Raw genomic sequence first — 271,086 nt, 5'->3', positions numbered from 1 at the left:
GTTACATACTGACTAATGTTGTCACTGCCTTGTGTGCACGTAAAAAAAAAATTTTCTTAGGGCTGCAGTAGGCTTTGAATTTTTCTATTATTTCCTTCAACTCATTTTGTTTTTCATCACTTTCAAACATGAATGTGTTATTGGCTTCTAGGGCTTCTTCCCCCGCTATGTGAAGAAAGATGGAAGACTGTGCCTGAGGCTCTTTTTTATCATTGCCCATCGCTGTGAGGTACAACTCAAATCGCTGCCGGAACCTCCTTCAGTTTTCAGCCAGACTGCCCTCCAAAATGAGCTCTGTCCACGGTTTTAGAACCTCCGCTGTTGCGTTTAGTTTACTTCTGACACCATGTCTTGCTTCTTGTTTCTTTTTTTAATGATGCACACAAGCCATCAACATTAGCTGAGCTAACTTTATTGATAACACATTTTCCTAACATGAACATATCTGCAGTACCTGAACTCTATCAAGGCAGGCTCCAACACGTGCTATCTGAACTTAAACCCTCAGGTCAGGTGACCCCGTATATAGTACAGCGTACCATATAGTATCTAATACTGGAATTCACAACTACAATCAGCTATTATCATGACAGGAAAGTTGATTGGTTTCACTGCAAAAATCATATCATGTTGACTCCTGTTTTGCATATAAATAAACCAGTTGATAAACCGAAGCTGCGCCTGGCCTCAGTAAAGTTTTATTTCAGTCCACTTTCCCTCAAGAGAGAAGCATTCACATAATGGCACATTCAGGAGCTGGTGTATGGTGTATCAACATCAGGACAGTCAATGGGAATTTATAGTTTACAAAACTGACTAAGTCAGATATAATTATAGTCATTTTACAGATCCCCTATTTGCTCTTGGGGAAGGGAAAAAGGGTTTTGAATCAAACCCTTCAAATAAAACGGAATTTTGTTGTGATGAACACACATGTGAAGACATTGTTCAAAAGAATGAAAGGCACAAAATGCTTGTTAGTCGTGTGCAACAAGCTGTGATTTTACCTGGCAAACTGCTGCATCTGGTGCATGGACAGTCAAATGTTCAAGTCACATTAGTAGTGAGTTTTGGACAGCTGTGTTTTTGTAGTAAATCATGGCTGAACTGGTAATATTATAAATTGAAATACTTTGATTTGGTATCCATACTCAGTATGGAATGTTAATGTTAAGAGATTTTATTTTCAGAGGAATTCCTGTGAACAATTTGGGATTATTTTATTGTTTATTGCCTTTTATTGTTGAATCTTAATTTGGCCAAAAATCAACCTCCTCTACTGTGGAACTCATATTTTTGCATATGTGTATGTATGTGTGTGTGTTGTGATGGCCAGGGCAAGTGTTTACCTTTTAAAAATATTTTAACATGTTTATTTGGGTGGGTTTTTAGTGCAATAAAAACTAACCTAGTAATCATTTAAACTCAAGAAAGCCTGTCGGACTGAGTTCTTTGCAATCAGCAAGTAAATAATTAAGTGCATACACTGAATTGGCACATTCAACCTTACAAATAAAAAAAAGCCCTGCCTGTTATTATCAGCTGAGGAGTGGGAAGAAAGAGGGAGTCGTTACACCCATCCTTATCTGGTCATGACAGATATTTGGGAGCTAGCATCTGGATGTGAACCCACAGACATAATGAGAGAAATTGGAAGTGAGAACTAAATTAATCCCTAGACATAAATTTTAAAACTCCAGTCCAGGTTGTTTGTGTATAGTGCCACAGCACTAACAACATTTCGAAGCTAGTGTTTTCTAGAACAGGGTGAGGTAATGTGGAACAGTTTAAAGGCTCTATCCCTTGAAGAATTGAAAAGTGTAGTTAGGTATTGAGAGATAGAAATCTACCCAAAAGCTGGGAAAATCGAAATTCAAAAAACTGGTGGCCAGCAATCTGGAAATTGAATTGGAGGAGACAGAGATAAGCATAGAGACATAAACAGACAAACTAGCTTAAGCAAAAACCTAGCTGGAACAGAAGAGTGCTAGAGCTAGAATTCCAGGCTAAAGAAAGAGAGAGAGAGGAAAGGGAGTGAGAAAGAACATTCCAAAGAAAGAAAAGTAGAAAGGGAGGGATAGGAATGGAGGGAAGAAAGAGAATTTCAACTGGAACAGCTTGAGCTGAGAGGGGAAAGATCCACTGGGCCCAGTGAGGGCACCATTAGTGAGAGAATATTCACTATCTCAGCGCCAAATGCTGAACTTTTTAAATTCTCCCAAATTATTCCAAAACTTCAGGAGGGAGATGTAGAAGTATTTTTCATTTCATTCAAAAAGATTGGAAAGCAAATGGAATGGCCTGCAGAAAATTGGACTCTGTTGATACAAAACAGGTTAACAGGCAAAGCCCATGAAGTTTTTACCATGTTGCCTGATGAGATTTCAGCTGATCATCAAATGACGAAGAAAGCTATCCTCAGTCCTGAGGCTTACCGCCAGAAATTCTGAACCCTTCTTAAACAGCCCGAACAAACTTACACCAAGCTTGAAAGGGTCAAGAAACTTTGCTGTTGACCACTAGGTATACATGCTTAAAATGGAGACCACCTATGAAAGCCTCCAAGAGATAATCCTCCTTGAGGAGTTCATAAACTCACTCCTTATCTCTGTAAAGTCCCATTTGGAAGAGCAAAGAGTGCCCTAAGCTAGACAGGCAGCCTTCATGGCAGATGATTATGAGTTAATTCATTGACTTCTGAATCAAAGGAAACTAGGATCTGGTAACTCTCACAGACAAGGGAGAGACAGAAGGGAGACAGAGGAAGCCAAGACAGGTTGGAAAGAAAAGAGGAATAATGAAAGAGAGGCAGAACAGTCCCTAACTTTTAAAAGAAGAAACCTGAGGGAGACAGGTGGGCAAATACCCATAATAACCCTAACAATTTACAAAATGTGACCAATCAGTGAATCAGTGGTAAACTTAAATTCTTACACTTGATTTATCAGCTGAAAACACAATTGTGTAGCATCTATCACTATAGTATTACTCATCAATAAAACAGTGCAACTGCTGGGTAACAGAATCCCAGTGAGTAAATGCCCATGCAGTTTTGACACAACAGCTGGTATTGGGCTTGCATTTCACCTTGGAGACATAGATCTAAATATTTTCCTTGCATTTATCTAGGCTCAGGGAGAACAAAATAGGTGAAATACTTTGATAAAAGCTTGGCATATTTTTATCTAATTAATACTATCCAAAAGCTTGATTCATGCTAACATTACAACAGTGATAAAATACAAGATTTTTAAATACCCCACATTACAACAGAGACTACAGTGGTACTCAACTGAGTGTGAGATGCTTTGGGACATTCAGAGGTTCTGAAAGGCTCATTATAAATACTAGTTGTTACTTCTACATAACTCCAAATGATAAATATAAACCAACTCTTCCACCTTTGACATCTGACCCTGGTTGTATTGTTGTCTCCTGGCATAGAAAAGTAAATATTTCAGACTCAGGACATGGCTTGAACCCTGGGGATGGAACGCATGTGCGGCCTGGAATGACCAATCTGTTCACTACATTCTGTGTGGTGTTTGATTTGGTAGATTGTGGTGGCAACCTAGAGAAGCCTGGTTAATGGGTGGTAGCTGCTATGTGATGATATAGGCTGGGATTTGCCAGCCCTGTTATGGCAGGACCCGCCATGGGAGATTCAGCAGCCCAGCCAGAAGTCCACTCATTGACTTTTGATGGGACCAGACGATCCTGGCGGCGGATGGGGCTGGAAGATCCTGCCCATAGTTTCCATCACTATAAGGCAATGGCATCTCTCATGCTGCCCTCAGAATCTCCTCCCATCCACACCACCAAACCCCACCACAGGAAGCTTTTGTAATTGGCTCTGAATGAGCTGAGCGTGGAGTTAGAAGATTGGGTTTATGTTTAAGACCAAGGCATCAGGCGGCGCACTTGACCATGTCTCCATCAGTGTTAGCTTCTGCTCAATACTTCGGCCACAAAATTCAGTTCTTTAGGGCAGGTAGTTTCTGCAACTGGTCAATGGTCTCTCTAAACTGTGCAGCTTCATGGAAGTTCCCACGCAGGCCATGCACAAGTTGGCATGCAAAAAGATTTAAAGGGGCCATGCACTTAAAGAAATCACTCGCGCATTCAAAAAAATAGACATTATGTTGCAGCCGGCTGGCTGTCAGACAACAACAAGGATACTTATGAGTTGGCAGTCCTGAGAACGTGAATACTGTCATCCTGAACGAGGACGATAGTTTTGTGCTCCCACTGCTACTCCCCCAGGGCATCGCGTCAATCCTAATAATCTGTAGAAAGACAGGTTGCTGGACTGCTATGAGACCCTGAATGCCCCTTTGACTGCTGGCATCTGCAGCTATGGTGGCAGCAATCTGAGCCTGCATGGCAACAAGATGAGAATTCATAACCTCAGCCTGAGCTTCCACTGCAACACTCAGATGATAACTGGATTCTGCTTGTGCTACAGCGGAAGCTGAGCCATCAGCCATCATAATAATAAATAGCAAAATACTGCGGATGCTGGAAATCTGAAATAAAAACAAAAAATGCTGGGAAAACTCAGCAGGTCTAACAGCATCTGTGGAGAGAAAGACAGAGTTAACGTTTCAAGTCCGTATGACTCTTCTTCAGAGCTAAAGAGAAGTAAAAATGTAATTAAATTTATACTGTTTAAGGAGGGTGGTGCAGGTGAAGCTGGATAGAAGGCCAGAGATAGGTGGAGGCAAAGGAGGGATTGCCAAAGACGTCATCAACAAAAGGTCAAAGGGGTGTTAATGGTGGTGGTACTGGCTAAAGGAGGTGGTGGTGGCGACATTAAGGATAGAAAGCAGAATGTGATAATAGCTGGACACCCATTCCTGTCAGCCTTTTTCTATATCATCGCCTCATCAGAGTCTGTGACAGCAGAGCTCATATGCAGCCTCATCCCCTGGGAATCTGGTGTGGAAGCTGTGTCATCCTTTCCCCCTGCCCAACTTGGCTGCAGCCCATTCATGTCCGGTCACTCAGCTCATGCAGATCCTGCCTCTATGCTACTCTCTAAAGTATCTGCAGTGCCAGTATCTGAGTTGGTGAGGCTAGGAGTATTAAATTGAGTGATGGTGTATCTTCCTCATCAGTCTTTTCTCCCAATGGGCCTTCATTCTCCTGCATCACTGGTTGGCCAGTTGTTGGGTATCTGAAAGAATAAATGCACAGCGTTTTGTTGAAGGAAGAGGTGCATGATTTCCACCATCTGCAGCTTATAACTCCGAACAGATTTCAGGATGAGGTGAAGTGGGATGTGAGAATGTGAATAAAGCAGGAACAGACAATCATCCTTGATGGCTTTGGTCCGCCACTAGTCGCTGCCTCCATGACGGCCACTCCAATTATTTCCAGCACTATCTCCTCCATGAGATGAGTACAGGATCACAGAATCTTAATGGCACAGAAGGAGACCATTCAGCCCATTGGGTCTGCACAGGCTCTCCAAATGAGCATCATGACCTAGTGACATTGTCCTGCCTTTTCCCCGTACCACTGCACATTGTTTCTATTCATCTAATGTCCTCTTGAATGCATCGATTGAACCTGCCTGCACTATACTTCCAGGCAGTGCATTCCAGACCCGAACCACTCGTTGTGTGAAGAAGTTTTTTTCTCAAGTCACATATGCTCCTTTTGCAAATCACTTTAAATCTGTGCCTTTCGTTCTTGATCCTTTTACGAGCAGGAACAGCTTCTCCCTATCTAATCCGTCTAGCCCCCTCATGATTTTGAACACCTCTATCGAATCTCCTCTTAGCTTTCTTCTCTCCAAGGAGAACAGTCCCAACCTCTCCAACCTATCCTCATAGATTAAGTTTCCCATCCCTGGAACCATTCTTGTAAACCTCTTCTGCACTCTCTCCAATGTGTTCACATCCCTCCTATAACGTAGCGCCGAGAGCTGTACACAATACTCCAGCTGAGGTCCAATGAGTGTCTTATATAAATTCAGCATAACCTCCCTGCTCTTGTACTCTTTCCCCCTATTAATAAAGCCCAGGATACTATATGCCTTATTAACTGCTCTCTCTATGTGTCCTGCCACCTTCAATTATCTATGCATATATACACCCAGGGCTTTCTGCTCCTGCACCCCCTTCAAAATTTCACTCCTTATTTTCTATTGGCTGTTCATACTCTTCCTATCAAAATGCATCACCTCACACTTCTCTGCATTGAACTTCATCTGCCACCTATCTACCCATGCCACCAACTTATCTATGTCCTTTTGAAGGTCCACACTGTCCTCCTCACAGTTTACAACACTCCCAAGCTTCGTATCATCCGCAAACTTTGAAATTGTGCTCTTCACACCAAGATCTAGATTATTAATATATATCAGAATAAGCAAGGGTCCCAATAACAACCCCTGGGGAACTTCACTACAAACCGTCCTGCAACCCGAAAAGTATCAATTGACCATTACTCTCTGCTTCCTATTTTTCAGCCAATTTTGTATCCACGTTGCCACTGTCCCTTATATTCCATGAGCAATAACTTTTCTCACAAGCCTGTTGTGTGGCACTGTATCAAATGCCTTTTGAAAGTCCATGTACACCACATCAACAACATTACCCTCATCGACCTTTTCTGTTAGCTCTTCAAAAAACTCCAGCAAGATGGTTAAACACGATTTCCCCTTTAGAAATCCATGCTGGCTCTTCCTTATCAACCCATATTTTTCCATGTGAATGCTAATTCTATCCTGAATCATTGTTTCTAGAATCTTGCCCACTACTGAAGTTAAACTGACTAGCGTGTAATTGCTGGGCTTATCCTTACAACCTTTTTGAACAAGGGTATAATGTTTGCAATTCTCCAGTCCTCTGGCACCTCCCCTGAGTCTAGGATTGACTCAAAAATTGTGGGCAATGCCCCTGCAATTTCTACTCTCTCTTCTTTCAATATCCTTGGATGTATCTTGTCCGGTCCAGGTACTTAGTCAACTTTAAGTACCGACAGTCTATTCAACACTTGCTCCTTATCAATTTTGAACCTTCCTGTGCCAGAGTTTCCTTGCTTGCCTCCTGGTTGCCCCCTGCACTCCCACCACACGGTTAGCTGCCAATGATAACTGTATTGTCTTGCAAAAGAAAGGGAAGTTTGCCATGTGGTGCAATGTGTTAGCATGATGTGCCTGCCACAGTTGAATAGTTAGCAGTATGCGCGAACTGTGAGATGTGCCTGGATGGTACCAAATTTGGAGGTCAGTATAAGATCTGGAAATGGCACACAAATGAACTACAGTACAAGAAGATCAATTTCTGACCAGGATACATATTGTAGTAAAATAAAATTGATTGACCAGCGTGCAGAGTCATGTAAACATGCCAGCAGGAAATACAGATTTAAGTTCTGATGATGAGGTTATCAATTTGAAACATTGGGCAGAGGTGCAGAATTTTTAGGTCAACAGGCGGGCGCAGTCGGCAGGCTCGGGGTTGGCCGGGGATCAGACTGCCGACCGCGCTCAGTCTCAGGCCGACTAATGGCCAACCAGCCTGAAACGCGCGCTAAAAAGCTCAGCGCTGCCGGGGTGGGGGGTGGGAAGCGGGCGGGCCCTGACGTCAACGTTGGCGGTGGCCAGCGCTGACAGAAAGCTCCCTGAAGGCAGACAGCTGCTTCAGGGAGCTGAAGACCTGAAAAATCAAAAATAAAGTTTTGAAAAGCAGAGTAAAAATGCCCAAGTATCCCAGTCAGGCACCTGAAAATATACATGATGAAGATGCTGTCCACCGCTATTTATTTTTATTTTATTTCATCACAGAAACCTCACCCCGCCCTTGGATGAGGTTTCATGAAAAATGTAAAGGCCGGCCGCCTGGCTAATTTGCCCGTCCACCAACCATAAGGTTGGCTGGGCAACATAAAGTTAAAGACAATTGCACCATTAATGACCTTAATTGTCCCTTAATTGTCGGCGGGCTTGCATCCGACATTTGCGCACACCCGCCGACCGAAATATCACGTGAACCCTGGATGACATCGGAACCCTCGCCCGACATCATCTCGCGCGATTTCATGCCAGATTGGGTCAGGCGCGCGCCCACCCAATCAGCCTAAAATTTTGCCCATTAACTCTGTTTCTCTCTCTACAGATGCTGCCAGAACTACTGAGTATTCCCAGGATTTTCTGCTTCAATTTTCGGCATCCACATTATTTTACTTTTGAACACAGGTTTAAGAATACAAGGAAAGGCACAAGTAACATTAAACTTGAGGCACAAGTAACATTTAGTTAAAATACATCCATTGTTAGAGGCAGAGAATCTTAGACAGTGGAAGAGAAGAGATTGTGAGAGAAAGGGTAAAGAATGGCAATGGATGGCCAAGAACTTATATTCACAATAAAGGAGCTCACCAATCCAAGGGCCATGTAACCTCTCACAAACAACATTTAGAGCTCTGATTGCTAAATAAGCATAATGAAAATTAAATAAATACTCAACAGAAAAGGTTTAAAAATCACACCAAATGAAGGTGTGTATGTGTGTCCAATGATGTCACCAGGTAAGTGAAGGGACGTATGCTGATGATGGCACCACACACAATTGGAGCAGTAGGCGCGCAAGGAATTCACACGATTTATGCATCTGTAGACTCAGACTGCTAACAGAGGGTGCTATTTCATGGCTTCACCAAGATATATGGAAATGCACATGCGTGAGCTAGCGAGTTTCAGCAGATGCATGCATGCACAATTTTTTTTTTATTCGTTCATGCGATGTGTTGCTGGCAAGGTCAGCATTTGTTGTCCATTCCTAATTTCCCTTGGGTGTTAGTGTGTTGCCTTCTGGAACCTCTGCAGACCATCTGGTACACACACAGAGCTGTTAGGGAGGGAATTCCAGGATTTTGGCCCTGTTACAGTGAAAGATTGGTGATATATTTCCAAGTCAGGATGGTGTGTGGCTTGGAAGGAACTTTCAGGTGGTTGTGCTCCAATGTGTTGCCTGCCCTTACTCTTCTCAATGATAGAGGCCTCAGGTTTGGAAGGTCGCTTTGAAGGAACATTGGTGGCTTGCTTCAGTGCAACTTGTGGATAGCAGTCAGTGTTGCCACTGTGCACCAATGGTGGATGAGGTGAATGCTTAAGGTGGTGAATGGGATGCTGATCAAGTGGGCTGCTTTGTTTTGGATGGTGTTGAGCTTTTTGAGCATTGTCGGAGCTGCACTCACCCAGGCAAGTGGAGAGTATTCCATTACACTCCTGAAGTGCCTACTTGCAGATGGTGGAAAAGCTTTGGGGAGTCAGCAAGTGAGTTACTCACCACAGAACTCACATTCCACAAAATACATTTCCAGTTCATTGACAGGAGTCATTCTGACTATGTTTAGGGGGAATGTTGGTTACAGTTTTTCTTTTTCAATTACTTTATATCTATTGCTGATTTTACTATTTGCTTCCACAGGTTAAATTCAGAAATTGCCCTGAAACATATAGAAACATTTCAACTTTTTATAATTTTTTACTTTAGTAATTTACTTTAGTTGCAATCCTTGGCAACATTATGATACATATCATTTCAACCGGCAAAATTGGTCCTAATGCAATGGCTGTGTCCAAGGCAGTTGAGGACATCACAGAGATTCAAAAGTCATGGTCTGATTTCAATCAGATCACAACACTGCTGCAATTAGCTTTCAGTGAGGTTGCTGCCTCACTAAGGAAATCTACGGCTGGGTTTTGCGTGTCCGCTAGTATTGGGCGTGTTTGGTAGCGCAAACGGACGATAAGGTGAGAAGGTCAAAAATCGGTTTCACGACATTGTGAAACCAGTTTGAAATTGTCCACTCTGCCCATGCAATCACGCCGACGTGTTTCACAACTGTACATAAGCGATGTACACCCGGTGAGCTGCACTTCGCGGCTTGTTTGTCTGCCTTGCTTTGGGCAGCACTCGCAGTCATCAGCGCCAGGCTTCACAGACAGCACCATATCACTTTTTGGGGGGCTCACAGGCAGGTCTCTACCTACCAGACCAGCCATAAGGTGGGGGTGGCTTTTCCACGGCTGCAGGGCTATGGCTGTACTGGGGAAGGATGGTATCCCAAGGTGTGTGTGGGGGACATGTTGATTTGTGCAAGTGGCCTCAAGATGCTGAGGGCTGGTCTCCAGAGAAGATCAGGCCAGATGGAGATGTGAGGGTGTGTGTGAGGGAGTGAGTGGTGATGTCCCTTGAGCTGGCAGTGAGTGAGAAGCTAGTGAATGGGTGATGGGCTTGAGTGTGTGAATTTAGAGTGATGAGATGGTTGCCTTACCCTGGCTGCATGGATGAGATCATTCATCCTTTATCTGCACTGAATGGCCAACCTCTTCTGTGCAGCATCGGCACTGACCACCACTGCCATCGCCAAACATGCCGAAGTGGTAATGTTGTTGCCCCTCCTGCAGTCTGAGTGGGGGTAGAGGACATCACGGCAGCAGTCCTTGGCTGGAAGCACTGAGAGGTGTGTGCACGGCTGCACTTTGAATGTGGCGCCCGACGTGATGAAATGGCGAGGTGACGGCGTGGCAGGTGAATTAGATTCCACCCGCCAGTGAAATGACATGTTTCCAGGGAATGCATGGTTAATGAGGCAGAACTGGGATGATACGGCGTGAAAAGCTGCCATTGCAGCCGGCGGGTAAAATGCCCTTTTTCCCACCATTTGCACTTAGTGCAAATCTGGGATGATTGCGCCCCAAGGGTCATGCAGCAGCATATCAAAAAGTTAATGATTTTAATTGATTAAAGATTTCCTCTGGATCAGAAGGTGTAAATAGTGTTCCTCTAGTGCCCACAGGGAAAGCTAGGTTCTCCCTATCTCCATTATCACCTTTGGAACTCCTCCCTCAGAGTTAGCCTTGATGTGGATATGCACAGGATATTGATATTGGGCTAGAACAGGACTCAACCTAACTTATTTAAATGAAAGCCTAGCAATTAAAATAGCCTGCCACTAACCCAGCTGCTCCTATGCTCTTCACCTCCAATTAAAATCAGGGCTTTTGTGTCTGACCCACATATTTGTCATTTGTCATTATTATAGAGGGAGCAGCTAAAATGTTAATTGATTTGGTGCAATGCAAATCCGCTGATACACATCTGTAACATTTCATAGGGAGAAAAATTCCAATCTGAATCCAGAAAAAGAGTGCATTGTGGTGGTGGGGTGGGGGTGCGGAGGGTGGTTGCAGGGGCTGTGGGTACATCTTCTGTTCCACCCCCCAGCGTCAAAGGGATATAACTGGGATACTTCCAGGCTTCTCCAGGAAGTCCCACCCAATCGATCTCCAACAGTCCCAACTGAACCTACATCAGATTACATTATAGATCTTCCAAACACCTTAAAAATATTTATTAAGAATCTTACCATTTAGCATATCCTTAACAGCGTGAAGGAGTAGGATGATGTAGGTGCAGGGGGAGGAGGCCATAAAAAAACTAAAGGAAAGGAAGTAGTTACATTTGTAAAAGCTATTAAGGTGAAGTATAGAATGCAGTTCTGGGCACTCCATTATAGCGAAGATGTTAGAGCCATTGGAAAGTTATTGTGAAAGTCTACCTGGAACAATACCACAAATAAATGTTGTGGTTCTGAAGAAAGGCTCAAAAAATTAAGCTTTTCACCGCTGGAATTGAGAGCTGTAAGAAGCCATCTAAAAGAGGTACCTAAGATTATGGAAGGTTTTGAGAGGATAAATAGTGATGGAATGTTTTCATTAATTGAGAAATCAGTAACTAGGACCATACATAAAATTATAAATATAAGCATAAACTCAGGATGATCACTAGAAAAAGGGGAAGTTAGGAGAAAGTTTTTCACACATAAGGTGATCAGAACATGAAACGTTTTACCACAAGTTGCTATTGAGGCAGAAATAATTCAATTTAAAAGGGATTTGGACAAAGATTTGAGTGGAAAAATATAACAGGATATGACTTAAAGGCAAGAAAGTGGGATGAGATAAAGAGGTCCATAGAACCTTAGAAAAGTTACAGCACAGAAAGAGGCCATTCTGCCCATTCAGTTGAAGGGTTATTAAAGCTGTTGAGACAAGGTCAATTGAAAATTTCAACACTAAGTTGGCTAGATTTTTTATCAGGTACGGATATTAAAGGTCATAGAACCAAGACAGGGTAAGATGGAGTTAAATCAGTCATGTTGAAAGGTAGATCAAGCTCAGGGGCTGAATGGGTTACTCTTGTTCCCATGTTCCAGCACAGGTATAAGAATGATAAGAACACCAAACATGCCAACAGGCTAGCAGTGTGGTTTTAGGGAGCAGCAGAACAAGAGTCAGCAGATGGAATTGGAGCCACTCCCCTACCAGTGTTTGCAGGCAGCAGGCTGGTAAGAGTAGCTAGCTGTAGCAATGGCCTATGCTGAGGGAGAGAAAGGGCAGAATCGTCCGTGTCCGCTGGTGTTGGGTGTGTTCGGTGGCATGAGCTGACAATATGGCGAGAAGGCCAAAAATCACATCATGAAACCAGTTTGCAATTGTACACTCAGCCTGTCGATGGCGGGCCGCGTTCCCGCCATCGGACATTGGGAGCCTCATTGTAATACACCAGCACACCATTATAAGGCCAACTCACCAGACTCATCACCAACCATTAGATCATCTGTTTAAGTTAGCAGGAAAACACGCCAGTGCAGAACACGTCTTGACAAGTGTGACGTACAGAAGTCGGGTCTTACTGCCAGGACCTTGCTCACCTTGCCGACATCTGAGGAGCAGAAGATGCTGGAGCCCGACAGCAACAGCACACTGGAGGAATGTCTATGGCATGTTAGCTGGATTCTCATGGACACGGCTCTGCTGCGAAGCAGCTCTTGGAAATTGGAAAGTCACCATTGATGCGCACAATGGATGATGGTCGAGGGGGTGGGAGAGGAATGTCTGGGATCGACTGGGAGAGGAAGAGGTGATGTAAGGGGGATGAGGTTGGGAGAAGAGGAATGAAGGTGTTGGGGAGCTGAGGTTGGGAAGAGAGGAATGAAGGTATCGGGGGGGTGAGGTTGCGGGGGAGGGAATATGAGGGGAGGAGGAGGTAACAGGGGAGAAGATGGCAACTGGGGAGGTAAGTGTAAGGGGGTGGAAGGTGTTTGGAGGGGGGAGGGAGTAAGGGTGGAGTAAGGAATGCAGAGAGGGGAAGGAGTCCAGGGCGAAGAAGAACTGCAGAGAGGGGAGGGAGTGCGGGGTGGGTAGGGGGAGGAGTGCGGAAAGGGGAGGGAGTAAGAGTGGAGGAAGGAGTTGGGGGCGGGTAAAAAGGAAAGCTGGACAAAGAGGCAAGGTTGTCTGAGAGAGTCAGGAAGGGGGAAGGAGTAAGGCTGGAGGAAGAAGTGAGGCTGAATGATGAGGTAAGGCTGGAAGGAGGAGTTGAGGGAGGGAAGGACTAAAGGTGGCAGAAGTAAGGGTGTCTGAAGGATTCAGGAAGAGGGAGGGACTAAGTGGGGAGGAGTCTGGGTGCATGGGAGGTCTAAGGGATTCCAGGGGAGAAAGGGGTCCGGAGGGGGGAAGGTGTTCCGGGTGGCAAGGGGTGTGGACGGGGGAATGTCCAGGTAAAATTTCAATGGAGGGGTCTGATGGGTCCATGACTGCCTCCTGGGAAGCAAACTGAGGGTGGGCATGGTATGAGAGATGGTGAGAATGGCCAAGGGCAGAGTGAGGCAGTAGGGTGAGAGGGTGAAGGTTCAACAGTAGTGATGGAAGGGATGGTGAGGGTGGTCATTATGGACTTGAAGGCAGGCATGGGCCCTGGTGGGGTGGGAAGGAGGAGGTTGGGGAGGTTAACATGAATGGGGATGGGATTTTCGGGAAGAGAAAGTGCACGTTCACCAGGACATCCCCGGAGGAAAAGGGTTGTGGCCGGTAGGTCACAGAGCGGCAGTGGAAGGTGATGCCGGGGGGGGTCAACTGTGATGGGGAAAAGAAATGGGTGACTGGGGGAGGATAAAGGATGGGGGAGTGAAAGTCAAACCGAATTAGCACCACGCTGTCCAAATCAAAAGTGAAACACGATTTGTGGTGGGTGAGATCCGGTGCTGCATGGCGGTGTAATCATTGGGTGGGTGGAGATGCAGCTTAGATGGATGGATAACTGAAAGCAAACCCCAGCAGGCAGCATTGGAAATGCTCAGGACATTGAGATGAGTGAGATACAAAAAGGATGTGTGTGTGTGGGAGAGTGCTTGCAGGAGGCTCCGAAAGGCTCTGCCACACACACACACACCTCACCCTCCAGAATCACTCATGGTCAGGCTGCTCACTCTGTGGTGACAGAGGACGAGGTTGAGGGGCTCACAGGCAAATGGGGACTCGGAAGGAGTGGACAGCCTCTGAGATTCTTGAGTGAATGACCCAAACAAGTCCAGCTTCCGCTCCTCCTCTCTTCAGGTGCCTGAGGGCCCTGGCCTGACTCGGTGAGGGGAAGGAGCATCTGGAGGGATGCCGAGGTGCCCAGTGTCCCTCTCGTGTTGCCACTGCAGAAACTCACCCATGGCTCCTGCGATGGAGTGCAGGTCTGTGCGCATCTCCGCATTCTGCTGGTCCAGGGTCTCCTTGGCATTCACCATCCTCCCCATGAAGATCTCTATACATGCACATGTGGGCACCACTTCATCAGAGAGCAGGCGGACGCACTCCTCTGACTCACGTGCCACTCTGTTGAGGGCTTCCAACAGCTCTGCGTGATGTTCCCCTGCCTTCTGCAGACTCTCCACGATGAGTTGGAAGACCAAATTCAGAGGCTCATCATCTGACTTGGAACTCACAAATGCCTCTCCCCCAGCAGTCCACCGAGTGCTGGGGAACTCGGCTGAACCTGCCTCCTGCTGCTGTGGACATGTGTCGGTGCGGTGACCATCAGATTGTGAACCCAAGCCTGCTCTAGATCTAGGTCCCACCAAGGTGTGTGTCTCTGTGCTGGTGGAGGGTGTGGGTAAGCGCTGTGATGGGCCTTCCAGGTTTCCTATTTCCAGCTCTTCAATAGAGGTGTCCACTTGGCTGCAGATGAGGATGTGGATGAAGCTGAAAGACTGGCTGGCTAAGGGTGTTGGTTGCTGGGCAGAGCTTCCTGTGAACCAAAGTAGAGGTAATTAGTGCATGGCAGCAGAGTTAAAAGCAGGAGAGAGAGCACTCACAGTTGCATTGAGAGACGGATGATGTGGTGCAGGATCCTCAGGTGGGTGTTCGGCGCCGACCTCACCGTTGTCGCAGGCAGGGTCCACGTCCTCACCATTCAGCACGATGGCACGATCTTCAAAGTGAGTGAGGGGCCTAATGTGTGTCACTTGACTCCCATTCTGAAACCTCTCCCTGCTGATGTGAGCAGGCTTCTCCTGCATGGAAACAGGTGGAGAGTAAGAGCTGGATGCATGGCACTGCACGGAATGTTTGTTTTGGTGAATGGAGCCATGGACAAGATGGGGACCCAAGTTCGAGAGGATATGAGCCTGATGGAGATGTGAGGGTGTGTGTGAGAGTTAGTGGTGTTGGCCCTTGAGGTGTGAGACCACTGTGGATGTGTGATAGGTTTGAGTGTGAGTTGAGAGTGATGAGAAGATTGAGTTACCCTGGCAGAACAGATGAGACCATTCATCCTGTAGCAGCGCTGGGCGACTATCCTCTTTTTCAGGGCATTGGCGCTGACCACCGCTACCATGGCATCCCATGCCGGGTTGGTGATGCTGATGCCCCTTCTGCGGTCAGAACGGGGGAGGAGGACATCACACCGGGCCTCCATGGCATCCTAAAGGTGTTCGAGGGACGCGTCACTAAACCTGCAATCATTTTTGCCTTTTGTGCAACAGTCATGGGCTGGAAATACTGAGAGGTGTGCACACGGCTAGACTTTTAAATATGGCGCCCGGCGTGATGAAGCGGTGAGGTGATGGCATGGCTGGCAAATGAGAGTCCGCCTGCCATCGAAACAGCGTATTTCCCAGGAATGCATAATTAATGCGGTGGGTTTGGGACGATTCGGCGTGAAAAGCCGCCATTGCGGAAGGTGGGTAAAATGTCGTTTACCTGCCCACTATCACACTTAGTGCAAATCTGGGACAATGCCGTCAAAAGTCTGGCCAGAGGGTTGGGGTACTGGTAGGGCTTACTGACCAACTTTACCTCCTTTTCTATTGCTTTCTGATCAATTTCAGGCGGGATAACAGAGGAAAATTGATCCCTTAAACTCTTCTGTTCTGATGGTTATTTGCTATCCTTGAAGTGATCAGAGCAATTAAGTAAGTCTATTATAAAGCTAATTACACACAGTCCATTTGGATGAGGTTCACGATTACATGTAATCATTTCTCATTTGCTGACAGAAACTTGTTTTACTTTATGCTCAGAATATAATCAGGGGAAAAATTTTCCCCCCATTGGAGGGGAAGTGCAGGAGCAGGCGCGCCTCCGATCGGCGTCCCCAATCGGGGGCGTGCCGCCATTTTACATGGGCGGGGCCAATTAAGGCCCACCCAGCGTGACGTCCGCCAGGAAGCGCTATGCAATCCCTGTGCGGGCAGGGGGGATTCCCTCAGCCGAGAGTGTGCTCTTGCACGCATGTGCCCAAAAGAGTGCACTGATCTCCCTGAGGCTGCCTCAGGGGAATCGGTTCCAAATTAAAAATTGTTAAACAGATGATAACAAGATTTCCCTGACATGTCCCCTCATGTGACATGTCACATGAGTTGGGGCACGTCCATAACTTTTATTGAAATCTTTATTAAATATTTTAAAACCTTCACGAAACCTCATCCCGCCCGTGGATGAGGTTTCATGCTTTTTCTTAAGCCCGCCAGGGTCCTTAAGGTTGGACGGGCAGGTCCATTAATAATGTTAATTACTTTTTCAATGGCCTCAATAGGCCGTTGACAGGTCGGCGGGTGCACAGCTGACTCAGCTGCGCCCCCGCCACCCTGAAAATGGAAATGACGCAGGGTGACGTCGGGAGTTCCACCCAACGTCATCCTGCGTCATTTTACGCGTCGGCGAGCAGGCCCCGCCCCCACCGGAAGATCCTGCCCCATGTCTCTGATAAACTAGTTGTAACTTTTCTATAGCTAATGCAATGAAACCTTGTCAATAATTTACACCAAAGTAAAAAAAATACTGAAACTGAATATGAGCTCTGCAGTCATTTGTCAGATTCCACTTTATTTAAAACATTCAGTGGTGCAAATTTACATCTCATTTGCAAATATTTCAAATTGAATCCATTCATTAATCTCAATGTTGAAAAGTTGATTCAGTCATTAAAGAATTAACATTTCTCTAAGTAAATGCAATGATTATATAGATCTAAGAATTGTCAAGACTACAAGTATATTGCTACTTTTGCATCAATGAATGGTGACTTTTGGTTTATTTCAATACAAAACTGGCTGTGTAGCTCAATGGGAGGTGCTGAACTGACTCCCAGGGAGATCACAGCAAAATGGCGTGAGACTCTGGCCAAGAACCGATCTCACACTGCTTTGGCTTCATAGCCTGTAACTGAAAAATGTTCAGGTTGGTCCATTAGATTTCCTCAGCCCTTTATAAGCAGTTTTGAGATATTTAATATCATGAGAAAATAGTTCTCTTCATGCTGTCCTATCAGAAATGTGGCCAATGGAGGATCAGGCCTCCCTTTGGCTCTGTTGTTCCCTATCTCTGACCTATATTCTATGGCATAAATGCAGTTTGAGCCCTACTAGTTGTCAACAACAGTCTTTTATGAACCTTTTTACCATCTAATATCCTGAGACATTTTTGAAAAACAAAAGCTTGGTTTAATTCATTGCTAATATTAAAACTTAATTTAGTGTATAATGCCTATGGTCATAATTTAAATACCTACTACTTGTCCCACTGAGATGGCACAAAGAAAAAACATCTAAAAGAAATGTGTTTCTCTTCCATATTTTCTTGTTTAAATTCTGTTTTTTTTAAAATGGACAAATGGCTGGACTGATAAAATGGCCACTGCTGACCACACGATGGTAGTTCTAAAAGTTTCTGAGCAGTTTAAAAATGGACAAAGGCTAACACCTCAAGCCCCCAAACTCTCCTTGCATTGTTTAAACATTCCAGCCAAGCCAACACAAAGGATAGCTGATGAAATGTCTGCACCAGCCAGCTATGGACAAAGGCAGAGCTATTTGGGACTCTTCATCTCTAACATTGTGTTAATGGTTCTACAGTTACCTGCACAAAACACAATGGGCGGAATCACCCCATATTTGCATTAAGTGCGGTAGTGGGTTGGGAAAACAATGTTTTACCCATCGGGTGCAATGGCAGCTTCTCACGCTGTATCGTCCCAAACCCGACTCATTAATTATGCATTCCCAGGAAACATACCGTTTCAATAGTGGGCGGGGTCTCATTCGCCCGCCACACCATCACCTCGCTGCTTCATCACGCCAGGAACCATATTTAAAGTGCAGCCACACGCACATCTCTCAGTGCTTCCAGCCCAGGACTGCTGCACGAAGACATGGCCCCGAAAGACAAATATACTGCAGCCCCCAGGTTAAATGACGCATCCCTTGAGTGCCTTTTGACACCATGGAGGCCCGCCATGATGTCCTCTACCCCTGTTCTGCTGCAGGATGGGCAGCAACATCATCAATCTAGCTTGGGAGGCAGTGGCAGCAGTGCTCAGCGCCCTGCAAAAGAGGACAGCAACCCAGTGCTGCAAAAGAATGAATGATCTCTTCTGTTCCACCAGGGTAAGTCACTCTTCTCATCACTCTCAACTCCCACACTCACAAACCCATCACACATCCACAGGGCCCTCACTCACTGTCAGTTCAGGGACATCACCATTCACTCTCTCATGCACACTTTCATTGTCCTCATCCCATCCATGGGATCACTCACCACCCACACATGTCAGCCATACTTATCATCTGCATCCTGCTTACACTCTCTCCATCTCTATTTATGCAGGACAAGCTGGCACACAATAAACGGGAGAGGTCGTAGATGTGGAGGAATGCCAGAAATCAAGGTCCTCATGGACTTTGCACACAGAGCCATCCAGCGGCCAGCTAGAATCTGGACCGGTCCTGTGCTGACGGTGAGGTTGACGCTGCTCTACCAAGTGAGGATCCAACAGTGCAACATCCATCAGACAACCATGCTGTGACTGATGTGTTCTGTTTCACAGGCCGCTGCCATGCACTAATTATCTCCCCTTGATTTTGCAGGCACATCTGGGAAACAACCGATGGAGTCCACAATCCAGGGCCTCCAATCTAGCCCTAAAGGAACCTCTGAAGAGCAATCTGGAGGCACCCTCCTTGAAGTTCCATCATAGCGCTCACCCACACCCTCCACCAGCGCAGGGACACATACCTCGGTGGGACCTAGCTTTAGAGTAGCCTGGGGATCACAATCTGATGGGCACATCACACTTCCTGATCCACAGCAGATGGCGGCAGGGACTTCCCAGGTGTCCAGCACTCTGCTGGAGGCCAGGAATTTGCTGAGTCCAAGTCAGATGATGAGCCTCTGGACTCGGTCATGTCACAGTTGCTGGAGCTGCAAAGGCAAGCTCGGGAACATCAGGAAGGGATGTCCGCTGCACTCTTCAGAGTGCAAGGCACGATGGAAGGGTCCATCTGCCTTAAGGCTGAGGTGATAGCGCTGGCATTGCAACGCACTGAGGTCAGCACTGGTAGGATGGTGGCTGCTATGGAGACCTTGGTCCAGGACATCGCATCTGCACTGCTGCGCGGGCTCAACTCCATAGCTGATGCCATAGTTGGCCTCCAACAGTGTGTACACGAGAGGGGTGCGGGGTAGCTCAGTCTCACTTCAGCTTCACCTTCTCCTCAAGAAGTCAGCCAGGGTCCCTTGGGTACCCAAAAGGGAGGAGGATTAGTAGGTGCACACCCTGGGGTCTCCAGGAGTGTCCAGCCCATCCAAATCCCCTCTTCTTGTGACCCCAGCAGCTCCAGCTCCACAGCTCAAGGAGGGTGCCACTGCCACACAGCAGGACCCCAAAAGCAGGCCAGGGCCCTCCAGGTCTCGGCCCTCCAGGGGACACCCATCAGGGTCATCACAGATAGAGTGTAGCAGTCAGCAGGCTGCCTCCACCTCCGCTGTGGATGTCGGGGGAGCACCAAAATGTAGTGACAAGGTTCAGAAGGTTAAGACGATGTAGTTGCACAGCCTGGGCACAGGTGATAATTACTTGTACATAATGTTCACTATTGTCAATAAACTCTCAACAATGTCTCTCTGCCTATGGCTCCTTGTTCTGATGAGCTGTGTTCGTGTCACTCAGATGTGAAACCTTTCTGCACAAGATAAAGGCAGATGTCTCAGTCCAGGACCTCTTCCCTGTTCTTTGTGCAGCCTTCAGAGCAAAGTGATGGTCTAGCCTCACACTCACTGGACACATTACTGATGCCTGCACCTCGATGGTGCTTGACATTGGTGCCAGAATGTCGTGGGCAGATGTCACCAAGTTCCGTCATTCTCTCTGTGTGCTCTCAGCACCTTTAAGGTGGGGCTGGCCCTCATCTCTTCAGCATCTATGACCAGTGATGCTGTGCACCAGAAGGGCTCAGGTGCTGAAGGCGGACAAAGGATCAGGTGCTTCTAAAGTTTCATGGCTGCGTCTCTATGATATGATCCTGATCACGGAGCACAATCGAGCTGCCCTCGGCCAGACAGGAGTCAGACATTCTCAGAGGCTACGTGAAGATCTATGGAGTGTCCTCATTGCAGGATAATGCTGATGACAGGCAATCGAGTGACTATTAGGGCCTCGACTGCATCCTCATGACACGAGCATTATCACAAAGGGTATTGGCGCTGCCATAAGCCAGACTGGAGTAAAACATTCACAGATGCAATAAGAGGGTCTATGGTGTTGCCTCACTGCATGTCGTCATCGTCTTCCACAAATCTAGCAGCTATGAGGGCCTCCCAAGCATGTCTGCCTTATCTGGCCAGTGTGAGGACCTCATCCCCGTCATCGTCGCCTCCGAGGACCTTCTCACCCTCATCACCATTGCCTTCCTCCTCATCTGATGAGACCTCCAGCTCCTCCATCTCCTCCTCAGCCAGCTCCTCTCCCCGTTGCAGCGCCAGGTTGTAAAGGGCACAGCAGGTGATGATGATGCATGACACCCTCTGTGGACAGTATTGCAGGGCTCCACCAGACCAGTCCAGGCACCGGAGCCTCATCTTCAGCATCCTGATGGTCTGTTCCACCAAGTTGCAAGTTGCAACATAAGCCTCATTATACTGTCACTCTGCTGCAGTCTGAGGCCACTGCACAGGTGTCATCGGCCACCTCCTCTGCGGGTGGCCCTTGTCCTCGAGGAGACATCCTGCAGCCTCTGTGGACCCTGGAAGACATCAGGGATCTGTGACCTACTGAGAATGTAGGAGTCATGGACAGTCCCTGGGAACCATGTGCAGACCCGCAGGATGCATTTGTGGTGATCGCACACCAGCTGCACATTCAACAAATGGAATCCCTTGCGGTTGACATAATTAACTTCTTGTTGCGATGGAGATCTGAGCGCCACGTGAGTGCAGTCGATCGCAGCCTGCACCTGTGGGAAACCGAGATCTGGGCAAATCCATTCACTCTTGCATCCTAGCTCTCCTGGTCCCAGGCAGAATGCACAAAGTTGTGTGCCCTCGCAAAGATGGCGCCCATGACCTTATGGATGCATTTGTGGGTGGAGGCTTGTGATATCCCACAGAGGTCACCTGTGGAGCCCTGAAAGGAGCCACTGGCGTAAAAATTGAGCACCGCACTCACTTTCACGGCCACTGGCAATGGATACCCTCCATGTCCCCCTGGTGCCAAATCCTGCAGTAGCTGGCAGGCTTGACCGACCAGTTTCCTAGACATGTGACACTGGTCCTTGGTCATCTGCAGGAATGAAAGGCGGCGACCATAGGCCCTGGGTCTAGCTCGGTGCCAACCAGCAACGGCTTGCTGTGGCTCTTCAACAGCATGTGCTGGAGCCCCAGCTGTCCATTCTTCTTGAGGTCGCTGCTCTTCCCTCTGCGCAGCCAGGCGCTTCTGTTGCTCTCTTCTCCATCATCTTCACTGTCTGTACACCACGAGGCATATAGCTAGTTCACCAGGCTCCATGCTCCAGATGTACTTCTCCTGCAGGATGAAAGAGAGTGGGTTAGCTTGCGTGTTCTAAGAACCTCTCTTGATTAAGTCTGAAGGTCCCTTAACGCATTCCAGAGAGTGCTGGCCACCACTTGGATGGCCAGAGTTTAGTGCACTGCATGGCTGCCCGAAACCCCAACCACCCCCTCCGCACGCCACCCGACTGATTGGCAGCAGCTTTGCCCACTGGACTGTATGCTGTGCTCTCAGCTCAGGCATTCTCCTAACCCGTGCTGCAAGGCTGCACTGTTAGCATGAATCATGGAGAAGGCAGGTCCAAACCGGGATGATGACATTGCAAGGGGCTGTGAGCGCCTCCACCAGAGACTGCTCCATGGCCAGCTTCCACAAGGAGATTTTACAACTTACCCAGTCATCCAACTGTTCTGCAGTCCACTAAAATGCTCATTAGTTTGCTGTCTGTGCCCGAGGGGTGAAAAGCTCTGGTGCACTTGGTGGCACTTTTATGCCTCTGTGTTGCTTGAGCGGGTAGATAAGCTAGAGACCTGATTCCATGTATGTCAATGTGGCTGCGTCCGAACTCTCTCAGCTGCAGAAAAATGATCACTTTATTCAAGGTGACCATTGTGTGGCCTAATGCATGGCCGCTTCCCTCCCCACCCCGCACATGGTTGTGTATTACCTTCAACCGTAGGGCAGCCCTTGCCCACCCCTCCAACATGCCTCAACCGCAGGGCAACCCTTGAACCCCACCCTTCAACCCACTTCAAATCTTGATGTCCATCAGCTGACCCTCGCAAGCGCTGCGCAACGTTACTGTGCACTGACCTCCGAGTTTCCCTCAAAGTGCAGCCAGCGAAGTGCACGCTTTTTAGATGCTGTTCTGAAACACGTTGGTGTGATTGGTGGGCGGACGATCCAGCGGCAGGGGGATGATTCCGGCGGGCTGGTCTTATAATGATATGCAGGTGTATTACAATGAGGTTCCCGATGTCTGATGGCAGAAAATGTGGCCTGCCATCGATGGGCTAGGTGGACAATTGGAAACTGGTTTCATGATGTCATGAAGCAAATTTCTGGCTTTCTCGCCATTTGTCCACTCACACTGCCAAGCACGCCTGACGCCAGCAGACACGGAAAATTTCGCCCAGTGAGTTTTAACACGGGGCTTTGTTAGCTGAACAGCTCGGCCCAAAACTACCCTGTCACATGACTGAGACTTGAGCTGTTTGAATTGCTTTAATTATACAGCTTTTGGGTTTTATCTTCAGTCTGATCCTGATCGGTCTCGACAAGGTGGACGTGGAAAGGATGTTTCCTCTTGTGGGTGAGTTCAGAACTAGGGGGGCACTATATTAAAATTAGCGCTTGCCCTTAAAGGACAGAGATGAGAAGAATTTTTTTTCTCTCAGAAGGTTGTGTGACTTTGCAACTCTGCCTCAGAAGGCGGCGGAAGTGGGGTAACTGAATATTTTCAAGGCAGAGGTAAATAGATTCTTGTTAGGCAAGGGAATCAAAGGTTATCGGGGTTAGATGGGAATGTAGAACTCGAAAAGCAAACAGATCAGCCATGATCTTATTGAATGGCAGAGCAGGCTTGAGGGGCCAAATGACTTACTTCTGCACCTATTTCGTATGTTCATATGTATGTTCATAACTCATATGTTCGCATGTCTGCTGTTTAACATCTGACTTACAGGCAGTACAGATGCAATCTCTGGCCAGGTGTACAACTGGCCCCCATCTAACCTGACTCTGCTGGAACAATTTTGTACTATTGCCTACAGAACTGACTTGCCTACTTCATCTTGGGACATCAACACCACTGGAAAAGTGAATCTTACACCACCAGTCTTCAGTCAGCCAGATTCTGCAAAAGAATTCCTCATTGGACTTTGATTCTGGACTCATGTGAAACAATAATTCTTATTTTTATCTTGGTCTTTGCCCTGAACCCCTTTCTTTCCCTTATTCCTCTTTTATTGCGTGAATGCAAAAAGGGCCAGACGTTGCAAAAACCCTTCCTGCGTTTTGTGGGTGTGTAAAATAAACCTACCCTCTTATTTTACCTTATCTCGAGTTTGCTGTGGGGTTATTAATAGAGGATTGGATCACTCCAAACTGAAGGGTTGGGAAATACGCCACCATTTATAATGGAGAAAATCAAAAATCAAAACCACCTATCTGTTTACAGATGGGTGGTGAGTGGAGAAATCAGGGCTGTTCTAAATTAAACCCTCTCCTGTCCATAACATACTATATACATTTCCTACATTACAACAGTGACTACACTTTAAAAGTACTTCATTGACTGTAGTGCGCTTTGGGAATTCCTGAGGTTGTGAATGTCACTCTCCAAATGTAAGTCTTTCTTTCTAAGAAGAGACTCTTGACTTCTATGATCTTAACCAAATATTTTCTGGATACCTAATGTAGCACTTAGTAGTTCTGCTGAAAACCTGTCTTATTTACCTTTGATCAGAAAATTGCAAATAAAAGCAAAATATTGTGGAAGCTTAAAATCTGAAACGAAAACAGAAAATGCTGGACATACTCAGCTGATCAGCCAGTATCTGTAGACTGTTATGGTCTCCATGGAAACCAATAACTTTTAGAAAGACATTCTAATCTCCAGTGATTGACTGGAAGGATCACACAACAAGATTTCAAGTTTTAAGAGTTTTACTATAACAAACTAAAAGCAACACTGACTAAACCCTATTTCAGTTTATACTCTAAACTATGGAAAAGTTTGTCATTTAACCTTTGAAACAACTGAAAAACCCCTGCCATGGTTACTTTATTCTGTCCCTTGAGTGGACACTTCATTCTCCAGGAACCAACCCAAAGCTATACTCAACTCCTGATGGCTTACTTCATTTTTCCATTTCCAGCCAGATAATTTCTAATCCCAGAACTGGCTTTCACAGTGAGGGACAAATTGGAAATTCTTCCCTCGAGTCAAGCTAGGCGAATCCTCCAATCTTATTTAAATTTTCCTGAACTTGGAGCTGCGTGTGTTTTTAGCAGGGGGCACATAAAATAAGATGGGAGCCCACCCCACCACCTTCCCATCCACCTGCAAGCTCACCCCTACAATACGGGTGGTGGGTAGGCACCGAAATCGGCAGCCTGTCCGCCATATTTAAATAAATAATTAAGGGTCAATTGGGCTTGTTAAAAAGCCGGTTGGCCCTGATAACATGCTGCTAGGCCATAAAACAGTTGGTGTCATCAGTGGGCAGGCTGCTTTTTAAAAAAATATTTTCAAAGGATGGAAAGGGGGGGGGTACTGTCTTCAGGGGGTACCCTTTGTGGATCGGGGCAGCCCTCCCTCAGACAGTATCACCCCTTTCTTCCTACCTGCCTACTCCATAAAACACTACCACCCCAGACATCCCGCTCCCCTCCCTAAACTGCCCTAACAGTCCCCACCCAAGACCCTGGACTTACCTGGCTCCGAGATCCTTGGCCTACTTGCAGTCCTGGCAGTGCTCATTAATGTGCTCTTGGCACTGACAGGACTGATGGAGCTGCTGGCCAATCCAATTGGCTGGCAGTTCTGAGGGCAGGACTTCTTCCCCAGTGAGCGGAAGTCCCACACTGCCCCAATTTAACCAACCTGCAGCACGTTATGGCTGTGGGGTGGGCTGGCCAACTTTGCTCCTCCCCCCTCCAACAATATTCTGCCCTCGGTCTCTTCAATCTGAGCACAAACTCTCACCCACATTTTGCATGGTACTGACAGGGCTAGCATTTTCACTGTTTAAGGTGCAAGACTGGCTGCCTTCATCTTTCTGCTGTCTCTCTCTCTCTCTCCCAGACTCTCACAAGTTGACATGATTGTGAGGTTCAGGGACTGTAACCTGGCACTACAATGACTTCCTATGGACTCAGCCCTTCCAAAGCCCATCTTCATGGCAACATGAATCACATGGGCCTTTTATCCAGGTAGAAATGTTAATTACCTACCCTTCAGACCTCCAACTCCATCCAATGTTAAAATTAAATAGACAGTTTAAAGTAAAACCATTTACCAAAACTTGACACCCCTAACATCTCCCTGTGACTTGCAGATGAATAATCTATCCAAAGTCCACACAACTGCCCTGGTCATTGTTTACAGTGTGACTATCTTGCACCTTCTTCCCAGTAAGGCAATGTGGATTCACCTTTAACCTTTAACAACCAAGCCACCCAAGCTTGTTGCTGGGCCGAATTCAGAATAGGTTACATCATTCCTCCATTTTACCCTAAATTAAAGAGACAGTCCCAGAACATAACCATCTTACAAACTTCAGGAGAGGTACAAAGTCAACATTTCAGGTTGATGATATGAATTGACAACAACAGAAAAAAACTAACATTTATATAGTACCTTTAACATAATAAAACAACCCACATTGCTTCACAGGAGCATTATAGAATAAAATATGAAACCAAGCCGCTTAAGGGGATATTACGTTAGAAGAGCAAAAGCTTGATTGAAGAGGTAGATTTTAAGGAGTGTTTTAAAGGAGGAAAGTGAAATGGAGAGGTGTAGAAAGCATATTCCAAAGCTTAGGCTCAAGACAGCTGAAGGCACGGTCACCAATGGTGGATCAATTAAAATTGGAGTTGCTCAAAAGGCCAGGAGTAGATGGATGTAGCTATCTTGGAGAGTTGTAGGGCAGGAGGAGTTACAGAGATAGGGAGGGGTGAGGCCATGGAGGTATTTGAAAAGAAGGATGATTTTTTTTTAAAAATCAAGATATTGCTTGACCTGGAGCCAATGTAAATCAGTTGGCACAGGGGTGATAAGTGAACTGGACTTGGTGTGAGTTCTGAGATGGGCAGTAGAGTTTTGGATGACCACAAGTTTAAGGAGGGTAGAATGTAGAAGACCAGCCAGGAATACGTTGGAATAGTCAAGTCTGGAGGTAACAATGGCATAAATGAGGGTTTCAGCAGCAGATAAGCTGAGACAGGGGTGAAGTCAGGTGATCTTATGAAGCTGAAAATAGGCGGTCTTAGTGATAGCACAAATATGTGATCAGAAGTTCATTTCAGGGGTCAAATAAAACACCAAGGCTGTGAACAGGCTAATTTAGTCTCTGACTGTTGCCAGGGAGAGGGATGAAATCAGTAGCTAGAGAATGGAGTTTGGAGCATGGACTGAAATCAATGGGTTCAGTCTTCCCAATATTTAATTGGAGGAAATCTTTGCTCATCCAGTACTGGGTGTCAGATAAGCAGCCTGATAATTTAGCAATAGTGGAGGAGTTGAGAGAGACGATGGTGAGGTAGAGCTGGGTGTCTTCAGTGCAAATGTGAGAACTGTGACAATGTCTATGAGGGGGCAGCACATGGATGAGAAATAAGAGGGGCCAAGGATAGATCCTCAGGGGATACCAGAGGTAATGGTGCAGGAGCAGGAAGAGAAGCTATTGCAAGTGATACTCTGGCCATGATTAAATAGATAAGAATGGAACCAGGTAAAAGCATTCAACCCAGCTGGATAATAGTGTAGAGATATTGGAGGAAGATGGTGTGGTCAAATGTGTCAAAGGCTGCAGACAGGTAGAGAAGGATGAGGAGGAATAGTTCACCTTTATCACAGTCACACAGGGAGCCATGAGACTTTGATTAGAACTGTGGCATGGGCAGAAACTTGACTGAAGGGATGCATACTCTAGGGATTCAAACATAAAGTTCCAGGAAAGATGGGCACAGATCTGGGAGGTTCAAAGACATGTTCAACACATGTTCAAAGATTTTGGAGAAAAGGGAGGTTGGAGATGGGGCAGTAATTTGCAAGCACGTAAAGGTCATGGGTTGATTTTTTTGAGAAGGCCAACGATGGCAGATTTAAAGGAGTGAGGGACAACACTTGAAGAAAGAGAACCATTAATCATATCAGTGAACATGGGACCAGGAAGGGAAGTTGGGCGGTCAGCAGTTTAGTGGGAATGAGGTCAAGGGAGAAGGAGGTGGATCTAATGGACAGGATGAGCTTGGAGAGGACATGAGGGGAGATAGGAGAGGAACTAGAAAAAGATGCAATTTCAGGGCTTGGTCAGTGGTGAACTTTAGAGGATGTTCTGGCCCAGTTGAAGGAAAAGAGGCAACTGATTGGATGGTTTTGATCTTAGTGACAATGAAGTTCATGAACTTCTCACACTTGTTGTTGGAGGCAAGAGTGGAAGAGACTGAGGAGACAGGAAGCATTTGCCCAGATCTTCTGCCGGAGGGTTACACCCCTGGAAGATGTGCTGGGGGACCTCCCGGAATCCCCATGCAAGGACTGCCTGGGAATTGCCCGGGAAGTTTCAACTTCCGTTGGTACAAACCCCGCCCCACCCCAATACCCCACTGGATCACAACCCCCCCTCCCCCCCCACCCCCACCCCGCCACCTCTCCACAACCGACTACTCTCCTGGCCTCCTCTACAACCCACCTCGACCACCCAACCACCCCCGATTCATAGTCATAGATGCTGCCTGACCTGCTGTGTGTTTCCAATATTTCCTGCCTTTATAATTGGCTTGGACCAGATTGAAATATTTCCCTTTACATTTCCCCCATGATAATCTAGCTTGAATGCAGTTTAGATTAATGGGTTGAAATTCTCCCTTTTCTAACCTCTGTTAAAGGTCATAAGCGTTTGGGCAGTTTCATGTAGCACACAGCACAAAATCTGCCATAATTTGGCACTTATCCCACTCATTAAAGACGAAATGATTCATTATAACATTGCCTAATCCTAAAATATTCTAAATGATGATACCTTACCACCAGTCAGTCAGTCTTCCTTTACAACTGCACTTCAAATTACTGAATAAATGTAGCCTGAGAGCACTTGTACCGCGTGAAATGTCTTTGGTGACAGCATGAATTTCCTTCTAATGAATGAATTGGGATGAGACTCAGGGCCTTGGAGCAGAATTTTATGTCAGTGAAGAGAACTTTTAATAAAAACGTATAAGCTGCCTCTGACCAGTTGTTTTATATCATTAAACAGGGAAACAGAGTGGCACCCATAACATCATGCCTTTATTACTATTTTTTAGGATAGTTGAGATGGGCAATGGAAACACTGATGTAGTACAGAGTGAGCGCTCTGTGAAGAGACGAGAAAGGACTGCTAGTTATGGAAGAAACTAGTTAAAACCAAATTCTGCTAATTCTATGTTCAGATAAGCATGGATTGTTTTCAATGGTAACATGGAAACTTGGACTAGAGCCAGCTTTTCATTTTACTAGGAAAGAGTGACCTTGGTGTTTCCGATCTGGCCTGGCTCCAGCCTTCTTTCAGTGGGAGGTTATTTTATTTTTAAAGTGTCACATTCCAACAAAGATTACATGATGGGCTATTAAAGTAGCATAAAATTATACGAAGAGGTTTAATTGGATCTGTAAGAGTTGCAAATCTAGTTCCTCACCATGTGAAAGAAGTTGGTAAGCCCTAGGAACAAAATATGTCAGTATATCCTGCACTTGTCTGGGGCAAGAAGAGGTAAGCAAAGAAAAAAAATCATAAATATACAATAAAAACAGATAAAATGGGTGTGAACACTTTTCCAGCAGGTGAATATTGGCTTAGAAATTGCTGTTGGTGTTGTTAGTCAACAAATATTTCACACATTTGCATGACATTTAATATCATTGAGAAATATCATGCAAATGCTTAAGCCTTTGTCTACTATATTCATCAATAATGATTTCTAGGCCATAGTATTTGAAACCATTTTGCTTTCTGAGAATAGATGTGAAAATCAACCAGCTTTTTGATCAAACATCATCTTCATCATTCAATTGCTTCCATAACTTCCATCACTAGTGTGCGGGGTCCAGTCATGATAATGTTGCTAACTGCTTTGTAGTCCAAATGCATTACATGCCTGCTGTTCACAGAAACAACAAACTGTCTGACCTGATAGAAAACAGAAAATACATGTTAAAAATGTGCACATATAAATGTAAAATATACACTGCATGACAACTTTCACACTGCAGTACTGAGCTATTCCCAACCCCTCCCTTCACTCAACCTACTTGCAATTGAACCTACACATTGGCCCAACAATGGTTGTGGCATGCCAATGAATGGTGCCCACAAGTTGCTGGACATGCGAGATGGAAAAGCTGCAGTGTCGTCTACAAGGAATCTAGATCGGAGTAAGCAGGGTGAGTAATTGTGTATCTCCTTAAACAATCAGATTGAAGGATTGTGCAATTATCAGCGCAAGGGACCGTAAGTTAGAATGGTGAATTCAATGTCAAAGCAGATACAGAAAGAGAAATAAAAGCGCTGAGTTTTCCTGGCTCCACAGTGGTGGGCCTGGAGGTGGGGGAGCCCAGAAAATAGTGAAGCAGCAGGTCAGGAAGCTCCCCAATGCATTCCCATTGCCAAGGAACTTTCCCAGGGACAGGGAGGGATATCCACACCACAGAGGGGGGCAGCCAATTTAAATAATTAAGGCCCTAATTAAGGGTGACATAGATGGCCCACAGATAATTTGCCAGTGGAGGAGTGACCACACCACACCCCCACCCCCACATCGGGTGAGGTGACTGCCAGTTCCATGGATGTGGCCTCCCTGCCAGGTTGGGGCCAGCTGCATTGGACCAACAGCACTGGAAGTCCACCTGCCATTCTTAATAGGATGAACATGGAGGCGGCCGACTTGAAGCCCATCTCCAGGAAAATAGCTCTGCTGGTCTGGCTCCCAACAGATGCAGGCTCAGGACCCCCATTTGGTCCAAACATTGCAACCTCAAAGTCCACAGGAAAATCCTACCCAGAGAGAGGAAAAGAAAGACTTCTGTGTCAACCAGACAAAGCCATTCAAAGTGTCAATAACAGGAGTTTTGCCTCACTTCATAGCTCTTAATCTTGTTCGAATAAACATAGGTATTGAAAACATAGATCAAAGAAAGAATGTTATTATAAACCCATAAAGATGTCAATAAATCAAAGCAAACACTCCTTTCTACCTATGTACAAACCGCTGCTAAGCTAATCCATTAGTGAGTCTTGGAGTTCTGCTAAGCATTCATAATGAGACCATCTGAAGAAACAGATGTCTGGCAATCTTATCACCTGGCTCATTGGTTCTGTACATACTGGGTGAGTGAGCATGGAGGGGCATGTGTTCATGGGGGCATGGAGGGGGAATGGGGATATGAGAGGGCATGGGTTAGACCTTTTAAACTTACCTGTCAAAAGGTTCCCAAAATCAGACTCTGGTTCACGACTTCTCTGAGGTGCTGTGAACCATGCTTCCTTCCAAAATGACCCCCCAATCCTCAGAATACTGAAATAATCTTTAGATTAGTCCATTCCATGAACTTATCCTCTTACACTATTATTGAAAATTTGATTTTCCCAGCCAATATGAAGATTAAAGTGCCCTTGATTACTGCATTATCCTTATTTTGTGCACCTTTAACTTCCTGAATTATACTCTGTCCTCTACTACAATAATTGTTACGAGGATTATAAACTGATAGCTTTGATCTAATGATTCTTATTTGCTAAATTTGGGGAAGGAGTTCCAGGAGACATATGTCCAGCTGATTTTGATTTTATTTTATTCCTTCACAGGACATGGCACTGTTGTCTAGGCCAGCATTTTTATTGCCCATTGTCAAATACCCTTGTCACAGTGGTGGTGAGCTGCCTTCTGGAACCACTGCAGACCATGTGGCGTAGGTACACACACATGAGGTTATTAGAGAGTTCCAGGATTTTGACCCAGCAATAGTGAAGGAATGGCAATATAGTTCCAAATCAGGATGGTGTGTGGCTTGGAGGGGAACTTTCAGGTGGTGGTGTTCCCATGCATATGCTGTTCTTGTCCTTCTAGGCGGTAAAGGTCGCAAGTTTGGAAGGTACTGTTGAGGGAGTCTTGGTCAGTTGCTGCAGTGCATCTTGTAGATGGTACACACTGCTGCCACTGAGCATCAGTGGTGGAGGGAATGGATGTTGAAGGTGGTGGATGGAGTGCTAATTAAGCAGGCTACTTTGTCCTGGATGGTGCTGAGCTTCTTGAGTGTTAGAGTTGCCATAGAATTCCTAGCCTCTGACCTGCTCTTCTAGCCACAGTATTTATTTAGCTGATCTAGTTCAGTTTCTGGTCAATGCTAACCCCAGTGGGGGATTCAGCAATGGTAATGTAATTGAATGTCATGAGGAGATGATTGGATTCTCTCTTGCTGGAGATGGCACTTGTGAGGCACAAATGTTATTTGCCACTTATCAGCCCAAGCCTGAACGTTGTCCAGGTCTTGCTGCATATGGGCAAGGATTGGAACTTTGTTGTGCTTTGTTTTGGGATACACCTCTAACTTAATGTATTTTGTTTTGTCCTTACATTCCAACATAGTCGTACTTTAAAATACTATGTTTGAACTATACTTTTGAGTTAAATTGATTATTCATTAATGAAGAAGAACAAACACAAGCCTACATTTTAGAAATATATAAATTGGGACCCTTGTATATGGTTGTCTCCTCAGCTGTGTAATCCCTAGCCATATTTTATTGCTGGCTGCAATCCACACTTAGCGCACAAACTCAATAAATGTTAATGTAAAGATAATATCAGTTGGGGTAAAATGCCTGTTTGTCGAAACAGTTGCTTTTGTTTTTAACTGAGGTATAAGATTAAAATGAAGTTCCTAGAAGTGCTGTAAAAATTGTACCCTCAAGGGTTCCTTTAGAATTGAGACATTAGACTTTAAGTTTATTGCAAATGAGGCCATTCCTCAGTTTAATGATAAAACTGGTGTGCACCTGTGCCTGCTTTAGATTATGATAAAGATATCAATATGTTAAATAGTTATCTTTGGTATAGGTAGCCTGCTGAATGATTGAACATTATGCTAATCCCGAGCCCAGCAACGCCATTCTGTAACCCGCTAGCAGATTCCTGTAACCCAGCAGCACCAACCAGTTCTATGGCAGCGGCAATTAAAGTAGCCTTAATTCAGGGAATTTGAGATTGTCTTTGATTTTGATGGGAGGGTGGAGCAACCATAACCTCTTCGGCAAACAACTCCGTGAAGCAGCGCAGAAGTCCCAGGAAATTGTGGTGCAGAATAAATCGTGGTATAAGTCACTCATACTATTAATCCCGGAATCTCTGCACCATAACAACATCACCGTTTTCAGGAAATTCTGAGCTTATGTTAAAAAGTCCCAGCGTCACCCTGTTGGTCAGTAATGCAGGATCCATGGATCAATGCAGCTGTCCCAATAAAGGGGCCTCTTGCTGATGTCGCCTACCAGCCTGCTGTCCAGGAGGACATGTTATGTTAACGTCATACACAAGAACCTCGAAGTTGAAATTTGTAGGCATATGAAAATAATTGAATCCCGAATGCAAACTATTGTGTAAAGTAACTGAAACCCAGCAGTAATACACTCACACAGCAGGTGGAGCAACAGAGTCATGGATGCAAAATGTGCACTCAAGGTTTCTTTGGAAGTTAAGCGAAGATCACGGGTGGGTTCAATGGGTTGCAACAGAATATTACGATACTTTTTAAATAAAACACAATATTCTCAATATTACAGATATTACTGCGTGCTGCCCATGAATGGATTTCCACGACGTGGGTCATACAAACATGAAATGCATCATTATAAGTTATAACGGAAGCTGAGTCAAGCACAGCATTTAAGAGGGAATTAGATGGAAAGCTGAAGAACTGTATTAAAGGGCAGAGGGAAAGTCTTTAGATTGGACCAGATAGCTATGAGGGGCAGCTAGCAGTGGCGTGATGCCCAAATTGTCTCCTTTTGTGCTGACATTTCACAGTGTACAAAATGATAAAATGTGTTTCTCTTCGCTTACAGAAGTATAAATTTCTGTCATAATTTTACTATTGACTTTCTTAAGATCTTAAGAGCAAGAGTAGGCCATTCGGTCCATCAAGCCGGCTCTGCGATTCAATAAGATTATGGCTGATCTGATGTGGCCTTAACTCCACTTTCCTGCCTGTCCCCATCACCCTTGATTCCCTTGTCAATCAAAAATCTGTCTAGCTGAGTCTTGAATATATTCAATGATCTAGCCTCCAGTGCTTTTTGGGGAAGAGAATTCCAAAGGCTAATGACTCTCCAAGAGAAAAAATTTCTCCTCATCTCCATCTTAAATGGAAGGCCCCTTATTTTTAAACTGTGTACCCTAGTTCTGGACTCCCTGCTGAGAGGAAACATTTTCTCAGCATCTACCCTGCCAAGCCGTCTCAGAATCTTGTGTTTTAATAAGATCACCTCTCTTTCTTCTAAGCTCCAATGAGTATAGAGCCAACCTGTCCAATCTTTCCTCATAAGGCAACCCCTTCATCCAGGAATCAGCCTAGTGAACCTTCTCTGAACTGCTTCCAATGTAAGTATATCCTTCCTTAAGTAAGGAACAGTGCCCTAGTTGCGGTCTCACCAATGCCCTCCACAATTGCAGAAAGACTTCTCTACTTTTATCCTCTAACCCCTTGCAATGAAAATCAACATTCTATTTGCCTCCTAATTACTAGCTGTACCCACATGCTAATTTCTAGTGATTCATGTACAAGGACACCCAGATCCCTCTGTACCTCTGCATTCTGCAGTCTTCATCCATTTAAATAATATTCTGCTTTTCTATTCTTCCTGCCAAAGTGGACAAGCTCACATTTTCCCACATGATACTCCCATCTGCCAAGTTTTTTGCCCACATGCTTAACGTATCTGTATCCCTTTGCACTCTTTGCATACCACTCACAACTTTCATTCCTTTGTGTCATCAACAAATTTGGTTCTGTTATACTTTGTCCTCTGATCTGGCAAAAGGAGACAAGAGTTAACCTGATGAGGGTGAAAACAAAATCTGCTTCTCCATACAGTATTCAATTCAATATCAATGGTTCTACATAATTTGGTTACACAATGTGAACTGGCTGAAGTTGCAATTTATGGGCATATAGAGAGATTTGCAGTAATTGAAACATTGGACATTTTCATTATTATTTCATTTTGGGTGTTTTTAAATAAATACTTTAGTCTTTGAAAATTAAGTCCAGTCTTTGAATAGCTGATGGGGGCAAAGAAGAACACTACTTGTTCAATGACTAGAGAGAAGTAGATTTTATTCTAAAAATGTGATTAAACTGCAATACAATAAACGTATACGAGAATATCATTTCCTATTTGACTCATCGTAGATAAAGCCAGAGTACCTATCCCGTTTAAAGCTCAATGCCTGAAGCCTAGCAGTAAAATAATGGTTACATTTTATTTGTTATTGCTTGAGGTGTGAATCTAGCTTTCTCCAGTTAACACTAGACTGAATCAGGTTTGCCTCTGGCACTATTCTGAAAAGTGCAACAGTCAAAGCCCACTGAATAAAGCAGTAGCAAGCACTGCTTCCGAAATACTTCATGACTCCTAGAAATTGTATGCTTGTTTTCATTGTAGTACTTATCGTTTTATCTTCAATAAGAAATGCTGTCAGATTTTAGTCCTTTCAAATCCTGATTTAAATGTTATAGTTAAAAGTCTTAATTGCCCAGATTCTGCATTAAGAGTAACAGCCTCAACGTTACTATGGAGCAAATCAAAAAGCAACTTGAAGCATCCACACATGCACAGTTAAAAGTGGAACTCTGGAAGTTACTGCCCAGTTTGTACTGCTCCTCCACAAACTGCACCACTCTGATACCTCACTGATAGACTCAGCATTGAAGTCAATGTAAGGGTGCGAAGCTGCAGCACTTATTCACTAAACATGCCTGGAAAATTCAGGGCTCGTGCAGTAAAGAGGAGGTGAATTCTTCAATGTGCATTTATAAGTCTTGTATCACTGAAAAACAACAGGCAGAATTTAAAGGTCACGGTGGTGGGCCTGCGAACAGGCTGGAGAGCCAATGGCAACCCCGCCTCGGCCATTTCTGGGAGACCTGACAGGGTTAAATCACAATTAGGCAGTCCACTGGCTGCCATTAAAGTTCCCAGCTTCACCAGGGGAAAATTCCCCCATGGGGCGAATTCCTGCTCAGAAAGCCATTGGCCAGAGTCTGGCAGCTCGCCAGGACTGGCAGTGCCATCAGGAACAGTGGCCATTGCTAGAAGCCTGAGGATGAAAATTGTCCCTGGAAGCCCAGGATGAAGGTGAGTGGAGCAGGATTGCAGGGGCCAGTCAGGGATGTGGATTCCTGTTGGTCCCTCCCTTGCTGCTGGTGGCTGCAGGCTGCAGGCATATTTGTTATGATCGCCATAGAGATTGATTACTTTTAAGAAGATACTTGAATTTGTGGTGACCGACTTAAAGGAATTGCATGACAAGATTTCAAGTTTTAAGACTTTCACTGTAATAAATTAAAAGCAATAAACATTACTTAGTAGGCAACAAATACTCTGAGCTACTGAAAAGATAACCCTTATTACTGACTTAACACAATCGATAACACCATGTAGCATTCTGTATATTACAGTAGGCTTTCCTCAGGATTACAGTCTTTAAAGGACACAGTCCACAATCACTCCCAACTTCCAATAGGTCATGTCTCCCCACTTCACTGAGTCGTAAGGTCGAATGGCCACCGAAAGGCACTTCCCTCAGTTTTCGGGGAGCTTCCAAACCGATTACCAGCAGTAAGGTCCACTCCAGTGATTTGGAGCTGCTAATTGCTTCTACAAATTATCATTATTGAAGTGGGGCTTTCGAGCCGTACAGCAATTATGGGGTTAAAATGATTCTTGAACGCTAAGCTTATTAGTTGCAAAAGCAACTTTATTGCAGACGTGTGAGTCACACATTTTGTTTCAGTAAACAATATCGCAAGCACATCTCCTGAGAACAGCTTGCTGGGTGACTGGTGCTTAGCACCCACTTTGATCAAGCAAGTCTGTTCTGGACAGACCTACTCAGTGCTGATGTTATTTCCACAACTGAAAACAATGGATCCTACCATCTTGGATGGTAGAGCTGTCCCTGGCTCCAAAGTTGATCTTTTTGTAAAAGATTTCTCTCCTTCCGTGACAGGGGTGAATGGACATTTTCTGGGGCCATTTGGTTCTGACAATGGCCTCCTCCATTTCTTAATTAGATTACATGATGGTGGTTATCCTGTGTCATTGTTGTGATGTCCGAAATTCCAGTCTTTTTAATAGTATCAGTTCTGTTGTAGGCGGCACTGTGATTGTATCACAATTAGGATAGTATATAAGCTGCCTGAAACTCTATCGTTGGAGAAGTCTCCTGGTTTACCAGTAGAGATTCTCTTCCCACCGGTGTAATAAATAAAGGCTGCTTGATGTTTGAATGAAAGACCCCGTGTTAAGTGTTGGTTTAAAATACTCCACAACAAATTGGCGACGAGGGTGGGATCCCGCTAAGGACGAGGGAAATGGGTGAGTGACAGCCAAGCCACCACGTGAGTACCTTTTAAATTACCATGCATAGTTAGGGCAAAGCCAAAACCGCCCGCTATCCGCTGCCCTGCGTCCAAGAGAACTCAATGGTCTGAGTCAAACCTCAATCAGTGGGTAAGGGTTTGGGTGAAACGATACTCGGTAATGGTTGCAAGTATCGCGCTCACTTCCGGAGGAAGTGAAGACAAGGCGTACCACTGACAACAAATAACCCAAACCAACAATGGCCGCGGAAAAGAAGTTAGAACTCGAGTGGGGCCCGGAGGGATGGTTGACTACATATCTAGGAGAAAATAATCTAAAACTCATAGCAAAAATGAGAGAGGAGGGGTGGAATCCAGATGACCCGATTGGGAAACAGCGGGCATGGTGGAAAAAAGGAAAGAAACAAGGAAGAAAAGGCCGCTTTGTTAATAGCCAGGGCGTACTGGGATCTGAACAAAAGGTGCAGAAACACATCCACCGTAGCTAACATTTACCCAGTACCACCAACAGCCCCACAATATGGGACCAAAGGTCCAGATATAAACAGATAGGCGTATAATTATGAAAAAGACAAAGAAGGAAAATATCCACCTCCAACATATGACGGTTGCCGTTGGAGTGGCACCAATCAAAGTAGAAGTTGTGCCCGGACCCCGGGATGCCCAAGGCCAACCGGGACCGGTCAGATTAAGAACAACATATGTCCCGTTTTCCCCGAGTGACAAAATCAAGTTATTGGAAATGTTGCCAAAACTGACCCCCCCACCCCACCCCCACTCCGCCGCCCCCCCCCCCGCCAGAGCAATGAACTCTTTTGGGACAAATTGAGAGAATTGCGGATAACCCACCAATTACATAATCAGGGCATAGCCGGTCTAATACGAGCTAAAATGCCTGAGACAAAATGGCAGCAACTAGGCGATGACTTTAGAGACAGCACCTGGTGTGCGGCCGTCACCCAGACCGACCAAGAGTCTCAGATAGCGCTTGATCATTTTAAAACAGCAGTGACTACTGCACTGGGAGCTGTGCCAGTGAATTGGGGTATGATAATGGGAGTAACACAGAATAAAGGGGAATCAGCACACGTCAATGGGGAGATAAAGTGGACATCCTATATAGTACCCTCAGGCGTACGAGACCCAGCAAGGAACGATGCAGCATTCTTAAAAATGTTTAAAGACGGACTGAGCAAAACACATCAGGATGTAATATGGATGGGACTAGTCGCGATGCAGGGTTACAACTCCTTAGTTAGATGGGCCACGGGCATAGACAATTAACAGATGGCTAAACTAGCCGCAGCAGAGTCAGTGGCAGCCGTAGCAAAAACAGGAGGAAAAGGTGAGGTTTGCTATAATTGCAACCGTCCAGGACATAGGCGCAATGAGTGCCAAATGCCAAAAAAGGGCAATAGGAGAAAGTGTAGGAACTGTAACAAGCCCGGCCATGAGGCCAAGGGCTGTTGGTCAGCCGGTGGAGACAAAGCAGGACAGGACCCCAAACAACAATCGGTTCCTCCAACTGGACAAACATCCAGTACGGAGGACATGAACAAAAACCAACTGATCGAGAAAATCAAAACCCCGCGTCAGAAACAATAGGCAGCAATAGGACCATGACCTCCGAATATATTTAGCAGCGCTGTTAGGGGGCCGGCAGCGGGAGGTGCTAATAGATACAGGGGCCTCGGTGTCCATAACAAATTTGAAACTTCCTCTCACTAAACATTTGATGTTAATACAGGGAGTGGGGGGGGGAAAACAGGTTAGGGCTTATAAAAGTGAGACACAATTATTGGAGATAGGGGGTATAATACTCCCCGGTACAATTATGGGTATGTGAAAACCCTGAAGGGACAATCTTAGGAATAGATATACTGAGTGAACTAAACTTGTTAATAGATGTTAAAGACAAGAGAATAATACGGAGAGACCTAGGGGAAAGGACGCAAAGTCCAGGCGCCTAGTACATAGCACAAATATCCAGCACAAAGCCCCTAAGCCGGGACTGGAGCAAAGACAGCAAGTGGGGACCACTGTGTGAGGCGATAGAAGGGGTATGAGCAGAATCTAAACAAGGCTGCGGAATGGTAAGGACGGAGCCGATTAAGATAACGGGGCCGGAACACCAAGCCCATAGACAATGCCCAATAAAACCAGAGGCAAGGGAAGCCATGCAGAATATAATGGCAGATCTAGTAGAGCAAGGGATGTTGACAGAAACCACATTGACCACTAATTCCCTTATAGTGCCTGTAAAGAAACCGGATAGATCATATCAACTGACAGTCAACTATACTGCCCTTAGTAAAGTAACTCTGCAAAAACACTCCATAGTGGCAAGTCCCTCCACAATATTTAATGGATTAAAACCTGAACACAGAGTGTTCACAGTCTTGAACATTGCCAGTGGGTTCTGGTCCATACCATTGGATGGTGAGTCACAAGAAAAATTCACATTGACGGTAGAAGAGAAACAATGCACTTGGACCAGTGTCCCTCAGGGATTCCATAGCAGCCCTAATATGTTCCATGGTGCAATGAGACAAGCACTGGAAGGAGTGGATTTGGCAAAGTATCAAAGTGCACTTCTACAACATGTAGATGATATACTGAAAGCCTCAGAGGATGAAAAGGGACACATGGGTGCTCTAATATGCACTTTGCAGGCCCTAATGGAGGCAGGATTTAAAGTAAATCTGAAAAAGGCACAATTGGGACTACCACAGGTTAAATACCTGGGACATGAAATTAGTCAGGGTTGTAAGGTACTCCCCCAAGAAAGAAAAACCGCCATCAAAAACATGCCAAGACCGATGATCGTCAGAATAGTGAGGAAGGTGTTAGGGCTATTTAATTCCTACAGAAACTTTATACCAGACTCTGTGGCAACCACGGACCAATACAACGACTAATAAAGGGAGGAAGGCTGGCAACAGGAAAGGTAGAGTGGGGGCCAGGACAGGATAAGGCCTACAGAGAGTTGAAGGCTGCTCTGACATCAGCCCCTGCCCTTAGATTGCTCAATATGTCCCAGCCATTCCACATGCACGACAATGTGGATGGAAACTTCTACAATGCAGTAATGTGCAGGAGTATGGCGGGGACATAAGGTCAGTAGCTTATTATTCCACCCAGCAATCCCCAGTAGCCCAGGGTTTGGCAAGTAGCAGCATTACACTGTGCAGCATGGGCAGTGCAAGTCTGCGAGCCAATAACCATGTCAGGTCAGATAGTGTTGCATACGTGACATACACTGGTAGAGCTGCTGAACACAGGGAAATTGAAATTTGTCTCAGACTGTAGAAGAGCTGCCGTTGTCTGGGGCCATTTGGTTCTGACAATGGCCTTCTCCATTTCTTAATCAGATGACATGATGGTGGTTATCCTGTGTCATTGTTGTGATGTCTTAAATTCCAGTCTTTCTAATAGTATCGGTTCTGTTGTAGGCGGCACTGTGATTGTAACATAATTAGAATAGTATATAGACTGCTAGAAACTCTGCATCATTGGAGAAGTCTCTTGGTTTACCAGTAGAGATTGTCTCCCTATCGGTGTAAAAAAATAAAGGCTGCTTGACGTTTGAACAAAAGACCCTGTGTTGAATGTTGGTTTAAAATACTCCACAATAATTATCATAATGGGAGGCCTGTAAATTCACAGTTTGATTGACAGCTTCAAGTGCTTAAACAGGGATTAACCATCATTGATGCAGAGCTTTGAATACAAATGTTTGTTTTTTATAAGGGATAAAGTACTTGAAGTAATTTAAATGTATTGAGTGGGCTTTTATCAATGAAAGTTTTTTTTTTAATATTGTGCAGTCTGTAATAGATATTTAGAACTTAATTTTATTTAATCTCGCATGGGTCCTGAGTTCTGCCCATGGTGGATACTGGGTGAGTTGGCATGGAGGATGTAATGGCAAAGGGTGATGTGTGGGGGTGGATCGTGGGTTGGCATAAATTGGCATAGGGCTTATAAGGGACCATGGGGATGGGGGGATGAGTTGGCATGGAGGATATGAAGGGCCAAAGGGGGTGGGTAGGTTTGCATGGAGGGTATATGGGGCCATGAGGGCTGGGTGGGGCATGAGATGTCATGAGTGGGCATGGAGAAGGCATGGGGGGTGTGGGGGGGGTGAGGGCGTGTGAAGAGTGACAGCTAGAGGGCCTTACTGTTTTTATCATGACTGGGACAAAGCCCCAGAGGCACTGAGGCAGGCGTTTTAAACAGCTCGCCTCGGCACTCATCAGCCTCTGTAGCTGCCTCCTCAATGTTTCTGGGGGCTGGTCTCCAACTGCAGTTAGCACCTGCTGCCCTCGACAGCCACCCCAAAACAAAAATCCAGTGGTTTGGTGGAGTTTCTCCCGAGTTGGGTTTGGGGAGTTGGGAACTTTCCCGACTCTGCACGCCTGGCTCAGGAGCAAAAATTCGGGCCAGAAAGCCTGCCCACAGTTAAGCCAGCTGCTCTTGCCTTTGTTTTCAGGGGTGAACTACAGTATGCACATTTGAATAGCCTCTCCTGGGTCCCTCCTGTCCCCATGGTAACCAAGCCACACAGGCTTGATGTTGGGCAAAAAGCATATCAGATCACAGGATCCTCTTCATTCCTCCATTTCATTCTGAATTAAAGAGACAGTCCAAAACATAAGCACCTTATAATGCCTTGCATTCATGATACATCTGGCAGAATTCATATGGCGACTTGCCTACATGTCGTGACCCCTGTCCGCTGCTGATTGAATACCAGTGGTGACAGGATGAAGCCCTTAAGTGGCCGCCTTTGGGCAGGTAGTGTCGAGGACTTAACTGGGGAGAGTCGAGAAGGTGATGGGGTCTCTACCCTGTACCTTCTCGCTCCATTATACAGAGACACACCCCCTCACCTCCCAGCACCCCCCACCCCACCCCACCCTTGGGAGTTAAATTCTACCCAACTTCTCTGAGACTAAACATTTTACTTTATAAGTGTGCAATCTTATTCCTTGGGAATTTAATTATTGTTGGAGATTATTTTTAATTTTCTTTCTGTCTCTTATATCTCCTATATCTCTCTATTTTAATCCTGACTTTCTTTTCCTCACTTTATTTACCTTTCTATGCATGCTTTTACAGTAAATTAAATGTTCTAGTTTATAATTCCTGGTTTAGACTGCATGTCTCAGCGAGGATTCCTGAATCTGACTGATTTAAGAGTCCAGCTCATACATGCCACAGATTATCTGCAGAGGACACCAGGCTGGATCGGACAACCAGGGAAAGCAAGTTGCTGCTCAAAAGCTTGTGAAATGTGTGTAGGCAGCTGTTAGTGTAATGAACAGTGAGTACCTTCACCACTGACCTCAATATCGGGACCAATGTCCTTATAAATTGTACAGTATTAATCAGCACTTAGTGAGCCAAAGTTGTGTCAAATTATGGACTATTTAGCCATTAATTAAAATGCAATCTGGTCTGAGATAAACCCAACTTGTCTTCCAATGCTAGAATGTTACAGTATTGTTGTTCACTCACTTGTCTAATCAGTGGACAACAATAATTGCACAACAAGAAGAATTGGCATCTTCCCACGTTTTCTGATTTAAAAAAAATTTATTTGCTTGAATTTGTTCTTATTGACATAGTGCTTATCGTTTTTGCTAGTGTGGTTATGAGGGGAGTGCCCATAAGCATGTAGCTGGGAAAAGTGATTACCTGGTACCATAAGCCTACTTGTGGTTTGCATGGCTTACTCTTTGCTACAATTAAGTCAAATCAGATTTATCACTCCATGCACGAAGTGGATAGAAAACAGTTTCCTCTGTTGAGTGCTTTGGAAAATGGTGATGTTTTCTTTTCTCCTGCAGTTTTTTCTCTTACTAAAGGTTGTGACTCTTGCAGCTTTCTGATTCCTGACCAAGTAGTCAATATTTTTCCATGAACCTAAACTGTGAAATTTTTAGGCTGTTCAACCACAAGGAAGATCACAGACAAATCCAATTTTGTCCTTGAATGTGCACTCCTAGCAATGGTTATTTGGTAAAGATCTGGAATGGGCATATTTTGGCAATTTTTGACCATTTTTTAATACAGAATGTATTTGAAAATTCATTACATTGCATTTTAAATTGAAGATGTTTCACAGGTTTTGAAGTCTCCTTACAGTCAATGTTCTAGAAGCTGAGATAAGGAGGAGTTTGTGTTATTTTACTGCCCAATTTTTGGTGTTAAGGCATGGGGCCGGATTTTTGCGGAGTTGGGTGCACTCTGGAGGCCTTTAAAAATGGTGGGCAGGGCCCGATTCCAGGATTTCAACCCCCATTCCTGGTGCAGAATAAGGGTGTGGGTGGTGAGCCTGCACCCTGCACTCCCAACCTGACTGGTTCCAATGTGGGGATGGACATCTCAGGTCGGCCACAATTTTCGTGAAGTCAGGCTAGCTTCTCGCAGACTCGTGGTTCAGGACGCATCAGAGCAGTCATGAACCATAGTCCAGATTCGGGAACCTTCTGAAAGATATGCTTAAAAGGTCTTACCCATGACCCCTCCATGCACCCCATGCGGCCATCTGGAGAAACAGATGTCTGACTATTCCCAGATGGCCTCATTATGAATGCTTGGCTGAGCTCCAATTTTCACTAAAGGATGAGCTCATCAGGGGTCAATTTAGGCAGGTGGAAGGGGAGTGTTTACTTTGATTGATTGACACCGCTATGAGATTATAATAAGTTATTCTTTCTTTAATCTGCTTTTTCAATGTAAATTTATTTGGACACAATTAAGAGGTGTGAAGTGAGGTAAAGCTTCTGTTATTGATACCATAATGGCTCTTTCTGATTGACATTTTTATAGGGTTGTGAGAGCAGTAGTTTTTGCAAAGCAGATTTCTGAATGGGTGTTTTTCTCATGATCATTTCAAAAATTGCCACTGTTATTATATTGGTCATTGCTTCTGTACATAGTGTATACTGGGTGAATGGGCATGGAGAGGGCAAGGGGAGCATAGAGATGGTATGGGGAGTGGGTGGGGAGGATGAGGGAGTGTGAGGGCTGAGGGCCAGGGGGCCTAACAGTCTTTAATACAACTGGGCTGAAGCCCCAGAGAACCAAGGCAGACCTTCTAACCAGCCCTCATCAGCACTTGCCCACCTCCACGGCCACATTTGACCTGCTTCTGGGGTTGGCAGGCCTGACTTGATGCCGCCTCCGCTTCCTTGGAGGGAAAATAGTGCAGGTGGTGGACATTTCTATGGAGACAGGTCTGCCAAGTTAGGAAATTTCCTGACTTTAGTTTCCTGCCTCATTAGTGGTGATATGATTCCCGCCATATTTGTGCTGAATCAGAATTACACCAGTATTAAATGGATTTTCTAAGTTCTACCTTTACTGAATGGCAAGTTTCCCAAAAGGCCAAGGAGCCACAATGTCATGTTAGTTCACTTTATGTATTCCCTTGGTTAATACCAGCACATAAATCAGCATTCTTTCAATGTGCAGCTATATTGCAATGACACCAGCATACAATTGAATGCTTGTTTCTCTGGCAATTGTCAAATGATATATTAACCATTGAACCAAATCTGTTTTTTCTCCTAAGTGCTTTCTGAATGGTAATATTACATCAGCTCACTATTATCTTGCTACAGGTGTCTCTTCGGGCTAAGATGATATGAACAGGCTGTATTTCTTGTGCAGCTGCATATGCCCTGCTTGCTTTCAGTCACGTGTAGGCAGTAGGCAGTGGAAGGGAGAGTACATGCCCCACATGTGCTGCTATTTTGAGAGAGAGCAGTATCCATTCCCATTCCTGGCATGCCACTACTTTTGGGTATTGCCTCTTCATGGAAAGCAGATACCAATGATACTTCTTTTGGCTTCTTCTTTCATTTTACTTGGAGTCATCACAATGCTGGTTGATCATCCTTCTTCGGACGGGATTTTCCATACCTGCCCGCCACCGCGATCTTCCGGTCCCGCTGCAAGTCAATGGACTTCTGGTTGGGGCGCCGCCTCGCCCGCGGCGGGTCCCACCCGCAACATTCCACCCGGAAAATCCCGGCCTTCATCTCCTCCTGTCAGTCCATTCATCTTCCAATCCCACTGTGTTTAAGTTTCTCACCACCGCATCTTTCCATCTGGTCTTAGGCCTTCCTCTTCTCCTTCTTCCTGGCAGTCCCATTTCCATGACTCGCTTCATCACATTTCCTCTCTCTCTTCACAACACATGACCATATCAGTTTGATCTCTTCCTGGCTACTTTCTTCAATGCTTCAATAATTTTCACTGACCCTCCTGATGTACTTGTTCCTGATGTTCTCCTTTTTCATTAGCCCACACATCCATCTCAGTATCTATCTCTCATTAGTATCCAATCATTGTTCCTCTCTTCTTGATGTTGCCCAAGTTTCTTCACTATTTAGCAAGGTTGGTCTTATAGATTCTTCCTTTCAGTTTCAGCGATACTCTTCTGTCATACAACACTCCACTGCACTTCTTCCAATTACTCCAACCAGAGTTAAACCGTTGCTTAATTTCCATTTCCATCACACAGCCACTGGTGCAAGCAAGACAGCCTGTGTCAGTGCCGGTCCCAAGGCCAGATAAAAAGGAAAAAGTTAGCGACAAGAGGAGCAGCCGGCTGTAAAACTACCTGCCAAATCCAAGCGCTGGTTGAAATGATGGCTGATATGAATTATACTACTGAGATGAATGCAACTGTGTGAGGTACTTAACTGCAAGCCAACTCCACTTGTTTAGAGATTGGATGAATAGGTTCTTCAACTCTGGAATCTCAGGCCTCTATTGGAGTAGTGTGATACATGGAGGACGAGCAAATAGGTCCTTATCTTTGTAATGGAAGCTTCCACTGCAGATGTCTCTGGAGCTGCCACATATTCCAGACGGACAGAGTGAGTGATGGTTTGTGCTATGAAATGCTGGTCAAACCCGACACAGCGGGAAGGTGGTAGTTTTTGACTGGGGTCATCTAGAGTAAGAGAAGAAATTAGATACCATTTTGAGAAGAAAGGATTCACATAACTCAGTAGAAGGCATGAATATTTCATGAATAGTTTCTGCCTGTTAAAGTGGAATATAGTAGAATTGGACAAGCAGAATGTCATCACAAACATACCATTAGCATTTACCCCCCTACTTTGCCGTGTTCACCTTCTACGGCTTCCATTCACAGGATCTACAATGTTTCCTCCTCATTGCAGGTGAACATCATAGCTGGAGATCCATACACTTGTCGCCAATCTTTCCAGGCTGTTATATTCATTCAAAATGCTGAAAGTAATAACTATATCAATTGCCGTTGGATGCAATGAAACTCAGATTAAATGAAAACCCATGGGAACACCACCTACAAATTCCCCTCCAAGTCACACACCACCCTGACTTGGAACTACATAGCCATTCCTTCACAGTCACTGGGTCAAAATCCTGGAACTACCTTCCTAACAGCCCACTGGGTGTTCTACAACACATGGACTGCAGCAGTTCAAGAAGGCAGCTCACCATCACCTTCTCAAGGGCAATTAAGAATGGGCAATAAATACTAGCTTAGCTAGAGATGCCTACATCCCATGAATGAATATATAAAAAAAATATCCTGCAACCCACAATGGGGAAGTTTAGTGGTACATGACCAAACCATTAGTTCTATGTAAGGCTTTTAGAAGCATGTTTCCATGAGGTTGTGAATGAAAGAACACTTCCAGGGGATGTAAAAAGCATCTACTTTTTCCTTGGCATTTATCATGATTAATTCAAACACATTAACAGAGACTGGGACAGCAAGAAATGCTTAGTTCAGGTCATTCTTAGAAGATGTGGAGGATTTCAATTGAATTGCCTACACTAGCAAGGTCATTAAAACATTTTGTGGTAAGGAATTACCATGCATGAGTGATCCTAGTGGTCACCTCCTGCTATCACTGCTGTTTGGCATTCCTTGGCAGCTTACATAATTCCTGACTTTATGTAGAAGCACTTCCACAGATTATCTGGAAAATCTTTAGGTTTTCTGCACTCCTGCAGCACTGACAGAAATTCCCTTATTTGAAAAATATTTTGCCCATTGTATAAAATAAATTGAAGTCTGGTGACCCCAGTAACCTTTTAAATTATACAGCAGCACTCTAGCTTCCCACCCCAAGTGCTGAAGTCCCAATGAGTCACACTCATAGCATGGGGAGCTCAGCAATAGGATTAAAATTAGGTGAACTCAAGGGAATGCACCAGGATAAGCACAATTCTTGCCTGCAGGGCATGAATCACACTCTGTCATGCTTAGGTTTGCAATTTGGCAGGGAGAAAATTTCAACCTGGCTAAGAATAGCTAACAGTACAGGCTTGAGAGTTGAGAGTGTCATAGTTTGTATATATCGCTGGTCACTATCCTGTGACTCCCTGCTGGGAGTGCATGTGCCTGGATGTAAACTCTGCTACCTTGGAGCTCAAAAGTTTGAAGATAATTACTCTTGAGGCCCATGCATGAAGAACGGCTGCTTGGCTGAATTGTAGGAGGATGACTGGTGTCCACAGAACCACAGCCCGGGTAACGTGACATCTTCAGGTGGAGACAATAAGATACAAAACTTAAGAAATCAAAGACGAAAATATGTTAACCGATGTTACCAGCTTCACTGAAATAAATAACCATGGCAAAATAACAAACAGAAAATAAATTTAGTACAGGAGCATGAGTTACCTGAAACCATGGGTGGAATCGTCCACTCCAGTTTACAGCGGGCGTCGTAGCGGGCATGAGCGGAAAATATCAGGAGATCACAAAAATCGGTTTCACGTCATCGTAGCACCAGTTTGAGATCATCTGCTCCACTGGTCAATGGCGGGCTGTGTTTCCTACCACCGCATGTCAGGAGCCTAATTCCAATAGTTTAGCATCTCATTATAAGCCAGAATCATCCCCCCACGCTGGATCATCCAGACATATGTTTTGCAACTATACATATGCGACATGCACCTGGCGAGCTGCACTTTGCTTGGGATTTTGAGGCTTGTTTGCCTACATTGCTTCAGGCAGCACTCACAGTCATCAGAATCAGGCTTAACAGGCAGCACCGCATCACTTTTAGGAGGGCTCACAAGCAGGTTTCTACATACCAGACCAGCTGTAAGGCATGTGTGGCTTTTCAATGGCTGCAGGGCTAGGGCTTTCTTGGGGAAGGGGGAGAAGTGGCCTCAGGCAAGGGAAGAGGCTGCAGGTCGAGAGCTGTACTGGGGAAGGAGGGTAACCCAAGGTGTGTGTAGGGGCACATGTTGATCTGTGCAAGTGACCTCAAGATGGTGAGCGCTAAGGAGGCAGTCTCCAGAGGAGATGAGGCCAGATGGAGATGTGAGGGTGTGTGTGAGAGAGTGAGTGGTGATGTCCCTTAAGCTGGCAGTAAGTGAGATGCCAGTGAATGTGTGATGGTCTTGTGACTATGTGAGTTTGGAGTGATGAAATAATTGCTTTATCCTAAGACCATAAGACATAGGAGCAGAAATTAGGCCATTCGGCCCATCGAGTCTTCTCCGCCATTCAATCATGGCTGCACAGATGAGATCATTCATCCTCTTTCTACACTGGATGGCCAACCTCTCTGTGCAGCGTTGGCATTGGCCACCACTGCCACCGCTTCTCTAGAGCGGTGAGATTGCTGGACCTCCTGCGACCAGAGCTGGGTTGGAGGACATCACGGCAGCCTCTAAAAGGCATTCCAGTGACAGGTCACTGGACTGTTCTTGGTTTTCAGGGCCATGTCTTCACTGGAGCAGCCCTGGGCTCCAAGCATTGAGAACTGTGTGGGCGGCTGCAGTTTAGCTATGGCACCCAGAGTGAGGAAAGGGTGAAGTAACGGCTTGGTGGGTGATTCAGAGGCTGCCCGCCAGCGAGATGCTGTGTTTCCTGTGGCTGCATAATTAATGAGGCAGGAAGTGGATGATATGGCATGAAAACCCGTCATTGCAGCTGGTGGGTAAAACGTCGTTTCTCACAGCCGCTACCGCACTTAGAGCAATTCTGGGATGACTCCACCCTCTGTATGTGCATGCTGCTGAAAGAGAATCAGAATCTAATAGCCTAAGCCTTCAAATACATTGGTGGAGCAATGAAACTTCAAGCTAAATCAATCACAAATTAAGATTTAAAATTGGAAATGTCTGACAAGGAATTATAATTTCAAAGCCTACTAACAGTAAGAAGCCATATGTCAGTACTCTACATGTGTGGGCACTCATTAGCGCAGAAAAGGCTTAAATCTTCCAACTGTTTCCAAAATATAATGAAAGAGGCAATGTTTAGTTCCATTTTAGCGAACTGATATACAGTGCCAAAAAGCGAGAGGATTTAGCTCCAAATTCTTACATTCTTCTCAGTTCCTCTTTTGAGTTGCACAGTGCAGTGAGGCATCACATGGAGACCAGACATTTGACTGTTGGAAGAGGGAGATTAGATGAGGAGCTCCTGTTGAGTGTTTCCTGGCAACCAGAGGAGCAGTAATGTTGATTTGGGTGCAGTCCATTACTTCTGGCCACCAAGCCCTTGGCAAGAAAACAAATGGTGTGGGAGGGCTTATGATGAAGAAAAATATCTAAGACTAGATGTCCTTCATTAGAGCACTCATTAAAGAGTTTTCCATTTGCTTTGTAGTTATAATTATAATCTCCTTAGGAAATTCAACCAGCAACCACGCCATCGGCTAACACACTATAATTTCTCTCTCTCTCACCAACATAATTTTTTTTTTGCAACTATCTTCATAGCATATGATCACAGATCAGTTACAAGGTCTCTCTTACCAGTTTGTTTTACCTTTCTGTACACGAGTCATCATCCACAGGCCACAATAGAAAATCTCTTGAGTTTTGATTGCCATTTTTGATTCATTTTCATTATATTCAACATATTTTTGTAATAAGAGAATTCCTTGTGTTGTGTTACAAATGCTTTTTTAAACTCCATGAGGTAAATTTCAACCTTCAGGGGTGTAGAAAACTAGCATTTTTGAACTATGCACCTGTTATTCATCCCACCTGATTTGCATTTCTGCTAACTGCTCAGATACCACCAGTTTTCCACCCATATTAATTAGCTCTGTATATTATTCAGCAATCTCAGCCGTGGCTCAATGGATAGTACTCTCATCTGAGTCAGGAGGTTTTGGGTTCAAGTCCTACTTCAGCACTTGTGCACAAAAATCAAGGCTGACCCACCAGTGCAGTACTAAGGGGTGCTGCATTGTCAAAGATGCCATCTGTCAGATGAGACATTAAACCTAGGCCCCAACTGTCCTCTTAGGTGGACTTAAAATATCCCATGGCACTGTTTCGAAGAAATATAGGGGAATTATCCCCAGTGTTCTGGCTAATATTTATCCCCCAAGTAACATTGCAAAAACAGATTATCTGGTTATTATCACATTGCTGTTTGCGTAAGCTAGTTGTGTGCAAATTGGCTGCTGTGTTCCCTATAACACAACAGTGTCGACACTTCAAATGTACTTATTTGGCTGTAAAGCACTTTGGGACATCCTAAAGTTAAGAAAGGTGCCACATAAATGCAAGTTCTTTTTTTACCCTTTTCCAACACAAAATAATTCACAAAGCCAAGGACAATTCACTAAAATTGTATGGTATGGTGCACTAGAAACAAATTGAAGGCATCTCAATACATGGATGAGCAACTCATGTTAAGCAAAATCCATCTATGAATAGGAGGGTGCTAGAAAGATAAGTACTGATGAGGTGGGACATTCAAACCGTCTAGCTCATTGCATCACTAGAAACCTAGGCCCCTGCACACAAGGACACCTAAGTAGCTTTTAAATAGTTTTCAAACAGTTAAATAAGTTTTTATCTCCACTTTCATTGCACGCGTTCATCACTTTGTGTGAAAAGATGCTTTTTAACATCAGTCCTGAGCTTGCTTTTTACTAGTTTGCACCCATGCTGAATTTAATTCTACCGCTACAATTATATTCATGCAAAACGCACAAAGTCAGAAATCTAATCTCATTGGGTAATGCTAAGGAAGAATCAGTTTACCGCAGAGAACACAATTGGGCCCAATTTCAGCTTGGGCAGACGTGGAACAGTCAGCAGGCAGTGCCCACCCCATGTCCTCAACAAGAGGACTGAGCCATTTTGATATCTTGGTCTTGCCTGCATAATGCCAGCAAGCAGCAAGCAGTCGACCAGCACTTACAGGTAGCTCAATGGTTGGGGTTTGGTGGGCAGATTTGGTGGGGAGAGACTGAGAAATCTAGTTTCCTCTGAGGATCCAAGCTGGAAGTTTAATGTTAATAGGGGAAATGCAAATTGAATGGTGAGGAGAAGGAGGAAGGAAATGGGCAGGTAGGCTTTCAGCAGTCTAGCTTCACAAAAATCTATGAAAATCAGAAACTTAACTGGTTTATGCAGCCTGCAGGACACAGATCAGCTATATTGCTGCTATAGGTGGGGAGGGAGTAGCGTAGAGATATTGTCACTGGACTAGTATTCCAGGGACCCAGGGTAATGTTCTGGGGATCTGGGTTCGAATCCCACCATGGCAGATGGTGAAATTTGAATTCAATAAAAATCTGAAATTAAAATTCTAATGATGACCATGAAGCCATTGTCTGGTTCACTAATGCCCTTTAGGAAAGGAAATCTGCTGTCTTTACCTGGTCTGGTCTACATGTGACTCCAGGTCTATGGCAATTTGGTTGACTCTGAAATGGCCTAGCAAGCCACTCAGTTGTATCTAACCAATACAGAAAATTGGATACTATGGGTGTACCTACAATACACGGGCTGCAGCAGTTCAAGAAGGCAGCTCTGATGGGCAATTAAGGATGGGCAATAAATGCTGGGTAGCCAGCAAAGTCCACATCCCATGAGTGAATTTAAAAAAGGGTTCAGGGTAAAATTTCCTCTATTCTGCTTGAAGAACGAGCCTCAGTCCCAACCTTGGAAAAACACCAATTCTACACCAGGTGGATATTTTTCTCCATTTCATACATCCCCGTGGTCTCTAAGTAAAACTGCCGTATGAAGTAGGCCCATGCCCAATTGGGGTTGGATTGACATTACCCAAACTCCTTTTAAATAGGACCTTGCTGCCATCAGACAGAAAATCACATACCATTAATGTGGCTGGATTTGAAACCTGACCACAGAGGTGAAAAGTTAGTGTCTAACCTATCACCCAGTTCCTTTGGAATCAAAAGTCATGTCTTTTTTTTTACAACATACTTCTTCAATCTAAAGCATTACCTTTATTCCAGCTGCTGCCGCTGGACCACCTGGGTCTACTGCCTGAATATAACATGGTCTTCCTCCTCGCACCACGAAACCCCAGCCCACTGCATCACCCACAATCTGAAATGAAGAGAAATATACGAAAATAACTCTATTTTATCAGAACTGCTTTATATTCTTTTAAAGCTGATGTATTTCTTTTCTACAATGCTCTGCACATTATGTTAAGCAGATTGTGCAAGGCCTTACTGTTGGCATGGAGCCTCACTCAATGTGACCATGGGTCAGAGATAGGGCTACAGAGCGTTGTAGGTCCAATTCTGTGTTCCGCACTCATGTTCATCAAGGCTCATAGCTAGAAATTTCAGAGCTCCCATTTTCGGGTGCTCCCTCCAAGGAGTGAACTTACCCTGCGCACAAGTGGCGAGCTCTGAGGAGCCTTGTATATTGTCTCTCTTACCTCATTGCCATGCTAATGGCACTGTGGGAGGAGCTCCATACAGCTAAGTACAGAAAGTTCCGGCCTCAGCTATCTCAAAGGTTAAGTGATGATCTTGGGGATCCGGTCAGAGGTATGCGCATGCTTCACACCTGCCATTTTGGAGAATTAGGAGACTGCTAGGTGCCTGAAAAATGGATACAACATGATGCAATTCCTCGACCTTCTCATCAGTGGTAGGACCTTGCAAGTCTGTCCTTGTGTAAATATGTATTAAAATAAATGCCTGTGGAGTATTTAAACCATAATTATCATGGGTGCTAATGGTGTTCTTGTCTAAAAAGCGCTTTTTTTTGTTATCCATGTTAAAGATTGGGTGCCCAGATAAGAAATGCTTATGGCAACAAACATAAAGTATTGAGAGTTGTTGAAATTTATTAATAAGATTTGATGACAAATATATTTGTGCAGGTGCTGTTTAACAATTGGAAATGCTTGTAATGGAAAATTCCATCTGCTGATATACAGATCATAGGAATAGAGGAAATTAATGTTTTCAGTTGACTGTGTAACAGTTCGGCGAAAGAAAATCACATTTGAAAGATATTAGGCATCTCAGTGATTCATGGATGCAGAAAGAATGTGAAAACTGAGTAGGTCAAAGATTGTAATGATAAGGTACTGACTGTAGTTAAGAGCTGGAGCACTATTGGTAAAGACTCAGCTTTCAGGCTAGAAGCTTGAAGGTCACACCAATGTCACAACAACATTTAACTACCAAAAATACACAATTTGTTCAACAATAATACAAGATAGACAGACCTGAGAACTATGCAGATAAAACAAAAACTTTCAGGGATCAGAAAAATGTCTTTATTTTTCCAGTTGCAGTTCAAAATACTTTCATTGCAAAGTCCAGATTGAAATGTTGGTGCCAGTAAAATGGCTTTAGCTTGTTTTGTTTTTTGATCAATGCAGCTTACATTAAAAAAAAACATTGTCAATATTAGCATGGCTCACGCAAGGTATTTGGCACAGGAGCATGCTCATAGCTTCCTCCACTTAACTGAAGGAAAGAAGGTCCACCCACTAATGCAAATGGTTCTTTCTTTAAATTACAACTTTTTGATGACCTTATAAATTAAAAGAAATCAGATTAACATTTTTAGCAGGCGATTCACCCCAAGATGTAACTGGACCAGATAAAATATATAAAACTTTTGAACAGTGCAATCTGTGTTGCATTTGATGCAGACTATTCAATTACCTAAAGATTAACAGTGCTATGCTGCTGCTACAGAAGTATTTTTTAAATATACAATGATGAGCTCTTCATAACAAGCTTTACATGCTGCAGGGAAAAGTAGAGATAAATAAACTTGCGAATGGGCAAATGTTTAGTTTGTCCATGTGATTTGGCTGAACTGCAACACAGCCAGGCATCCAAACATGTCAGTTTCAGAGTTCTGCTCATTCTTAAGAAAAATAGTTGACATTAAGTAGAATTGAAATTTTTTTAAAATGTCATAAACTTTGTCTAAGATTATGTGCTGCTAGCTTGCTAATTTATGCTGGTGAAAAAATGCTCAATTGGTTGCCTCTCATCTTTTGGTAACCTTTCTGGCTACTTGATTGATCACTGCTAACCATGAATAGGGGATCATTTTATATCATTTTATATATAGTACAGAAAGCTAATTTGAAATCAAACCCTTTTGCTCAACCAGGCACTGTTACACTCCGTATTCAAAAGCTGCTCTTCCTACTTTTGAAGAAAAATGTAACAGCAACATAACTGCTAATCTTTAAATGTTTGCTTTTAGATTGGGTGGACACATCATTTTTACAGCCCAAAAGGATGGAGAATGGCAAAAAACACAGGTAAGTAAAAGATTTGAAGTTTGGAAAAATTCTAAAACAAAAGGTTGGTGTAGAGTTTAGTAAATGAAAATGTCAAAGTTAAAAGTTTGTAAAAAAGAAACTGAAGAAGAAAAAGAGAATTTGAGGCAAAAGGGAGGTTACCGGGCAAGAACTGGTGAAGAATTAATTCTTATGGAAGATTGTGTTGCGGGCTCCATTTTTGTTGCCATGTTATTATTACATCAATAAAGCTATTCCAAACGGATGAAAATCTTTATTGCTAAAACATTACTGTTCATTTCAGTGTTGTAGTGCCTGAGTTGTACCAGGGAGGTTGCAATTTCCCTGAACTTAGCTAAATGTTAAAATTACTATTGAGTAACATTCTGGTCTGAAGTGAAATTTGGCTCTGTAAGATTGCAGTGGAATACTAATGTACACACATCTAGAACATACCTCTAAAATTCCTTTGTTCACTATTTCAACATGGCCATTAATTAATTTATTCAAGCAGGTTAATGCCTCCTCTAAATTAGAGAAGGGAATTTTAGATACATCTATTACGCATTTGCACACTTATTGCATGTCCTATTACAGGGCTGTTGTGCATGAATAATTTAAACATTATTTTCTGTTAAATAATATCAATGACAAGTTAAACATTTGCATAACAAACATAAAACACTTAGTCACTGCCACATAATCTAACTAAAGATTTAACAAAAGACTTTCATGTTTCCACCATTTGTGGTGTTTCTGAGACTCCTCACTCAGTTAGAACACTGCGATTGCCCAAGAAAGTTCCTGGAGCTTCTGGTGAACCCTTGCCACAACCCCAGCAGGAGTATGGCCAAAGGGCCAGAAAACAGGTTGAGTCCTGCCTGGCATCAGAGGCCCAAGGAGCCAGGGTAGGAGGTTCCAACATCAGTTCTCACATTCCCAACCACTCAGTTGGCATGGACAGGATCGGCATTCAGTGTGCCCAGTGAATGTGCTATTCAAGTGGCATAAATGGGTCTTATGGGTCCAGAGCTGGGATGCAGTCTGAACCCCAAACATAATGTATCTAATCATTTTATGATGCCCCCATTTTAAAATGGATGTTAAATTTTTCCAGGTTGGGGAGGGGAACCTGGCACCCTGCTCCCCACCTTCGGATTGATCAGGTGGGCAATATTCTTGGTCTTTGGGAGAAGATGCACACATAGGACTGGATTTTACGCTCCCCTAGCAGCGGGGGGCACGTAAAATCCAGCGGGTGGCCTTACCTATCCTCCTACCAGTCTCTGACCTGTCTGAAATTTTACAGGGGGTGGGGGACGCATCGGGTGGCCCGTCCAACTCTGAGTCCAATGAAGCCCTGAAGAAGCCAATTCATGGCCATTTAAATTCCTCATCCTGCCTCCGCTGCTAATTTACCTGTGGTGCACAAGCTGGTGTCAAGCAAGGGGCAACATCCTTTACAGATCCCCTGGGCCCCCACCCCAACAATGTCATCTCCCCGCTTGAATTCTCCCCCGGCCTCCTGAACCTAGCCTCCCAGCTTCACCTCACCCCCTCGCTGTGACCCCCGGCCCCGGACATACCTGGGTTCATCAGTACGGTGGGACTACCTGTAGCCCCAGCAGTGGCCACTGCTCCTAGCTGCTGCTGCTGGAACATACAGAGCTGTCGGCAAATTGGATGGCCAGCAGCTCCCCAAGGCAGGGCTTACACCCGAGACGGGGCGCAAGTCTCGCCCTGAAGCAATTAAAACTGCTCTCAAGTGTTAGATTAATGCAGGGCAACCATGCATGGGGATCATAGGCAGGTTCCTCCACAGGCAAGTTCCTCCACTACCCCCTGACTTTTTGGCTGGGGAGGTGGGGACCGCTGTGCCCTGTAAATCCTGCACATGGTGTTAAGGTACTTGTGTGGGATGGAATTCAAATTAGGTTACTTGCTGACCTCTTACTCAAACAGCAGAGATCACCAGCAGGCACAATCCAAACTGGAATGCAGGGATCACTGATTCCTGAGGTTTCAAGCTCAGTGAATTACATTGCAAGTTAACAGAAATGTTTCTGCACTTTGATAACATTGGATCTTAAACAAAATTCCATGCAATTTGAGATAAAGGGTTCTTAACTCTCCCATGTCAGTACTGTAGTTGAATCAGTTTAAAACTTCCCATTTGGATTGTACCACAGCTCCACTGTAGTAACTGATTAAAGCGTCAAGGAATGCACACTTACTGTTAATGTTTTCTTTAAGTAAGGTGCTCCAGGTGACAGGAGTTCTTCATTAGTTACTGGTCTCTTCAACACTACAATGTTAAACACCAGTAAGTGTTTGCACACAGTATGTTAACATTTTAAAACCAATAAAATGACTTTACATGAGAAACCTACCAAGGCCTATTCTAGGCAGGCTGTTACCAACTAGCAGGAGGGAATCATTTTTAGTTAGTACATTTAGAGAAAAGAAAGAGTTGAATTTATATATTGCCTTTTTATATCTCATAGCATTTCAAGGTTTGTTACACAATGGATTATTTTGGAATGTTGTGACTGATACTTGGACAAACTCCACAACTAAACGGGGTAGGGAGGGGACGTGATTTTCAAGTTGTCTGTTTCTTGCCTGAAGGAGGTGACCAGTGAAAGAAAACTTTAGAAACTCCTGAACACCCAGATAACTATTTTGGAGGGAATTTTTGAGAGACCTGGAAAAGCAGGATCATACTGCCAGCAATCCCCCCACCCCTCGCCCCTCCAATCCCTCCACTTTCCCCCAACCACCCAACTGCCCCAACAAGCCCAGCCTATCAGCTGGGTCCATGCTGAAGCTGGCCATTTTTCAGCTGTCCAAAGCTGGCAAGTGAAGTGCAGTGAAGTGCCCGTTTGGTTCCTGCAGTCTGCCAGTTAGATTCAAATGAGTTCCGAACATGAAAATGGCGGCTTTAGTCAGGCATCTCTGACACACACTGGCTACGCACTCATTCTGGGCTAAAACTAAAAAAAAATAAACCCCATCACCCCCTACAATCCCCACAGCTCAGTTCAGCATTTGATTTAAAGGATAGTAATCCAACAATGCAATACCCTCAATGGAATGTCAGTCATACTCTGATTTTGGAGTAGGGCTCAAACCCATAGCATTCTGACATAAGGGCAGGAGTTTTACAAAATTAGTGATGAGCTTTGTCTGGCCTTGAGCTTTCTTTGGTAAGGAAAGCTCACGAGTTAGTTCCTCCGATTTTTGCAAACCTACTCGCTCCTGATTGGCTTCTGCCAGCACCATTTTCCTGTTGAAAAATCCTTGATGTTCAATGTCCACGTATAAGTTGAATAAGTCCTTTTACATCATGATATTTACAATGCCAAAATACTGAAGACTATCTTTATCCACCAGGCAAAGGTATGTTTTGGTTTTCCCCCAAAAGATTTAAATGTTCTTATGTCTGTTATCTATTAAAACAATTCGCTTCCACAGCAATTACAGAAAAAACCCCTAGTATCTCTGAAGTATTTAAATTTATTGTTTCTGTTAAATTCCTTTGCATTAAATTGATGTAATGTAATTCAGAATCTTTGTTATTTAACAGGCTTTGCGCTCCACTAAAGTTGTAGTTTTATTGCACACAGCAAATCTCAGAGACATGTGATCAGATTACAACCTGCAGCATGCCAAGCACAGCCCGTAGGTGGGAGAGCAGGAACAAGGACAGGGCTGTCTAATAAATAACTACTCACGACAATAGTCAACTACTTTGCTTCCAGAACAGCATACAGGGCCTCATTAATGAGTAAAACAAAACTGGTTGTAACTTTGTTTTTATACAAAATAGGAAGTTTTTGAAACCTTATAGTTAATTAATACCAATGAAACAATGAATGGTCTAAAGAAACACAATTTTGACAGCGTGCGCAGCATTGGCTAGATCAACTGGAACCTATAAAACCAGAATAACTGAATACAAAATAAATGACATTGACCTCTGAGATTAGAAATGATCACAAAAGTTCGTAATGGATTGAGAAAAGCCTTCAAATGTGCAAAGCTTTGCTGTAGCTACTTTTACATAATGCCAAGAGAAGAAAAATTCCACATTTGAAACTTGGATCTCTAATCGCAAACATATTTTTCAAAGACCAGGGGTGCAATGTTAATCCCCACGCACCCCTCCCTCACCCAATCGCTCCCACCAAGTTAAATATGGGGAATGTGATCCCAACATGCCAATCACTTTGCCTTTTTAGTGGTGGTAATATCGGGGTACCCGAGTGTCCAGCCGTGGAATGGTGGGACATTGAATCAACATATCTAAATCAAACTTCAACAGTGTAACCCAGGGGTTGGGGAACTGGTTGGGGTTGAGTGCTGTAGGCTCCACCAGTTAAGTGCCTTTTGCATTATCTGTTGGCCATGAAGAGAGGGAGTACCCTCTCCAGGATACTCAGGGAGTCATAGGCTGCCCCCCAGCCCCGATTGTAGGCTGTCTTCCAACCCCCCATGTAGGTCTATCTTCCTGCCCCATTTCTACAGGTGTAGTCTCCCCTCTCTGGTATTCATTTGCACAGGAGCTGGCTGGGAAATGGGCTAAAATTTTTAGTAAGATCTGTGCCGTTAAGTTAAGTTAGGCCCCCCCTGTTGAGCGTGCCAGAAGTGAAAATTGTGCTCGCTAAAATCAGGCAAATATCGAGGCACCGCAAACTTTGCATGCTGCTTGCTTCAACAGGGCCGGCTGCAGGTGGATCACAATCCCCACACCCCCCACAAAACAGGTGCAAACCAATTATTAGCCCCTTTTAATAAAGGGCTTTGACAATAAATGATTTGGGCATCGAACATCACAGGTTACATAGCCGGGGCAAGATTTTTCTTATTGAGAGGGAAAGATTCATTTGGGGGGGATTTTCCCAACCGGGACTAAGGCCGGAATTTTCCAGCCCCCCAACCCCCCCCAACGTGGCAGGTTCCTTGGCAGCAAGGCCAACAAGCCATTGAAATCTGTGTTTACATTAGCAGGACCAGAAGATCCCACCGGCATGTGGGGGCTGGAAAATTCCGGTCTAAGTCTCTTGACGGGGATGGGGAGGAAGGTGGGGAGTGTTTTCTGCTGCAGAGGCTACCGGGAATTCACGTGGTATCGTGTGACCACAGCCACATTAATTATGCAGTTGGGGTTTTCCCAATGTATTGCGTGGTGGGGCGAGCTGAATGGCGCACTCCCCGCCATCATATTCGGGTGCCATATTTAAAAGGTGCCCGGACAGCAACTTACTAACAATGCCAATTGAGGTGGCAAGAAGGGGACTGGGACCTCCGGCGCTAAAGTTTACTTAGCATGCTCCTCGACCAGGTGGAGGCCAGGAGGGATATGCTGTAGCCAGCTGATGGGAGAAGGAGGCTGAGCAGGGAGACCAACCCTGCATGGGAGCAGGATGCCACCACAGTCAGTACCCAGGGCCTCCAGCACAGGTCAGACCTCTAATGGTGGAAGAGGATGAATGACCTCATCCGTGCAGCCAGGGTAAGTGAACCCACAGTCGCTCACATTAACCACAATGAATGGTAGAGGGGACATGGGTTCTGTGGCAGCACCATCAGGTCATGCTTCGTAACCCCACTGAAGTCCATCCACTCTGCAGGTGGAGAGGCCACTGTGTCTCCCTCACCCTTCCACACAGAGAGCTCACAATGCTGTCTGGTAGGGAGGGGAGGGGGAAGTCGGGGGGATGGAGCCCAGGCATTGAGGGCACCAGCAAGCTCTGCAAGTGACATGGCTCTCTGAAGCTCCTTGGGGGGAAGGGGCATCTGGAGGGAGGTCGAGATGCTCCATACCCCTCTCACATAGCCACTGCAGAAGCTCCCCTATGGCTCCCGCGGTGGAGTGCAGGTCTGCGCGCATCTCCGGCAGAATCTCCTGGACTAGGATCCATGGAGCCTGCCATCCTCCCCATGGAGACCTCGATGTGTGCACATGTCAGCACCACTTCATCAGCCAGCAGGCGGACAGCCTCCTCCACCTTGTGTGCCACCCATTGAGGACACCTGGCATCTCTGCCTGATGTTCCCTCACCTCTTGATGACTCTCCAGCATCATTTGGGAGGCCGATTCCAGAGGCCCGTCATCAGACTCGGACCTCGCAGATGCCTCTTCCCCAAGCGCTGGCCCACAACAGGACAGCCAAAATAAGCTGGGGCCTTCCAGGCCTCGGGTCTCCAGAGGACGGCCGCCAAGGTCATCCAAGACAACAGGACCAACTGGTCAGCAGGCTGCCTCTACCCATGCTGCGGAATTCAGGGGAGCACTTAGAAGAAATGGTAGGGAGAGGAAAATTAAGAAATACTGAAATTACAATTGGTTGCATAAGTGCACTATTGAACGTCACAGATAGCAAACTTTTGTAAATATGTGCACTTTCACTTTAATCACATCCAATGTGTAGTTTAAGCTATAATCCTTAAGGCTGAGTGCTCCCCACCGTATCCTTGCATATTAATGGGCTCACCACTCTGGAGGGTGGTGGCCTGAACCCTTCTGGACAACCTGCAGTACATTAATGAGATGCCACATGATCCAGTGAGTTATCTCTAAGACTGGAAGCATGAGAAAGACACGTGAAATTGCTAGGTATAATCGGATACTAAATACAATTCCTTTCAACCCCATCTTCTCTGTGTTCTTTGAGCTGGGCAAGTTAAGACATAACCGTCGAGGGAGGGAGAAGACAGAAGGAGGTCGGTCACACATGAAAGAAGTGACAGAGTTCGAGAAGCGGGCAGCCCAGCTGGCAGGGCTAGGGCGGGACCGGCCATTGGAGATGAAGAGACTGGATTTGGGCCTCCAACCAGTAAGGATAAATGCATGTCATAGAAACCTCAGGGCCAAGGGTGCCTCCATGTTAGAGGCAGCTCATGCTGTCACTCACTCTCTCCTCTCTCAGTTACGGCTGTTGCCAGGAAGAGGGCAAAGGCCAAGTTGCAGGAAGCTCCGACACAAGCCCAAATCCGGAGAAGAGCGAGGACATCATAGAAACTGTAGAGGCATCACGACAGACACCTGTACCCTCCACCAGCCCAGTGACACACACCTCAGTGGGTATTAGCTCCAATGTAAGAAGGGTCTCACACCCTGGTGGTCACCACACAGACACGGGTCTGCAGCAGGAGAAGGCAGGGTCAACCAAGCTCACCGGTATTTGCCAGGACCCTTGCGAGTCATATGCAAGTACTCTCCAGTGCAAACTGAGCCTTTGGCCTTCAGGCTCCCAGGGCCCTCGCTCTGCGAAGGCTACATGCTGGGGTTCCCCTTCAGTTGTCCAGTTGAGATGAGCTGCATTGCTGCCCATCCCTGATGAACTAACTCGCATGCTCTCCATAGTTGCGACCAGTTGAGCCATAGTGATTGTGATCTTCTATCTTCACTCCAACACCTTTTCCCTTCACTCAGTCACCACACTCTCCTCCCCATAACCATTGGCCCCCCGGTATAATGGCCAGAATTTTCCGTTTGACGGGCGGGCGGGCCCAACCAACTCAGCGGTGGGCAGGCAGCCAGTTGCCACCACCAAAACGGGCCACGCCGCCATTTTCCACGGGTGAGCCAATTAAGTCGGGTTAGCGACTCCCGTGGAGAACCGGAAAATAGTCACGGGGTGGGCGGCCTCAGACTGTCGGTTCCAATGGGGAGCCGGCAGCCTGCATAAAGAGTGACCAGGCAACCTGCTTGAGGCAGTGCACCATAGCCACTTGGGGAGAGAGGGAGGGAGCTGTGGTTCCAGATGAGCTTGAGCAGGAGGAGGGGGACAGGCTGCAGGAGAGGCCAGCGGAGGGCCACTAAGACCCTCGATTCTCCGATGCAAGCCTTGCTGTCCTCCTCCAAGTGGTTTCCAGCCGTCGGCATGTGTTGTATCTGGAGGATGGGAGGAGGAGGGCCCCCCATGTCACCAGCCAGGCGTGGGAGGAGGTTGGTGATGCTGTGAACGCCCATGATGATGTGCGGCACACTGGCACCCAGTGTAGGAAAAGATTCAATGATTTACTGCGCTCTGGAAGGGTGAGTACCATGTCGATCTTGGGCATTTGATCCAGAAGGTAGCCTTAGCCTTTGAGCAACCCCCCTATGTCTTGCTGTCGTTACTGCATTGGGCATTTGGCGCACGCTGGGTGGGCAAACGGGTACTGACCATGCTTACATCAGCCTTAGTGGTTGAGGAGAAGATGGGTTCTCTCCACAGCATATGTTGGTGTTTGTAGCATTTGAGTAGTCTGGGGGCAACCTGCAGGGGAGGCAGCTAGACACATGCTCATAACTCCAACACATGTCATATTGATGGTGATGAGATGGTGCAAGGGGAGCCTCAAGGTGTTGTGGCTAAGTGCCATCTGCTGGCATCGGCACTGCACCTAGTTGTGCCTCCTTGCCATGGGTGCTAAGACCCGTGTGTTATTCAAAGTGATGGACGCCGAATGTGTCCAAGGTGGCCGTTGGGGGAGGGGGTTGGGAGCAGCCGTACTATCTTCTGGTGACTGATCACCAGTAGTGTGGACAAGAGCCTCTGGAGGCCTCAGATGGGCCACTGTGGTTGGGGTGCGGTGTGCGCGTGCAGAGTACATGAGCGATCAGCCCCAATAAATCCTCTTCTCTGTTCTGCAGGCAAAAAGTCAACACAATATGCAGGAGCGCCAGAGGACTGGAGGTGCAAGCGGCAGGAAGCGCGTTTGCATCTGGCAGGGTTGCATGAGGGTGTGCTTCAGTTGGTCTCTGCGGTGGAGGAATCCAGGCAGAGTGCCTGTGAAGGCATGAACCTCAGAACAGAGCTTCAGGCTTCCACCACTGAGAGATTGGCGACTCTCATGGAGAGGGGCTTCGATCGGATGGAAAATCTTCTGATTGGGTTACGCTTTGACCTGCAAGCCCTCACCGTGGTAATAACCATGGGTGGTCATTCCCAATGTGGGAGATGTTGTGGGCACCAAGCGTCAGAGCTCGGTGCCGCTGCATCAGCGTTGAGCAGGGAGATCCAATGTGACTTCACGTCGGCGCAGCAGGTGCCTGTCGCTGCGAGTTCCTCTCAGGGCGCTCTGGATGAGGGCAGCAGCTCCTCCGCCCCTCTGCCAGTCAGCGTTGCTTCCATCAAGGCTGCGACAACTGGGGAGGTGCCAGATCTGGAACTGGCCACTCCCTCCCAGGCGGGGCCAGCACAGGCTGCATGGGCCAGAGAACGCCCGCCAAGGTCATCGACTCCAACAGGACAGCAGAGTCAGCAGGCTATCTCACAAGGCACTCCGAGTGATGGGGCGGCACCTAGACGTAGCACCCGCAAACATAAGCATAAGGCACGTTAGGCACTCAACGGGTATGTCACTGGTGATTTTGTATTGGCCTTAGAATAGGGAACAAAATTCTTCTTATTGCAATGTAGAAGTCTGTTTTTTTTTGGACGTAATAAAGTCCACTTTTCTCACCATGGCTGAGGGTGTTTCCTTTGTGGTGTATTTTTCTTTTTCACAGACATATCATGAGTGTTTGAGTGGACATTGATGTTTCTGTGCTAAGCCCTTAGTTACAGCTGATGAGGTGAAAGATGTAGCACCTAAGTGCCACGTGTGGAAGCGCCAGGCAATGCTGGTCCTGCTGATCCATGTGTGTGGAGCTAACTGAAGGTTCATTGGATTAAAGTGTCCCGGATGTCCCTGCCTCATTGGTGTAGTAGCGGGTCGGCGTGCTGCCCCTCACCATTGCCCTGTGCTTCCTCATCCTCTGAGGCACTGCTGGATTCATCATGTGCAGCCTCATCCAGGGCGCCAAGGTCTTCATCGGCAACTGCATCCCCCTTTCCAGCGCAAGATTGTGCAGAGTGCAGCATGCTACCACTATCACAGAGACGCGATCTGGGGGCTACTGGAGTGCACCCCCTGAGCAGCCCAGGCAATGGAAGCACATCTTGAGAAGACCGATGGCTCTCTCCACCACAGCCCTTGTGGTGCCCTGGCTCCTATTGTACCGCTGCTCAACTTCTGTTCTTGGATGGCGGAGAGGCGTCATGAGCCACCTTCTGAGGGGATAGCCCTTGTCACCCAGCAGCCATCCATCCAGCCGAGCCAGAGCACTGAAGAGCCCCGGCATCTGAGAGTGTCTGAGGATGTAAGTGTCGTGGGAGCTGCCTGGATACCTTGCACAGACTTGTAAAATCAGCATCCTGTGATCACACACTATCTGCACGTTCATGGAGTGGAAGCCCTTCCTGTTGATGAAGGCACCCGGTTTACCTGCTGGCGCCTTGATGGCCACATGTGTACAGTCTATAGCACCCTGGATGCAGGGGAAGCCAGCAATGGCTGTGAAGCCTCTGTCCCTGACTTGCCTGGTGACAGCGGAAGTGGATGAAGGTCAATACCTTTCTGAACAGAGCGTCTGTAACCTGCTTGACACAAATGTGGACAGCTGATTGGGAGACACCGCAAAGATCACCCACCGAGCCCTGGAAGGAGCCAGATGCATAGAAGTGGAGGGCAACTGTGAGCTTCAGAGCCGCTGGCATGGGGTGTCCACCCACACAATTAGGAGATAGCTCAGGGCCAATCATCTGACAGATATAGTTGACTGTCTCCCTTGAGAGTCGGAGCCTCCTTCGGCACTGCACCGCAGTCATATTGAGGTAGCTGCTTCGCCACCTGTATACCCTGGCAGCAGGATAGTGGCATATTCTGCGGCCCCTTGCAGCTTGGACAATCTCTTGGCCCTGCACCCCTTGTGCCTGCGCCTGGCCTCCCAAAGGTGGCTCCCCTGGAGGCTGATTGTCCAGTCCTGGCATCCTCCTTATTCTATCCCTCCCTTTCTCCTCAGAGGAGCTTCCTCCAGTGCACATGTCAGAACCCACACCCCCAGGCTAAATGGAGGACTCAGGAAAGCTGCAGGCCCAAGGAAGATTACTGTCTGCAGACTGGTTTCAAAGTACACAGAAAGCACTTGGAAATTGATGAGAACTGCTAACAATCACACAGATCACACTTTCAGCAATTAAAACTTCGTGGAAAACATGAACAACCCCTCTGAGTCCACATATCCCGCCAGTGCATGACTTTTATTTAAAAATCTCCTACCTGCCTGCTCGTTGGGCCTGTGCGCCGACCTGAAATTCACACGGGACCCTCAAAATCCTGGACAATTGGCAAGTTAAGAGCCTTAACAAGGCCTTCAATTAATGGCGGGCGAGCGTCCCGCTGCTGAGCGCGCCCGCCGACCGAAATATCGCGATGCCACGCGCTGACGTCGAGACACTCAAGCGACATTTTAAGCGCTGACGTGTGGGCTCCGCCACCTGCACGCCAGCCGGAAAATTCTGCCCAATGTTTGACATCCCCACTGTCACCCTTCAACCCTCATCCAACATCTTCAGAGCGTTCTGATTAATGTCGAAGTCCCCTTCCTCCCAGAGAATCCCATACCCCTCATCCTGTCCGCCCTCATCCTGCCCACCCGCCGAATCTGTACCCATCTACACATCCCCAACAACAAGCCTCAACGCCCCTTCATGCGAAATCATCGTACCCTCACCCTCCGACCCTACCGGCTCCCACTGCCCCTTTTAACTCTCACCATACCCTTCTACCATGGTTACCCTCAGTTTGCATTCTAGGAATCCACCATTGACTCCACTGACCGCTCCCTGTGAACTCCTTCACACCTCTACGTCCCCACTCCCCTTGAGACCTCTACACCCCCGCATACCCCTTCAGACCTCTATGCCCCTCATGCCTTTCTGAACAGAGCGTCTGTAACCTGTAACCCCTTCAGACCTTTAAATCCTCATGCAACTTCAGACCTCTACAATGCCCACACCACTTCAGACATCTACACACCCCCATGCCACTTCAGACCTGCATAAGCCCCACCCCCACCACCCACAACCTAACACGATCTTCCCACCCTCCCACTCACTTCCAGCTGACCCATTGAAGGACTCTCCCTGATTCCCTCTTCCTCCAGCACCCCCAACCTCCCTCGGCCACCTCTAGGCCTGAAACCCTGCTCCACCTCTTCATTCCTCTCCTGCTGCATTTCACCCCTCACCCACCCCCACAACAACAGACCCTTGCCGCCTAACAATACTGCCTGACGTCTTCCACCTGCAACTGGGAGATCCGATTCCTGGGCGAAGTCTCTGGATGAAGATCCGATCCCTAGGAAAAGTCTCCGGATGAAGGTCCGATCCCCTGGTGAAGTCTCTGCATGAAGATCCGATCCCTGGGCAAAGCTGCTGTTCCGAGAACAATCACCGCCTGGATGCTACTTCGTGGAGAAGATCCACGTGGTTGATGCTCCACCCATGCAGTGTTGCACATGGTGTTCCAGGGTCCAGTCGCTGGAGGCCTCCATATTGTCCTCATCTCCGCAAGTTGCCCAAGGCCTTCTTAAGGTAAAGCCCAACTTCAACACATTGCGTTGGTCCAGATGTGTTCTGGACCGGTGTGGTTTCCCACTGGCATCGCAGAGAATCGGGCATGGGGATGATTCCGGTTGGGCTTTCATCTGCATCTCATTAGCAGGATGCAAATCGGTATCACGCCAGCCTCTGGCGGGAAATGTAACCTGCCATAGTGGGCAGTAGCAGAAGATCCCACCGTCATTTTACGCCTGCGTGAAACCAATTTTTGGACCTCCCCCACTGCCCACCATTAAGCCAGCTGAGTGGGGGCAAGGGGAAATTCCATCCATTGTCCATGCCCAGGACAAGATTTTGATAGACTCATCCAAAATAAGGTTGTGGAGAAGGGTGGAGTTTTTCTGGATAAATTATGGAAATGTCTAGACCGTGGAAATGTCTAGAGTAGAGATTGGGAAGCTGTGGACATGAGGCTGGACCAACAATTGAAAAGCAAAGCAAAGGAGTGGAGAAGCATCAGTTGGGCAGGAAACGGATAAGGGCAAGTTGCAGAAGATAAAAGGTAGGGGGAAATTCTGGAGAATGGGGAACAAGAAGCCAGGGGAGATGAGGGATGAAGGTGGAGTACAGTGGGCAACAAATGGCCAACAATGGGCAAGAGGAGCTCAGGTCTGAGAGTGCCAGAATGCGCACACAGAGAGAGAGAGGGCTGGATTTTCACCAAGTCAGGATGACTCGGGGGCCCTTTAAAAATGGTGGGCAGATTCCAATTCCAGGATTCCCGACCCCATTCCCGTGTTGTCTGCTTTTCAGGAGTGGCTTTAAAGGGTGCGGGCTGGTTCATGTCAAAAGCCCACACTTGGCACTCCTGACCTGGCCGAATCCATTGCAGAGATAGGCCTGCTCTACTCCTCCGCAATTTTCATGGAGTTGGGCCAGGTTTTTAAAGAGTCATGGTTCACAGCCCCTTAGAGAATTCGTGAACCCTAGAGGGGACTTTTTAAAAGGTAAGTTCAAAAAGTTGTCCTTATGTACCCATGCCAACCTGTGCCCCCATCCACTCTCCATGGTACCTCATGCCCCCTATGCCAAGCTATGGCATTTCCAAGCCCATTGATATATACTGTATAGAAACAATGAATCCTATAGGATTAATTGTAGGATGTGTAAAAAATGCTTTAAAAATCATTTATTACTTTCCACCTCGTTTAAAAAAAAGTAATTCATTCATTACTTTCCACCATATTAAAAAAAAGGTCATTTCACCACAGGACAATAAAAGTGACAATCATCCAGACCCTTTAAAGTATCAATAACAGAAACCATAAGCTCTTTGAAACCACTTAACCTTGTATAAATAAACATTGTGAAATGGATCGCAGAAATCAGCAAGCCAGAGCGCCTTAAGCAGTGTTTTCCCTGGGAAGCCGCTGTTTCAACAAGAGTAACGGATATCTGGGCTCTCAACCAAGCAGAGTGAAATGACTTTTATGACATGGCATAGAAGGCATGAGGAGACATGGAGAACGTGTGGGAAGTGAGGGCTACAGGGCTTTCAGTTTTTATTTTGACTGGGACGTGGTGCATGGCACTGAGGTGGGCCTTGTAAACAGCCCGCCTCCGCAGGGGCTGCCTCCGACCAATTTCCCAGGTCAGCTGGTCCAACTCCAGCCCACACCCACCCCCGGCAATGTCCCCTTTGTGGGCACATTCTCTTGAGGGAGGTGGGCCGAGCCAGGAATTTTCCCAGCTCCCAGTACCCGCCTCAGTGATGAAAATCCAGACCAGAAGCTTTTGCTGGATAAAACACATGAGAAGCTAAACATGGCTACGGAAATCCTAAAAATAGAGGCCTAGGAAATAGCGGTTGGGAGCTCAGGCCAGACTGAGTGCAATAAGTGAATTAAAGTTGCTGAACTGGGATCCACAGTAGTTTATTGTTCAGGGAAGATCAGCAGAGGTGCTGGAGAGGCACCTGGCAATAGGTGGGCTGATATTCATTGTCTTTGTAGACAATCTGTTGAGCTTTTAGTGCTGTGATCCTGAAGAATGACTTTCACCTTCAGTAGGGTTTTAACCACTATCCTTAATAGCTGTTGTGCTCCTGACTGCTTCCTACAACTTTCACCTTCCACTGTGCGAAGGGAGGATGAGCTTGCTCAGCTAGCCTAACTACTCCCCTCCTGGAATTAATTAAACATATTTTAGTCTACATTAGAGTTGTCACCATTATGAGTATTATCTGCTGTGCAGTAGGTAACCACCAGTAATATTTTCAAACTCTATTATAGAATAATACAATTTAATCGAACTTCATGGGCAGAATTTTACAGTCCCCAGCCGGCGGGTTTGAAGGCAGGGTGGGCTCATAAAATGCAGCGTGTGGCTTGCCCGATGCCTACCTGCCACCTCTGACCTGTATTCCAGGAGGCGTCAGGCACCCACCTGCCCTTGGGCCTATTGAGGCCATTAAGTGGCCAATTAATGGTAACTTAAATGTCTCGCCCCACCCCTGCCACTATTTTACCCATGGAAGACCCATACCACGTATGTAGCCTGGCAACTTTAACTGTGTGGGCTGGTGTCTGTTCATATAAGACATTAGTTAGACCTCATCTGGAGCACTCTGTCCAGTTCTGGGTGCCACACTTGAGGAAGAATGTGAAGGCATTGGGGAGAGTGCAGAGGATATTCACAAGAATGATTCCCGGGATGAAGAACTGTAGCTATGAGGATAGATTGGGGAGGTTGGGACTGTTTTCCTTGGAGAAAAGAAGGCTGAGAGGAGAGTTGATAGAGGTACTCAATGTCCTGAGGGGTATGAACAGGGTAAATAGTGAGAAACTGTTCCCACAAAGAGAACATCAAGAACTAGAGGGCATAGATTCAAAATAATTGGCAAAAAGAGTAAATGTGATGTAAGGAAAAATGTTTTCACCCAGAGGATGGTTGGAGTCTGGAACAAACTTCCTGAAAGGGTGGTGGAGGCAGGTTCAATCGAGGTATTCAGAAGGGAATTGGATTGCTACCTGAAAAGCGAGAATGTGCAAGGTTACAGGGATAAGGCAGGGGAGTGGACTAGGTGAAATGCTTCTTCCGAGAGCCAGTGCAGGCACGATAGACCAAATGGCCATATTCTGCGCAATAAAGATACTGTGATAAAGTTAAATGTTGAAGGCACCTCCCCCAAGTCATACCCCCTTAACCCTCCCACCGGCCCCCAATCCCCTCATTTCTCTCCCCTGGGCCTGTCAGCCAGGCCCTGCCAATACCTTACCTTCTGCCCAGCCTCCATTAGCTTCTCTTCTTCAGGGACTGGCTATAGTCACAGCATGACCACTGCTCTAACCTGGTGTTGCTGGGACAATAGAGCTGCTGGACATCCAACTGGCCGGCAGCTCGCTAAGGCAGGACTTCTCCCATAGGTTGGGGTAGAAGTCTCGCCCTTAGCCAATGAACACTCGGCTGAATGTTAAATGGCTGCGGGACAGCCAGTATCTGAAAGGTTACATTCCCTGCCAACTCTTCAGGTGACAGGACGAGAAACTCCATCATCCAAAAAATCCTGCCCTATGTTCTTTTCACAGAACAATATTGACCATCCAGACTTCTAACCACAATTCCATCGCACCAGGAGACATTGATACTACCACCATCACTGTAGCAGTCACCAACACAAAGACTGAACCACCTAGACCCCCACAGCCTTTGAGCATAGAAACGCTGCCAGAGCATGAAGAAGGTACAACCTCCACTAGATGGTGGTTTGGAAAGGCCAATGAGCAGTTGTAGCTTGTAAGTGTGAATATGGTAGGTAGAGTTCAGTAGTCTGACTTCAAACTGAAGTTCAAAGAACATCATTGTCACCTACACACTATGAATGGAAGCAAGGTCGGGCAAGATAAAGAATTCTGTATCAGAAAGGTCCATGTGATTTGGACACTGATCTGGGCAGACTCTGGGTGCACAATATGGTAAAATGAATCAAAAACAAAAATAGCTGAAAAAACTCAGCAGGTCCGTCAGCATCTGCGGAGAGGAAGACAGTTAACGTTTCGAGTCCGTATGACTCTGAGTTCTAATGAAGAGTCATACAGACTCGAAACGTTAACAGTCTTCCTTTCTGGACCTGCTGAGTTTTTCCAGCTATTTTTGTTCTTGTTGCAGATTTCTAGCATCCGCAGTATTTTGCTTTTATCTTAATGGTAAAACGTAATATTTTTCTTCAGGACATGGTCCAGCCCTTCTTTCACAGAGCAGACTGGCTTCTAAAGATCCACTAAAGGGCCTCGCGGGATGTAGGATCTCACAGGCTGGGGGGACTCCAACCTTAGTCTGACTACCTCCACATTAATGGCCTTGTTTGAGGCTTTTGGGAGGACCAACCCCATCAAAGAGTTAGAGGAAACCCCTGGGCAAGGCCAAGTTTGACATATCAGAGTTCCAATCTAGATTGTGGCACTTCTGCTGTACATTCACTTGAGTTACGGCAGGAAGACATCAACAGAGCCATGGATCTTTGGTCTCAGTATATAAATAGGGTTAATGGGAAATCAAACAGGTTTCCAGGTCCAACTGTAAAAGCTCCAGCAGCTGCACCTTTCAGACCTGATCTGTATATCTCAAACCACAGTAGGGAGTTTTTACTTACCCGACCTGCAGGGAACTGGTTGGTGAAAAAGTCTTGGGGAGCCCCCCCCAATTTGGGATTCCCTTACACGTCATGGATGTCTTTAACCCAAAGCGTGTCAGTGACGTCGCTGGTCAGTTCCCTGACCAGAGGCCAGACTGATTGTGGAGAGGAGTGGGACATTCCCCACATTGCGGAGACAAGGCTGATAAAGCTGAATTACAATCAGGCTCACAGCCCCATTATCACGTTTAACTTCCAATATGCCTCCTTGGAGCGGGTTGGCTGCCGGCCACTGCCCAGGCTCAGTTAAAGCTGGAAGTAGATGGGTTGGAGAAAGATTTGTGTCGGGAATTATATTTTTCAGAACTTAAACCCACCCAACCCAAAACCCAGTCCTTTGTATAGGTTAAAATTCAGCCCACAGACTTCTATAGTTTGGTTCTCAACAAACCAAGTTCAGCAGCTATTGAGAAGGATTCAATATCTTGTTAACTATTTAATTTTCTAAATTTATGCCCCAGTCGTTTGCCCCTCCTGGAGAAAATATTAAAAACTATTTTAGTAGCTTGATTGGATTTGACAGGGCAGTCACTCAGCAACGTTGTTGTAAAAGTTTGACTTAGGGACAGGAATAGGTCTTTCAGCCCCTCAACTCTGTTCTGCTGTTAGATTAAATCACAGCTAATCTGTACCTCAATCCTATTTTACTGCCTTTGATCCACATCCCTTGAGACCTTTACTCAACAAGAATCTATTAAATTCAGTCTGGAAAATCTCTATTGGCCCAGCATCCAGAGCTCTTTGGGTGATGATGGTGGTGGGTGGGGAGGTGCAATGGAGAAAGAGTTCCAGGTTTTTACTCACCTTCATGTGAAGAAATGCTGACTGCACTGGTCTGACTCTAATTTTTAATTTATGTGCAATTGTCCTGAATTCCCCACCAGTGGAAATAGCTTTTCTTCATCTGCCCTATTGAATCCTTTCACTATTTTAAACAACTCAATTAAATCACCCCAAATCTTTTATACTCAAGGGAATACAAGCCTAGTTTATGTAACATGTTTTCAATATTCAAATCTTAAACCTGGTATCATCCTGGTGAATCTGTTTTGCAGCTTCTTCGAGGCCATTATATCCTTCAGCCTTCTGGGCTGAAGCTAGTACTTAATAAAATTATGCACTCACAGCCTGTCATTTTTTACCCATCAAATTTAATGCACAAAAACAGGCCAAGGCTAGAGGTGCCTAATTTGGAAATGTGCTTTCCTGGTATGTATGTGATGTAACTGAATTTCTGCACCCAAGTACTTACATTTCTGTCATTGTATATTTAGATTGTGCTGCTCTCACCTGATTTAGGGTTACACTCCACTGTAGGCAAGCAGGCAAGGCTGGGAGACGTATTGTAAAAGGCTGTACTTCCTGTGACAGCAGAGGTAATGCTGCTCCGGCGCACAGCCGACACCACCTTTATCTCTTTGTTGGTTTGCACTAGAAATAAGTAACAGGAAACAAGTTAGGCGTCCCTTGCATTGGCTGCCTATAATCAGATTTATTCCCATCAATGGTAACAGCCATGACCTTAATGATCTAACCTGAATGATAAAATCTAGGAATATATCTGATCAACTGAGGCAAGAAGTGTTTTTCAAAGGTTGAAGAATGTCTGTGTGTGTACCCCTGACTAACTCACCCCCTCACCCCTATTATTCTTGGGCTTTCAGTCCATACTGATACATTTGACAGTAATGTTGGCATTCTGGAGGGATGAAATCAAATGGGCCAAAGGTCTTTTTTCACTCTTTCATGTGGGAGTCGCTGACTAGGCCAGCATTTATTCCCCATCCCTAATTGCCCTTGAGAAGGTGGTGGTGAGCTGCCTACTTGAACTGCTGCAATTAAAAAAATTATAGAGAAGGAGATTCTTCAATCCATTTTCCTGCACCTGCTTTCTAAAAGAGCTCTCCTGTTAGTGCCATTCCTGTGCACTTTCCCCAAACTCTTTTACAGTTCACTTTTTACAAATATTTATCCATTTCCTTTTTAAACATTATTATGGATTCACTAACAGAAGTGTCTCTAGTAGGACATTGTATGTCCCCACAATCATCTGTACAAAAAAGAAATGGTCCTAACCTCTCTTAAGGATCCAACCATTTGTCTTTGACATTCAGTGGCATTGCTAAATCCCCCACTATCAGCATTCTGGGAATTACCATTGACTATTAACTGAACTGGGCCAGCCATATAAATACTGTGGCTACAAGAGCAGGTGAGACGCTGGGAATTCTGCAGAGAGTAGCTCATCTCCTGACTCCCCAAAGTCTGGCCACCACATACAAGTCAGGAGTGTGATAGAATACTCTCCACTCATTTGGATGAGTGCAGTCCAGCAACACTCAAGAAGCTTGATGCCATCAAGCAGCCTGCTTGATTAGCACCCCATCCATCACCTTCAACATCCACTCCCTCCATCACCAATGCACAGTGGCAGCAGTGGGTACCATCTGCAAGATGCACTGCAGCAACTAACCTAGGCTCCTTTGACAGCATCTTCCAAACCCATGACCTCTACCACCTGGAAGGACAAGAGAACACCACCACCTGAAAGTTCCGCTCCAAGCCACAACCATCCTCGCTAGGAACTATATCACCGTGCCTTCAATATCGCTGGTCAAAATCCTGGAAATCCCTTCCTAACAGCACTGTTTGTGTACCTACAACACATGGACTGCAGTGGTTCAAGAAGGCAGCTCACCACCACCTTTCCAAGGGCACTTAGGGATGGGCAATAAATGCTGGCCTAGCCAGTGATGCCCACCTCCCATGAAAGAATAAAAACAATTCACTCCTAATCCTTTTTTTTGATGATTTTAAACTCATATTCTTACTGATCAGTGGAACTCTCCTTGTGCTATCCATTGTTGGATGAACACTTAACCAATGGGCTGCTAACATGAATTCTATATTTCTATAAACCAGGCCAAAATCAGTTACTAACTGAAAGTATTGGAAAATCTTGAATTTAAAGCATTAGGAAATTAAAGCATCATATGGTAAATGAATTAATCAACATCGGGGCAAACTATAAATGGTAAAAGATTTCCAGAACATTGATTTTGAAAAATGCTGTGTTTTCACATTCAAGCAATGAAGCAAACATTTTTTACGCAAGCGCAAGCAGACACCCAAGTACATTTTAAACAAGTATACTACTTGGAAATCCTTCTACCTGAGAGAAAACTTGAGCCATCTTGTTCAGGATTCAGCTTTCGCAGGCAGAATGGGCTGTCGTGAGATTCCTGTGCTGTCCCTGAGTCTTCACTCAATAGCTCAGTGAGTCGTCGTCTTCGGCGAAAGTTTATGCCGAACTGGTACAGTAAGTTACCGTCAAAGAAATGGTGACGGTTGGAGACTGCAAAACAGCAATTTGCTCAGTCAAAACAGTCTGGTTACTTTGTGCTGTTCCACTTCTAGAATTATATTAGTATTCCACAATTGGAGATGCTGGAGCACTGACTAGCCCGGTGAAGCACACGGTGGTCTTTCACTTCTTAAACCTGGATAGCAATCCAACCCAGACCAACAAAATGAAAGTCTCATTGCTTTAGTGCTGGTAAGCGTCATATCTGAAATGAACTTAGGTTTGAGCTCCTAGTGGATAAGCCCAGAGATGGTGTCTTAGTTATGCTGCATTAAATTGCATTCTAATTGCCTGACCTGGAAATGTTTCACAGAGGCAAATATATATGTCCAACCATTTTCCTTTATAATCATATTTAATGACTCCACATTTCATATTTACATCAGCTTTTTCACGAGCACTGAATGGAGGGAAATATAGCACTCTAAAAATAAGTTCTTCAGGGTTGCATGGGAGGTTAAAATATTAAAAATCGCAAACACAACTCCAACCCTTTGCAAACTTAAAGCCTGTTTTATTGGAGGTGAGACGAGGCCCGAATAACCAACTGTTAAATTTGGCATGACCTGAGAGATATCCGTTCACCCAGAAACCCGTTCTTCCAGATTTCCTGACTGCAAAACAACACCCCGCCCCCCCCATGCCCTGCAACTCTCTTTTCAACTCCAAACTATTATCAAGGCCATACATTCTGCAGAAAATGTACTTTTCTTATATAGGATCAGAAAGGCTACTGGTCTCTTCAACGTTTTACTTTAAAGGATACATTTGTTCTAGTTGATTGTCAGCCTTTAAACCTTTTTGTACCAGAAATCAGGAAAGTTGACAGCACCACATCCTACAATGAAGCTATCGAACTAGTTTACCAAATACTTATGCTTGGCCCTTAGCCAATAAATAATATATGTTTAAACTTGTCACGAGAGCATTTACATGTTTCAGAGAACTGAACCCTAATGAACATTCTGGTTCAGGCAGGAAAACATTAATTGTTGCCAGATTTAAAGGGAGGAGAGAGAAGCAGAGAGCCCAAAGGGTTTAGGGTAGGAGCACCAGGCAGTGGAGCCAAGGTGGCTGAAAACTGCCACTAAGGGATTTATTGAAAACAGTGCAGCTCCCAACGGTGGGACCAGAAGTGGGCCCCACTTCCACATGCATATTGGGGGCAGAGGGGGCAGACATTTCCTGACTGCCCCCACCATCACCAGATTCAACTGTAGATCGGGTGAGCTAGAAAAGGCCTGCCCCTCCAAGCGTCCAATCTCTGTAGGCAGGGAGGAGCAGGAGGCAGCTGGGGGGCAAGATATTCCACTAGCAGTGCCTCTAAAGCATTGTTTCTGGAACCACAGACTGCACCCCCCTTTGCAGCTTTTGTCAATTAAGCTCCCTTGCTCCCCACCTCTTCCCCCTGCCCCATCCCTCCTCTAAAGCAACTATAGCAAGCATCTTCCGGGACCCCCTCACTCCACTCTCTCCTCTGCAGCAGTCATCTTCCGGCATAAACATCAGTACCCCCATCCCCATCAGCACCATGTTGGGTTCCAAGGCTCCCTGAAGATTCCACTCCAGGCTATCCGGGAACAGTGGGAGGTGCTCTTCCCAAAGGATGGCAATAGAAGACCCTCCCACTTGACCAAAGCAGGCCTGAGCGGAGATTGTGGAGGAGATGAGCATCTGTGAGGTCCAGCAGTGGACATGGGTGCAGCGTCACAAAGGGGTCAACGACCTCCTCCAATCCGCCAGAGTAAGTGGCAACGTGGTGTTGCATCAAAAGGCCTCTTGTGAACGTATCAAGCAATGGAACTTTGCAGGTGAGGAGAGAGAGGCCAGGCTGGAGAATGCATGGTCATCCTCAGAATCGCATAGCACTTTAGGCCAGACCATGTGACAGTTGTGCTTGATAAGGCAATTGGGTACCAGTTAGAATGTGGGAAACGTATGTGGCGAGGGAATGCATGGGGACAAAGGAATTAGATGTCTCTTGACATGCCACAAAGTCTCCACTTTGCTCATGCAGGATAAGATCAGCTTCAACTCCAATGGAAGGACCAAGGTGGGGAGAGGTGTTCCAGAGTTGAAAGTTTTGATGGCATGTAAGGAGGAAGCCTCAGAGGATCGAGGGGATGCAGGGCGGCTGTTCCACTGCAGACGGCGAGGCTAGATTAGACAGGCAGTCGAGTGAGAATGCCTCCAACCTGGTGTTAAGATATGGGCACACAAGGGACATGCATGAAACTGTGGTGTCCTGATAGACTGTCCTTCTCCTTAATGTATTTCTTTCTGTTCACCACTTCAGGTCATTGCCATAGGGTACAAAGGTCCCAGCCCATTGAACAAAGCGACGGCTCCAACTCTGGGGATGGTGACCAACAATACTCAGATGATGCACTGTCATCTGCCCCTCCATCATCCTCCACCAATGCAGTTACACTCACACGGATCTCAGATGGTTCATGTGTAGAATCGGGGTCACAGACATGTGTCAGCAGCTGAGGAAGGTTGTGTCAGCCGAGGTCACTAACAGTGGGATAACTGATGGATTAGGCCCATGATAAACCCCAGGCTGATAACGGTCCTCTGATCTCAGCCAAAATAAGCCTATGGGAGATGCAGAGACAAGCAGGGGAAAATCTGACAGAGGTGCCAGAGGCTAAGCAGAACCTTGGGCAGACAGTGAAGGAGTTCAGCCAAGCCTCGAGTTCTGCCATGGCTCCGGCATGTGAGCTTCCTCCGTGGAGTAGTTGCCGACTGCCATGGAGAGCCAGGTCTAACATACGACTCATATACACTCAGACCTACATTCTGTCACTCAGACCATGGACTCTATACATCAGTGGCTAGGCGAGAGGGGCATGACGCACCTGGACCTCCCTCCAGGTACCCCTTCTGCTCAGGGATACAGAGAGGTGCCATTGCAATCCCCCCCCGACGAGAGCAAGGGGGAGCACCAGCCAGTCACACTGAGGTTGTTCTCTCAGGGTGCTCACAGGTTTAGCGGCTGCTCCAGTAGGCAGGGCCGAAGAGGGTGCCCCTACACCCGTGCAGGAGACCCCGAGTTGGCTGGAGCCCTCAAGGCCTCGGCCGCTAAGGTGATCGCATGCAATGGGGCATTGTTCGCAGTAGCCTGCCTCCAGCTGTGGATGTTGCAGTTGCACACCAAGGCAGAAAAGAAAAGTTAAAACATTTTTAGGGCACAATGGTGGCCCAGGTGTACAGACAATGTACAAGGGCACCACATCCACAAACATTCACTCCCTCCACCACCGACGCACAGTAGCAGCAGTGTGTACCATCTACAAGGTGCACTGCAGGAATTCATCAAGGCTCCTTAGACAGCACCTTCCAAAGCCACGACCACTATTGTCTAGAAGGACAAGGGCAGCAGATAGATGGGAACACCATCACCTGGAAGTTCCCCTCCAAGTCACTCACCATCCTGACTTGGAAATATATCGCCGTTCCTTCACTGTTGCTGGATCAAAATCCTGGAACTCCCTTCCTAACAGCACTGTGGGTGTACCTACACCACATGGACTGCAGCAGTTCAAGAAGGCAGCTCACCACCACCTTCTCAAGGGGGCAACTAGGGATGGGCAATAAATGCTGCCCCAGCCAGTGAAGCCCTATCCCGTGAATGAATAAAAAGAATTTCTTCACATATATAAAGGTTCACATCATATTTGTTTCACTTGATCATGTGCATTTTTTAGTTTGTATGAATTCAGAGGGAATATTGTACTATCATGTTTCATGGTTGGCAATCATTGATAAATGAAAGCTACTGAGGGAAATCTCACATGTAGTGACAACAATGTCGCGATGTGTTTGCATTCAGTATTTATTGCATGGTCAAATGTGCAACTTCATTTGTATTCTCAAGGCAATGCAATATAACTGAATATGCTACCTCTGGCGGCCCTTCCAAATATGCCGTGCTAAGGAGAGTGGCTGAGGTTACTTGCTGCTATAAGATATGTGCTGTTCGTGTACTCATGGCCATGTCACTGTGGGCAAGGATCAAGAAACTTGCTCATAATAGCTTCAGTGACTCACTTGCAAGCGCAAAACCTACATCCTGGGGTCAGTCTTATCTTTTGATTTTGTGCAATAAACATCCACTTCCCTTGACTTTTTAGGGGGTAGAGGACACGGGTAGTGAGGTAGCTCTGGGTGGAGGCTGACAGAGATGGATGCACATTCAAAGCAGGCAATGATTTGCATACCATGTACTGCTGATCAGGTAGGTGCCTCATTCCTGCACAAATCAATTAAATGAGAGCCCGTCTCTGATAGCACTGGCATTTCTCTCCATGGCCCTGGTACCTTGGAAAGGTGCCATGATTTCTTGAGCCTCTTCCTCATATTTCTCTCTGTCATCCCCATCTGAGGAGGAGAGCAGCTCCTCCATGTCCTTGTCTGGTAATTCCTCTCCTCATTGCAATGCCACATTGTGCAATACACAGCAGACCATGACAATTCGGGATACTCTAGCTCTGCAGCGCGTATTGCAATGCTCCACTAGATTGTGCAGGCAGCAGAAGCGCATTTTCAGCAAGCCAATGGTCTGATCTACAATTGTCCTGGTCAGGAGCTGAGTGGTCTTCCAGGGCCACTCAGCTCCTGACCTCCTTACAGACTTGGTTCAAACATGGGCAAAAGAGCTGAACTCCAGGGGTGAGATGAGAATGACTGCTCTTGACATCAAGGTCGATTTTGACCGAGTGTTGCATCAAGGAGCCCTATCAAAACTGGAGTCAATGGGATTCAGGGAGAAAGCTCTCTGCTGGTTGGAGTCATACCTAGCACAAAGGAAGATGGTTGTGGTTGTTGGAGGTCAATCATCTCAGTTCCAGGACATCACTGCTGGAGTTCCTCAGGGTAGTGTCCTAGGCCCAACCATCTTCAGCTGCTTCATCATTGACCTTCCTTCCATCATAAGGTCAGAAGTGGGAAAGTTCACTGATGATTGCAGAATGTTCAGCACCATTCGTGACTCGTCATATACTGAAGCAGTCCATGTCCAAATGCAGCAAGACCTGGACAATATCCAGGCTTGGACTGACAAGTGGCAAATAACATTCACGCTACACAAGCGCCAGGCAATGACCATCTCCAACAAGAGAGAATCTAACCATCGCTCCTTGACATTCAATGGCATTGTCATCCCTGAATCCCTCACTATCAACATCCTCGGGATTACAGTTGACCATAAACTGAACTAGACTAGCCATATAAATACTGTGGCTACAAGAGCAGGTCAGAGGCTAGGAATCCTGCAGCGAGTAACTCACCTCCTGACTCCCCAAAACCTGTGCACCATCTACAAGGCACAAGTCAGGAATGTGATGGAATACTCTCCACAGGCCTGGATGAGTGCAGCTCCAAAAAGACTCAAGAAGCTTGACACCATCCAGGACAAAGCAGCCAGCTTGATTGGCACCCCATCCACAAACATTCACTGCATCCAGCACTGATGCACAGTGACAGCAGTGTGTACCATCTACACGATGCAGTTCAGCAACTCACCAAGACTCCTTAGACAGCACCTTCCAACCCACAACTGCTACCATCTAGGACAAGGGCAGCAGACACATGGGAACAACACCACGTGGAAGTTCCTCTCCAAGCCACTCACTATGTTGACTTGGAAATATATCACTGTTCCTTTACTGTCACTGGGTCAAAATCCTGGAACTCCCTTCCTAACAGCACTGTGAGTGTACCTACACCACATGGACTGCAGCCGTTCAAGAAGGCAGCTCACCACCACCTTCTCAAGGGCAACTAGGGATGGACAATAAATGCTGGCCCAGCCAGCGACGCCACATCCAATGAATGAATAAAAGAAAATCCATGTGCTGTCTTCTAACACTTCACCACAAGGCTGTGGGGATGATGGAGGGGATAGCCCTTGTCACCCAGGAGGAGCCTCATGTGGCTCTCAGAGCTAGGAGTTGCGTAAATGAAATCTCCCTGGGAAAAAAGCAAAGACCTGCGTAATTTATTTTCTGTGGTTGCAGGCTAGTTAAGTGAGTGAAAGCTCTTCTGTTTCACAAATGCAGCCGGCTGTTCCCAGGGAGTTCAAATGGCCACACAAGTGCAGTCAATCACCCTCTGTCCCTGTCACCTGTGGGAACCACGTGGTGGCCCTGAAGTGCACTGCTCTTGTGACTTGGCATTGGTTGTGAACTGAATGCCCCTTCTAAATGGGGCATTGGTCACCTTCCAGACACGTCTATGTGTTGCAGCCTGGGATATGCTACACATGACCCCCATGGATCCCTGAAATGAGTCGCTGGCATAGAAATTCAATGCCACAATTACCTTGAGGGCGAGTGACATTGGGTTCCCTCCAAATCCATGGAGCTGCAGGGTTTGTTGAAGGAGCGCGCACTGGTCAGTGACTGCCTCCCAGGAAAGCCTGAGCCATCTCCGGCACCGCCTCTCAGAGTTGGTACGCGGTTTGAGCACGCGCTGACACGCCAATGCTCATCGATGATGATAACAGCTGTGGTTGCCTCCGTCCTGACCTCCTCCCCCTTGGCTGGTGTCAGCTGATGGCCTTGTGGCCTATTTTGTTGTTTGGCGACAGCTCTCCTCTGACTTTCTTTCAAGAGCTTTCAACATGGGGAAACCCAAATTTTGGCTCCCACCTAATTAAGTCCCCCCCCCCCACCACCTGCCTCGTTTCCCACTCCCAGAGGCCCCATTAAATTCCAACCTAAGGGTGAGGGGGGGGTGGGGGGGGGGGGGGTGCCTAAGGAGGAGAGGGACCACACAAAAAGTCAAGGTTAAATAACTAAATTACGTGGGTGTGGGGGCAGGGGTAGATATAAAGCTGGAGGAGACTGTGGAGATGGGTAGAGATGCAATGATTCAGCTTAATAAACTGGAGGATTCAGTGTGAGGATGGGAAATGATGGAACTGTGGGACTTAGTGTGGAACAGGATATATGTGGCTCCATTTATAAATGTAAAATACAGAAGTAAAGGTCCCTATAAAAAAGATAGGTTTAATGAAAAACTGTTGTCGCAGTTTCCTCACCATGCTGAATGATTCCATGTTCAAGCTCTCTCCGGCAGAGCTCCACTGCTTCCGTCCTCGATGAAGCTTCCCCCTCTTTTATTAGCCAGTCAATGATGTCACAGCCAAACACGGCACGCTGGTACTTCACTCCATTTTCTTCTTGTAATTTCATGATTGCATCCTCAGAATTTAAAAGCCTGTCAATTGTGTAGAGATATAAAAACCCTGAAATGAATATAGTTTGGAAGCTAGGACATTCTAAACCACTCTCCTAATGGGCATCACCTTGTGCTAACCTGGTAGAAAGCATGAATTCAACAAGCACAATAGGCAGGCTCATGAATCATTGCTCTTCTGGCTGGGCTTCAAATACCACCAAGCCCAAAACATATTAAGCAACCTCTTGCAATCTGGAATGTGTGTGCCCATAAAAAAAAACCCACATATCAGTCTGAGCTAGCTTCTGCATATCTGCAATACATAAAAAATGAAGGGACTTTATCATTTGGTAGTTAGAATTATAGAATGATATAACACAGGAGGAGGCCATTCAGCTCATTGTGCCTGCGGCAGATTTTGGTAGAGCTTTCCCTCAACCCTGCTCTTTCTGAATGGCCTTGAATATTTTTCCTTCAAGTATTTACCCAATTCTCTTTTGAATGTTATTATTGAATTGGCTTTCACCACATTTTCAGACAGTGCATTCCAGATCACAGCAAATCGCTGTGTAAAAAAATGCTTCCTCATGGTTCTTTTGCTGATTAATTGTGTGTCCTCTGGTTACTGGAAACCATTTCTCCTCCTTTATTCCTATCAAAAATGTTCATGAATTTGAGCACCTCAGATTAACTCTTAATCTTCTTTGCTATAAGGGTAATAACCACAGCTTCTCCAATCTCTCCACATAACTGAAATCCCTCATCTCTGGTACCATTCCAGTAAATTTCTCCTGTTCCCTTGGCAGGCCCTTGACATCCTTCCTAAAGTGTGGTGCCCAGAAATGAACATAAAACTCCAAAAGAGACCAAACAGGTATTTCATAAATGTTTAGCATAGCTTCCTTGCTTTTGTACTCTATTCCTCTAGTAATAAAACCAAGGATCTATATGCTATTTCTAGCGGCCTTCTCAACTTGTCCTGCCATCTTCAAAGATTTGTGTACATATATCCCTAAGACCACTTTGTTCTTGCGCCCCCTTTAACATTGTACCATTTAGTTTATATTGCTTCTCCTCAATCTTCCTACCAAAATGCAACACTTCACATTTCTCTGTGTTAAATTTCATCTGCTATGTCTGCTATCTGTTATCCATTTCACCAATTTATGTCCTTCCATAGTCCTTTACTATCTGACAGATAGATTTTTGGTCTCTCAGGGAATCAAGGAATATGGGAAATGAGCAGGGAGGTAGAACTGATCAAGCCCAAGATTAGCCACAATCGTACTGAATGGCAGAGCAGGCTTGACAGACCATATGGTCTACTCCTGCTCCTATTTCTTGTGCTCTTGTGTTCCTCATCATTTACTACATTTCCCACCCACAAGGAAAAAACATTCGGACCATTGCTCTTATTTCCCAGTTTTTACTGGTCTTCCATTTTAAGGTATACAAGACCAGTTCAGACCAGTATTATTTCCCTTTTATTTTACTGTTTTTTTCATTCTGGGCAGTTTTGTATCATTTGCAAATTTTTGAAATTATGCTATGAAAACCCAGTCCAAGCCATTAGTAAATAGCAAAGAGATCAGTGGTCCTTTTGATTCCTGGGGAACATCACTGTATACTTCCCTGCAGTCTTGAAAACAATTGTTCAGCACTGCTCTCTTTTTTCTGTCCCTTAGCCAATTTTGTAATCATGCAGCCGTTGTCCCTTTAATCCCATGGACTTTAATTGTACTATTAAGTCTATGCTGTGGTACTTTGTCAAAGTGTCTCAAACGCCTTTTGAAAGTGCATATACACAACGTGAACCACATGACGTTCATCAACCCTTTCCACCACTTCACCAAAGAACATGATCAAGGTAGTCAAACATGATTAGACTTTAATAAAACCATGCTGGCTTTCATTTCTTAGCTAATACTTTTCTAAATGACAATTAATTTTGTTCCCAATTTTTGGCTCTAAAAAGATTGTGCAGGGAAGGTGGTGGCATAGTGGTAATTTCACTGGACTAGTAATCCAGAGGCCCAGGTGTATGCTCTGGGGACTTGTGTTCAAATCCCACCATAGCAGCTGGTGAAATTTAAATTCAATTAATAACTCTGGAATACAAAGCTTGCCTCAGTCATGGTGACCATAACATTGATTGTTGTAAAAACCCATCTAGTTCACACGTGCCCTTTAGGGAAGGAAATCTGCCATCCTTACCCAGTCTGGCCTACATGTGACTCAATGCCCACAGCAAATTGGTTGACTCAACTGTTGCCTGCAATGGCCCAGCAAGCCACTCAGTTCAAGGGCAATTAGGGATGAGCAAGCTTGGCAGCAGCGCACAAAGAATAAAGGGTGGAATTTTACGCTGGCAGGATTTTACAATCCTGCCAAAGGCAATGGACTTTTGAATGGCTCACCACATTTAACGGCTTTACCTCCGGTGCAAAGGGGCCATAAAATTCTGCTCTAAGAAAGTTTCCCCACCCACAACACGAGGCAGTAGTTCCAGGTTTTATCTTTTTTTTAATCAGGTGTGTAACAGTTACAATCCTCTAATCCTCTGACACCACTCCAATATCCAAGGAGAATTAATTGTAACATTGCAGTCAGAGCCTCTGTAATTTCCACCCTTACTTCCCTCAATAACCGAGGATGTATCCTATTCAGACTATTCGTACTTTTCTACTTGGAGGACTGCCAACCTTTTAAGTATCTCCTCTATCTATTTTTATACTATCTAATATTGCTACTGCTTCCTCTTTCACAGCTGCATTGGTGGCATTCTCTTCTTTAGTGAAGTTGGATGCAAAGTACTCATTTAGTACCTCAGCCATGTACCCTACCTCCACAAGATCATCTCCTTTTTGGTCCCTAATTGGCCTCACCCTTCCTTTGTCTACCCTTTTACTATTTATGTGCTTATAAAGGTCTTTTATGTTTCCTTTTACGTTAGCCATTTAATCTACTCATAGTTTCTCTATGTCCCTCTCAATCCCTTTTCTTGGATCTCCCTTGAACTTTCTATATTCAGCTTGATTGCCTACTGCAATATTAGCCTTGCAATGGTCATAAGCCTCATTTCTGTGTCTCATTTTAATTGCTGTATCTTTAGTCATCCATGGAGCTCTGGCTTTGGATACCTTTCCTTTCCCCAAATTAAGAAAGAACTTGCAGTTATAGAGCATCTTTCACAAACTCTGGATGTCACAAAGCATTTTACAGCCAGTGAAGTAACTTTCAAGTGTAGTCACTGATTTAATGTAGGAAAATGCAACAGCCAAGTTACATCCAGCAAGGTCTGAGAAAACAGCAATGAGATAATAATCAGATGATCTGTTTTAGCAATATTGGTTGAGGAATAAATATTGGCAAGACACCTGGAGAACTCCCCTGTTCTTCATTGAATAGTGCCACGGGATCTTTTACATGCAACGAGGAGGCAGATGAAGTCTTAGTTCAACATCTCACACGCAAGCCAGCACCTCTGACAGTGCAGCACTCACTTCATACTACATTTTGAGGTGCAACGTGAACCCATTATCTTCTGATTAAGAAGTTAGAGTGCTATCACTGAGTCATGGCTGACACCATTAAGGGAACACTTTCTTTCATCTTTTAATTGTGATAGGGTTCTGAGGAAATTTCAATCTGTCTTTTTTACAAGTGGTAATGGACTACCGTATACTTCTAACATTTCAGTTTTAATTTCAGATCTCCAGCATTTGAAATTTTCTCTTCAATTATTATTAAATATAAAATTCTTCATGTGCATTGAGCATATACATGAGGATGCTTAGAAGAAAATTTGTTATAACATTTTTATTTATTAAGCATCAAGAGGCAAAGTTACTTTGTAATATTTTCAAGTAAGGCTGATATTTTTTCATCAATTGCAATATCGGAATTTGAAAAATGAACATTCTCCCAAATTAGGAAGCTAAAGAAGGCACTAGACTGGACCGATCTAACTGGAATCAGTTTGTCTCATCTAGTTAGGGTTGACATTCAGCCACTACCATGCAAAATAACTACTGTAATTGTAAAGCTCATTGACCTGACACTGAAGGATATCAGAATGAGATAGACAGATTGCAGAGACAGATATGTAAGGGCTTTGTAAGCAACTCACTTTTCATATAAACTTTGGCCTCTCATAAACACCTTCACTTCCTTATTTAATGGGAATGTTCCATCATCTTTTCGGAATCTGTACAGCAGTTTTGCGTCCTTAAACTCTGAATGTCCATCACAAACTAAAATGAAAAAAATGTTTTCTAGTGATTAATTTAATTTTATAACAGTGCCATTCCAATGCAACTAATAATCTTCCAATGTAGCAAGATTCATTTTGACATTATAATAATGCATTGATCAGAAGGAAAGTTTTGCATTTATATAGCAGTCACAATTGTAGAGGAAACAAATGGAAACTCGAGCTCTCAAATAGACAGAACTTTAATATATCAAACATCCAAGAATTGATTCCACTTCCATCATTTCCATATGGAATGAAGGTCCAGAAGTTTTTTTTTAAAAAGCAAATTTTCACTTGAGATCAAGGAAAGTGACTGCAGAAGTAATCGTACAGAAGTGAAAACGTGGAACTCACTACCACAGCAAGTTGTTGAGTTGAATAGTATAGATACATTTAAGAGGCAGCCAGATAAGGGTATGAGGGGAGAAGGATTAGACGATTGTGCTGATAATTGTATGAGGAAGGATGGGAGGGAGCTCAATTGGAGCATCAATGAGGCATGGACTGGCTGGGCCTAATAAGGAAGTTCAAATATCTGCATGCAGGTGAAGGTGTTAATTCATTGTGGAAGAGGATGTGGTGTTGTATCATCATTCAAACATCGTCCACTTTATAAGAAAACTGGTTTATTCTGAAATAAATAGGACTTTCAAACCAATTTCCAAAATGGAAAGATTCTCTTTCAAACTGCATTTGCAAACTAGATATTTACTATTGTTTCAATCACATTGATACCATTTGGTCATTTCTTAAACTTAGTCTTATTCAAACGTTTGATCAGGATTGTTTCTTTGAAACTTTTCACATCATAAATATTACGGAACCATGGAGGAGGTCATGAGTGCTCCCATGTTGGATAACCCTAAACTGGCCTCTAAGAATTCCTGGAAGTGTACAGGGGTAGAGGAAATTTGCAGATAAATGCAGCATGTAGCAGGATACAGAAATTTGCAGGCCAAAATGGTTTTAGGTTCAATCCCTGTCTCTGAGGATTTAACTGGTCTCAAGGGTGACTGGAATACTGATACAATTGGTCTAAGCTGGAGAGAGAAAGGCAAAGGTTAATCAGTAGTTGATCTCCTGAGCATTATTCAGGGATTATTGCTGGAAAAGTATACACATGTCGAGGGGGTCAAGTTCAGCTACAATGTCACCATAGCCATGATCTTGTCTATGAAGCACCACATGAATGAGATAGAGGAGGGATGCTACAGCAAGTAGAATTGCCCTGTACCTAAGTCATCTTCTTCATGACAGCAGAGAACATTATATGGAAGTTCTTGTAGTTAAAGGCTAATCCTTGACAATCCTTCAGAGAAAAAGATAGAATGAAACATGGAGTATAATAAAGTTCTTAAAATAGCCATGTACTTAAGACTGGACACATTATGGTCTTGGCTGCATTGTGTAGTTACCCCGGCTAAGATATGTTTTCCTAATTAAGGAAACACCTTTATCCCTTGGGGTTTAATGGTGCTGCAGTGTAGCTTAGGTTATTCAACAAATGATCTCACCCTTTTACATTTGGATAATTGAATGCACACAAGGTTAATATTTAACTTGAGAAAAAGCACTGAAGCTGTATATGTAGACAAAAGACAAAATACTAGGATTACTTTTTTCTATCACCATATGATTTTATGATTCTATTAGCATGCAATATTCCCATTTCAAAGGATGAAATGATTAACAAAAAGATATCGTGACCGATGTTATTAGCGTTATATATAAATGCTGTGGAAGACATAAGCCAGTACATATTTTAAATCAATACTTACTGAGGTCTCCAGTCACATTTTTCATTTATTAGCACTATCATTTATGGCAGTAACTTTGTTGCTCAGTAGACAAAATATTAAAGATTTCTTTCTCTTTACTGAAAGCTTTTTATAATTAAAAGCTTACAGTTTGCAGTGATTACATAGGGTATACGGGACAGAAACAGGCCATTCAGCCCAACCAGTCCTTGCCAGTGTTTATGAAAGACTGCATAATGAAGTCTAGGAAACCATTAGGCTGAAGTTAAAAATAGTTCTAAATAATAACTTACATTGAGTTTTATTCAAACTAAATTACAATGTAACTTTCACAGTTGAATTCCCCGATATAAAGCTTCATGCAAATGGATCATATAATGTGGAATTTGGCTACAGAGGCCAGAGCAGCTGATTCTCAGCTCACACAATTTTCCATCCATTAATTTTAATAGACAGAAATCATAAAGGACTTGAATCAGGCATGATGGCCTCCACTTTTAAATTCTCAATGTGTATGCCTGTTGTGCAAATATATATTTGGGGACACCAAATTGTTAAACCTACGCCAATATTCTTACATTTCTTGTGAGCAATGGAGAGGAACCTCCAGTACATGCATCACATTTGCTCCATTAACCTTTGTGTAAGGTAAGGTTCAATTGCAACCTTGATAATTACCATGCTGCAAAAAGTAAGCACACCTGCTAGTGAAGAGTATTGAAATCTTGTTCAATAATCGTACATGGTGCTTTAAGTCTTTAAACTATTAAAGTTTTCGACAAGATATATGCCAATATTCAGACATTTTATGTAATTACAGTACTGCTTATTCCAGCACAAGTTATTATTAGAATCTTCATACAAGCAAATATCACAGAGACACTGAACAGAGAAATAAAGAGCACAAGAGAATTTAATTTCAAACTAAGCTGTTTGCTGTTAATCTGGTAAAGTTCAAAATGTGCGCACAATCTGACTGTGCAGTATTGGTCATTTTTGTTAAAATAATCGCAATACAAGTGTCAGCAAGATGTCAAGACAGGTTCACAGATTTCATGGTGTTAATGGCTGAATAAGTTTGTTATGAGCAAGTGTAGAATTGTACTACAGTTTGTGCAATGCAATGAACCATTAACCATCCAGTCAATGTGCAGTGCTCTAGGGAATTCAAGTTTGCATGTAACTATTGACAGTAGGTTGCTTTTTTTATATATACAAAAGGTTCTGTTTTCCCTCCTTCCTTCCACATAAACTTTCTCCCCTTCAGCAGACATTGGGCTAAAAATGAGATAAGGCCTATTTGGTGGGCAATAGGATCGCAAATTCACAAAGCACAATTACACCGGCCCTGATCAAAGTGATGCAGACGGCATGCAAACTTCATGCTGCCTTATTATTATTAATCTCCACTATTGCGACATGCAGTCCAGCACCAAATGTGCTGCTGACTGGCTGCACACACTGCAGGGGACCCAGGTTCATGTGAGGCTAGCACTAACTAAAGCTCGCCTGTACATAAAACCAGCCTACAACTATTAAAGGGAGGTGCATTTGGGCAGCAGCAAGTGCTGGAAGCGGATGGTAGAGGCTTTGTGAATAGGAAAATACATGAGAAATGGTGCAGCAGGAAAGAAAGAAGCCCCAGGTTCTCTGATGGAAGACAGGAGATCTAAGTGCAGGACATGGAAAGCAAGAGATAGTGTCCGTCTTTCTGCAGGGGACCAGGAGCCCTCCAGACAAGCACTTCAAAGGGAATGGGAGCAGTTAACCATGGAGACAAATGCCAGAAGTTTGATCCTGAGGACCTAGCTGCAGTGCCAGAAAAAGTTCAATGGCCTCATGAGTGATTAGGAGCAACGAATTCATCTTCAAATGTCAACAATATCCTAACAACTGGACCACCAACCTTACACTGCTCAATAAGCTACACTCCCATCACTGATCCACTAACAACCTCTAGCAAACAGGATTCATGCCTAACATGCAAATGCTTCACTTCACCCACTTACTATTGTTACAAGTTTCACACCCATATCTCGCAGTTTTCACATACTGACATCTATGACAGACACATCCTCAAAGCACATTCCAACACATGCATGCACTTCCCTGCCTTTTTGCATAACAGGAAGCAGCAACAAAGAACTGATTGAAGACAGGCACAGCTGCATATCCTCACCCCGCTGGAGGAGACAGTACTCCATATTATTTGCCCTACTGTTACAACTGGTGTTGCTGAAGTCATCCAGAATGATGCTGTGTTTATGCCTTATTCACCCTCCCAGGTCCCACTTTACCCTCATCCTGCAATCTGGTATGAAGTACAAGCTGCAGATGGTTTAACCATGTACCTCATGCTTTCCACCCACCACCTGCCTTATACATTTATGCTTTCTGATGCCCGAGACTTGCTGCCTGTCCAGCCAGTGGTGCATGATGATGAAGGGCAAGGAGAAGAGCACACCACTGAGGATGAAGCACTGTCACTTGATCTGAAACTTGCAGCCACCAGCTCCAATATTTGGCGCCTAACTTAACGGGTAGTATAGAGGCAGGATCTGCATGTGGTGAGTCACTGGGCATAAGAGGGTTGCAGCAAGGCCAGGGAAAAAGGATAGCGTGTGTGCCAGCTCCCCAGAGTGCAAGGCTGCAGGTGAGTCTGCTGCAGAGGACTCAGATGATGGCTTTGATTGGGGCAGCATACAGGAAAAGGCTGAGCGGCATGCACACGGCAATACCTGATACCTAACCCAGGCCCGCCAGCAACCTTGTTGTCAATGTAGATGGTAGGAGTCCAGTTCTGACTTGGTTCTGACTTCACATAGAGCTTGGAGTCTGCCCTTTCCTGCATGGAAGTGGTTGCTAACTCCATGTTAGAAAAGGCAGACCCAGCTCTGATGCAGCATGTGGTGACCAATGTCACAGCTTCCATTGCAGCACAGACTGAAGCCATTCAACATCTCAGTGCTGCATTGGAAGCTTAGATTGGGGTCATGAGATCCATGCTTGGTGCCATGCAGACTCGGACTGCTGCCATCATGGCTGCAGATACCAGGGGCTTGGGTCTCTCCAGCAATCTCTGCTCCAACACATTACTTGGATTGCTGAGGCGCCAAGAAGTGGCAGTGATTACGTGGTACGCAACCTCTCATAGGATGACACCATTTGTACACCCACAACTGCCATTCCACCAGTGCTGTTATCCATATATCAAAGTGGTGTAGCTTGAAGCCAGAACCTCTAGGCCCAGTGCTGCTCAAGCATTCTGCAAGGCCACCTGCAGTCTCCTTCACTGAGTGTCAGCAGCCTTCCAGATGCCATGCTGCAGCTGGAGCACTGGACAGACAAATGCACCCGCAAGACACTAAGGGATGAATTCATCCTGAGAATATGGCCACTTTTGTGGACAGAAATACCTTCTAACACGACAAAGAAACCTAACAGAAACTCAATTTGTATGGGGCAAAATTTGAACTTGAACTTTCAAGATCTTTTGCACTGGTTTGGTGAATCTCAGGGGAATTGTGCGGAAAAAAACCTCAACCTAGCAGAAACTCCAAGCCAATACACATAGCAACAGAAACACTTCTGATGCTTGTTTATGTGAGTGTGCTGTACATTTCGCTGTTCTAGTATTTGGGTGTAGTCGAGCTAGAAATTAGATGGTAAAAAACGGTTCAGAAAATTTTCACATGAAAAAACTGAACTCACAAAAATTGACAATTTATGACTGTATATAACAAACACTGCAAGAGTCACTCCCAGGATCCTGATCCTCGGGTGCAATCCTCGGATGGACACTACACTTCAAATATATTTACAAAGTGTAGTCACACAATCAAGTCTATAACTAAATTAAAGAATAAGGACTGCAATAACTCTCTGCATAAATGTAAGGTGCATGCCTCACCATTGACCCCCTCTTAAAAATCAGATTAACATATAAAGCATTTTGCTTTAATTGTGCCCTCTTCCATTGATCCTAATGAATCAATCAACATAGGTGGCAGTTTGAAAGAGCAACTAGGACCAAGCATGTGAGGAAGCTGAATTAGTATTAGCAGAGATAGACTCAAGAGAGCTTTAGCATTACCAGTACAAGGAAATTTAGTTCCTTTAAGCAGTCTTGAACTTACACATGGAATACTCTAACAAAATGATTAACATATTGAAATAATTCCTTCTTGTTGCTTTTTTGAGGAAGTGTTAACCTTTTATTTTGCACCTTAGTATCCCAGGGGGGCTACTTTTAGGTAACTTGACACTATCCCAGTAATTACAGTTTAAACTGAACTATTGGAAAAGATGATGCTCCTCTGATGTCCCAGTGAGTCAGTGAACTAGTTGTTATGGGTACCGAGGTATTCTTACCAGAAAGTACAGTCAGTACCCGGTATATGCTGTGAGGTTGGGGAGTCGGACAGGGAAAGAGGAGTCCTAAAATTGTGTCAGCATTTACAGTTTAGAAAAGGGTTTCTGCTTCTAATCACTATCTAGTGATCCATGCTAGAAAATCAGGCTTAAATATGTTGGTAAAATTATTGCCTAGGCTCAGATGTGACCACTCAGGCAAGGAGACATAGACCACGGCCATCAGGGAAATACATCTTCAAGAAAGGAAAAATTGTATAGAGAAACAAGAGGATATTATGATCAATTATAATTCTTTGTAGTAATTTTTTTTTTGAAAGATCTTATGATATTTTCATCTTTATTGCACTTCAAATATTTTAAATAAATTTATATTTTTTAGTATAATTAGTTAGTGAAATTGCTATAGGTTTGCAACTAAACTAAAATGTTCTTCATTATTTAGCAAGTCATTCTAATTCTATTTTTAAAATTATTAATAATTAATACAGATGAAAATGCACATCCATTATTCACTCGTCAGCCACGGTAGTAGTTTAAGTCTTGAGAGCTGAAGAACAAGTTACAAACTGTGCCATTATTTGTTAGAGAAGGACGAGCTATGACAGAAGTAGTATTCAATCACCTTGGGCAGAATTACAGGGCAATAAGAGAAGTTATGCATTAGGGTATGCTAAAGGCCATCAAAAGATCAAAGGGAGGCTAATACTAATATTGGGAGAGATACTTGCCTGGATGAATGCAGCGCCAACAACACTCAAGAAGCTTGGCATCATCCAGGACAAAGCTGTCCATTTGATTGGCACCCCTTCCACTACCAACGATCAGTGGCAGCACTGTGTACCATCTACAAAATGCACTGCAGAAACTCACCAAGGCTCCTTAGGCAGCACCTTCCAAACCCACGACTTCTACCATCTGGAAGGACGTGGGCAGTAGATACATGGGAATACCGCCACCTGGCAGTTGCCCTCCAAGACACTCAGCATCCTGACTTGGAAATATATCGTCGTTCCTTCACTGTCGCTGAGTCAAAATCCTGGAACTCCCTTCCTAACAACACTGTGGGTGTACTTATACCACAGGGACCGCAGCAGCTCAAGAAGGCAGCTCACCACCACCTTGTCAAAGGCAATTAAGGGTGGGCAATAAAAGCTGGCCTAGCCATAACACCCACATCCCGTAAATGAATTTTTAAAATTTATGAGATGACTGTCAGGTCTTCAGCAGTAATCCTGTGATTTCAATTTTCCTCATATGGACTGAAGTGGAAGAAAAAGAAAGAATTGCAGTTATATAACACCTTTCATGACATCAGGTGTCCCAACGTCCTTTAGAGCCAATGAAGTGTAGTACTGCAATGTACAGAATTTAGGATAAAAGGGTCATATTTATAAATTAAGCACAACAAAAGACAAAATGAAGTATAGGAGGAACCATTTACGAAAAGGGTGTTAAGTATATGAAACAGATTACTGGCACGGATGGTGAAACAAGAAACCTTAATGGGTTTCAAGAAAGAGCTAAATAGTTCTTGTTAAGAAATGGGTTCAGGTTATTAGCAATACATAAAGAGCTTCTCCTAATAAGACTGTTATTATCTGACTATGTTCATATTTCCTAGCATTTTATATGAATGACACATACACAGAGCAACACAAGATCAATATTCAGTTTTTCATTACTCTATTAATTCTGTTTTTTATTACACTATTAATTATGTTGCACCATTATACTTAGATTTATTTACTTGAAATCCTTGGCCACTTGATCCAAAGTTTTCCATTATTCCTTCCACTGATTAGGATTAGGAAGCATGCTGGGTGGGAGCTGACTTGATCAATGACATTCAACGCAAATCATTCACTCTCCATTAGACTTATCAGTCTTAAAGATACAGCTGAGAAGGGATTTAGTCCTTTTTCATTATGGCATTAAAGACATATGGTGTAAATGGACTATGACAGTAACATACCATGATGAATGATGTTATGATCCATTAACTTTTGCATTAGTTTTATGGCTGTCTCCCTGTCAGGTGCCTCTTTATGGTCTATCAACCAATCAATTAGCTCTTTAGCAACAAAGCAGTTTGGATAGGTTCGCAGATTATAGCGACGGTCTTTGATTAATTTTCCATCATGCAGTCGGAGCCTGATAAATAAAACAAAGCTATATTACAATTTTCATCAACAAAATATTTCTTTGTTAAACAACTAATTTTTCAAAAGCTCCATTTGCAAATGCCAGTCAAATTCTGTTCAACAATTTTAAATTCAAACTCAAACCAGTCATGGTCTTCCGACATGTAGTAGGCCAAAGTTATCAAAAATAATTAGAGTAACTGCTGTGGTGTTTCATCAAAAAGAAATCAGATAAACTGCTTGGATTGAGTTATTGAAGAGAAAGTCAGAGAGAAAAATATAATTTCAAATTTGTGACAGATCTCAGAATCGGCCTCCAAACAACCAAAAGAATCCAGCAACTCTAAAATAGCCAATGTAAATCTATCAGTGGAAGGCTTCAATATTTCGTTACATTGTCAATTTTTGAAAAGCTTTATTTAAACAGTGAACACTAACGGGGTAATGGCTTGGAAAAGTTAATAGGATAGATTTTCCAAAACAGTGCAGTTTGAAGGTGCAAAGTTCACCAAAAGTGACGTGTGCTGATTGCACACAATATTTGTGGCCCACTTACCATAATTGTGCGTAGCTCCAAGCGTGGATTTGGCTATGTCCAAGGAACAAGCAAGCGGGGGAAGAAAATTGCACGTCAGGAAAATTTAAAGTAGGCAATTAAAGAGCAGTGGCAGAATAGAGGACAGAATTCGTGCAGCTTCAGAAAAAACTCAAAAGGCTTTGCAATCTATCTGCCAAGAGTGAAGGAAAAAGAAGGAATTAAGAAGTGGCAGGCAAAAATGAAGAAAAAGGAAACCCAGCAGGCTTGCATGAATTTACATGAAAGTGAAGAAGCAGCCTAGCACATAGCTCCCTGCCTGAAGTTTCTGCCAATGCATTTATCATCACATGTTTATTTCACATAATTATAATCTGCGGACATGATACAGGTTTCAAGTGCATTGGTAAAACAAAGTAATCCCTTTAATCTGGACCTCTGCTCACTGTGGAACACTAGAAAATTAACTAATTAACCATTGGTGACAAAGTTCTGATGAAGGGTGCGGAAAAAATTTTAACCTTCCCTTTCTCTCCACAAATCTTGCATTTCCAGCATTTTCTGTGTTTATTGCCAACAATGTAGGGAATGATAGACAGAAAAGTCTATACAGGCTCTTCAGGAAACTGGTCAGAACAGCCTTGTATAAACAGGCTTGTCCTAGTATAGAGAAGGTAATGTTATTTTACACAACAGTAATGAAACAGGAATCGAGGTATAACCATTGCAGACTGGTAATATCTTGCACAATGTATACTTCATCTGGATTTGAAATATCCTGCCCCCTATTAATTCTATTTGGACTTAGCCCATTTTAATTGGGCAGAAAAGCTGGCAGATACAAGGGCAGCCCAGAAGATAGGTACAGCCCAAAAACATTCTAACCAAGTATAAGGAAGTTGCAGAAACAGCCAGAGTTTCCTGAATGAAGAAGATTAGGACAACTATGAAGTTTTAAAAGGTGGCCTACAGTAAAAGAAAGGCTAAAAGTAAAGAAGTAAACAGGAAGCAATATCAAAAGATGAGAAAGAAACAAATAGGGAAATAGGAAAGATTAAATAGAGAGTGTGATAAAAGAATAGATGTTTATATTAAGGACAAAGGCAAGAAATTTGTCAAAGAATAGGTAAGACCACTGAAGGAAAGAAGGCACCCTGATTGTACAGGCTGAAAGAACAGCAGAATTATTTAACTTGCATTTTATTTCTGTCTTTACAAAGAGAGTAAAGGAAGGATGGCAGCAATAAAGGAGGAGACAGGAATAAATGGTAAATCGAAATATTAACAAAGTGGCATTAAAAGGGTCAATGGACTTTAAAGTTGATACGTCAAACAGCCTGGATAGTCTATTCCAAAATACTGAAGATTAGTTACTAAATATAGTCGGAGCACTAACAATTATTACCTCAAGTTATTTGGAAACAAGCACAGAACCAAAAGGACTGAGCACTGAGGCAAATGTTCTCCTGTTAAAATAAGGAGAAATAAATAAGCCACATAACTATGGACCAGTTAACCTCGTACTGGTAAGTAGGGAATCTGCCAGTGATCATAATAAGGGAAATATGGGTGAATACTTCAAAAGGTGTAGGTTCATAATGGACGGTTACATGGGTTTATAAAGCACAGATCATGCCTGTCTAACATAAAACATTCTTTTCAGGAAAATTACCGAGCAGATAAATAAATGAAATGAATGTAGTATGCTTAAACTTCCAGGGGGCATTTGATGAAGTGCCATTCGAGAAATTTATCAAGGAGATTAATTAAAAGTATTAAGAGAAAGTATTAAAAGTAAAGTGTCAGCATGCACAAAGGAGTAGCTAAAAGAAAGAAGGGAGTAAACAACAAAAAGATGATGCTTGGATTGGTGAGATGTGACTGTGATCTGACTGAAGAATGCGTGTCGGGAATTCTCGTTCTTTATCTATTTTATAAATTGAAAATCCTTTATCTGAGCACACCTGTACCAACAAAACCTTACTTCCTGCTGTCAACATCCCCCTCCTCAGTATAAATTCCTATCTCTACATTAATAATGGAAAGGGCTTCTATAAACTTTTTAAGCTGTAATTATAACCTCCTGTCAATGGTGGTGCTGTAGCACCTGAAATTAATGTTTCTCACCTCCTTAACCTGCACTACAGAAGAACTTGCATGTTGCAACCAACACTACTTCTCTGCCTCCCAGATTTTACTATGTAATTATAAACGATCATACTAAGGTATTCAAAATGATAGAATGTATAACTTTAAAAAGAGTACAGAGTTGCATCTGCACACCTTAGTCCTCTAACCCCTGCTTCACCTTAGGACTACATTTGGTCTCAAATTCACAAATACAATGGTGGAGGAGGAAAAATACAGTATGCTGAACTGATACTGGACACAGATATTGAGGATATCAAATTTGCTGACAGTACCAAACTACAGAGAATGGCAAACTGCCAGCTGGAATGTGAGGTAGAACAGTGTCATATACAGGTTAGGGGAAAAGCTAGATTTGCGACAAATGCAGATCAAATTAGATGACTGCAAAGTAATAGCTTAGGGAAAAAAAAACAAAGAATGGAAACATATTGTAAATGGCAGAATTCTTAATGTAGTGGAACAACTGAAAGATCTTTAAAACCAGAATAACATAGAAATGGAAAAGAGTTTGTAAATTTTATGTATAAATGTGTTGCAGAAGCCGGAGGTGAGTAATTTCAACAAAACTTTGATTAGCACAAAATTTGGAGTACTGTTTAGTTCCACATTCCCAGATTTAAATGGGTTATTGCCAGAGATATTTTCTTTATTCTTTCATGGGACGTGGGTGTTGCTGACAAAGCCAGTATTTGTTGCCCATCCCTACTTCCCCTTAAACTGATTGGCTTGCTAAGCCTTTTCAGAGGGCAGTTAAGAGTCAACCACATTTCTGTTGTTTTGGAGTCACATGTAGGCCAGACCAGGTAAGGACAGCAAATTTCCTTCCCTAAAGGAATTAGTGAACCAGATGGGTTTATACGACAATTGACAATGGTTTCATGATTGTTTTTACTGAGACTAGCTTTATATTCCAGATTTATTTATTTATACTGGATATAGTTATCAAGAAAGGTTTAAAAAAATAAAGTTGTATACAGTGAGGATCAATGGGAATCTGAAAAATGTTCAAAATTTTGAAAAAGATTGAGAGGGCAATTAGTAAAAGATTATTTCCACAGATCAGTGAATCAGTAACAAATTGAGGATTAAAAGTAGAAACATGGATGGGGCATGAAGGATTTTTTTTCCAACACAAAAGGTTTATTAGCGTATAGAATGCATTAACACTAGTAGATATTGAAGCCAAATCAACCTGGAAATTTAAAGGGGTCTAAATAAACACAAAGAAGAAAAATATTAAAAGTTACGAGGGAAGAAATTAAGAAAATACAATTAAAATAGATAGCACGAATGCGGAGGTAGCATTTTCACAAATAGATTGAACCAAATGACCTCTTTTAGAGTTGAAATTTCTATGGTATCACTGATCTTGTCATTGTATCATCTTATGAATAAATAGAGCCTTCTATGAACTTTACCAAAGCAACGTCATTCTTTTCACTTCAATATCAAGGAAAATTCAAATGTGTCAACTCATCCACATGGTTATTATTTTCACTGGGTAACAGACAGATTGGAACCTGATGCTTTCATCTGCACAGTGTTTGGTTAATAACAACATAAACCATGGTAGTCCATAGTGTTTTTGTTTAACTGCACAGTTCAATAGGACCCATTACCCACTTCTCAATGTAACTGGGGATGAGCTTTACTGGCATCATCCACATACCAAGGACAAATAAAATAAAATTCTAGCTGACTTAAAGCTCATGATTGTGCTTCACCTTTTCTAGGTGTGTTCCCTGTGGAATGATCTTTGCCAGAAATGAGTGTTCCTCGGGCAGAGGGTAAGTAGATGATGTGGAAGAGAAATCCAAGATGGAATAGTTATATATGGATTCTAGATAGAGTAAACTTATGGATTGAATGCTCTTTCTTCACTGAATTGTTTCACATTCTTATACATTGCTAGCCTGGTATCGTATTCACCTTAAATATTCCTAGTTACAACCTATTTGTAAAATGTCTACAACTATCAAAAGTTGCTAAGGCCCCATAACTATTGATTGTAGGTCTTGCATTATTCTTACTATTCCCTTTTGTAAATACTGATTAAAAAGAAATTATCAAAATTATTTTCTTTGGCTTCCTACATTAGTTTAATCCTTGGATCATTTTACGGATTTGCTTGTTCTTGTATATTGATACAACACCACATTAAAAAAAAAACTGCTGCATCAATAAATAGCAAACAAGCCAGTACAATGGCACTATAGAACACCAATGTCATAATGCCAGCTTCTCCTCCTGGCCAGCTATCTTCAGCAGCTGGATGTTGTCACTATTAGAAACAATTTGAGTTCTTCCAAAAATTATGGGATTAAGTTTGAAAGGCTTTGTTATCAATGTGATGTCTTCTAACAACAAGCATCAGTTGTAGAAACATAGAAATATAGAAACTAGGAGCAGGAGTAGGCCATTCAGCCCTTCGAGCCTACTCTGCCATTCATCATGATCATGGCTGATCATCCAACTCAATAGCCTGCTCCCACTTTCTCCCCATGTCTTTTGATCCCTTTAGCCCCAAGGGCTATATCTAACTCCTTCTTGAAACATACAACGTTTTGGCCTCTACTATTTTCTGTGGTAATGAATTCCACAGGCTCAACACTCTCTGGGTGAAGAAATTTCTCCTCATCACAGTCCTAAATGGTCTACTCCATATCCTCAGACTGTGACCCCTGGTTCTAGGCTCCCCCACCATCAGGAACATCCTTCCTGCATCTACCCTGTCTAGTCCTGTTAGAATTTTATAGGTTTCTATGAGATTCCCCCTCATTCTTCTGAACTCCAGTGAATATAATCCTAACCGACTCAATCTCTCCTCAAATGTCAGTCCCGCCATCCCAGGAATCAGTCTGGTAAACCTTCGCTGCACTCCCTCTATAGCAAGAACATCCTTCCTCAGATAAGGAGACCAAAACTGCACACAATATTCCAGGTGTGGTCTCACATCCACTGGCTCCCCCTCATCAACTCTACTAGTTACATCCTCAAAAAATTCCAGTAGATTTGTCAAGCATAATTTCCCTTTTGTAAATCCATGCAGACTCTGCTGAATAAGAGCTACAACATTATAACCCAATTTCCCACCCATTTCCACAGCCAGCAAGGCTTCATCTGGCACTAGGACTTTGCAAAATGACCATACATATATGCGAAACAAAAACAGAATTACCTGGAAAAACTCAGCAGGTCTGGCAGCATCGGCCGATGCTGCCAGACCTGCTGAGTTTTTCCAGGTAATTCTGTTTTTGTTTTGGATTTCCAGCATCCGCAGTAGCTTTTAGCTTTTTGTTTTTATACATATATGCGAGTCCAGCATATTTCAGACACTTTGTTATAGATGCAAAACAATCTTTTAAAAACAAAGTCAGTCAGTATCTCCTGCTAGAGAAACAATTAGCCTTTAAGTTACCCCAAGACATGCCCAGCTGCAGCAATTAGGCTATGTTTCAATGGTTACATACAGCTGTACCATGGTAGCAGCATGATGCTCCTATCTTTATAAAACAGTGTATTAAGAACAACAACTTGTGTTTTTTAGCACCTTTAATGTAGTAAAATGTCACAAGACTCTTCACAGGAGCATTATCAAATGAAATTTAACACTTAAGGAGACATTAAGACAGATGTCTAAAAGCTTGGTAAAAGTGGTAGGTTTTAAGAGCCATCTTTAAAGGAGGGGAGGTAGGGGCCTAGGCAACTGAAGGCATACCAGTGGTAGAATGATTAAAATCAGGGATGCACAAGAGGCCAGAATGGGAGAAGTGCAGAGACCTTAGAAGATGGTAGGGCTGGAGGAGGTAACAGAATTAGAGAAGGGTGAGGCCATGGATGGATTTGAAAAAGCTGGGAATTATAAAATGTAGCTCAGCAAGCACATGGGCAATGGGTGAAAAGGTCTTGGACACAGGTAGTAGAGTTTTGGACAAGCTTGAGTTTATGAAGTGTAGGAAATAGGACGCTCACCAGGAGAGCTTTGGAATACTCAAGTTTAGAAATAACAAATGGGTGAGTGTTTCAGCAGATGAGCTGCAGCAAGGGCCAAGTAGATCGATGTAGAGGAAACCACCATTGGGGAGACCATACACAGACTGGGTGACCGCTTTGCAGAACACCTCCGGTCTGCCCACAAGCATGACCCAGACCTCCCGGTCACTTGCCATTTTAACACGCCATCCTGCTCTCATGGCCACATGTCCGTCCTTGGCCTGCTGCAATGTTCCAGTGAAGCCCAACGCAAACTGGAGGAAGTGCACCTCATCTTCCGACTAAGCATTTTACAGCCTTCCAGACTTAACATTGAGTTCAACAATTTTAGACCATGAACTCTCTCCTCCATCCTCATCCTCTTTTTTATCCCCTTTTTTTTAACATTCATTTTTACTTTTGATCCACTTATTTTTATTTTCATTTGTATTCAATCATCCCATTGTTGTATCCCCTGTTTTTTATCCCCCTTCTATCCCATTTTCTATCCTTTTTTTCCCCCACCACTGCCCCTCCCTCATCCTATCCCCAAAAGGGCCATCTGTCACTTGTTCCATGGTGTTCCTTCACACAATGCCACCCTTGTTCTGCTATTACCACATTCTGCTTTCTTACCTTTACACCACTATCAGCACCATTTTTTTTAGCACTAACCACTCCCTTTGTCCTTTAGTTCATGACATCTTTATCAATCCTTTCTTTGTCCCCACTTATCACTGGCCTTCTATCCAGCTCCACCCCAATTAAACAACATAAATTTCATCACATTTCCACTTCTCTTCAGCTCTGAAGAAAGGTCATATGGACTTGAAATGTTAACTCTGTTTCTCTCTCCACAGATGCTGCCAGACCTGCTGAGTTTTTCCAGCATTTTCTGTTTTTGTTTCAGATTTCCAGCATCCACAGTATTTTGCTTTTATCTTAGTCACAAATTAGAGACTGCAGAGGGGTTGAGAGAAGTGGAGATGGGCAGCACGTAGATGAGAAATAGGAGGGGGCCAAGAAGAGATCTTTGGGAGGCTCCTGACTTACCATGAGCATTATCTCAGGAGGTCAATCTAGCTAGTGGGACATGACAGGATGATGACAAGGGCTGCAGCATCTCCACTCAATTAAGTGTCATCAAAACACACAAGATTAAATAGTGCTATCCTCATGAGAGATCTTCTAGTCCGTTGTAATATAATGATGTTTCTGAATAGTGTCAGTATAGGGCACTCTATTCTTTGTAAGGCTCAAGGATCACTGTTATATTAGATACCGGGGTTTAGCCTTATGGTGGCTTCTCCTACTTTTCCATGTACCCATTAAAACTATACCGTTCTAAATAATTATGCCAACATTTTCAAGCTATAAAATTGACTCACCTCTTACCTCAACCAACCCTAGTAACATAGAAATTCGTCAAAAATCGTTTTAGTGGGATAAAATTGGAAGATCAGTTGTGATTATTGACAGGAACGTACAATAGATGGAGTCTTATCTCGAGCAGAGCGTGTGCTACTTTTCCCGCTAAGCAGCCTTTCATGTCCCTGTATTTCTGTGCATCTAGTTACAGAAATAATTAAACAGCATGCTACCTTTGGCAGAAACTTAAAAGGCGTTTTCAAACAACGCGGAATGTGTCACTTTATTTTTGTGGGAAACATTGTTATCCGGGATGAACAGGACGGAACGCTTCATATGCGTCAAAAAGCCAACCATTGTCAGATTCGTAAATATTTGCAAATTTAACTTGATGGATACGCATTTTCCACACTTTTGTTTAAATACACTGGGGGTTTTCCACACATAATAGTCGTGTAGTAATACAAACGCCGCGATCTCCTGTATAGACATCATGCTGTCTCCATACCTTAATTGCTCGCCTGTAATTAGTACTTCAGCCTTGTAATGCCTTTCAGTTGCTTTCTTTTTCACGCTGTTCTGAAGACTTTCCATTTTTGAATAAAAATCTCGTTCAGGTTGGCCGCCTGCCTAAGCTCTGTGCTGTCTGCACCTGCTGGCTATGGTCAGAACCAAGAGCCCCGGAATCCCGGCTTCCTGCGGTCAATGTCACAGGCTGCTGAACGGGTTGCTCAATCATGATAACTTCCAGTGTCCCCCCATTCAACTTTACCTTTCTCGGATTCTGCCCTCTCTCGGTCTGTTTTGTATCTGGGAGTTGAACAGATTGCCGCTAATTGAATACATACTGTAATCTGATCTGTTATCAGTAAAGGGCGAGATTAGCAGCAAACCGTAGCATATGCTGTAAAACAGGCAAAGCCTTTCGGTGCATATAAATCAGCGCATGTTAAACCCACTTTCAGATTTATGTAGAAAGTTTTGTCAGGAAGATTTAATAATGTTATTGGAATTTATTGTAAAATAGTATCTGTGCCTGTACGTGTCTGTGTGTGTGAGATGTAATTGGATTAAAGGCAGCTGAAGGCTTTGATGTGTTAGAATGTTGGTTTGAAATGTTAAGTAGGTAAACATGGGGCAAGTTTAGAATGTAAGGTGTAAAAGAACATTTGCATTTTAAAATAAACCAGGCTAGATTGTTTTCAAAGGAGGAATGAAATATTACGTCTAACCAGAAGTTAAGAAACAATGCATTTATTTTTGGTACTATGATTTTTTTATGATCAGGGAAGTAAAGTCCAAAGACATAGTGAAACAATGGGAATTTGCATTCCAAGGGGGAAATATGTATAAAGGAGAGAAGGCTGTGTGTAAGGCAGGCATTCTAAGATCTAACAGGTGTGAAACACCTTCAGTGTCTAAGCCTCAAGCTGCTGTTTACAAAGAACTGAAGTTTAGGAAACTCACATGGATTTGAATTGTTCAGGGTATTATATTTCTTTACCTGGGTCTTACTGCTGCCTTAACAAAAGTGTAACTGGAAGTTAGATTAATTAGGGGGTTTAAGAGTTATTATCGTAGTAATTTGTAGACATATGTGCTTAAAAATAATTTCTCCTGTTTAACCTAATTTTGTAAAAAAAACAACCTATAAGGCTCGGTGGTCTTATTACTACTGAATTCAAAGCCCGCATCTCGAAACATAAAAATTACAGAAGTAGTTGTGGCAGTTGTCTCAAGTTTTCCTCTGGGATTTGAACAATTCAGCATTTACCGTAGGCTGTGCCATAACAGTTTTTACATTGGCTGAATATACTGGCACAAGCGATAAACAAATCCACCATTGGCAAGGTCAAGAAGTTTTGAGACTTACTGATCCTTCATGGCATGATCATTAAGCAGCAGAGTGTGGAGGCATACATCCCATAAAAATCCAGAAATTTACTGATAAAGAGCTGCAAACTGGCACATTCCCTTATCTTCTGTATTGATCGATGTGTAGCCCTACAAGCCATCATAGACAAGGCACTCCAAATAGCTGACAAGTCCATTTACCTTCACCCTCAATCTCATTGACAGATGGAATTATACTCCAACCTTTTATTTTGAAGTGCTTTTCTCCGTGACGAATGTCAGTCCTAGGAGCAAGAATATTTTCCAATTCAGGCATCCAGTAACATCCAGCACTTTCCAGTCAGATATGGGACAGCCAGATGCAGCATAAAGCTCACTCTCTACTCTGCACCAACAACATGCCCTAACCCCAATCTCAGGAGGCCATTCATACTGTCCCGCTGCAGCACTCTCTTTCTCACACCAGTCATCCTTAGATCCCTTTGAATAACAAGTCATACCAAATTTCAGGATAGCTTTGCACTATATACTCATGCCCTTCAGAAACTGGATTGGGACTGCTCCAACTCATTCCACAGATAAGTCATTGCCAGCAGAGATGTCCATTCCACCAGGCTGTGCTGCATTTGAACCCACATCCCAGAGCTCAAAGGCCTGTCGAGTATGTTACCCACTGCAGCATCTCATTACCCTATCTCCCCTAATGATTCCCATACATTTAATAGGAAGGTCACTTTTTTACTCTGCCCTTAGGTATTATTGCACCTTATCTGCAATTTTGTGCGTTCTCTCCCTGGAGCTGAAATTACAATTTTCAGAAATTTTAGTAAACAAGTAGAAAATAATATAAAATGGTGTTTCCTTCCAAATTTCAGCATCGCCCCCTGTGATAGTCTTACATTCTCTCTCTTCCTGTGCTTCTTTGATACTCTCTCCTGTTGCCTTTGCATTTCTTCCTCTGTATTCTAACAAAATGGTCATTCAATATTACTTCACATGAATTTTTAGAGAAACTGTACTGAAAAATAGATGTTCAGAAATTTCCATAATTTACCTTAATATATGACCAGGCAGCCATAATTCAGGAAGTGAAAAGCAAAAAAAAACTCTAAATATTTGATAAATGTCTGAAAAACTCAGTAAGCATATGTGCAGAGAACAGCCTAGTTAATCAAACCAGGAAAAATAAAAATTAAGCGATGTTTAAATAGATCAATACAAAGAGGAGGTGGGGATGAGATTAAAAACTCACAAGAGGACATATGGGTTAAATGACCTATAATGTGCTTTATGGCTATGGAGGTATTTATGATAATAAGGCTAAGATAACATTTTTTATAAAATGATGGGAATAATAATAATTGAACTTAAATACATGAGAGATAAAAGTACACATGAATGGTTGAGGTGGTGGGGGTAAATCAAGTCTGAAATGAAAACAGGAGAAGACAGCAGGGCCCAGCCATCTGAAGAGAAGTAAAGCAGGCAGACGACAAGGACACAAATGTTTTCCAGCAGCAAAATATAATAAAGGATCTTCATCACAAGCATCAACCTATTTTCCCTCTCTCACTTCACCAACCGCCAACACAGACACATTGGGCTGAATCTTTTGCCTGTCGGGCGAGTGGGCCCGACCCGATCTCCGGTGGGTGGGGAGACGAACCCTGCTGGAGAAGCAGGCCCCGCCGCCATTTTAAGTGGGTGGGCCAATTAAGGCCCACCCAGCATGACATCCGCCGGGAAGCGCTATGCGCTTCCTGTGCTGGCAGGGGGCGATTCCCCAAATGCAAGAGTGCGCTATTTCGCGCATGCACATGAAAGAGCGCACATCTCCCTGAGGTTAAGTGATGCCTCAGGGGGATCGCTGAAAGTTTTTCAAATTTTAAAAATAGAAAAATAAAAAAATCATTAACATGTCCCCCTCATGTGACAATGTCACACGAGATGGGATATGTTAATAAATTTCACAAAAACTTGAATAAACTTTTTTAAACCCGACATGAAACCTCATCCCGCCAGTGGATGAGGTTTCATGTTTATTTCAGAAGCCCACCGGGGCTCCTGGCCTGCCCACCAACCTTAAGGCTGGACGGGCAGGTCCTTTAATTGTTTTAATTATCCTGTCAATGGTTGATCGCGCTGTGCCCCCGCCTTCCTGAAAATTTAAATGGGGGCATTTTCGCATCGGCGAGCGGGCCCCACCCTCTTCTCGCCAACGGAAACTTTCAGCCCATTATCTCAAATTACCAGAACCCTTTATCACAAATAAAGTAGAAGATACATTTAAGGTCTGCAATTATTAAAGTCAATTAAAAAGGCAAATGCCAGGAGTCTCAAGGTCACACTTGTAGGTAGAATGGAAGTGTGAGGGTAGTAATCACCTGATCAGCATTACGATAGTAACAACTTACATTTATAGTGCATTTAATGTCATAAAACCTCCCAAGGTGCCTAACAAGAGTGATATCAATAAAACATTGTTAACACCGAGTCATAGAAGGTTACGTCAAGAAAGATGACCCCAGAGGTAGGTTTTCAGGAGAACCTTAAAAGCGGGGAGAAAGGTGGAGAGAGAGACAGAAGCTTATGGAGGAACTCCAGTGCTAAGACCAAGGCACGGTCACCAGTGGTGGAACGATTAAAATCAGGATGCAGAAGAGGCCAGAGTATATGGAGCGGTGAGGCCATGGAGGGATTTGAAAACAAGGATGTGAATCTTAAAATGAGGGTACCGTCAGACAGAGAGCCAGTGAAGGTCAACAAGCACAGGGGCTATGGGTGAATAGAATTTGGAGTGAGCTAAGATACGGGCGGCAGAGTTTTGGATGAGCACAAGTTTACATAAGGTGGAAGATGGGAGGCTGGCCAGGAGAGTAATTGAGTAAACAAAAACAAAAATTGCTGGAAAGACTCAGCAGGTCTGACAGCATCTGTGGAAAGGAAGACAGAGTTAACGTTTCAAGTCCGTATGATTCTTCATCAGAACTAAAGAGGAATAAGAAATGTGGTGAAATATAAGCTGTTTAAGGGGGGTGGGCCAGGTGGAGCTGGATAGGGGACCAGTGATAGGTAGAGGCAAAGGAAAGATTGCCAAAGATGTCATAAACAAAAGGACAAAGGGGTGTTGACAGTGGTGATATTAGCTAAAGGATACGCTAATGGTGACATTAAGGATAGAAAGCAGGATGAGCAAGTGACAGATGGCCTTAGTGGGGGTGGGGCAGGGGAAGGGATCGAAATAGGCTAAAAGGTAGAGATAAAACAATGTATGCAAATAAATTTAAGAAAATAATAACAGAAATAGGTGTCAACTCTAGAGGTAACAAAGTCATGGTTGAGGGTTTCCGCAGTCGATGAGCTGAGGGAAGGTTAGAATCTAATGATGGTACAGAGGTGGAAGCAGTCTTGGTGGTGGTGCAGATATGTGGTTGGACACTCAAGTCTAGGTCAAACACAACACCAAGGTTGCAAACTGTGTTACTCAGCTTGAGACAGTTTATAGGGATGGAAACAGTGGACAAAGAACAGAGTTTGTGGCAGGGACCAAAGAAAATCACTTGTCTTCCTTGTCACTTGTCAATATTTAGTTGAAGGAAATTTCTGCTCATCCAATATTGGATGTCAGACAAGGAGTGGGACAACTGAGAGATAGTTGAGGGGGACCAAGCAGATGGTGGTGAGATAAAGCCAACTGTCATCATATATGTAAAAGCTGATATTGTGTTTTCAGAATGCATTGCCGAGGGGTAGCATGTAGATGAGTAACCGAAAGGTGTCAAGAAGGATCCTTGGGGAACTCCTGAGGTAACAGAGCAAGTGTGTGAAGAGAAGCCATTATAGGTGATTCTCTGACTATTATTAGACAGTTAAAGAATGGAACCAAACAATGTAAGTTCTACATACCTGGACAAGAGATACATACAGGAGGATGGCATGGTCAGCTGTGTTGAAAATTAGAAACAGGTCAAGAAGAATGAGAAGGGCTCGTTTATCAAAGAGTGCCATGTGATTTTTAACAAGGGCTGTTTTAGTACTGTAGCCGGGCTGGAAACCTGATTGCAGGAACTCAAACATGGAATTGTAGGAAAGGTGGGCATGGATTTGGAAAGTGACAATACGTTCATGGGGCAGAATTTTACCCTTGTTGGGCGGGCTCGGTGGGGCCGGTCGGGCAGCCGACCGCGATCGGGGTCGCACCGCGATTTCGCCAACCGTGGCTCCGCTCAGTGCTGCCTGTGTGGGTGGGGGAGGAGGGCGAGTAAGAACTTCGCCCAGGTGCACAGATGCACGTTCAAAAATCTTGAACAGTTTTAAAAATAAAAAATAAAGATCTTAAAAATGTTACAAAACATGTCCCCTCGTGTGGCTCTGTAACATGAGCAGGGACATGTCATTAAATAAATTTTAAAATTTTAATTTTATTTTTATTTGATGCTGGAAACCTCATCCCACCCGTGGATGAGGTTTCCAAAAAAAATGCAAAGTCGCTTGGCTTTTTTGCCTGCCCGCTAACCTTAAGGTTGGACGGGCAGCAAAAAATTTCTTTTAATTACTCCCTTAATGGCCTATAACAGGCCTTTTAATTGTCAACGAGCGAGCTGCCGACTCCGGCGCATGCCTGCCGACTGAAATACCGCGCGAGTGCGCCATGACATCGGGACACTCGCCCAACGACATCGCGCGTCGTTTTATGCTCTGTCAGGTTGGACGCGCGCCCAGCGCCGAGCTAAAGATTTAGCCCATGGGCATTGGAGAAGAAAGGGAAATTGGAAACCGTGTGGTGGTTTACAAGTCACAGAGGGTCATGAGAAGCCTTTTTTGAGGAGGAGCTGCTGACAGCAGATTTGAAAGGTGTGGGATAATACCTGTCAAAAAGGAACCATTAAGAATATCAGCTAACATGTGACCAAGAAAGGGAAGTTAAGTGGTCAACAGTTTAGTTGGAATAGGATTGACCTCAACATTGATAGCTCAAGGTGCTGCATATCTTAATTTGAGATTGCCAATACTCTATAGCAATTCTATCACCAGCAGTCTAAGAAATAGAAACATAGACCTAGATTTTCTTCTGGTTGTGCTGTGTTTTCAGTGTAATGTACCCAAAACCGATCAAATCAGCACAAGAAATTGTGGAATTTCAAGTGCAAATTGTGACCTGTAAATCTCCTGTGATCTTTTGTACTAGTTTAAAAAACGTTATGCTAGAAGTCATCCCTTCCCACAAACTGGCCATGCCCCAGATTGGATTAATTACTGTGAATTTCTGCCAATTTGAGGCCTCTTTTTAAGGGTTTCAAGGAGGCTTTTAAAATGAAACTGGTTCTTTTGGTCTCTGGGTCGCTAATAGGCCTGTTTTAAAAGCTTCTGAATATAATATTTTTTAATTTAAGCAGCTGACTACCATACACTAATATAACTAGCAAATGGTTTTCTATAGTTCTCCAGCCATTTTCAGGTATTAGAAATCAGGTTACTCACAGATGATGGACTAGACATTCATTAAAGCTTATATTTTCTGGTAAACTCCTTTTCAGCTCTATGTAATCAAACAGAGCCAAGTTACCACTCAGATATATCAAGTATGTTTTTCAAACAATTTTTTCTCAGAAAGTCACATTCTAAGAATTTTCGTTTGCACTGGCCCATGGCAGATTTTACATCCACTATATGCAAATGGGTTTGGGTGGAAAATTGAGGAAAACATAGGGCAGAATTTTGACCTTGGTGGGCGGGCTTGGTTGGGGCGGTTGGGAAGCCAGCTGCTACCCGCAATCGACACCAGATTGCGATTTCATGCTGGCGGGCCAATTAAGGCCCGCCCAGCATGACACACGAGCGGCAGCGCTCAGTGCCGCCTGTGTGGGCGGGGGGAGGAGGGCGAGCGGGCCGAACATGAACTCCATGCACGCACATGAGTGAGAACTGCATAATCTCCCTGAGGCACAGAGCTGACTCAGGGAGATGAAGTGTTTTTAAAAAAGAAAATGAAGAAAATAAAAATGTAATAAAATATGTTCCCTCATGTGACTCTGTGACATGTTATTTATGAAAAATTAAAGTTTTTACTTTATTATTATTTGCTTTTGGAAACTTCATCCCGTCCGTGGATGAGGTTTCCAAAAAAAAAATGCAAAGGCCGCTTGGCCTTTTCACCTTCCCGCCAACCATTAGGTTGGATGGGCAGAGAAAATTTAATTTAATTGATTATTCAATGGCCTTAACAGGCCTTTTAATTGTCGGCAGGCTCGCTAACAACTCTGGCACACGCCCACCAACCGAACTATCGCGCAACTGCTTGTTGACAGCGGCAAGCTCAGCAGACGCCTATGCGTGTCATTTTATGCTCAAGCGGGTCGGGCACATGCCAGCCGGCCGAGCAAAACTTCCTGCCCACAACCTTCAAACCTCGTCCAATTTTGTGTGCTAATCACCCACCTCAGAAAACAATGATGCAGAACAGTATTCCTGGTGCACTGGCCATATAAAATGTAATGAACTGACTCAGTTGTACATGTTCACACACTTTACAGTCTGTTCTAATTCCCTAAGCAGCATGTCACTATAGTGCCAGATCACACTCAGGTCAACCATTCCCACTGGCTCAGAGATGGTGAAAGAGAAAGAACTGACTGAACTGAGTGAATGCATTATTTCAGAATACAATTAGATTACAATCCCTAAAATACTGGCCAAAGCCTGTAATCTCAAATAATAATAGAATTTACCTTATTCAGCCACAATAAATCTTCATTCACTTTTTCATCATCTCAGTTCAAGCTCAGGATACTTTTTGTTTTGCCTGATCACCACCTTTGATATGGATTGGTGCCCCTCAAGCTATAAGCACTTGTCTGTCTCTCTAAATATAGAAAGATGCCTATGGTCCCTTGCAGGCTATGGCTAATTACTGATATTGGTCTCGACCTATTCAATGTATAATTGAAGAAAAAAAAAATCAAAGGTGCAGGTTATCAGCTCATTTTATCTAGTACTTCTTTCCACCTTCTGCCTTATAAAAGACTGACAAGTTGAACATTGCTATCTTCGCCCTGTCAGTTATGCAGTCTGCCTTCTTTAGCGGTAATGACCAATGTGTACATGGTGAGGGTGGGAGAGCTTGGAAAATGGGAAAGGACTCAAAATCACTTGGTACTAATCCAGCTGTGGGTAGATTTCACTTGTTCAGAGTGACTTGCGTGCCACACGTTTTCTGTGGAAACAGCTGTGTTTTGCCACAACAGAGAGCTGCATTTTAGAAGCATTTTCTATTGAACATCCAGCTGGACCATAAAATGTGGAGGAAAGTCATAGTAATTTTGACCTTCTGAATTGCTGACTGGAACAGAAACATGTGGGTGGGCTATATCCAAAATCCGTGTAGGAGGGCATACTGGTAGCCACAGCCCCAGCAAGATCCATCAATCTGGAAGGAATGGAATTTGTACAGCTCCAGCACATTTGGTTTGCGATGTCAAATTGACCTCCTTTCATACGATTGATGCAGAGGACATGAGAGTCACTCATTATAGTTTTCATTCAATTATTATTTGACAGCACTCAGTATAAATTTGGCACACTGGTATGTCGACTAAGGATGAAGTCAGTTCCAAAGGGATCAGCATGCATTGGTGTTTCAGGAGCATCATTTCCTCTTAGAGACAGCACAATCAATTGAGCAATAAAATGAAATGTGCTGAATTGCTGTACGATTGAGATCTGTGGGTGTTTGCCTCACCTTTTCATGCATGGCTTTGATTCTATGAGTGCTCCATTGTAGTAGATTGGATACATCATCATCCTTTTCCCAGGGTTCTTTAAAGGTGCAAGCTGCTGGTGTTTCCAGATCCCTGCCAATCTTTTCTGGAGGGTAAGCTATGAAGGAGGAATTTGCATGGGGATGGTGGGAGTTGGGGGGGTGGGGGTTGGGGGCGGGGGGTGGGGTGGGGGGGATGGGGAAATGTGGTGGAACAGAGGAGATTCACCAGGATGTTGCCTGGGATGAAATATTTAAGTTATGAAGAGAGGTTGGATAGACTTGGGTTGTTTTCGTTGGAGCAGAGAAGACTGAGGGGCGACCTGATCGAGGTGTACAAGATTATGAGGGGCATGGACAGGGTGGATAGGGAGCAGCTGCTCCCCTTAGTTGAAGGGTCAGTCACAAGGGGGCATAAGTTCAAGGTGAGGGGCAGGAGGTTTAGGAGGGATGTGAGGAAAAACTTTTTTACCCAGAGGGTGGTGACGGTCTAGAATGCACTGCCTGGGAGGGTGGTGGAGGCGGGTTGCCTCACATCCTTTAAAAAGTACCTGGATGAGCACTTGGCATGTCATAACATTCAAGGCTATCGGCCAAGTGCCGGTAAATGGGATTAGGTAGGTAGATCAGGTGTTTCTCACGTGTCGGTGCAGACTCGATGGGCCGAAGGGCCTCTTCTGCGCTGTGATTCTGTGATTATACTGATGGGAAAGACCACCTAGATGAAAGTTGTCTCAAATAGTCTTACACTAAAGTTAGCAAATGTTCGTATTTGCTATAGGTTCCACTGTACTAAATGGAAGAAGGAGTTTCCAGCTAGCTGAGAGGCAAGCCAGGAGCTAGAATCAACCCAAGGCAATTCTTCTAACTTACTTACACGTTGAACTTGCAAAGGTTTGGAATCAAGCTGTTTCCTTGTCACCTAAATTAAGAAATAGTGCATGGTAATATAAGTGGAAACAGAGAGGATGATAATCTTCAGGCAACTGAAAGACATCAAGAAATGGAATGTAGCCCACATATTGAAATGGCCTTTATTATTTGCACACTGATTACTTTATTTCTGTGCTTGAAGCTGAAAATGTTTCCAACTAGCAATGTGCTGTGAAGTCATGTTGCAATAACAACTGCATTCATAAAGTACCTTTATCATAATAAAACATCCCAAGTTGCTTTACAGAGATATTGAAATAAAATATAACACTGAGTCATGTAAGGAGATATTAGGGCAGATGACCAAGAGTTTGGTCCAAGATGTAGGTTTTAAGGACTGTCTTAAAGGAGGGAAAAAAGGTTGAGAGATGGAGGGGTTAAGGGAGGAAGTTCCAGAGCTTGGGGCCGAGGCATGGTGGAGAAATTATAATCAGGAATGCTCAAGAGGCCTACATTAGAACAGTGCAGGTAACTTGATGGGTTGTAGGACTGAAGGAGATTAGAGATGGGGAGGGTCCAGGCCATGAGGGATTTGGAAACAAGTAGTTTGCAAAGATGGGCCTGGGTAAAGGCTTGGTTTTTATTGAGAAGAGAGGTGACTATAGTAACTGTGTTGTATCTGGCTGAGTTAGGAGAGGTTTGGATTATGTTAGCAATCAGTGCTTTTCCTCTAATAATTACATAAACTGTCTCTGTTAAAATCACTGTAATCCACCAATAAGAACTAAAGATTAATGTGGCTTGCTACTTGCTCATTAGCATTTAAACCTATATTTATGCTGACAACATTTGCTGTCAACCACTGTGCACAACACATCTCTCAGGTTACAGATGTGATTGCTGTATCTAATAACAGATTTTAAATTCAAAGAACCCTGATGCAAACATATAGGTTGGTCAATTTTCCAGCAGTGAATAATCCCATCTATTACAGTGAATTGTTTCTATTTGTGGTCTATTTACTTTTTAGCTATTAGTCACAGTTTCTGTGCTGCTATAGCAGTTTGTGATAAGAATCTGAAGGTGAACAATCTAGTCTGGGAATATAAAAGTTTAATACAGAATTAAGCCTGCAAGTTTTAAAAAATAATTTAATTGTGAATTCATCTACATAAAAATTCTTTATTACTTAGCAAAAAATAGTAAAGAATCAAAACTGCTATTTATTCATTTTAGTTTTTGTTTTAGATTTGACCTCTAAAGCACCTTGAAGCATTTACTATTAAGGTGTTATATAAATGCAAATTATTAATGAATTACTTTTCTGTTATCACTGGTTTCTATAAAACTCCTCAAATATTCAGTGTAACCAACAATATGCAAGAATATGTACACCTCTAACAAATAATTGTGAACACCATTTCTAAGCTGTTGATCACATAATTTTGAGAACAGTGGCTACTGAAGTAATCTGTGTTTGGAAAAAGAAGGCAATCACTCTTTGCCGCTGCTCTGATTTGTGGAATAGGGTTAAAATCCAGGCATGCACTTTCTGTGAAACACAGAGCTTAATTAAGGATAGAAGGGTTACTGACAAACTTCTCTTGAGAAGATGATTTCAGATTCCATTTGGGGTTGTCTAACCAAAGCGATTCGCACACACACACACACACACACACACACAAACCCGTTCAACCTCTGCACTGTGGGAAAATGTCAGCATTGTAGAGAATGCTACCACACCCAAAGTAAATAGTCACAGTATTGAGACCAGTTCCCAAAGCCTACTTCTTAATGTGACAGCAGCAGGGACACTGAACAGGTATAACTTTAACTGTTATGCTAAGTACTAAATCAGCTTGGCCAGGCTGATAGATGAAGTCAAACATTTTATGCTGGGTCACTGTTACACTGTCATAGCAATTTCTTGAGACTGACTCAGGCTTGTAGGTAAATAATGGGGGTAAAAATCTCTAATGTATAAGTAAACAAAAATAATCTACCTAATTAAGTAACTATTACAGAAAAGTTTATATTGCCATTTGATGAATAAAATTGCAAGGTTAAAAAGTGTACCATTTGGAATACAATCCACATTTCTAGTACAAGCTTAAATTCTATTTCAAAAAGAATGCTTAATAATGTACTGAAAACAGGAGCAGTTTAATGATTTGAAATAAGCAGCACTAATTGTATAGGCCGGAGTTATGACCCTTGACACTTCTGCAAACAGCTGCTTCCCAATAAACCATGGGCATTTCTTTTAAATGCAACAACAGCTGAAGTTACTTACTTCAACCAGTATAGCTATAGGGAGGTCCAATAGTCTTTTATCATCCAAGGTTTGGCGAAGAAACAAAAAAGAAGTCAGTCAAATCTCAAACTCACTTGCCATCTGTGATGTCGGCTGGAAGTGCATGTGGCTGACGAGTGTTGTAATGGTGTTGGTTATAGAACGTGTCTGTTAACTACTTGTAACTATATCCATATATACAGTAAACGGTACAGATAAGGAATATCTCCATGTCTGGATCTTAACACGTCTCTGCTCAATTCCACACTGACCCTAGGTCTGGGTCATGTGCCTTTTTACATTACTGTGTGGGTGATACTGTTCTCAGTCCCTCATTAATCCTGTATATACGAGAACCTTATACTATACCTCTCCCCAAGTCTTAACCCCATGGATATAGTTACATTACATGGAAACATAGAAAATAGGAGCAGGAGAAGGCAATTCAACCCTTTGAGTCTGCTCTGCCATTCAATATGATCATGGCTGATCCTCTATCTCAACGTCATACTTCCACTCTCTCTCCATACCCCCTGATGCCTTTAGAGTCCAGAAATCTATCTAGTCCCTTCTTAAATATATTCAGTGACTTGGCCTCCACAGCCTTCTGTGGCAGGGAATTCCAAAGTTCACCACCATCTGAGTGAAGAAATTTCTCCTCATCTCGGTCCTAAATAGCTTACCCGTATCCTGAGACTGTGACCCCTTGTTCTAGACACCCCCAGCCAGAGGAAACATCATCACTGCATCCAGCCTGTCCATCCCTGTCAGAATTTTATATGTCTCAATGAGATCTCCTCTCATTCTTCTAAACTCCAGTGAATACTGGCCTAGTTGACCCAATCTCTCCTCATACGACAATCCTGCCATCCCAGGAATCAATATGGTGAACCTTCGCTGTACTCCCTGTATGGCAAGTATATCTCTTAGGTAAGGGGGCCAAAACTGCAGGCAATACTCCAGGTGTGGTCTCACTAAGGCCCTGTACAGCTGCAGTATGATATCCTTGCTCCTGCACTCAAATCCTCGTGCAATGAAGGACAACATTCCATTTGCCCTCCTCACTACTTGCTACACCTGCATGCTTGATTTCAGTGACTGCTGTACAAGGACACTCAAGTACCTTTGTATATCAACATTAGTTTACTTCAAGTCTTACATTGTTGTGTCTTATGCATTTACCTTATTGTTACAACCTTAATGCTATTGCAACATTATTGCTATTATAACATTGACATTAACAACATTCTCACTACCCCATCTCCCCCCTTCAAGTCCTTGAAGTTAGAGGTTCAGGCAATCTGGAGGCCTCATAACACTTCTACACCTCGTTCACCATTCTGTCGGAAGAGTGGCAGGCTTGGTTGGTTCTGGTTCTTGTTATTGGCTTGGAGGTTGGACTGGTGTTTGGGTATGCTTTCATTCTTTTCTTCCATTGCTTAATGTTGAACTATGCGTGGTTGGCTTGGCTGTTACATTGATCCATGGTTGCTGTTACTGTCGATCATTTCTTGCGGGGCGGATGAACATGGTATTCATATCCTTGGTGCTGCTTTTTCTTCTTTCTCCATGTGGGCCATCTGGAAGCCCTCTGAGTCTGAGGAAGAGCATTACTGAGGCAAGAAGAAGATTCAATGGTTCACTCACCTCTGCGTTTTGTTGTCAATGGTGAGAGACTGGTACCAGGTGCCAGCATCCCTTGTGGTTGTGGCATGCTGTCTGGAAGTTGCAGTGTGTGCACAGTGGTTGCTGTGTCAATCAGCTGTATCATCATCATAGCTGGAGGTAGAAGCTTCTCAGGCTGTTGATCATTCTCTGGTGCCACTTACACCAGAGGTGCAATGGTAACCTCGTCGGCGGTAGGTTGGTCTGACCATTGGGGACTTTCTGGACCTGGAATGATAATGGACAAACCTGCTCCTCAAAGAGAGAAGAGAGATCGAAGGTGAAACCTGAGTCTGAATACTTTTTAGTGTTTGAGTACTCAGGCCCGTGCTGTTCTGGCTGGCTAATGACAGTGGCAGTCTTGACATCCAGCGCCAGCTGGAGGGGATCCAGAGCTATGCAGGCATCCCTGCTCAGGCAAGAGAAAAACTGGTTATGGATGACGTACATCAGCTCAAAGATCTGTTTTCTGCCATACCTCACTAGCTCCAGGATCGTGCCAATGACCCAGAGTCAGACTCCCCCGACCAGTAAAGTCGAGTGTTACAAAACGTGTCTGTTAAGGAAGTCTTCGTAGTCTTCTATATGTTACCAGCAAGTCTTTATTAACTAATTGTAATTATATACGTATATACAGTAAAGGGTACAGATAAGGAGCTGTCTCCATGTCTGGATCTTAACACGTCTCAGCTCAACACCACACTGACCTTAGCTCTGGGCCATGTGCCTTCTTACATTACTGTATGGGCAGTATTGTACTCAGTCCCACATTAACCCGGTATATACACAACTCTTATATTATAGCAAGCATCAAACTCAGCTGTGATATGACAGCCCACAGTCAAATTATCTGCCAGATTTCACTCTGGTCCATATATGAACTATGGCCATTTGGGGGAGGGGCTGGTTTGCAACTGAAAATTACTGGAAAAATAAGAGAGGAAAAAATATTCTCCTTCTATTCTCCTTTCTCCTGATTCTCATCCTTCATTTTGAATTTTGGATCAGATCGTTTTTAAAGAAAAGAATAATGTTCAGCTGCTGAAACCAATTTTCAAGTCACATTTTTCTGCTATTTGAAAGCCAGAAATCCAGAAGATTGACAAGATTGCATCCTAAATTTTTGTTTCTTCTAGATTGTTATCAATCTCTCATCAGTGCTCAAAGGGTTAACCTGACAGTAGAAATGATAAAAGTGGCCAAAATAGCTTAGATACAATCCTTTTTCCCCCTAACCACCACTCTTTCTCCGCCTTCCACTGTAAATGGGGTGCAAGTCTAAGCTCAGCCCAACACACCTTAGATGCAGGATGATCACCTGGCCTTGCTCTTGGTATCAGGTGTGGAAATGCAACCGTTATTGCAGACCTGAGTGGTGATGGCCACCAGCATAGGGACCTCCTGGCTGTTGTCCAAAAATAGTAAGCAGAAGTCCCCTACCTCTGATCTCACAGTACTTGAAAGAAAAAGGGATTTACTTTTTTGACCCTTCTCCAATCAGAGAACCATTTTCTTTTGGAAGACTCCCTTTGAGTCACCAATGTTAGGAGAAAATGAGTTTCAATGATACTCCCTCCAGTCTCATTATCATGTCTTCTGTTTGCCTGCATCCCCTAATTCACAAGCACATTAACCCTAGAGCAACACAAGAAATCTATCAACAAGATGAAGTTGACACATGTCTCCATCCTCTTTCTACTCCACTGGGCCTGGAAACAGAGTCTCCCAGGCACATCAAACAGGAAGATTTTTCCTCCTGTATTAACAATTGTATCTATTGGTGTTTCTTGCTGCTGAGAGCACTAAGTCTTCCTGTTGTAGGGTGGTCGAGTTGCACTATTAGTGATAGAGTTGATCTGTAGACACTTTTTGGGTGGAAACGTTAAGTTTATTTACAGTATACTCAGCAGCAACTACACATGTGCTTTCAACTCTAACTCTATCTGTGCACTGACTGCTGAGATGGCCTGTGTTGCTCTCCTATTGGTTATTACAGATCATGTGATCTTTCTTAACAAGTACTATTCTTTAAGTTCATTACACACTAAATAAAACCATAATTACTACATTCCTCCCCCTTTAATTCGGCTATACATATTATATTTACAAGTACATAGTTTTCGAGACCTAATACTTACACTGGGTAAGGAATTTACAAGTTCAGTCTTTCAGGTGGTTTCCTGGTATGTGTGGAATGTTGCAGCTCCACAACTTCAGATTCTTTGTCAGGAACCTCCTTTTCCGGAGTTGCCTGAACATCAGGAGCTTCCGTGGGCACTTGCAATTCTGTATCCTCAACTCTTATAGGAACATCAGACATATCAGTCCTGGGTTGAGTATCCTCAACAGGAAACACAGACCCGGTCATGGTCACTGGTGGAACCAAATCCTGGTGATTTGTCTCTCGCTTCCTTAAATGGCCAACATGTTTACGGATGATCCAGCCTTCCACCTCCATGTGGTAAGATAGAGGTCTAGTCACTGCCCTTATTTCACCCAGTAATCACTTTGGTCCTTCCTCGGAGTTCTTCATGTATACCAGCTCTCCCACAGCAAATTTCCTCTCGCGACTATGCCACTCATGTCCAGTTTTCTGGTTTCCCTGACTCCTTTCCACTTTCCCCTCTAAATTCGACATTATTATCCTCAGTCTCATCCTGAGACGGTGTTTCAATAATAATTCCACAGGTGTAACACCTGTGGTTATGTGAGGGTTAGTCCTGTAATGAAAAAGAAAGCTGCTAGCTTGGTTGCCAAGGAATCATCAGTTAGCTTTTTCATGCCTTTCTTGAACATTTGCACCATCCTTTCGGCCAGTCCATTTGAGGAAGGGTGGTACAGTGCAGTTTTCACCTGAGTGATACCATTGAGGCTGATAAACCGTTGAAACTCAGCACTGGTAAATGCTGTGCCGTTATTGGAAACGACTACTTCTGGTAGTCCATGAATGGCAAAACTCTGACATAGTTTCTCAATTGTACCACTCGACGTTGGTGACTTCACCTCGTATATGTCTAACCATTTTGAAGTGGGCTTCAACAATGAGCAGAAACCTTGTTCCCAGGAAAGGCCCAACATAGCTAATGTGTACTTGGCTACACAGGGTCTACCTGGCCACTCCCATGGGTGTAACGGAGCTATCACTGGCAACTTTTGCAGTCGCTGACCTTGTACTCAGTGCTTTACTAACTCTTTATTTCACCATCCATCCCAGGCCACATAAGTAGCTGGTCTTCACTTGGGAATTTCCTGGATGGGCATTATGTAGTTCAATTAAAAGTGGTCACCTTCCCTTTGGAGGAACTATCACTCATGCTCCCCACAATAAGGTGCCATCCTGGCTGGTTATTTCATGCTTTCTGTTGAAGTACGGTTTCATTTCATCAGATACGGGCTCCTGAGACCAACCTGCAGCACTTGTTCTCGTACTTGAGATAGGACTGGGTCCCAACTCCAATCCAGTCTCTGATCTGTCAAGCACATACCAACGAGGAATCTAAGAATTTTAACAGTAAAACAAGTTCCTGTGGAATTGGAACGTGCTCATAATTTTCTTGTAAAGGCAAACGACTAAGGGGGTCGGTGTTTGCGATTTCATTGCCAGGCCTTTGTAGGAAAATGTATTCATATGCTGCCAGAATTATGGTCCATCATTGTATTCTTGCTGAGGCTATGGGTGGGATAGCCTTTTCCTCACTAAACAATCCTAGCAATAGTTTGTGGTCTGAATCGATTGAAAAATGGCAGCCATGTATGTGCTGGTGAAATTTCTTGACACCAAAGATGATGGACAGGCTTTCTTTTTCTATCTGAGAGTATCCCTTTTCGCAGTAATGAGCATCCTTGATGCATAACCTATTGGTTGTTCCGTGCCATCGTCCATCCGATGAGATAACACTGTTCCCAGTCTGTCGGGAGATGCATCGCATGTCAGCACCAATTCGTTCATCTGGTCATAATGCACTAATAGATTGGACAAGTGCAACAATTGTTTCACCTTTATGAAAGCTTCTTTTTGGGGTGCCTCCCAAGACCAACACTGGTTCTTTTTGAGTAGAGAATGCAGGGGGGCCAGCATTGTAGACAAATTGGGTATGAACCGTCCGGAATAGTTGATCATTCCTAGGAATGATTTGAGCTCTGAGGCGTTCTTTGGCACAGGTGCCTCTCTTATGGCTCTCACTTTTCCTCAACCAGGTGGAGGCCCTGTGAATCTACCCAGTGACCCAAACAGATTACCTCCCTCGCTTGGAATGTGCACTTTTCTTTTTTTAGATGCACTCCAGCATGCAAGAAACATTTTAAGACTTCTTCTAAGTTTGCCAAATGCTCTTTTTCAGTGAATCGTGTCACCAATACATTGTCTAAAATGACTACAACCTGGGGCAGTCCCTGCAGTAAGCTTTCCATTGTTCTCTGAAAGATGGCACAAGCTGAGGAGACACTGAAAGGCAATCGCATATATTGGTACAACCCTTTGTGGATATTAGTTGTGACAAATTCCCGGGAGGCATTATCCAATTCTAGTTGTCGATAAGCATAATTCATGTCAAGTTTTGTGTACGTTGTCCCTCCTGCCAGCTTAGCATACAGGTCTTTGATTTTTGGAATGGGATGCCTGTCTAGCTTGGCTACTTCATTAGGCGTCAGTTTGTAGTCCCCACAAATTTGGATGCTTTGATCGGGTTTAAGGATGTGGACTACAAGTGTTGCCCATTCTGAGAACTGAACAGGTTGGAGAATGCACAGTTTCTCTAACCTGTTCAGCTCAGTGTTGATTTTTTCTCACAGGGTGTATGGCACTGCTCTCCCCTTCATGAAGCGAGGGGTGCTTCCAAATCCACATGAATCTTGGCCTGCAGGCCCTGGATTTTCCCCAGTTCATCCTTGAAGATGGTGGCGTACTTTCTAAGTAGCTCTGTAGCCCAGCCCACTAGCTCTCAACTGGAAAAATTTCAGACCATTCTAACTTAATCTCCTTTAACCAATTTTGCCCCAGGAGGCTTCACCTACTACCGCCATCAAGGGTAGCTGTGCCGATTGGCTTCCATAATGGACAATTACTCTGCATATACCTTTTACTTGGATATCTTCACTCGTATATGTTTTTAGCTTGGCATTTGTTTGTTCTAAACTTTATTGATGTTCACCATTATTCAGATATCTGAAGGTATGTTCCCCAATTACTGTAGTGGAAATTCCCATGTCTCCTTCCATTTTAACAGGTTGGCCACTTACTTTCACTGTGAGAAATATCGGTTCTGTCTTTCCAACTTTCAGATTAAACGATGAGTAAATGTCAGAATTTGTTTCAGGCTCTTCTACATTGTAGATTTCATTGCGCTTCTTTTTTTTTTTTATAAGCCTGCTTGGATCTTTCCTTGCATTGCCTCATTATATGTCCATTTCTGTGGCAATGATAGTATTCGATTTTTAATAACTGACAATCGCTTAAAGACTGATTGTTTCCACCTCTATTAAAATTATTCTTTGATTTCATTGCCAAGTTATTTTTTGGCTATTTCCCACTTCTCGGCAGAGTACCACATTTTTGTGCCCTTTTTGACTGAGGCTTCCCACCCAATGTGGAGGGCAGCACCATTTTGCACACCCTGTATTGCTTTTGAATCTCTTACTGCGCTTTCCATGGTCAGCGCTATCTCTAGCGTCTCTTTCAAATCCAGATTCACTTTGGACAATACTCTTTTCTGAATAGTGTCCTCTTTCACACCACACACTGAACGATCTCTGAGCATGTCGATCAGAGTCGTACTGAACTCTCAATGTTCCGTTAGCTGCTTCAAATTTGCCAGCATGCAATTGTCTCACCCGGGGCTCTATTTTGTGAATTAAATTTGAACCTCTGCATCGTGACTGAGGGCTTTGGTTGAAAGTGACCCTTCACCAGGTCCACAAATTCATCAAAATTTTTTGTATCTGGGGCACGGGGTGCCATCAAACTTTGAATCAAACTGTAGGTTTTTCTGCCACAAGTACTCAAGAGGTTCACTCACGTCTTCTCTTCCCCCGTAATCTCATTCACTTGAAAAAAGAACCTGAGGCATTCTATGTATTGAGGCCAATCGTCTGTGGCTGGTTCAAAAGGATCAATTCTCCCAAGTTGTGGAATTTTGAGAGGGGATAGCTTCTTCAATTCTACCGGAGCTTGCTACTTACAATCACTGGGCAAGATACAGTGCTGATTTCTTTTTAACTTGATTTCTTCTGTTCAATCCTGTTTTATCCTCATTGCCAGTTTGTTGTAGGGTGGTTGAGTTGTACTATTAGTGATAGAGTTGATCTGCAGATGCTTCTTTGGTGGAAACATTAAGTTTATTTACAATATACTCAGCAGCAACTACATGTGTGCTTTCAATTCCCACTCTATCTCTACACTGACTGCTGAGGTAGCCTGCGCTACTCTCCTATTGGTTACAACAGATCATGTGATCTTCCTTAACAAGTATTATTCTTAAAGGTATATTACACACTAAATAAAACCATAGTTACTGAACTTCCATACTGGTTCTCCTGATGCCACAGCAGCCACAGTTTAAATAGAACACGCTTGATAGAAAGCTACATATAGGTTTCATGAAACTAGAGGCAACCCATAAATTTAGAACCCAAGTTCTATATCTGACATCGTACCATCAAGCATATTGTTACACCGCAAGTGTAAAAATGTGATAGGAACATAGGAAAAGAAAACAGGGAAGACATGCTAAATTGTAAAATATCCTCCAGAATATTTCAACTATCCTAAAAATTCTATACATGAGAACTAAAGTTAGAAATTATGGATAAATATAGCCTATATATCAGACACATATTGCAGGGCCAACTTAAATAACTTATCACTGAGACCTTCAGCACTCTAAGTATTAATGAATATATAAATAATTTATCAGTACTGGCATAGGGGTTTCCTGCTAATCAGCAGTAATATGAAGATACTCTCCCACTTCCAATTCCTTCTCAAATCTTGATAGTAAAATTTGTATTGGCAGCATAATGAGTCACAGGGATAGAAATCCAACCTAGGCTTTTTAAATTATTATATGTTGGTTCTGGGATTGTGTGGAATAAAGGGTTATCCTCATCTGCAACTCTAAATAAATTATCTATATAAATAAGAGACTAAAAAATAGTCAACAATACAACAGTAACAACAAGAATCATAAGAACACTAAATATTAGCTTTCTTTTTTTTTAAAGTGGAGACTGATGACAAAACTTAGACATGAAGAGCAAACAGAAATAGGGCAGAGTGGTATAGAATCCTTGGTGTGGGTAGAGGTGGTGGGCAGGAGGGAAGGTGGTCCTGGGGTCCTCAAGATGACTCTGGATCCCATGAAGCCTTATGGCTTTAGGTCAAACATGGGTAACAAAACCTACTACTGATTACCACCTACCGCCCTCCCTCAGCTGTTGAATCAGTGCTCTACCTTAATGAGGACCATTTGGAGAAAGCATTGAGGGTAGTTAGAGCTTGGAATGCACTCTAGATGTCCAGAAAGAAGAGTTTCTTAGTAGTATCATCACTGACCAATTTGGAAGAATCCTGAAGGACGTGGCCACCAAATTGGGCTTGCAGGAGGTCTTCAGAACACCAACACAAGGGAATAACATACTTGAGCTTGTCCTCACCCATCTACTTAACACAGATGTATCTGTCCCATGACTGCATTAAAAGTGGCTGTGTGGAATAGACTAAGAATACATCTACTAATTCAAAACGTGGCCTCCATAGAGGTGCATTGGGTCATCAGCAGTGGCAGAATTGTATACCATTACAATCTGTAACCTCATGGCCTAGCAGATCCCATACCCCACAAAAAACATCAAGCCAGATGACCAATGCTGGTTCAATGGAAGTAGCGTGATGCATTCTCCATTGCAACACCTCTACCAGAGTCCATTTGTCAACCAATCAGCACCCTCTTCTCATGCAGTATTAATTGTTGCTCCCTTTGAGATTTGATATTCTTGCAAATCTGTCCTGACAGTGCAAGACAAAAAGCTTTGACAACATCTCTTTTTTCAGCAATAATATTTTTTGTTGAAACCTTCAACATTAAACAAAATTATCAAGCAGAACCCTGTGCCAACTTTAAAAACATGACAGAGCTTGTGGCTGTGGCCAGACAGGTCAGTGTAGGCAAATGCAGACTAATGTACCCTCCAAGTTATACAAGATGCTCTGATTTCACTTTCAGAAGAACACCCCCTTCTATAGTACTGAAATGTCATCTCCTCTTCAATTTTAACAGTAGCCATCTTTCTATTATCTCACTGAACTTGCCAAATTGTGGGCAGTTTTGTGTTGTGACTCCACTAGGAACTGGGCTGAGATTGAGCACTCATTTAATACCTGCCTCTCTCAGCCAGTAAAGTGAAACCTTTCATCCTATTCAAAGCAAGATTCCAACATTGAAAACAACGGACTCCTGTTTTTTCTGAAATATTAAACAATTATATATATTCATCCAATTTCACCTATAGCAATGTTGCCCAACAGAAATTGCTGACTAGCCACAGATGTAGCTATGGCAACATAGTTTTAACTATATGCACTTTTAATAGCAAACACACACGCAATACAAATAGATGTACTTCATATGTATATTTACTTTACAGACATCAACCCTCTTTCAGTAACCAAGGAGGTAAAATACTTCCAAGGGTCTAAAAACACTCACCCATACTGTTTTTTGACTTACCATTCTATCAATAAATGCAGAATGAGGTTAAAGTACGTGTGTATACACCATGTGAATGAGTATTCAGGTCACATGCCTAATGGCATTTCTTTGCTTACTAACTAAAAGTGTAATTATCCACTTGTAGATTCTAAATTAGCCATGTGACTAGTGTTAACACATTGGGCAACACTGACCTATAGCTGTATCAATGAACCTTAAAATAATTCTACCATTATTTGAAATTAACATTTTGTTTGCTTTGAAAGGGAAAAAGCCCACTCTGCAAGGATCTCAAAGAACCTTGACACCTGTCTTTCTGGCGGTGGCATAGTGGTATTGTCACTAGACTGGTAAACCAGAGACCCAGAGTAATACCCAGGTTTGAATCCCACCATGGCAGATGGTGGAATTTGAGATACAAAAATAACCTGGGGCAGAATTTTACATTTGGCATATTTTGGTAGGTGGGCGCTATGAGGACAGAGGGGTGAGTGGGCTCGCTAATGAGAGTTGTTAGTACTTTAGATTATAACTTACTGCTGCTTGCTTGTGTGAACAGGACAACTTCAATTCGTTTCAGAGCTGCTTTGACAGAAATAATAGGCTTCAGTTCAGGACTCCAGAGGACTCATAACACTTGGGGCCTTTCAGGAATCAGACAGCCTTCCCTTACCCTGAGAATGGGGATTGTGGTCTCTGCTGGAGGCAACTCCTCTGAGGAGAAAAAGAGGGACAGAAGGGGGAGGAGGCCAGTCTTCCCTATTCAGCCTCCGGGGGAGCGACCTGTGGGAGGACAGGCGCAGGCACAAGGGGCGCAGGGCCAACAGGAAGTCCAAGGCGGAAGAGGCCGCAGAAGATGCCACTATCCTGCTGCCAGGGTATACAGGCAGTGATGCAGCTACCTCAATATGTCTGAGATGCAATGCTGAAGGAGGCTCCACCTCTCAAGGGAGAACGTGACCTCCATCTGTCAGAGGATAGGGCCTGAGATCAGCTCCAACAGAGTGGGTGGACACCCTATGCCAGTGGCACTGAAGGTCACAGTGACCCTCAACTTCTATGCCTCTGGCTTTTTCCAGGGGTCAGTGGGTGATCTTTGTGGAGTCTCCCAATCAGCTGTCCACAGTTGTGTCAAGCTGGTGACAGACGCTCTGTTCAGACGTGCATTGACTTTCATTCACTACCACATGGATGAGGCCAGTCAGACACAGCGAGCCAGAGGCTTTGCCGCAATTGCTGGGTTTCCCCGTATCCAGTGTGCAATCGACTGCACACACGTGGCCATCAAGGCACCAGTGGGTAAGCCCGGTGCCTTCGTCAACAGGAAGGGCTTCCACTTAATGAACATGCAGATAGTGTGTGATCATAGGATGCAGATTCTGCTAGTCTGTGCAAGGTACCCAGGCAGCTCCCATGGCACTTACACCTTGAGACTCTCAGGTGCCAGGACTCTTCAGTGCTCCAGTCTGGCTGGATGGATGGCTGCTGGGCGACAAGGGCTATCCCCTCAAAAGGTGGCTCTCTGCCATCCATGAACAGAGGCCGAGCAGCGGTACAATAGGAGCCATGCTTCCACAAGGGCGGTGGTAGAGAGAATCATTGGTCTTCTCAAGATGCACTTCCAATGCCTGGACCATTCAGGGGGCGCACTGCAATACCCCTCAGATCGTGTGTCACTGATAGTGGTTGCATGCTGTGCTCTGCACAATCTGGCACTGGAAAGGGGGGATGCAGTGGAGGAAGAAGATGTTGACGCAGCTGCTCTGGCAGCACACGATGAGTCCAGTAGTGAGTCCGAGGATGAGTACGCTCAAGAGAACACTGATTGGACAGATGCTGACCTGGGCAACCTCCAGGGAGGCCGGGACACCCGGGAGGCTTTGATCCAACACTCCTTCAGCTGGCCTACCAAAGATGAACCACCACCACATGCCAGGGCTGCAGGCTCCATACTTGATACCTGACAGGAACATTAGCTTGATGAATAACATGCACTATGTGCCATTTCAATAAAGCTCAATGACAAACAAGTCACTCATAACATTATGGGTCACCCATCACCTGCAGAACTAATGAAGCACCCAAAGGCTTGTTGAACATAAACACATTTAATGGTGTGGTGCCTGGCATACATAAAACAAATTAAATGGAAAGGTGTTCTCTGTCACACCTACTCATAACTAACTTAAAAGTAGGGGAAAAAAATATCACCAGTGATAAGCCCGTGTTGTGCTTAAGGTGCTTTAAGTTTGCGTTTGTGGGTGCTACGTCTAGGTGCTCCCCCCTCGCTGGCACCGGCATTGGAGACAGCCTGCTCACTCTGCTTGATGACCTTGGTGGGTGTCTTCTGGCCCGTGGAGCCTGTCCTGGCCCCACCTGGGAGGGAGCGGCCTGTGCCACTTCTGGCATCTCCCCAGTCGCCGTAACCTCATAAGATGCCATGGTCACTGGCAGAGGGGTAAAGGAGCTACTGTCCTCATCTAGAGCACCCTGAGAGGAGCCCACAGAGACGACAAGCAGCTCATGCACCAAGGTCGGGTTGCTTTGGACCTCCCTGCTCACCATTGATGGATGGGCACCGAGCTGGGATACTGGGTGCCCAATCCATCTCCCGCACTGACAGTGACCGCCTGAGGTCATTGCTGGTGTGAGGGCTTGCAGGTCCGAGTGCATCCCCAGGAACCCCTGATTCAGCTCCTGGAGGAGCCTCTCCATGAGAGTCGCCACTCTCTCCATGGAGGAGGCATTGTGCTCGGCCATGAGAGTCATTGCATTGCTCATGCTCCGCATGGACTCCTCCATCACTGAGACCATAGCACACATCCCCTCATGTATCTCCGCCAGATCCTTCCACACGCCCTGGACTTCCAGTATCTGCTGCCTCAGAGACGACTCCAGAGGCACATCATCAGGCCCCAACTGAGCATGTTCCTGGTCCCCAGCAGTCCTCCGACTGCCGGGGCCCTGGGCACTCTCTGCTTCTACCTGCACCTCCAGTGAGTGTGAAGTGCCCTCACCGCTGTGCACCGAGATACTTTGCGCCAATCTAATGCCCACTGAGGTGCTGGTATCTGCACTGGTGCCTGCCTGGCTGAGAGGGTGTGATGCTTGTGCGTTTATATTGTTTGTGTCCTCTGGGGTGAGTGGCTGACTTTCAGGTTCCTGACCCCGACGGGCCTCTGGTGAGCCTGAAAGGAAGAACAAGGACATGTCAGTATTGAAGTTGTTACACTGTTACTGTGCATGCCTGGCACCCAGATCAGGGTGCCCTCGTCTTTCCATTATCAGTGGGAGTTCCATGTTCGAGGCTCACATTAATATACAGATAACAGTGGAATAGTTGATGTGACAGACATTCTGACCTCAGTGCACTGCACTCTTACCTCCCTGTGGCACACCAACCTCACCGCGGCCGGTTGACCTAGGCGCATGGCGCCTCTCCAGCTCCAGTGCCTCCTGCTTGTATTTGGACAAGATTAATAGTTGAGGTGGTCCTCCGCCAATCCACAACTTTTCAGCATTGCTGTGGGATGTCTTCTCCTGAAAGGACAGAGGAGCATTGACTAGTCCACCCTCTACCTGCATTGCCATTGCAGCCTGGCCAACCCCACCTGAGGAATACCTTGCAGGGCTCAGCCAATTCGTGATCCTGGAGCCACAAGACACTCATTCCAAGCAGCCAGGGCTCACCCCCTTGCCCAGATGCAGCCTCATTGACATTTCCCACTCACTCACACTCGAAGAACTCTGAGTTCCGCTGGGGGTGTGGGGGGGGGTGCGATCCTAACTGCTGTGCTCAGTGACCCCATGCCATCACGGTTCTCACCCTTCCCGATCACAGGAGATCATTGAAACACTTACGACACTGCACCTATGTGCGCCTCACCAATCATGGGAACTGACCCTGGATGTCACCTCCTCTCAGGCATTTTTGGTGAGGTAGTGGGGGGCCTCCTCCTCCTGTCCCTGGGGACAAGTACATTCCAGCGTGCTACCACCTCCTTCAGGAGGGCAGCGAAACATTCGTTGGAAAACCGTGGGGCTGACTGCCCTGCCGACCTGCCCTCCCACCTGCCGTGTTCACCACTGACGCTCTGCATGACTGCAGCCCTCCAAGTCAATGGCAGCCTTCGCATGGCTGCTGCAGCTGCTTTTGAATCGGCCGTCGGGTTGCCATTGGACCTGGCGGACATTGAGCTCCCGCCCGTTCCCGCTGAATTAGGCTGGGTGGGCCTTAATTGGCCCGCCTGCGTAAAATGGCGGTGCAGAGCTGATCGCGGGCGGCGGTCAGGTTCCCGGCTGCTCATGCCCGCTCCCACTGAGCCCGCCCGACCAATGTAAAATCCTGGCCCTGGAATTAAAAGTTTGATGGTGGTGATCAGATCATTATCTGATGATGACCATGAAACCATTGTCGATTGTTATAAAAACCCATCTGGTTCACTAATGTCCTTTAGAGAAGGAAATCCGCTGTCCTTACCTGGTCTGGCCGACATGTGACTCCAGACCCACAGCAATGTGAGTGACTCTTAAAATGCCCTCTGATCAAGGGCATTAGGGATGGGCAATAAATGCTGGCCTAGCCTTGGACACCCACATCCCATGAACGAATAAAAAAAACCCGAATGTTATAAGGATTTGCAGCAATTCCTGATTCTAATTAGGTTAATTGTCATCATGGCATGTGTCAGGTCATTTATAATACAAAGCAAGTTACAATTTTTGCAGAAATTAGTTTGACAGAACTCCCTAACAGTTGAGGTATAAAACAACATGGCCACAATATTGGGCTGGATTGACAAATGACATCGGGCAATCTTGCTCCTGTGTCCCGAAATGAGAAATCAGTCTTAAAAATTTAGTTCCAATCCAGGTTTAATGATTCACATATAAAGTAGCCCTAAATTTCGAGGACATAGAAGTTCGGAGTGCAGACTGATGATAAAAATGAAAAACCATGAGCCACATGTATTATTAGATTCATGCATGGCATATACCCTCCATTCCCTATAACCAGCACTTTTAATGCATATACTGTGCAGCTGACAAGTACAACCATTATTGCTACTCAATGTAAATGAATGCATAATATAGATTAATCCGGGAGACTAACACAATTATTTTTAAATTATATTTCCACAAATATTTACTCCATATATATTGTCTCTGATACAACATATCTTGGTTAAGAAAATAAAAATAATGCTCTTTCACCATATGTGTTACAACTAAATAACAGGTGAAGATGGACTTGTCATTTGCATTTCTTGGAATATATTGCTCACACTGATTGAATTGCCATCTAGTGGTAACAAAATCCATGCTAAAAAACAAGCTTCAAAATCTAGAAATCTGCAGATAAACCGGAAAAAGCTGGAACATAAACAGAGCAGGAATAGACCATGTGGCCATTTAAGCCTGCTTTGCCATTCAATACGATCATGACTAATCCTCACCCTTAACTCCACTTTCCTGACCACTCCCCATATCCTTTGATTCCCTGATTCATCAAAAAATCTGTCCTTCATGTCTCCGATATAACCAACGATGGAACTTCCACAACCCTGTGGGGTACAGGATTCCAAAGATCCACAACCTTCAGTGAAAAAATTTCTCATCTCAGTCCTAAACCATTGGCCTTTTACCCTGAGACTGTGTCCTCATGGTTCTAGATTTCCCAATAGGGGGAAACAACCTCCTGGTGTTTACTGAGGAGGTGGTGGCATAGTCACTGGACGAGCATGCTCTGGGGACCCGGGTTTGAATCCCACCACGGCAGATGGTGAAATTTGAATTCAATAAAAATAAATCTGGAATTAAAAGTCTGATAATGACGACCATGAAACCATTGCCAGTTGTCATAAAAACCCATCTGGCTCACTAATGCCCTTCCCTTTAGGGAAGGAAATCTGCTGGTCTGGACTCCAGACAACAGCAATGTGGTTGTCTATTAAATGCCGAATTAGCAATGGGCAATAAATGCTGGTCTAGCCAGCACCACCCACATCCCATGAACAAATTTTAAAAACCCTGTCAAGCCCCTTCAGAATCTTGTATTTTTCAATTAGATCACCTCTCCTCCTTTTAAACTCCAGAGAATACAGGCACAAATTACTCAGCCTCTCATCAAAGAACATCCCTCATCCCATGAAGCAATCTAGTGAACCTTCGCTGTACCACCTCTAATGTAAGTATATCCTTCCTTAAATATGGAGACCAAAACTGTGCATAGTATTCCTTGTGTGGTCTCAGAGCCCTGTATAATTAGCTTAAAGGTGTTTGGGCAGAGCAAAGGTTAATGTGAGACTGGAGAACAGTACCACCCATGGTATGATGTGTAGAGTCTGAAAGGAGCCAGCATGGAGACAGCACCCATTTGTAGCAGTACCTTGGATATGTATAGTTGAGTTGTTAATAAACACAATGTTCAATCATACAAGCCTCCATTCTTCTTAGTGAGACATCAAACAACTCTACAATACAATTGTAGCAAGGCTTCCTTATTCTTTTACTCCAATTCCCTCACAATGAAGGCCAACATGGCATTTGTCTTCCTACTTCCTTGCTGTACCTGCACGTTAACTTTATGTTCCTTGTACGAGTATACTAAAGTCCCTTTGAAAATCAACATTTGCAAGTTTCCTGCATTTTAAAATTCTGCTGCTACCAAAGTGAATACCTCATATTTTCCCACATTATATTCCATCTGCCACCTCGTTGCCCAATCACTACTCCTCAAGTCACAACCTGCCAACTTGAAAATGCCCTGTTTATCCCCATTCTTTGCTTCCTGCCCATTAACCAATCCTCTATCCATGCTATTAGCCCCAACTTCACGAGTCCTTACTTTGTGCATTAACCTTTTGTGTGATACCTTATCGAATGCCTTTTGGAAATCCATGTATATTACATATACTGGTTCCCCTTTATCTGTCCTATTAGTTACATCTTCAAACTCTAATAATTTTGTCAAACACAATTTTCCTCAACCATGTTGACTTTGATCATACAATGATTTTCTAAGTGTGAATTGTTAATGCTTCCTCAATAATAGATTCCAGCATTTTCTGACAACTGATGTTAGGCTAACTGCCCTGTAGTTCAGTTTTCTCTCTCCCTCAGTCTACAGCAGAGTTACATTTGGTGACTTCCAAACCACTGGGACTATTCTAGAATCTGGGGAATTTTGGAAATTCATAACCAGTGCATCCACTATCTCTATTATCTCTTTTAGAACCTTAAGATGTAAGCCTTCAGGTCTTGACAATTTATTGAATGAAGTCCCTTAAGTTTCTCCAATACTTTTTCACTATTGATATTAATTACTTTAAGTTGCTTACTATTATTAGCCCCTAAGTTACCCTCTATTTCTGGAACCAACACAATAGATCCATCAAGATCTTGAGAAAGCAGGTTAAAGTTTCAGATGTAGTTCCTTCAATAGAGCATATTCAGTTCCAATAGCACCTAGTATCTTCTTCATCTGGCATACAATCTCCCCTATAGCCTCCAGTCTCTTTCTTTCCACCTCTTGGGGTCCAGGGACAACCTCGTTACAAGTCCAAACCTACAGTCACTACATTTTTTTCATGTACAGCTCCCGCTCTGCTAATTTACTCTCCCTCACCACCATTTGGTATTGCTCCTCTAAACAAAATTACTCCTTGCACATGGTCTCCAACTGAATAAAAACAAAAACAACATACAAAAAAGTTAGCAAGAAAATTCCAGCCAGAGGTGCCGCTGTGAAACGTCAGTGGAAAGGTGTTAAGTGGAGACTGTCTGCTTTATGCAGCACTTTGCTTGACAAAGTAAAGTTATGGAATTAAACATAAAAATGTAAAAAACACAAACAAAACCCACTCATATACAGAATTGCAGCATTTATTTATTGTTTCTTTACTTCATGATTTTTCTACACATGCACTGAAGTTCTTCAGTCTGTCACAAGGCTATGTCCCTTTATTTTTGAAAAGATGATTTTTCAATTTTCAACTGACTGGAAATTTTGCAATTTGAACTGAGACTGAGCAAACTACTTAAAAATGCAAGGCCACATTCCAATGTGAATGAGAAACAAACAAATCACACTCAGGGGAGTGTGAAAAGAGAGATATTTTCTATAATCCAGACATCTGTCAAAACTCATAACTGTCTAAAAAGACATTAAAAGTGCAAAGTATTGGATATTGAAACAATGGCTGCCACAGATAAAACCTCTTGGAAATACACAATGGGTAAAGTATTTCAAGGCAAGGCTGCACTGCCACAAGAGAGAGATTGCTAGTGGTACAGGCAGTGTCAAGAAGTCTTCAGCAGAAGAAACAGAATGATGGCTGCTCTCTCTCTCTCGTGGAATAAGCGCATCGTCCGGTTCGAGAAGCCAACTCTACCAGAAACCTACCAGCAAACGGAGATCTCATAATTACAACATCTTCTACATCTGACCACATTCAAGAAACCAGCTAACCCAAATCAACTGCAGTGTTTAAAATCTATGCTTCAAGGGCAAAGAACACTTAACTTTTTACCTTTCTTAGACTCTTAACTCCCCTTATTCCTGATACCTGTGTGCGCGTGCGCACACACGCACAGTTGGCTGCATTACTGCACGGTTAATAAATTTGGTCTTTGACTCAAGAAAATCTTGTTCGATTGCTCCTTATTGCTCACAGCTTAAATACATTCTGATTTGGAAAAGACATATCCTCCTGAAAGAGAAGCTGAAACCTTTGCTGTGACCAGCTGAGGATGTTGAAGAGGGGAGCCAGTTCACCCCTTCTCACCTGACCATAACTTTTCTTTCCATTTCCACTAATGATTTCCTCATGCTTTTCCTCCAAATTGTTACTCTTCAAGACTCTGCTGTTCAGCTTTCTGACATGTATTAGCATCCATCACTGGGTTTAATTCATGTCACACAGTTGCCTGAGTCAGTTATGCAGTACAGGCTTCCAATGTTACACAGGTTGCTAGTTGTGCGAATGTTCGATCAGGAACTCAGACACCATAAAACATCAGATTTTCTGTGAAGCTTTAGGACAGCAGAAACTGCCATTTTGAAACACATTTCCTTATAAATCCCTGGAGGTTTGAGAAATCTCAAGTATAATCTTGGAAACTGAAGTCTAATAATTATGGAGTTGCTAAATCTAAGAAACACTGGATAGAAATCTCTCTTCTCACTCTCAGGAGAAAAAAGGTTGCCCAGTTGTTAATTCTTGAGGCCATTAAAGGAATAGGAAGGTACTCGGGTTTGGGACTTAAGATGCTGGGATACGGTCACTTTCAATAGCCCATAAAGTCAATTAAGTGTTTATAGCTGATTCTAGTGTACCAGCACCATATTTATGATCAGATGATGTAAAAATATAAATGTCAATATCAGTAATGTTCAACGTGGCACAGCAAACTAATGAAGAGCTCCCAACATTTTGCAGAATTACAAAAGATAGTCACTTTGAAGAGTCTTCACACAATTGGATTCCAATCTTAGCCATACCAAAAGCCATAAAGCAAGGCATGGGTTCCCAACAGGTCACTTTTATTTCTTTTAAATGAAGAGAAAGTGATTTGGAAAAAGTGCACCACCTATTGACCAATTAAAGAGCAACAATAGTAGAGGACAGGGAGCAGGTACTCCCACATTAAAGTATATAATGCAGCACGGTGACCCGAAGGATCATAAGGGTCATTTTTAAAGTACAGAGAAGAATGTTATGGATAATGTACATAATTATGGAAAAGGCCAAGATCTCACACTGACAAAACACCCATCTCTTTGCTAAGAAAGAATTATCTATCATTGATATATCATCTGCAAAAACAAGTAGTTAATGTTACGGGTTTAGACCCTTCACTGGAACTGGAAGTGAAATCTTTAAATGGAACTGAACAAACCAAAAAGGTTGCAGGAAGGACAGAAAAGGGGTTTCAACAACGAATCAAGGGCTTCCATTAGTTTTGAAAGCTGTTTGGTGTTAATAAAAAAACTTGCATTTTCTAGTGCCTTTTGATGACTACAAGACGTTCCAAAGCACCTTACAGCTAACGAAGAATTTTTGAAGTGTAATCACTGTTGTAATGTAGGAAACATAGCATCAAATATGCATACAGCAAACTCCCAAAAACAGCAATGTGATGATGACCATAAAATGTGCTTGTGATGTTGAGTGAGGGATAAATTGGCCAGAATGCCAGGGATAACTCCTCTGTTCTTCACTTATGGTCTGCAAAATGTTCAAAAAAAAATCAGGATGTCAAAATGTAAAGATTAATTGTAGAGTGAAGTCTGAAAGTAAACTGGGAAGTTAATAATGCTTCCATGCAAGTAAGCAAAAAAAAAACTCATCCGTTTTCACCTGCTTTATTGTCATACATCATCAAATAAGCAATCACACTCAAAAATGGGTGCAAAATAATTAGCAACATCTAAGTTGCTATACATATCCACAGATGTCCATTCACGTTAGCAAAAACTTCCATGTTAACTTTTAGGGCATAAAAGCTCAATCATCCCCAAGGTACATAAATGAGAATACATTAGGTTGTTGCTCATGCTCAAAAATATTGCACATACTTTGTCAAAAGGTCCATTACTGAAAGATCACGTATTCAGACTATACCCACACTATATGCAACTGGAATGTCTGGGGTAGGTTTTGGAGGCAGCAGCAGACCAGACAAGAAACGCCACCACACTTATACATCTACATACTTCTGAAAATTAAATCTGACAGGTCAGAAAAAGCATTTCACTTCTGAAATTTAAACAAATAAAAAGGATTTTTATATACGCCACATGTCATACAGTTAAAAAAGAATAGAGAACACATTCTGTGCTAGTTTGATGACATTGACCAATAAAATTATCCAAATAAAAAATTTAAAAATTGACATAAGCTTAGAAAAGACTACTGTCAGCATTAGATGAATATTTGATACGCTCATTTATTCCTGCAACCACTATTTTAGCAAAGTCTTAACCAGTTAGTGTTAACAAGTCAATAGCTGCGTTAAGGTATTAGATGGTGGAATGTTGCACAAATGTAATGAGCATTTGTTTGCTAATACCAGAAACAGTAACTTCAAGCTTACATATTGGTTTGTAATGCATGTAAAGTGAAAAAGAAGAAAAGTTAGTAAACAATTATGATTGGAATAGATCAATTTTAAATTTATAATCTATCATTTTATTTCAATAAGCCAGGTACCAAACCTATAATAATCACACTGAAAACACTTAAGTATGAATTTGCAAATCTACCTGCCCCATACAATTGCACATAAAGCTGAAGACAGACACAATATAGCACATGCAGTAAATGCTACGTTTGTCGTGTTTCTGAAAGAAAACCTGAGCTAAAATTAATCACTGCACTATTTAACTTTATGTTTTTCTCCATGATACCCTGCAGATTTCAATGAGCATTTATGTACACACACACAACAAAAAAAAAAATCGGTGGTGAATTAATGGAAAAATTATATTCCCTTAAATAGAAAAATGTACTTGTCAATGCATTCAGAGTAAAAATGGTACAGTTGAACTCAAAGTACACACTGTAATGGGACAATGTTCTGGTTACAATACTGATGGTTCATTGTGAACACTTCTTTTATTAGTGAAATATGCATGGAACCAGCCTCTAAAAAGAAAAATAGATTTCTGAAACATTGATTCTTTATATTCGAGAATACAAACCGGTTTACTACAGCAATGAAACAAAGTAAAGCAAATTGAATTGCAGGTCCTTTTAATTTGAGGCACTTTCCATGCTACCAATTTTGGTTGTCCCATTCATCATCTACAGGTCCTCCACTTTCTTTTCTCGGTGACTTTTTATTCTTGCTTTCCCCACCTGCGGCCCAATTATCATCCCAGCTGTCCCAGTCATTGCTATGGTTGGTTTGCTTTCGCGTGCTGTTCTCTGTGCCCCAGACATCATCATTCTTTTCGCCTGACCCCCAAACACCAGCACTTGGGGGCATCTTCGTCTTAGAATTTTCATCCCGACCAAAATTGTCCCAGAAACCATCTTCAACTCCACTGTTCTGGTAACTTTCGCCAACTGGGTAGCTGTAGTAGAGAATATACCGAACTTCAGAAATGATTGGGTATGTGAAAAATGAGCATTTGTAATATAAACTGCACCTTGTACAGGAGATTTCCAATGTATATATGAGAAAAGTGTAAGGGTGCAATAAAATTCTATTTTTATTACATTAGCGAATGCTACACAAACATCCCATGGTAAGTTCTTCAACAGTTCAAAAATTCACCTAATTCAGAGTTCAGGGTATCACATTGGTCTTATAGCCCTGCCTCAGAAACAGAAGAGGATGGTTTTAGGACCTATTTGAAAGTTGGATGCCCTTCTGAGATTATGTCAATTGATGCAAAGTTTCAATATAAACATACAAACAATAACACCTTTCTTCTCATGATACCAAAATTGCAAAAAAACAGAATTTTTTTTTTTACAAATGATCCTTAACTTGGAGAAAACAAAAAAGCTCATTTATTACCAGCAAGAGGAAAATCTTATGCAAACTGTACATAGCAAAATGGGATTTTACATTCTGAAGGGGGAGGGTGAACAGTCAGAGGTTGTGGTCCTCATCAGTACCAACGATATATGTAAAAAAAGGGATGAGGTCCTGAAATGCAGAATATAGGGAGCTAGGAAATAAATTAAAAAGCAGGACCTCAAAGATAGTAATCTCAAGATTACTCCCAGTGCCACGTGCTAGCGAGATCAGGAATAGGTGAATAGACCAGATGAATGCGTGGCTGGAGAGATGGTGGAGGAGGAAGGGATTGGGAGCGATTCTGGGGAAGATGGGACCCTGTGCAAGCTGGACGGATTGCACCCCAGCAGGATCAGGACTGATATCCTCGCAGGGATATTCGTTAGTACTATGGGGGAGGCTTTAAACTAGATTGGCAAGGGGGATGGGAACCTGAGCGGGGAGACACAACAGAGGGAAACAAAGATAGGAATGAAAGTCAGAAAAGTAGAAAGCAAAAGTGAAAGGCAGAGGAAACAAGGGCTAACAGCAAATAGGGCCATCGTACAAAAAAAGATGTGTAAAAATGTTAAAAGTCTAAAGGCACTGTACTTGAATGCACAAAGCATTTGCAATAAGGTAGATAAATTAACAGCGCAAACAGATATAAACATGTACGATATGTTTGCAATAACGGAGACATGGCTGCAGGGTGACCAAGGCTGGGAACTGAATATCCAAGGGTACTTGATATTTAGGATGGACAGGCGAAAAGGAAAAGGAGGTGGAATGACATTCTTAGTTAAGGATGAAATCAGTGTGATAGTGAGGGGGGGATATTGGCTCGGAAAATCTAGATGAAGAATCAGTCTGGGCGGAGCTAAGAAACAACAAAGGACGGAATACATTAATGGGAGTTGTCTATAGGTCTCCAAACAGTAATGATAAGGTAGGGGAACGACATTAAACACAAATAACTTCCCAGGAATACTAGGGAACCAAGGGTTCAGTGAGAAGGAGGAATTGAAGGAAATTAGTATTACTAAAACAATAGTGCTGAGAAATTAATGGAACTGAATCCCCAGGACCTGATATTCTACATCCCAGGGTAGTAAAGGAGGTGGCAATGAAAATAGTGGATGTGTTGGTTGTAACCTTCCAAAATTCTGCAGATTTTGGAACAGTGCCGGCAGTTGAGGGTGGCAAATGTAACCCCACTATTTAAAAAACGGAGAGAGAAAACTGAATTACAGACCGGTTAGCCTGACCTCAGTTGTAGGGAAAATGCTAGAGTCTATATTATAAAGGATGTGATAACAGGACACTTAGAAAATATCAACGGGATTAGACAAAGTCAACATGGATTTATGAAAGGAAAATCATGTTTGACAAACCTACTTGTTGAAGATGTAGCTATCAGGATAGATAAGGGAGAACCAGTGGGTGTGGTGTATTTGGATTTTCAGAAAGCTTTTGATAAAGTCCTACATAGGAGGTTAGTGTGTGAAGCACATAGGATTGGGGGTAATATATTGGCATGGATTGAGAATTGGTTAGCAGACAGGAAACAGAGAGTAGGAATAAATGGGTCTTTTTCGGAGTGGTAGGCGATGACTAGTGGGGTGTTGCAGGGATCAATGCTTGGGCCCCAGCTATTCACAATATATATCAATGATTTGGATGAGGGAATCAAAAGTAATATTTCCAGGTTTGCTGACGACACAAAACTTGGTGGGAATGTGAGCAATGAGGAGGGTGTCAATAGGCTTCAGGGCGATTTAGACAGGTTGAGTGAGTGGGCAAATTCATGGCAGATGCAGTATAACGTGGATAAGTGTGAAGTTATCCACTTTGGTTGGAAAAACAAAATGGCAGAGTATTATTTACATGGTGATAAGATTGGGAAACGTTGATGTACAAAGGGACTTGGTGTCCTTGTACACCAATCACTGAAAGCAAGCATGCAGGTGCAGCAAGCAGTTAAGAAGGCAAATGGTATGTTGGCCTTCATTGCGAGAAGACTTGAGTACAAGAGCAAGGATGTCTTACTGCAGCTGCACAGGGCCTTGGTGGGGCCACACCTGGAGTATTGTGCACAGTTTTGGTCTCCTTACCTAAGAAAGGATATACTTGCCATAGAGGGAGTGCAGCGAAGGTTCACCTGACTGATTCCAGGGATGGCAGGATTGTCGTATAAGAAGAGATTGGGCCAACTAGTCCTGTATTCACTGGAGTTTAGAAGAATGAGAGGAGATCTCATTGAAACGTATAAAATTCTGACAGGGAACTGAATGCAGGGATGATATTTCCTCTGGCTGGGGGGGTGTCTAGAACAAGGGGTCACAGTCTCAGGATACGGGGTAGACCATTTAGTACTGAGATGAGGAGAAATGTCTTCACTCAGAGGGTGGTGAGCCTATGGAATTCTCTACCACAGAAGGTTGTGGAAGTCAAGTCGCTGAATATATTTAAGAAGGAAATAGATAGATTTCTGGATTCTAAAGGTGTCAAGGGGTATGGGGAGTGCACAGGAGTACGGCGTTGAGATATTTTGAATGGCAGAGCAGGCTCGAAGGGCTTACTCCTGTTCCTATTTTCTGCGTTTCTAAATGCACACAAATTCACAGTAGCATACCTAAGTTATGTATGAAGAATATTGTGCAGATCAGAATCTGTAAGATTTCCAATCAATTAAAAAAAACTTTTTTAAAAAAGGAGGATAATCTTCTACAGAAGGAGGAAGCACTGCACTGTTGGCCATGCTTAAGGACAGTTCAAGTAGTTACTATCTGGAACATAGGCATAACCATCCAGAGAATAGCAGAAACATAATTTTGCTTTGCACAAACTTAGGAGGTTTTTTTTGGATACATAATGATGAATTAAAACATTGAGTTGCATAAATGTGATTGAGCATTAAGATTTGGTGCATTTAATTGTACATTACCTTTCCGAGGCAGCTGTTTCACATTCCTTATTGGTAAAGAAAGAACTAACGTCCTGCCATCCTTTTACGGTCACTCCCTGTACCTATGAATGTTAATAGTAACAGAAATTTAAAAACATGTATATATCCACTGTAATCATATATACATACATACATCAGGAAAAACAGATGCTCTAACAACAGCTATTGGCCTTCTGGCTCTTCAGTCTAGAAAATATTGTTGCTGACATTAACATAAACCTGATCCACATAATACTCATGTAAACTATTAGAATTCAGGCTTTAACCTGTTCATTTTAAAGAGACTAACCTCTCTTCTACTATAACAAATGGCTATTTGATTACTAGTATTATCAATAGTAATGGCTAGGTTTTGTTTAATATGCAATATGTTTTGATTAAATATTACATTTTAAAATTATTCCAGACCATGCAATTTTAAGATTACTTACAACTTTAACTACTGGTTCTGATTGACAGAACTAGCTTTAAAATAATGTATTGGTTCCCTCTACAATTTCCATTAACAAATCACTTTTCAATATAGACACTCACCATATCATCAGTTACCAACGATAGCAAAACAAAAGGAAAATATCAATAAGCACCAATCAAAAAAGTCTGTCTGGCCACAATATGGCAGTCTCCATATCTGTCAACTGAGCAGCTAAAACAGGATTTACACAACAACTTTGCTGTAAATTGTAATGTGAAGTGGTTTTGCTTAGCACTTTTGCTAAAGTTGCAGTGTAAATCCAGAGTTGGGAGGGAGTCTCAGTCCATTTCACTCTGGAATTAGGCTGGATCCAACTCTATATTTGCACAACTTGTTTATATCCACACTACAACTGTGGTATAAGAGCAACCTAATGCAGTTTCGTATGAAATCTTTTTAGTTACTACTCAGTTAGCAAGTTTCAAACGTAATTGTCAGTTGTGATTTCTAGAACTTGGGGCATTTTTTGCCATCCTATAAAATTTAGTTCCATACTGCTTCAGTAAGGCATTCAACCATTTTTCAAAAATGGCCTTTAATCTATGTTTACCCTTAAGCTTCTAGTGCAGTTGCACAGAATATGAAGGCTGCCTTTGAGATATGACCAGTTGCATCCTTCTGCATACCTTATTAGCAATCTGTGACACACCAATGGATACATCATCTAAAAATTTTCCATCTTTCACCTGTATATATAAAAATGCCTCCAATTAATTAAGCTTTGCAAATGACACGTCAATTTACGGAACCAAAGATTGAATTACCCTTATCAATGTAGAATAGGTAGAAATAAAGGAGTACTTTTCTTTTTTTTTAAAAAGTGTTTTTTTCATAATGGGAAGAGGCTACATTTCCAGTCTTTCTTTAAAAGCTGGAATATAACAACACATTTATAATGTGTTCAACAAATAAAAACGTCCCATGGCATAACCAGAAATAAATGGGACACTGAGCCAAACGAGGCATCAGGAGATGTGGCAAAAGCTTGGTCATATAGTTGAGTTCTAAGGAGGGAATGGAGGCAGAGAAAGTGGGCAAGGAATTCTCGAGCATAGAGCCTAGGTGGCTGAGGGAATGCATGCTAATGGTGGGGTGATGACTCAAGGCCAGAGGTACTCAACATAAAGCTTTCATTAAAGGATATATATTAGAAACTGATATACATCTTTATCGTCAGGCTAATAAACTTTCAATGTGTAACAAATACAAATGTGGACGTGGTGCTGGAGAGGTCAGAAATGATCAGGCTCTCTTCAGTTTCCATAGTTAAATAGTCTGTTGGCAGTAATTGTCTCAATTGAGACACGAGACTTAAAGGATGATCAGTTGGGAAAGATACTAGAAAGCTATGTGCAGCAATGGAATTGTATCCCAGCATAAATCAGTGCCTTCAGGAGAAAAAGCAGGGAATTAGGATGGTAGCTTTCAATAATCTCACCTTTTCTTGATTTTTGAAGAAAAACATATTAAAATATTATGTGATATAATCTGCTACACAAAACACAAAGGGCAAAAAGGAAATTGTTAGCTATATCAAATGTTGCAATTAGCACAAGTATCAGGCTGGAACAGAGACTTTCCCTTTCCATTCATACAATGCTACTTGGGGATGCAGACGTTATCTGGGATATACATCTCCAAAAGACAAGTACCACCCCTGAATCTGTTTTGGTTTCCTTTTCAAAGGACAACATTCCATTGATAGCAAAGGTGAATAGCCACCAAAAATGTTGGCTGATGGGGAACTAAGCTATTGGGTTAACTGTATAGCCAGTAATGTAATTTTCATACTGCCATGCTATACACTGGGATAATTTTGGCAATTGACGACCAAGTGATACTGTGACACCAATCACACAGGAAGCAAACTACAATCACATTTGATAAGGTACCATATAAAAGGCATGGTAAAGATAATGGCACTTGGAATTAAGGGGAATGTGGCCACATAAATAAAGAAATTCTTGGAGGGCAGATTGCAGAAAATAAAGGTAAAATGAAGTTCTTTGAAATGAAAAAACGTGCTGACTGGTGTTTTACAGGGATCAGTGTTGAGCCTGTTGTTATATTTGCTATATGCATAAACAATCAGGATTTAAGACTTGAGAGAAGATTGAAAATTATACATTCCAAATGTGTGCAGAAAAGAGGGTATGGCAAATTGTGAAAAAAACATTATCAAGACTACAACAGTAAATAGATAGGCTAGCTGAATAAGCAGACAAGTAGCAGATGCAGTTCAATGTGGAAATATCAAAAGTGATCTTTTTTGGAAGAACAGTGAAAAGGAATGTACTTTAAATGGTAAGATTTTGAATGTAGAGGAGCAAAAGTGCATCATGTACATAAAGGCACACATCCAAGATAGCAGTAGAAAAAAATAAGCCTCTAAAAATATATATTTTTTTGCATCTAGAGGCAATGAAGCAACGTTGAGCTTGAACAACAAGATTTTAATCAGGCCACTTGGAACATTGTGTGCAGTCTTTGATACCCCATTATAGGAAGGACATGAAAGCAATGGAAACAGCACCCATTGATAAGTCAAATGCACTATGCCTCTGCTGTACATTCTAATATAAATGGAATATTAAATGACAAAGTGTACATTAGTACAACCTGCCAAGGAAGTAAGATGACAGCATGTGCAATTAAGCAATAGCAAAACCATACAAACTCATCTGAAAAATAATTGAATTGGTACTGTCATACTAAAGCTAACAAGTATAAATTAAAGTCATGTGGAATCCACAATTTGTGAAATAAGTAATTACATATTAGTTTGATTTTGATATCCTTATGGAATAGAAACACGATCATCTGAGTACGGAACGAGGCTTAAAAAGTTCAACTAAAACAGAATGAAAATTCCAAAATTGCTCAAAAATTTTACTAAGTACTCATCAGCAAAAATACAACTAAAATAATTAAAAGCAATCACAGAAATTTTGCAACTATTTTATTAATTTACTCTTTCAATAGACTGCATTATAATTATAGGTGATTTCACAACATAAGTTGTTCTAAAGTAAATAACTTCAGCGTTTAAAAGGTCAAAACTTTAATTTTTGAAGATACTCCAAAATCTAATACTCCAACCATAAAATTAAAAATGCTTTTATAGCTAATAAATTATAAAATGTGAGATGTACAGATAAACAACCTGCACCAATGGATCAGATTCTGCTGTGAATATATCCCTGTTATTTATGGGCAAATAGTACATCTACTTCAGGTGAAGGTCAGATGTGAAGTTAAAAACAAATATTCATAGCTATGGCTCAGTTGGTAGCATTCTCACCTGAGCCATCATGTTGTGGATTCAAGTCCTACTCCAGGATTTGAGCACATGCTCCAGTGCAGTACTGAGAGACTGCTGCATTGTCAGAGGTGTCATCTTTTAAATGAGACATTCAACTGAGGCCTCACCTGCCTTCCCAGGTGAGCATAAAAGTTCCCATGGCACTATATCAAAGATGAGCAGGGGAGCTGTCTCCAGCATTCTGGCCAATATTTATCCCTCAATCAGCATCACAAAAGCAGATTATCTGGTTATTATCACATTGCTGTTTGTAGGAGCTTCCTGTGTGCAAACTGGCAGCTATGTTTCCTACATTACAATAGTGCCAACATAGGCTATAAAAAACGCTTTGAGGTTTCCGATGTTTGTGAAAGATACCATACAAATACAGATCTTTCTTTTTTAGTTAAAAGCTGGTGTTTGAGTTTCTGTTAGCTTTGTGGCAGTTCACTGCCTCACAATTGACATGCATTGAATGTTATGAAGTTGCTATTGTTTGCACAGTGGATACAAACTAAACTCACCACGGATATTTAGGGTTAGTAATTAAAAGCACAGGTACCATTTGATTACACATGTTAATTATGTTAGCCATTAATACCAATCAATTTCTCTGCCACTGAAAATTAATTAATTAAATAAATTAGGTTGTGAATTGTTTTAGATTTTCAACATGCTAAATTTTTACCTATTTTCTTACTTTTCCTTGGTCTCTTATTTTTCACTTTCTTAATCCAATCTTTCTTTTGCTCATTTCTGTACTTGATTTGACATTGAATTTGCCCCCTTCTCAGTCTTTCTACTGTTCATTTCCAAATCCTTAAATCTCGTTGGTTGAGGAAAAACCCTGCTAGTTGCCCACCTCACTCATTGTTCCTCTTGCTTGTCATTAGCAGCTCAAACTTTCAGCAACTTAGTGGGCAAAAAATCTTTTGAGTTGAAGAGTGCAGAGGCAAGTCTAATGACAGATGGCATTAGTTACAGTTTAGCTGCAGCAAAATCTGACCCAAATTGGCTTGCATCAGAGTATACCAAATGCTTGATTGGGAACATAGTCGTCTATAATTATGATAGTGTCATGATTTCAAGTAATTAGCATACTGATCATCAGTTTGAGCTCCTTAAGCAGGACTATGTTTACCTTGTCCTGAGTAGGTTTGATGACATTCTCATTAATTGTGTGACCTAATTCTGTAGCCTATTTAAAAGCAAAAAAAAAAAAATCATCAGCAATGAAAAGTGCACATCTTAGTTATATGTCAAACATGCAGCGAGCAAACAGTTCAAGAATACAATTGCCTCAGCTTCAGCATGAATTACAGTACATGCAGACAGGACACAAACACAATGTCAATACAACAGGCTCTCATCGCATAGTAAGCAAGGCTTCAGTCAGACATCTATTTCACTACATTGTGAATTCTACTTAATACATGAAACACAAGCAGGGCACACTGCTGTTTTTAATTCAGTCAAGCATACAGTCTAATTCCATTTCAGCTGAGTCTGAATTTTAAAGGTCTCTTCCAAGGAGCAGTATAAAAGGTCTATGTTGCATTGTAAAAGCTTTTTAAAATCCTAAGAGGTTCATAGGACATTGTGTTCAAAGTTTCATTTCCTGTACAGTAATATCTTAAATGTAATAAGGTAAATGCAACTTTGATGGGGATGCAAAATGGACAAGAGTAGATCTGCTACCTGTTACATGTACCGCTGAAAAAAGTCAGCTGGGCTGAATGGAGGGATGGCAATTCACACCACTGGTTTTCTATTTCCACTAAAGTAGAATTTTACCCCCAGGGCTCAAAGTAAAATTTTACTGGATAACCTCCAAACTCATTTAACAAAAATCTTTGACCAGTTAGCTAAACTTCCACTGTTGAGGAGAATTTCTGTACCAGTATGTAATCACACTTGTAAGCCATTAACTTTTGCAATTACTCAGACTCTATGACCTTTGAAGCTTTCTATCTAAATCAGGAATAAAGCTACAATAAAGCTAAAAAAGGTCTTCCACAAAGGCAGGGGAGATTATAAGTGTCTGGAAAACAATGCTAGTATGTTTGAGATACAGAAATATTTTAATTTTAAAAAGGACTTATTGATGAGCAATTATAATTCTAAACAGCAGGGAATTATCTCAATAATTCTCACTTTAAACAGAAAGGATTTCTAACAATCATAAATGCTATGCAGAGATTCTGCTGGTGGTACACCTGTATGGTCATGGTGCAAAAAGGATCTGATGACTGACGAGGTCAAATAGCTTGCCAAAGCTGAAATTCCAGACTAACACAAAATGTGGTTAATAATGCTGTTAGCCAGATGTCTTTTCTAGCACCTATCACTGCCTTCAGGACAGAAAAGGAAGAAAAATAAATAAAATGATATCCTAATTTGGTCTAACACCTTTTCTTATTTGTCAATTTTCATGTATATTGGAAGTTACCTATTACCTAATAACATGAATCTGGAATATAATATAGGAAATTGAAGGAGGAAAATGAGAAAAAGTAATGGGGGCTTGTATACTGTGATAGATGTCATTACACTGTTAATACTAGTGGTCCCTTCTGAAAGTTGCCAGACTGCAAAATAGAAGTGATGTACCACTGCTCAGAGATAATAAAAGGCTGCGTTCATTTGCTCCAAAACACCCGATATAAACATATTACATGGGAAGACAAACTTATGGTTCAAAATAAGTTCCTGAAAAATGAGTAACTACTTGGGAATTATGAAATCAAAGTGATGTTGACCAAAGTAAAAGGAGGATATTGATGTCACACAATTAATGAATACCGTTGTTGGTGAACAATCCGACATGCACAGAAAATAGGCACTTTACCGGCTCTGGCTGCTGCTTGTAGCCCCAAACCTTTATCCAGCAAGAAAGCAACAAGGACAGAACAAGCACCATTTAGCAAATCACAAGTTCCGTCCCCAGTCCCTTCCAAAAACAGGATTATTGAACAAGAAAGTGTTCAATGCTGTAATGCTGATCACATTTGAATGCTGCTTAACTTGAAACAGAAAATCTAGATTCCATTGTTTGTTCTGCTAGAGCCTGTTAACTTTGATACTAAACTACCTCAGCCAGACCTGGCAACATCTGACATATAGAATATGAAAAAAAATGGAATAAAAGAACAGTACCTTTTGTGTTGCCTGACTTCCGAGTTTTGCTGCCTGTTTGAGCAAAATAATGATTAGGTTTACCCACATATCTTCACTCGTCTCAACAGTAAATTATTTTTGTTTCAATATTAGTATTTCTTTAATAAGTAAACTTGTCAGAAAAAAATGACAATAGGAAAAAAATGACCTAACTGAACAAAAAATGTTTTAAATAAGTGCTTAGGCCTTTGAATCTCTCCTGAAGATCAACTACTAAATTAACAGAATAGGAAAGGTTTAACAAACTTGAATATTTGCAAAAAAATGCTACATTATTACAACTATCCAATTGGAAAATCTGTTTCCGTACCTTAATAAAAATGAGAAATTGGAATAGGCTACTTACACCTTCTTTTGCTGCTGATGCAAACTTCGTGGCCCCAACAGTAAAACTGCTCCAGCCCTGCAAAACAGTGAATATATCCTAAAGAACCGATTTAATGTCATTCATTGTTGGTCATTTATAGTAAATACATTAGTTTTTTTGATTCCTGTAACATAGATTTGTAATTCTAAGTGCAATAATATTTCAGAAATTGTCCGTCATGTGAAGCTTTCAACAATTAGGATATTCAAATCATGCTAACTATAATTTTTCTCCTTTCCCATATGCCCCAAGCAAGCAGCTAATGGTGCAATTAATTAAGCAGTCTTTGCAACTAACTAGTAGAGAAGATTCCCTACTTCATATGGACAGTTCAAATGTTTGAGCACTAAGCTAACATTAAAGATTTAAATATTATATGCACTTATGTACATGACTAAAAATTGGAGTTTTATATTCTTCAAAATAGGATAGCCAAAAATGAGAATGTTACATTATTGAGAAAGATTAGAAGCAGGATAACCCTGGAGTTGATCTTGGGATCCTTACTTTATATTGCATACATACTAGGAGAGCCTTCAACTTTACTTTTGATTCATGGCAGCACATTCACAAATCTGAAGGTTATGGGTTCTCAAGCCATTTTCAAAACTCGAACACAAAGTCCAGGCTGACGTTTCAGTGCACTACTGAAGGAGCCCTGAAGATTCATTCATCACCTTACTTTGTGGTACCTTGCTGTAAACAAACTGGCTGCATTTTTGCCTATAAAAAATGACCATGATTCAAAAATAATTAAGTTACTAAGGCATTTTGGGATATCCTGGGTGGGTGAAATGCACTTATGCAAGTTTTATCTTTCTTTTTCATGACATAGCTTATTGCTAATAAGAACCATATTATACTTTATAAAGTAGAATGTATTATTATACTGTCTCTTTTAAGGCTAGAAAATCTAATTGCTGTAAGGAAGTAGGTAAAGTTGGAACTGAGTTAATTAATTTGTCCTATGCATCCCTATATTCTTAAAATATAATCTGCCTAGATAGTATTGCTACAATTTTGCTAATTTGGCAATTGCTGAAAGATAGTGTAGTTAACGTTCAGAAAAAAGGCAATTAGGTTCATAAACCAATAAGAAACACCCATGTGTTGAACAATGCTACCAACGTAACGGTATTTTTACCTTGATCTATTATTTGTAGAATATTACAACACTATTTGAAAATCACTCTACAGCAAAAAAAAATCTCAAGTCCCAAAGCAGGTTGATAAAGTCAGCATAAAATCAATTTTCTTCAATAAACAAACTTAACTCATTTGTGCTATGAGTACAGAGTTTAGATAACAGGTCCAAGGTTACTCACAAATCTTTATCACATTACAAGATAAAATGTACATGAAAACAGTGTCACTTAGTGGTCATGCATAATTAAAATTAGGTATTAACTAGCAGCCCAAAAAGCCTTCCACTATTGTTCTAAAGCAAAACTATAACTCCAACGAAACCAAGATATTTTCATACCGAATAAAGAGAAGTCATGGCACTGTTGAGAAAATCATCTTCCTTTTTCTGAGGAGATGCTGTGTTTCCAAATCCAACATAACGATTTTCCTGACTACCATATCCTCCACCACTAAATAATGAAAGGAAATTAATTATCACTTCTTCAACTGAAAACAAGAACAAAGCAGGAGGAATAACACATCACATCATAGGTACCATGTAATAATGTGTAATTTTACCTTTGATAGGAGTTATCATCATTCAGCCAGTCCTCAAACATTTTATCAGAGGATGATGCAGAGGTTTGGTTAGGTCTGGAGCTACCAATGAAAATATATAATAAAATAAATATACTCTTAGTAATGACATATAGATATAACCAGGTGGCACATGAAGATTTTTCAATCGCTTCTTTAGCTTGAGTATCAAGGGTTGGTTCCTTGACAAGGTACTTGTTGAACAGACAAATAATGAGACTACATATGCATTTTATAGCATGGTTGTAGCAGTATTACAGATAGTCTGCTTATATTTTAATTTATTTACACAAAGTTTGAGAATATCTGTCATGCTCCATGTATCACATTTCAAATAAAATGCCAACAAATTAAAATTAAGCAATCTTAAAAATATACATAATTTATATCGAAAGGAAAAAAAGTTGGTCTTTCTTTTTTTATAATAGAACTGGAGCTAAGAGGAAGAGGAAAGCTACCAAATGAAAGAAGCTTCCAACAACAATTAGGCTTTAACTGATCAAGCAACTTTTTAGATCACATTCCTACAGTAAATACCTGAGCAGTGGCAGTAAGAGAGGCCAGATTAGCAGCTAAACTTTGCAAAAAATTCTCCAGACAAGTTGAAGTAGAGCCACAGATTTGCTAGTTCAACTAGAATTTTCAACCAAAAGAGGGCCACATGCAATCAATATTCATACGCATCCATTTATTAAAATACCTATTCATGTTTGAGTTTTCCTATTATGGTAGGGAAGCATAAGCTCCGTGACAGTGAAAAGTTTGTATTTACAACTTTAAATTATACAAGTAGTACAAAGCTCTCATTCAGAAAGTCAAAATGAAATTTTGCTGATAGCCTTGTAAGATATTCAAATTTAGTTGCCTTTCCTCCATTACAATTACCTATTCTCAGCTGCACAGGAATATGACAGTATTCTTCAGTCCTTTTTTTTCTGCTATGCTACTAGTTTTATAGAATTTTTACTGTCCCCAAAATTTCTCCCTTACATTGTTTGATGGGATATTGTATAAGTAGTAAATTACAAAGTTTATTTTCTGCATGAGAAAGATTTCATTATTCAATATTGAAAAAAACAAGTACCAAATCCAATAATTTGATCTCAGTTTCAGAATACATCCAATAACCTTGAGCCATTTCATCTTCATATTAATCATAGAGGCAAGTACAAATAAGAGGCCATCATTCCAAATAAATCCATGGCTCCCCCATCACAACATTCAACTGGCTCTTTCAGATTTTTTGCCTCTGCTATCACACCTGGAAAACCATTTATTAATCACTCTGCATGAAGAAATGCTTCCAAACATCATTCCTAAAATGGCTTTTGCCAGTTCTTACCTATATTACTCCTCACCTTACAATCATGGTTTAACCTGAAATACTGCTCCAGAGTAAGCTTTTCTTATACGTTGAATCATATATACTTTCAAAAGGTTTCCATTTACATGGCCGCTTTCGAACTGCATACAATCAATGCTTGCACCTCTTCAGTCCAATTGGTAGTCACCGCATCTAGATAGCTTCTCACACTAAGCATTTTTCCCTAAAACACAATTTTTTTGTTTTGTTCAAGTGTAAACAACAGCTCCTGCCTCTTGATGGTGCAACCATAGTCTTTCATCTATCAACGACTTGGTCTTGCTATTTCCTCTGACCTCAAATAGAACTCCCAAATCTCCTTCCTTGCCAAAAAACTGCCTGCTCTTTTGTGTCAAACAATTCTCCTCTCAACAACTTAATTCTGTCATTGTTACCTCATCTCCAAGGGGTGCAGGTGTGAACGTTTCTGCTGCACAACTGGCTTAGCCATTGATTGGCCAATATTGTGTAATGGTTGAGCATAACTTCTTCACTTTTGTGCTCTATTTCTCTATTATTAAAGCCAATGATCCCATATCCTTTCTCAACAACCTTCTCACCTTCTCCTGCTATCTTCAAAGATTTGTGCTCATACACCCTCAGGTCCTGTTGTTCCTTCAGAACCTTTAAAGTTGTACCATATAGTTGATATTGTCTCTCCTTATTCTTCAAACCAAGATGCATTGCTTCACACTTGCGTGTTAAATTTCGTCTTCCATGTGACAGTACATTTTAATTGTCTATCCATTTTCTCTTGAAGTCCCCTTCACTGTATACTAAATTTCTGAGTTGTGTACCATCTGTAAATTTTGAAATTATGCCTTACACACCCAAGGCCAGATCATTAATGTATCTCTAAAATATAGATATGTGTAAGGTGGTACCATTTTGGTAGGGAGAATAAGGAGGTCACATAATTGTTAGAAAACAAGTATCTAAATGGGGCGGAGGTGCAGATATCTGGGGGTATAAATACATAAACCACTAAAGTTAGCAATATAGTTAATAAGGTCACAAAAATAACAAAACGCTGGTTAATTCCAAAATAAAACCATAATATGCTAGAAATGCTCAGCAGGTTTTTTTTATTCATTCATGGGATGTGGGTATTATTGCCCATCACTAATTGTCCTTGAGAAGGTGGTGAGTTGCCTTTTTGAACTGAAGTCCATGTACACCCACAGTGCTGTTAGGTAGGGAGTTCCAGGATTTTGACCCTGCAACAGTGAAGAAACAGCGATATATTTCCAAGTCAGGATGGTGAGTGGCTTAGAGGGGAACTTCCAGGTAGGGGTGTTCCTATCTGTCTGCTACCCTTGTCCTTCTAGATGGAGCTTCCTAATGATGATGTTCCCATGTGCTTCACCAGGTTAACACCTCATTTTTAGATATACCTGGTACTGTTCCTGGTATGCCCTCCTACACTCTTCACTGAACCAGGGTTGAACCCCTGGCTTGGTGTTAATGATAGAATGGGGCAAATGCTGGGCCATGAGGTTACAGATTGTGGTTGAGTACAATTCTGCTGCTGCTGAAGGCCCACAGCGCCTCATGGTTGCCCAGTCTTCAGTTGCTAGATCTGTTCGAAATCTATCCCATTTAGCACGGTGGTAGTGCCACACAACATGATGGAGGGTATCCTCAATGTGAAGGCGGGACTTCGTCTCCACAAGGACCATGGCAGTGGTCACTCCTACTAATGCTGTCATGAAGAGATGCATCTGCGGCAGGTAGTTTGGTGAGGATGAGCTCAAATATGTTTTTCCCTCTTGTTGGTTCCCTCACCACCTGCCGCAGACCCAGTCTAGCAGCTATGTCCTTTAGGAATGGGCCTGTTCGGTCTGTGGTGGTGCTACCGAGCTACTTTTGGTGATGGATATTGAAGTTCCCCACTCAAAGAACATTCTGTGTCCTTGCCACCCTCACTGCTTCCTCCAAGTGGTGTTCAACATGTAGGAGTACTGGTTCATTACCTGAGGGGGCAAGAGGCGGTACACATGGTAATCAGCAAGAGGTTTCCTTGGCCATGTTTGACCTGATGTCATGAGACTTCACTGGGTCCGGAGTCGATGCTGAGGACTCCCAAGGCAACTCCCTCCCGCCTGTATACCACTGTACCACCACCTCTGCTGGGTCTGTCTTGCTGGTGAGACAGGACATACTCAGGGATGATAGTGGTGTCTGGGACATTATGTGTAAGGTATGATTCCGTGAATATGACTACGTCAGGCGGTTGCTTGATTAGTCTGTGAGACAGCTCTCCCAATTTTGGCACAAGCCCCCAGACGTTAGTAAGGAAGACTTTGCAGGGTCGACAGGGCTGAGTTTCCTGTTGTCATTTCTGGTGCCTAGGTTGATGCCAGGTGGTCTATCCGGTTTCACTCCTTTTAGACTTTTTGGTAATTTGGTACAACTGAGTGGTTTGCTAGGCCATCTCAGAGGGCATTTAAGAGTCAACCACATTGCTGTGGGTCTGGAGTCACAGATCAGGTAAAGTATTTTTTTATTCGTTCATGGGATGTGAGCATTGCTGGCTAGGCCAGCATTTATTGCCCATCCCTAACTGCCCTCAAGAAGGTGGTGGTGAGCTGCCTTCTTGAACCACGACAGTCCATGTGGTGGTGTAGGTACACCCACAGTGCTGATAGGGAGGAATTCCAGGATTCTGACCCAATGGCAGTGAAGGAACAGCAATATATTTCCAAGTCAGGATGGTGAGTGGTTTGGAAGGGAACTTCCAGGTGAGGGTGTTCCTATCTGTCTGCTGCCCTTGTCCTTCTAGATGGTAGTGTTTGTGGGTTTGGAAGGTACTGTCTAAGGATGCTTGGTGAGTTCCTGCAGTGCATTTTGTAAATGGTACACACTGCTGCCACTCTGTGTCGGTGGTGGAGGGAGCAAGTGTTTGTAGATGGGGTGCCAATCGACCCGCTGTTTTGTCCTGGTGTCAAGCTTCTTGAGTGTTGGCTTCTTGAGTGTTCATTCCTAAAGGGCATTAGTAAACCAGATGGGTTTTTACAACAATTGATAAAGGTTTCATGGCACAAAAATAGAAAATGTTGGAAAAACTCAGCAGTTTGGCAGCATCTGTGGAGGGAGAAACAGAGTTAATGTTTTGAGTCCATGTGACTTCTTCAGAGCAGAAGAGAGGTAGAAATGTGATGGATTTTATACTGTTGAAAAGGGGGTGGAGCAGATGGAGCAAAATAGAATGTCAGGAATAGGTGGGATGTCACAAGACAATGGGAGTGTTAATGGTAGTGATAAAGACTAAAGAAGATGCTCATAGTGGCATAAAGGTGAGATAGGTTAATAGCATAACAAGGGTCTGCACTCTCTGAAAGCAAAACATAAGAACAAGTTACAACGGCCCTGTGGGGGTGGGGGGAGGGGGTTGGGACAAAAATTGAAAAGATATGATCAAAATGGAGTACAGAGATCATCGTCTGAAGTTGTTGAACTCAGTGTTAAGTCCAGAAGGCCTATTTGGTGCTGTTCTTCCAGCTGGCTTCACTGGAACATGCAGCAGGATGGAAATGTCAGCATGAGAGAATTGAAGCAACAGGAAGGTGGGGTTCATGCTTGCGGACTAAACAAAGGTGTTCTGCAAAGTGGTCACCCAGTCTGCATTTAGTCTCCCCAATGTACAGGAGACTACATTGTGAGCAGCAGCATTTAGTCTAGAAATCATGGTCATCATTAGATTTTTAATTCCAGATTTTTTTTATTGAATTCAAATTTCACCATCTGCCATGGTGGAATTTGAACCCGAGTCCCCAGAGTATTACCCTGGGTCTCTGGATTACTAGTCCAGTGACAATACCACTACGCCACCACCTCCCCCCTTGAGGCAGCATCTGTGGAGAGAGAAACAGAGTTATGTTTCAGGTCATGGACCTTTCTTTAGAGCTCATACTTTTCCAAGCACCAATTAATATTACCCTGAACGACTGTCTCAAAGTTTTTCCACCACCGACATTAGGCTGACTGGCTTGTTGTTTCCAGATTTATCCCTCTTTCTGTGTTTTTTTAAACAGACATGTAAAATTCACAATCCTCTGGCACCATCCCCATATCCAAGGAGGATTATGGTCAAAAGCTCTGCAATTTTTACCCTTAATAACCCAGGATACTTACCCTCTAGACCAGCGAACTGCCAACCTTTTAAGCATCTCTCTCTATTTTTACTCTATTTGGTAGCATCCTTTTCTCTAGTGAAGATACATGTAAAGTATTCATTTAGCACCTCAGCCATGCATTCTGTCTCCTCACGATTAACTCAATTTTGGGCCCTAATCTGGCCCACCCTTCCTTTGACTACCTTTGTACTATTTGTGTAGGGGAGACAGTGACATGGTGGTAATGTCACTGAACTGGTAGTATAGAGATCCATGCTAATGCATTGGGAACATGGGCTCAAATCCCATCATGGCAGCTGGTGGAATTTAAATTCAATTAATCAAAAAAATTTGGAATTGAAAGCTAGTCTCGCTAACAGTGACCATGAAACTATCATTGATTGTCATAAAAACCCTCTGGTTCACTGAAGTCCTTTAGGGAAGAAAATCTGACATCCTTACCTGGTCTGGCCATCATGTGACTCCAGATCCACAGCAATGTGGTTAACTCTGAGTGGTCAGGGCCGCTCAGCTCCTGACCTCATTCAGCCTTGGTCCAAACATGGACAAAAACAGCTGAACTCCAGAGGTGAGGTGAAGTGAGATGAGAGTAACTGCCTTTGACATCAAGGCAGCATTTGACCAGATTATGGCATCAAGGAACCCTATCAAAATGAAGTCAATGGGAATAAGGGGGAAGGCTCTCCACTGGTTGGAGTAATACCTAGCACAAAGGAAGGTGGTTGTGGGAGATCAATCATTTCAGTCCTGGGTCTTCGCTGCAGGAGTTCCCCAGGATAGTGTCCTAGGCCCACCATCTTCAGCTGCTTCACTAATAACCTTCCTTCAATCATAATAAGAAGTAGAGATTTTTACAGGTGATTTCACAATGTTCAGCACCATTTGCGGCTTCTCTGATACTAAAGCAGTGCTACTAGCTCAGCAAGACCTGGACAACGTTCAGGCTTAGGCTGATAAGTGGCAAGTAACATTCACGGCACACAAGTGCCAGGTAATGGCCATCTCTAACGAGAGAGAATTTAACCATCTCCCCTTCACGGTCAATGGCATTCCCTGAATTCCCCACTATCAACATCCTGGGGGTTACCATTGACCAGAAGCTGAACTGTGGCTACAAGAGCAGGTCAGAGGCTGAGAATTTTGCAGTGAGCAACTCACCTCCTGATTCCCCAAAGCCTCTCCACCATCTACAAAGCACAAGTCAGGAGTATGATGGAATACTCTCCACTTGCCCGGTTGAGTGCAGCTCCAACAATGCTCAAGAAGCTCAACACCATCCGGGACAAAGCAGCCCGCTTGATTGACACCCCATCCACCACCTTCAACATTCACTCCTTCCATCAGTGGCAGCAGTGTGTATCATCTACAAGATGCATTGCAGCAACTCACCAAGGCTCCTTCGACAGCACCTTCCAAACCTGCAACCTCTACCAACCAGGGCAAGGGCAGATGTATGGGAACACCACCACTTGCAAGCTTTCCTTCAAGTCATGCACCATCCGGATTTGAAACTATATTGCTATTCCTTCATGCCGCAGGGTCAAAATTCTGGAATTCCCTTCCTAACTGCACTGTGTGCATTCCCACAACACATGGACTGCAGTGTTTCAAGAAGGCAGCTCACCACCACCTTCTCAAGAGCAATTATGGATGGGCAATAAATGCTGGCCTAGCCAGTGGTGTCACATCCCATGATCCCATGAACGAATATAAAGAAATCTATAACTGCCCTTTGAAATGGCCTAGTAAGCCATTAAGTTCAAATGCAATTAGGAATGGACAACAAATGATGGCTTTGCCATTGACTCCCACATCCCATGCATGTTTGTGTGTGTCTGGCTCTTGAGTTGACTTTTATGTTAGCTGCCAATCTATTTTTAATACTCTCCCTTTGGTCCTCTTATTCCCTTTTTTTAAACCTGTGTACTTTTTAACATTCAGCTTACTTCTCCACTGTATTAAAAGCCTTATATTTGGCATTATGAAAATAACTTATATTTATAGAACCTTTTACCACTATCTCTCAGGAACATTGGAAAGTTCTTCAAGTACAATTAACTATATTGAAGTGTGGACAGACATTTACAAATATACTTTTAACTTCTTAGTTTTGTCAGAAAAAAGGTCTAAGAAGAATTAAGGATGGGATAGTTGGAAAGACAAAAAGGCACAGAGAACATAATCAACCAAAGTTCAATAGCTAAAGGGAGTCACAGGTTACTTTTGCATGTTAAGCTTTCCAAATCTCAGTCATAGGAGGAAGGACAGGCAATGTGAGTCCAAATAAAGTCCTCCATGGATCCAGAATCTGAGCCAACACAACATACTAACTGGGAAATAGGTATCGCTTATTTGCTAAATCAATTTGGTCATATACAAAAAGCATACAAAATACAAAATGCAAACAAAAAACATTCAATAGACAATCATGTTTTTTTTCTATTTCTTTCCACTTCCACTGTTAACTTATTGTCTCAAATACTCTTTTGGTTTAAAAGGTTAAGCACCATGATTGTGTTTGAGGCAGAACAAACTTGGATATTATTTGGGGTTGACAAAGAAGTGCTCACAACCATTTATTTGATCTTAGTAACAATGTACTTAATAATTTAAGTGTATGTTAGGCAATGATACTGAGCCGAATGTAGTTAGTGATAGGAGTCTGAGAATCGCATTATAATGTTGGGATGTGGCGAATTAGATATTATCTCGATTGCCTGAGCTTAACTTTATAACTTAACTATTTTTTGGACTTGTTAGTATCAGTTCAAAAAGATTGAACTTTTCAAGTTTTTCAAGGGAGAGGGTGTAGATATCAGCCAACTGCAGTTATGAAAACAATAAAACCGTTACTCACATTAATCGCGGTGGCTTTGAAACAATGGAAAGATTCCATTACCTAAATGATCAAGCCGTTGATACAGAATCTTAAGCCAATGAAGATGGTCCTTGTTGATTTCAACTAACTTTGCTGAAATATCCACTGTGGGTTAATTAAATCACGAAAAATATATTGTCTATATACAGGCTTGAGGGGCAGAAAATGCTCTCTCACATTTCTCTTTTATATGTAAACAGAAATGGTAAGCTGTGCTTATATGACAGCAACAAGCTGTTTACCAGCTTGGCTTTGAAAAGCTTAGAGAACTGGTGACTTTTTTCATATGCAAGGAGCACAGAGAGATTGGCTGTTCTCACAGTGAAAACTATCCTGTTCATTCATACATTGTGTATCAAATAAACTAGCTGCTGGTTTGAAGTTTTACCTCAACTTTATAAGAGTCTGTTTTAATCAGTCTGTTGTAAAGGGAGAATATGTGAGGCAAGACATGATACATTTCAATAACCAATATATAGAGCAATAGTTGTCTGTTACAATTCCAAGGTCATGCCTTTAGGAAAATATCGGATAGAAAAAAGTTGCACCCCATATTGTAGAGGATTATGGGTCCAACTAATAGGGTGACTGGTGACATTGAGTCCAAGAGCAAAAAAAAATGACAATATGAAAAAAGCAGGTTGATCAGGGTTTGGCACCTGAGGATTACACATGCTTCTGGCCAAGTTCAATTTGTTTACTGGAAGTCATTGGAGATCTGGATCTGTGGGCGGTGTTTTGAACTATGCCATTCAATTTTAATTGTTTTAATTTTCTTTGCGGTTAATGTGGCTTTGATTTTAACAAAACCACACTCTATATAAATTTTGGTGTCAAATCACTAGAATTTAATGTCACCATTGTCTATAAGCGACTTGACTTCCGAGTAGATTAAAAAAGGTTAGACATTCTGCTGGAACCTATTTGATCTCATCAGATTTTAATTATATATTATCTGCAACAATGGAATACTAGCTTTGGATAGTTAAAAAAAAGTGGCGCCTAAATACCGATGAGCTGAAGAAATAGATACTTTAGGCTGTGGCGGGGTCCAGTTCTGAGCTTCTGATGTTTCAATAGACCATTCTCTACCCTCAGCTAAGGCAGCAATCTGAAAACCAGTAAGAAAAATTAGTGCATTAGTGTTGTCTCTCAATGACAGATGAGACAGCTTGCAATTTTTTACTCGTAATTTCATGACATATTATGGATCTAGAGTTTTTTTTTTAAAAACTGCATTAATATGAATGTGTACATTGTTAATGATGCAGAAACTAGGTGGTTGCCAAGAAACAAGTTGAAAATGTATGCTGAACCACAACCTTCACTATTTGCTCAAAGTAACAGAACATATATAAGACAAAACAACAGAAATGATGCAAAAACATTGTTTTTAAACATCTCCCAAAAATATCCTAATGTTCTTTATATGGAATTGTGGGAAAAGTCACTGTAGTAGTTATTTTCTGAATTGATTAAAATTATTTCTTGTTTGGTTGCTAATTATTAATAAGAGAGGCAAGCAGGTGCTCATCCAGCCTCAAGGTGTGGATCATTTTGCATCGCTGAATATGCACAATATTTTCTTAAGGATATACACATCTTGGATATTCTTAATGACAACATATTCCTTATGATGTCCCACTGACAACATGCTGAAGACACAGGTAAACAAGCTATCACAGGAACTAGCAAAAATAGGTAAACAAATGTTTAGAAGTTTAATACAAAGCGCAGATATAGACATTTATCGATCCCAATTACTGTCTCTATTTTCCACCTGATTACATTCCTGTGAAATGCCTCGGTATGTTTTACTAAAGGGGTTATATATAAATGCAAGCTGCTGTTGTCAATCTTGTATTATGAAATGCAACAGCATAAATCTAACCACAACTACCCCATACTGTCCTTCAATTTGTGTGCTTTATCCAATATTATAGCATCTATTCCAATGTCCGAGTTTAGGGCAGCACAGCATGTTTAGTCTGAGTAGTTAAAACTTACATATCAGGAGGGTTCAGGATCAATCCCTAATCTGTGCTAAGTTAATTGGTCTCAGTCAGGTGATAGTTAGGCTTCTGTGAAACTAAACTATCGCTCCTAGGTTAGAGAATGAAAAGAATTGGGAAGACTTTCCACTCGTGAACACAATGCAGCAGCCCTTGTTGGAAGTCTGTACATGTTGACAATAATTAAATGACAAAATCAGCAGCCAATCAAATAGGTAGCCAACACAACATTCAGACACAGTAGAAGCTCCTTGGCCAAGATTCCATAAGGATAATAATGCCCATGAAATTTTACCCTAGGAAGGGATCTTCTAAAAGAACTTTCAGTAAATCAAGCTGGCAAGCAAAGTGCAATTACTATTTGCACATTTCTGAAAGTATTTGATGGTTAATTTAAACTCTGATATATAGGCTTGTCCTTAAAAGGTTGCTTTCTTGTCAATAGGTTTTTGTCAAAAGTAGATGAATATTTTGCTTAAAATCAGGTCACCCCAATGTCAGATGACAGCAACACGTGCTTTGTGAACCTCTGGACAGATTAATCCATGTTTATTTTTCCATAGCATTTTCCTATGTTTCCCAAAGTATTTCACAGACAACAAAAGAGTGACAATTGCTCTTTTCAAATAGTGCCATGAAAATCATGTGGGACACTGGGCAGGGAGATGTGACCTTGGTTTACCCAAAGGACATCATTTCTGGCAATGAAGCACTCTCTCATATCCATGATTGGAGTTTGGACCCAAAATGTTCTGACTGAAAGGCAAAGTTGCTCTCAAGAGGTATGTTGATACTTAGAAGTTTAATTTAAATAGGTTATTAATTCTTACAAAAAAGGTACGTAAATGCAGCACAGGTACTTTTTAGAAAATAAACAGCTCATTAACATGCATCTGTGCAGCAAGACTATGGATGACAATATATGAAAACTTGTTATAGACAATCATCATTAACTAGCGACAAACATAATGAAGGACAATTTATGCTTTTAAGTCATATTTTAGTACAAATATTGAGGCATGTGATGCATCACACTTATCTGCCATAGATATTATGATCACTTGTTGTATGGCAACTGGGCAATAAACTAAAGATGACCAAATGTATCTTAAGAGGAGAGTTATGACAAACGTACTCTTTTGAAGATTTTGACATTTTAGAAATATCCTGCACCAAAGATTTTGCAACCAGTGGAAGCTAGGATCAGGTTAGAGAAACAAAACAAGAGTTTGAGCTGAACATTGTAAGTATCAAAGCAATGATAAATGAAAGGCATCGAGCTTAATTACAGTTTTGCTTAAAAAGATTATATATTTCAATCTTTGGAAGTTGTGCCTGATGCAGTCAAATTTATTTTTAACAAAAAGCCTCAGAAAGTCTCTTTATCCCTCTAATTTATGACCATTAAAAGCATATAATCCACTTTACAGTAATAACTATAGTACCTTGTCTCTGTAAAAAGCTGCAGCACGACTATTATACTTCTCTTGAAGTGACCAACATGGATCATAATCCTGTAACTCCAGAAATTGGCGGAATTTTGCATTGCCTCCAACTTTCATCTTCTCCAATTCTAAATCTTTCCATTTATCCATGGTGGCAGACCGTACAAAGCTAGAGGACAGTAGGAAACTATTTTATTTTATCTGTTAAATGTACATTAGATTCTCAAAGTTTTTGGAAAAAAGATTGGCCCTATATATTGAATAAAACACATAGTTTTTGTGAGATCAGCAAAAAGAAAGTAACTCTGCATTCACAATAATCGAGACATTCAAACATAGTTTGAATTTTATGCCAAATTATTTCCACCAGAAACACTGCAAGCTGAGACCAAACAAACCAAAAAATTTCTTTCTAAAAAATGAAATGAGTACTAAGTCTGTTTCCCAATGATGCAATTAACTTATCCAAATTGAGTTCAATTGGCCTACTCATTCCATCTTCCTTTGTGCTAGGTATAACTCAAATTGTCATTTCTAGCAAAGCACGATGTGACAGAATGGAGTTAGACATAGGTCGACATTGGCCTTTCACTTCTGATCGCCAGGTTCAAATTCAGCACATGCTGATGGGTTGCAAATTCCTCTCTCTCTTAAGGTCCTTTGTGAAACAAGTTTGGGCAGCTCCAATCTGTTTCCTCGTGAACATGGGTCTACAACAAAACATACCTTTCAGTACTATTTGGTAATCTCACTCAGAGTGACAACAGAATGGTTGTTGGGGTTAAGTCATGTCGTTGGGGTAGAGTACAGTGTTGATATGCTTGACCTGGAGTGCACTGGGACTCTGAAATAAGAGTTCCATTTCTTAACAGCGACATACCTGACCATTATTTTTACAAAAAGTGAAAAACCTGCTTCACCAAATCTAACACTTAAAATATTAACATTTCTTAATATTGTACCTATTTAGTAATAGTGTCCTCTCTGTCCTGAATGTATTAAATGCTTGTTAGGGTTCAGTTCGGTCACATTATGGAGCATCATTCAAGTGGCCATTGTCATATGAGTCTCGACATGCCAGCAGACTTTTCAACAATGTATGCATGTCCGAAAAGGACAAGTATTGGCGGTAGAACCAGGACCTAATTTTTCACTGTGCCCAATCAGGGACATTAAGCTATGGCAGAGTTACAATGGTCTATATAGTTCAGCATTTCATCAGACAAATCAACCAAGGAATCAATATTTAACTTCCGTTTTGCAATTAATTTTCCTTTTTTTAAACCCATGCTTATACCTGAGGTGAACTCCTAGACCTCTGTGCTTTCCTGAGCACTCAAGACAAATCCATATTCCATAGGTCACACTGACCCACTGTGGATTGAAAGCTCCACATTCAAAGCAAACCTAGAAGAGAGAAAATAGACATTATACAAAACATAACAAAATAGAAATATGGTGACATTCTCCATCAAATACTATCAATTTGGTTTCTTAAGACATTTACAGTAATCAAAGCCAATCATTTGTGGTTTTTGTGGAAGCTGGAGAAAATTTTCAAATACTTACATTAACACAAATTAAGTTTGACTTGTTCAATCACCATATACCAACAGTGTAAATTATAAACTAATAACTGGGCTTTTTAAGTAGAGGCATAAGGAGCAAGTAAGTAATGCTAAATCTATATAAGACACTAGTTCAGTCCTAGCTGGCATACTGTGTTCAATTCTGGGCACATAATGTCAGGAAGGATGTGAAGGCTTTGGAGAAGATACAGAAGTGATGTAATTGAATCATTAGAGGGGTGAGGGATTATAGTTTTGTGGAAAGACTGGAGAAGCTAAGGTTTTTCTCCCTAGAGCAGAGAAGGCTAAGGGGAGATTTGACAGAGGTGTTTAAAATTATGAAGGGTTTAGGTAGAGTAAATAGAGAACCTGCTTCCGATGGCTGAAGGGTCAATAGCAAGAGGGGACAGATTTAAAATAATTTACAAAAGAACCAAAGGTGACATGAAGGAAAATTGCCATTACACAACAAGTGGTTAGGATTTGCAATGTAATGCCTGAAAGAGTAATGGAAGCACATTCATTACATAAGAAATAGGAGCAGGAATAGATCAGGTGGTCCCTTGAGCTTGATCTGCTATTCAATGTGATCATGGCTGATCTTCTGCCCCAACTCCACTTTTCTACCACTTCCTCAATTCCATGAGAAGCTAAACATCTGTCTACCACAGCCGTAAATATATTCAATAATGGAACATCCACAATCCTCTAGTATTGACAATCCCCAAGATTCACAACCATCTGAGTGAAGAAATTTCTCCTCATCTCAGTCCTAAATGATCGACCGCTTATCCTGAGACTGTACCCCATTGTTCTAGATTTCACAGTCGGGGGAAATAACCTATCTACCCTTCAGAAGCCCCTTCAGAATCTTGTATCTTTCAATAAGATCACCTCGCATTCTTCTAAACTTCAGTGAGTATAGGCCCAATTTACTAGCCTCTCATGATAGGATAACTCTCTCATTCCAGGAACCAATCTAGTCAACCTTTGCTGTACTGCCTCCAATTCAAGTATCTTCTTTCTTCCTAAACGGCACACATTACTCCAGGTGTGATCTCACCAAAACCCTTTACAAATGTAGCAAGGCTTTCTTACTCTGATGCTTGTTCTTATTCAATCGTAGCTTCCAAAAAGGAATTAGATAAATACTTGAAGGAAAAACAAATTGCAAGGATATGGGGAAAGAGCTGGAAGAGTTGACACAGGCTCGATTAGCTGAATGGGCTCCTTCTGTTCTCTACTATTCTTTGATTCTATAATAGAATCACCAAAGAACTGGTAAATAACCTATTAATATAATCAAAACTGACTAATTCGGTGGTCCCAAGAATGACCATGAGCTTAAAAAAATTGAACAGATCTTGTATTAGAATAGGGTGGTGGAGAAGGAAGGAGAAGGAAAAGAGCTGACTGAAGAAAGAACACACTGAATGCATGCCAAATCATTGCAACTAACTCACTGATGTTTGAAAAGCGCTATCTTAAATAAATTCTAGTAAGCTAACTCATCTGTATAAAAGTATTTTAATGTATTAATTGCAGCTTTTCAACTGTAACAAATAAAAAGCTTTCATGTTTACATTTTCCTTAATTGTAGTACTATAGTAAAATGTTGCAAAATGTGCCAAAGCAGACAACAGTCTCCAATAAAATAAGTTTATTCAGTAAAATTTTATTGAATTGCATAAAATAATTATGCAATAGAAAATATATTAGATTGTAAAACTGTGTACAAATGTGTACTAACAGCACCCATTGTCTAAACAAACAAGTTAAAGTTACTGGTTTGAAATGTCACAATTTTTATTTTTTTCCTACAGCCTCAATTGTTTTGATACATAAAGATCCAAGATAAAATGCTTAACTCTCTAAAGACTTGTGAAACATTCATGTTTCAGTGAATTCAAATTGTTTTTAACAGCAGGTTATGTTAACATTTTCTTATGGTTACATACATTGTTTTCATCTTGAGTCCTCACTTCTTTGAGGACTCGCCTTGTTCTTGGACTTGCCATGGTGTCTGGAAGCAAAAGGAGAAAACAATTACAGCACAGTACATCACTTTTGGATAGTTACTGTTCAATCAGAGCAGAAAAGGAAAAACATGGATTATTACACTGCCTAAAATGCCATTTTCATTCCATTATCAATAAAATAATAAGCATAGTCACAGTCTAGTAAGAATTGTTATAAATAAGAAAAACTGCAATACTGGAAATCTAAAATAAAAACATAAAACACTGGATATATATAACTGGTCAGTCAGCATCTGTAAAGAGGCAGGTTTTGATGTACTCTTCATCAAAATTGAAGCCCAGAAGACAATTAAGCATTTTGGCAAGGTTAGAAAGAGAGAGAAGGAGAGATAGAGAATGAACAATAATGGCAGTCAGGACCTTAATGGATTGAATGACCTGAAAACTTCCTTACAGGATGATCACTGAGATAATGAAGCTAAAAGAAAGTTAACATAGCCAAGGCACTGAAAAAACATAAGAGAGAGCCACACAAACAGAAAGGATATAAGATGATAGGGGAAAGTGAGCAAAAAGGAAAGAGAAAGCTGTAAATATAGATGTGAAATTACAACAGAAAACAATAAGCATACCAGTCCAGAAAATGAATAACAGGTCAACATGACAAGTTCAAAAGCCTGGCCGCACTGCATTCTGATGACTTTGACATCAATTTACCTCTTCTCTTGCTGGACCCACAATACAAGCATCTCCTGTCATAAAACAATTGAGGATATAGCTACAGCGCAAAGTCACTAATGTCAATGTTAAAATCAGAGGGCTGCAGAGTACACAAGAGAAAGACTGGTAACGAGATTTGTTTTTACAATGAAACACTTACTTTTTCTCCCTCCCCCTCCATCCTTAACTTTTGCTTTGAACAATATTGAGTGTTACATTCAATAATTTTCAGTGGTTTATCAAAAGTATTTTTTCATAATTTATTGAAATGACCTAAGTCAACCAATGTCCTAAACAATAATGCAGTAGAATACAGTTTAGCTGTGTAAAAATACAAAGCAGCAAATGCTAAAAATCTAAAATAAATGCAGAAAATGCTAGAAATACACAGCAAAGTCAATCAACATCTGTCAGGAGAGATAGGTTATAGCCTACATTTTCTCCTTACAAATGCTGATTAGCCTGTTGTGTAGTTCCAACATTTTCTTTTTTTTTATTTCTGTCTAAGTACAGTTTAGCTTAGTTGGTAATGCTGTCAGGTTATGGAATCAACCAGTGCCATTATTTGATCAAATAGTCTAGTCTGACAGTTCAATGCAGTACTGACAGAATGCTACATTGTCAGAGATGCCAGGCAAAACCTTAAATCAATATATCTCAGGTGGTATTATTGAGAAAGAAACAGTTCTCCTGAGGTCTAAACCAACCTTGCCCCCACAATCAACACCATGCAAAAAAAAAAGGTTACTTGGTCATTCATGTCATTGCCATTTTGGGACTTTGCTGTGTACAAATTAGCTGCCAGGCTTTCTTGTGATAACAGTGACTGCATTTCAAACAGTAACTCATCGGCTGTAAATTGCATTGGGACAACCTGAGAATGAGATAAGGTACCACGTAAATGCAATTTTTAAAATTCCTTTTAAACTTTTGAAACTGAGCTGTGAAGGAATTAGTCTAGCATGGCGCAGCAAAAGTTATACTGTATCTCTAAGCACAAAGGTAGATCCATTCTGTGCCTTTCCTTGGAGTTTGTATTGAAAACAGAAATAGTGTGGCACTGCCTATGCACCATTTCTGCCTCTTAATGTTGTATGCTAATGTGCAGACAGTCCTGCTGTAAATGTACGAAAGAGCTTTTAAGTCTATCTTTGGCACTGGATTGTAGTGACTAACATGCTTACGTTGTAATTTTGACACAATTGAGGAGCACAACCAGCATGCTTCGAAATGCACAGGTAAACTCATATTATACAGGATTACATTGGGATCCAGCACAGGAACAGACAATTTAACCTAACCAATCCATGTCGGTGTGTATGCTCCACTCGAGCCTCCTCCCATCTTTTCTCATCTAAATGTACCATCGTAACCAAGGGAATACCCTTCTTCATACATTTGTCTAGCTTCCTTTTAAATGCATCTATACCATTCACTTCAACCACTCCCTGTGGTAGCGGGTTCCACATTCTTACTGCTCTGGATAAAGAACTTTCTTCTGAACTCCCTATTGGATTTCTTGGTGACCATCTTATGTTCATGGCCTCTAGTTATGTCTTCCCCACAAAAGTAAATATTCTCTCTGTATCCACTCTATAAAATCCTTTCATAATTTTAAAGGACATTAGGTCACCCCTCAGCCTGTCAATCATTTCCTGATATGTATACCAACGCATTTCTGATATCATCCTTGTAAATCCCCTCTCCACCCTCTCTACACAAAACCTTTCCTAGCCAAAATGAAACACAGCAAAATACCCTTCCTGCAAAGATTCTGCTGCGTCAACACAGATCAGAAAGCTTCTTGGACTAGATGAGCCACACAGATCAAGAAGCTCTCAAGAATTGGTCCCAGAATTGACCCCAAATCTGTGCTGAGCTCGAAAATCTCACCCAAGGTGGCAGCTGGGTTACTGTGACTCATTTTGAGACCCAGGCTGATAGGGAAAATCAGGTTTAGCCATGATCCACACATCCTCTCCCATTGTCAACTGATCTACTAACATATCAAAGTTTGTACACAAATAATGGATGGAGGTCATCAGGTCCAGGGAATCTATCAGCTTTTAGTCACATTAATCTCTCCTGTACATTTTCTTAACTAATGTTAATTACTTCAAGTTCCTTATTCTCATTGGGTTCTTACTCCCCATTATTTCCAGTAAAGGGAAAAAACTTGTACTTAGTTACTGCCTTTCATTACCACAGGATGTCCAAAAGCACTCTACAGCTAATGAAGTGCTTCTGAAGCGTAGCCACTGTTACAATGTAGGAAATGCAGCGGCCAATTGCAAAAGGCAATCTCCCACAAATAGCAATGAGGTAATGACTGCATAATATGTTTTGTGATATTGATTGAGGGATAAATACTGGCCAGGATGCCAGGGAACCCCTCTGCTCACCTCAAAACAGTGTCATGGGATCTTCTACATCCATCTAAGAGGACAAATGGAGTCTCAGTTTAATTCTTCATCCAAAAGGTGGCAACTCTGACAATGCAGCACTTCCTCAGTATGGCACTGGAATGTCAACCTTGATTTGTGTGCTCAGATGTTGAGTGGAGACTTGAACCCAGAAACTCCAGCCTCAGAAAGGAGAGTACAACCAACTGTGCATAGCTAAAGAAATTAAGTTTATTGAATTGGGGACAGAGTTGGGCAGATCATTGCACTGCAGCCATGCAGGTGGGTCATCAGCAGGACAAGCTTTACACACGCAAAAATTCCTTTCAACAAGGCAGCAAACGCCTGGGCATCACCCCGGATTGTATTTTCCTTATTCATTAGTTTAAGGCATTCGAGTATAGTTTAGTACATGTTTTTTGTATCTTTTACTGTGAAGTGAGATACAATAATTTCATTGGTTAAAGGGTAGACCATTGGATTTGGCATTCATGAGGACTCATTGACCTAACCACACCATGATTTGCACTCATGGTGCAAAAAATATGAGATGAGGACTGTTATGATCCAGCAGTTTGGTAAAGCCGAGTTATTTACAAATCCCAGAGGGAAACTTTAAACAACTGTCATAACCTATATTTTTTAAGTGGTATGTTTGTGATGCAACTCTTAAATTCAGGAATCGGATCACCAGTTCTTGAGTGGTTTTATATTAGACTAAATGAAACATTTTATTAATTTGCACAAGTTAAATATATGCACATGGCTACAAATTAACTATCATAACTTTTAACAAATTCCCAAACTAATCTCCATTAAGGAAACAGCAACCCATAGACTTAACCAGACACCAGGGAAAGCATTTTCACCGTACAAATTCAAAATGAGTTCTTTTCACTTTGGTTCCTGTGGAGACAGTTGTAGGCTTATAGATACTTTGATCTTACATTGCCTCTGCCCTGCACACATGAAAACTGAAGTTATACCTAGCACAGCTCACTGAATGTAAATTCTAATTGCATCACCAGCCTCTTCTAACAATAACACCCTTTTCATAGTACCAATTTTTTTAGTAATATAAACATATTGCTTGGTATCTGCTAGCTAGCTAACAGATTTCACTCACCTTCTTGAATGCTCTATTCAAAAAAATGCAAATGCACTCTACCTCTCTGTTTACATCTCAAAACTAGTACACATCAAAGCACCCAGACTGGCTGGCTTTGATCCAATTAAGACAAACCCACAGACTAAACCTCTATTTTAAAAGAAAAATATTTTCCAATAATATTTTGTACATTAATAGCATCATGACAAGGAAAGCAGGTTCAATTTGCAGCAACGTACTGCTCCAGAAAATTCTGGGCCAATAATTATCTATTCAGAATTTCTTTTGCTCAGTATTTGAATTACTTTTATCTACTGATTTTTAATAATATACTTCAAGTCAATAAAAGTGAAAGGACATAAACTTCTGCTGTCATGTTATCTTTTCTGGTCCCACTCTCCCAGGGTTTTGTTTAGATAGTTAACACTCTAATCAGTTGAAATATTAAGTAACTCTCAAATTATAATTAAACATTCTTGAACTTTTAATATATTTTACCTGAGATTAAGAAATAATTAAGAAATATTGATTGTTTGGTCAGTGGAACAATACTATCATTGACTGTCATAATCAATCCACTAAATCTACATTAATCGAAAACATCAAAATTAACTCTATGGTTAGTTAAGTAACCATATTTAATCAATTATCAAAATAACCAAACTTAATTATTAAACACAACTGACAACAGCAGTGTGATAAATTTGATGATTTGCAATATTTTTCACAGCTTCAGCTTAACAGACCAGTCAATTTTTTTGTTTTATTCATTCAGGGGATGTGAGCTTCGCTGGCTAGGCCAGCATTTATTGCCCATCCCTAATTGCCCTTGAGATGGTGGTGGTGAGCTGCCTTCTTGAACCACTGCAGTCCCTGTGTAGGTACACCCACAGTGCTGTGAGGGAGGGAGTTCCAGGACTTTGACCCAGCGACAGTGAAGGAACGGCGATATATTTCCAAGTCAGGATGGTGAGTGGCTTGGCGGTGGTGCTGTTCCCATGTGTCTGCTGTCCTTCTCCTTCTAGATGGTAGTGGTCGTGGCTTTGGAAGGTGCTGCCTAAGGAACCTTGGTGAGTTCCTGCAGCGCGTCTTGTAGATAGTACACACTGCTGCTACTGTTCGTTGGCGGTGGAGGGTGTTTGTGGATGGAGTGCTAATTAAGCGGGCTGCTTTGTCCTGGATGGTGTCAAGCATCTTGAGTGTTGTTGGGGCTGCACTCATCCAGGCAAGGTGAGAGTATTCCATCACACTCCCGACTTGTGTCTTGCAGATGGTGGACAGGCTTTGGGGAGTAAAGAGGTGAGTTACTCGCCGCAGGATTCCTAGTCTCTGACCTGCTCTTGTAGCCACAGTATTTATATGACTAGTCCAGTTCAGTTTCTGGTCAATGGTAACCCCCATGATGTTGATACTGGGGAATTCAGTGATGGTAATGCCATTGAATGTCAAGGGATTATGGTTAGATTCTCTCTTGTTGGAGATGGTCATTGCCTGGGACTCGTGTGGCGCAAATGTTACTTGCCACTTGTCAGCCCAAGCCTGGATGTTCTCCAGGTTTTGCTGCATTTGAACATGTATTGCTTCAGTAGCTGAGGAGTTGTGAATGGTGTTGAATACTGCACAATCATCAGCAAACATCGCCACTTCTGACCTTATGTTGGAAGAAAGGTCATTGATGAAACAGCTGAAGATGGTTGGACCTTGGACACTACCCTGAAGAACTCCTGGAGCTGAGATGACTGACCTCCAACAACCACACCCATCTTCCTTTGTGCTGGGTATGATTCCAACTAGCAGAGAGTTTTCCCCCCCGATTCCCATTGACTCCAGATTTGTTAGAGCTCCTTGATGCCACACACGGTCAAATGCGGCCTTGATGTCAAGGGCAGTCACTCACCTCACCTCTGGAATTAAGCTCTTTTGTCCATGTTTGAACCAAGGCTGCAATGAGGTCTGGAGCTGAGTAGCCCTGGCTGAACCCAAACTGGGTGTCAGTAAGCAGGTTATTGCTAAGCAAGTGCCACCTGATAGCACTGTTGATGACCCCTTCCATCACTTTACTGATGATCGAGAGTAGACTGATGGGGCAGTAACCAGCCAGGTAGATACCAGTGTTGTAGCTGTACTGGAACAGCTTGGTTAGGGGCAAGTTCTGGGGCACGGCAAGTTCTGGAGCAGAAGTCTTCAGTACTATTGCTGGAAAATTGTCAGGGCCTTTGCAATGTTCAGTGCCTTCAGCCATTTCTTGAGGTCACATGGAGTGAATCAAATTGACTGAAGACTGGCATCTATGATGCTGGGGACCTCTGGAGGAGGCTGAAATGGATCATCCGCTTGGCATTCCTGGCTGAAGATTGCAGCAAGTGCTTTGGCCAAGACGTGTTGGGCTCCCCCATCATTGAGGATAGGGATATTTGTGGAGACTCCCCCTCCAGTGAGCTGTTTAATTGTTCGCCACCATTCACAGCTGGATGTGGCAGGACTGCAGAGCTTAAATCTGATCCGTTGGTTGTGGAATAGCTTAGCCCTGTCTGGACTACTTGCTGCTTATGCTGATTGGCACACAAGTAGTCCTGTGTTGTAGCTTCACCAGGTTGAAACCTCATTGTTAGGTATGCCTGATGCTGCTCCTGGCATGTCCTCCTGCACTCTTCATTGAACCACGGTTGATCCCCTTGCATGGTGGCAATGGTAGAGTGGGGGATATGCCGGGCCTTGAGGTTACAGATTATGGTTGAGTACAATTCTGCTGCTGATGATGGCCCACAGCACTTCATGGGTGCCCAGTCATGCGCCGCTAGATCCGTTTGAAATCTATCCTATTTAGCACGGCGGTAGGGTAACACGATGGAGGGTATTCTCAATATGAAGACTAAACATCGTCTCCACAAGGATTTTGCGGTGGACACTCCTACCAATACTGTCATGGACAGGTGCATCTGCGGCAGGCAGGTTGTTTACGAGGATGTTTTTCTCTTGTTCCCTCACCACCTGCCGCAGACCCAGTCTAGCAGCCATGTCCTTTAGGGCTCGACCAGCTCGGTAATTAGGGGTGTTACCGAGCCACTCTTGGTGATGGACATTGAAGTTCCGCACCCAGAGTACATTCTGCACCCTTGCCACCCTCAGTGCTTCCTTATGGATGATACTGATTTATCAGCTAAGGGGGGGGATAATTAACCTTTCCATGAGACTTCATGGGGTCAAGAGTCGATGTTGAGGACTCCCAGGGCAATTCCCTCCCGACTGTATACCACTGTGCCGCTACCTCTGTTGGGATGGTGATGTTGGCGTCTGGGAAATTGCCTGTAAGGTATGATTCCGTGAGCTTGACTATGTCACGCTGTTGCTTGACTAGTCTGAGACAGCTCTCCCAATGCTCCTGTGACAAGCCCCCAGGTGTTAGTAAGGAGGATTTTGCAGGGTCAACATGTGCCAGACCAGGTAAGGACGGCAGATGAACCACTAGTGAACCAGATGGGTTTTTATGAAAATCGACAATGGTTTCATGTTCATCATTAGACTTATATCTGTCGTGGTGGGATTCGAACCTGGGTCCCCAGAGCATTACCCCTGAATCTCTGGATTACTGGTCCAGCAACAATATCACCCTGTTGGTGATAACTGATTTCTCTGAATCAACTTCCCCAGTCTAATTCAGGATATCCTGCTTCCCTTGGTGCCTTGTTGAACCAGAAATTTGGTATTTCATCCATACAGCCACAGTAGCCCTTTTAAGCAGTTTCTGTGAACCTTGCTGATTCCAGCAGTTGTATCTGGTGTTTCTGATTGAAGTGGATCGACTCTGTTGCATGTGTCAGCTTCATACCACACCAACATGCCCTATATTGTTTTGTCTGCCATTTTATAAACAGAGTAGGGCTGTTCACACGCAGTTGAATTGTAGAGTTTGTGGAAGGCCAGAAAAAAGGTATTGAAATATTTGAGTCTAAAGGTGACAAAAGCAAAAGATAAGGATTTCAATAAGGGAAGGGCTGAGTTAGGGGGTGCAGGCATGCAATGTACATAAAATAGTCAGACCCAAAGATGGAAAGGATGTGGAATTTGAACCTCTGCTTAATGTCAAAAGAGTCCTGGCTGGTCCAAGTGGTCATGCAGGAGATACATGGATCTAACTGATAAAGGGACACAAAACTTACGCCATCAGCATTTTCTATACATCCCCAATCTCTCTCTCCATTTCTTCAACTTGTATCCCATTTTGCACCTACTAGGACCCAAAATGTAAAAGCTCCACATATACTTCTCCCACCATTTCCTCTTCAAAATCCCTTCAGTCTGCTTTCTGTTTTGCCCACAGCATTTAAATGGCCTTTGACAAAGGCATTAATTACATTCCTTGTGACTACAATTGTGGGAAGTTATCCTTCCTTGCCTCTTTGATCTTTAAATTTTTTTTGTCACGACTGATTACTTCATTTAATCCTTTTTTGAAACCATCTTATCACAGTTCTACAATTTCATCAGTTTATCCACATTTAGCTGGTCAACTTACACCCATGGGCCTAGAAATTTGTATCACATCGAAAGTTAGGCAGAGCACAGTGCACATGCCTAAAATGGTTAATGTCAGGACCACAGGGGAAAACCAATCTGATCACATTCATACACTGCCAGTGAGCTGCAAGATGGAGGGAAATGTGGGATACTCACTAAGGCACTGAGGGTCTAAAGTAAGGGCTTTGGGAAACAGGAGAGAGAGGTGAAGAGGAAGAGGGAGTCCTGTTCTTCCTCACACCACTCAGGCAAATAGAAAACTTTTCATTTACATCTGGGTAGCAGGCGTTAATAATCCCTTTAAGGGCCACTGGATTAGCTGCTGTGTATTTGATAAAATTGTCCTTATCTTGCACAGCTCATGATACACACATCAGGACACAATTTCACAAAGGATTCCATCAAAAATAATGAATCACTCCGAATATCAACTAACCAAAGGAAAACAATAGCATTACTGCAGAAAATGTTTATTAATAAACAGCATGAGAAATTAATATAGTGGTACATCAATAATAATGGAGAAGTGCAGAAATTTGATGGCAGGTGGGCAGAAATCCGATTACCAAAGGAACCTCCAGTGGGTCTCTCAGACTCTCTGACATCTGGGGATTCCAGGTTGAAAATTTAAGCCTTAGCCATGACTGGGGCTCAATCCTTGCCCCTTCCATTCCTTATCTACATGCTGCCTTGCGAGGTATTACTTGAGCAATGAAGTCCACCTACGCCATCTAAGTCCACCTCGTAGCGCTACTCTCAACTGCATGATTACTACTGTGCTGTTTGCTTGTTTGACAAATTGTTTTTCCAACCAAACACTGACAGGACTGAAATCAATTTACTCGTCAGAAACTTCACACTTAAACCTAGGTTCTATCCCTCTCCCTGGCTGCTTGTTTAGAAGAACCCGACAGTTTGAAACTTGTGTATTTTTTGAGCCTGAAATAAATTTCAAATTCCCGTACACTATCCATTACTTTATTATCCCTTTACCATTACCCAATCCCTGCTTCCCTGATACCCTTTTCTCTGCTTTTGCCACCCTAAGCACCGCCATGACACAGTCTCACTACATCCTCCTCCCAGCTCCCCAAATTCTCCCCTCTTCTACCTTCCCAAATTGGTTGGAGTCATATCTGCCACCTCTTCACATTCTGGAATGCAATCCCCAATTCCCTCCATGTCAAACCTTTTCAACTATTCATTCAGTGATATTTTTCCTCCACTCTTTGGTCTTGGTCATCCCCATTTTGTGAAGTGCTTTGGGGTTCCTTGTTACGTTAAAATCACATTATAACTGTAGGTTGCTTTTACGAATGGCACTGCATAGCAGCTCTACAACATGGATGTGACAATAAAAAACAAATCTAGCACATGTACCACAACACAAGGCTATACGCTATCACAGCACAATGTTTTACAAGTAGCTATTTAAACAGAAGAGACATGAATGACATTAAAGGCACTACGTAATGTTAAAAGCCCAAGACTCTTCCTTAATAGGCATAAGGAAAACTGACAAAGCCATGAAGGAAAAGCTTAGGAGTAACCAAAATAATTGGTCAAAGAATTAAACCTTGGGCAAAGGGAGTAACACAAAGAAGGCTATACAATGTAAAATGGAATTAAACATGCATCTAAAAACGAAGGATATAAATGGATAAAATGATTTGAAATTAGAGTAGACAGCTCCAAGTAAAGAACTAGTATCAGCACAGGAATGTCAAATGGTTGCCTTTTGTGCTTTAAAGTTCAACAATAGTAGGTAACAGATCACATACGTTTTTGTTTGATTGTAAAAGATTCACTCTAGGATGTCATTTCCAAATTTTAAAACAGGAAAAGGTGGAAAATATACAGCAGTTCATTCAAAGCCTGTAAAAAAAAGAGAAATGATGGATCAATATTTCATCCGAACTTTTCATCAGCTTTTTATTCGAGGTGGAGCTGGGTGAATTTTTGATGGACAAGGGAGTCAAGCTTTATGGGGGTCGGACAGGAAAGTGGAGTTTGAGACCACAATCAGATCGGCCGTGATCTTATTGAAAAACAGAGCAAGCTCGGAGGGCCGAATGACCTACTCCTACTCAAAAGTCCAATGTTCCGAACTGGTTTCAAACATTATAATTTCTCTTTAAAATTGTCAGCACTTCTGGTGAAGACCAGTCTAATAGTCCAAACAAAAACTGTGAGCCTGACATTTCTATTTACAAATGCTCATGGAACTGCTATTTATTTCTAGCATTTCATAATTTTGATTTGTTCTTAATACATTTCAATTCTGCTCTGGTGCAAACGTGGCAGAACAATTATGGTCTCTGGCTTTATGGAAGTGCTGACTGTCCGAGTAAGTGGCGAAGGGGCAATGGTGAAGGTTTGTGTACCTGCACAAGCCTAACTACTGGAGCCAATTGAGAACAATACTGAAAATACAGGATATGGCTGAACAGCCCAGCGTCAGCCTCCTCCTCTCCCTGAAGACACAGTGAACACCGGCACTAGGCCTCAGCCGCCAAACACATCCTAACTTAGTCATCGTCCCGATTGACAGACAGGCACCGTAGACCAATAGGAAACGCCGCTGTCCCCCTTCGGCCAATCAGCTGCCAGGGATGGGCGGGACATGGCCGCCATTGCATTAGGTTGAGTTACTCGCTACCGGCGTTTTTATCCCGCTGACAGACAGAAAGACTCACGAGCACGAAAAGCCGCCTAGTCATCCCTCAAAACTCACCCCTTTCAGTAGCACCAGGTCTCGTCAGAAAAAAATGTCGTCTCAAAATGAAAAAGAACCGAGTCTGAAACCCGCTGATCAGTCCGACATAAACTGCTCAGAAAGAGGCGGCCGCCATATTGAGGACGTTGCATTTGCAGAGGCTTTTGGGTAAAGTGGCCTCTGCAAAGTGTTGAGTGATGATGTGTTTAACTGGGTGGAGGTGTGTGTATGAGGTATCAATGATGAGTACATAAGATATCCAATAATACATACAGGTACATTAATATTTACATTAACTCCTACTTGTCTCAACCCATGTGATACAACATTTTTGTCAATAAATCCCTCTTTGCTAGGATACTATCAGGGGTACTTGCAAATAAAGCAGTTAAATTTGATGCATATGAGTAAAGATCTAGAAGCTGCACGTCTGAAACCAAAAACAAAGATTGCTGTCATTCAGCATCTTGTGGCAAGAACAGAAGAGTTAATAATGGACAAAATCTTGCTGGAGCCAGGTACCTCATGGTGTATGGCATTAAACTTTTTTTTAAAAACAACCTGCAGCTTTAAAAATGTTAATACTGTAACTTGTTGGAAGTGCGGGCTGGTAACAGTGTGATGAGGGCAACAGGAATATTGAACTTAAGTCTACCTTCTTAACAAATAACAACTTGTATTTTTGTATAGTGCCATTAGAACATCCCAAAGTGTTTCACAGTAGCATTCTCAAACAAGATTTGACTTCGAGCCAGACAATTGACCAAAAACTAGACAAAGTGGTAGGTTTTAAAAAGTATCTTAAAGGAGGAGAGAGAGGTAGGGAAGTGGAAAGGTTTAGGGAAGGAATTCCAGAATTAGGCCTTGGGCAATCATAGGCTTGGATGCCAGTGGCGGAATTATTAAAATCAGGGAGACACAAGAGAAGCAGAATTGGAGGAGCACAGAGATCTTGGAGAATTGCAGGGCTGGAGGAAGTTACAGAGACAGGGAAGGGTGAGGCCATGAAAAGATTTACAAATAAAGATAAACATTTTAAAATTGAGGCATTGCCAGACGGGGAGCTTAAACATTGGGGGCAGAATCTTCCCCTGCCATCAGCAGGATTTGTGGGAGGCAGAAGGTATAGTGGTGAGTGAAAAATTGGTTTCCCCAGGTGGGGATTGTCCCTCTTGCCATTCATGGTGGGTTGATGGCAGCTGAAGCTGGGTGGGAACCCACTTTGCATCCCATGCATGCTCATTAAAACCCTAACAGACCGGAATCGTCCACCCCCGTCAAATCACCAGCCCCGCCAGCAGGAATTTATGCCGTCCTGTAACCCAACTGGACATTTGTGGTGTGCACCCGGTGAGGGACAATTTTAAAGTATTTACCTGGGGTCGAAGCTGGCTGCACCGATGGAGCAGGCCGCAGGTATGGTGTGCACGGAAGACACAAAAGGGGGCGGGGTGGTGGATCCAGAGGAAATGAATTGTGCAGGGGCCCGGTGGGGGGGGTCCAGCTGAGAATATGAGGGGGGTGCTTAGATGGAGAGAGAGGGGAAGGAAGGCATGAAGGAGGAGTGGAGGGGCGAGGAAGGCATGAAGAGGAAGGAGAGAAGGGAGGTGGGATGGGGCCACAGTGCTTCGGGGGAGGGGTCAGTCAAGTCGATGTGGGGTGAACTGGGAGTGCTGGTGATAGGAGCGGACAGAGACGGTTAGAGGGGGAAGTGGGATAGAAACATAGAAAATAGGAGCAGGAGTAGGCCATTCGGCCCTTTGAGCCTGCTCCGCCATTCATTATGATCATCCAACTCAATAGCCTGCTCCTGCTTTCTCCCCATACCCTTTGATCCCTTTTGCCCCAAAAGCTTTATCTAACTTCTTGAAAATATACAATGTTTTGTCCTCTACTACTTTCTGTGGTAACGAATTCCACAGGCTCACCACTCTCTGGGTGAAGAAATTTCTCCTCATCACAGTCCTAAATGGTCTACCCCATGTCCTCAGACTGTGACCCCTGGTTCTGGACTCCCCCACCATCGGGAATATCCTTCCTGCATCTACCCTGTCTAGTCCTGTTAGAATTTTATAGGTTTCTATGAGATCCCCCCTCATTCTTCTGAACTCCAGCGAATATAACCATAACCGACTCAATCTCACCTCATATGTCAGTCCCGCCATCCCAGGAATCAGTCTGCTAAACCTTCACTGCACTCCCTCTATAGCAAGAACATCCTTCCTCATGTGGAGACTAAAACTGCACACAGTATTCCAGGTGTGGTCTCACCAAGGCCCTGTATAATTGCAGAAAGACATCCCTGCTCCTGTACTCGAATCCCCTCGCTATGAAGGCCTTCTTTATCGCCTGCTGCACCTGCATGCTTACCTTCAGCGACTGGTGTATGAGGACACCCAGGTCTCGTTGCACATTCCCCTCTCTCAATTCATAGCCATTCAGATAATAATCTGCCTTCCTGTTTTTGCTATCAAAGTGGATAACCTCACATTTATCCACATTATACTGCATCTGCCATACATTTGCCCACTCACTCAGCTTGTCCAAATCACACTGAAGCATCTCTGTATCCTCCTCACAGCTCACCCTCCCACCCAGCTTTGTGTCATCTGTAAGCTTGGAGATATTACATTTGGTTCCCTCATCTAAATCATTAATATATATTGTGAATAGCTGGGGTCCCAGCACCGATCCTGTGGTACCCCACTAGTCACTGCCTGCCATTCGAAAAAAGACCCATTTATTCCTACTCTTTGTTTCCTATCTGCCAACCAGTTTTCTATCCATCTCAGTACACTACTCCCAATCCCATGCGCTTTAATTTTACACACTAATCTCTTATGTGGGGCTTTGTCGAAAGCCTTCTTAAAGTCCAAATAAACCGCATCCACTGGCTCCCCCTCATCAACTCTACTAGTTACATCCTTGAAAAATTCCAGTAGATTTGTCAAGCATGGTTTCCCTTTCATAAATCCATACTGACTCTGTCCGATTCTGCCACTGTTTTCCAAGTGCTCAGCTATTAAATCTTTAATAATGGAGTCTAGAATTTTCCCCACTACTGATGTCAGGTCTATAATTCCCTGTTTTCTCTCTACCTCCCTTTTTAAATAGTGGGGTTAAATTAGCTACCCTCCAATCTGGAGGAACTGTTCCAGAGTCTATAGAATCTCGGAAGATGACAACCAGTGCATCCACTATTTCTAGGGCCACTTCCTTAAGTACCCTGGGATGTAGATTATCAGGCCCTGAGGATTTATCGGCCTTCGATCCCATCAATTTCCCCAACACCATTTCCCTACTTATACTGATTTCTTTCAGTTCCTCCCTCTCACTAAACCCTGTGTTCCCCAACATTTCTGGTATGTTATTTGTGTCCTCCTTTGAAGACAGAACCAAAGTATGCGGGGGGATGCGGTAGGGTGGGAGGGTGAGGGTCAGGGCCCGGGTATGGTGGGTGTAGTATGGTGGGGGGGTGGTGGGATGTCGTTGAGGGGGACATGGATGGGGACATGGATCACGGGAGTGAGGAAGATTAGGGTGGGCATAGGAACAGTGACTGAGGTGGGCTCAGCGGGGAGGTAAGGCATGTTCAGATTAACAGTGATCGGGTCCAGGGTGATTGGGGAGGCTCAAGTTGGCCCGGGGGGGGTGGTGGGGGGGGTGGGGTGGGTGGGTGGGTGCGGGAGGACGGTGATGGGGGTTGTTGGTGGGTGACAAGAGGAGGATAAAAGGTGATGGAGACAGTTTGAAATGAAGCACGCGCCATTCGGAGACAGAGCCAGCTCCAGACCAAGGCAACACCCTCGATGTCCAAGTACAAAACATCAAGGTGGGAGGAGGGTCAGCATAACTGGACAACTAAAGGGATCCTAATAAACATGTGGAGAATGTGAGGGCTTTCTCATTTGCTAATGCTCACTGTTTGGTGAAGGCAACATGGAAGCAGTTCTGGCTCAGAGGGTTCTCATGACAATGAGATCCCAGCAAGGTGTAGAGGCTGCCATTCACTCTGAGCCATTGACCATTCACTCCAGGCAGAGTTAGGGAAGAAGAGGGGAAGGGTTGGAAGGGGATGCCTCCAAGGGGCATGCAGGTGAATGACAGCCAAGCCACAACTGCAAACCGCCATCCTCCTGGGGGAATGAACCTGCCTGCCAAGGGCTCATGTTAGTCTTTCTATTATGACAAGGTCTATCCATAGGGTCTCAAGGGCACTGGATGCAAGCTGAATAGTGTGAGTGAGAGGCCTCTCGCACATGGCAGTCATCATCCTTGTCAAAGAGCGATGTCTCCACGTGCAGCCATGTATTAGGGGGAGGAAGACCCATCCTTTCCAGGGGTGGAGTCTGTGCCACCATTAAAACTATTAGCAGCAAGAATGAATCAAGGAGACTTCCAAACAGTGCAACGTAACATACATTTGGGAGTGGAGAAAATATTTACATTCATTGGACACCCATGCCACCAGTGCTCATTCAATACTTTGTAATTTTCCTTACTCTATCACTATGTCTAGATGCTTCCCCGAAATCCGCAGCAGTGGTTGAGACAGCCTGCTGACAACCATGCCCTGTTGTCTGTGATGACTTTGGCGGGTGTCCTCTAGAGGGCTAAGGCCTGGAGGGCCCAGGCCTGCTTTGGGTCTCGTCCTCAGGGGCAGGTGCACTCTCCCCAGCCAGAGCAACTGCAGCTGATTGAGGTCACAGGTAGAGGGGATTAGGAATGCCTCGATGGCCTTGGTGAATCTTGGATGGATGCCCCAGGGTGTGTGCCTGACACTCCTCCTCCCTTTGGGTGCCTTGACTCCTTGAGGAGAAGGGGCACCTGCAGGGAGGTAGAGGTGTCCCATCCCCCTCTGTAGTCACTGCGAAAGCTCACCCATGGATACTGTGACGGAGTGCAGGTCTGAGCGCATCTCCAGCAGAAACTGGGCATTCTGTTGGATCATGGCGTCTGCCATCCTCCCCATGGAGATTTCAATGCACTCACAAGTCAGAGCCACTCCATTAGAGAGCATGCAGACAGACGCCTCAGCCTCTCGTGCCACACTGTTGAGGGCCTCTGACACGTCTGGCTGATGTTCTTCTGCCTCTCACTGATACACCAGCATCCTCTCCATGGCCACTTCCAGAGGCTCATCATCTGACTCTGACTTAGCAGGGGCCTCTTCTCCAGCAGTTCTCCAAGTGCCAGAGACCTTGGCTGTCGCTGCCTTCTCCTTCTGTGGACACGTGTCTGTGCAGTGACCACCAGGGTATGAGCCTGAGCCTAAATTAGATCTATGAGCCTCTGAGGTGTGTGTCTCTGGGCTGGTGGAGGGGCCAGGTGAATGCTTTGATGGCTGTACAGGTGAGAATTCATCCTCATCCTCTTCCAAGGCCACTTGCAGACTGGGGCTGATTTCAGGCCTCACCCTCTTCCTGCTGACACCTATAAGGGAGACAGGAGAGAATGAGTGACTGCCTGGGCTGGCTTACCTTGATTTTCAGAGTTTGTCTGGGTCATGCATGCTGCCTCACTCGATGCTTGGCGGCCGCTGACCTTGCCGTCATTACAGTCACAATCACGATCCTCCCCTGCCAGCTCAGCCTGCTGTTCAAACTGTGTGAGTGGATGCAGCCCAGGCACCCCCTCTCCTGTTTTCTCTCTCTCCACCCCCCTGTTGTGAGCTGCCTTCTCCTTGCATAGAGACAGATAGATGGATTGTGAGCATGTATGATGAAAGAGCAGGTCGCAGGCTGCTAATTCTGTGGCTGCTAACTGACCTCATAACTCACCAAAACCTGACCACCATGTGCATGGCACAAGTGAGGAATGAGATGGAATAGTCTTCAGTTGCCTGGATGAGTGCAGCTCCAGGAGCATTCAAGAAGCTGGACACCATCCAGGACAAATCAGTCCACTTGATCGACAACCCATCGAGCACCCTCAACATTCAGTCCCTCCACCACTGTGCATAGTGGCAGCATTGTGTACCATGTACAAGATGCACTGCAGCAAGTCACCAAGACTCCTTGAACATCACCCTCCAACCCTGTGAGCTCTACCAGCTAGAAAGAAAGGGCAGCAGACACATGGGAGCAGCAGCACCTGCATGTTGCCCTCTACCCCACACCCTATGGCTGTGCATTTACTGTGGCTGTGTGAAAACCCTGCAGTTCCCTTGCTAATAGCACAGCACATGGACTGCAGATGTTCAATAAGGCAGCAGCCCACCACCTTGTCAAGGACATTTAGGGATGGGCAAGAGAAATGCTGGCCTTGCCACTGATGCCCAGGCTCCATGAGACAAGCACAGATGTGATGAGGTGAGTCAGAAGTGTAGAAGGTCCACTTACCTTAGCGGTCCCTTCCTGAGGAGCCCACCCCAGTAACTGTAGAGATGCGTCTCCCCCCGTCCTGCCGACCCCCAGAATCCGTATTTATTTCCTTCCGTCTGCCCTCCAACAACCCTCAGCACCCCTTCACCCACCATCACAGGACCCTCACCTACCCACCCTACGGGATCCCACTGCCCCCTTTAACCATCTCCATCGCTTCATATCAAAAATTCCCTTAGTTTGCCCCCAGGACTCAGCAGTTGATCACAAAACCCTCCCTCTGAACCCCTTCCTCCCCCCAACTGCCCACTCACCTGCACACCTCTCCCCCCATTGCCCATTTACACCTGCAAAACCCACCCCCCTCCGAGCCCCTGCCCGTACTCCACCACGTCCCTTCCCATACTGCCATTCCATAAACCACCTCACCCATCCCAGACCTGTGCAGCTTTTCATTCTTTCCCCTCTTACGGCCCCAACGTTCCCTGTCTCCCTCTAGGCCTCCAAACCCGTCCCACCTCTTCTTCACTCTCCTCCCCACCATCTTGCCCCCACAATACGGAGACTGTGCTACACAGCCTCATGCTGCCGCTCACCGGCCGGAGAGTCCACCCGAGCAATGGCCTCCCTGATTGATGGACCATGTGGTGCTCAGGAAACCATCAGCTTCAGAGTCCTCCATCTGCAAGCTCTCCCAGGCTTCCATCCAGGTAAGTCCTGACAAGTGCCCGCCACGTTGGTCCAGACGTACTCCAGGCCAGTGCAATATCACGACAGCAGGTTTAGAGGATATTGGACGGAAGTGGGGAAGATTCCAGTTGGGGGTTAATTTGAATTATGTCAATGGAATGCAAAAGGACCTCCCGACGACCTGTGTCAGGATTTGCAACACCTATTATCTCACCATGACAGTCAAGACTGCAAGTTCCAGTCATCAAATCCTGCTGTCGTGAAACCAATTTTCACGTTCCTGTGGGATTGTCTACTCCCGCCTGCCACGACGCCTTCCAGTGGCAGGAAGATTCTGCCCATTAACTTTGTTTCTCTCCACAGATGCTGCCATAACTTGCTGAGTTTTTCCAACATTTTTGTTTTTATTTCTGATTTCCAGCATCCGCAATGTTCTGCATTTTGACTATTGGAGTTAAGTCAAGTCTAGAGGTCCCAGAGACATGAATAAATATTTCAACAGTAGATGAGCTGAGGAAGGGGTGGAAATGAGTGATGTTATAGAGGTGGAAGTAGCTAATCATGATGGTGGAATAAGCTATGAAATCGGAAGCCCATTTCAGTCAAATAGGATGGCGAGAGTGCACACATTTTTCACAAACAATGCCCAGGGAGAGAACGATGAAGGTGGCGACTGGGGAACTGAGTTTGTGGTGGGAGTCCAAAGGTGATTTAAGGATTGAGAAAGAAAGAGGGACAATGGAGAAGGAATGTGATTAGAATGGGTGAAATAGAGTCAAATCAGGTACAGAAAGAGAAATAAAGGGAGAGAAAGAAGACTGGATTAAAAGAGAAAGGAAAAGTAAGGGCAAAAAACTAAAAAAAAATTGAAATTTTGAAAACCTCTCAAGAATTTACTGCATGCAGGAATGTGACAGTACTGTTTACATTGTTGCCCTTCTGACCAGAGGTTGATTGGTGTTGTTGTTGAAAAGGTACTTGAGCTCTCAATTACCAACTCTAGCTTTCTGTGGCTAATTTAGTGGGCAATTAATGGGAAAATTCAGCAAGATTTCTTAAAAATAGCAGGGAGGCTAAGCCTAAGATGTAAAGCAAGCAGCAAAGCAGTGTAAATCAACCAGGAAGTTCTAGAAATTTGACATTCACCTTAACAACAAGTTCAAAGAGCTCATCAACCTCTTTGTCACTAAGAATGAGGCTATCCATTTAGCTGCTTCTGCTGGTTCCATCCTTTGCCCTAACCTACCAAGCTAAACTTCCACTTTGCCCTAATATTGGATTGAGACAGTATTGGAGGAGGAGATATTTCTTCCATTATATATGGCTAATGGTAGCCATTGCCTTTGGTCCCGGCCACTAACTCTGTTCCTTAGAGACCAGCTCCACCCCCTCCCTGGCCACAGTATGAGGCTGAACAGGACTGTTTGCAACCTCAACGTCCTATTTGATTCTGAGCTGGGCTTCCACTCCCATATCCTCTTCAGGGGCTGGGGCAGGTAGGGGTAGGTCCAGCTACCTGGGTTCTTCCTGATTGGCTATAGTTAGAACCATTCATGGTAACCACCCTGCTGTTACCACAGCTAAGGCATTTTCTTTCCTTCCAACCAATTTGCAACAGTGTAAAGCTTTGCTGAAAGAAGTTGCAACTGCCCCAACCTGATTCCTCTGACCTAAGTGCTGCTACAAAGACCCTGGGCCACTCTTGCTGTGCTGATGCAATGGCCTCATCACTCTTATAGTTATTGCTGCTGAGGTTGATCTGTTCTTGCTCCGTTGCACTAGAATTGGTCCTATTGCTCTGGCCTTCCTGGTTAGTCGTCCAGGCCTGGTCACTTTCATTTTTTTTTTGTTAGTTTGTGACCCAGCTTTTTCCCATGCTACAACCTCTCCAGGAGAAAAGGAGAGAGGAGGGAAGATGAGAGGAAGAAGCCAAAAAGAGGAAACTGATAAAGTAACAAAAAGTGGCAGAAAAAGGGGAGAGTGTGAGTGAATGTCATGAAGCTATCAATGTATATAATATTGTTGGAATTTTTTTTAAAATAGAGGTTTAGTCTGTGGGTGTCTTAATTGGATTAAAACCAGCTAGTCTGGGTGCTTTGATGTGTACTAGTTTTGAGATGTAAGAGAGGTAAAGTGCATTTGCATTTTGTTGAATAGAGCATTCAAGAAGGGGAGTGAAATCTAGCACCTAGCTATCAGAGACCAAGCAATGTTTATATTACTAATAAAATTGGTACTATAAAATGGGTTTTATTGTTAAAAGAAGTGGAGTTCAAATGGACTGGTAATACAATGAGAATTTACATTCAATGAGATGTGCTGGGTATAACAGAAAGCAGTTTTGTGTGTGCACAGCAGAGGCATGTAACATCAAAGCCTGTAAGTCTATCACTGTGTCTGCAAAGGAACCAACCTGAAAGGAACCTCATTTTGAATTTGTAAGGTGAAAATGCTTTGCCTGGTGTCTGCTTAAAGTCTATGGGTTGCTGTTGCCTTAATGGAGATTAGTTTGGGAATTTGTTAAAAGTTATGATAGTAGTAATTTGTAGCCATGTGTATATATTTAACTTGTGTAGATTAATAAATGTCTCATGTAGTTTGATATAAATACCTCTTGAGAACTGATGGTCTGATTCCTAAATTTAAGAGTTGTATCACAAACATACGACTTAAAAATATAGGTTATGACAGTTGTTTAAAGTTTCCCTCTGAGATTTTAAATAACAGCCTTTACCAGCTGCTGTGTCATAACAGTGAACCAGAAAATGAAAGTGATTCAAATGAGGACTAGATCAAGCACCAGAAGAGGAGAACAAGGGAAAAAAAAGAACAGAACTATAAAAGGAGACAGGGATTAATAGAAGTGAGGAGAAGAAGGAAAAAGAGACAGAAAGGATGAAAAGTAAATGAGATGGGGAACTTCCTGCTCTTCTTACAAAGTATTCAATGGGATCCTTCACTTTCACCTCAAGAGGTACATAGGACTTCAGTGTAATATCTCATTGGAAAGACGGCATGTTCGGCAATGCAACCCTCTTTCATTACTGCACTGATGGTACCCAATGATGATGTATGCAAAGTATCCATTGAGGAGTGTTGCTTGGTGGATGGTGCACAAGGTATCCAGTGAGATAGATCGAGGGACAGGTAGTATTGAGGAGGCGGGGAGGCTGCAGAAGGATTTGGACAGGTTAGGAGAATGGGCAAAGAAGTGGCAGATGGAATACAACGTGGGGAAGTGTGAGGTCATGCACTTTTGTAGGAAGAATAGAGGCATAGACTATTTTCTAAATGGGGAGAGAATTCAGAAATATGGAGTGCAAAGGGACTTGGGAGTCCTAGTCCAGGATTCTCTTAAGGTTAACTTGCAGGTTGAATCGGTAGTTAGGAAGGCAAATGCAATGTTGGCATTTATTTCGAGAGGACTAGAATATAAAAGCAGGGATGTGCTGCTGAGGCTTTATAAGGCTCTGGTCAGACCACATTTAGAATATTGTGAGCAATTTTGGGCCCCGTATCTCAGGAAGGATGTGCTGGCCCTGGAGAGGGTCCAGAGGAGGTTCACGAGAATGATCCCAGGAATGAAGGCTTAACATATGAGGAACGTTTGAGGACTCTGGGTCTATACTCAATGGAGTTCAGAAGGATGAGGGGGGGATCTGATTGAAAGTTACAGAATACTGAAAGGCCTGGATAGAGTGAACGTGGGGAAGATGTTTCCATTAGTAGGAGAGACTAGGACCCGAGGGCACAGCCTCAGAGTAAAGGGAAGACCTTTTAGAACAGAGATGAGGAGAAACTTCTTTAGCCAGAGATTGGTGAATCTATGGAATTCATTGCCACAGAAGGCTGTGGAGGCCAGGTCACTGAGTGTATTTAAGACCGAGATAGATAGGTTCTTGATTGGTAAGGGGATCAAAGGTTACGGGGAGAAGGCGAGAGAATGGGGTTGAGAAACTTATCAGCCATGATTGAATGGCAGAGCAGACTCGATGGGCCAAATGGCCTAATTTCTGCTCCTATGTCTTATGGTCTTATGGTCTTATGGAGATGTGCTGTGCTACTGAGTGGTTATGAGTACCACGTATCTTGGGGCATTGTGCCACTTGGTGGATACATACAAAGTATCTTGGAGATTTTTAAAATTATTCTTTCATGGGATGTAGGCATCACTGGCAAGGCCAGCATTTGTTGCCCATCCCTAATTGCCCTTGAACTGAGTGGCTTGTTCGGCCATTTCAAAGGGCAATTAAGAGTTAACAATATTGCTATGGGTTTGGAATCACATGTAGACCAGACCAAATCAGATGGCTGATTTCTTTCACTAAAGGACATTAGTGAACCAGATGGATTTTTACAACAATTGGTGATGGTTTCATGCTCATCATTACTGAGACTAACTTTGTATTCTGGATTTATTAATTGAATTTAAGCCAACTGGCTCTAGCGGAACCCAAATTGAACAGCAATAAATAAGGTATTGCTGAGTAAGTTCCTCTTGTTAGCACTGTTGCTGAAACCGTCCATCACTTTGCTGATGATTGAGAGCAAACTGATGGGACGGTAATTGGCCAGATTCGATTTGTCCTGTTCTTTGTGGCAAGGACATACCTGGGCAATTTTACACATTGTTAGTGGATGTCTGTGCTGTAGCTGTCCTGGAACAGCTTGGCTAGGGATGCGGTTAGTTCTGGAACACAGCCAGAATGTTGTCAGGCCTTTGCTGCATCCAGTGCCTTCAGTTGTTTTTTGATATCATGTGGAGTGAATCAAATTGGCTGAAGACTGTCATCTGCCATGATGGGTTCCTCAGGAGGAGGCTGAGATGGATCACCCACTCAGCTTTTCTGGCTGAAGATGGTTTCAAATGATTTAGCCTTGTCTTTTGCACTGATGTGCTGGGCCCTGCTATCACTCCCACCCCAGTTAGTTGTTTAATTATCCTCCACCAATCATGACTGGATATGTCAGGACTGCAGAATTTGACCTGATCTGTTGGTTGTGGAATCACTGAGCTCTGTCTATAGCATACAGCTTCTGCTGTTTAATATGCATATATTCCTGTGTTATAACTTCACCATATTGGCATCTCATTTTTTGGAATGCTTGGTGTTGCTCCTGGCATGCTGTCCTGCACTCTTCATTGAAGCAGGGTTGATGGTAATGGTAGAGTGAGGGATATGCCAGGTGATGAGTTTACAGAATGTGGTTGAATACAATTCTGCTGGTCCACAGTGCATCATGGATGCCCAGTTTTGAGCTGCTAGATTGGTTCTAAATCTGTCCCATTTAGCACGGTGGTATTGCCACCAACACAATTAGGGAGAGAATGTGGGTTGAAAGCTCAGCTTGGGGTCGAACAGATAGCACGGATATGGAGTTACAGTAAGGATGGAACATGATGACTTCGGCGTTTTGAATTTTTAAATTGGTGAGGGGGGTGAATGTTGGTTCATTGAAGACTTGATCTTGAGCAATCTGATAACAATAGGGGATCGAGAGGTAGTAGAAAGTTAGAGCTGTGGGTTATGAGCTTGTCTGATATATCCTTGCATTCAAGTAAGTTGCACATATATATAACTCTTTAATTCAGTAAAATGCACCTTAGAATTTCACAGGGAGATTGGATATACTGGGGGAAAAGTTAGGAGAGGTGACAGACGAGGTATACTTGTTTTTATGGGAATTTAGGAAGGTAATTCCAGAGTTTATGGTATAACAGCTGAAGGTTCTGTCATTGCTGGCTCAGGATCATTAAAGTCAGTTTTTATTGTCGGTATAAAAACCTGGGATGTCTGTACATATTTCAGGTTCTATTTTTAATGCTGAAATGCAAACTGAAAAATTGGAACCCCAAAAACAGTAATTCTGGAGGAAAGAAACAATAAAAATAATTATTGGAGCCCTGCTAAAATGAATAAAACCTGTGAGGTGCTTAGGAAAGGACTGATTAAGCTAAATGACCCACAATTATTTACATAATTCATAGACACCAGTTTTATAGCTCTCAATAGCAGTTGTAAAAGTTCTGGTAATTATGTGATCAGAGACTAAAAGACAGAGGCAACATGGAAGGCATATTTGCATTTACGGTATTTCACAGTAAAAGTGGCAAAAACTGTATACTTCAAAAACATTTAAAAAAAATATTACAATAGCATGTACAACAGTTTGGATCAAGAAAGGACAGATCTGAGAACATTTTATGCGTTGAAAAGCTAGGAACCGTGGAGGTCCAAAGAAATTCAGGTGTCTATGTACATAGATCACTAAAATGTAGTAGTAAAGTGCAAAAAAAAAGGCTAATGGAATGTTAGCCTTTATAACTAGAGGTCTAGTTATAAAGCTTCTTTCTCTGACATATTGCAGGTTAAGGGATAATTTGATTGAAGTTTTTAGGACTTTGAGACGAATTCTGGGGTAGATAGAATATCTTTCTGATGGTAGAGGAGTCTAAGACAAGAGGACATATAACCATAAAATCAGAGCCAGGCCACCCAGGAGGGGAGTTGGGAAACACATTTCCATGCAAAGTATGGAACTCTCCCTGACAAAAGTACGCTATATATGCCAGTTCAATTAATAGTTTTAAATCTGAGATCAACAGGTTTTTATTAGCCAAGGGTATTAAGGGGATAGGAAGCCAAGATGGGTGGATGGAGTTAGGATACAGATCAGTTATGTTCTTATTGGACGGCAGAACAAGCTCAAGGGGCTGGTTGGCCTACTTTTGATCCTATGCCCCTCAATATCATACGCCTTTTTACATTTTTAATATAAGTTTATTATATTTCACCCCCTAATTTATAATCACATGGAATTTCTGCAAGGGTTCTTCAGCTAGAGATTGGCGGAACCGCAAGAGATATGGCTAGAATAATCTTGTTTATGCTGTATTTCCAGGATGTCCACTAAACTTGTGTTGAGAGACCAGGAGAACCTCATTGTATTTTCACTGTTATTCAGTTTTAAACTAGTTATCAAAAACTTTCATTTGAAGTTAAATCGATTAACCTTGTCAAGTCTCCAATCAGTGGTAGGTCTATTTCAGTAAATCAATTTTAATGAATCAACAATTGACACAATTGTAAATGATTTAGCTACAATAAATTAAGCAAAACATTTTGTACTTTGTTAAATTTGCTATTCTGTGTAGTGTTTGCCATCAATCTGCTGTTAATGATAATATAATTTACTGTGGCTGCATACAATTCAACAGAGCAGTTTGCACCTTGCTAAGTTTACTATTTTGTGTAGTGTCTGCTAATTTGATTTTGACTCTTTCTGTGGGCAGTTTGGTGTCTCCCGCAAAACTCACTAAAAGACCTCAAACCAAGCTCTTGACAAATCCATACAGGTGATGCTTGTTTACCTGTTACAGAGTAAAAGAGCAGACAAACATAGAGCTCAAATCTTTGTCAGTGATAGGACAAGGAAATAAACTATTAAAAAAAAGAGATACTCAATTTTATATTTCATAGAGGACAAGGTGTGAAAGCAAAGAGGTAATGCTAAATCAAATATGTTATATTTTTGGCTTGACTGTAGTTAGAATGTTGTGTCCAGTTTTGGGTATTCCACTTAGGGAGAGATGTAAAGGCCATAGAGAGGGTATATAAGAGATTTATTAAGATGATAGCAGAGAAGCGAGGCTTTAGTTATAATGAGGGACTACAAATAATGATCTTTTCACTAGAACAACAAGTTAAAAAGAGCTATAACATAATCAAAATTATGAGAAACATTGGAAATGTAAGTAGGAAAAACTATTGCAATTTATCAGTGATTCAGTAACTAGAGGGCATAAACTTAACACAAAAGCAAAATACTGCAGATGCTGGAAGTTTGAAATAAAAGCAGAAAATGCTGGAAATACTCAGCAGGTCAGACAGCATCTGTGGAGAGAAACAGTTAACATTCCAGATTGTGATGGCCTTCCATGTACAAATATAACTTTATTATCAAGACAATAAGGAGTGATTAGAAGATTTTCTTTTCGGTGGAGGATTTTCAGCATATGGAAGGCACTGTCTGAAACAGTGGGGGAAAATAAAGTCCGTAATAGTTTTTAAAAGGGATAAGTATTTGAGGAAAAACGGTCTCAAGAAATGGAATCAATTAGATAGTTGTATCAAAAAGCCAGTGCAGGCTTGATGGACTGAGCGGCCTCCTTATGTGCTCTTACAATCAATAGTGGACATAGGAACTGAGATAGGGGATTCAGCCTCTTTGTAATTAAGGCATCTCCATCAAATCATACTATAATCTTTCCTGTATAATGAAAATAGCATCAATTTTTTTTTTAAGTTTTCCTTTTAATTTGTATTTCTTGACATTAGAAGCATTGGAGTGAACCTACACTACACTAGTTATTGCCGCAACATTCCTCCTATATCCAAATCATTGACATATGGTGGTCTTCAACAGAACCCTGTGGGACACTACTAACTTTCACTCTGTGAAACTGGCCTTAATTCGTACTGTTTCTTCCCTTCTGAGCAATTTTAATCCGATTTTCTACTCTTAATTCTGTAGCCCCTAAACTTCTTTGATTGTATCGTATTTAGTACCTTGTCAAAAATATCTGAAAGGCCGTGTAGATCACATTTTCCCATCCACCATCTCTGTCACCTCCTCAAAGAACTCTTATCAGGTTTGTGAAGCACAGTTTTCCTTTGTGAAATCTATACTGGCTGCTTGTAATTATGTTCTTTTCATCTAGATATTTAGTCATTTTAAAGATTACAATGTTTTCCCTAGCCACAGATGCTAAACTAAGTGGACCTTAGTTTAATTACTTAAGATAGCAGTCTCCCTTTTTTGATAGTGGGTATTACAGCCATTCTCAAGTTCCGCTGGCATTAATCCACTCTCAGAAGGGTTTTGAAATATTTTCCTGATCCCAGGGTGGCAGGAGTGGAGGCTTGTTGGGGGGAACCACATCAGGACAGCACCCCAACACATTCCTACCATTGGGCAAGTTTCTCAGTGGCATGCAGTGATCCAGATGAGTTGCCTGCCTCCATTCAACAGGCATCAATTTACCATATTTAAAGCCCAATTAAGGGTGATTTAGATGGCCCACCGGCATTTTACTAGTGGCGGACAGCCCACTGTCACATGGGGAGGCCACCAACTCCATTGAGGCAGCCTCCCTGCGTCAATCAAAGGGCTATCGGAGCCAGGGACTCCATAGTGCAAAGAGATGGCCGCGTGAAGGAGAGGCATCTCTTGTGGCCCCAATGAGTCATTTGGAAGGGTTTCCCCCTCTGATCAGAAGGGCCTGTTTGCTTGGAACACCCTTGTTCCCATCCCACTGCCAGCAAGTGTGGGCTAAAGATCACAGTTTGGTCCCAACATCAGAGTACCAAAGCCTTTGGGAAAACTCAGCCCATAATTTCTAAGGCCTCCGCTATATCTTTCACCAGTTTCCTCAGGTTCCATATTTTGTTCTCCTTTAGCATAATTAGTTTTCCTGTAGTTATTATAGTTTCATTCATCTGGCTTTTAACCATCTCAGGGTTTATTTCCTCTCCAATATCTTTTTGTAGTTGACGAACCATCTCACTCCATTAACATCTGGCACTCCTTCGCCTTCTGTCAGTTTAACCGCCTTCACCATGGACCGACTCGGAGACTGTTAACAGTGAATATTGCACCGTTGATTCACAAGGCATAAGAGGACTAGAAATGGAAAAGGATCCCGCTGTTCCCTAGCACAGAGATGGTTGACTGAAAAGAAGGCAGGCTCAGATCCCATAAACCCTGCTATGGATATTCACTAACACTTTCTCAGAGTATGCAGCAGAAAATGAGGTCGCAACAGAATCCACTGCCTTCGTATGCCGCAACTTTGGGAAAGCTATTCCCTCATATCAGATGTTAATGAATTATGTGGCAGCTTTACTGGAGTGTGTAATGGTCCTCCACACACTCAGCCCTAAGCAGAAGCACAGGATAAGTCAACGTTTCATAATGCTGCTCTTCAGCAGCACTAACTGCAGTCCTAGAGGCCAACAGGACATGCTTAAGAAGAAAAAAAGCAAAAAACTGCGGATGCTAGAATAGGCTGCTATTAATTGGCCGCTACATGTATCATTCACCATTTTCAAAGGGAGAGGGGGTGGGAATCAGCAATTCCTGTCAGCAGGCAAGAGGACCTCCAACCGATCAATTAAAGCCTGGAGGGGGGTTTGCAGGGAGTCATCACTAATCCTTCATCTTTTGCCTTTCCCATCTCCTGGCTCCATTCTCTCAGCCATCTGTGGAGAGACAAACAGAATTAACAGCCTGATGATCAATCTCTCCATAATCACTTCATTATATTTATCAGGGTAACAGCTCAGCTGCATTCCAACGATATTTCTTCCCTGGCAAAGGTCCTGAATGCTTCCCAGCTATAAGAACAGTCATACACGTTTATAAATAATTACTTACCTACTGCAATGGTTGTAACTAAATTCATAATCTCCAACACAAAAGTTCTGATGCACCCAAACAATGTTTCTTGGTGCAGCTGCCACAGTCCTGTGCCAGGGTTCCCTTTAAATGAGTGGCTGTGACCTCCTTCCGTGTCACAGCCTGCACCTTCTGTCTCCAGACTTCCTGCTTTCATTAGCCAATTGGTCGTGCTGCCTGCCATTGTCTGATGTTGTTGACCGGCTCCCTGCCAGGCTGCTATTAATTGGCTGTTACATGTATCATTCACCATTTTCAAAGGGAGAGGGGGTGGGAATCAGCGATTCACCGACTTCCGGAATGGACTCCTGCTCACCACCGAGGTACGTAAAATTCAGCCCAAGGACTCTTGGAACTCAGATACTCTTCAACACATGATAGCTGTGACCTGGAAAGGACCCAGCCAGTCTCTTTTCTCCCCCCCACCAGCAGCCAGTCTCTTCTCTTCCCCCCCACCCCCCTGCCAGCAGCCAGTCTCTTCTGCCCACCACCAACAGCCAGTCTCTTCTCTCCCCTCCCCGCCAGCAGCCAGTCTCTTCTGCCCACCACCAGCAGCCAACCTCTCCCCCAACCACCTCCTGCCTGATAGTCACTCTCTTCCCCTCGCCAGGTAGACACTCTCTTCCCCCCATCGGGCAGCCACTCCATCCCCGCTCAGTAGCCACTTTCCCCCACTCAGCAGCCACTTTCCCCCTGCCCAGCAGCCACTCTTTCCCTCCCCCCCAGCCCGGCAGCCACTCTCCCCTCACCCGGCAACCACTTTGCCCCGGCCTGGCAGCCACTTTCCTCCCACCCGGCAGCCGTTTTCCCTCCATTCAGCAGCCATTTTTCTCTCTCCTTGCAGCCCCTTCTTTGGCCCCCAACCCAGCAGCCACTTCAACCCGCCCAGCAGCCACTTTGACTCTTCCCCCCTCCCAGCAGACTCACTGCTGCCGTCATGCCATTATTTTCAGGCCTTAGGCTGAAGAAAGCTGCTCTTCCAATCAGAGACTGGTTCTCTCCCACATTGCTGCTGCTTGGCTCGCTAGTGATTCTAGCAACAGAAAACGCGGGAGAGAAATGGCCTGTGATTGGAGGAGCAGTTCTTCGAAGAATTTTCGAATTCACTTACTGGCATTTTGAACAAAGGGTCCGCAGATTGATTGAAATGCCTGGCAGGTTGGATAGTGGCCCGTGGACTGCATGTTGGACATACCTGTATATTAGTATTTCTCTTTACAAGTTGTTAATTTTTTAATATAGGTTCAAGTGTAGAAAGGAAGCAATGGAATAAACTTGTGCTATGTGACACACCCACAGTATTTTTCGGGTAAAGAGAATTTCATTTTTCCTACTATTACAGTGGGATATTGTGAAGCGGAGCTACGTGTAGGTTATGTGTGTTTGTGCTTGTGTGACTAATTTAATTAGACTGAAGATAGTCAGACTGCAAGGTTTTAAATCATCAAAGGGTTAGATGTAAAAGCAGGCATTTTGAGTCCTAACTACAGTCCTAGAGGCCAACAGGACATGCTTAAGAAGAAAAAAAGCAAAAAACTGCGGATGCTGGAAATCCAAAACGAAAACAAAAGTACCTGGAAAAACTCAGCAGGTCTGACAGCATCTGCGGAGAGGAATACAGTTAACGTTTTGAGTCCAAATGACTGTTCATCGGAACTAAGGAAAAATAGAAAAGAGGTGAAATATAAGCTGGTTTAAAGGGGGGTGGGACAGCTAGAGCTGGATAGAAGGCCAGTGATAGGTGGAGATTGCCAAAAGATTGTCATAGACAAAAGAACAAAGAGGTGTTGACGGTGGTGATATTAGCTAAGAAGTGTGCTGATGGTGACATTAAGGGTAGAAAGCAGGATGAGCAAGGTACAGATAGCCCTAGTGGGGGTGGGTGGGGGGAAGGGATCGAAATTGGCTAAAAGGTACATATAAAACAATGGATGGAAATATATTTAAAAATAATGGAAATAGGTGGGAAAAGATCACCACTGTCAACACCTCTTTGTCCTTTTGTCTATGACAATCTTTTGGCAATCTCCACCTATGACTGGCCCTCTATCCAGCTCTAGCTGTCCCACCCCCCACCCTTAAGCCAGCTTATATTTCACCTCTTTTCTATTTTTCCTTAGTTCTGATGAAGAGTCATTTGGACTCGAAACGTTAACTGTATTCCTCTCCGCAGATGCTGTCCGACCTGCTGAGTTTTTCCATGCTTAAGAAGGGCCTGGATTCTGACCATCATGGATCAATCTCTTGAAGTTTCTTGAGTTGAGCTCACAGTGGGTCCTTTCCAGGTCACAGCTATCATGTGTTGAAGAGTATCTGAGTTCCAAGAGTCCTTGGGCTGAATTTTACGTACCTCGGTGGTGAGCAGGAGTCCATTCCGGAAGTCGGTGGATCGCTGATTCCCACCCCTTCTCCCTTTGAAAATGGTGAACGATACATGTAACGGCCAATTAATAGCAGCCTGGTGGGGAGCCGGTCAACAACATCAGACAATGGCAGGCAGCATGACCAATTGGCTAATGAAAGCGGGAAGTCCGGAGACAGAAGGTGCAGGCTGTGACACGGAAGGAGGTCACAGCCACTCATTTAAAGGGACCCCTGGCACAGGACTGTGGCAGCTGCACCAAGAAACATTGTTTGGGCACATCAGAACTTTTGTGTTGGAGATTATGAATTTAGTTACAACCATTGCAGTAGGTAAGTGATTATTTATAAACATGTATGACTGTTCTTATAGCTGGGAAGCATTCAGGACTTTTGCCAGGGAAGAAATATCGTTAGAATGCAGCTGAGCTGTTACCCTGATAAATATAATGAAGTGATTATGGAGAGATTGATCATCAGGCTGTTAATTCTGTTTGTCTCTCCACAGATTTGGCTGAGAGAATGGAGCCAGGAGATGGGAAAGGCAAAAGATGAAGGATTAGTGATGACTCCCTGCAAACCCTCCTCCAGGCTTTAACTGATCGGTTGGAGGTCCTCTTGCCTGCTGACAGGAGACCTCCCAGCCTCACCAAAGCAGCCTAGACAGAGGTTGGAGAGGAGGTGAGCAGCCTTGGGGTCATCCAGCGAACCTGGCTTCAGTGTCGCAAACAGCTCACTGACCTTCTGAGATCTGCAAGGGTGCATGTGTCACCATTCTTGAGATGGGCATATATGGATAGCTGTGTTTTGGGTCCATTGTGGGATGGTAATTTGTGTTGCCCAAGTGTGTAAAGCGGAATGATACATACACATGCCACTTTGCATGGCAAAGGGTGTTATATGAAGGGGGGGCGGTGGGGGAAGGAGGAAATGCAACACCTGTTAGTTGTCAGAGAAGATTGAGAAAACTGTGCTGCCGATAAAGTAAAATTGGCCAAACGTTTGAAGGCATGATTGTATCACAACATTATCATCATTACAATGGCCCTCTTTAATTGCAGGAGATGCAATTGCACAATGCCAGGGAAAGAAACAGGATTGGAGCTGGTGTTCCAAACCTGGCCACATTGACTCCTGTCAAGGGGGAGATTTGCAGTTGGCTGCCAATGACTGGAGCAGGGCCATCGTTTGAGGTGAGATAGGAGGAAGGCCCTGGGATGATGAGATTGTAGGGGATCATTTTTATCTGTCCACCAAAGACTTGTTAAGAGGGGTGAGGAGGGAGGCTGCAGAAGGTTTAACAAGCTGTCAGGAATGAAGCATTGATGGTTTGTGACTTTGAAGGCTTACATGCATTGGGGAGCAAGGTGTGTCTCTATGTTGAATGGCGTAAGGTTGAAACACTGAATCACATCTCCCAATGATTCCAGTGTTCGCAATGAAGAAGCGTCTTTCAGCGCACTCACTTTAAATGTTTAAGATGCCCCTAACTTTCCTTCCTTTTGTTTCCTACACAGGTGCAACATTGGCAGCTGCTGACACTAGCCCCAAGGGGCTAACGTTAACCGCTGCAGAGAAAAAGGATGCACTAGTGCAGATACACGCACCTCGGTGAGTATGCGCACCTCAGGTCTAAGGGATACACACACTGGTAAAAGCATATCACAGTCACAGGGATAGCTGCCGGAGACTGAGGTGAGGCAGGTCTCTGCCAGTCAGAGGATTGCTGGAGGCGACCTTGATGCTAAGCCCCAGCCTGATGACAAGCCTCTGGAGTTGTCAGTTCGCCGTCAGATGCTGGACATGCAGCACAAGGTTCGTGGAATAGTGGCAGGGATACCAGAAGGGTTGTGCAATCTGGCATGGACTTTGAAGGAATTCATCGGCTTCCTCTGTTGACAGACTGGTGGCTGTCATGGAGGGCCAAACCTACCAGGTCACTAATGTAATAGTGGGTATGTGTTCTGGCCTGCACTCCATCAATTTGTCTCTGAGCTCCGGGGCCCTGAAGGTTAGGGGGTCAAGGAGTCTGGAGTCATATCCAGCTCCTGGTCTCTCTCTGGAAAGCAGGGAGGGCCAAATGGATCTCATGAAGGGTGAGCAGCAGCTGATGCCATCGGGGATGGTGGAGGGGGGGCATCTCTCAGGGCGTTTCTGATGGGGACAGCCTCTCCTCTGCTCCTCTGCCATTGGCACAGATACCATTAAGTGCCACGGCAACAGGTACCATCGAGTGCCACGGCAACAGGTGGGTGTCCTGATACTGTGCCTGATGCCACCACGTCAGGGCCCTCATCATCTCAGGTGACCACAGGATGGCCGCTAAAGTCACTGCAGACAAGGGGGCATAAGGGTCAGCAGCCTGTCTGCAGCACAGTTGGCAGTGAGGGGAGAGTACACCACCGCAGCACCCGGAAAAGAATCAAGAAAACCACACATTAGTCACACTTGGGTGCATATGACGCCTTTCTGATTTTTGAGATTTGCACATGTTCAAGACTTTTTGGTATACATTTTTCTACATATACAGCTGTAATCGTTCATTGACTGTGTGTGAATGTATGGATAAGGATACAAATGATGCTATCATTTGATTTTGAGATTATGTGTGACCTACCAATTGACATTTTTGGCTGAGGAACATTTCCCATACACAGCACTGGTGTTCATCTCATGGAGGTGCATGGAGAAGGTGTTACTGGCCATGAAGCTGATTGGGCTGGAGAGACTCCGCTACATGATTCTGAGTTTCCTACATCTCACAGCCATCAAGACCCTCCCTGGGACTGGCTTTGACATATACCTGCTGCAGCTCAGCCTCCTCTTCCCCAGACTCCTCAGAGGACGGGGCTATCTCCCTCACCTCCTCCTCTGAAAGGGTTTCCCCTCTCTGGGTGGCCAGGTTGTGCTGCGCACAGTAGACAACTTCCATGAGGGAGACTCTGGCTAGTGCATATTAGAGCAATCCATCTGATCTGTCCAGACATCTGAACCGCATCTTGAGCAGACCAATGCTCTGCTTAATAATGGACCTGGTCGTAGCATGTCTTTTGCTCAGCTTCCATCACAGCACTTTGAACTGAAGTCATCAGCCACTCCTTCAGGGTGTAACTTTTGTCCCCATCCATCCAATGTCCAGGCCCAGAAACATCCCTGGCACCTGAGGGTGTCTGATGATATATAGCTGTGGCTGCTTCCCAGGTACTTTGCACACACCTGCATGATTTGCTGATTGTGGTCGCACATGATCTGCAAATTTAGAGAGTGGTATCCCTTGCAGTTTATAAAAGCCCCTGGCTGCCCCACTGGTGCCTGATGGCTGCATGGGTGCAATCAGTGACCCCTTGTGCCCGTTAGAAACCAGCCGTGGCTGCAAAGCCTATGGATCTAACCAATTGACTGCTGCTGTCTGTAGTGAAAGAAGTATATTGATGTGCACACCTAAACTTTGCACCTGTGAATACATTTATGCAGTGATGTCTTGCAGACTGGGTGATCCCATTCAGGTCTCCACAGGTGACCTGAAATGACCTGGTGGCGAAGAAGCCAAGGCAACTGTCACTTTTAATGCCAAGGCCACCCACACAATTGGAAGCGATCTCAGGCACAAGCATCTTACATGGGGATGTGACAGTCTCTCATGAAAGCGAAGCCTGCGGAGACACTGTCACTCCTGAACGTATGACATTCGCACCCCGTAAAGGCAATAGGCAGGGTATGGGCTTTGCCTACCTCTGTGTGCCTGCTGTTGCCTCCCCTCCACAGCCCTTGCTCCTCAGCAGCTTGCCCACCTTCCTGCACCTCATGTTGCTACTGCCCCTGTACAGCTGGCCTCCTCCTCCCCCTTCTCCTCCACTCCTCCTCACTGGAGGAGGTGCCTCCCACAGAATATACAATGCCCAAAAGGCACACCATTTCTCACCACAGATGGTGCAGTGCTCAAAGATGATGGAAGCACCAACTTTTGGACACTCCCCTGAGGGATAGCCGTGATTATGATCAAAGGTTTATGAAAAGCAAAGATTTCTGAAAGAAATAGCTGTCAGCAGCCTCTTCTGCTAAAGTCAGGCATACACATGACATCTCCCAAGTTATAGAAGGATATCTCCCTAGTTATTGGATCAGGGCACTGATTTGCAATATCAGTGCTATGCTTCCCACCTTCAACTGGAGCTTTTTTTTAGGAACATATACAGGTACCTGCTTCCCTACCAGCAGCTAAGTGATACAGAATGGTCCCATTGAAGTGGTTCATTAAGTCATTCAGTTTTTTTTAAATCAGCACTTACATAGGCCTTCATTGTAGTGTGGCTGAGATGCCAACTCTGATGAAAGGTCAACAACTTGAAACTTTGACACTGTTTCTCTCTTCACAGATGTTACCTGGCCTGCTGAGTAGTTACAGCACTTCTTGTCTTTAGCCCGGACAATGAGGAAACCCTGGCACTTGTAAAGTGCTGGACTTTATATTAGTCAGTTTACAAATAGAGATTAGATGGTAGATGTGGATGACAGCCTAGTAAGATTCATAATGTAAATTACTCATTTAAAGCTAATACACATTGAGCTAAATTTTCTCCCATTAAATCATTTTAGGTCTATATTAGCAGGCTTGTACAACCTTTTCACGTGAGGGGCCACATTTCAATTTTTTTCTCACTCAAGGGGCCGATGAGAAAATTTCAAAAAGATAAGGTTTGGCGCAACATTAAATATGAATTTCAATAAAATGTTATGATATGAAGAAAAGAAACAACTTGCTGAGCAAAAATAAAGCAATGCCAAAGCAATAAATTGATCATTTAAAATAATGAGTAATTAATAAAGATGACCATTAGAGTGTGAGAGGGTCATATTGTGTTTTTTCCAGCACACTCAGTCTCAGGGTACGTATTCACTCACACACAAAAACAGAAACTACTGGAAGAACTCAGCAGGTCTGGCAGCATCTGTGGAGAGAGAAACAGAGTTAATGTTTCGAGTTAGTATTACCCTTCTTCAGAGCTGAAGAGAAGTGGAAATATGATGAAATTTATATTATTTATACCATATTTATACTATAAATTTATACCATAAATTTGTATAAATAGAACATTTAAATAGATAAATCTATAAATCTATCCATAGATGTGTGAAAAGTGAGAGGGAAGCCTGTGAAATACCTCCCCAATAGCAGTGGATGCCTTATGGTATTATTCCTGGATGTTTTAAAGATTAAGAATCTGTTTGGACTGTTGCCTGGAAAAGGGTGTTTATTTGTGAGTCTAGCTAAGTAGAAATCTTTTGGGAAATGTTATAAGACTAAATGTAACTGTGTAACTGTAATCTTGTGTGTTTAAGATTTCTTTTCTTAATAAATATTTTAATCTAATATTTAAAATCTTCAAATGTGGTAGTAGAATCTTTAATTCTGACTTCAGCGCACATACCTTCTCATAATAAAATACAAATTGCAAATCGTTGTGATAGCTTAGCCAAATTTCCCTTTGGGATTTGGTCAGCCCGGCAATTACCACCTGCCACATCATATCAAAATTGGGGGCACTTTGCCGAATTTTTAAAAAATTCCTTGATTGGCTTGGAATTTGTGAATCTCAAGGCTACGAGTGCGAGAGGAACATTGGACTCAGGAGTTGGTGTTGAGGGATTTTAAAGTGGTTAGACTGTGAACATGGCTTTACCAATTGCTAAGACTGGATAGGTTGCAGTTAGGATTAACCGCAGGGTGAATAAAGCAGACATAACTGAAGTAATAGCATAGCATTTGAAATTGGAACGGATAGTAAAGGGACCATGGTCTCCAAAAGGTGAGTCACTTGAATTAGCTAAGATTCAGTTGCAAATGAAAAAACTTGAATTATAGGCAAAAGGAAAAGAAAGAGAACAAGCATTTCAAAGGGTGCAAGCAGAAATGCAGGCAAGAGAAAGAAAACAGGAAAGGCAATTGGAAAAGGAGAAGTTAGCAATGGAGGAAAGAGAGAAAGAAAGAGAAGGGATACTGGCTTAAAAGGCTGGACCTTAAAAAAAGAGATCTCAGATGCTGAGGAAGAATCTGATGGTGAAACAACCACCTTCAACACAAAACCCAGTGGAGAGATGTTTAAATTTGTACAGGCTCTTCTGAAGTTTGAGGAAAGGGATGTAGAGGCATTCTTTATTTCGTTTGAGAAAATAGCTAAGCAAATGAATTGGCCACAAGAAATCTGGACATTGCTTTTACAGTCTAGGTTGATAGGTAGAGCTCATGAGGTATATGCATCACTGTCAAAAGAAGTATCTGTGAATTATGATGCAGTAAAAAAGGCTATTCTGAGTGCATATGAGTTGGTTCCTGAGGCGTACAGGCAGAAATTTCGGAATGTAAGGAAACAGCCTGGACAGACTTACATTGAGCTTGAGAGAGTAAAACAAAGTAATTTTGACCATTGGATATGGGCATTAAAGGTAGAGACAACATATGCAGCTCTTAGAGAAGTAATTCTTTTGGAAGAATTTAAAGATTTACTTCCCTCGGTAGTTAGAACCCACATGGAAGAACGGGGGTTAAAACAGCTAGGCAAGCAGCAGGGATAGCTGATGATTATGAGCTGGTCCAAAGATCAAAACCTTTCTTCTGTCACCCTTTTAAATCTGAGAAGGATAGAAAGTGGGAAGGTGAAAGGAAGGCAGGTAGTCAGGGAAGAGAAGGGACAGCTGGGAATTCTCAGGAAATTTCTCCTCAGACCAGAAAGGAAGGTGCAGAGGGTAGAAGTGACACTCGAAGACTTAAATGTTTCCATTGTAATAAGGTTGGGCACACAAAGTCAACATGTTGGAGGTTACAGGGAAAACCTATTGCAGTAATTGGAGCTCAGAAAAGTTCTGGAAATAAGAGTACTGTGGGTTTGAAGATCCAGAGGCAAGAAAAAACAGTGGTTTGTGTACAGGTAGAGCAGGAAGGGACTTCTGAAGGGCAGGTTACAGAAATATTTAAAGATTTTATAAGTGAAAGGAAAGTCTATCCATGTGGAGCAGGCAAAGATAGGAAAGAGTATTAATAAAGGGAATTCAAGGAGATACTAAACATATTCCATTGTGTAAGGTAAATTTAAAAAGTAGGTTGAAAACAGGTGAGACAATTGTTGGGGTAGTGGAAAAATTGCCCATTGTAGGGGTTCAGTTTACCCTAGGAAATTTAGTAGCAAATGCTGCATTCTCCCATTAACCAAATAATTAAGTATAAATCTGAAATTTATGATATATCCAGATTACAGCTTCCCCTTATTTAAAAGTCAAAATACACACAGGTGTCTTTGCTATGACAGGTGACATAATTTAAATAAAAATGGAAAAAGCTGGAACTAAGCACCACCTGTAAAGGTTTGGGATTTGAATCTTACCAGACATGCTATTTACACAAGATACAAAACTGCATCAAGTAAAAGTACATCAAACTAAATTAAATGGTATTCACTTAATTTTTCCATTACAAGTGAACAAGTCTTCTGCAACTGATATACTTATATTTTACTGTTTATTTCTGGGAAATGAATACAAAGTGAATAATTGATTATTGAGAAAATGATAATCACCCCATCTTTCTAAGGTAATGTGTCTTAGCATATAACACTGTTATTGCTTTCTTAATACAAGTATGAAATATACTGTATAATTTTAACTTGTTGGATTCCTTTAACATTTACTCAATTAACATAACAGCTACAAGAAGAAAACTATTGAAAATATGAAAATACAACAAGACAACCAGCAGTGACTTCAGTGTGTCCCAGAATTCTGCAATTACCTTCTGTGTTCATGGATTCTTTTTATTTCTGTTGATCCAAAAGTTCTCAACCTTGCTACTTTTTGAAGTTATTTCTGTTATCAACCATGAAGCTTTCTTTTTCAACAATTGAATTCCTAGTCAATGTTTAATCATCTAAACCATCTGAACACATCCATTGAACCAAAGCAGTCTTTGGTCTCAAAGGTCATTATTGTTCAATGATGAAAAAAATGACTACTTGGCAAGTTACTTTACGAATTGCAAGCCCAAATGGATCTGTTGACATGCAGAGTAGATGTTTCCAGACAACCTACATGTGAATTAGGGCAGATAATTACCCAATGATTATACAGTGAAGGTAATTTAGGATAATTCTGACTCTTATAAATGACATGAAAATTTGCCCAATCTACTGCAGTTTTGCTCCCAAAGAATTCACTTCAATATCAAAAGCATACCATGTGTATGTAATCTGTCACCTCTAGATAATAACAGCATGTGCAGGGATCCCACTACCTTCTGATACTTAAGTGTATATCTGTGAATAAATGTGTGTGAAAGTTTACATTAACTCGGTATCAAATGGATACAGTCAATACAACAGCAACAACTTGCATTTATATAGTGCCTTTAACATAGTAAAATGGTGCAGGGTGCTTCACAGGAGTGTAATCAGACAGAAAGGAACTTCAAGCCAAAGAAGAAAGCAGTATTAGGTGAAGAGGTAGGCTTTATGGAGTGTCTTAATAGGAGAAGAGGCGGTGAGGTTTAGGAAGGGAATTCCAGAAGCTGGGGCATTTTAGGTTGAAGGAACGGCTGCTAGTAGTGGGACATAGGAAGTGGAGGCTGCACATGAAGCCAGTTTGAAGGAACAGAATTCTCGGGGAGCTATAGGTAATGTTTCCTTTGAAATATTATTATTATATGGGGACAGTTTTTTCAATGAGTGGATCCTTTAAATTAATTGCGCAGCCCTGCACGCCCATTATTTATCATTCAACAAGGCCTGCATCGTATCTTCCAGGCTGCTGCATGGCCGCGCACCTGTACATCTTAGCGGGAACATTGGTTGGTGGAGACTGAAGAGATAGGGAGGGATGAGGCCAGGGACCAATTTGAACTCAGTTTTGAGAATTTTAAAATCAAGCTATTAGTCAACCTGGAACCAATGTAAATAAGCAAGAACAAGGTGTTGGGTGAGTGGGATTTGACAAGTGTTAGGATATATTAGAGTTTTGTACGATTTTCAATTTGTGGAGGATGGATAAGGGAGGGGGGGGATACTACCAGGATAACACTGGAATATTTGATTCTGAAGATAACAAGACTTTGAATGAGGGTTTCATCAGCAGATGGATGGAGAAGTGATATTACAGAGGTAATTAGTCTTGGTGATGGAGAGGATATAGCCTGGATGTTTATCTCCAGCTCATATAATAAGATGAGCAGTTTAGTTCAGCATGAGGCAGTGACCAAGGAGGGGATGAAACACAGAGTAGAGATCCATATTTCATCCCTCTTGTGGCACATTTACAATATTAATTCTTTGAATAAATAAGGGAATAAAGTCCCCTTTAAACTTTAGCATTCTTATTGTCAAATCTATTGAAGCTAAAGGAAATTATGCAAATGACAATTCTTCCATAATCTCTGTTAGAACCATGTACAATAGGTTCAGCATTCAGGTTTAAACCAAATCAGCTCACTTGTGATATTTCCCACTCAAAGCCCAGGAGTAATTCTTTTGATGCCTAGTCTGGAGTTAGAGCAATAATTTCCAGCATTTCTTAATTAAGAACAGCAGCCAGCTCATTGAGGGATTAATTTTTCCTCTTTCCATGACTTGGTGAATTATCCAGTATGGAACTGCCATCAATGACTCAGAGATAAGAACAAAAAGCTAAAAGCTACTGCGGATGCTGGAAATCCAAAACAAAAACAGAATTACCTGGAAAAACTCAGCAGGTCTGGCAGCATCGGTGGAGAAGAAATCAGTTAACGTTTCGAGTCCTCATGACCCTTCGGCAGAACTGAGTATAGTTAGGAGAGGGGTGAAATATAAGCTGGTCAGGTTTGATACCTCATCTGAACTAGATTAGTGGAACCTGGAGCACAGTAGGCTGTTACAATAATCCCTTGGTTTAGGGAAGGAGAAATAACCAGGCTCTTCAATCTTGATCACTATCTAATGAGTTCTGCTGGAAGTGTACATGTCAATGGGCGAGGAAGTGGAGAACCATTTTTGCAATAATATGCAGAAGTACATCCTGAGACACATAGCAGAGAAAGAGAGGAATAGACAACAACCTTTATGGGAGACCTAAGTGATAACCAAAGGCTTGGTCAAAGAGGTGAGTTTTCAGCATGCTTTTAAAGGCAGACAGAGAAACAAACAAGTGGAAAGGTTTAAAGAGGGAATTGTAGAAAGTAGCACATAATTGCAATACTAAGGGACTACTGCATTGTAAGGGGAGCTGTTGTTTGGAAGAGATATTAAAGCACCATAGAGATGAAAGATGCCATTCCATTATTTGGAAAAAGGTTGATTTCTGCCCTTACCCTGGTTACCATTTTCCCCTCAACCATCATTATCAAAAAACAGACTGATTGATCATTCACCTCACTGCTGTTGGCAGATAGCTGAAGACTCAGTTACTACCGGTAAAATAATAAAATTGCATTTATGTAATATCTTATCACAATGTCTGCTTGCTAAAAGGCCCTTCAAAGTTGATGAATTACTTTAGAAGTACAATCACTGTTGTTCTGCAGCCAAAGGAAGTGACCAGTTTGTGCACAGAAAGGTCCCACATCTTTCTAAGCAGCAGCCTCTCCTACAATGCAAAACTTCCTCAGTACTGCACTACACATTATCTTAGTTCATCTGTTTATAGCCTGAAGTGAGTCTTGAACCCACAGCTTTCTAATTCACCAGCAAGAATGCCACCAACTGAGCCAAATTGAAATTCAATAAGAGCAGGAAGATTAGGGGGAAAAGCTAGTCTTAAACCTGGAGAGGATTTTATATTCAGGATTTTGGATGACAAAAGCCAGTGCAAGTTAACGAGGGTAGAGGTAATCAGCAAGCAGAATTTAGTTCAAGATGCGGGCTACTGGCTCTTGGATAAGTTGAAAATTGTGGAAGGTGGGGATCAGAAGGCTGATAAGGAGCAATTATGTCTGGAGCTGAAGCAAGTTATGGGTAAGAATTTTGACAGCAGTTGGAATTAAGTAAGGGCAGAGCCAGGTGATGCTGAAAAGCTAAAAACAAATAGTTTTGATGATGTAGTTTATAAAGGGTATTTTTTTTTCAGATATTTGCTCCTAGCATGGAGTTTTACCTACCAGAACAATATCAATCCATTAAAGTTAATAGCTGTAAAGCTCTGGTGATGCCAAGCACAATTGCCTGATATGTACTGATATGGTTTTGCAACAGAAGTGTGCAATTGGAAAATTAGCTTGTGGGCTTTGAAACTGATATCTAAGTCAAAAGAATGGTGAAGCTTTCAGTAGTCTGGCTCAACTGAGAGAGCACCTAGGGAGTGGGATAAAGTTAATGGCATGGAGGAGAGTTTTGGATTGGGACTGAAGCTGCAAACTTCCTGGTCTTCAGTTGGAGGAATTTCTGTCTCATCCATGTCTTAATGTCAAACATAGAGCCTAATGGGATAGAAATGATTGTGGGATCTAGAAGAGTGAAGGAGTGAGACAGCTTGATGTTGTCAGTACCCTGTATACCTAAAGAAACTGACCCGTTGAAATGAATCGCTAAGCAGTATGAAGTGAATGTGAAGGAGGAAAGGGCTGCGATGGGGAATTCTGGAGATGATCATAGCTATGAATAAGTCTTTGCTGCCATACCCCAATAAACAGTCAACACCTTTACACCAAGAACAAAGGGTACAGAATGTGTGGAACCCTGCGGCTGTGAAATGGTACACATGACTATCTCAGAGAATGCAAAGTTCGGGAAAGGTGGTTATGGGTTTACTAATAACAGCACCTTGTACTGAGTGACCCCTGGACTAAAAATCAAGTAATACTAAAATCACAGTAGTCAATGTTAGGAACATATGTCAGACCAGTGTTTAGGCCAGTGATCATAAAAGGCAATACTTAGTAGAGGTAGATTAAAAGCACGTGTTTGCTTAGTACCAGTAGTAAGCTCTCTTTACTTAAGATACTCAGCAGGTTGACTTTGTACTCAGGACTGATCTACTTTGTACTGATGAATGAAGTTGGCAAAACTGCTGGGACAGCAAGATTCCTGAAACTTGTCGTTGTTGCAAATCTTGCCGTTCTACAGAGCCTAATAAGAAACATTCCCACTAATTGGCTCCCAAGTTTCCTGACACGATGGACGGAATCGTCCACTACTATTGGTGGCGAGCATGCTAGGTGGCATGATGGACAATATGGCGGGAAGGCCAAAAGTCGGTTTCACGCCATTGTGAAACAGGTTTGCAATAGTCCAGTGCACCTGTCAATGGTGGGCCGCTTTTCCCGCAATTCAACAGCGGGAACATAATTTTAATGCATTTGCATCTCATCATCGTGCCTCTTTGCCAGAATCATCCGCCCGCATTGGATCATCTGAGCACAATCGTGCCGGCGTGTTTCACAACTGAACATAAACGAAGTGTACCTTACAAGCTGCACTTTATTTGGGACTTTGAGGTTTGTTTGCCTACCTTGCTTCGGGCAGCTCTCGCGGTCATCAGTGCCAGGCTTCGCAGGCAGCATCACATCACTTTTATGAGGGCTCACGGGCAGGTCTCTACCTACCAGACCAGTTGTAAGGTGGGGGGTGGCTTTTCAATGGCTGCAGGACTAGGGCTTGCTTGGAGAAGGGAGAGAAGTGGCCTCAGGCAAGGGAAGAGGCTGCAGGGCTAGGGCAGTACTGGGGAAGGGTCGGTAGTACCCAGGGTATTTGTGGGGGCACATGTTGATCCGTGCAACTGGCCTCAAGATGGTAAGGGCTAAGGAAGAAATCTCCAGAGGAGGTGAGGCCAGATGGAAATGTGAGGGTGTGTGTGAGAATGGGTGGTGATGTCCCTTGAGCTGGCAGTGAGCAGGATGCCAGTGAATGTGTGAGTTTAGAGTGATGAGATGGTTGCCTTACCCTGGCAGCACAGATGAGATCATTCATCCTCTTTCTGCATTGGATGGCAAACCTCTTCTGTGTATCATTGGCATTTGACCACCATTGCCACCGCCTCCCAAACCGGAGTGGTGACACTGATGGCCTCCTGCGGCTAGAACAGGGGTAGAGGATATCGTGGCGGCCCTCCTCGGCATCCAAAAGGCATTCTAGGGATGCATCAGAAAAATGGTGGGCTGCTGTCTTCTTGCCTTTTGGGGCCATGTCTTCTGTGCAGCAGTCTGCAAGTGTTGAAAGGTGTGCATGCAACTGCAGTTCAAATATGGCATCTGGCATGAGGAAATGGCAAGGTGACGGTGTGGCGGGCCAAATCAGAGGAAGCCTGCCAGCAAAATGGCGTGTTTCCCATGACTGCATAAATAATCAGGCGGGAAGGGGACAATATGATGTGAAAATCTGCCATTGCAGCCAATGGGTAAAATATTGTTTTACATGCCTGCTACCGCACTTTGTGCAATTCTGGGATGATTCCACCCTATGACACTCTCTTCAGCTATCATGTCCTGAGAGGTCCATGCTTATGCTTAGCAAGGTACTACAGTAGTTTGCTGTTACCTTTCACTGGTGCTGGTTGGCCAGCAGACTCTCCCACTCTTATGCCATAAATGAATGATAAGGATTAACCTGAAATAAAAACAGAAAATGCTGGGAAAAAACTCAACAGGTCTGACAGCATCTGTGGAGAGACAAAGAGAGTTAATGTTTTGAGACTCGAACAGACTCAAAATGTTAACTCTGTTTCCCTCTCTACAGATGCTGCCAGACCTGCTGAGTTTTTCCAGTGTTTCCTGTTTTTATTTCAGATTTCCAGCATCTGCAGTATTATTCTTTTATATAAGGATTAACCTGTTTGGCTATATTATGAAAGTGCCTTCCTTAGTCATCAAGTCCTGGAGGCAAGGATGCTTTCCACTGCACCACAAGACCCTCCTCCCATACTGTGGCCACATTTCAAAAATACTTCATTGGTCCTGAAGCGCTTCCTGAAAATAATCCTGAATTCATGAAAGCTGCTACATCAATGCAAGTCCTTTCATTTCTGCACACTGACGCTCTGAGGATCAGGAGACTTGATCAGGATCTTCTGCTCCAAGTTTCTCACCAACGCAGCACCACTAGAGCTGTGAGCAATTAAGTCAGGTCCTGCTAATGTCAGGAACACAAGTACCACTATAACAGGGCACTTGGATAAATTCAAGGCAGAGACAACATGCTTTTGTGAAAGGGAAATCATATTTGACCAACCAAAAGTTCTTTGAGGAAGTATCCTGTGCTCTGGATAAAGGGGAACTGATGGATGTACTGTACTTAGTTTCCAGAAGGCATTTGATAAAGTGCCAAATCAAAGGCTATTGCGGAAAATAAAAGCTCACGGTATGGGGTAACATATTGGCAAGGATAGAAGATTGGCTGGCTAACGGGAAGCAGAGAGTAGACATAAATAGGCATTTTTCAAGTTGGCAAGGTGTAACGAGTGGTGTGCCACAAGGATCAGAGCTGGGACTTCAACTGTTTACAATTTATATAAATGATTTGGATGAAGGGGTGGATAGAATGGTTGCCAAATTTGCTGATGGCACAAAGATAGGTAGGAAAGTAAGTTGTGAAGAGGATATAAAGAGGCTGCAAAAATATATAAATAGGTTAAGTGAATGGGCAAAGATCTGGCAAATGGAGTATAATGTGGGAAAATGTGAAATTGTCCATCTTGGCAGGAAGAAATAAAAGAAAAGCATATTATCTAAATGGTGAGAGATTGCAGAGTTCTGAGATTCAGAGGGATCTGGGTGTCTTAGTGCATGAACTGCAAAAGGCTAGTATGCAGATACAGCAAATAATTCAGAAAGCTAATAGAACATTATCATTTATTGCGAGGGAAATTGAATACAAAAGTAGGGAGGTTATGCTTCAGTTGTACAGGGCACTAGTGAGACCACATCTGGAGGACTGTATATAGTATTGGTCACCTTATTTAAGGAAGGATGTAAATGCATTGGAAGCAGTTTAGAGAAGGTTTACCAGACTAATACCTGGAATGGGCGGGTTGTCTTATGAGGAAAGGTTGGACAGGTTAGGCTTGAATCCACTGGAGTTTAGAGGAGTAAGAGGCGACTTGAGTGAAATATATAAGATCCTGAGGGGTCTTGCCAGGGTGGATGTGGAGAGGATGTTTCCTCTTGTGGGAGAATCTAGAACTAGTGTTCACTGTATAAAAATAAGGGGTGGCTCATTTAAAATGGAGATGAAGCAATTTTTTTCTCTCAGAGTTGTGTCTTTGGAACTCTCTTCCTGAAAAGGTGGTGGAAGAAGAGTCTGGATATTTTTAAGGCAGAGGTGGATAGATACTTGATAAGCAAAGGGGTGATAGGTTTTGGGGTGGCAGGGGGTGGGTAGGCAGGATGCAGATTTGAGGTTACGATCAGATCAACCATGATCTTATTAAATGGCGAGCAGGCTCGAGGGGCCGAATGGCCTACTCCATGTTAGTATGTTGGTACCTCAGCATTCTATATCAGGTCAGAATATCTGCAAGGAATATCCAGCCAGACTTGTACACATTCCCTCTGGAAATCTCTCCAGTCATTTATTTTCCTTATTCCCCGAGGTCAGTTTTCGTGCGCGTTAAGTGATTGGAAACCAGTGCGATTTCACAAACTTCTGCACCGCTCCAAGTAATCAGCAGCGACAAATTCCGGACACTTCGGACTTTACCATAGTCAACTTTAGTTGTCACATTGTACCATGCACTTCGACTTATCCTGGTGCTTAAGTCCCATGGACTAAAACCGACCAGAAGGAACGGCAGGACACAAACTAGCACGGAGAAGCTGCGCAGCAATTTCACAAACATACCCGAGTACCCAGGCACGGGTCTACCTACCACAGCTGGGGAAACCGGTCCAGCCTGCCCCGGGTAGGTCACTAAATAGAAATAATCGTGCAATTTGTTTCGTGTGAATTTGGGTCTTTAAAAGCAAGAGTACAGCACAAGACACAACTCGAGATTTGGTGTTCGATCCCTCTTTAGAAAGTAATTTCCAGACGACCTGACCACAAATGCAAATAATTGATTGTTTCTACTCCTTACCGAATAAAAGATAAGCGGGTGCAATGAGGGCGCAAAGTTCGAGTCACGTGCTCCTTTCAATATATAAAAGTGCCGTTTCAGGTGCCCTTTCCAGCCAGTTAGCGCTCGGAGTGGAAGACAACGCGAAGCTGGTACGAAGTATCCAGTGCAAAGCAGCTAAACCGCTGCACAGTCCGTGGAGTCCTCACAGTGGTACCTTAGGGGGGGAGATGTCCGCCATTCGCTGCCGGCTGCCCTTTGTTGTAATATTCCTAGAAGGGATTTTACTCGTGCTCATCGCTCTTTTTGTGACTTACGATGAACATTCTGATGCTGCAGCCCAGAGCAATGAGACAGATCATAAGCATAATCAACTATATGCCATCTTCCCAGTCTTTCAAGACGTCCAGGTGATGATTTTTGTGGGCTTTGGACTCCTCATGGGCTTCCTAAAGAAGTACGGTTACGGAGGGATTGCCTTCAATTTTATGATCGCGGTGTTTTCCGTTCAGTGGGCTCTGCTGGTGCAGGGCTGGTTCTACCACTTCCACCACGGCAGGATTCACATCGGGGTTTATAATCTGCTCACCGCGGAAACAGCCTGCGCCACTGTCATGATCTCATTCGGAGCCGTGCTCGGCAAAACCAGCCCAGTGCAGATCCTTATTCTGTCTCTGCTGGAAGTCCCAATATTCACTGCAACCGAGTGGATTATTATGGAGCTTCTAAAAATCAAGGACGTCGGAGGGTCTATAACCATTCACTTGTTTGCTTGTTATTTTGGCCTAAGTGTCACTACGGTGCTGTACAGACCCGGTTTAAAAGATGGGCACAAGGACGAAGGGGCAGACTATAACTCGGACAAGCTGGCCATGCTTGGCACCTTGTTGCTGTGGGTCTTCTGGCCAAGTTTTAACTCTGTCTTCGCATCGAGTGGACACGGCCAGCACAGGGCTGTGATCCACACCTACATTGGTCTCAGCTCGTGTACCCTCACGACCTTCGCCATCTCCAGCCTCCTGGACAAACGGGGCAAGATTAACATCGCCCACATCCAGAACGCTGCTCTGGCAGGCGGGGTGGCAGTGGGCTCCGCAGCAGACATGATGGTCACTCCAGCCGGGGCGTTCGCCTTGGGCTGCATCGCCTCCGTGCTCTGCACGGTGGGATTTAAATACTTGACTCCCTTCCTGGCTAAAAAACTCAAAATCCAAGACGTGTGCGGCATCAATAACTTGCACGGGATTCCCGGCTTTGTAGGGGCAATTGCTGGAATTGCCACTATTCTATTGACAGCCGATGAGAGATATGGCCATGGCCTGTATGACACCTTCCCGGAGAGGGTTCCCAAGGAAGGGGATGTAAAGTTGGCCGAATTGGTCCGGGTGCTCCCGCAGCTGAAAGCTGGAGGGGGCCGGAGCGCCTGGGATCAGGCACAGTACCAGGCGGCAGCTATTGGGGTCTGTCTGGGCATCGCTGTTTTAGGAGGGACCGTCACTGGCTTCATCCTAAAACTACCCTTTCTAGCACAGCCGAAAGACGAGTATTGTTTCAATGACGACCTTTACTTTGAAGTACCCGAAGTAGAAGAGAAAGAAGAATTTGAATTTACCAATAAAAACAACGCGAACAATAACCAGCGTCTTAAACTTCCGGTTTGATTTCTAACTTCATTTTTGTATGCCCGAACATCGTGTCTTACATCAGTTTTCAGGACGTGCCTGTTATGGAAAGACACCTTGTGGTTAGCATACCTTATGCTAATTGTCCAATACTTTAACATATACTTATTAAAGAGAAGCCTTTAACCTGAATTGAGTTGAAAATTACTGTTTCAGGATCGCACAGCGCCCTAACTTCTAAAATCAGGATGTGTCCACTCCTCCAAAAATCATTCACAACTCCTGCATATTCTATGAGCTTTGCAATAACACATTACTCGGAATGTGAATCAGAAAATATTTCTCATACTTGTTTAAAAATGATTACTGTATTTTTCCACCTACAACATTCGGCGAATGAGATACAAATTCACAAGTCTGGGGTACCTGCCTTTTAACATACAGTGACATGCTAATCATTAATGTCAGTCTCTGTCTGCCAGCCAGGTCAAGTCTACACAGATGAGCCATTCAGCCAGTACTTGTTTAAGAGTGAGTTTCTATTTTTCCTTTTTATAAGTCAGTAACTGATTGCTCTTAAACTGCACACTAGAATTTAATGAAGAATTTTAGACAAGATAAAATTAAAAGAATTTTGTTTACTCTGGTTAAGGTAATGAATAGTTTTTAAGAAATTCAAATAAAGTTGTTCAAACACAATGATCAAGAGTGTTCAGTAATTTCCTGCGGTACAATGTTTCCAGCTATTGTTTTTTTTTACTTTATTAATGCTGTTTCAGGTTTTTTTTAAGTCAAATCGATATCTTTGCCAATGTTTTCTCCCTTCCCCCCCATTTCTCACCCAAATGGTGCAGTTTCATGGGATCCTCCAGAATTTTTCCCAACTAAACCATTCTTAATGTGGAAGCTGAGGTAATGAATTTTGACAGGGTATTTAACAGAATGGGGAGGGGAGCTCACATTCACGTCAGATCCTGTCATCATCTTGAAGAGAAACCATTCAGCTCATTGAGCACTCAGCCCACACCATTTCTTCTACCCCCAAACACCCCCCACCCTCGCACCCCAATAAAATACATCTTCTGCAAGGAGACACTGAATAGCTAAGCATCTGGAACCATGCTCAATTTTCCTTCCTAGCCAATGGGAACTGAGGCCAGGCATAAAACCCCAATGACACCCCAGCTGATATCAGCTAACACAGCACATACTGGAATCAAAACTGATGCCTTCTTGAGTTTACAAATCAGGTTTACATTGCATTTGCCAACTGAGCCAGCAAGAGCAAGCTTTCCTTTACTGTTTTTTTAAATCTCGTTTTCATTGCCCTCTGTTCACCTTTAAGTCCTGAAGCTTCAACTTACAGCCCCTTATTTTTGTGACCTTTACTTCCTCTCTGAAGGTTACCAACAATTGTAGCAAAACAAGTCTAAAGTGTAGGTCAGTTCATTTGCCTACTGATTATGGTTGACCTTTCATTCTTTCCTTCTTTTATTTCTTCACTTAACACTGTTTTCTTTCAGTGTAGCAATTCTTCTTTGTTCTGCTTCACTAGCTTCAATTCAAGTCAGCTCTGTTTCCTTCAGTTCTCACATCCCCCAATAACCCATTCCAATCTCTATACCTCATTTGCTGTGTTCTTCAATTTTAAGGATGAATTTTAAGGATTTCTGAAGTCTTGAAGTTTTTCAGTAGTGAGCACTGTTCTTTTCCTTAACTTTTTCTTTTCAGGTGTGGATTTTTAAATCTATTCCTGCACTTTTGTACTTGTTCCATTATTTTCAGTTATTCTACACCAGCAAGCTTAATTTATTTTTCTTGCATTTTCTTCTCATGAAGGCAATGCTCATGCCAAGGTACAGAAAGTGGCCCTCCAGTTCCTTGCCCACTTAACCATGCTTTATATGCTTGGAGAGAATGTTGATCAGCTATTCACAGAATCATAACTGAGCTCAATCATATCCTCTTGGATCATCTACACTCACAACTTTTCCATCAGGAATCGTTCAATAGCAACAGGAGCAAGAACTTTGACTAATTCTTCACCTTATTAGCTCAGGGACACTGAACCCAACTGTAGCACTCCCACTACTGCCCCTGCTGAGATCAGTTAATTTAACAAAATCAAGAATTGAAACCGAGACATTCCTGTTCTGTATAGTTCACACCATGCGGTGTAAGTGCGTCAGAGAAACTTAGATATTACAGCACTGAAGAAGACCATTCCATCCATGCCCATGTGCCTATATTTGAAGCAGTGCCAGCTTCACATGGGAGCTATTTAATCCCATTTCCTTTCTTTTATACTCTGTAATTTTCCTATTCTTCATAAGTTTATTTAATGCCCTTTCGAATGTCAGGATTGATTAGCGTCACTACTCACTGGAGGTAATGCATTCAATACTCTAATAACCTTTTACACAAAAAACATTTTTATAACTTCTATACTTCTTATCATAACTTGTTGCTGACTCACAAGTAATTATTTAATATTTCTCCTCTCAAATATTTTCAAGACTTTGAATACTTAACCTTTTCTGCTCCAGTCAATCTAGCCTTAGATTTTCAGGCCTCCCCTTATAACTATATCTTCTCATCTTAATTAATCCACTTTGTAACTTTTCCACAGCACCAGGATCCTTTCAGTTAGGGACCCTTTAATCACTAGAGCTTTATTGTTTTCTATTTTCTTCTGCTGACTTCTACCCAAACTTTTTATATGTTCCCTTCCAGGCTCCTCCTTGTTCTAATCTCAATCCAAAAAAAGCTGGAATCTTCCCTTTCTGTTTTGACTTTTCTGTGTCAAACTTTCATTCTCTTTTGCCTCTTCACCCCATTATTCTCCATCAGACTTGTTACCTAGAACTAAAATCTCTTGGTTGCTCATTCTTTGAGTCCTATATCTGCTGCACTCACTGTTGACAACTTTAGCCAAAACCAAAATATCCCTCCACTCTTGCTTAAGATGCCATCTCATATGAGCTGTTAGCATTCACTTTAGGAACATGATGCCCAAATGCAGGAACTAATGTGGTAATGATCTTGGGTTTCTGGTTTAATCAGACCACCATGGCATTACAGTGCCCTTATAGTTTTGCTATAAGTCAAAATTGATAGTCTGTGTTATATATGAGCAGAATCAAATTCACACTGCTTACAAGGCCCAAACCTATACTAAATTTTGTTGTTCAGAAAAAATATACCATAATGTGCACCATTTTACATGGAACTCAGACTCTATTATGTTTTGGTACACATGAAATGCAGAATTTTGTACAAAACTGGACACTGAAATGATTTTTGGCATTGCGTACCCGATTCTATGATGTTTTTATGCAAATATGCGTTATACACAAAAGTGTTTAGTGGAAGGTATATGCTATATTTTTGTGCATATTAGAAGTAAATATATTACAGTAATCCTCTCTGATGGTCCATCCACCATGATATGTGGATTCAAGTTGTAGAAGCAGATAATAGCTGTTAATGGTTCAACAATGGAATACAGTTGGATCAGAACAGGAGATGATCCACCAGTCTACTCATTAGTGGATTGTGTGGTAGCTTCATAGTTTGAATCAAACGTTTTATCCCTGATGTGTTTAGTTAATATTTAAGTCCATCCCCAGAAATTGCCTGAATTATTATACTTGGCCAGAAGGCATAGTTTTTATATCCCCACATTCTCTCCAACAGCTCTCTAATACTCCTGCAATCCGCTTGTCAAGCCCCTCTGGTGTAAGCTAGAATTGATTACTCATGTTCTGCTGATCTATTGTTGCAGTTGTAACATTAAATTTGTGGAGCACATGTATTCCTATTCCTCTTTCATTTACTCACACTTCGAGTTATATCAAAAGACATATTTGATAGTCTTTGAAGCAAGCATATTCAAGTGCAAAAATAGTTTAACAAATGGGTGAGGAGAACAATTCTTCCTTATTTTTCTTTCCCTTTGAATCTTTGCTAAATTACTTGCTGATGTTGATCTATTTAGATGAATGCCAAAACGTCCACAGATCATTGAATAATTATTCATCTATTGACTTGTAAATGATTGAAAAGAGGAGTTTTAGGCAAATACTAATAATACAGCAAGTTCTGTAATAATTATTTGGTAATATGGACATTTTAAAGAAGAAGCCCAGATAAGATAATTCTATTAAGCAAATCTGAATCAGTACCCCTACATGAATGAGTTTACAACAAATACCAGTGTTTATTAAAAAAATCTTACTATTTCTTCTTAGACTCTCCATCGTTTTAAATATGATGACTTTGCATTTCAGATGATATTTCCTCACATGAAAGAAGATCTATGGTCTTCAAAGAAAGTGTTCTTAAAAATCTATTTTTTAAAAATAAAATTGAATCCAATGGATTGGGATTTGGAGGATCTCAAAATACAAACTTTGAAACTGTGGAATGTCTGTAATCAGGCAGTTTGTCTAGAAAAATTCCTACAGTGTTTGTTTGAGATTTGGTAAGTTGATTGCAACATCTGTAAAGGGGCCAAGTTCTAGAAAACACTAGTGATATCTATAATGGAAATGTTAATTACTAATGGTGTCATTTGAGTGTAGGGTGTACTCCAAAGTTCAAGGTATTCTATCTTTAGAGAGATGTTATTTCCATAATCAGTACCCATTCTTCTTTGCAGAAACTGGTCCACTTATATTGTAAAATATTTAAGATTTTACATTGCTGGGATCAATAAAATTATTAATGGACACTAATTGGATAGACTATAATATCATAGTGTATAGTAAGTATAATTGTAGATAGGTTGTTTTGCACTAATTTTAGTAGCATTGGATTTGTGACCAGTGCAAGATACACAGTTGCCCCACTTGGCTGCCATCTGTCTCCATTTTCCTGTCTATATTTTTCAGGCTGTCTTAGATGACTGCATCTGAGGAAGCACTTATAGAGCCCACAATGCTCATAGTATGTTACATCACAATAGACATGTCAAACAATAAATATTGGGGAGTTATAGAGACATAAGAAGGTGGAGTGTTTATTTTGGAGGAAGATTTTGACTGCATGGGCAGTATAAATATATATAGATGTTTCTCACCTGCCCTTGAAATACTTGACAATCCAGCCACAACGTGCAGAACCATAGAGAAATCCCATTAGTTTCTTGCTAGTGAGCCATAGCTGAAAAGCCTACAGATCACTAGATTGCCACACTAAAAAAAGAAAGCCATTGAGTTTGTTCTCCACAATGGACAGCGATGCACCTTCAAGGAGGGGTTGAGAACTGTTGGAAAAAGAGACAAACAGTTTTCTTAGTGAGGTGAAAAGTGGACCAAAATTCTATTCAATTGGTTCTGCCCCACTCATAAGACTGTGATTCAGTACAGCCATTGTACTCTAGTTACAGCTCTATTTCCCATCTCCAGTTTAGGTAGCAGTCTATTGGAGAGTGCTGGAACAAGAAACTGCCAAAGCCCCAAAAAACAAATAGTGTAAAATCAATGCTGTGTGCTACAATGGTGACAGATAGAAATGTATAGGAACACATTAAAATAGAATTTTATATTTATATTAATCTTTGTAAAACTTTTAACATTAAAATGGATGAAATAGATAAATATATTAGTGATATAAAAGATATTTCAAGTGTATTGCTGTAGTATTCTGGCAAAAAGGCCAAGGCTCTAAAATAAGTCTTATTAGAAACCAATGTCCCTTTCACAGGGTGGGGAAGTTAATTAGAAGAATCTGTCCAAACCCAACCAACAGGCAGTCACCCCACTTGCCCCAGTTTAGAGAGTAATATTTGTTAGACCACATGTATCTGCAATATTGCTTTCAGTCTAGTATTAACTTACAATATTTATAAAGAGCAATCTTTTTCTGAAATGCCATATAAGGACACAATGATGAAAGGCATAATATTAAACTTGTTTTGATGGACAAACCAATTCAACTCAAAGGTCCACCCCAGGTTTCACCTAGTAGTTAGCTGTGCATTTTCTTAAACAGCATAATTAGCAAGCTAAAGTGAAATTTATGGCAATCTTGCCAATGATTACTTATGCCAAAATCTCCTTACAATCTCATTAGTTATAATCTTATAATCTCACTAGCGCACGAAAGAAAACCAACCTAAATTAAGCAGAAATCAGGGCCTGAGGTAAGTGCAGAACATGTTCCATGTTCCTTCTTTTATGAATGAAAATGAATAGTTTGATACCATCAAACCATACCTTAAGCACATTAGTCACACATGTTTAAGAATATACAATCTTGAAAACTATTCAATTTTTAAATTTGTAACTCATTCTGATACTGTAAAAACACACTTAAAAATACACACAAAATGCATTTTACATCCCAGTGAAGTACCTCTGAGCTGCCCAAATGGACTTTCTGTCTCCTGACTTCAAATATTCAGTCTGCTCCTGATAGTGGTCATAAACTGACATTTATATGATGCAATTAATGAAGATGCTCAAATACAGACTGGAAATAACATGAGCATCATGTTTTGTGCCTAGATCTTGGTGGTTTGTGCCTATCATTGTGGTGGCCATTATTATGGTTTGTGCCCATGTTGTAGTTTGTACCAACTGTCTTTGCATCTATCATCACATTTAGTGCCCATCATTGTGGTTTATGTCCATGTTGGAATTTTTGTCCATCATTATCGTCTGTGCCAATTTGTCGGTTGTGCACATTGTTGTAGCTTCTCTGAGCTTTCCTTTTTAAATTTCAAATTAAGTTCTTATTCATAGTCGCTTGCTAGTACAGAATTTGAGTATTGCTGATAAAAGACATTTTGTCAAAACTTTTTGTCTTGCACTCATCAGGACGATTGCAGGAACATCAATGTCAGGGGAAGCAACAACTTTATACTATATAAGAAGAGAGTGTTGATTAGTTGGCAAGTGGACTGTGATTGGTAGAGGCATTGCCATGGAGAATGCACCAGTTAATGGTGACTGACAGTTAACTGTCAAGCATTTTTTGAAATTTAAACCAGACTCTGATTGGTCAAGGCATTGCCCTGAGGAAAGAGCCAGCGAATAGCTATCACTTATTTTGTTTAGCTGAAAGAGGTGCAATCTTACTGAATGCAAATAACAGGGCCCTGCGTATTAATATATATAGCTTCCAGTACATGCAAATGTACACATTGCGAACCCGACTGATAATCTTAAATTGGTTGTCAGCATAATGTTTAACACACTGAGGATTATTTAGCAATAGCAGAATCACATCTAATGTTGGACACTGTTTTGAGTTTTGCAAGCACATGATAGTTGGGTATGGTCTCTACCTTGCCTGTTGCGAACAGCAAAAGGGGTAAGTTTTTGATATGATCCGCAAGTCTTTGGGACATATGGCCTACATACCTAGCATCACGCTGACACTGAAATTCATATATCACATTTGTGTGATAGGCAGAACGTCTTTTTGGCTTGACAGCAGCATCCTGTTAGTGGCAAATATCACTTGTGTTGCTATTGCCTAGTAGCAGCGTGAAACAGCTAGCTTCATGTCTTGCTCAATTTTTTGCCCTTCCAGGGTACACTGAGGTAGACTGGGCACTTTCAAGGCTGAAAGTGACAGCCTTAGGCCTGTTCTTGAGTCTGAGAGATATACAATGCAAAATTACCTGATCAAGGAGCTATTATCCTGCAGGATGTTTTTGATGCACGCTATTTCAGCATCAAGCTTGCATGGTGAGCAAATGGCTTGGCCCTATTTACGAGTTGCCGATAAGGCCAATTTTATAGTGCATGGAGCTGTAAGAATCCCAACGTGTATATTGACCAGTGAAGGTAGGCTTGTGGTTTACGGTTTTAGAGAACCCCCTGGCAGATTTATCAACTAGCACGTCAAGGAAAGGGAGTTAATTTAATGGCCCCATTTCAAAGGTGCATTTGAGCACAAGATGGAGCCCATTAAGACATGAGGCAGAATTTTACCGTCGGCGAGTAGGGGGCGTGGCCCGCTTGCTGACGCGTAAAATGATGCGGGATGATGTTGGGCAGAACCCCCGATGTCACCCCGCCCCATTTAAATTTTCAGGAGGGCGAGGGCACAGCAAAATCAGCTGCGGGCCCGCCGACCTGTCAATGGCCACTTGAGGCCATTTACAGGATCAATTAACCAATTAAAGGACATGCCCGTCCAACCTTAAGGTTGGCGGGTCAGCCAGGAGCCCCGGCAGCAACTAGAAAAAACATGAAACCTCATCCAGCGGTGGGATGAGGTTTCATGTAGGGTTTTAAAAATTGCAATAAAGTTGTTCCATAAATTATGAACATGTCCCAACTCATGTGACATTGTCACATGAGGGGACATATAAGGGATTTTTCTTTTCTCTATTTTTAATAATTTTAAAAGTCGAGGCGATCTCCCTGAGGCTGCACTTAGCCTCAGGGAGATGTGCGCTCTTTTGTGCGCATGCACGAAAGAGCGCATTCTCGATTTTAGGGATTCTCCCCCACCCGCACAAGGAGCACATAGTGCTTCCTGGCAGATGTCATGCTGGGCGGGCCTTAATTGGCCTGCCCACGTAAAATGGCGGTGCAGCCCCGATCGCTGGTGGCGATCGGTACCGCGCCTGCTCGCGATTGGGTCAGGCCCACCTGTCCAACAAACGGGAAATTCTGCCCATGCAAGGAAATTATTGCATGCTGCTATGGATTTAAATATAACAAATGCATCATCCACATATCGGAAATAGGTAGGAGGTTAGGTGTCATTCCATTGAAGCCACGTTTCTCATGGAACCCAACAAAGATGTTTGAGGGAGCTGGGCCTAAAGGGGATCCCATGGCAACACCATCTATTTGGGCATACATTGTGTTAAAGCTGAGCTCAGCTGCGCAAGCTACAGAGTTCATAAGCTCAATGAATACTGATTCATGCAATGGTGGCGGGTGGAGACCACCAGGATATAATGCTGCAGTGCAAATATCTATAGTTTCTTTAAGTGGAACATTGGTGAATAGGCTAGCAATGTCAAATGAGCACATGGACACAGCATTGCTATCGATATGCAAATCTAGTATGGTCTTCACAAATGTGAAGGAACCCTTCACCTTGTGTCTGGAAAACTTGTTCAAAACTGGTTGTAACAATTCATCCAACCATTTTGCCAATTCATGCTGTGCAGAACCGGTCATAGATAAGATAGGGCAGAAAGGGACATCAATTTTGTGTGCCTTGGGCAGCCCACATATACGTGGACGCAGTGAGCTGTGAGGACAAACCCTGTCATATATATTAGGCAGCAGCTCATCGCTCTTACACAAGTGCAGCAAGTTTTTTTTAGTGTACTTTTGAGCAAGAATGTCCAGTCATGCTGAGTGGCAGGACCAATGGATACGGATTTGGACAAGTCATTAAGAATGGCGTCCATTTTGTTGATATAGTCATGCTTGTTAAGGATGACTATTCCCATCCCTTTGTCAGGTTTACTGATGTGTATGTCCCGGTTGGTTACATTTGCAAAGATCATACAGGACCTACTTTGACAAAATGTCTTTTATCAGCAATACTTAGGTTCTTATTGCTGAACCCTTAGAGGGCCATCTTCTTTATTATTTAACCTGTTAAAAGTAAAACTCCTTTGCCTTGTTTTCTATTTTTTGAAGAAATACCATAACAGAAAAATAGGGTGCAGACTCTGAATAAGTAAGCTTTCCAACTCTATCTAATATTTGTGCACTGAGGGAATGCTGACTGTCAGAGTTGCTGTCTTTCAGCTGAAAGAATAAAGTGAGGCCCAATGTGTCTTCTCAGGTGAATATTAAAGATTCTATAGTACTATTCAAAGAAGAGCAGCACCTCAGATTCCTGACCAAAATTCATTCCATAATCAACACATTAAACAGGTTATCTGGTCATTGTTTTTCTCATCACTGAGCAGGTTGCATCTAAAAGCACCAAGGGGTATGGGGATAGAGCGGGAGTGTGGCGTTAAGATAGAGGATCAGCCATGATCATATTGAATGGCGGAGCAGACTCGAGGGCCAAATGACCTACTCCTGTTCCTGTTTTCTATGTTTTCTATGTCTAGACTGCAGTATGTGGGTCATTTGTGGTCAGTGAGACTGTCCTGAGGGATCACATTTGCAGTGTCTCTAATCCATCTGGCTCAGAGTCATTGAACTGGAGTGCGAGCTGGAGACACCCCAAAACATAAGGCAGGGAATGCAGTATCTGGACAGTGTGATCCAGACTTTAATCATGCCTTGCAGAGAAGTGCAAGTTCAAAATGGGGTTGGTCTGACTGATAGTGTGACAAATTAGGGAACCTAGATAAGATAGAGAATGAGGATCTGCAGAATTTGAGAAATTGATTTTATCCAACAGGTACAATGTACTTGCTACCTGTGAGGATAAGGATAAAGCGTGTCAGAAGGACAGCCAGAATGTGAACCATGGCACCTTGGAGCAGGAAACTGTCCAAAGGGGAGAGCAGGAGGGGGAGAACCGTAATGTGGTAATTCAATATTTAGGGAAAGAGATAGCATCCTTTGTAAGCAGGATCGAGAGTCCCACATGGTAAGTTGCCTACCAGGTACTGAGCAGGGGATCATCTCGAACTGCTTGAAAGTATATTGTAGATGAAGGGGAGAATTCAGTCACTGTGATACATATTGGGACCAATAACACTGGGAAGAGTAGGCATGGGGTCCTGTTTGAAGAGTACCAGGAACTAGGAGCTAAATTTAAGAACAGGGCATCCAGGGCTATAAACTCTGGATTATTACCTGAGCATTGCTCAAATTGGCATAGGGATAAGCAGATTAGTGAGATGGCTGAAGGAGTGGGAGAAAGGGGTTCCACATCATGGTACACTGGCACCAGTATTGGGAAAAGAAGGATCTGTACTGTTGGAATGGGCTCCGCCTAAACCAGCGAGACTACAGTCCTAGCAAAAAAGATAAATAGGGCAGCCATAAAGACTTTAAAATAGCAAGTGGTGAGGAGAGCTCAGGTGGAAAAGGTAGCATAGATAATAATTTGAAAACAAATGAAAGGGAAGAAAGTAGAGCAACAGTCAGAAATTGTGCTTTGGACGCTACAGGTAAAGGACAAATTAAAGATGTTAGGTAACTAAACCATGAGAGGGAAATATGGAAGTGAGTGAAAAAACTTTAGAACAGAAGGCCAGATTATGGTTTGTGGCCCAAATAAGCAAGCGTTCTTTATACAAATAGAGTATAAGGAACAGATTGAATGAATTGCAGGTGCAGATTCACCTTGTAGGATACGACATGCTAATTACTACTGAGACATAGCTGCAAGACAGTCACAGCTGTGAACTAAGTATTCTAGATCATAAGGTCTACACAAAGGAAGGGAAATGGTAGAGGGAGAATAGTAGTTTTAGTGATTATGGATAAAAGTATTTCAATGATAAGAGATGATGCAACAAGAAGTAAGCAAGCAGTGGAGATTTTATGGGTAGAATTAAGAAATAGAAAAGGATTTAAGACTATAGCGGGAATTGTGTATCAGCCCCCTAATAGCATCGGTGAAGTGGTTGATTGTATAAATGCAGATAGTAGATAAGCATGTGGTTTTAATGGAGGATTGTAACTTTTATATAGGCTGGAATAAGCAGACTAGCACATCTGAATTTTTTGAGTGTGTCCAGGATAGTTTTCTGTAGCCATATATCCGAGATTTTGCAATGAGTAATGAGCCAGATTTAGCTAACAGCCTAGCAGTGTGTGAACATTGGTTTAAAAACAATCATAATATGGATGAGTTCAGCATAGTGCTTAAAAGGGATAAATGCAAAACTGCTATAAAAGTTCTAGGTTTAGGTGAGATTGATTTCAATGGGATGAGACAGAGGCTGTCCACAGTAAACTGAGCAAATTTGTTAATGAGTAAATGAGAGAAGATCAGTGGGAGTTGTTCAAAGATATAAATTAATGTGATACTGAACTAGTTCATATCCCTAAGGGGCAGGATCTCTACATTCAAAGAAAGGCAGCCACGGACAACTGAAGAGGTAAGGGACAACGTAAAACTAAAAGAAAAAAGATACAAAAACGCAAAAGAAAAACGCACAGATCCTGACAAATGGGAAAGATACAAAGAACAGAAAAGGACGACAAAACAGATATTAAGAGCTATAAAAATGGAGTAGAAAAAGGGAATATCAAAATCAACACAGGAAGTTTTACAGTTATATTAGAAAAAAGAGGGTGATGAGGAGCAGCGAGTCTCTGGAATACATAGAAATGAAAACAAGCAAATGCCAGAAAGCTGAATAATTACTTTGCATCAGTCTTTGCACTGCAGGAAGAAATCAGTATGCCAGACATGCCCCAAAAAAACTTATATTGAATCAGGGACAAGCTCTCACCGAAACTAATGTATGCAAAATAAAAATAATGGAGAAAATAATGCCATGAAAGAGTGGCAAATCCTCAGGACCAGATGGTTTCCATCCCTGGGATTTAAAGGAAGTAGATGAGAACATTGCAGATGCCCCAATTATAATCTTCTAAAGTTCTCTCATTTTGGGACCTTTAGATTGGAAAATTGCACATCGTTCCACTATTTAAAAAAGGTGGCACAGGGAATTATACACCAGTTACCTTTCATCTATTGCCAGGAAATTGTTAGTGTCTATTATTACAGATAGGGTGACTGAACATCTTGAAAATTTTCAGCTGATGAGGAAAAACCAGCATGGATTTGTAAAGGATAGGTCATGCCTGACATGCCTGTGGGGGAAACTGGAGGCTGACTAGAAAATTCCAGCCTGCCTCCTTCAATTGCATTTAACAATCTCTTAATGAAGTAAATCAGCTACCCGCCACATTGGGGTGGGTTGCCCTGCTGGCCCCGATCCCATCCCCTCTAAAATGGCCAGTGCCGGGAACAGCATCAGAAAACCAGCATGCCAGCAGCACCAGAAACTTTGGGCCTCTTCTGCCATTATATCCTCCACCAGCAGGGTCTGAGAATCCTGCCCTGAGGGTCAATGGGCTGATACTCTAGCTGGCACAATGTGATTAGTGATGTCTCATAGGGTTCTGTGTTGCAACGTATTTACTAAAAACTCAGATGATCGAATAGAAAGCCAAATTTTCCCATGACACAGCAATAGGTGGCATTGTGAGCATTGCAGATGGAAACATATATTTACAAAGTGAAACTAGTTGATCAAATAAATGGACAACGCAGCGGAAAATGGATTTCAATGTAGGCAAATGTAACACAATCCACTTTGGACTTAAAATGGATAAAACAGGATACTTCCTAAATAGAGAAAATCTAGAAACAATGGAGGTCCAAAGAGATTTAGGAGTCCAGATACTTAGGGCAGAATTTTTACCTCGGTGGGCAGGTGCATGCCCGACCCGCTCGAATATAAAATGATGCATGTTGAAGTCGGCGAGTGTCCCGAAGTCAACGCACAGTTGCGCAATATTTCGGTTGGTGGGCACATGCGGGAATCGGTAGTGTGCCCGCTGACAATTAAAAGACCTATTAAGGCCATTAGAAAGATAATTAACCTAAATTTTTCGCTTACGGTTGGGTGGGCAGGCAAAAAGGCCAAGCGGCCTTTTCATTTTTTTTGGAAACCTCATCCACGGGCGGGATGAGGTTTCCAACATCGAATAAAAATAAGATAAACCTTTTAAAATTTCATTTATAACATGTCCCTACTCATGTGACAGAGTCACATGAGGGGACATGTTTTATAACATGTTCTAAATCTTTATTTGTAATTTTTAAAACTCTTCATCTCCTTGAGGCAGCTCTGTGCCTCAGGGAGACTTTCAAGTGCTCACTCATGCGTATGTGCAAAGTTCCCCACTCGCCTTCCTCCCCCGCCCGCACAGGCAGCGCTGAGCACTGCTGCTTGCGTTTCACGCTGGGCGGGCCTTAATTGGCCCACCAGCCTGAAATCACAGTCCGGCCCCGATTGTGGGTGGCGGTCGGCTTCCACACCGCCACCACCTGCACCTGCCGAGTGGGCAGAATTCTGCCCATAGATCATTAAAATGTCATGAACAGGTTCAGAAAGTAAAGGTACATGGAATGCTGGCCTTTTCTTCCAATATACAGGAACATGAGGAGCTAGAAATTGTACATCAGCTTTACAAAGCCCTTGTTAGACCACACCTGGAGTACTGCAAGTAGCTCTGGGGACTGCAGCTTCGGAGGGATTTAATGATCTAGGATGGAGTGTAATGTAGGTTTATCAGAATGATACCTGAACTCAAAGAATCAAATTACATACACAAGCTAGCATTATATTCCTTGGAATTGAGAAGGCTAAGGAGTGATTTAACCAAAGTTCTCAAGATAAGAGGAACAGGTAGGGTAGAGACAAACTATTTCTGCTGTTGGAGGAGTCTAGGACTGAGGGGTATAGTTTAAAACTTAGAGCCTGACCTTTTAGGGGTGAAGTTAAAAATACTCCTGCACACAAAGGGTGGAACTCTGCGAGATCAATTGTTAGTTTTAAATCTAGGATTGATGGATATTTGTTATATTTGTTTCAGATAATTGCTGTTGATGTTCAAATCAGCCTCTGAAGCATTGAGCTGTTGAAATCGCAGGATTCTCAAGCCTTCCTCACTGTCAATTTTTTTGGGTTGGCTCATGTTCCATTAAAAATTTCAGATCCCTGTGATATTCTGTAGGAATATCAGACTGAATAGGCGAAGACAATGATTAGCTTGGACTTTGTGATGAGTGGCGAAGGAAAAGATTGAAAAGTGGAGATGAGCCATAATTGCATTAAATAGTGGAGCAAGCTTGAGGAGCTATAAGATCTATTCCTGCTCCTTTTTCTTATGCTCTTATAAATGGCACTTGTCATTTAGTAGGCTGACAGATGCCCACAGACTTCCTTTGGGCTTTTGAGCATAGGCTTGCTCTCATTGGGCATCTGATTCAGTATGGTGCCTTACACAGGGGATCTGTGCTTTGTATAAGCGGCACAAGAAACAGTGAGGCTTCTCAACCAATCAGCTTGAAGAACCCTCACTGCGATTTTCCTGTCCTGAAACAGATGGAATGGAGTCAGGATGGAAACAAAATGGCGCTGGCGCCCTGCATGTTGGTCTGCTGCCTCCATTCCCAGCTCTGCTGACTTTCCTGAGGATGGAGCGAGAGCAAGAGCCACCTGCTGACTTCCCAAGATTTTCATGGTAGCGGGTGGCATTACAAACTCTGTGAAGCTGACCAGCTCCAAAGGGGGAAAAGGGGTGGCAGTGCTGAAACAGTTTTATTTGATGGAAAAAGTGAAAGTTTGAACAAAAAGTCAACTGAGCAGCAGTGACATCTCAATAAATAACCTTTCCCTCCACTAACCAGGGTCCCAGCTTTCTGTTAGCCATGGTCACTTTGAAGATGAAATCTTCTCATTTTTTGAATATCACATACAGATGGCAGTCACAGCATTTGCGGCCAATTCGGACCAAGAAGTGGCCCACTTTCCTGGTGTCCCATCTCCATTCCTCCCCCACGCACCCCCCCCCCCGCCACCCCACCCTGGCCCCTCCCCCCAACTCCTCTCTACCTCAGTCTAATTGGACGACAGAACCGTCTCCAGGATCATTAAGACTCCAACCCCATGCAAATCATGCTTCACAGCAGGCTGGCGATGGAGTTGGCACTACGATGTGGGATTGGTCCCATCTCTGGATTCCCATCTGCGATGGGAAAATCCAACCCACAGTGTCCAAATCAGGAAGTATAAACCAGGAGTCATAAATGAGATCATGTACAGAAAACAAAATTAAAGTTAAGAAAGAAAGATAGGACTGAGAGAGAAATATAAATGGGACAGGCAGAAAAAGTTGAAAAAAAATTTAATTTCCAAGACCAATTAAATTCTGAAGGAATAAGATTCCGTGCCAGAGACATCATTCGGCAATAATTATGTCTGATTGCTACACTAAAAATTCATTTGCACCTTAATGCACAAGCCCTTTTCTTTTCTGCCATATTTTGCATTGGGTAGGTAGCACAACTTCATACCCTTACATTAATTTCAATGCTGAGTCTATTGGTGAGATATTATTATAGCACAGCTTGTGGAGGAGCAGGTAACCCAGACCACAACTTCTGGATTTCCACTTTTAACTGAAATGTGCATACTCTGGAATTTGCTGTCCAATTTATTTCATAGCAATGGTAAGTGCTGTAGCATCACTGTTATTTCCAATGCAAAATACAGCTCATTATACGTTATTTACTAACATTAGATATAATAAACAAAGGAAGCCAATGGCTTAAAATATTTCAGTGAATTTCTTTCTTTGTCTTAATTTAGGTGATAACAGCCTGGTTACGTTTTAAAAATTAATGCTGAATGTTTTGCGAATGACAACATTCAGAGTAGACAACTTATTCTGTAGCTTTGGGATAATTTTCAAGCATTACAGATGGAAGGTGTAGAAAAGTAAATAAATTTGACAAGATTCTTATTTTTTTTATGCATTCATAGGATGTGGGCTCTACTGGCTGGGCCAGCATTTATTGCCCATCCCTAGTTGCCCTTGAAAAGGTGGTGGTGAGCCGCCTTCTTGAACAGCTGCAGTCCCTGTGGTGTAGGTACACCCACAGTTCTGTTAGGAAGGGAGTTCCAGGGTTTTGACCCAGCGACAGTGAAGAAATGGCGATATATTTCCAAGTCAGGATGATGAGTGACTTGGAGGGGAACTCCGAGGTGATGGTGTTCCCATTTATCTGCTGCCCTTGTCTTTCTAGATGGCAGTGGTTGTGGGCTGGCGAAGGAGCCTTAGTGAATTCCTGCAATGCATCTTGTAGATGGTACACATTGCTGCTACTGTGTGTCGGTGGTGGAGGGAGTGATGGAGGGAGTTGTGGACGTGGTGCCAATCAAGCGGGCTGATTTGTCTTGAACAGTGCCAAGCTTCTTGAGTGTTGTTGGAGCTGCGCTCATCCAGGCAAGTGGGGAGTATTCCATCACACTCCTGACTTGTGCCTTGTAGATGGTGGACAGGCTTTGGGGAGTCAGTGGGTCGCACGATTCCTAGCCCCTAACCTGCTCTTGTAGCTACAGTATTTATATGGCTAGTCCAATTCAGTTTCTGCTCAACCCCAGGATGCTGATAGTGGGGGATTTAATGCAATTGAACTACAAGGGGCGATGGTTGGATTCTGTCTTGTTGGAGATGGTCATTGCCCGACTCTTGTGCGGCGTGAACATCACTTGCCACATGTTAGCCCAAGCCTGAATATTGTCCGGGTCTTGTTGCATTTGGACATGGATTGCTTCAGTATCTGAGGAGTCGCAAATGGTGCTGAACATTGTGCAATCATCAGCGAACATCCCCACTTCTGATCTTATGATGGAAGGAAGGTCATTGATGAAGCAGCTGAAGATGGTTGGGCCGAGGACACTTCCCTGAGGAACTCCTGCAGTGATGTCCTGGAGCTGAGATGACTGACCTCCAACAACTTCAACCATCTTCCTTTGTGCTAGGTATGACTCCAACCAGCGGAGAGCTTTCCCCCTGATTCCCATTGATTTTAGTTTTGCTAGGGCTCCTTGATGCCACACTCTATCAAATGTGACCTTGATGTCAAGCGCAGTCACTCTCACATCAACTCAGGAGTTCAGCTCTTTTGCCCATGTTTGAACCAAAGCTGTAATAAGGTCAGGAGCTGAGTGGCCCTGGTGGAACCCAAACAGGGCATCAGTGAACAGGCTATTACTAAGCAAGTGCCACTTGAGAGCACTGTTGCTGACCCCTTTCATTACCTCCCTGATGATCAAGAGTAGACTGATGGGGCGGTAGATGGCTGGGTTGGATTTGTCCTGCTTTTTATGAACAGGACATACCTGGGCAATTTTCCACATAGCTGGGTAGATGCCAGTATGTAGCTGTACTGGAACAGCTTGGTAGGGCTAGGGTGTGGTAAGTTTTGGAGCTCAAGTCTTCTGTACTATTGCCAGAATATTGTCAGGGCCAATAGCCTTTGCACTATCCAGTGCCTTCAGCTGTTTCTTCATATCATGTGGAGTGAATTGACTTGGCTGAAGGCTGGCATCTGTGTTGCTGGGGACCTCCGGAGGAGACCGAGATGGATCATCTACTCGGCACTTCTGACTGAAGATTGCAGCAAATGCCTTATCTTTTGCACTGATGTGCTAGGCTCCCCCATCATTGAGGATGGGGATAATTGTGGAGCCTCTTCCTCCAGTGAGTTGTTTAATTATCCACGACCATTCACGACTGGATGTGGCAGGACTGCAGAGCTTAGATCTGATCTGTTGGTTGTACGATCGCTTAGCTCTGTCTACCACTTGCTGCTTATGCTGTTTGGCATGCAAGTAGTCCTGTGTTATAGCTTCACCAGGTTGACACCTTATTTTTGTTAAGTATGCCTGGTGCTGCTCCTGGCATGCCTGCACTCTTCATTGAGCCAGCGTTGGTCCCCCGGCTTGATGGTAACGGTAGGGTGTGGGATATGCCGAGTCATGAAGTTAATGATTGTGCTTGTATACAATTCTGCTGCTGCCCCACAGTGCCTCATGGATGCCCAGCCTTGAGTTGCTAGATCAGTTTGAAATCTATCCCATTTAGCACAGTGGTAGTGCCACACAACATGATGAAGAGTATCCTTGATGTGAAGGCGAGACTTCATCTCCACAACTGTGCAGTGGTCACTCCTACCAATACTGTCATGGACAGATGCACCTTAGCAGGTAGGTTGGTGAGGATGAGATCAAGTATGTTTTTCCCTCACCACCTGCCGCAGACCTAGTCTAGCAGCTATGTCATTTAGGACTCAGCCAGCTCGGTCAGTAGTGGTGTTACCGAGGCACTACTGATGGGACATTGAAGTCCCCCACCCAGAGTACATTCTGAGCCCTTGCCACCCTCAGTGCTTCCTCCAAATGGTGTTCAACGTGGAGGAGCACTGATTCATAAGCTGAGGGAGGGCGGTACGTGGTAATCAGCAGGAGGTTTCCTTGCCCATGTTTGATCTGATGCCACACGTCTTCATGGGATCCAGAGTTGATGTTGAGGACTCCCTGGACAGTTCCCTCATGACTGTATATCGCTCTGCCACCAACTCTGCTGGGTCTATCCTGCCGGTGGGATAGGACACACCCAGGCATGGTGGTGTCTGGTGTAAGGTATGATTTCATGAGGATGACTATGTCAGGCTGTTGCTTGACTAGCCTGTCATTTTTGCACAGGTCCCAGAGCATTACCCTAGGTCTCTGGATTACTAGTCCAGCGACAATGCCACTATGCCATCGTCTCTTTTGGTAGTACAGAGCCACATAATGATGTATGACCTGAAAGGTAGCAGGCCTGAATCTCTACTTGCTGCATTTTGCAACAGATATTTTTGTGTGGCAGAATGGGCCTGCACTATGGACAAGCACAAGCCTCGTTACCATATGAGGAAATCAATGATATGGAGCTAGGGCAGGAACATGTAGTTCAGGTAGACGATCAGCCATGATCTTAGTGAATGGCAGTGGAGCAGGCTCAAGAGACTGTATGCCGTCCTATTTCTTATGTTCTTGTAATATTTATTAAATTTAGGTTCCAAGCCAAATTTTATGTCAGGGCAGAGTTTGGTTCACAATGTACAATTTAGGTAAATCACATTGGCACATCAGGAATCCAGGAACTTGGCCTGCTCATGTAATTTTTAAAAAAGCGTTTTTTCTTTTGAATTTTCCAATTTATTTTCCTGCATTTTACCATTTGCATTATTTGATTCAGCTGCATGGTGCATTTTGCATTTTTGTGCCAGTAGGTTTTTGTCATTATTCTGGATTGCAGCTGCCATTTAAATGGCACAAGGACAAAGTGACGAGGAAGTGAATTTCATGCCCATGACACTGCATGATTTAGAGTGGGCAGATACATTCATTAGGGGGTAACAAGTGCAGGTGCATTGGCACAAAGGAGGATTAGTTTATAGCTGTCACTATCCAAATGCAGCACAGACACTTCCTCTAAAGTTATTAATGTTGGAGGAGATCTACCTTTGCCACCTCTGAATCACAAGTTACAGAGTCATACCATTCGCTGCAGGATGAACGGCAGACTACACCTAGACCAGGAACGGCTGCCACAGGGGTTAATTGCCACATCAATGCTGCGTTGTTTCACAACTAATGTGTGAAAATGTGAGCATTTACAGCAAGGCACGAGGAACTTCGTGACTTCATTGACTCAGCTGAAAACCTCCCTCCATGTGACCTGTATCTGAATTTTTCGTGGAAGGTGGCTAGAAGGACACTGTGAATAATTAACCCACCTATTCACCATCATTACAACTTTCCTTTTAATGGCTTTAAGAGCTGATGCCACACCAAATTTTAACCTGCCCCCTCCCCCACATAACACAGCTAAGCCAGCCAAGTGTACAATGCCCAAAGCTCTCAGGACAAGCCCTCATATGCCAATAGCCTATTCATTTTAGATGAGGGAATTCCCATTCCAAAATTTAATGTGGCTTTTCCTCTGCACTGCCAGCACAGATGACCCCGCACTATGGTGTTAGCTCAACATCAGCACATTTATACTGTGTCTACGCTGAGAATGCTGTTTTGAGTGTACAGAGTGTAAAATGGGAGTTTGGTGAGTGAGGAAGTTAGGTGAGGGATGTGCTCCTTTCTTTTTCAACTTTTATCAGCCTCCAGTAGCCAGCTCTTACTTTGATGCTGAGAAAGAAGCTGGTTTGTGGGTTACTGGACGAGTTATTCCACTTATTCTAATTGTAAGAAATAGTTTTTAAAGTTACAGTATGTCAGGTCAGCTTGGCCGAGTGGAATGTACATCCTGCGGCATGTGGGAAGTCATGGACACACCATATGTAGGAAGTGTCACCGGCTGCAGAAGCTTGAGCTCTGGGTTTCAGTACACGAGTGGTGACTGGAGTCACTGTTGTGTACCATGAGGCAGATAATTACGTGGATAGCACGTTTAGGAAAGTGGGCACACCGCAGATTAGGAGCATGCAGGCAGAGACGCAATGGGTGACTGCCAGGCAGTCTAAGAAAACCAGGCAGGTAGTTCAGGAGTACCCTGAGTCTATATTGCTTGCTAATCAGTTTTCTATTTTGGATACTGGTGAGGATAATGGTTCCTCTAGGGAGTGCAGCCAGAGCTAAGTCCGTGGCACAAAGGGTGGCTCAGCTGCACAGGAGGGGAGGACGAAGAGTGGGAGAGCAATAGTATTAGCGGATTCAATAGTCAGGTATAGTCAGACAAGTGTTTCTGCAGCAGTAAATTGAACTCCAGGATTGTGTGTTGCCTCCCTGGTGCCAGGGTTAAGGATGTCACGGAGCGGCTGCAGAATATTATTCTGGGTGAGGGTGAAGCCAGAGGTAGTGGTTCACATTGGAACCAACAACATAGGCAGGAAGAGGGGTGAGGCCCTGAAAGCAGATTTTAGAGAGTTAAGAAGGAAATTAAAAAGCAGGACTTCAAGAGCAGTAATCTCAGGATAACTCCTAGTGCCATGTGCTAGTGAACATAGGAATAGGAGGATTAATCAATTGAACATGTGGCTGGAGAAGTGGGGCAGAATCTTGCCCTTGTTGGGTGGGCTTGGCAGGTTGGGAAGCTGACCGTTGCCTGCGATTGAGGCCGGAAGGCGATTTCATGCTGGCAGGCCAGTTAAGGCCCGCTCAGTTTGAAACACAAGCGGCAGTGCTCAGTGCTGCCTTGCGGGGGGAGGAGGGTGAGTGGGGCGAGTGCAAACTTCATGCATGCTTGCGAGTGCGCACTTGATAATCTTCCTGAGGCACAGAGCTGCCTCAGGAAGATGAAGAGTTTAAAAAAATAACAATAAAGACATTAAAAATGTTATAAAACATGTCCCCTCATGTGAATCTGACACATGAGCACGGACATGTTATTAATTAAATTTTAAAATTTTTATTTTATTTTTATTTGTTTTAGTGGATGAGGTTTCCTAAAATGTGCAACGGTCACTTGGCCATACCGTAGGGTTGGACGGGCAGTGCAAAATGTCAGTCAATTGATACTTTAATGGCCTTAACACGCCTTTTAATTATCGGCGGGCATGCTGCTGATTCCCATGCACAGGCATCGATCAAAATATCGCAAGACTGCGCATTGACATTGGGGTGCTCACCCAACATCAACACGAGTCGTTTTACGCTCGAATGGGTCGGGTGCACTCGCTAAAAAAAATTTTCCTTGGTGTAGGAGGGAGGGCATCAGATTTCTGAGGTATTGGGACCAGTTCTGGGGCAGTTGGGAACTGTACAAGCTGGATGGGTTACACCTTAACAGGACTGGGACTAATATCCTCACAGGGAGATTTTCTAGTGCATTGGGAAGGTTTAAACTAGCTTATCGGGGAAACCTGAGGAGGAGATCCTATTGGAAGTAAGTAAAGCTGGCAACAGGATGTAGAAAAGCAGCAAATGAAATTAGAAGCCAGGCGAAACAAAGGGAATATCAAAAATACAAAGTTAAGGACACTCTGCAAATGCTACATGCATTTAGATAACAAGGTGGATGATTTAAAGGCACAAATAGAGGTAAATGGGTATGATCTAATTGCTATTATGGAAAGGTGACTATAGGGTGCCTAAGACTGGGAACTGAATATTCAAGGGTATTCAACATTTAGGAAGAACAGACAAAAAGGAAAAGGAGGTAGTGTTGTGCTGTTAATGAGGTATGGATCAGCACATTAATAAGGGAGGATCTCAAATTGGAAGAACAAGATAGGGGGCTGAATTTTTCCGTCGGCGAGTTGGGGGCAGGGCCCGCTCGCTGATGCGAAAATGATGTGGGATGACGTCGGGAGGAACCCCCGACATTACCCCGCCCCATTTAAATATTCAGGAAGGCAGGGGCACAGCGCGTTCAGCTGTACACCCACTGACCTGTCAATGGCCATTTGAGGCCATTGACAGATTAATTAAAACATCTAAAGGACCTTCCCGTCCAACCTTAAGGTTGGTGGGCAGGCCAGGAGCCCCGGCGGGTTTCTGAAAAAACATGAAACCTCATCCACCAGCGGGATGAGGTTTCATGTAGGGTTTAAAAAAGTTTATTAAAGTTTCAGTGAAATTTATTAACATGTCCCATCTCGTGTGACATTGTCACATGAGGGGGACATGTTAAGGATTTTTTTATTTTTCTATTTTTAAAGTTTATAAAGCTGTCAGCGATCTCCCTGAGGTAGTACTTAGCCTCAGGGAGATGTGCGCTCTTTCGTGCACCCCCGCCCGCACAGGAAGCGCATAGCGCTTCCCGCTGGGCGTCATGCTGGGTGGGCCTTAAAATGGCGGTGGGGCCTACTTCTCCGGCGGGGATCGGCTCCCCGCCCGCTGAAGATTGGGTCAGGCCCGCTCACCCGACAGGCAGAAAATTCTGCCCATGAAATCTGTTTGGGTGGAGCTAAAAAACAGCAAGGGGCAGCAAGCATTGGCAGGAGTTGTTTATAGGCCACCAAACAATACAAACAATAATGGGAGTGTGGGGCATGGTATTAATCAGGAGATTAGAGAAGCATGTAGCATAGGTAATTGAGTAATCATGGGTGACTTCAATCTGCATATAGACTGGGTAAACCTAATGAGCACTAATGCTGTGGAGGATGAGTTTCTGGAGTGTGTTAGGGATGGTTTTCTAGAGCAGTATGTTGAGGAACTGACTAGAGAACAGGCTATTTTAGATCTAGCATTATAAAAAAAACCTTAAGGGATGAGTGACCATAATATGATAGAATTTTACGTTATGTCTGAAAGTGAGGTAGTTCAATCTGAAGCCAGGGTGTTAAATTTGAACAAAGGAAATTATGAAGGTATGAGGGCAAATTGGCTGAGGTGGATTGGGCAAATACATTAAACGGTATGATGGTACATAGGCAATAAATAGCCTTTAAAGAATTATTACATAGTTTACAGCAACTATACATTCCTTCAAGGCACAAAAATCCACAAAAGGTCAGTCAACCGTAGCTAACAAAGGAAGTTAAGGATTGTGTAAGATTAAAAGGCCTATAAAGTTGCCAGAAATAGTAGTATACACGAGGATTAGGAAGATTTTAGAATCAGAGATCCAAGGGACGAGGGAGAATGAGGAATTGAAGGAAATTCGTGTCAGCCTAAAGGTTGTATTGGAGAAATTAATGGGACTGAAGATTGATAAGTCCCCAGGACCTGATATTCTACATCCCAGGGTGTTGAAAGAGGTTGCTATGGAGATAGTGAATGCACTGGTGATCACCTTCCAAAATTCTATAGATTCTGGAATGGTTCCTGCAGATTGGAAGGTTGCAAATGTTACCCTACTATTTAAGAAGGGACAGAGAGAGAAAACAGGGAACTACAGACCTGTTAGCCTTACATCAGTAGTAGGGAAAATGCTAGAATCTATTCTAAAGGATGTGATAAATGGACACTTGGAAAGCAATGATCTGATTGGGCATAGTCAACATGGATTTATGAATGGGAAATCACGTTTGATGAACCTGTCAGTGTTTTTTGAGGATGTTACTAACAGAATTGATAAAGGGGAGTCAGTGGGCGTAGTGTACTTGGATTTTCAGGAGACTGTTGGTAAAGTCCCCCACAGGAGGTTGGTTATCAAAATTAAAGCACATGAGATAGGAGGTAATATACTGGTATGGATTAAGGATTGGTTAGCAGGCAGAAAACAGTGAGTAGGAATGAACAGGTCATTCTCGTGTTTGCAGGCTGCAACTAGTGGGGTACCACAAGGATAAGTACTTGGGCCCAAGTTGTTCACAATATATCAATGATTTGGATGTGGGGACCAAGTGTAATATTTCAATGTTTGTGGATGACACAAAGCTAGGTGGGAATGTGTGCTGTGAGGAAGATGCAAAGCGACTTCAAGAGGATTTGGACAGGCTAAGCGAATGGGCAAGAACATGGCAGATGGAACATGATGTGGAAAAATGTGAGGTTATCCACTTTGAGGTAGGAGGAATGGATGTGCAGAGTATTTCTTAAACGATAAGAGATTAGAAAGTGTACAAAGGGACCTAGGTATCCTCGTCAATAAATCATTGAAAGCTAACATGCAGGTGCAGCAAGTAATTCGGAAGGCAAATGGTATTTTAGCCTTTATTACAAGATGATTTGAGTACAAGAGTAGTGAAGTCTTGCTTCACTTGTATGGAACCTTGGTTAGACTGCACCTAGAGTATTCTGTGCAGTTTTGGTGACCTTACCTTGGGAAGGATATTATTGGCAAAGAGGGGTTGCAATGAAGGTTCACCCGATTGGTCCTGGGATGGCGGGACTGTTAGAGAAATTAGGGAAACTGGGCCTGTATTCTCTAAAGTTATGAAGAATGAGAGGTGATCTCATTGAAACCTACAAAATGCTTAAAGGGATAGACAGGGTAGATGCAGGTAAGATGTTTCCCCTGGTTGGGGAGTCTAGAACAAGGGGACACAATTTCAAAATAAGAGGGAAGTCACTTCGGACCGAGATGAGGACATTTTTTTTAAATCAGAGAGTTGTGAATCTTTGGAATTCTCTACCCCATAAGGCTGTGGAAGCTCAGTCATTGACAAGATTTAAAGCAGAAATTGACAGATTTATAACAATGACATAAAGGGATATGGGAATAGTTTGAAAAAAAAGCATTGAAGCGGATGATCAGCCATGATCGTATAGAATGGCGGAGCAGGCTCGATGGGCTGAATGGCCTACTCCTGCTCCTATGTTCCTATTTATCACATTCAGGAAGATGTCTCAAAATGATGTACAATAGTAGGACAGGGATACAGTGAGGAACACAGGGGGAGGGAGTAGAAAGACTGGGATGGGGGACCAAGGGGACAGTTTTGAAGAGTTATTGACATCAGTGCAAGAGATCGAGGTGGAGGGAAGCAAATAGGGAGGCAGGATATTGTGACTGGAAGAGTGACTGCCAATGGTGGAGCAAAGGAAGTAAATTCTGAGAAGAAGTCTTGTATTTGGAGGAGCACAGGGGTCCTGCAGAGATACAAGGCAAGACAGACCACTAACAGATGGTATGGTAAGGCCATGCAGAGATTTGAAAAGAGTGGTTAAAATGTAGAAGTTAAGATGTTGGGGACAGAAGAGCCATCGGGACCTGGGGCAAAACCTTTAGCTTGGCAGGTGGGCGCGCGCCTGACCCGCTCGAGCGTAAAATGACACGTGTTGACGTCAGGCGAGTGTTCCGACGTCAACGTGCAGTCGCGTGATATTTCGGTTGGCGGGTCCCCGTCAGAGTCAGCAGCACGCCCACCAACAATAAAGGTCTATTAAGGCCATTAAGAAGGTAATAAAAACAAATTTTTCGCTGCCCATCCAATCTTACGGTTGGCGGGCAAGCAAAAAAGGTCAAGCAACCTTTGCACTTTTTAGGAAAGCTCATCCACGGACAGGTGAGCTTTCCTAAAACAAATAAAAATAAAATAAATATTTTAAAACTTAATTAATAACAGGTCCCTGCTCATGTGACAGAGTCACATGAGGGGACATGTTTTATTACATTTTTAATTTCTTTATTTTTTTTTAACTCTTCATCTCCCTGAGGCAGCTCTATGCCTCAGGGAGATTTTCAAGCGCTCACCTGCACGCATGCGTGAAGTTAGTGCTTGCTCCACTCGTCCTCCTCCCCCTCCCCACAGGCAGCACTGAGCGCTGCCGCTCGTGTTTCACGCTGGGTGGGCCTTAATTGGCCCACCAGCGTGAAATCGCCTTCCAGCGCTGATCGCAGTTGGCAGTCGGCTTTCCAACCGCCTCCGCGGAGCCTGCCTGGCAAGGGCTCAATTCTGCCCCAGGTAAGGATGGTGATAATGCAGATGAGGGCATGAACACAGACTACAGTGTTCTGGGCGAGTTGGAGTGCAGGGTTACTGTAAAAAAAAATCAAGCTAGAAGGATATTGGGGAAGGCAAGCATTACTGTTTCAACAGCTTCAACAGTAGAAAGAATACATGGGGTGGAGGTGGGTATTATGGTGCAAGTGGAAGGAAATAGCTCTGGCGATGAAATGGCATAGGATGGAAGCTAATCTCAGGATAGTCAGTGCGGTCACACACTAAATTAATTTATAGCAATTTAAAAAGCAGTGAGTATTTTGGGGGTTTTGGCAGTCATAGATTAGAATTGAAAGTTTGGTTATTGGGGGCTTTAATAATTATTCGCAATGATCTATTGATCTGTTGAAATTGCATTTTGCTATTTGAACTTGGAAAAGGTCATTTCCTCTGAATGTGAAAAGAAAGAGAATCTAGGTACTTTATAGGTCATATATTAAAACATACATTTCATTTCTAGTATTATATAATACATTTTATCAGAGCTGGCTGGAAAAATGATGGTGTGTTAAAGTTTTAGAGATACCTCTTGAGATGCAAATCTCCAAAACGTGTTGGTCAATTTACGCTGCTCTGCAGTTTGCTTCACATAAACAGCACCTGGCCCTCAACCTCCATGTTATTTTTAAGAACATGCTGGATTTGCCTATTTAATGTCCATGAAACTCATCACAGAAAGTTAAGGATGGTCATTAAGACCATAAGTAACCTTTTAATTATGAGATGATTGTTCATACAGTGCCAATTAGCCTCTCTAGCTCAGAAAAATAACAGTTCAAACTTTTCAATATCATTCCTGCATATGGCAAGTAGTTGTTGGAGATTTTAAAGGTGCTAATTTAAACAGAAGTCTTATTGTTCCTTTCTGTCTCTTCTATCACTTTTTAAATTAACTTTTTGATTCCTTCTCTTTTTTTCTGGCACATTGTTATCAGTTCATACTTCCAGCAAGTTAAAAGCACTAAGTTAAAAGCAAAATACTGTGGATGCTGGAAATCTGAAACAAAAACAAAAATAGCTGGAAAAACTCAGCAGGTCTGACAGCATCTGTGGAGAGGAAGACAGAGTTAACGTTTCGAGTCCGTATGACTCAGAAAGCACAAAGTTGAGCTGGAGGCTGCGGGAGAAAGTCTAACTAATGGCTTATCACTAATGTGAGATGCGCTGCTCCAGCAAGATCCAGCCCATTATATATTACATAGTGTAGCACTGCTCCTGGTGTAAAACAGCATATTCCCTATCTCACTGTGATCGATGCCACACAAGATTCACATGTGTGTGTATATTATGTATATAACATTGCACATAGGTCACAATTCAAAATGTTAAACTTGCACCTGATTAAAATAAATGTTAGAGCCAATCATTTCCCACCACTTATTGCTGACCAGGTGGAGGATGTGGCTAAAATATATATTTCATTAAACCCAGTAAATCAATTAACTGAAAAATTAGGGCACATACTAGTCAACATCAACAAGTATTTTATGCCCTGGCAACTTTTTCTGAGTGCGTCTTGGTTTGACATCCTGCTCCAAGTGCTTCCTGGCCTTAAGTGCTCCTTGCTACCCTGAGTGTTGCTTGGTCTGTCCTAAGTGTTTCTTTTCCCCCAGAGCTTCCTGACATATCCTGAGTGTTTTCCTTGGGGCATAACATCCTGACTCCAGGCTGACTTTCTTATGTTTTTCCTTCGCGTCAGCTAATTTCCATTTCCTGCTGTCAGGTTGCTCCAATGCAATCTTTCTCCCTCTTTTAGCCAGTCTTGCTGCTGTTAGATTTTCTCTTGTTCTCCCAGCTCATATGTGGTCTTCAAGTCTATTTCCTTACTCTTGTCTCCCATGGATTAGGCCTATTTTAGTTCAAGTGTGGTTCATCTTCTGCTTTAGTCGCTCTTGGAACTAACCTGCTGCTCAGTAATATTTTTAGAATCATGATCATCGATGAATTTTATCTTTGTAAAGATAAGGTTCTTTACAAAGAGCATTATATGTTGGGGAGTCAATTAATGGCAAATATTTAAAGGAAATACAAATCATTATAAACCAAATGAATTATTGTGAAAGTAGTTTTTTTCAGTGAGATCCCATGAAGTATATTTGAAAACTTCCCAGATAATTCTGTTGCTGTTTTTTTGGTAATTCTCTGGTCTGGCAGTGACCCTATTCGGTTGATCTGTTTGAATTTATTCAGTGTCAGTTTTACAGTCTTACATGGATTATGTCTGAATTTGCATATAATAGTACTTAGATTGTGCTGTCAGGTTAATGTTAATGTTTTAGTGAATTTTTTATCCAATTTGTTTTCCTGCCTCTAACAACAGGAACTGGATCCCAAGTCACTTCATCAGCAAATGTGGTCAACAGGCCATGAACAGACAGAAAGTGCAATTTCCTGCAGTCCAGTCCTAACAGTACCCGCCAGTCCATGCCAGTTCCATTTCATGTTTCTGTTCAGTTTGAATTTTAGAGCAAAGCTTTTTTTTCTTTTTGAATGTTCCTTAAAGAAAGATCTTTACGTGCAGAAATGAAAACAGTGCAAATACTACTAAACCACCAAAATGAATTTTAAATGTTCCCCAGGCATAGTTGGAGGTTCAAGATTTAGTGTAAAATAGTACACCAATAAAGAATCACATGCAACAATTCTGAGGCTGTTTTGCAAATCAGGAATATTCACCAGACTGCTCTGAAAGCCTGTAGCAGGTGCCTGTGAAATCAACTTAACCTAAGCAAAAGATTTGAGTTATTTTTCTAATGAGGCAGGATCTGTGGCAGTGATACAGGCTTCTGAGTCCTCTGACCTGTATAACTGCCTTGCAAGTGAACTTGCTCGAAGTTTCAAAGATCAGCAGTTGGGAAGTGCTGACAAAAATGGGTCTCCTAGAAGACAGCTCTTGGTGAACCTCAGCACATTTTTGTACGAGCTTACAACACAGAAGTTGGCCATTCAGTGCTTAATTTTCTTTGGGTTACAGCCTTCTGTGCAAGATATTTGTAGCACAGGTACCAGGGCAAAATAAAAGAGCTTCTAACAGTTTCAATAATTCAGAGTTAAAAATAAAAGACTTGATTAATTTCATTTCCAAAATTCCTGGAAAAAAGTAAATTTTCTGTGAGCTTATCATGACTTAATTTTCATCCACCATATAAATGCTAAGTCAGTTTTAAGAACATGACGGTCTCCAGTCTGAGTATAGCAGGGAACAAGAACAAAAATACCTGGAAAAACTTAGCAGGTCTGACAGCATCTGCGGAGAGGAATACAGTTAACGTTTCGAGTCCGAATGACTCTTCATCAGAACTAAGGAAAAATAGAAAAGAGGTGAAATATAAGCTGGTTTAAGGTGGGGGGTGGTGGGACAGGTAGAGGGCCAGTGATAGGTGGAGATTGCCAAAAGATGTCATAGACAAAAGGACAAAGAAGTGTTGACGGTGATGATATTGGCTAAGAAATGTGCTAATGGGGACATTAAGGGTGAAAAGCAGGACGAGCAAGGGACAGATAGCCCTAGTGGGGGTGGGGTGGGGGGAATCAAAATAGGCTAAAAGGTAGAGATAAAACAATGGATGGAGATACATTTAAAAATAATGGAAATAGGTGGGAAAAGAAAAATATATATAAATTATTGGAAAAAGGGGGATTGGAAAGGGGGTGGGGATGGAGGAGAGAGTTCATGATCTAAAGTTGTTGAACTCAATATTCAGTCCGGAAGGCTGTAAAGTGCTGTAAACAATTCCCATCCACCACTACTCTCCTCTGTCTGGCTGAACTTGTTCTCTCACTGAACAATTTCTCCTTAAACTCGTCTCGCTTCCTCCAATTAAAAGGTGTGCCTATGGGTACCCGCATGGGCCCCAGTTGTGCCTGTCTCTTTATGGGTTATGTGGAACATTCCTTGTTCAAGTCCTACTCAGGCCCCCTCCCACAACTCTCTCTCCGGTACATCGATGACTGCTTCAATGCCGCTTCATGTTCTCACCTGGATCTGGAAAAAATTATTAATTTTGCTTCCAATTTCCACCCCTCCATCATTTTCACATGGTCCATCACTGACACTTCCCTTCCCTTCCTTGACCTTTCAGTCTCAATTTCTGGTGATAGACTGTCCACCAATATTCATTACAAGCCTACCGACTCCCACAGCTACCTTGACTACAGCTCCTCACACCCCACTTCCTGTAAGGACGCCATCCCATTCTCTCAGTTCCTTCGCCTCCGTTGCACCTGTTCTGATGATGCCACTTTCAAAAACAGTTCCTCTGACATGACTTCCTTCTTCCTTAACCGAGGTTTTCCACCCACGGTGGTTGACAGGGCCCTCAATCGTGTCCAGCCCATCTCCCGCGCATCCGCCCTCACACCTTCCTCTCCCTCCCAGAACCATGATAGTGTCCCCCTTGTCCTCACTTATCACCCCACCTCTGCATTCAAAGGATCATCCTCCGCCATTTCCGCCAACTCCAGCATGATGTCACCACCAAACACATCTTTCCTTCACCACCCTGGTGGCATTTCGCAGGGTTCGTTCCCTCCAGGACACCCTGGTCCACTCCTCCATCACGCCCTACAACTCAACCCCCTCCCATGGCACCTTCCCATGCAACCGCAGAAGGTGCAACACCTGCCCCTTTACTTCCCCTTTCCTCACCGTCCAAGGGCCCAAACACTCCTTTCAAGTGAAGCAGCATTTCACTTGCACTTGCCTCAATTTAGTCTACTGCATTCGCTGTTCCCAGTGTGGTTTCCTCTACATTAGAGAGACCAAACGCAGACTGGGTGACCGCTTTACAGAACACCTTCGGTCTGTCCGCAAGCTTGACCCAGACCTCCCTGTCGTTTGCTATTTCAACACACAACCCTGCTCTCATGCCCACATGTCCATCCTTGGCCTGCTGCATTGTTCCAGTGAAGCTCAACGCAAACTGGAGGAACAGCACCTCATCTTCCGACTAGGCACTTTACAGACTTCCGGACTGAATATTAAGTTCAACAACTTTAGATCATGAACTCTCTCCTCCTTCTTCACCCCTTTTCTGATCCCTCTTTTTCCAATAATTTATATATATTTTTCTTTTCCCACCTATTTCCATTATTTTTAAATGTATTTCCATCCATTGTTTTATCTCTGCCTTTTAGCCTATTTTGATTCCCCCCCACCCCACCCTGACTAAGGCTATCTGTCCCTTGCTCGTCCTGCTTTCCACCCTTAATGTCCCCATTAGCACATTTCTTAGCTAATATCACCCCAGTCAACCCTCTTTGTCCTTTTGTCTATGACATATTTTGGCAATCTCCACCTATCACTGGCCCTCTATCCAGCTCTACCTGTCCCAACCCCCCTTAAACCAGCTTATATTTCATCTATTTTCTATTTTTCCTTAGTTCTGATGAAGAGTCATTCGGGCTCGAAACGTTAACTGTGTTCTTCTCCGCAGATGCTGTCAGACCTGCTGAGTTTTTCCAGGTATTTTTGTTTTTGTTCTACATTTCCAGTATCCGCAGTATTTTGCTTTTATCTAAGTATAGCAGGGTCTGTTTTCTGAACAGGACTACACTTGTTAGATAATAATTATATAGGAACATAAGAAATAGGAGCAAGAGTAGACCATTCGGCACATTGAGCCTGCACGTCATTCAAACAGGTCATGGCTAATCATCGACCTCTTATGCCATTTTCCCCCACTATCCCCATATTCCTTGGGCCAGGATTTTTAGGATGCCGGGGTTTCCTGTAGTTACCAGACCTTAAGTTGGGGGAGGGGGGGCACCTGACATTAAAAGGGGACTGCTGATGAAGGGCTCCTTTCCCACTCGTAGCCTGAACCTGGTTTATTTTCGGGCTTCCCCCATATCCTGGAACTCCTCCCTCCAGCCTGAAAATTAAGGCTGGGTGGGAAACTGCCCTTAAGTGGTCAATAATTGGCCACTTGAGGACCTCAAAAGGATAGATGGGCCTGCTGAGGCCTTGCCTGCCCCAGCATAAAATTGCAGAGAGGTCGGGAACCCAGTGGGAAGTCCACCCGAGGAATTTTACCCTCACCATCGCCACCCCCACCCACCCCCCACCCCACCTCCCCGGCCTAAAACCCACCGGCGGGGGCACATATAATTCTGCCCTTGGTGTCACTAGTATCTAGATACCTGTCGATTTCTGTCTTGAACATCCTCGATGATTCACCTTCCACAGCCCTCTGGGGTAGAGAATTCCTAAGATTTACCACCCTCTGACTGAAGAACTCCGAAGAAGGGGCATACAGACTTCAAACGTTAACTTTGTTTCTCTCTCCGCAGATGCTGCCAGACCTGCTGAGTTTTCCCAGCATTTTCTGTTTTTAATTACAAGTACTTTCCATTATTGTTTTGTTTTCTGGGACAAAAGCCTTTTAGGTTGGTAACCATTACAGTCTTGCACAAAATATAAGTGATTAATGTGAGGAAGTGGGGGAGGGAGGATTATCATTATCACACATCTAAGAAAACAATAATTAACAATAGCAAACCCTAACACTTGTATTAACGGTGTGGAAAATTTCTGCATGCACACATGGCGACTCAAAGCATGCTAATTGTAATCCTGATGTTTATTTTACCCTATCTCAGGATAAAGATAAAAAATAACTAGATAGTCCTGCCTCAGTGCATAACAAGAGAGGGTAAAGGTCAGGGTTGCCTCTTCCACACCTCATTGTGCGCATACCCAAGATTACTAAAAATTCCAGATATTAACTAGCTTAGACAGGAAATCTTTTATTGGTTAAACTGTGCCAAGATTTTTGTGTTATACTTTACCATGGTAAAATCTATTACTAACCTCAATTATAGTTTATACATTCAGTTTTTATAGATTCCTTGCTTTATCTCAAGATGGTGGTAAATCAATTTATGTCAGAATATCTGTGATTTAATTGTCAATCATTATTGAGGTTATTGAAGTGGGGATGGTGGTGCTGAGGAATTTACCCAATGTTGGGTGTTAAACATTCCCAGGTCACATTTACAGCACAGGGTAGGTGTAGATCTACATAAAGTACATGTCTAGCAGTTTACCAGAAACTCAACCTCCGGACAACACTTTTTACTCTACCCATGTGACATTGCCTTTTCTCACATCAATCCCTATTATAGATTGTCTGAGTCAAATGTGAAATTAATGCCAGGTTGTAGAGTGATAGTGGGGTAAAAATTTATCTGCGCCTGTTTTCGGTCCAAGACTCGGTACTGTAGAGGCAGTATATGTCTTAAGGAAAAGGCCTGAGGAATGAGAAAAACTAGTCCTCAGGCCTCATTTGAATCATAGGGCCAAGCTGCCAGCACTGGTTGGTGGTCGCCCCTCCACAGGTGGCTTGCCTGTGGGAAATCATCAACTTTGGACCATTTGCTTTGCTGGCAGAAGCCTGGGGAGAGAGGTTGGTGCAGGGTCCAAGGGAGGGGACAGTCGTGATGACTGTGGAGTTGGGGAAGCAATCCAATCCCTCCTAGCTCCACAGGAAGTTGCTTCTGTAAAAATACTTGCTTTTCATTGGTGGCCATAGAGACCTCATCGGGAACTAATTTCTCAAAGGGTCCTTTAACAGGAGTTAGCCTCCTAATTAACATATTCCAAGGGGCCTAATTCCTGCTTTAGACAGCTGCCCAGAACAACTAAAAATTGGGCTGTACCAATTTAGCAGTTGGGCTCAGGCTGCTCCATTACTACACTGGTATGCTTTTCCCTGCTTTAGGCTTAAGAATGGGAGAAGGGGTAACACATATTAGTTTTTGACTCAGTGTATATGAAGTTTTGTGCTAAGTTCTTATACAGTTTAGGAAGTGGTTAAAAAATATTTCACATAGGACCCTTATAGTTGGTCATCAGTCAATCCCATTAATTTGTGTTGGATTTAATCTCAAATCCCAGTCATGAAACGGCAGTGTTCTAATCCAATAAATTAGAGTTGTAGCATATATTAAAACAGAGTAATAAAAACTTCTTTTAGGGTGGTCTAAACATGGCTCCTTAAAAGTGCAAGCATTTGTTTTTATTGATTCCTGTTAAAATGTTTTAAAACGAGAAACAGTTCTTCTTTGATCGTGGTGGATATAGAATTCTCTCTCTCTCTCTCAGAAAAACAGGCGTTTACAATGTGTGATACAGAAAAAAACATCAGAATGAGAGATTCAATTTGTTAGTTCGCACATAAAACTTGTACATAGTTAAAGTCCAACTTCTACAGTATATTGCAATACCCATTATGTTAGCCAGTGTATAAACCTAGCACATAGTTAAAGTACAACAAATATTTCACCACCAATCTCAACACATTTTTTCCACATGCACCATCCAAACCTCTCTAGAATAGTGGTGTCTAATGTGTAGCCTCCAAGCATGACAATCCAGCCCTAACCAACTCTCTCCTGTTTATGCTTAGATTTATTAGTGACTGGCTGATTCCATTTGAACTTTTTGACCTCGGGGTTTAGAAAGGGGTGTTTTTAGCTTTCTTGCCTCATTGGTTGATACATTCCAAATAATAACACAAAGACCTGTTAGTGTAAACAACTTAAAATATATGCAATTTAATAGGGGGCAGAATTTTGCCCTTGGTGGGTGTGCGGGCCCCACCGGCTCAGCGGCGGGCGGACAGCCGAATCCCGCTGCCGAAACGGGGCCCACTGCCATTTTGAGTGGGCGGGCCAATTAAGGACCACCCAGCAGCCTGCCCAACGGGAAGGGCGAAAGAGCACACTGCTCCCTGAGACTAAGTGCTGTCTCAGGGAGATTAGTGACAGTGCACAAAAGTTAAAAAATAGAAAAATAAAAATATTATTAACATGTCCCCCTCATGGCCAGGATTTTCCTGTTGGCGATTTAGGGACGGGGCCTGCTCGCCGACTGAAAAATGATGTGGGATGACGTCGGGAGGAACCCCTGACGTCATCCCGGTCCCTTTAAATTTTCAGGAAGGTGGGCGGACAGCGAAATCAGCTGTCCGCCCGCCAACCTGTCACTGGCCAATTAAGGCCATTGACAGACTAATTAAGATTGTTAAAGACCCTGCCCATCCAACCTTAAGGCTGGCGGGCAGGCCAGGAGCCCCAGCGGGCTTCTGACAATACATGAAACCTCATCCACTGGTGGGATGAGGTTTCATGTCCGTTTTTAAAACGTTTCATAAAGTTTATGTGTTTTTTATTAACATGTCCCATCTCGTGTGACATTGTCACATGAGGGGGACATGTTAATAATTTTAATATTTTTCTATTTTTGGAGTTTTTTTTACCTGTCAGTAATCTACCTGAGACAGCACTTGGTCTCAGGGATTAGTCTGCTCTTTCACGCGCATGCGCGAAAGAGTGCACTTTGACAGATGGGGAATCCCTCCCCCCAGAACAGGAAGCGCATAGTACTTCCTGTCGGGCAGGCCATTGGGCGGGCCTTATTTGGCCCGCCCACTCAAAATGGCGGCGGGCCCTGTTTCGGTGGCGGAGTTAGGCTGCCCGCCTGCCGCCGAGCCGGTGGGGCCTGCCCGCCAACCTAGGGCAAAATTCTGCCACATGTGACAATGTCACACGAGATTGGACATCTTAATAAAAATGACATAAACTTTATTACACTTTGTAAAAATGGACATGAAACCTCAACCCGCCAGTGGATGAGATCTCATGTATTATCAGGAGTCTGCTAGGTCTCCTGGCCTACCCACCAGCCTTAAGGTTGGACGGGCAGGTCTTTAATGATCTTAATTAGCCTGTCAATGGCCTTAATTGGCCATTGACAGGTTGGCGGGCGGACAGCTGATTTCACTGTCCTTCCTAAAAATTTAAAGGGACCGGGTTGACGTCGAGGGTTCCTCCCGATGTCATCCCACGTCATTTTCCCGTTGGCAAGCGGGCCCTGCCCCCAAATCACCGATGTGAAAATTCTGGCCAGGGGAATTGATTTAACATTGACCCTCCCTAAACAGCATCTGGAAGCCGACCCTAAATAATTCTGTCCCTCATATCCCCTCCCCCACCCTCCAACACTAGAGCTGAGTATCCATACCCCATACAGTGGACATGCATGTGCCCAGTTGGAGCCTGTGCTCTGTCACTTAAAGACCCTTTCCTTCCTGTTGCCAACTGTTTTTTTATCAGCTTGCTGTTTCCCTTGAGAAGCTCAGGAGGTCAAATGGGGTAGAGGAGATAAGAGCAGGTAGAGGAGCTTTGAAGGAGGTGAGATTGCAGTGGGGAGGAGATCTGAGGGAGGACAGTGGATCAGAGGTGTGGAGCAGAAATAGGAAAGGGAACAGGGAATCGGAGGTGAGGACTGGAGATCTGAGGAGGAGAGGAGATTGGAAGGAGACAGGAGAGAGGAAAGAGAAGAGAAGTTCAGCGATGAGGAGGAAGCAAGAATCTGAGGGGGAAACGGACATTGGAGGTGGGGACAAGAGATTAAGGGGGAGAGGCGACTGGTGGGAGATTTAAGGGAGAAGAAAAGATCAAAGGGACACAAGATATCAGAGCAGGAGAGCAGATTGGAGGAAGGTACAGAGGATCAAAGTGGGGAGATGAGATCAGAGGAGATATGAGAGATTGAAGTAGAGGACAGGAGTTCTGGAGGGAATAGTTCAGGGGGGAACGGGGAGAGAGAAGGGTGGGGAGCGGAGATCGGATGGAGGAGTAGTGATTGGAATGGAGCCAGGTGATCAGAAGGTGGAGAAGAGATTGAAGGGGGAATGGGATTGGACGGACAGTATTGGGGTGCAAGTGGAGGAGATTGGAGTGAGAAAGGGAGATTGGAAAAGGTGTTCAGGAGCTCTGAGGAGATTGGTGGGGAGAGAGAAGATTGGATTGGGGGGAATACTGGAAGTTTGTGGGGTGAACGATGGGAGAACGGAAGATTTGAAGGGGTGGGGAGATCATAGGGGCACAGGACACTCTAGTGGATGAGAGAAGATCGGAGGAAGGCCCACACCCACCCACCTCCACCAGTGTCATCTCCAATATGTTTATAGCAATAAACAAAAACATTAAAAGAAAATGATACAAACGCAATTTTGTTTAATGCCCCCTAGTATTTCTCGCAGTAGTGTCCTGGAGGTTAATCTTCGATTCCTGGAGACTCCAGGGCAATCCTGAAGGGTTGACAAACCTATCCTAAATTCCTAATGCTTTAAAATCTTTAAAAAATTAATTCACAGTGCACGGGTGTCTCTGAAAAGCCCAGCACCTGTCGCCCATCCCCAATCACCCCCGAGAAGGTAGCAGTGAGCTGCACCACCCCCGGGCACATCCCCCTGCCCATGGACAATGGCAGTCGATGTGTTCTCAGAACATCCACAGTGTTATAATCACCTGGTTCATGGGGGTTATTCAAGTTCTTTGATAAACTTATAGGGAGAGCTAATTTGGGTGATGCGTTTGATGCTTCGATGGATTTTTGAAAGCTATTTGTTAAAATCACATAATAGACTTGCTAGCAAAGTTAACTGCAGTGGGATTAAAATTGGCTGAGACAAAGCAAAGCATAGTACTGAAGAGCTGTTTTCAGACTAGTTGAGAGTTTGCAGTGGTGGTCTCCAGAGTTCAAAGTTGGGACCACTGTTCTTTTTGATATACATTAATGATCTGAACATGATTTAAAAGGCATAATTTCAAAATTGGCCAATGGCATGAAACTTGGCAATTTAGTAAACAGTGCATTTGTTACCTTTAAACTTGACTATTTCAATGGTCTCCTAAATTCATATTGCACCATCGATAATCTTGATGTCATTCAAAACTCTTCTGCCCATGTCCTAACTTGCACCACGTCCCATTTGCCCATTACCCCTGTACTAACTGACTTGCATTGGCTCCTGATTATGGAATGCTTCAATTTACAAATTCTCATCCTTGTTTTCAATCTTTCCATGGCTTTGACCCTCCCTATAATCTTCTCCAACCCCACGACTTTCTGAGATATCTGCGCTCCTCCAATTCTAGCCTCTTGAGCATCCCTGATTTTAATCGTTCCACCATTAGCAACCATGCTTATAGCTGCCTGGGCCTTAAGCTCTGAAATTCCCGCACTAAGCCTTTCCGCATCTCCAACTTTTTCCTCTTTTAAGACATTCCTTAAAACCTACCTCTTTGATCTAGCTATTGGTCATTTGTCCTAATGTTTCCTTATTTGGCTCAGTGTCAAACTTTGTTTGATACACTCCTATGAAGTGCGTTGGGATATGTTACTATGTTAAAAGCATTACATCAATGCAAGTGGTGGTTGTTGATCATAATAGATTTCAGGAGGACATGGACTGGCGAAATAGGCAGGTTCATGACAGATGAAATTTAATGTAAAGTGTGAAGTGATTAGTTTTGGTAGAAGAATGAAGAGGGGCAAGATAATCTGAATGGTATAAATGGGGTGCAGGAAAAGAGAGATGGGGGTGGATGTACCCAAGTCTATGAAGGTGGCAAGTCATGAAGGGAAGGCTGTTAAAATACTTAAAAGATCCTTGGTTTTATCAATAAAGGCATATAGTACAAAATTAAGGAAGTTATGCTAATGATTTATATAACACTGGTTAAGGCCCAGATGCAGTATTATGGCCAATTCTGGAAGAATGTAAAGACCTTAGAGACAGAGCAGCAGACATTTACTAGAGTGATACCAGGGATGAAGACTTCAGTTACATGGAATGACTGGAGAAGCTGGGATGGTTCTCTTTAAAGCAGGGAAGGCAAAGGGAAGAATTGATAGAGGTGAAAGATACTTGGTGTGATAAAATAAATAAGGAGAAACTGTTTACCATGACAGAAGAGTTGGTAATCAGAGGATACAGATTTAAGGTAATTTACAAAAGAACCAGAGGTGACATGTTATGCAGTGAGTTTGACGATCTGGAATGCACTGCCTGAAAGGCTGGTGGAAGCAAATTCAATAATAACTTTGAATCGGGATTTGGATAAATACTTGAAGAGGAAACCTTTGCTTTTTCAATGGGGAAAGAGCAGGGCAGTGAGTCTAACTGTGCGGCTCTTGCAAAGAGCTGGCACAGGAATGATGGGCTAAATGGTCACCATCTACGTTGTATCATTCTATGTGGTCTAATCAGTGACCTATACAATCGCACTGGGAATACCTCCATCGTGTTGTGTGGCACTGCCACCATGATAAGTGGAATGGATTCAGAACAGATCTGGCAACTAAAATCTGGGCATCCATGAGGCACCCTGGGCCATCAGCAGCAGCAGAACTGTATTCCACCACAATCTGTAGCTTCATGTTCTAGCATATCCCTTACTAACATTACCATCAAGGCAACTAACCAACGCTGGTTTAATAAGGAGTATAGAAGAGCTTGCCAGAAACAGTGCCAGATGTCTCTGACAATGAGATGCCAACCTGGTGAAGCTACAATGCAGGTTTACATGTGTGCTAAGTCACTGAATCTTACAGCACTGAAGGAGGTTTTTCAGCCCATCTCACCTGTGCCAGCTCTTTGAAAAACTGTCCAATAAACTTGCATGCCCCAACTTTTTCCCCATCACCCTGCAAATTAGATCACTTTAGCTACATGTTGAATTGACCTTTGAAAGTTCCTATGGAATCTGATTTCATCACCCTTTCAAGTAGTGTGTTCCAGGTTTTAACAAGTCTTGTGTGAAAATGTTTGTCATCATTTCCACTTTAGTTCTTTCATCAATTATTTTAAATCTGTGACCTTTGGTTCTTGACCCACTCACCATGGGAAATAGTTTCTCCTTACTTACTCTGATAAAAATCTTCTGAATTTTGAATACCTCGATTAGATGCCCCCTTAACCTTCTCTGCTCTAAAAAAGCCAGCCCCAGCATGTCTTCATAAGATCGCCTTGCCAGAATCATCCCCCCACACTGGATCATCCCAGCACGTCAGTGTGCAATAAGAACGCCGTTTTTCACACTGGGATATAAACGACATGCACCTGGCGACCTACACTTCAGTCATCACTTCGAGGTTAGTCCACCTACCTTGCATCACATAGCGCTCGCGGGAATCAGCGCCTGGTTTCACAGGCAGCACCACTTCGCTTTCAGGAGGCTGTCACAGGCAAGTCCCTATCTACCAGACCAGTGGTAAGGCAGGGGTACCTTCTTCTGGGTTGCAGGGCTAGGGCTGTACTGGGGAAGTGGTGGGTGGGGGGGGGTGGTGCAAGTGGCCTCACACAGGAGAAGGGGCTGCAGGGCTAGGGCTGAATGAGGGAAGGGGGCATGTGGCCTCAGGCAGGAGAAGGAGCTGCAGGGCTAGGGCTGTCCTGGGGATAATGTTCAGGGGCTAACAAACTGACATGCACCAGAAGCATGATGGGATCAAGGAGTACAGGGGTTGGATGGGGAGGTCTGTGACGGACAGAAACCTGAACATGAAGCTCCTCCGGGACAATAGGGGTGGTTTCCATACCCACACAGGGAGGGTCCAAGCTAGTTTGGCAGTGCACTGCCAGCTTCCAATCTGCAGCAGTGGTGCAGCACTAAATTAAAATGAGGAGAGGCTCTGCTGGTGAGGCTCTGCGGGCAGATTGGAAGGTAACTCTTTTGAGTATGACCAATTAAACTAAATTAACAAAATCAAGGACAAAGTGAAAGGTAGCCCCTTAAAGGGGTACTGCAAAAGAAAAAGGGATTGGAGGCGCATGCATTGGAGAGGGGAGGGCGTGCTGATTTCATTGACATGCAACTGAACTGTGCATTTCCAAATGAGGAGAGGGGCACAGCTGAGACATATTAGGAACCTTTCAATGATAGTGCAGAGAATCAGGAAAGTTGGGATGTGTCAGCTGTGGCTCAGTTCATAGCACCCTCGCCTTTGAGTCAGAGGGTTATGGGTTCATGTCCCACTCCTGGAAACCAAGAACTGTGATTGTACTTGAAAGAGTTGCAATCTGTGACTGTTGATAACTCGAAAGAATCAGGAAAGTTAAGCAATGATGCCCATTCGTGCAAGACTAATTTGCAAAGTGGCACTAATTGATCTTCTTGTTTTAACCTCTTGCTCACAGCATTGAAATTCCCCTGAGTAATAGCGAACTCCATAGTAATTGGGCGAATGGATAGGCTCCAGAAGCCTGTTAGAACGTTGGCACTGGATGGTTCACAGAAGAGAAGCCTCAGGCCCCCTTCAAATAATCTCATTGCCTGAATGAACATTTACCCACATGTTTATTTCCAAGTGTGTAGTATTACAGTGAATGAGGCTCCCAACGCCTGGGCTGAAAGCAGCACATCCAAGCGCCCGACCAAAACAATCTCATAGCAATCGGTCATGTGGTGGGAGGGTGAATTTGTTATGCACCCCGCATTGGCCATCATTTCAGGGGCGAGTACTCTCCAACATGGGAACAAAACCCTTGAACCCACATTCACTGACGAGTCATTGACAAGAAGAGGACCCTTGGAGACTAATGCTGACTCTTGTCTGTTTCTCATTGATGCTGCAGAGAGGAGACCATCAGAAAGATGGAGGCTGGATTTATCACTGCCTGCATTATCGCTTACAGGCAGGAGAGAAGGAGAAGATTGCAATGGAGGCACCTGGATCATCAAAGGGAGAAACAAGACCCTCAAGACCAAGGGCCAGCAGGGCCTCCTCCAGATGCAGGGGATGAGGCTCAAAAACACAGCATGCGTCAGTGGCTTGCAAGACCCAGGGTGTATAGAACTAGCATATGCTATCTGCAGAAGAGCGAGAGACAAGTGCTGTCAATGGCTCTGCATGTGCAGGGATCTGGTGACTTACATTTACCACGTTCTCCAGGAATTGGCGCCACAGGGACTGGGAGGGCATCCATTGCCAGTTGCTCTGAAAGTAACGACCACTCTGAACTCCTATGCCAGTGGCTCCTTCCAGGGCTCCACTGAAAACCTCTGCAGGATCTCTTAAACATCCACGTACAAATGCGTTCATGAGGTAACAGATGCCCTTTTTGCCAAGGTCCACAATTATGCCAACTTCAGCAGAGACCAAGCAAGCCAGAGCACTAGAGCCCTGGTCTTTGCAGAGATTGCCGGATTCCCATAGGTGCAGGGTGTCACCGACTGCACTAGTGGCTATAAAAGCTCCCTGGCAACAGGCACTGAAATACATAAACCGGAAAAGCTACTGCTTGCTCAATGTACAGCTGGTCTGTGACCATAAGAAACTTATCATGCAGGTTTGTGCCTGATACCCAGGAAGCGTCCATGTCTCATACATTTTGAGTGGATCGCAGACCACGGACATCTATGAGGGACCAAACAGGATCCAAGGCTGGCTCCTTGGTAACAAAGTGCACCCGCAAAGGAAGTGGCTGATAATGCCCGTTCGGCAGCCTCAAATTCCTGCAGAGAGAAGGTACAATGAAGCTCATGCCACTAGCTGAGCATTGGTGGAGCACACCATAGGGATCCTAAAGATGCAATTCTGATGCTTGGACAGAACTGGTGAAGAACTCCAGTACAGTCCCCAAAGGGTCTCACAGAACATCGTGGCTTGTTGCATGCTGCATAGCCTGGCACTGCAAAGGAAGGAGGACTTGCCAGATGATGCGATGGAGGAGCTGCACATCTGCTCCAATGAAGAGGAACTTGAAGTGGAGGAGGGTGATGAGCTTGAGGAAGCTGAGGCTGCAGGTGAAGAGGTCATAGCACGGGCCAGACAAGGCAGGAGTGCGCGTGAGGCTCTCATAGCCACCAGATTCCATGAGGTGGATGATGAGTTGTAGTGAGTACCCTCTTGGACAAGAGCCCTCCATCATGGGCCAACATGAACACCAGCATTGCTATTCCTCTCATTTCAACCATGCACTTCAATATGAGAGTGAATAGTTACACATCACATTGTCTTGATCCTTTGAAAGATGCTCAACCCTTGGCAGCATGTGCCCTTGCTGAGGTGAGGTGCTAATTGGAGGAGGGTGGCCCAGCATTTGATGTCAAAAGGTGCAGCCTCTTCAAGCATCGCTCCAGTATCCTAGTTGCAGCGGCAGCCTATGAGAGCCAAGAGCTTTTGCATGATCCTCAGTGGTCTCGCAGCTATGCGCCTTCAATGTGGCAAGGCACACAGCAAGAGCTTTATTTGAGATGGATCTCCTTGAGGAGCCTTGTAATGCACTCTGTGCAACATCGATGGTGAATCAGATAATTCACACCTGGCACGAGGTAGCTGATGACATTCTGCTGCTGTGAATCTATTTAGAAGTGATTCAGCCATCTGTGATGCATTCTTCTAAATCATACTGACACCTGGCACTCTCAGTTAGGGATCCTGGGCTGCATTTATCCTCAGCTTAATATGGCTGCAGACCACCTGAGCACGATGACATCAAACACTTGCTTGCCAGACACTAAAATGGCTCCTCTTCAACACAGACATTGTGCCCTCATGGCCAGTCCTGTCCCTTGCCAAGTCCACAGTGCACACACACCGTGAAGCCCTCAAGGGCACGTATCATTGCTAATAAAGAGCAGACTTCAGCTTCAGTACATCCTCGCTCCTAACCCATTGATCACCTCAACATTGTCTAAAGCAACCATGTGCACTTCTAGAGCTTGTTCAAAGCCTGTTTTGGCTGCCAGGAAACACCATTTGCAATTAGCATCAGTGGCCTTGGCGAGTGCTCAGGCGAGGGGGTGAACAGCGCTGCATTACTAGTTGTGACAAGAGCCTTGTCCCCGCAAGACACACAACCGCAGGGTGAGAGATGCTCAAAGTTGGAAGTTTGAGTGCCTGGGCTACAATGTGGCTGAGAGGGGCCGAGCTTCAGCACATTGAGGTGGCAAGGTGCCCCCACTTATTGGTGAGCTTAGCAGATGTACACTCTGAAGGTTGTAAATGCGGTTGGTTGGCAGCTGTGTACACTAGCTCTGAGTATGGGCTCATAGCATGAAAACCTTACCGAGAGACAGAAAGCGCAGAGATTTGCACAACATATGATGCTTCTCCCTGTGTGAACATGTTTTCTTAGACGCTGCACCTTCATGTTTCAAGAATGCAGACGGGATAGGAGAACACCTCTGCCTCAATCTTACACAACCAAGAATAAACATGACATGGCCCCGCAAAACATGTGAATGAGTTTTGTTCTAAAAGCACACTTAACATTAAAATTGAGACATCACTAATGTTGAGAATGATGTGCAAAAGAGACAGACACTGTGATGATATGGAAGCACACCAGATAGACAAGAGGCCTATGATAGCGACATGTGCGATAAGTGGGGGGAGGGACCATGGTATCACACTTGATTGACAGCAACACAGTTCATCATAAAAAAGAAGCATTTACAAGAGAAGATCTGAAATGGGTGCGATTCTATTTACATTTGTGAACATCGTATACATGTTGTAAACACCCTTGCTACCGCTGTGCTCCTAAATCTCCGTAACACTCCTAATCCCACCACTACATCTTGGTGCTTCCTCGACATCCTTGGCAGAGGTGGAGGCAGCCTGCTGACTGCTGCACCCCGTTGTCTCTGATGGCCTTGGCAGGCGTCCGCTGGAGGGCCGAGACCGGGAGGGCCCCGGCCTGCACCCTCCTCGGCTGTGGAGCTGGAGGTGATGGGGGCACAGGAAGAAGGATTTGGATTGGCCAGAGAGTCCCAGAGTCACTTAGCTGGATAGACCTGGGGTGTCCAGCTGCTGGTCCTCCTCTCTATGGGTGTCCGAGGGCCCCTTGCTGATTCCTTGACAGAAGGGGCAGCTGGAGTGAGGTCTAGGTGCCCCAACCTCTTCTCATGTAACCACTTTTGGATGACACCAAGGGCTACAGCGATGGAGTTCTGTTTCTGCACCAGTGGAGGACCGATATCCTGGACCAAGATCTCCACAGCAGCTGTCAACCTGCCAGTGTTTGCATGTTGACGTTATCACCTCAGGCTGAAGGCGGATGGACTCCTCCATAGTCCCTTGCAAGCAGAGGAGTGCAGCTGACATCCCCTCCTGATATTCCCTTGACTGTCACTGCAGCTCCAGCAACTGACTGAGGACTGAGTCCAGAGGCTCATCATCTGACTCGGACTCAGCAGATCCCTTGCCCCCAGCAGTCCTCCGAGTGCCAGTGACCTCAGATGTCCCTGCCTCCGCCTGCTGTGGACCAGGCTATGTGTTGTGCTCACCAGGTCATGACCCCGAGCCTGCTCCAGAACTAGATCCCACCGAGGTGTGTGTCTCTGAGCTGGTGGAAGGCTCCCCTGGTTCCTCATCCGAGGTGTCCTCAGGACTGGAAATTAGTCTTGCGTATGCTGTCGGGGCTTTCCAGAGGTGCCTATGAGAGAAAGGAGAGATAATTAGTGCATGGCAGGTGACTGTAGAACAGGAGAAAGCACTCACAGTATTGTTGTCTGAGGGATGATCTGGTGCAGGATCCTTCACGTTTGTGTGCCACCAACCTTACCATCGGCGCAGGCACGATTGATGTCCCCTCTGGCTTGCTTCTCGAATTCTGTGAGGACCTTGATGTCAGGCACTCCAACTCCAGTCTGGGACCTCTCCATTTTATTGTGCATGAGCTTGTCCTGTATGAAGACAGACGGAGAGAGTGTGAGCAAGATGCAGGCCAGGACAGATGATAAAAATGCCTGGTATGCGTGGGTGGTGAGGGATGCCATGGACGCGATGTGGACACGATCCCTAGAGTAGATGCACCCAGATGGAGGTGTGATAGAGATGTGTGTGAGAGAGTGAGTGGTGATGCCCTTTGAACTGGCAGTGAGTGAGATGCCAGTGAATGGGTAATGGACCTGTGAGTGTGTGAGTTGAGAGTGATGAGATGGTTGACTTACCCTGGCGGAATGGATGAGATTATTCATTGTCTTCCTGCATTTGGTGGCTGACCTCTTCTGGACCACATTGGCACTGACCACCGTTGCCACCGCTCCCCAAGCCAGAGTGGTCACCTTGTTGGATGTTCTGCGGCCAGAGGAGTGGGGGGGTGGGATGGTAGAGGATATGGTGGTGGGGCTTGACTGCGTCGAGCAGACGGCACTGAATTTGGGGGCTGCTGTCTTCTTCAGTTTCAGGGCTATGTCTTCAGTGGAGCAATCCTGGGCTGAGAAGGCTATGCGCAGCTGCACTTTAAATCTGGTGCCTGGACTGAGGAAGCGGTGAGCTGACGGCAGGGGTGGGCAAATCAGAGGCCACCTGCCAGCGACCTGGTGTGTTTCCCTTGCTTGCACAATTAATGAGACAGGGAGCGGTTGACACAGTGTGAAAACCCACCATTTCGGCCAAAGGGTAGAATGCCACTTTTCAGCCCCGCTCGCACACTTAGTGCAATGGGGGGGAAATTTTCCCCCTGTCCCTGCATGTTCTTTTTCCAAAAGTCAATCACTTTATACTTATCTGCATTAAATTGCACCAGCCATGTATCTGCCCATTTCACTAGTCTATCTCTTCCTGAAGTCTTTTACTATCCTGCTCATTATTTACTATGTTGGTTGGCTTTGTATCATTCACAAACTTTGATTTTGTATGCCATTTACTCAAGTCCAGTCATTTATATGTCAGAAGAAAAACAATGGTCGACATATCGACCCTAGGGGACCCACACTGCTTCTCTCCAGTCAAAATGACAGCCATTCAAAACTAATCTCTGTTAATTTCATAGCCAGGTTACTACCATCCCTTTAATGCCACATTACTCTATTTTCTGAAGAAATCTGTTATGAGGTACTTTTTATCAAATGCCTTTTGAAAGTCCATATAACAGTCAAAAGGCTTGAGTGAAGATAATCTTTATTAAAGAAAAAGCTTGATGAAGACAAACAGTCCTTACAGAAATCCATCACTACTACTAGCACCTTGATCACAGATAGAGACAAAGAATGAGACATCTACTATACCATCTTCATTACCCCTCTCAATTACTTTATCAAATAACTCTAGTTAGTCAGGCACAATTTTCCCTCTACAAATCCAAGCTGAATGCTCATTTTGAACTCGTGCTTCACCTTGTGAGAATTACTTATTTTCTTTGACAATGGTCTCTAGTAATTATTAATATTATTAATATTAGACAGGCCAGTATTTACCAGGTTTAACTCTATCTTCTTTTGAAAGATAGCATTTACAATCCTTCAAGTTCATGACAGTGACCCACACCTTAATTTTAAAATTCTCACTCTGATGTTGAAATTTGTGCATGGCCTCACCTCTTCATATCAATGCAAGTGTTTCCATTCTCTGAACTCAGCAGTGTGAGCATTGTGTGTTCTCTGAACTTGGTAATGTGAGTGCTGCACGTTCACTGAACTCAGTCATGTGAGTAGCATATGTTTTCTGAACTCCTTAGTGTGAGCACTGTGTGCGCTTTTCACCTGGGAGTGTGCAATCTCTGAACTCGTAGCATGAGTATTGCACCTAATTCTAATGTGGAAGTATGAGTGTTGTTCTGTCTCTGAAATCAGTAGTGTTGGCACTATGCCTTGTTGGAACTCCATGTTATTGGATGAAACTACACATTGCAGAGAACATTGAATTATTCTACGACAAACAGTATCGAATTACACATTCCAGCCAAACGATTGGGTGTGTCTCATCCTGCAGGGGGAGCCCACTCGCTTTGCAAATACAGTAAACACTGTCGTTCATCTCTAACATCTTCAAGTTTTGATGAAAAGCAGCGATCTTTCCCTCTACACAAATGCTGCCTGACCTGTTGAGTATGTCCAACAGTTTAATTTGTCTGTTGTTCCCTGGGCTGCCCTATGGATTTTTGTACTATTTATACATAATTTTATATTAATATGTCTCCCCATCACCTCACTGATAATCTTTTATATAATTAAACAGCTTTCTTTCAAGCAATTTGCAGATCATATGATTCATTAAGGTCATTGCAATTGCTATTGATTTCCTCCCCTCTGCCCCTTCCTCCCTGCCCCACCCCTACCCTCTTTCTTAATGTTTTCTGAACCATGCTAAAATGTTCACTTATCATTTTAGCTTCAGTTCTGAGAAAGAGTATGCAGCTGAAACATTAATATCTCATTAATTTTTACAGATGCTAACTGACCAGCCGTGTAATTCAAACGTTTTTGTTTTAATTTCAGATTTCCAGTTTTTGTAGCTTTTTGCTTTGTAATGGTTGACCAAACCACCTATCCATATTGTTACTAACAGGAGGAGGGTTAATTTAAATAGCACTAATTTCTCCTCTCACCACCCGTCCGGAAACAGAAAGGAGTTTTGATTTGTTTCCCTCTTTATGAGTGATAATGGCATATTTCCCAAACCCTTGATTTTGATGTGACCCAGTTTCTATTAATAACGCCACAGAAAACTTGAGATAGGATGAACTCAAAGGGTTAGTTTATTTGCCCAAAGAGTTAGTTTATTTGCGCACTCAAAACATGGAAGGAGGGTTGCAACATTACCTCCTTTGCACTCTTACAGTAAAAGAGGGATAGAGGGAAGAAAGATTTACAGTGCAGAGACCACAGAGAAAAGAAATAATGTTTCACATGGGTCCAGAGTCCAGAATCAAAGTCCAATGAGGTATTTCTTCACTGGGGTCAGCGAGTTGAAAACTAATGCTGTATAATTCACTTTTCCGATGGTGTTGACTTCACACAATGAGATAGGCATGCAGCGAGGCATCAGTCTTTAGGTGATGGTACAGAGTTTCCAGCAGAAGCAGTGTAGATGGGGCTAGGTGTCCAACCTGGGCCAGAGCTCCTTATCTGTGAGGCTGCTAGTCAGATGATAAAAAAGCAGACTGAGACTTTGCAGTTCAGCAAGGCAATATTACTGGTTTCACCAGCCAGAGGCCCATGTCACATGACTCCCACTTCTCCACACTGTCTTTGACAAAGGGTATTTATCCCTCATCTGGGTCCCTGAGATTGTTAAATGTCTCAACCATTAAGAATTGAAAGGAAGGTTGTTGGGCCTTTTGTCTTAGCAGATGAGCAGAGTCCTGTTGACCAGCCTGGGTTATGAAACGCAGATTGCCTTTGTATAGCTCTCTTTGAATTTGGCCTGTGCAGCCCACAGGGAGGTTGTTAATGGCTCTTTAGAGATAACGATATACGAGTTTCCCTGATACTGCCAGGTAGCTTCTTTTGTTCAGGGCTCACAGACAGACATAGATTCAGCCCTTGTGGTGTCTTTGTCCAGTTTTAAACTTTTAGAGATAGCACTGAGTATATCTGTAAATATTTTATTAAGAAAATATACAAGGTGAGGTCACAATAGTCAGTGGACAGAGAATATATGCTCATATTGATCTGATGAATAACTTTAACATTATCTAATGGTGGCAATGTGTGTTACATTACAAACTTGTAGGTGGATGTAAATTTTAGATCAATGCTGAAACCATTAAATTACGCATTCAAGACAAACTGTTGGATGTACCTTGTCCTCCAAGGGACCAGTGTGAAGTTTGGTCCAGTGCACTCATGTTCCAAATAGAAGCGATCTAACATTATTTTCCTTTCTCTTTCATAAGTTTATCTGGCTTCACTTTAACTGAATATCTGTTATTTGCTTCAATCACTTCTCGTGGTTTTTTTTATTCATTCATGGAACGTGGGCTTTGGGCCAGCATTTATTGCCCATCCCTAGTTGCCCTTGAGAAAGTGGTGGTGAGTTGCCTTCTTGAACCACTGCAGTCCATGTGGTGTAGGTACACCCATAGAGCTGTTAGGAAGGGAGTTCCAAGATTTTGACCCAGCGACAGTGAAGGAATGGTGACGTATTTCCAAGTCAGGATGGTGAGTGACTTGGAGGGGAACTTCCAGGTGGTGGTGTTCCCATCTATCTGCTACCCTTGCCCTTCTAGATGGCAGTGGTCATGGGTTTGGAAGGTGCTGTCTAAGGAGCCTTGGTGAATTCCTGCAGTGCATCTTGTAGATGGTACACACTGCTGCTACTGTGTGTCAGTGGTGGAGGGAGTGAATGTTTGTGGATGTGGTGCCAATTAAGTGGGCTGCTTTGTCCAGGACGGTGTCAAGCTTCTTGAATGTTGTGGGAGCTGCACTCATCCAGGCAAGTGGGGAGTATTCCACCACACTCCTGACTTGTGCCTTGTAGATGGTGAACAGGCTTTGGAAAGTCAGGAAGTGAATTGCTCGTCATTGGATTCCTAGCCTCTGACCTGTTCTTTTGACACAGTATTTATATGTCAAGTCAAGTTCAGTTCCTGGTCAATGGTAACCCCCAGAATTTTGATTGTGGGGAATTCAGTGTTGGTAATGCCATTGAATATTAAGGGATGATGGTTAGATTCTCTCTTGTTGGGGATGGTCATTGCCTGACACTTGTATGGCGCGAATGTCTTGCCACTCATCAGCCCAAGCCTGGAATTGGACATGGACTGCTTCAGTATTGAGGAGTCGTGAATGGTGCTGAACATTATACAACCATCAGCGAACATCCCCACTTCTGACCTTATGACGGCAGGAAGGTCATTGATGAAGCAGCTGAAGATGGTTGGACCGAGGACATTACCCTGTGGGACTCTTGTAGTGATGTCCTGAAGCTGAGCTGACTGACCTGCAACAACCAAAACCAAATTCCTTTGTGCTAGGTATGACTCCAACCACCAGAAAGCTTTCACCCGATTCCTGTTGACTCCAGTTTTGCTACGGCACCTTGATGCCACACTCGGTCAAATGCAGTCTAGCTGTCAAGGGCAGTCACTCTCACCTCACCTCGGCAGTTCAGCTGTTTTGTTCATGTTTGAACCAAGGCTGTAATGAGGTCAGGAGCTGAGTGACCCTGGCGGAACCCAAACTGGGCGTCAGTGAGCAGGTTATTGTTAAGCAAGTGCTGCTTGATAGCACTGTAGATGACCCCTTCCATTACCTTCCTGGTGATCGAGAGTGGACTGATGGGGCGGTAATTGACTAGGTTGGATTTGTCCTGCTTTTTGTGTATAGGACATACCTGGGCAATTTTCCACATAGCCGGGTAGATGCCAGTGTTGTAACTGCCCCAGAACAGTTTGGCTAGGCGTGCGGCAAGTTCTGAAGCACAAGCTTTCAGTACTATAGTTAGGGCCATAGCCTTTGCAGTATCCAGTGCCTTCAGCCGTTTCTTGATATCACATGGAGTGAATCGAATTGGCTGAAGACTGGCATCTGTGATGCTGGGGACCTCTGGACGAGGCTAAGATGGATCATCCACTCAGCACTTCTGGCTTAAGATTGTAGCAAATGCTTCAGCCTAATCTTTTGCACTGATGTGCTGGGCTCCTCCAGCATTGAGGATGGGGATATTTGTGGAGCCTCCTCCTCCAGTGAGTTAGACCATAAGACCATAAGACATAGGAGCAGAAATTAGGCCATTCGGCCCATCGAGTCTGCTCTGCCATTCAATCATGGCTTTCTCAACCCCATTCTCCCGCTTTCTCCCCATAACCTTTGACCCCCATACCAATCAAGAACCTATCTATCTCGGTCTTAAATACACTCAGTGACCTGGCCTCCACAGCCTTCTGTGGCAATGAATTCCATAGATTCACCACTCTCTGGCTAAAGAAGTTTCTCCTCATCTCTGTTCTAAAACGGCTTCCCTTTACTCTGAGGCTGTGCCCTCGGGTCCTAGTCTCTCCTACTAATGGAAACATCTTCCCCATGTCCACTCTATCCAGGCCTTTCAGTATTCTGTAAGTTTCAATCAGATCCCCCCTCATCCTTCGAAACTCCATCGAGTATAGACCCAGAGTCTTCAAACGTTCCTCATATGTTAAGCCTTTCATTCCTGGGATCATTCTCGTGAACCTCCTCTGGACCCTCTCCAGGGCCAGCACATCCTTCCTGAGTTATGGGGCCCAAAATTGCTCACAATATTCTAAATGTGGTCTGACCAGAGCCTTATAAAGCCTCAGCAGCACATCGCTGCTTTTATATTCTAGTCCTCTCAAAATAAATGCCAACACTGCATTTGCCTTCCTAACTACCGCGTCAACCTGCAAGTTAACCTTAAGAGAATCCTGGACTAGGACTCCCAAGTCCCTTTGCACTCCAGATTTCTGAATTCTCTCCCCATTTAGAAAATAGTCTATGCCTCTATTCTTCCTACCAAAGTGCATGACCTCACACTTCCCCACGTTGTATTCCATCTGCCACTTCTTTGCCCATTCTCCTAACCTGTCCAAATCCTTCTGCAGCCTCCCCGTCTCCTCAATACTACCTGTCCCTCCACCTATCTTTGTATCATCTGTAATCTTAGCCAGGATGCCCAGGATGTTCCTTCATCTAGATCATTAATGTATAAAGTGAAAAGTTGTGGTCCCAACACTGACCCCTGCGGAACTCCACTAGTCACCGGCCGCCATCCTGAGAAGGACACCCTTATCCCCACTCTCTTCCTCCTGCCAGACAGCCAATCTTCTATCCATGCTAGTACCTTGCCTCTAACACCATGGGCTCTTATCTTACTGAGCAGTCTCCTGTGCGGCACCTTGTCAAAGGCTTTCTGGAAGTCCAAGTAGATAACATCCATTGGCTCTCCTTTGTCTAACCTGCTCGTTACCCCCTCAAAGAATTCTAACAGATTTGTCAGGCATGACCTCCCCTTGATGAAACCATGCTGACTTTGCCCGATTTTACCATGCACTTCCAAGTATTCTGAAATCTCATCCTTAATAATGGACTCTAAAATCTTACCAACGACCGAGGTCAGGCTAATTGGCTTGTAATTTCCCATATTTTTCCTCACTCCCTTCTTAAACAGGGGGGTTACATTAGCGATTTTCCAGTCCTCTGGGACCCTCCCTGACTCGAGTGATTCCTGAAAGATCACCACTAATGTCTCCACTATCTCTTTAGCTACCTCCTTCAGAACTCTGGGGTGTAATCCATCTGGTCCAGGTGATTTATCCACCTTCAGACCTTTCAGTTTTCCTAGCACCTTCTCCTTGGTAATGGCCACCATACTCACCTCTGCCCCCCGACTCTCTTGAACTTTGGGGATGTTACTCGTATCTTCCACCGTGAAGACTGACGCAAAGTACCTATTCAGTTCCTCCGCCATTTCTTTGTTCCCCACTACTACTTCTCCAGCGTCATTTTCCAGCGGCCCAATGTCCACTTTTGCCTCTCTCTAACCCTTTATATATCTAAAAAACTCTTGCAATCTTCTTTTATATTACTGGCTAGTTTACCCTCATATTTAATCTTCTCCCTCCTTATTTCTGTTTTAGTTGTCCTCTGTTGGTCTTTGTAGGCTTCCCAATCCCTTGTTTTCCCACTGCTCTTCGCCGCATTGTATGCTTTCTCTTTAGCTTTTATGCTGTCTCTGACTTCCCTTGTCAGCCATGGCTGCCTCATTCTCCCTTTAATATGCTTCTTCCTAGGGATGAATTTTTGCTGTGTCTCCCAAATTACTCCCAGAAACTCCTGCCATTGCTGTTCTACTATCTATCCTGCTACGCTCATCTCCCAGTCAATTCTGGCCAGCTCCTCCCTCATGCCTCTGTAGTTGCCTTTATTCAACTGTAATACCATTACATCTGATTCCAGTTTTTTCCTCTCAAATTGCAGGGTAAATTCTATCATATTATGGTCACTTCCTCCTAAGGGTTCCTTCACCTTAAGCTCCCTTATCAAATCTGCCTCATTACACATCACTAAATCTAAAATTGCCTGTTCCCTAGTGGGCTCCACCACAAGCTGCTCCAAAAAGCCATCTCATAGACATTGTTTAATTGTCCACCACCATTCACAACTGGATGTGGCAGGGCTGCAGAGCTTAAATCTGATCTGTTGGTTGTGGGATCCCTTAGCTCTGTCTATCACTTGGTGCTTATGCTGTTTAGCACACAAGCAGTCCTGTGTTGTATCTTCACCAGATTGACACCTCCTTTTAGGTATGCCTGCTGCTGCTCCTGGCATGCCCTCATGCACTCTTCATTGAACCAGGAATCAACCCCTGGCTTGTTGGTAATGGTAGATTGGGGGATATGCCTAGCAATGAAGTTACAGATTGTATTTGAGTACAATTCTGCTGCTGCTGATGGCCCACAGCATCTCATGGATGGCCCAGTCTTGAGTTGCTAATCCTGTTTGAAATCTACCCCATTTAGCACAGTGGCAGTGCCACACAACATGATGAAGGGTATCCTCAATGTGAAGGTGGGACTTTGCCTCCACAACGACTGTGCATTGGTCACTCCTACCGATACTGTCATGGACAAATGCATCTATGGCAGGCAGATTGGTGAGGATGAGGTCAAGCATGTTTTTCCCTCTGATAAAAGCAAAAAACTGCGGATGCTGGAAATCCAAAACAAAAACAAAAATACCTGGAAAAACTCAGCATCTGCGGAGAGGAGTACAGTTCATGTTTCGAGTCCACATGACTCTTCAACAGAGTTTTTCCCACTTATTGGTTCCCTCATAGACCCAGTCTAGCATCAAGTCAATTAGGACTCGGTCAGCTCGGTCAATAATGGTGCTACTGAGCCACTCTTGGTGACGGACATTGAAGTCCCCCATCCAGAGTACATTCTATGCCCTTGCCGCCTTCAGTGCTTCCTCCAAGTTGTGTTCAATGTGGAGGAGTACTGAGTCATCAGCTGATGGAGGGTGGCACTTGGTAATCAGCAGGAGGTTTCCTTGCCCATGTTTCACCTGATGCCATGAAACTTCATGGGGTCCAGAGTCGATGTTGAGGACTCCCAGGGCAACTCCCTCACAACTGTATGCCACTGTGTTACCACCTCTGCTAGATCTGTCTTGCCGGTGAGACAGGACATACCCAAGGATGGTGACACTGGTGTCTTTGACATTATCTGTAAGATACAATTCTGTGAGGATGACTATGTCAGGCTGTTGCTTGACTAGTCTGTGAGATAGCTCTCCCAATTTTGGCACAAGCCCCCAGATGTTAGTCAGGAGAACTTTGCAGGGTCGACAGGGCTGAGATTGCCATTGTCGTTTCTGGTGCCTAGGTTGATGCCTGGTGGTCCGTTCGGCTTCATTCCTTTTTTGTGACTTTGTAGCAGTTTGATACAATTGAGTTGTTTGCTAAGCCATTTCAGAGGGCATGTGAGAGTCAGCCACATTGCTGTGGGTCTGGAGTCACATGTAGGCCAGACCAGGTAAGGACAACAGATTTCCTTCCGTAAAGAACATTCATGAACCAGTTGGGTTTTTACAACAATCAACATTGGTTTCATGGTCATCATTAGGCTT

General features: G+C 43.3%; 3 protein-coding genes, 1 long non-coding RNA gene and 1 other non-coding gene across 11 annotated transcripts; 2 read left to right on the top strand and 3 right to left on the bottom strand.

Moving 5' to 3' along the window:
* Positions 1-28,516: 28,516 nt before the first annotated feature.
* LOC144688531 (DEP domain-containing mTOR-interacting protein-like) lies at positions 28,517-103,940 on the bottom strand. Of its 3 annotated transcripts, none has more exons than XM_078555226.1 (9): positions 103,708-103,935; positions 95,005-95,183; positions 86,776-86,899; positions 82,507-82,685; positions 75,270-75,452; positions 73,388-73,528; positions 57,262-57,332; positions 52,744-52,848; positions 28,517-30,025 (listed from the first exon to the last, which is right to left on the bottom strand). In XM_078555226.1, the coding sequence occupies exons 1-9, from the start codon at positions 103,791-103,793 to the stop codon at positions 29,900-29,902; spliced, it is 1,194 nt and encodes a 397-aa protein (XP_078411352.1). In that variant the 5' UTR covers positions 103,794-103,935; the 3' UTR covers positions 28,517-29,899. The 3 variants fall into 3 exon arrangements, with proteins under 3 accessions (XP_078411352.1, XP_078411351.1, XP_078411354.1); XM_078555225.1 differs by lacking the exon at positions 28,517-30,025 and adding an exon at positions 34,346-34,920 and having other exon boundaries at positions 103,708-103,940; XM_078555228.1 differs by lacking the exon at positions 28,517-30,025 and adding an exon at positions 44,889-46,465 and having other exon boundaries at positions 103,708-103,938.
* Positions 97,122-166,174, top strand: LOC144688533 (uncharacterized). Its single transcript, XR_013578430.1, has 6 exons — positions 97,122-97,234; positions 99,593-99,646; positions 108,787-108,860; positions 113,591-113,703; positions 161,885-162,036; positions 166,091-166,174. It is a non-coding gene; the product is annotated as an uncharacterized LOC144688533 (long non-coding RNA).
* On the bottom strand, positions 134,550-177,880 carry arfgap1 (ADP-ribosylation factor GTPase activating protein 1). Of its 5 annotated transcripts, none has more exons than XM_078555233.1 (14): positions 177,729-177,880; positions 176,776-176,869; positions 166,226-166,290; positions 163,997-164,106; positions 162,700-162,868; positions 160,253-160,353; positions 150,848-150,928; positions 150,627-150,738; positions 149,123-149,179; positions 148,756-148,788; positions 146,741-146,797; positions 142,925-142,984; positions 141,803-141,885; positions 134,550-134,745 (listed from the first exon to the last, which is right to left on the bottom strand). In XM_078555233.1, exons 3-14 carry the CDS (start codon positions 166,283-166,285, stop codon positions 134,658-134,660), a joined length of 1,011 nt encoding a protein of 336 aa, XP_078411359.1. In that variant the 5' UTR covers positions 166,286-166,290; positions 176,776-176,869; positions 177,729-177,880; the 3' UTR covers positions 134,550-134,657. The 5 variants fall into 5 exon arrangements, with proteins under 5 accessions (XP_078411359.1, XP_078411355.1, XP_078411358.1 ...); XM_078555229.1 differs by lacking the exon at positions 134,550-134,745 and adding an exon at positions 136,696-138,424; XM_078555232.1 differs by lacking the exons at positions 134,550-134,745; positions 146,741-146,797 and adding an exon at positions 136,696-138,424 and having other exon boundaries at positions 177,729-177,864.
* Positions 169,621-169,762, bottom strand: LOC144689277 (U12 minor spliceosomal RNA). Its single transcript, XR_013578615.1, has one exon. It is a non-coding gene; the product is annotated as a U12 minor spliceosomal RNA (small nuclear RNA).
* A 35,490-nt stretch (positions 177,881-213,370) lies between the features above and the next one.
* rh50 (Rh50-like protein) lies at positions 213,371-215,862 on the top strand. Its single transcript, XM_078555224.1, has one exon. It carries the CDS (start codon positions 213,583-213,585, stop codon positions 215,197-215,199), a length of 1,617 nt encoding a protein of 538 aa, XP_078411350.1. The 5' UTR covers positions 213,371-213,582; the 3' UTR covers positions 215,200-215,862.
* The last annotated feature ends 55,224 nt before the right edge of the window (positions 215,863-271,086 follow it).

This window comes from Cetorhinus maximus, chromosome 13 (assembly GCF_964194155.1).
Source record: "Cetorhinus maximus chromosome 13, sCetMax3.hap1.1, whole genome shotgun sequence".
In the NCBI taxonomy this organism is placed as follows: domain Eukaryota; kingdom Metazoa; phylum Chordata; class Chondrichthyes; order Lamniformes; family Cetorhinidae; genus Cetorhinus; species Cetorhinus maximus.
The sequence above is the reverse complement of the archived record's forward strand: the minus strand, read 5'-3'. Positions and strand labels throughout refer to the sequence as shown.

Excerpts from the sequence above, each read along its gene's own strand:
- LOC144688531 (XM_078555225.1), bottom strand. The coding sequence starts at position 103,793 with ATGGAAAGTCTTCAGAACAGCGTGAAAAAGAAAGCAACTGAAAGGCAT. Across the intron at positions 86,900-95,004 it reads TCATAACATCATTCATCATG|TTTGTGATGGACATTCAGAG; the intron begins GTATGTTACTGT and ends TTTTCATTTTAG. Across the intron at positions 82,686-86,775 it reads GGCCAAAGTTTATATGAAAA|GCTTTTAAATTCTGAGGATG; the intron begins GTGAGTTGCTTA and ends CACAATTGACAG.
- arfgap1 (XM_078555229.1), bottom strand. The coding sequence starts at position 166,285 with ATGGCAAGTCCAAGAACAAGGCGAGTCCTCAAAGAAGTGAGGACTCAA. Across the intron at positions 142,985-146,740 it reads TCAAACCTACTCAGGACAAG|GTGAAAGATGGAAAATTTTT; the intron begins GTAAACATAGTC and ends TTATATATACAG. Across the intron at positions 138,425-141,802 it reads GAAACAGCTGCCTCGGAAAG|CTACCCAGTTGGCGAAAGTT; the intron begins GTAATGTACAAT and ends TCTCTACTACAG.
- rh50 (XM_078555224.1), top strand. The coding sequence starts at position 213,583 with ATGAGGGCGCAAAGTTCGAGTCACGTGCTCCTTTCAATATATAAAAGT.